The sequence below is a fragment of the Lithobates pipiens genome, unplaced genomic scaffold (genome assembly GCF_037356315.1).
Source record: "Lithobates pipiens isolate NorthernLeopardFrog02 unplaced genomic scaffold, aLitPip1_a1.2 Scaffold_22, whole genome shotgun sequence".
Taxonomy (NCBI): Eukaryota; Metazoa; Chordata; class Amphibia; order Anura; family Ranidae; genus Lithobates; species Lithobates pipiens.
This window is the reverse complement of record NW_027507784.1, coordinates 27,155,637-27,443,994: the sequence shown is the minus strand read 5'-3', so window position 1 is coordinate 27,443,994 and position 288,358 is coordinate 27,155,637. Positions and strand designations below refer to the sequence as shown.

The window sequence follows — 288,358 nt, the reverse complement described above, 5'->3', positions numbered from 1 at the left end:
TCTTTTTTTTTCATGAATTTTGGCCACAATTTATACTGCTACATATCTTTGGTAAAAAATAACCCAAATTAGTGGATATTATTTGGTCTTTGTGAAAGTTAGAGTCTACAATCTGTGGTGCGAATCATAAAAAAATTGATCACATCTGATGTACTGGTGGCCGATCTCATTTCTTGTGACCGGAACAAGCCAGGAAATTACAAATACCCCCCAAATGAGCCCTTTTTTGAAAGTAGACATTCCAAGGTATTTGGGGGGTTTAGAAGCACATGATTAGAGCCAGAGGCTCTAATAGGCTTAAAAAAAGGCTGGGCTCGGGGCGCGGAGCACTGAGCCCAAAGCTGACCCAATTGTGTGACAAAGCTGACCCATTGTCACACTGATTCTCCTCCCCGGCCACTCGGGAAATGGGTCCTGAGACCCATTTCCCGATTGGTCAAATAGAGAAGCGATTCTATTGGGCCACGATGAGGAGAAAGAAGGAGGGAGGAGCTGTGGAGGCCACTGGAGGAGATGCAGGGGACAAAGCCTGCACCCAAAAGGTAGCGCATAGTTGGGTAAGTGCGGGGGGCTCATCGATTGACCCGAACATCCCCTTTGCATGGTACACCAGACACCCCCACTAAGAGAAGAGCGAGAGCAAGCACATCAGATTCCAAGAGGGAGAGAGAGCACCCAACCCGAATGAACCACACTGGGGGGGGTGATGTGTGTGGTGGTGGGGGGGGTGGTTTGTGGGTGACCCAACCGACCTGGGGGGGAAGGGGCTGTGGGTGAATTGTGTGCCGCTCCCACCCAGAAAAAAAATCACCACCAGCCGCCACTGCGTCTGTCAGGTTCAACCTCAGACTGAAAAACAAATACCTTGCATCTTCACAAAGACTGTAGAAAATGGGGGGGGGGGGGGGAGAAACACACATGCAAATAATAGATCCCTTCTTATCTCAAATGTAAGCAATCTTCTATATTTTGTTGTTCTAGGCTAGCATCTAAAGTGTATCAAAGGCCCTCTTTTTTTTTGGGGGGGGGGGGGCTAGCAATCCCATCAGGTTTTTATTGTTGTATGCATCCATGGCAGTTGTCATTGGGAATGAAAGTGATGTAAAATCCCTTATTTTTAAGTCAATGGAACACAAATAGGTGACACTTTTTTGCAGAAACAGCCATTACATTTTGGAAAGAATTCCTTAATTTCCTGTTGTGTCCATGAGAAAGGATGTGAAAGTATCTCTTTAATTTAATTAATCTTTTCATTTTTACACCAGTGTTTCTATGCATTTAGCCCATTAAAATCAACATGCGTCTTTCATAAATCCATACCATCATTTATGTTTTTCATCTCTAGCAAGCTTCCATTTATGACATTATTTTCAACCACCTATTACAAATGGCCCTTATCAATGCAGCAAATATATTTCTAACATTGAAAGTGCATATAACAGATTTATGCTTACAGCACCTTTTTAAAAAATGATAACATGATTGCTTTACATCAGCCTAGTGATGCTGTATCAGTCATTTACATGTGTGTAGTAAGTGGAAGGAAATGCTTAGAAATTATTGAGCTTATTAATTATTTTGTGTAGTTGTTTCTGAACTATATCACTGTTAGGACAGAGGAGAACATTTGCCATTGTGCCAATGACATCATCATACTTTATACCAATAGCAACATTTTCCTTGTGTTCAGTGAGACATTTAATGAAATTGATCTTGTTTTCTAGCATTGTAATTTAAAAAAAAAATTGTTACTTTATTATCATTATTTTAAATTGGGATATGTCTTACTATCTTAAGCAATGTGCCTTCCATGTTAAGCTCTTGCCAGCCTGATTTTCTATGCATTCTTTTCTAACGTGTGTATCTGTAAAACAATTAACGTGTTTATTTAGAAGTGAATACTTTTTGCTTTATTTGTATAAGTATCCCACAATAATTAGCTTTCTAATCCCTAATACTTTTTACACATAGCAATAAATCATGCAACGTGTTCACAATAAATTGATTTGGAACCTTCTGATTTATGTTGCGTCTTTTTGTTTGCAATTTTAAGTCCTGTTCTGTGTGCTGAAGTGCGCTTCTGAAAAAGGGGTAACTTATTAATTTATGAATTATTAACTCTAGTCACTTATAAAGAATGCAGTTATGTAGTCAATAAAAGGAAAGTATTAAATTAAGCTTACTATAATTCACAAAGCTCAAACAACAGGATAAAGATACTTATTTTCAAATAAGTGACAGTTATTTTTATTTGAGTCTAATAATATTTGAAAACAAGTCATACTGCTAAAATAATAATTCTTATCCTTGTGTTAAAGCATTTTAAATTGAGTCACATATATTGTGCATACAACGAGTTTAAAGTGATTGTAAAGTCTTGTTTAAAAAAAAAACGAAAAACAAACTTTTTAATTTTGCACAAATCAGCCTCAATCCTCCTTTTCTCAGGTCCCTCTTTGGCTCTCCTGGCCCCTCCCTTCTGTTAAGTGCCCCCACAGCAAGCAGCTTTCTATGGGGGCACCCGAGTTGATTCTTAGCTCCCTGTGTCCATTCATACACGGAGCCCCGACCCGGCCCTGCCCCCTCTCTATTCTGATTGGCTAACTGGCACCGCTGCTGTGTCTCAGCAAATTGGGAAGAGAGTCTGTTAAGTGTATAATAATTGGTTTGTGTGATCACAGACATATGTACGCAAATGATCATGTACAGATGTGTGCAGATAATCATTGGGACATGTGATTTTAGTGGGACATATGTGGGGGACATGTGTTTTTATTATTTGGGGACATGTGTGTTTTGGGGACATGTGTGTATTACACTAGAGTGGTGATCAGTGAGTAAAAAGCTGTAAAAACAGCTCATACTCACTGATCACCAGCCGGCTGCAGCGATCTCTCCTCTCCTCAGCGACGACTTCCACGTGAGGAGAGGAGAGGAGAGCCGATTGCCTAGCAACCGGCTGTTTGTTTACATCACATGATGGCCGTGGTTAGACAAGGCCGTCATGTGATCAGGAGGGCCAATCACAGAGCCCTCCGGCAGATCCGAGATACGCCGTGTCCGGGTGACAGGAGCGCATCGGGTTTGCACCGCTGCGCGGGCATGCACGCGCGCGATCCCCCTCCTTCTGATGGACGTTCCTGAACGTCCAGTCAGAAGGAGGTGGCTCCCACCCAGCCGTATATGTACATTGGCCGGGTGGGAAGTGGTTAAGAACCTGACTTTGACAATACAATACTAACAATATTATTAATAATATTGTTATTATTATTCTTAATATTATTATTATCACATTTGTTTAGTCAGTTTATTGCAGGGGTTTCTTAGACGCCGAATATATTTTGTAGTGTTTGTGTTCCTTTTTACAGTAGAATAAGTAACTATTCTAGCTGCCAGGGTAGTTATGTGGATTTTTTAAAGTGTTTCACATATTTTTTCTTGTTTCTTTTTGTGGTAAAGGATTAGGGATGGCCGAACGGTTCACCCGGCGGTCGTTTCACGGCAAATTTCGGCTGTTCATGGTCTGCCCTATCGGCGGACTATTGCCGCCGTTCGCTGGCGGACTTCCGTGTTTACTGTGTAAAAGAACTTTGACCTATGACGAAACATCCATCATGGGGTACAGGACAGCCAATTGAGACATTACAGCACATGGACACTTGGACATTCCCCCTAACTTATAAATACACCCGATCCGGCAGCCATTTTACATTCTTTCTTCTGTCACTATAGGGAGAGGTTGCTGTGTGGAGCAGGGAGAGATTGCAGTGACCCAAATCGCTAGCTATTTGGTACACAAAAGTTCTTTTCAGGACTGGTATGGTATGGGTGTTAGGTGTAGTTCAGGATATAGGTTTGAGGCAGTGCTGTGCTAGTGATTGTTGCAGCAGCCTGAGTGTCTTTTGTCAGTTTAGAGAAAGGGACAGGACGGTGTGTGCTGCAGGGACAGTCAGTTTAGTCATTAGCTGTTACTATCAGGTCCACAAAAGTGCTATGCCAGTTATTGCTCCAGTAGCCTCTGTTTTGTCCGTTTATATAGGGACAGGCAGGAAGCTGTGTGTGAGGCAGTGAGGGTCAGTTTAATCAGTAGCTGTTACTATATTAGGTCCACAAAGGTTCTTTTCAGGACTGGTATCAGTGGTATGGTAATAGGCTTGTAATATTCTTTCTTCCAAATATAGAAAGAATATTATACTTGACATAGGGTTGAGTGAGGTACAGTCTGCTACTCTATAAGGACTGGTATAGGTCCACAATACATAGGGTTGAGGTGCACTACTGCTGACCGCTGCCCTATACTGCAGCAGTCCTTCATCGGTATAGGGACTGACGTACAGTCTGCTAATCAGTCACACACAATCTACTTCTTCCACAAAGGTCCTTATAAGGACTGGTAAGGTATAGGGTGCTACAGTACATAGGGTTGAGTGAGGTACAGTCTGCTACTCTATAAGGACTGGTGTAGGTCCACAATACATAGGGTTGAGGTGCACTACTGCTGACCGCTGCCCTATACTGCAGCAGTCCTTCATCGGTATAGGGACTGACGTACAGTCTGCTAATCAGTCACACACAACCTACTTCTTCCACAAAGGTCCTTATAAGGACTGGTAACCTGGTGTAGGGTTCTATAGTACATAGGGTTGAGTGAGGTACAGTCTGCTACTCTATAAGGACTGGTATAGGTCCACAATACATAGGGTTGAGGTGCACTACTGCTGACTGCTGCCCTATACTGCAGCAGTTCTTCATCGTTATAGGGACTGACGTACAGTCTGCTAATCAGTCACACACAACCTACTTGTTCCACAAAGGTCCTTATAAGGACTGGTAACCTGGCGTAGGGTTCTATAGTGCATAGGGTTGAGTGAGGTACAGTCTGCTACTCTATAAGGACTGGTATAGGTCCACAATACATAGGGTTGAGGTGCACTACTGCTGACTGCTGCCCTATACTGCAGCAGTTCTTCATCGTTATAGGGACTGAGAGTTTTGTCACAGGGTCATTTAAAAAATGACAGGCAGAGGAAGAGGCAGGCCCTTCCGCAGGGGTGGTAGGGGTAGGGCAGGAGCAACAGGCTTGAGCCAAAGTGGGAAGTTGCAGAAGGTGCGTTCAATTACTTTAAAGGAGGCACCAGACTTGGTTGAGTGGCTCACTCAGCCTTACTCTTCTGCACCCTCCTCATCCTCTCGATCTGCACCCTCTTCTTCACTCTCTGCTATGTGCACCCCCAAAGACACTACCACCAACAACACCACCACCACCACCACATACCTTCCGCTTGAGTCACAGGAATTATTTTCCGATCCATATCAAGACATTTCTGATGCGCAGCCACTCTTGGTATTGGATCAGGAAGAGGAGGTAGCAACAACCACTACTCAGCAGTCTGATGACAGTATCCAGATCAGCCCAAGGAGGAGGTTGGTCCCTGGTGTTGCTGCCTACTCCGAGATCTCTACTTATAGCGGTGGGGAAGGTGACGTCGATGATGACGTGTCTAGTGATGTCACATGGGTGCCCACAAGAGAGGAAGAGGAGGGGAGTTCAGAGGGAGATATGGACCAGCAGATAGGGAGGAGAAGCAGGAATAACTTACATTGCACAGGAGGGACAAAGCAGACTGCAAATGTATCAGGAGCAAGTCATCGACCATGTACGGTCACATCTGGCGCTCCCAGGACACTGGCACATGGCTCCGCAGTGTGGGCTTTTTTTAACGTGTCCGCTGCTGACAATAGCGTTGCCATCTGCAATCTTTGCAGTCAACGCATTAGTCACGGTAAGCCCAACACTCACCTAGGGACGACCGCCTTAAGAAGGCACATGGGCAGCCATCACCGAGCCCAGTGGGAGCAACGGAACACACAAAGCCACACTCCAGGCTCTCACCGTCCAGCCTCGTCTTCTACTTTCCCTTCTCCTCTCTCCTCACAATTGTCCTCCACTCCACCTTCCATCACGCCAAGCTCACGTTTTTCTACAAAAAGGCAGGCTTCCGTGGGCCTAATGATCGAGCGTAAAAAAAATGATGACGCCGGATAACCCTCTTGCCCAACGGTTGATGGCTGGCTTGTCAGAACTCATAGCCCCCCAACTACTGCCATATAAACTGGTGAACTCGGAGGCCTTTCGCAAATTTGTGGCCATTGGAACACCACAATGGAAGGTCCCAGGAAGGAAGTATTTCTCACAGAAGGGCATCCCAGAGCTATATGGCCATGTTCAGCGGCAAGTGAATGTATCTCTGGCACACAGTGTCGGTGCCAAGATACATCTGACCACAGACACGTGGTCTAGCAAACACGGGCAGGGAAGGTATATCCCTTTTACTGCCCACTGGGTGAACCTTCTGACGGCCGTCAAGCATGTAACCCATGGCACCCGTGTATATTTGGTTTTACCGCCACGGATTGCATGCAGGCCTGACTCTTCTTCTCCTCCTCCTCCTACTCCATCCTCCTCCCTCTCCTCCTCAGCTGACTCCTCCTTTTCCCCTGCTAGCGTCTCTTCCGCTGCGCCGCCCAAGCTCCCCAGAACCTATTCGACATGCCAGGTGAGACGTTGCCATGCCGTGCTGCGTCTGTTGTGCCTGGAAGCCAAGAGCCACACTGGCCCGGCACTCCTTTCAGCTTTGCGTTCACAGGCAGATCAGTGGCTAACACTGCTCAATTTTACAGTTGGTGGGGGCGTGGCCGGACCTCACAGGAAGATGGACACATAACAGGTTAGCTCCCGCTGTGTTAACTGCCACTTTGCTGCTGAGAGACTTTTCTTTGCTTACCCGGTCCAGCTGACATAGGGACAGCATCGCGGACATCCTCCACCTCTCGTTCCCGCTCACCAAGAAGTAATCAAAGCGGCACAAACAGCAATTTTCTTGACCCTTTCTGGACACAGGGCTCTAACATGGCAGCTTCCCACCAAATTTCCTCACAGAACTCCCAGTTACCTCAGCAGAGAATACCTGGAATGCAGCCAGATTATCACCCCGCTGACTCAGATATTTCAGTGGCCTCTGCTTCTGCCCTAGCTGCTACACACCCAAGTCTTTTAGACCTCAGAACAGTAGCAGCAGATATAAAGGATACACTGTCAGCTGCTATTGCAAACCTGCATCTAGACATCTGTGCCATTGCTGACAGGGTTCTTGTGGTAGAAAACACAGCTGCCCAGCATCATACAATTCTGCGCAGAATGTCCCATAAAATAGATGCTCACACACTACAGTTTAGAGACATACAAAGACACACAGAAGATTTGGATAACAGAGGAAGAAGACATAATCTGCGTGTCAGAGGTTTACCAGAGGCTGTGGATTCTGATCATTTACTGTCTGCCATTACTACTATATTCAATGACCTGCTAGACAGACCAGTGCACACAAACATAGCAATGGAAAGAATTCACAGGACCCTCAGACCTAAAGGCAGAGAGAATGATCCCCCCAGGGATGTGGTGTGCTGTTTGGTTGATTATAAACTTAAAGAAGACATTCTTCACAAAGCGAGAAACAGGATTCACATTATGTTTGAGGGAGCTGAGATTCATATATACCAAGACCTTTCTGGCATTACTCTGAAGAACCGAAGAGACCTAAAACCCCTATTAGACACACTGCGTGCCAAAAATATTCCGTACAAGTGGAAATTCCCCTTTGGGCTCTCAGCTACATTTCAAGGTCGCACGGCTCTGCTGAGAGTGCCCGAGGACCTACCATCCTTTTGCAACACCATGGGCATTCCTCTAGCAGAAGTCCCAAATTGGTACGCTGAATTCCGACAATCTGCGACTAAAAAAGAACAACAACATGAAGAGCCTATGGAGGCACAGGAGACCCGACACCGTCGTTGCAGATCTCCATCAGACGACAGGTCTTCAATGTCTACAAGAAGACAGCACAACGGTACAAGCTCACCTGAATCACCACGACCTAGAAGGGCCAGAAGGGACCACGGGTCACAGCGCAACCTTGTTTACCAACGCTAACAATCAAGCTTGGAGAGTATACTGGTTTAATCCATGGTTGTTTATAATCTCCTAGTTCAATGGGTTTATTGCATAGTATAAGATGTCTTTTCTAGCCTCTTTACACCGACTTTACTCATCTGCTTTGGTTAAACTGATTAGAGACTGTCAACATCATATGAATTCTGGGGTTAAGTTACTGTTATAGATTGGATATGATAAATTCTCTTACACAATTCAAATCTCATGTTCCCACTAGAAGAGTACATAGGAAAGTACTATTGCACAGTTTTTAAACATCCTCATCCTCATTTATAGTGCTTTGATATTAGTTACTGCTCAGTCTGTTTCGTTCAATTTCCAGCAGTTAATTAGTCCTATATAAGGTTTTCCAATGCAGAACTCCCCTCCCCCCTCATCACACCCGTAGGACTACGGTTATTAGGATTTGTTTTCGGTTATCCTGCTCTGAGGAGACCAATGAACTAGTATCATCCTCTGTATGATACCTAGAAACAGTCAAGCTAGGCTATGTTTAAATGAGATGTAAGGCATAAAGGTGGTCCAACAAGGCCCAAGGAAAAATCTGAAGCATTATTAATATATTTTTTTTTTTTTTTTTTTATTTATTTATTTTTGCATTTTTTAAGCCATCATAGGTAAAATTGGCCTTTAATTTTAATTTTAATTTCAGTATTAGTGTTATAGTATACCACTTTAGTGGAATCATCATAATGGTTATGTCTCGTTCTTATGGATGAAATACTAGAAAACTTTATTGAATTACATTACGGTCAAGACATTAAGTGAGACTCGCATTTTATAATTGTTAGTTTTGCATTATTACTTGTGCTGTTGTCCTAGTTAGTGGTTAGGTATGGCTATTTTACTTCCAGCACTTGATAAGTCCATCCCAGGATTCTACCTTAAACTATCCCCACCTATCCTCACGCCCACTGGAATGTGGCTGTGAGAGATTGTTATATTTCTTCCACCGTTGTAGATATACTAAGGAACGTGTATGGGTTTATACATAGGTATAGTACCAATAAAATTAAACACTACACAAGTAGTTGGGAGATACTAGTTTGGTTCAAGAAAGCCCAAAATACTCCGACTGCACTAGAATTATTTTATTACATTATTTTTATTTTATTTTTTATTTTATTTTGTAATTGTAATTTTATTTTTTTATTTATTTATCTTATTTATTTATTTTTCTTTTTTTTCCTGTTCCGTACTTGTCTTCTTAGGTTAAGATAATCTTTAATATTAAGGTTAAAGTACACCAAAGACACCTTATTAATGGTATATTGGTAAGGACATTCTGGTGTGGCAAATATTTCTAATTTTACACTGTCTATTCCATACACCCACTAATATTTCCTGTTAGTTGTTCTATAGGATTCAGAGCTGGGGTTTCTAGTTCTTTCCAAAGAAGTATAAGTTTATATAGGCGTGATACTGCTATGCTTTATAAATTTACAATTTATTTATTTATTTTTATGTGAGAACATCTCAGTATTTTTATTTGCAGATTCCACAAAACAAGTCTCTACTCGCATACACCATGTCCTGATTTGCGTCACTCTTATAGTTGCTTGGATTTATTATCATAATTAGATATTTAGTACTTCCACACCCATGCCAAATACATGACCGATATCAACACAAATTTTCCTTAGTTTCTCATATTTACACCTTTATAGGCATTTGGCATTGATAACAGCGGATTACCATGTCACTCATTCTCCTGTTCTCTGTGAGGTTTTATCCAACCCCCACACAGTAGCTTGGACCAGAGTTGGCCTGTGTTATGTAGGCTTTCTCTGGCCTTGCTCTGTACTTCTCCGATTTTACACAGGTCTTGGGTAGATCCCATAACCTGCTCGGTTATTGCTTCAGACCTTTCCCCACATTACACCATCTTAGCCTTATCACATAACCTGGTCTATTCCCCTTCCCCCTTTCCCCTATTGCCAAAGTTAATCCAAAAAGAAAGCTACTAATCAAAACATACAATGTCTCTTGCAGGAAGGCACGGCCCTCCTCCCCAGGTCAAGCTATATTCTTTAAACATAAGGGGTCTTAACACTCCAGAAAAAAGATCTCAGTTGTTTATGTTACTAAGAAAAGCTAAAGCGGACATTGTATACCTCCAAGAAACACATTTTAGATCAGATAATATCCCCAAACTTTTCAATCCAGAGTATCCAACAGTATTTCATGCCACTAATCCAGACTCCAAATCAAAGGGAGTATCTATTCTGATATCTAAAAAATGCCCATTGCAGATCCAAGATACTTTGATTGATACTAATGCAAGATATATTTTTTTAAAAGACAAATTGCATAACAAACTCGTTACTTTGGCCAATTTGTACGCCCCTAACAAACAACACGTTCCTTATTTCCGCGATGCCTTACAAAACCTTAGTACATTTCGCGCAGGCATGCTCATTGTCGGGGGTGATTTCAATTTGGCCTTGAACCCCTCACTTGATACGTCCTCAGGTGCCTCCTCTATCACACACAGGGCTCTTCGGGCAATAAAAACACAGCTATCTAACCTGGAGTTACACGATACTTGGCGCACATTGAACCCAAACTGTAAAGATTTCACTTTCTATTCCCCTCCGCATCATAGATACACAAGAATAGACTACTTCTTCTTATCACAACCAGATTTGGATCTACTTCATCAAGCTACAATTGACCCAATGGTAATTTCAGATCATCACCCTATTTCTGTCACAATCACATTTTTTACATCCAACACTAGACAATCAATCTGGCGAATGAATAGCTCTATTTTAACGGATCCAGTAAATGTAAAGCGTATAAATGATCGCTTGTTGCAGTATTTTCAGGAGAATGATTCCTCCGAAATTACCCCGCTTACCCTTTGGGCGGCACATAAGTGTGTCATACGGGGAGAACTAATTTCTATAAACGCTCAATGTCAAAAAGCTAGACAAGCTCTGATATCCAAATTATCGGATAAAATTCATTCCCTGGAAAGACAGCATAAACAATCATTGGCTGATCAAACTTTTCAAGAGTTATTAAAAACTAGGGAAGAACTTCTAGAAGAACTAGGGAAATCCATACGTCGCAAATATGCCCTATCACAAAAAACCTTCTATGAGTTTGGGAATAAATCCAGCAAATTTCTAGCTAAAGCCCTGCAATCTAAAAAAGCAAATACTACCATTCATTACATAACGGACCCCAAAGGGAATAAAATAGAATCATCCAGTGGAATTGCAAATCAATTTAAACAATTTTTTTCTAAACTTTACAACATACAATCCCATTCGCAGACAGGCTCAAACAAGGACAGGATAAGATTAATACAAGATTTCCTTACACAATATGGTCCACACCCTATCACTGAAGAGGAGGCAGATGATTTAGATAAACCTCTTACCAGGGAAGAAACGCTGGAAGCCCTCAAAATTATGAAGCCAAACAAAAGCCCTGGCCCAGATGGCCTGCCAGTTAGTTACTATAAAACATTCACTGAAGTTCTCATACCAAGGTTCTTAGAGACCTTTAATTCCCTAGATACCCTCTCAGATAAAAATAAAGATCTTTTAGAAGCCCATATAGTTATGATACCAAAACCAAATAAAGATTCATCTATAGTTTCTAACTACAGGCCCATTTCTTTAATAAATGTTGATGTGAAACTTTATGCAAAAATTTTAGCTAATCGTATACTTCCTCTACTGTCCTCTTTGATTTCTCTGGACCAAGTGGGATTTGTCCCAGGCAGAGAAGCTAGGGACAATACCTTGAAGGCACTCAATATTCATCATTGGCTGACATCTTCCAACACCCCTGCGTTTTTTCTTTCCCTCGATGCGGACAAAGCGTTCGACAGAGTGGCCTGGGACTATATGACGGAAGTCTTACGCAAAATAGGTTTCAAGGAACGCATGATGAACTATATCTTAACCTTATATTCATCCCCAACAGCAAAAATCAGAGTTAATGGACTTCTTTCGGATGCTTTCTCCGTGTCGAATGGAACTAGACAGGGTTGTCCCTTATCCCCCCTTATATTTATACTAACCATGGAACCTATTCTAAGCAAAATTAGAGCCAACAGAGATATTAAAGGAGTTGAAATAGCAAATACTCATTACAAATTAGCGGCTTACGCAGATGATATTCTTCTTTTTCTTACTGATCCCATCATAACAATTCCGAACTTATTGAAGGATTTTGACCTTTTCAAAAAAATCTCCAACCTCCAAATAAATTTATCCAAATCAAAAGCACTCAACATTTCTCTGTCAGATTCCATTGTATCGCAATGTCAGTCCAATTTCCCGTTTGGCTGGGATGCATCAGCCATAACCTACCTAGGGATACAATTACCATCAAAACTACCTGATCTTTACAATAAGAATTTCGCCCCCATTTTAAAAACCATACAGAAGAACCTTCAAGACTGGAACAAAGGCAATTTTTCCTGGTTTGGTAGGGCAGCAATTATAAAAATGAATGTACTCCCTAGACTCTTATATTTACTCCAAACAATTCCTATAAAACTACCGCCAGCTTTCTTCTCCACATACAAAAGATTATGTTTAAAATTTATCTGGGCAGAGAAACCATCACGGGTCAAATGGGGTAAGCTAGTGTCCCCAAAATTGAAGGGGGGAATAGGTCTTCCAGATATTCAAAAGTATTACTGGGCTTGTCATCTGACTAGAATATTAGATTGGCATTTACATCACAAGACAAAGGCCTGGATAGGTATGGAAGAAGCTGTCCTCCATTTACCAATGTCTTATTTACCATGGATCAATCCACAAAAATTAACACATGAGGTCAGATCACATCCTCTAATAGCTCCCACGTTACAAATCTTCCATTCAGTTCGCAAGAAGCTACACATTGCCTCAGTTCCGGGCCCACTAACCCCAATTGACCAGAATCCGGACTTCCCTCCTGGTATTTTGCCTAAATCCGATGCTGACATATCTGCAGTGGAACCCATGAGAGCTAAATCCTTCTATCACAATGGTCAGATATTATCTTTTCAAGAAATTTTAGCTCGTTTCCCTGGAATGAAGATTCCTTTCTTTAAATACCTTCAAATAAGACATTTTTTGCAAAGCTCTAACTCCCAATCTCTGTGGTATAGAGACCATACGCCGTTTGAAAACTTATGCTCCAAAACAGACCCTCAAAGACACCTCATTTCATTTACCTATTCTTTAATGTTCCCAGATGCTTCTTTCTCAAATGACACCACATGTAAGAAATGGGTTAAAGAACTGTCCTTGGATTTAACACATGAGGACTGGCAAAACATATATACACACATACATTCAGGCTCCCTAAATGTTACCGCTCAAGAAAATGGATACAAATTATACTCTAGATGGTATAGAACGCCTGACCGAATTCACAAATTCCATTCTACTATCCCTCCCACATGTTGGAGATGTAATCTAGCGCATGGTTCTCTTCTCCACATATGGTGGGATTGTCCTTTAATCCAACCATATTGGAAGGAAGTCCATAAGCTCATCACTAAAATCACAACCTATTCCCCAGACTACACGCCAGCTCAATACCTCCTGCATCATACATCTATTCCGCAATCCACTTATAAAAGATCCCTCACATTACATCTTATAAATGCAGCAAAGCTTTGCGTCCCCGTTCATTGGCGTTCTACCTCTCCCCCCACTATTTCTGAATGGCTCCGCAGAATAGAGAAAATAGCTGAAATGGAGGGCTTGATCTCTCAAGCGAAAGATACTCATACTAAATTTTATAAAACGTGGTCATTTTGGTCACATTTTAAGTGCTCGACTACATATAACACCCTAATATCTGTCCCTGTTTAGCTTGACCTGGGGACCCCAACATAATATAATAGAATAAATGACATTTCACTGCTTTTATATAGCAGCTTGTACTCAATTCTGGATACTAATTCCTTATAAGGTAGACAACCATGTTGGTTGTAGCTCAGATTAAAGCCATACAGACCACTACCTTATATATAGTCTGATGTTAAGACTCAAATTATTTTCGCGCACAGTTTGATCCCATTAGGGGTGCGTGAGATAATATGGAATTTACAGATTCATTGTTACTCTAGTTTGTTACACCTTTTTTTTGGTTTCTTATGAGATGTAGGTATGCGACTAATATGACTCCATATATACGCATGTGTTGTTTAAATCAATTTTATCCAGCTTGGAGTAATTTCATCTATATGATAGATATTTACAAGTGTGTTTTTTTTTTTTTTTTTTTTTGTTTAATTTTTTTTTTTTTTTATTGATCTATGCATGTCTATCTTATGCCAAATATCAATTCATATTGTTGCTTTATTTTCAAATTCTGTATTTCATAATTACAATGATATTCAGATTTATGTTTTACTATGTGTATGTAACATGCAATATTTGTTTTATCAATAATAATCAATAAAAACATTGAAACAAAAATTTTTTTACAGTTGGTAAAGTGGTGTGTGACAACGGTGCCAATCTGCTTAGCACATTGAAACAGGGCAAAATCACGCACGTGCCATGCATGGCACACGTCTTAAACTTGGTGCAGCGATTCGTTGTCAAATACCCTGGGGTCCAGGACATCTTGCGGCAGGCAAGGAAAATCTCGGCCCATTTCAGAAGATCTTACACGGCCATGGCTCGCCTTGCTGACATTCAGCGGCGACACAATCTGCCGGTCAGACGTCTTATTTGCGATTGCCCGATGCGATGGAACTCAACCTCCTATATGCTTGATAGGCTGCTCCAGCAGAAACGTGCAGTTAATGTCTACCTGTATGAACTCTGTGGCAGAACAGGTTCTGGGGAGCTGGGTTTTTTTTCACCGCGCCAGTGGCTGCTCATGCGCGACGCATGCAGACTTCTGCGGCCATTTGAGGAGATCACCAAACTGGTCAGTCGCAGCCATGGCGCCATCAGTGACATGGTACCTTATGCCTTCTTTATGGAGCGTGCATTGCGTCGTGTCATTGATCAAGCTGTGGAGGAGCAGGAGCGGGAAGATGAGGAAGTCGCAATGCTGGATGAATTCCCAGGGGGGGCTACTCTATCTGAGACAAGTGAACAACAGGAGTCTGAAGAGGAGTCAGAGGAGGATGGTGCTGGGGCGGATGAGGAGGAGCAAGAAGAGCATGCTTTAAACCTTTCTGGGATACCTGTTGTGCGTGGATGGGGAGAGGAGAATGGAGACGACATTATCCTGGATGATGAGCAGGAGCCAGGCCACCACACCGCTTCCAGTTTAGTGCAAATGGGGGCCTTCATGCTCCAGTGTTTTAATAGGGACCCCCGTATAAAAAGCATAAGGGTCAAGGACCAGTACTGGGTGGCAACGTACTTAGACCCCCGGTACAAACACAAAATGGCGGAAATGTTACCGCCGTCACAGAGGGCTGGCAGAATGGAGCACTTCCAGGCCTAGCTTAGAGAAATGGTGCATTCTGCTTTTGCGTGCGCTGGCAGAGGAGCTATTTCCACTCCCAGAGAAGGAGTTGCGGGTACCAATCCAACAGCGCCTGCAAGAAGAGGCCGGTTTGAAGATGGGTTGGTGACTTCGGATATGAGGTCATTCTTTCAGCCGACCCATCGTCAGGTGTCATCAGGATCCAGCATCAGGGAAAGCCTAGACCGTCAGATGTCCAACCACATCGGGTTAACGGCCGATGTGGACGCTCTGAGGAGTGATGAACCCCTGGACTACTGGGTGGGCAGGCTTGACCTCTGGCCAGAGCTTGCCCAATTTGCAATCGAACTGTTGGCTTGCCCCTCGTCCAGTGTCCTGTCCGAAAGGACGTTCAGCGCAGCAGGGGGTATCGTGACCGATAAGCGTACTCGCCTAGCTCACGACAGTGTTAACTACCTCACATTTCTAAAAATGAATGAGGCATGGATCTCGGAGGAATTCAACACATGTGACCAGTAGACCATGTATATGTCGATAAACAATTTTTTTAATCGAGCACACAGACCTTCTTTCTTCATTTGGCTCACTTCCTTGTCCAAAAAAAGCACACCATACTATATGCCCGTACCCTCCTGTTTGAAGAGGTTGAGCGGTGTCATATTTCTACTGGGGCTGCTTATTATGAGGGGCTCCCACCATCCCTGTGCTGTGCTGACTTCCTCCTGGGGCTGTACCTCTGCTGTGCATATTATGAGGGGCTCCCACCATCTCTGTGCTATGCTCATTATGAGGGGCTCCCACCATCCCTGTGCTGTGCTGACTTCCTCCTGGGGCTGCATATTATGAGGGGCTCCCACCATCCCTGTGCTATGCTCATTATGAGGGGCTCCCACCATCCCTGTGCTATGCTCATTATGAGGGGCTCCCACCATCCCTGTGCTATGCTGACTTCCTCCTGGGGCTGCTTACGGTGCAGGTGTCAGTGCTGTATATCATGGTGCTGATGTCAGTACTCTCTATCATGGTGCTTCTGTCAGTTCTGTATATCACGGTGCTGGTGTTAGTGCTTTATGTCACGCTGCTGATGTTAGTGCTCTCTATCACGGTGCTGTTGTCAGATGACTCTATCACGGTGCAGGTGTCATTGCTGTATGTCACTCTGCTGATGTCAGTGCTCTCTATCACGGTGCTGCTGTCAGTGCTGTATATCACGGTGCTGGTGTTAGTGCTTTATGTCACGCTGCTGATGTCAGTGCTCTCTATCACGGTGCTGGTGTCAGATGACTCTATCACGGTGCAGGTGTCATTGCTGTATGTCACGCTGCTGGTGATCATCTCCTGCACCCTCTTCTTTGCCTACCGTGATACCCTGACCTTCCCTCTCCTCCATTGCCTTCATGCGCTCCACAGTCCTGAATTGTCACAACAATTTCCCATATAAAAAAAGAATGCTTGTAGTTGTCGATCCCAGATTCACCTCGTACATGTGTTATGTCATTGGCCTTGTGGTGGGACTATGTTTGCACAGCTATTAATTATTTTGTGGCTGCAAATTTGACCTGTAGGTTTGCAAAGTTCGCCTCCCATTGAAGTCAATGGGGCCCGCCGCGAACGTTCCGGTTCGCGAACTATCGGCCGTGTTCGCGGTCCGCGTTCATGAAACGTCCCGTCGGAAGTTCGTCCATCACTAGTGAGGATTAATATAATGGAGTATTTTGATTTTGTCAAAAATAGGGAGGTCAATTTGAGTTATATGTTTAATGCTTAAGTAGGGGAAATTCGCAATAATTTTTTTTTTTGTTTTCAAAAAAGGTTTTTATTAAAGCTATTAACAGAAATACAAAGTCAGCAAAATGAATCATATTTCAACATTAGTATAAGTAGTTGGATGACAAGGTTACAGAAAGGTGATAAACAAATAGCAGAACACTGCAGGACAAACCACCGATAACTGATTAACTGTATGGGTCTTACATCCAACAACAGGTCATAAAAAATAGGGAGACTGACATGTTCAATGAGCTGACCATTGTAACCAAAATACAAAAGAAAGATCATGACAGAGAAAGAGGGGAAAAAGAACAGAGAGAAACAAAGGGAAAAGAGGAAAAAATGCAAACAGAAGAGAAAAGCAGCATGAACAACCTAAGGTGCGATCACTTCAGTAAGCGAAATAGGAACCATGGGTTCCACTTAAGGTCATAAATACGTTCCGTGTCATGCAAAGTGTGAAAGATCTTTTCAGACAGCATCACCTGATCAATACGTGAGAGAACCTGTGCTAATGGTATAGACGGGGATTTCCAATGAAGTGCAATAGTCCACAGTACAGCGACACACATAGAGTGCACTAACCGCACAAAGTGTTTAGGGGTGTCAGGGGGGGTCTGGAAGAGAAGACAGTGGTGATAAGAGAGGGACAGTGCTCGGCCAGCGAACCCGTCCAACAGTCTCAAAACCTCCTGCCAGACAGGGCGAATTAAGTCACAGTCCCAAAAAATGTGAACAAAAGTACCAGGGTGGTTGCACCCTCTAAAACAGTTGGGGGATGTATGGGGATAAATCTGGCGCAAACGCACCGGGGTGTAATACCACCTGGTAAGAACTTTGATGGCCGTCTCCCTAACAGTTAGGGATCTGGTGCATTTGCGCATGTTGCTCCAACCTTCCTCCCAATCCACCACTCCTGACTCCAGAGCCAATTCCTCCTCCCAACGCGTTCTATAACGCAGAGGCTGACCCTCCGAATGCCCCTCCAGGGCCCTATATATCAGAGAGATCAGTCCTCTTTGGCGTGGGAAATTAAAACATACGTCTTCAAAGATAGTGAGCTGTACCTGGGGACGGAGTTCATAACGGGAGAGAAAGAAGTGGCGGATCTGTAGGTATCTAAAACGTTCAGAATCCGGGAGTTGGTGCTGGGCCTGCAGTGTCGAAAAAGGAACAAAGCCAGAGCCCGTCACAAAGTCCTTCAACTGGGTAAGCCCACAACGGACCCACATACCAAAAGATTCAGGATGGAGGTAAGCTAGGGGGAACCTAGGGTCACCCAGGAAGGAAGCACCCATAGAGCGACCCAGGGCAAGGTCGTATTTCTGCTTAAAGCGGTGCCACAATAGCAGGCAATCCGCCACTATAGTATTACGGGTGTTTAAAGTCGAGTGAGGACGATTAGTTGACCACATAAGTCCAGGGAGATAGAATGGAGTGATCGAGTCACTCTCAAACCTCACCCAGGGGACTCTAGAATTAGGGATCGACCACTGTGCTAGTTGAGTAAATCTGCAGGAAAGGTAGTACAACCAAATCTGAGGTACCCCTAAACCACCATTTTTCATAGATCTGTAGAGTACCCCCCTCGCAAACCTGGGAGATCTATTGTTCCAAATAAATCTATTGAAATGGGACTGAAGGTCAAGGAGAAAACATTTGGAGAGCTTAACCGGTAGAGAGCGAAATAGATACAGTAACCTGGGAAGGATAACCATCTTGAGGGCTGTGATTCGTCCTATAAAAGGGATACGTAGAGCGAGCCAGCTTTTAAGGGTGTTTTTAAGTTTGCTAATCAGTGGGGGATAATTGACCCCAAAGAGGTCCCTGAAATTCCCAGGCAGTCCCACTCCCAAGTAGGGAATATGGGAGGCAGCCCAAGTAAAGGAGTAGTTTTGTTTAATAAGGGCCAGATCATCGGGGGTAAAGCCTATAGGGAGGGCTACAGATTTAGAAACATTAATGGAAAGGCCAGAGACTTTAGCAAAGTGAGACAGTGTCATAAAAAGATTGGGAAGGGAGACATGAGGGTTAGTAATAAACATCAAAACATCATCGGCATACATGCAAAATTTGTACATTTAGTTTCCCTTAGTGTAACCAGTAATATCAGGATGTCTCGGGAGGGCAATAGCAAGGGGCTCTAGGGCTAAAGCAAAGATTAAAGGGGAAAGGGGGCACCCCTGTCTAGTGCCCTTACCTATGGGGAAGAATTCTGAGCTACAGCCAGGCAATTTAATGCGAGTCATAGGATTGTTGTAGAGGGCTTGGAATCCCATCAGAAAGCTGCCCCGAAAGCCCATGAGTGGCAAAAGTGTGTCTAAATAGTTCCATGTAACACTGTCAAACGCCTTCTGTATGTCTAAACTCAACAAGAGGAGCCTACGGGAGAACAGGTTGGCATCTTGAATAACGTTGGAGGCTAGGCGGATATTGTCTGTGATAAAGCGATGTGGAATAAAACCAGATTGAAAGGGGGAAATAAGGGAAGGGATAAATTTTGCCAGTCTGTCAGCTAAGATTCTACTAAATATCTTGATATCGTTGTTTATAACCGAGATTGGCCTAAAATTTTGAGGTAAATTGTGATTTTTATTGGGTTTAGGGATCAGTGACATGTTAGCTAACAGCATTTCCTCCGGGAAGCTATCGCCTAACAGAATGGAGTTGAAGAGTTGCATCATTCTAGGGGCTAAAATCATGGAGAATTTTTTGTAATAGAGAGCTGAAAAGCCGTCCGGACCCGGGGCAGAACCCAATTTAAGTGACTTGAGAACCCCTAAGATTTCTGGGATCGTGATGGGGGCATTCAGTGCCTCCATTTGTGAGGGGGAGAGTGTCGGAAGAGGGATGTCATGTAACCAGGACAGGTCAACTGGAGAAGGAAAAGTGCGGGGAGATTCTAGGAGTTTAGAATAGAATTGTTCAAAGATCTTGAGAACCTCTTTGGGATGTGACGATACAAAACCCTCACTATTAGACAGCCGGTAGACATGAGGCGGGCGAAGAGTGTTAGACAACTTCCTAGCAAAGGAGGTCGATGCCGAGTTGTTGAATAACAAACTGCGGGCCTTGGCCCAGCGTAGCGTCTTCTCAACCTTGGATGACAACAAGGAGTCGAGTTCCAGGCGCTTCTGGTCTATAGAACGCCTGGTCAAGTCCAAGTGCAATGAGGAAGAGTCTTTGTATAAGTGATCTAATTCTCTGGTTAATTCCACTATCCTAAGTCTGTTGGATCTGTTACGGGCCGCGGAAATACTGATAAGTCTCCCTCTAATGGCGGCTTTATGCGCCATCCAGAGAGTCGAGGGCTGTAAATCTGGGCGAGCATTCAAGGAAAAATACTCCTCCAGAGACTGAGCTACCTGGGCTTCCACCCCACCATCCGAGAGAAGGGACTCGTTCAATCTCCAGGAATGGGGTGTGGGGGCGAGTTTAATGAACCCCGTAGTAAAGGAAATAGCCTGATGGTCCGACCAAACACAGGGATGAATGGAGGCTTCTAAAGAATTAGCAAGTATAATTGGAGTGGAGTATATGTAATCCAACCTCGCATAACTGTTATGCGGGTGGGAGAAAAAAGTGTACTCCCTGCAGCCTATGTTGTGGGCTCTCCAGGTGCCCGTGAGTTGCAGGTCCCGTAGGCCTCTAGAGAGCGACTTCGGGAAAGCTCTAGAAGTGGTCGATGTCGATGAACGGTCTAGAGTGGCGTTGGCTACTGAATTAAAATCGCCACCCAAGATCAAGTGAGAAGAGTGGTATTGTGCTATTTTCTCAAAGAATGACCCAAAGAAAGTGGCTGAGCCCTCATTGGGTGCGTAAATACTGGCAATAGTAAGTTCTCTGTTGTGGACAATGCCCTGAATAATAACATAACGACTTTCGGGGTCTCTAAAGATATGCTTAACCTCCATCGGGAGGGAGGAGTGGAGGAGTATGGCGGCACCCCTGGTCTTGGACGAGTGGAGCGAGTAAAAGGACTGAGGAAAGTCCTTATGGAAAAATTTAGGGTGAGAGGAACGGGAGAAATGGGTTTCTTGTAGTAGGAGGATTTTAGCACCCAGACTTTTATAAAAGGAAAAGGCTTTACGCCTTTTGGAAGGTGAATTAAATCCCTTAACATTGTGGGAGACGCATGTTATAGCCATGGAAAATGAGAAATAACAACTATAGGTAAGAGATCAAATGTGGTGGCAGGGGGAGAAAGGGAAGCTCTCAGGGAATACTCGTCCAACTGGTGCCAAAAAAACAGGGGGACCCTCATCTCGTCCACAGGGTAACAGAAAAACAAGATACAGTACAATAACAGCAAGTGTAGCATGAGAACGCTAATCCTGAGCATAGAAGGAGCCTGAGTGACTAAAGGAGCAAAAGATATGGAAAATGATCGACCTAAAAGGGAGAAAACCAAAAGACATAACAAAAGAAAGTAAACATTAGAGAAGAAAAGCCCAGGGCCTGATATAGGCCTGGGATACCACATTATTGCTAAGCGAGGTAGCGTGTGGAAAAAATAGCCACACCAAAAAAAACAGACAAAACCAGAGACAACAAGGTCTCGTGACCAGTAGGGTTGCGCAATGGTAGGTGGAACCCACCAGAGAAGCAACCAACCACTGGAAAGGGGAGCCATACAACAGCTCCTAGGGACTTGTAAATGACCAGTGGGTTGGGTAGGAAAACCTGGGAAACACATTGCCCCTCTCCCCAGCACGCTCCACCACCCCCGAAAAGATGGAGGCGCGGAGCGAGCAGGAGACAAGAGGGGAAAAACAGTATAAAACTAGAACCTGAACACACTCTACCCTCAAAAATGTAAACAAGAGCAGTTTATAAACAGCCACTGGAAATTATAGCAAACCGCAGTCTGAGCCTACAGATGAAGGAGAAAAAAAAAAACAGCATCATCGAGGACTATCCTCCACACGATCCTCAGCACCATATCTGATTCTGCGCCTGTCCCTTCTGGTCGGGGGAGTTTGCCAAATAGGTGTAGCTCTGGGAGTGGAGGGCAGTCTGCGAATCGTAGAGGCATCCAAAAGTCCAAGCTTTACCAGGATCTCCTGACCTTCCAGGACCGAGGTGGCAGAGTATGTCGAGCCGTTATGAGGAATCACAAGACGAAACGGGAACCCCCATCGGTACCTGATGCGGGCTGATTGCAAGACTGTGGTTATCTCCTTTAGGTTCCTCCTCCGCTCCAAAGTCGCCGGTGCGATATCCGGGAAAATTTGGATTACCTTGTCATCGAGAGTGATCCTCTGTTTATTACGAGCTGCTCTCAAAATTTCCTCCTTGACCAGAAAGTCCTTCATACAAAGGATGACATCCCTGGGAGGTTTATCTTCCGGGGGTTTGGGACGCAAAGCCCTATGTATCCGATCACACTTGAACATATTGGCTTCATGGTCAGGGAGCAAGGATTTAAACAATCTAATCACCACTGGAATGAGCTCAGATTCGGACTCCGGGATGCCACGGATGCGCAGGTTATTGCGTCTATTTCTGTTATCGAGGTCTTCTATCTGAGACTGTAGTAGCTGGACCGTGGAGGACAGGGCCTCATGTTCTCTGCTGAGGTCATTGTGAGCTATGGCCAACTCATCATGTTTAGTCTCTAGCCTCTCAGTCCTTGCGCCCAGAGCTGAGATCTCCTGTGAAAGTGCATGAGAAGTCTTTTGAAGTTCTGATTGAAACTTGGAAGCCAATCTATTGTACATGGATTCCAGACTGTCCTCTAGATCTGCTTTAGAGAGGGCACTGGGACTTCTTCTGTCCAACAATGGAGCAGGTGGGTTTGGGCCTAATAAGCGCGGAGGGGAGGCCGGGTCGGGGGAGAGGCGCCCCCCAGCTGCCCCCGCACGCTCCATGCTAGATTGTTCTTGAGAGCGTAGAAGGTACTGTGTGAGGGTCTTTTGGGCGGTGCTCCGTGCCTTCTTTTTTTTAGCCGGCATACACCAAGGCTCTGCGGGTTAGGAGATGAGGCGAGAAAAAAAAGGGGGGTGAAACGTGGAGAAATGCACCTCAGAGATAGGCTGAAGTCCCGAGCGGAGCTAATCTGGGGCCTCAAAAACTAGTTGCTTGTGCTGTTACAGTGAGAGGAGATGGTGTATTGAAGCAGAAGCAGCTAGAGTAGTGTCAATAGTCAATCTGTGGGCTTGCTGGGGGCTGCTGTGCCTCAGACTGATGTAGAAGCCCGGTAGCAAACAGTTCCAATGTGACACGTGAAAGGGAGCACCCCCCAGATAAAACCATCAAAGGGGGGTCAAGGCTCCAGGTAGCAGCCAATACCAGGGGGGGGGGGGAGGGCCGTGTCGTACTCACTGCGAGTCCAGCGGGAAATGTAGCAATTGCCACGGCGGGGATCCCTGCGAACCACAATCCCTGGAGGTGCAAACTGGTGGTAGAGTCCAGGAAATAGCGAAAAACGGTGGCAGGAAAGACTCAGCAGGCCCCAAGCAGCTCCAGCCGCCAGTCCGATCCGTCCGTGGGTTAATTATTGCAGGGGGGGCCCCCACTAGCTCCAGAGTAGCCCCACTTCGCCCTAGAGGGCGGAACCCGGAAGGGGTGTCCCACCAGCGGCAGAAATAGGCACCAGACGTGAGGATGGAAGGTTGCGGCCTGCTCCGGGTGTAGCAAGATGGCCGCCGGCCGGTGTTATGGACCACCAGGCCCCAATCATCCAGGCGCTCCCTCTCCACCTCGCACTGCCCTCCGGTTCAGGGCAGGGAAGCAACACTGTGTGGGCGATGGGAAAGCAGACCCCCTCCGGATCCGACGGAAGTCTGGATGCTCCGGGACCGAGATAGGCCGCAAGATGGCGGCGGAGCGCGCTCAGCGTGGATGGCAGCCCCCGGACCGGCCGGAGCTCGTGGATAGCCCGGGGATGCTCCAAACAGCCCCCGAATGATAGCGGGCAGCTCTGGCAGGTATTGTGGGTGGAGGAGAGCCCGATCGGCGGCGTTAGGAGTCCGGATTGCGGCGGATAAGGTTAGGCCACAGCGGAGCTCTCCTTGGACACGTCCGTCCGCTTCAACTTCCGGCCACGCCCCTCGAAATTCGCAATAATTTTAAAGGGTACTTTTAGGAATGTAAAAAAAAACGACAGAAAGTCAGCGCTTGTACAGAATGAAGAGAGCCGCTAGCAAAAAGAGGCAGTATACTCTCCCATAAACCTTAAAAAATAGCATATTTATTGACCTATAACATGCACTTTTCCCCCCCGAAAATAGAGGGGAAATCGTGTGGGCGTTTTATATGCTAAAATAGGCTGCCACGAGGGGAAGGAGAGGACGAGCGCCACCGAAATAGAGCTGAATCTCCTGTGTACTCATCTCTGCTCGCAGATACGCTCAGTCCCGGCCCCTGGACGGCCCCTGGATGGCGCCTAGCATTTACGTCCCGAAATTGGACTGGCGTTATGTCCATCATAGGATCTGGGCCAAGGGGTGGAACTGTGCGTGATGCCGTGCCGAGTACACTGTCTATTTCGGCAATGCTGCAGGTGGACACTAATCACTCAGGCTGCAGTGAGACGCAAGGTTGCAGATGGGCACAGATCAGGCTGCACGGAAGCTACAGATGGGCAAAGATCAGGCTGCATTGAGGCTTCAAAGTGGTTTGTTTAAAAAAAAATTCCTGAAACTTCCCTCTTAAATTGGGGTTCGTTTTATACGTGTTAGGCCGCGTACACACGGGCGGACTGTTCGCCCAACTTTGTCCGCTGAACAGTGTTTGGGCGGACAGTCCGCTCGTGTGTGGGCTTTCAGCGGACAGTTTCAGCGGACAGTTTGACGAACAAGGTTTTTCGGAAATTCCGTAAAACTGTCCGCTGAAACCTTGTTTGAGCGAACAGTCCGCCCGTGTGTAGGCTTGTTCGACAAACTAAGTTCCGTGCATGCTCAGAAAGGCTTAACACGCCGAAAGTTATAATGCAGTGTATAGGACGTCGTATTTTTCGTCCCGTCGTACGTGCCGTTCACGTCATCGCGCACGGTTTCAGCAAACTGTTCGTTCGTCGTGTGTGGGCATGTCCGTCCATGCTAATTTTGAGCGGACTGTTTGCCGAAACTGTTTGACGGACAAAGTTGGGCGAACAGTCCCCGCGTGTGTACGCGGCCTTATAGTTACATAGTTAGTCAGGTTGAAAAAAGACACAAGTCCATCCAGTTCAACCATAAAAATAAATTAAAAAATAATATCGTACAATCCAATATACCCAATTCTATACCCACAGTTGATCCAGAAGAACGCAAAAAACCCCAGCAGAGCATGATCCAATTTGCTACAGAAGGGGAAAAAATTCCTTCCTGATCCCCTAAGAAGCAATCAGATTTTCCCCGGATCAACTTTAGCTACAACTGTTACGCCGATAAATACGGTAATAAAAATTGCAATGCTCTAATTAACATAAATTATAAGTGAAATACAAATTAAATAATATTGAAAAGTTCAATAATATAAATAATCAAAAACAGTGATCGCATTATGTGTACATCCGCTGAATAACAATACTGCTAGATAATATCCACTTCAAAGCAGCTACATGAATAAAGTGCCACTCTGTGTGGAAAAGTGCTTCAAAATACCAGCCTCCGTCTGCATGCAATGCACACTCACCGCCTTCTTTGCTGCCAAATTAATGTGCAGCATAAACAGCTTAAAGTGGAATTAAACCCTAATATCATTTCCAGCCAAGGAAGTGGCCATCTTGGCCTCTGTTTGATCTACAACTGCCATAGTGCTGGACATGTGATCCGCTATGATACCAGCCCCGTCCTTTATTCTGCCCCTAAACATGCCCTCATAAATGATCTCATGACATGACACTTGCTGTAAATGTTTTATGCAGTTTCACTTAAAAAAAAATATTTTTTTTATGCAGAATTAAGTTATAAAAATAAAATATTAACAACAACTTTATCAGTGCCCATCAGTGCAGCCTCACCTGTGCCCAACAATGCAGCCTACCTGTGACCATCAATGCCACTTCACCTGTGCCCAACAATGCAGCCTACCTGTGCCTATGAATTCAGCCTACCTGTGTCCATCAGTACAGTCTGTGCCCAACTATGCAGCCAGTGCCCAACAATGCAGCCTGTGTCCATAAATGCAGCCTGTGTCCATCAATTCAGCCTGTGCCCAATAATGCAGCCTGTGCCCAACAATGCAACCTACCTGTGCAGGGTTAGAGAGAGATGAGGAAGAGGATTGCTGGCCAGAATTATCAAAGCACCAAGGAACATCACTGTAACATCTTTCAATTCAATTGCTGTGTGTTCCCACAGCTCGCCGTCACATACAGCCCTGCCTCCTGGTCTGGGGACTTTGATACACGTCACACGTCCTTGGATTTGCCAGGTGATCTGTCTATCAAAGTCCCTGGGCCAGGAGGTGGGGCTGTATGTGATGGCGAGAAGAGCTCCCATTCAACTCTGCCTGCCGGCAGTGCTCTCCTCCCCACTTCCAGGCAGCCCACGCTCGCCAGCCCTCATTTTCCACTCGCAAAATGTGAGTAGGCGAGTGGAAAATTTGAGGGCTGAATATAGGATTAAAAATAGATGCACTCACAAATGACCCAGAACTGCAAGCATGTCATTACTGCCATCATCATCACAGGTGTCAGTGTGGAATAAATCACAGGAGTCAAGGTGACCAAAGCTCAATAGCAGAGTTAACCAGGGAAATTTCTGGAAATGTGTAAAAGCACACATCGCCAAGGGAAGCTGCCAGGGATATGCCAGCAGACAGCCAGCATGGAACACACACATGGTGTAAGTAAGCGGCCAGCAGTTCTGGGTACATTGGTAGATGTCAGGCATTAGCGTGAGGTGTGGCTATAAGTCCTCCAGGTGCACAGCTGTATTCACAGCCGATGACAGCTTGTTGTGCCAGGCCGAGACTGGTACAATGTGATCTCTGTGATCGCAAGCGGATTGCTACGGGGGCACTCAGCAGAAGGAAGGGACCAGGAGCACCAACGGGGCTACCGAGAAGAGGAGGATTGGGGCTGGTCTGTGCAATCGTCTGCACAGAGCAGCCCTGATCCTCCCTTTATCGGCTGCAGGTAAGTATGACATGTTTATAAAAAAATGTAAAAAGCGACAAGCCTTTAATTTCACATTAAAACAAAAAAGGAAAGAGATAGGATCTCCGGCACTGACTTGAATATAGTATCAGAAGGCACCCCAAGCCGTGAGGGAGTTAGGAATTAGACATGTACGGTTAGTTTCCTTCCGAATAAATATTCAGACAAATTTTTCGTTATTCGGAGATTTGGATATATCCGAATACCCGAATTACTGTATGAACGACATTTATCGAATGCTCCGAATAACTAAACTAAATTTGTCTAAATTTCCGAAATTCTAATCAAATTTTACATCAAATGCCATTCAAATTCGAACTGTAAACATATTTCTAAAATCAAAGACTGTGTGTAGAGTACCATTTCGAAATAATGCTATTTTAGCTAAGCCAAAGGTGACTTAAAGAGTCATTGTAAACAATATGCACTTTTTAAATGTAAACATTTCGGCTGCCGCATTCAAATTGAAAAAAAATCTAAAATTTTTGATTCGACCGAATTGAAATGTATCCATTTGAGTGTTTTCGAATCACCAAAAAATTGGTAAATTAAACATAAAATATAATACATAAATTCATAAATAAATACATAAAACGAATTCCAAATACGAATCCCAAATACGAATTGAACGAATAAACCGAATTTAACTAAACTAAATAACTCGATTAACAAATCTAAATGAAACAAAATCAACACATTTTTCGTCATGTACATGTCTATTAGGTATAGAGATATGAAACGGAATATTGTATACTCACCTCTCTGTAATTTTCCTTTCCTGACGCATCTTCATGGCAGCACAGACACTGGGTTGTGACTCCGTCCCCACAACCTGACAGGATTGGTTAACTATAAATTTGAAGGCAAAGGCACCCCATCTCATTCTCTGTAACTATCACCTAAAGAAGGGTGGGATGCTGTGTGCTGCCATGAAGATGCGTCAGCAAAGGAAAATTACGGAAAGGTGAGTATACCATATTCAGTTTTTCATCACGGCAGCACACACAATAACTCGCCAGTTGGGTGGGTACAAGGAAAAAAGTAACATTTATTAAATCAAATAGCAGTAGAATTGGCCCGAATAACGGATCTTCCAAAATCTACTGTAGATAATTGGGCCGAGTCCACCCTATAGTGAGATATTAAAATGTGTGATAAACAAATTAGAGTCCTGCGCACAATATGCCAAAATAATACAGTCCTGAAATTGCTAAGTGCAAAAAAACGTGTAAAAAAATATCAATCAATATAAGTGTAAACAAATAGTCCATATATTTAAAACACCAATGATGAAAAATAGGATGAACAAACGGTGATAAACAATCCCAGGAGAAAGGGCTCACAGAACTCTCACCTTAAAACAAGGAAATTCAGGCTCATCACAAATTCAGCAAATATCTCACTTCTCACTTCTCCCATTCCTCATATTCAGCCACCAGAGGGATCCTTTTACTGTGCCAGATAGAAGATCATTTCTATATCCGGCCACTAGAGGGCCATATTAGCTCATGTATGATAATGATAACCCAAACGGGATGATTCGTGATGAATGGCTCAAAAAAAGAGAGGAGGGGGGGGGGGGGGAAAGAGAGACAGAGGAGGCTCCAATGGTGTAGTATATTACCAAAAAAGTAATCAATTTATTAATTAAACAGTATAATCGGACTCTCACATTTACAAAGGAAAAAAAACACAGCAAGAGAAGTTAAAATGGTGGTGTGGCGTCTTCCGCCAGTCCTACTGTACTTCCGGTGCGTCCTACGGCCACTCCCTACGCGTTACGTCATACCACGTGACTTCTTCATTAAAATGTGTGCCTGGAGGACCTACAGATTGTTTCAAGGGAAACCCTGCAATACGCTGCCCATGAAGCTGCCACTGCCCTCGTTGAGTGAGCTCTAATGACTCCAGGTATCGGTAAATTTTGAATGCCGTAGGTTTTTTTGATTGACTTGACCAGCCATGATACGATGGTGCGAGATGACGCCATATGATCTTTCCTACTCCCACGAGGAATCACCAAAAGATTGTTTGTTTTCCTAAAGGAGGCTGTAGCTGTCAGGTAGTTGCTAATGGAAGATTTTACATCCAAGGCATGAGGTTGACCCTGATCATCAGAGAAGACTGGAAGATTGATCTCCTGACTTTAAAGAAAACATTTTGCCAATTTCGGAATAAAGTGGTCTGACGGTTTCAATACTACCCTATCTGGGAAAATACCATTTAGGGTTCCGTGATCATTAGTGCTTGCATCTCTGATACTCTCTTCGCTGAAGTGATGGCGATCAGAAAAGTTAATTTCGACGTTAAGTTCCACAGAGACATAAAGTCAGCTGGATAAAAGGGAGAATTTGAAAGTGCGTTCACTGATAAGTCACACATGCCCTCATAAACTGTATCAGAAGGGATGAGATGCCCATCTGAAGCCCGTCTTAGCAGATAAGGCCGACACCTGCATATTCAGGGTACTTGAACTTAAATCTTTATTTAGAATTGTTTGAAGGAACTCTAGAATCTGGAGATAATGGATCCCAGTTATTTTGTTGAGCCATGGATGAGAATCTCTTCCATATTTTGTCATAAGTGGCATTGGTGGTACTCTTCCCATATACAAACTTATACCGCGCTGTCCAAATGTGCAAGGGTAGCAGCCAGCACAGCAGTGATTAAATTTGCAAAAATATATATGTTAAAGTAAAGTGCAGCGCTAAATATGACTAAAGTAAAAATACTAATTAAATACAATAATGAATATCCATATGTGAAATATGGGGACCAAACAGGTCCTATTTGGTGAACCAAATAATAGTCCAATGAAATGTATAACAATCCAGTGAAGTGTGTGAAAATATAAGTGTCACACAGATGATGCCTATTTTTTTTTTTTGTTTAATTCGTTTTTATTGAAAGAAAGAAAAATGACATACATTGCACAGTATGTAGGCAATAGAACAAGTTTGTAACAGAGTAAGAAGTAACAAAATAAGAAGTATCAAATCAGACAGATGTAGTATCTATAAAAGTCATAACCAGTTTTAAGCACATCATTAATCCAGCAGGTAACTTCCAGCCCATTAGTCTGTTTCTGGATGGCAAACTGACTTATCAAGGAGCTACCTGGGGTAAGACAATAAGTATCAGATGAGAAGAGTGCTTGTCTCGACTAACAGTTTAGGGAGAAAAGAGGAAGAAGAAGGAAGTAGGAGGGGATGAAGGAAGGTGAAGAAGGTAGACAGGGGAGGGAGCAAGAGGGGGAGAGAAGTGAGAATACAAAGGTGAGCCGAGGAGAGAGGAGAGCCACCAGTACATATTCGTGATGTCACAATGCAAACTCGTGGGTGTATTATATCAGACATTAAAAGGCAGGATCAACAGCATTCATATATATATTCCCCAGGGCTATGGACCAATGCCTTCCCGGAGCCAACTATTCCATAATTTCCAATGTTGTTCAAATGTACGACCATGTCCTTGTCTGCATGCTAGTATACGCTCAAATGCATAATTGTATCGTACCATATTAACCACTTCCTGGACACTGGGGGCCTGATTTGGCTTCCACTTTCTAGTGATAGATAGCTTGGCTGCTAGTAAGATATGAGTTACTATTTTACGACGGTCGGGTGGGAATTGGTCTATACCTATGTTGAGAATGGCAAGGGCAGCTGTTGGGGGGGTGAGAATACAGGTTATCTCTGAGATGACTCGAAACAGCTTATTCCAAAAACTCGTCAGGTGTTTGCAAGTCCAGAAAATGTGCATGATCTGTCCGACTCCCCCACACTCCCTCCAACATAGCGGGGACTGCGACGGGAGAAACTTGGACAATCTATAAGGGGTAAGGTACCACCTCAAAGTAATTTTATGGGATAACTCCCAATGGTTAGCACACTTGTGGCTTTTTGAAAAACAAGTTTATTCTGTAAAAAGTTATAAAACAGCGAGGTTCCCTTTGCTTTGGGATGTTCTATGCTCGTGAGGTATTGCCAACCCGGGGTGTATACCGTCAAATTTGTCGAGTCCAGAGAGGAGATACAGTGTAGGATGCGGATATATTGATAATGATCAGAGTTGGATATTCCGAACTCAGTCTGGAGTGTTTGGAATGTTTTAGGGGAGTGGTTTAGGAGTAATTGATCCAGAGTTAGAATGCCTAGCTCCCTCCATGATCGAAGAGACATGTTGGGGATCAATAACTCCAAAGCCTCTATCGGGATTGAGACAAGTTGATGTTGTGTCGGAGGTGGGCTAGTAGCTATAAAGTTTTTCCAGGCTTCTAGAGAGGCCTGGATAGAGATGAGCGGTTTAGTGAGCAGACCGGGTTTCAGTGAGTCTGCCATCAGTAGGTGTACCAGGGCTGAGGCGGAAGTAGCTGCTAGTTCAATATTGGCCCATCTATTGGAAATCTCCGGTCGAAACCAGCTTCTGAGTTGGGCCAGCTGTGAGGCCGTCCAGTAGTCTCTCAGGTCAGCCATACCCATACCACCAGCAAATTTGTGTTTTAGCAGCTGTGCATGAGAACTTTTAGGTTTCATACCCTTCCATATCTGAGCCCTCATCAACTTACTGAGCGCCAGGAAATGTGAACGTTTAGGGAGAATAGGCAGTGTTCTGAACAAGTATAGGATCTGTGGGAGCGTAAACATCTTAAAAGCCGCAAGGCGACCCATCCAAGAAAGTTCATATCTAGTGGGACCCTGTATTTCTCCAGAGAGTTTTTTGATCAGGGAGAGGTAGTTAATATCAGCCAATCGACTAACATCTGCAGTCAATTGGATTCCCAAGTAAGGGATCTCCCCTGCGCTCCAAGTGTATGCAAAGGAGTCCTGTAGAGTTTTACCTAGAGCAGGTTCAACCCCCAAATTGAGGATAAGAGATTTGTTACAGTTAACTTTATAATAAGAGATTCTACTAAAGGTGTCAAGAAGTCAGTGTGTCGTGGGTAGGGACGTTTTAGGTTCTGTCAGAAAGATGATAATGTCATCCGCGAACAAGTTAATAACATGGGAGTCGGTATCTAGGTTGAAGCCTGTAATCTCGGGTGAAGATCTTATTGCCTGTGCCAAGGGCTCTATCAATAGATTAAAGATGCTCGAGGACAACGGGCATCCCTGGCGGGTTCCATTTGTAATCGAGAAAGGGGAGGACAACGTGTTGGATGTATAGACCCGTGCTGAGGGGGCGGAGTATAGTGCCAATATGGCCGTCAAAATAGGACCTTTAAAACCAAATTTCTCCAGAGTAGCTCTCATGTAGCCCCAGTGGATATGGTCGAATGCCTTCTCCGCATCCAAAGAGAGGAGCAGAGAAGGCACCCAACCGGACCCAGCATATTGTATCAGATCAATAACCCGTCTGGTTGCATCAGAGGCTTGACGCCCTTTCATAAATCCCATCTGATCAGGATCAATGAGGGTGGGCAATATAGATGACAACCTATGAGCAATGATTTTAGCATATAACTTAACATCTGTGTTAAGCAAGGATATAGGCCTGTAATTAGCTGGACAAGCTGGATCCTTACCAGGTTTAGGAATGGTTACAACATGAGCTTGTAGCATTTCCGCAGGAAAAGAGGCTGCAGCTGCCGCAAACACCGAAGAGAGATTCGCACTAAGTGTCTCATGAAACTGCTTATAGTAGTCATTCGATAGACCATCAGGTCCTGGAGATTTCCCAGAAGGTAGCGATTTAATCGCCTTACCCATTTCTGAGGGGGAGATTGGGGCGTTCAGGTCTTGTAACTGATCTGCAGAAAGTTCAGGGAGCTGAAGAGAGGCCAGAAAGGACAATATCTCATCCGACCTAGGTTGCACAGTCTCAGGGTCATCTTTTAGATCATAGAGCTTACTATAATAAGCCGCAAAGGAATCGGCAATGCCCTTCGGGTCCAACGTTTTGGCCTTTGAGCGGGGGTCTAACAGGTATTCTATTTTAGAAGTCAATTTCTTGGCTTTCAATCTACGTGCTAAGAATTTACCTGCTTTATTGCCCGAGGAATAACTGGTTAGTTTAAGGGCTTTAACATGTTTGTCATGTTGTTCTAAGAGCATTGTTCTGAGTGTCGTACGAAGGTGAGATAATTTTGTAGCTAGGGGTACAGAGGGACTAGATTTGTTGGCGATCTCAGTCGTGCGAATCTTTTCCAGCACCTCGTCAAGCCGCTGAAGCCTCTGCCTCCTCATACGTGAACACATTTGAATAAAAATTCCCCTTATAAAGGCCTTATGGGCACACCACAACACAAAAGGGTTGGATACAGAAGTTGAGTTCAACCTGAAATATTCCTGGAGATGCTTCTCAATGACCGCCACTTGTTGTGGGGAGTTAAAGACTTGAGAGTTGACTCTCCAGAGGTACGCAGGACTAGGTGTGTGCCCCTCCAGAACGGATACAGAGACAGGTGCATGGTCCGACCACGTAATATCATGGATTCTGGAGGAGGACACCGCCTGTAGTAGAACCTTATCAACCAGGATCATGTCTAAACGTGAGTATGAGTTGTGGCGCGCCGAATGAAAGGTAAAGTCTCTTTCCTCAGCATGTTGGCAGCGCCACACATCATACACATCCTCTGAATGAAAAAGGGGTTGGAGTGCTTTAACTGAGCGCGGACGTTTCCCTGTGGCATCTATGGTGGGGTCGGCAGTCAGGTTAAAGTCTCCACAAACAATCAATGCCCCCTTCCTACAGCCAGAAACTGTCGAGAACAATTTTCTAGCGAATTTAAATTGCCGTTCATTAGGCGCATAAGCATTGACAATTGTAAAAAGTCTTCCGTTGATATCACAAATAAGAATCAGATGTTCCTTTCCAATCCACATACCACTCTCCCAATTCTGCTTTCTGAATTTCGTAAGTTCGCCTTGTTTTCCAACTTTAAAATCAACTTTGAGAAATCACATGCGCTCAACATTTCCCTTACCCCGGAGTCGGTGAATCAATGTAAGCTTAATTTCCCCTTCCACTGGAACGATAAGGAGTTCACCTACTTGGGAATCAAAATCCCAAGGATTCTAGACGATCTATATGCCACTAACTATCCCAATATTCTGAAAAAAATTAAAGCAGACCTTAAAAAATGGAATACAATCCCTTTCTCGTGGTTTGGCAGAGCAGCTGTGATAAAAATGAACGTCCTTCCTAGACTGCTTTACGTATTACAAACAATTCCAATACACCTCCCGCCAGCCTTCTTCAAAGAATACAAGTCAATTTGCACCAAATTCCTTTGGGGTATGCATAGACCTAGAATTAACTACCTACAGCTCACTCTGCCTAAGCATTTGGGAGGAATTGGATTGCCGGATTTACACAATTATTATGTAGCAACACACCTTACTAGAATCGTAGACTGGAATGTGCATGAACAGACGAAAGACTGGGTACAGTTGGAAAAGGACTTTACCAACATTCCCCTAAATTCACTCCCATGGTTAAGGTACTCAAGCTACAGGAAAAACACTGATTCACACCCGCTTATTGCTCCAACGTTACGGTGTTTTCGCAATGTATGTGCGAAAAGCTCAATCTCTTCTATACCAGGCCCTCTCACGTCGCTTAAGCTGAATCCAGACTTCCCCCCTGGGATGCATCAACACTTCCTTCGACGTCATTGGACTCATGACCAGATTTTAATACATCATTTTTACTCAAACGAACACCCATTAACATCTACCCAATTAGCTACTATCCATCAAAAACCACCTATCCCTGTTTGGACCTTTCAACAGATGTCACATTACTTAAGAACCACTGTGAAACCTCACACCTGCCATAGATCACTAACACCTTTTGAAATTCTCTGTACAGCCACGACGCCCCAATCACACCTAATATCTCACACGCACTCCTTATTATTCCAAGATATCAAGGCTAACACCCCAAAAACTTGTGCAATTTGGGAACAAGACCTAGGTGTGGTGTTGTCGCCTGAGGACTGGGAGCATATCTTTCTGAATATACATAAGGGTTCCCTTAATGTTTCCACCCAAGAGAATGGTTATAAATTACAATCAAGATGGTATAGGACACCAGCGCTCTTACACAGGTGGAACCCTTCCAACCCGGATACTTGCTGGAGATGCCTTCTATCTACAGGCACCCTCTTACACATTTGGTGGGACTGTCCTAATATTCAACCCTTCTGGAAAGCCATTCATGCCTTAATACAAAAAATCACTACTTATGATCTGCCCTTCTCACCGGCCCAATTTCTTTTACATCACACTACTGTACATTCCACATCTTACCGTAAATCACTTACTATTCATCTGATCAATGCAGCAAAGCAATGTGTACCGCGCTTCTGGAAATCCCAAGTCAGTCCGTCCCTTAAGGACTGGGTCCAGCGAGTTCAGCAGATAGCCGAGATGGAAGAACTGATACACATTGCCAAAGACATACCTCAGAAATTTAATCATAAATGGGCTTGCTGGAAACATTTTGAATCCACTCCTGAATGTAGAGAAGCCCTCTCAGGAATCAATTGACTGTCCCTTGTACTTTTATCTCTATACTGCCTACATTTTCCATCTTGCAAGTATGGCCCCCTTTTGGTATCCCTTCCCAACCTACCCTACTTCCCATTCCTTCTGTTCCCCTCTTACTTTCCTGATCGCAACATAAAAGTTTGAAAATCTTAATAGGAAACAGATTTTGCTTTGTCTTTCTTTTCAACACTAGAAATTGATCTTATGTTGACAATCGCTAGTCTTTGGTCTGTCAGAATTATCAGAGAAATAACTTATTGGCCTAACGTTCCGATAGGAGGTTTTACTATATCACCTTTGACTCACCTCCCTAGCTTTTTTATTAGATTTTGGATGCCACTATAGATTTATTGATTGTTTTTTTGCTTTATAAGCGGCAAATGTCCATTCCTCTATAATCCCGTCTCCTCTAGAGGAGAACGGTAACACACTACACTACGATAATTATCAATGTAGTTGCTGTCTTTGAAATCGAGTGATCCTCTATGAGTCACGTATAGACAATCGCACTGTACTGACCTACTACAGATATGTGCTATTGTATTGAATCTGTTTCTTTGCATAATTGGTAGATTTCTGATTGAATTTTCAAACTGTTCTGTATACATACCTGTATATTACCTTAATAATCTCAATAAAATCTTTGAAAAAAAAAAAAAAAAAAAGAATCAGAAATCTACCATCTGGATCTCGTATAACATTGTGCAGTTTAAAGGCCACAGAGTTCTTAATGGCTATAAGGACTCCTTTCCGCTTGCAGGAGGCCGAAGCCGTAAAGTTATGGGGGAATCGCTTGTGGGTAAACGTTGGGGGGGCTAAGGCATGGAAATGAGTTTCCTGTATGCATATCAGATCACTCCCCAACTTAAGGGCCTCTTTCCACAGGGAGGCACGCTTTGCCGGATGGTTGAGCCCCCGTACATTAAAAGATGTTATAGTGATAGGCATTTGAGGGCATAGAGTACCTTATTAGATGTTGCGATCCATTTTTTAGAACATGAAGACCGGTGGTCTTTGAGACTTGTAGACGTCTGGAGAGATGGCGTGCCAGCCATGACCAAATGACTGTATGAAGCAGCAGATGAAGCAGACCTTCTTCCAGATTATTGACCACTGATATAGTGTTGTCCCTGGAGATGACCAGACGAGTAGGGTAACCCCAACGATACAGAATGTCATGGTTCCGCAAGGCTTTAGTGATCGTCAGGAGCGACTTCCTCTTCTGCAATGTATATTGGGATAAGTCAGCAAACAGTTGGAGGTTGGAGAAGCGTTCAGGCAGTTGTTCTTTTTTGCGAAAGCATGCCGCAAGCTGCTCTTTGATGTGAAAGAAGTGGACTCTCATTATCACGTCCCGGGGGACATCATCATGGATGAAAGAGGGCTTAGGCAATCTATGTATCCTGTCAATGATTACTTCTGTGTCAGGTACATTAGGGATAGCCTTGCGAATCAGGTCACAAGCATATTGATTCAGTTGGCCCACTGAAACTGATTCAGGGACACCTCTGATCTTGAGGTTATTGCGCCTGGCGCGGTCCTCAAGGTCTGCGACTTTAGCTTTGAGCGATTCTATTTGGTCGTCTCGGTCATTATGTGCGTCAATAAGCATGTTGTGTGAAGAAGCAAATTCGCCCATTTTGCATTCTATATGTTCCACTCTGTTGCCCAAATCAGTCACATCAGCTTGAACTTTGGCCATACATTGTAAGATGTCAGTATTAAGAGAGGATCGCAATGAGGTTAACATGTCCTTAAGCACAGTTTCTGAGACAAGCTGGTCTGAGGCAGGGAACGTATGAAAGGAGTCATGCGGGTCCGTGAGAACTAAAGCAGGGCTTCGATCAGGGCCTACTTATGCTAGTGAGGCATCATCCGACAGCCTGGGCTTGCTCTTAGCTGGGCTCTGAGAGAGTGGGGTTGTCGGTCCTGGGGAACCCTGCCTCGGGCTAGGCGACTTCCCCGGGGATCTGGAGCCAGTATGCGCCGGGGACGAAGCGCTGGAGCCTCCCGGGGAAGATCCGCCGGCGCCATCTTGGCCGCGTGTGTGGTGGCGGGGAGGAAAGAAATGGGGAAGTTTCCCCGTACTGACCGTGTCTCGCCTCTTTCTGCCCATCTCGGAGTGCTCTCCGTAGCTGTCTGATGGAGTGTGAGGCTTCGGGTCTCCGTTTCGCTGCCTCTGCCGTCGCTAATCCCCGGCTGTGTAGCGGAGCTGTAGATTCAGGCTGCCATTCAGCCGCGCGGTAGCCACGCCCCCAGATGATGCCTATTGAGGCGTAACGCGTCTGGAATTTTAGCTGATTCCGCTGTTACTGTCTTACAAAGCACTGTTTTTACCTTGGAAATATGAGTGTAACCCTTATATTTTCTGATTAAATTTACATATTCCATACAGAATTACGCTATGTGCCCTCCTTTTTCCTTTTCTTAATTAATGGTTGGGCTGCCTGCCCTATAGATTGTCCTATCTGCTGACATCTACCATTCTGAATGCCCTCTGGAGACAGTTTTTGCTGTGAGCCTGAACCATCCCTGGCATCTCACAAAAGTCTGATTGACTCATTAGGTGTATACCTATTTAAGTCCAATCGTTTTGGTAAGCGACTGGTTACTTTGGTGGTAGATCTTCTATCAAATTTCACTATCTATGTGACACTTATATTTTCACACACTTCACTGGATTGTTATTCATTTCATTGGACTATTATTTGGTTCACCAAATAGGACCTGTTTGGTCCTCATATTTCCCTTATGGATATTCATTATTGTATTTAATTGTATTGTACTCTTCCTAGCCTGAAGCAAAGTAGAAATTACTTCCTGGGAACAGCCCTGTTCTAAGAGCCTTTTCCTCTCAACTTCCATGCCATTAGGTGTAATCTCTCCAGAGCCAGATGGAAGAACTGCCCCTGGTAAAGCAGATCCTGAGTCACCGGAAGGGATAGTGGGTCTTCTACACTGAGCTGCAGCAATGTCATGAACCACGGTCTCATCGGCCACAATGGAATCACTGCTATTACTAAAGCCGATAACTTCCTGAGTCTGGAAAGGAACCTCGCGGGTTAGCAATAAGGCGGGAGATGTGTCCTCCCCTGGGAGCTAGGATCGTCAAGGCCTGTCACTGGCAAAAATCTTGATATTCGTCAGGGAAGCGGTATTGGACCCAATAAAACCATCTGGTCTGATGTTCCTCCGTATTAACTCGCAGAACTGAAGTCAAGTCTTCCATTTGCTCTATATCCCTCACCCTTGCGAACCATTGAGCCACTGGCTGGCGCAGATTGTTGTTTCCATAGAGGCTGGATGCACGCTCGTGTTTGAGGAGGGATTTATGATAACGTTTCATTGATAAAGGAGTAAGGTTTAGCAGGACCGCGGCCGGGTTGTCCTCTAGGTAAATGTCAGTAAATTTATGTATGAGTTTGAGAACTGGTTCCCAAAAAGTTTTAAGCACTGGGCATTCCCAGAAGATGTGCAAGATAGTCCCCTGGTGAAGGCCACATCGCCAACAGCAGTCCGTTTAACTGACAAGGGGGTTCTATACCAGCGTGTACTTATTTTGTATGTGGTCTCCTGGTATTTGCTACATAAAGCAGACTTCTGTGCAAAGAAAAGTATGCTCTCTTTTTGGGGTATGAGAATGTAACTCCCAGGTCTTTCTCCCATTTTACCAGATACGGGGGGATCCTCAGCGGCATGGAGTTCCAGCAAAGATAGTTGCTCAAGAGAGTGAAGTTTTTGGGTGAATAGTGCTGGTTTAGGCAGTGAGCCCAGGAAATATGAGAAATGAATAGTCCTCCAATGATTTAACATTAGAGGGGCTCGTCCAGAGCGCACAGTCTCTGTAGGGAGCAAGCCAGAAGGCTGTAAAAACTGAGAAGCCCTCAGGATTCTGTGTGGGGCTTGTGAATAGAAAGTTGGGTTGGTGAGGCCAGGTGGGAACCCTGGGTGTCCCACAAGTGGTTTCATTGGGGAAGAGAAATTGCTCAGTGAAGATAGACGAAAAAATCTATCCATTTCCACTAGAGTAGGGCCAATCAAAGGGTGAGCTGTCAGATGGGTAGTGTAGGTTTTCTCTACCCACGGTAATCCAGCGAGTGTAGCATGAGCAGCCTCCTGTGCTAGTGTTACCCCCAATTTCGTGTCGCCATGTCAGCACTAGTTAATCACCCTGGCCATATGTGTTGCAGTGTAACACAGAGCAGGAATCCAATACCTCCTCTAAGCTTAGGTCTTAACAACGTTCTGCCAAGGCGTGGATTTTTACCTCGCCAGATGAATTTAATAAATGCTAATCGAACTGTGTAAAAATAAGACTGGGGTATTTTGATAGGCGGTGTTTGTAATAAGTACAGGAGTCTGGGCATCACATTCATCTTAAAGTGGAGGGCCACCCTGAAAAACAAAAGTACATTAAAAATTAGCAAAAAATCAGAAAAAAAAATGATTTTTTTTTTTAAAACTTACCAGAAATGCCTGTTGTTAGGCATATCGTCCTAATCTGCCTCTTCCTCCTCCGCGGTGATGTTCTGTCTTCTCTCCTCCATGCGGCGTCTCCTGGGTAATGGGTTGTGCTGTGTTCTGGGAACTGTGTGTCCCAGAACATAGCACACCCCATTCACAAAGTGCTGCACGACTCGCGCATGCGCAGTAGGAAACCCTTAGTTGAAATGGCGGCGCCGGGACCCGAGAGCCAAGGGAGGGGTCAGCCTCGGGCGGCCGACATCGTGGGCGCCCTGGACAGGTAAGCCTGCTTATTAAAAGTCAGCAGCTACAATGTTTGCAGCTGCTGACTTTTAAAAATGTTTTTTTTAAAAGCTGGCCCTCTTCTTTAAGAACATTGCAGCGACTGAACCAGGACAGGGCCAGGCAATACCATTTTTTGAGATCCGTGGTTAATGTTGTGTAGCGGGGTCTCTTTAAGGACTATAAAACTACTGTTCCCAGAACCCCACTGGTTCCCAGGATGTTTGGAGTTATGCCCCAGAGACTCATGGGGGAGGGCATATAAGGAGGGGGAGAGGCCTAGTTCTTTCTCTTTGGACACCCCCCCCTCTCCTAGCAAGAAGAGGTTTTGTGCTGAACTGCTGGAGGCACAAGGCCTGAAGCCTGGGCCTTGTGCTCTTTTCCAAAGAGCCCTTTGCCAGCCTAGCTGCACCTGAGAGACATTTTCTCATCCTTGCTGCAGTACACCAGAAGGATTGAAGACTCGGAGGTTGGTGGATTCCTGTTCCTAGACGAATCGGCGGAGAAAAACGGACTTGGACCTGTCCGGGTGGTGAGAGCTGTTTAAAGACAGATACTTTATCTTTATTATTCGTTTGGATTACAAAGTTGTTCTTTAAGTGCACCATCGAAAGATTGCTAGCGAATATTGTTTCACTGGACTTCCATCTAGATCAGTCAGGCCTGACTGCATAGGTAGATAGTGCTGGGTGTTAGTTTACCCATGCGGGGAAGTAGCTGAAAAAGGGCAGCGCTAGAGTTGCATAGCAATACTTTATTATGCTGATTACTCTGTTTATCTTTATTACTGGTTACTACAGGCACCTGCTTATGTGTTGCAAACCAAATGTTCGATTCATGTTATTCCTTTTATAAAACAACAAGTAAAGTCAGATATATACTTTCAAAGATTGTCTATGAGCTTGAGTTATCCACCCACGCACACACATATTTAGAGTATAAGTGATTTAATGTGTATTGCTAGATACTAACTGTGCCAGAGTGGGTAGAGCAGATTGCCGGGGGGGTTGGCGGAGCTGTGCTCAGGGCCCAAACCAAACTTGCGGCCCTCTTAAGTGAGGGTATCGCTATAGTTGATAAGAAAGGCTGGTAGTTGGGGGGGGGAGGGGTGTTTGGGAGGAGGGGGAGAGAAGAAGAAAGAGAGAGGTTAAGGGGAAAGGGGGGGAGAGTGGTGAAAGGGAAAGAAGAAGGGGTTAGGTTAAGAATATGAAAGGGTCTAGAGAAGGATAAGGATTCTGCAGTGGAGAGCTACTGCCTCCAGGGCAGAGTATTCCTAGAGTGGAGAGTGGTAAGACATGGTTTGGCACAGAGCCCCAAACATCGGAGCCCCCGCAGCAATTTTAATTAGGTGCTTAAAGAGGAGCGCTACCTGCAAAAAAAATATTAAAAGTCAGCAACTACAAATACTGTAGCTGCTGACTTTTAATAAATGGACACTTACCTGTTCCGGGGCCCAGCGATGTCAGCAGCAGATGACGGGCAATCGCTTGTCTCTCGGCTGCCCCCACCGCCATCCTCTGTCAGGGAATCGGGAAGTGAAGTGCTGCGGCTTCACTGCCCGGTTCCCTACTGTGCATGAGCGAGTCGCACAGCGCAATGAGACTTGCCCTGCTGTGTCCTGGGAACTGTGCGTTTCCCAGAACACAAAGGGAGGGCGGGGCATCTGCGGCTAGCTATTCCCGGAAGTGGGTGCAGATACCTGGATTATCCAGGTATCTGCACCCCCCTCCTCCCTGAAAGGTGCCAATTGTGGCACCGGAGGGGGGGAAGGTTCAGGTGAGCGGAAGTTCCACTTCAGAGTTGAGCTCCACTTTAAGGCACATGTGGTGCATGTTAGGGTTAAACTGGAGAGCCAAAGAGGAGAGGAGATAAAAATAAGTATGTGAAAATACGAATATAATAAACAAACACAGTCCCCTTTGGAAGACTAAGCGGAACCCCCCCCCCCCAGAAAAGGGTTAGTGTCAGTGTCAGTCATGTGCATTAGACTCAAAAAAATAAATAAAAATAAAAATTAAGTAGAGTCTCAGTTAGGTCGTAAAGATGTGTAGCACAGCGGGACAGGGGCGTGATTGTGCAGTTGGCAGGTCAACACTGGCACTAAGAACATAAAGATGTAAAGAGTTCAATCCATTAATGGTAACAATAACAGCAATATAAACTTGCAGACTAATCTAAAGGAACAAACAACATGTTAAGGCATACTGACATCTACATTATGTATAGGAAGCGAGAAAGAAAAAAAAAAAAACCTGCATTCTGGTTAATCAGGGTGGGCATAGGGCAGTGATGGCGAACCTTGGCACTCCAGATGTTTTGGAACTACATTTCCCATGATGCTCATGCACTCTGCAGTGTGGTTGAGCATCATGGGAAATGTAGTTCCAAAACATCTGGGATGCCAAGGTTCGCCATCACTGGCCTAGGGTCTGTGTCACTAAACCCAGGTCTGATAGATGCTTATATAGCATTCCAGGTGCACCCCCCTGGGTAAAGAGAAGGATAGTTAGTTCATGCAGGATCACTCTGGAACAAGGATGTCGAGTCGCAGATTCACTGGATGGCTTTATAGGTAAAGCCAGCCGGCCGCCTCCTCATTCAGAACTTTGCATCAGGAATTCCCTGCTGAGTGAGCCTGGGGAGGACCCCCCGGCTATGACGGTTGTTTTGAGCCCTTTGTAGTCTGCCCATGTGGGCCTGATGTTTCGGATCCCTGGCGGCTATCACTGTGAGCGAGTTGGGAATTGGGACTGGGTCCATCTCTGCGAAACCAAATAGGTCTGGAAGCTCAGATGGGTGGCGTAGGGGGAAGGGATTTGGACCTTTGCGGACTATGAGGAGGAATGGGTGCCCCCATTTGTAAGTGAGCCCCTTCACGACACGTCAGTCCAGAAGAGGTTTGAGTGACCGCCGCATCAGAAGAGTCTTTCTGGAAATGTCCGGAAGGAGGTGGATCGCAGCACCATCAAATTATAGGACCCCCACTTGCCACGCTCTTCTTAATATCTAGTCTTGGAGGATAAAAGAGTGCAAACAGCAGAGGACGTCTCTGGGTCTGTCAGAAGGACCAGATCTAGGGCCCATGGCTAGCACAGGGTGCCATGTGGTGTGGAGGCCATGGGAGATGTAGAGGGCTCACGGCTGCACATGTCATCATCTGCTGCTGCAAAGCCTGTCAGTGATCTGGGGAGGCAGGGGGAGAAATCACTGGGAGGCGTGAATGTTGGCATAGTGTGATCCTCCGCTAGCTGCAGTGATGGATGTCCTCCCTCATGGCTGTGTGATGGGCAGGCGCCATCTTAGAAATCACATGGGTGGATGCCATGGGTTGTTGTGACCGCAGATAGTGATCCATGCTGTACAGTGTTGCGGCAAGGTGAAAGGTGACGGTCTGATTTCCTGGACATTCAGGGGTCCGGTGGCAACCTGTATTGTGCGCTATTGCTGCTTGGTTAGGCTGCGGGAGAGCCGATGATCGGAAGCTCTGTGAGAGAACATCCTCATGCCGCCATGCCTAGACCACGCCCCTTTCATGGTGAGTTTTTTTAAGTTGTAATTTTTGAAAAATTACGTTTTTTTTAATTTTTTTTACAAAATTGTCAAATTATCTGGTTATTTCTCACACACAGCATATGCATACAACAAATTACACCCCAAAATACATTCTGCTACTCTTCCCGAGTATACTGCATGTGTGAGACTTTTATACAGCCTGGCCACATACAAAGGACCAACATTGAAGTAGCATCTTCAGGTGTTCTACAAGCATAAATGACACATCTCATTTCTCAACCACCTATTACAATTTTGAAGGCCCTGGAGCACCAGGACAATGGAATTGCTCACAAAATGACCCCATTTTGCAAAGCAAACACCACAACGTATAATCTATGAGGCATAATGAGTCTTTTGAACAGTTATTTTTTTTCCAGAAGTTTTTGGAAAATGTGGAAAAAAAATGAAAACACATTTTTTTACACAAAGTTGACAATTTATAAGATATTTCTAACACACAGCATGTATATAGCAAAAATTACACCCCAAAATACATTCTGCTACTCCTCTCGAGTATGGCGATACCACATGTGTGAGACTTTTAAACAGCCTGTCCACATACAAAGGCCCAACGTTGAAGTAGTACCTTCAGGCATTATAGAAGCATAAATTACACATCTCATTTCATTCCTATCTATCACACTTTTGAAGGTCCTTGAGCACCAGGACAATGGTATTACCCACAATTTTGGAAAGCAAACACCCCAACTTATATTCTATGAGGCATGGGCTACAAATAGATACTCAGGTAATCTGATGGGCTGGAGACAGGTACTCGGGTAACTTGATGAGTTGCAGACAGGTACTCGGGTACTCTGATGGGATGGTGATAGGTACTCGGGTACTCTGATGCCCTGGTGACAGGTACTTGGGTACTCTGATGGCCAGGTAACAGGTACTGTGGTACTCTGATGGCCTGGTGACAGGTACTGTGGTACTCTGATGGCCTGGTGACAGGTACTGTGGTACTCTGATGGCCTGGTACTCGGTGAAGGGAATGTAGATTGTCTAGAGGTGGTTTTTAACCCTTCGATGTCTGTTAAAGTGTGATTTCCAATCCCCACAGGCCTGTGAGATTAGCCTATTGAGACAATGACACAAAACAACAAAGTCTCTCCAAGTAAATCTAATCTTTATTCTTTGGTGTGAATATTTAAAGGGGGCTTTCAGAAAGTACCACCCTTTGAATGTGTCATACAGATTATCCACTTTACTTTACTTATACCTTACAAGTACAGCCTATGACAAAAGTGAAACCAGTGATTTCTCAAAATCATGTGCTTTCCAAGAAATTAAACATCTAAAGAAGATAACAGTAACATGAGAAATGAAACTAGATTAGCAAAACTTGAGCATATCTATTCGTGAAGTGGATGTTAGAGAGACATAAAATAGAAACCGAATTTCATAAAGAATGAAAGCGGTTAAGCTAAATATCCCTTCACTCGGGTACTCTGGTGGCCTGGTGACAGTTAGTCGGGTACTCTGGTGGCTTGGTGACAGGTGCTCAGGTACTTTGATGGCCTGGTGACAGGTACTCGGGTACTCTGATGGCCTGGTGGCTGGTATTCAGGTACTTGGTACTCATATGGACTGTGACAGGTACTCAGCTACTCATATGGATTGTGAAAGGTACTCAGGTACTGGGGTACTCAGATGGACTGTGTCAGGTACTTGGGTACTCATATGGACTGTGACAGGTACTCATATGGACTGTGACAATTACTGAGGTACCCTGGTACTCAGATGAACTGTGACAGGTACTCAGATGAACTGTGACAGGTACTCGGGTACTCAGGTGGACTGTGACCGGTACTCGGGTACTCAGATGAACTGTGACAGATACTCAGGTACTTGGGTACTCATATGGACTGTGGCAGGTACTCATATGGACTGTGAAAATTACTCAGGTACTCGGGTACTCAGATGAACTGTGACAGGTACTCGGCTACTCAGATGGACTGTGACAGGTACTCAGATGGACTGTGACAGGTACTCTGGTATTCAGATGAACTGTGACAGGTACTCGGGCGCTCTGATGGACTGTGACAGGTACTCGGGTACTCTGATGGACTGACAGGTACTCGGATGAACTGTGAGGTCCTCTTTATTGGGGGGGGGGCAATCAGTATGTGTTGGTGTACACTGTAAGCGGTAACGAGATGCTACCTCAACCTCCTTCTCACACACGATTGTTGTGTGAGGAGGAGAACCCGGTAACATCTCGTTACCTTGTTAAGGAATCTAATGTACATAATGATAATCAGAAAATGTCTATTTGTTTATGTGTATACATGTTTCTATGCTCCGTACTTATTATGTAGTATACAGATTGGCTCTCTGTTCGGAGTTTAAAATGGCGCCTGTACCCTACATCCCACGCGTTAGAAGAATGCATTTGAGATAACAGAAACAGCTTCAACCGAACTTCAAGCATCAAGTTTCTCAATTTCTCTCGTATTTTAACCAATAAGATGTACCAATTAGACTGACATAGCAATGACGTATCTTTCTGTATAAAATATCAACACCGCCCACGAATAAATCAGAAGTTAGAAGTAGCCGAGCTGAACTTGTCTCAGAGAGTGTTTACTTCTAATGTGCATGCACATTTATACTTTTTAATTGGAAATAGCAGCAGATAACCTTGAACTAAATTGTAGTTCTTATCCATTTCATCTGGCGCTCAGAACGTGGGGCTCCAGGCTTAAATCGAAGGGAGACCGCATTCCAGGACTGAACAGCTGGCCAGATCAGAGAAGGGGGTTAAGCGCGCAGCCCTAACAGTACGGTAAGCATATTTATTCTTACCATTGTACTACGACTTCTCTGGTTGGGCCGGTTGATTTTCTCTTGTTGGCTCCTTTCGATTGTTCAAAGAGGCAGGTAACTTATTTCTCGCCTGGAGCTGTTTTAACAAACCTGCTAATGGTTTTCTGCTGACTATTATCTGTTCAGTGTCTGTCATTCAGAAGGACTGCAAATTTAGCAGACTAAAAGTGCAGCTGCAGGCGTGTGTCCATCCTCATCCCTAGATTCTGCCTCTAGTGGTGGGGTGGAATTCTGCAGGCGTTTATAGACGGGTTACTCGAGGTTGGCTGTGTAGGACCTCTGAGGGTTAATCTCAGCTGCAAAATAGGGCAGTCTGAACGAAGGCTTGCAGAATTGGCAGTCTTGCAAACATCTATAAATGTTTTTCTCGGGTGAGCTTTTCCTGAGGGTTAATCTCAGCTGCGGATTGGGCAGGCTGAATGAAGGCTTGCTGGAATTTGGCAGTCTTGCAACTCAGGTGAGCTTCTCCTGAGAGCTATCTTTGCAGTTCAAAGAGTGTCAGGTGTAATGTCCTATCCTGAGTGTATTTGTGGATTAATGCTTGTAGTTGTCGATCCCAGATTCACCTCATACATGTGTTATGTCACGGTGCTGGTGTCAGATCATGCTATCACGGTGCAGGTGTCAGTGCTCTATATCACGGTGCTGGTGCTGGTGATCATCTCCTGCACCCTCTTCTTTGCCTACTCTCACCTTCCCTCGCCTCCATTATCTCAAGATTCCTGAATTTTCAGAATTTCACATATAAAAAAAGAATGCTTGTAGTTGTCGATTCCAGATTCACCTCATACATGTGTTATGTCACGGTGCTGGTGTCAGATCACTCTATCACGGTGCAGGTGTCAGTGCTCTATATCACGGTGCTGGTGCTGGTGATCATCTCTTGCACCCTCTTCTTTGCCTACCCTGACCTTCCCTCGCCTCCATTATCTCAAGATTCCTGAATTTTCAGAATTTCACATATAAAAAAAGAATGCTTGTAGTTGTCAATTCCAGATTCACCTCATACATGTGTTATGTCACGGTGCTGGTGTCAGATCACTCTATCACGGTGCAGGTGTCAGTGCTCTATATCACGGTGCTGGTGCTGGTGATCATCTCTTGCACCCTCTTCTTTGCCTACCCTGACCTTCCCTCGCCTCCATTATCTCAAGATTCCTGAATTCTCAGAATTTCACATAAAAAAAGAATGCTTGTAGTTGTCGATCCCAGATTCACCTCATACATGTGTTATGTCATTGGCCATGTGGTGGGACTATGTGTGCACAGCTAGTAATTATTTTGTGGCTGCAATTATGACCTGTAGGTTTGTAAAGTTCACCATCCCTGTGCTGTGCTAACTTCCTCCTGGGGCTGCTTATTATGAGGGGCACCCACCATCCCTGTGCTATGCTGACTTCCTCCTAGGGCTGCTTACGGTGCAGGTGTCAGTGTTGTATATCACGGTGCTGGTGTCAGTGCTGTATATCACGGTGCTGGTGTCAGTGCTTTATGTCACGCTGCTGATGTCAGTGCTCTCTATCACGGTGCAGGTGTCAGATCACTCTATCACAGTGCAGGTGTCATTGCTGTATGTCACGCTGCTAATGTCAGTGCTCTCTAGAGGTCGACCGAAAAAAAAGGGCTAACTTGCGTTTGAAAGACCTTTGCGCAAATACCGCGTCACATAAAATATTGCAACAACTGCTATTTTATTCCCTAGGGTCTCTGCTAAAAGATATATATAATTTTTGGGGCTTCTGAGTGATTTTCTAGCAGAAAATACTGGATTTTTACTTGTAAGCAACAAGTGTCAGAAAAGATTTAGTCTTTAAATGGTTAAACTGAGAACTTCTACACATGGAGTTCATTTCAGCCCATTGAAGAAGAAACATTATATCACTTTGTTATTTTCTTGGCAGCCTGCCCAGAGAGGATGAAAGTCCTTCACTGATGTCTTCAGGCAACTTACATTGACTTCTATCACAGAAGTCTTTTTCAAGTCATAATAAGCATAATGACTGAGTCGTCGTCCGAAATCCGGAATTCGTAAACAAAAGTTCGTATTCCGTACAGAATTCGGACGCACGGCAATTCGTATTTCGGATCCTCCCGAACGTACGCATTTTTTGAAATTCGTACGAATTTGAGATTCATACGAAACGAATCGCACATGTCTAGTGTGGAGCAGAGAGAGACTGTAGTGACACGAATCACTAGCTATTAGGTCCACAAAAGTCCTTTTAAGGACTGGTATAGGTGTAGTACAGTATATAGGGTTCGGTGCACTGCTGCTGTCTGCTGTGCTGGTGATTGCTGAGTGCACTGCTGACTGATTCTGCAGCTGTCTTTTGTCAGTGTAGGGACAGGATGCTGTGTGGAGCAGGGACAGTCAGTTTAATCACTAGCTACTAGGTCCACAAAGGTCCTTATAAGGACTTCTATAGGTATACAGTATATAGGGTTGTACACTTATAATATACTTTCTTTCAAATATAGAAAGCCTATTATACTTGACTGCTGAGCTGAGTGCTGACTGATTCTGAAGCTGTCTGTTATCAGTGTAGGGACTGAGGGACAGTCTGCAAATCACTAGCTACTAGGTCCACAAAGGTCCTTTTAAGGACTGGTATAGGTGTACAGTATATAGGGTTGTACACGTATAATATAATTTCTTTCAAATATACAAAGTATTATACTTGACTGCTGACCGATTCTGCAGCAGTCTTTTATCAGTGTAGGGACTGAGGGACAGTTTGGTGTTCTGAGCAGGGACAGTCTGCAAATCACTTGCTACTAGGTCCACAAAGGTCCTTTTATAGGTGTATAGTATATAGGGTTGTACACGTATAATATACTTTCTTTCAAATATAGAAAGCATATTATAGTGCACTGCATGCAGTGCTGCTGACCGATTCTGCAGCTGTCGTTTCTCCGTGTAGGGAGGGACAGTTTGGTTTTTGGAGCCGGGACAGTCTGCAATTTACTAGCTACAAGCTAGCTACTATTAGGTCAACAAAGGTCCTTTTAAGGACTGGTATAGGTGTACTATTTAGTGTGCAGTATATAGTGTTGTAATACACGTATAAAATACTTGCACATATAGAAAGCATAGTATAGTGCATTTCCACTGTGCAGCATTGTGACTGCTGAGTGGTTCAGCAGCGATACTACAAAGAGTGACAAAGGCAAATCAAAAAAGTATTATGACTGGTGTGATAGACCAGTGGCCTCCAAAAATGACAGATTGAATCGGTGTTATATACCTTCTTCCACATACATACTGCACTTCTCTAGACACTTTTGTCACAGGGTAATTTTAAAAATGACAGGCAGAGAAAGAGGCAGGCCCTTCCGCGGGCGTGGTAGGGGTAGGGCAGGAGCAACAGACTTGAGCCAAAGTGGCAAATTGCAGAAGGTGGGTGCGATTACATCAAAGGACGCACCAGACTTGGTTGAGTGGCTCACTCAGCCTTACTCTTCTGCACCCTCCTTATCCTCTCGATCTGCACCCTCTTCTTCACTCTCTGTTGTGTGCACCCCCGAAGACATTACCACCAACACCACCACCACCATATACCTTCCGCTTGAGTTACAGGAATTATTTTCTGATCCATCACAAGACATTGCCGATGCGCAGCCACTCTTGGCATTGGATCAGGAAGAGGAGGTAGCAACAACCACCACCCAGCAGTCTGATGACAGTACCCAGATCAGCCCAAGGAGGAGGTTGGTCCCCGGTGTTGCTGCCTACTCCGAGATCTCTAATTATAGCGGTGGGGAAGGTGACGTCGATGATGATGTGTCTAGTGATGTCACGTGGGTGCCCACAAGAGAGGAAGAGGAGGGGAGTTCAGAGGGAGATATGGACCAGCAGATAGGGAGGAGAAGCAGGCAGAACTCAGATTGCACAGGAGGGACAAAGCAGACTGCTAATGTATCAGGAGCGAGGCATCAACCAGAACTGATAGCCCGCCAACTACTGCCATATAAACTGGTGGGCTCGGAGGCCTTTCGAAAATTTGTGGCCATTAGAACACCACAATGGAAGGTCCCAGGAAGGAAGTATTTCTCACAGAAGGGCATCCCAGAGCTATATGGCCATGTTCAGTGGCAAGTGAATTTATCTCTGGCACACAGTGTTGGTGCCAAGATACATCTGACCACAGACACGTGGTATAGCAAACACGGGCAGGGAAGGTATATAACTTTTACTGCCCACTGGGTGAACCTTCTGACGGCCGTCAAGCATGTAACACGTGGCACCCATGTAGATTTGGTTTTACCGCCACGGATTGCATGCAGGCCTGGCTCTTCTTCTCCTCCTCCTCCTACTCCATCCTCCTCCCTCTCCTCCTCGGCTGACTCCTCCTTTTCCGCTGCTAGTGTCTCTTCCGCTGCGCCGCCCAAGATCCCCAGAACCTATTCAACATGCCAGGTGAGACGTTGCCATGCTGTGCTGCGTCTGTTGTGCCTGGAAGCCAAGAGCCACACTGGCCCTGCACTCCTTTCAGCTTTGCGTTCACAGGCAGAAAAGTGGCTAACACCGCCCAATTTGACAGTTGATAAAGTGGTGTGTGGCAACGGTGCCAATCTGCTTAGCGCATTGAAACAGGGCAAAATTACACACGTGCCATGCATGGCACACGTCTTAAACTTGGTTGTGCAGCGATTCCTTGTCCAATACCCTGGGGTCCAGGACATCTTGCGGCAGGCAAGGAAAATCTCGGCCCATTTCATTACACAGCCATGGCTTGCCTTGCTGACATTCAGCGGCGACACAATCTGCCGTTCAGACGTCTTATTTGTGATTGCCCGACGCGATGGAACTCAACCTTCTATATGCTTGATAGACTGCTCCAGCAGAAACGTGCAGTTAACGACTACTTGTACGAACTCTGCGGCAGAAAAGGTTCTGGGGAGCTTGGTTTTTTTCACCGCGCCAGTGGCTGCTCATGCGCGATGCATGTAGACTTCTGCGGCCATTTGATGAGATCACCAAACTGGTCAGTCACAGCCATGGCGCCATCAGTGACATCGTACCTTATGCCTTCTTTATGGAGCGTACATTGCGTCGTGTCATTGATAAAGCCGTGGAGGAGCAGGAGCAGGAAGATGAGAAAGTCGCAATGCTGGATGAATTCCCAGGGGGGGCTACTCTATATGAGACAAGTCAACAACAGGAGTCTGAAGAGGAGTCAGAGGAGGATGGTGCCGGGGCGGATTATCAGGAGCAAGAAGAGCATGCTTTAAACCTTTCTGGGATCCCTGTTGTTGTGCGTGGATAGGGAGAGGAGAACGAGGAGGACGACATTATCCTGGATGATGAGCAGGAGCCAGGCCACCACAAAGCTTACAGTTTAGTGCAAATGGGGGCCTTCATGCTCCAGTATAAATGATAGTGTTTTATTCCTGCGCTACCACTGGTGATCTATCAAACGTCAGGGGCTGCTGCTACTACCGGAATGGATCACACCGTATCCACTTAATGTGAAACTAAAGATATGTTGGTATTGCGCTGCCCCTATGTTAAATAACACTCTGAGGGTGATAAGTATAATGCCTAGTTACATAAATCAATAGTGTAATATAAAAATATATATATATAAATATATAAATGTCTACTGAATAATATCAAAAAGTGCAAAGTGCTACATTAAATAAAATAAAATTTATTTTATTTTTTATTTATGATCAATTCACTGTTTTTGGCTTTGCACTCAATTGAAGCAGTTGTGTTTCCGTGGAGGTTTTCAATTGACTCTGTAGTGCGTTGACTTTTTTTTTTTTTTTTTGCATTTTCTCTGCACTTTATCAAAATAGTAATTTTTTAAGAGACTGTTTTTAGTTACTTACCTTTGTTCACTTGATTTTCATTTATTTGGATTCTATCACCTCTGTGGTGTGTTTTTTTAATTTTATTTAATGTAGCACTTTGCACTTTTTTATATTATTCAGTAGACATTTATATATATATATTTTTATATTACACTATTGATTTATGTAACTAGGCATTATACTTATCACCCTCGGAGGGTTATTTAACATAGGGGCAGTGCAAAACCAACATATCTTTAGCGTCATGCTCCAGTGTTTTAACAGGAGCCACCGTATAAAAAGCATAAGGGTCAAGAACCAGTACTGGGTGGCAACGTACTTAGACCCCCGGTACAAACACAAAATGGTGGAAATGTTACCACCGTCACAGAGGGCTGTCAGAATGGAGCACTTCCAGGCCTTGCTTCGAGAAATGCAGCATTCTGCTTTTGTGTGCGCTGGCAGAGGAGCAATTCCCACTCCCAGAGAAATTGCGGATACCAATCCAACAGCGCCTGCAAGAAGAGGGCGGTTTGAAGATGTGTTGGTAACTTCTGATATGAGGTCATTCTTTCAGCCGACCCATCGACAGGTGTCATCCGAATCCAGCATGACGAAATGCCTAGACTGACAGGTGGCTGACTACATCGGGTTAAAGGCCAATGGGGACGCTCTGAGGAGTGATGAACCCCTGGACTACTGAGTGGGCAGGCTTGACCTCTGGCCAGAGCTTGCCCAATTTGCAATGGAACTGTTGGCTTGCCCCTCATCCAGTGTCCTGTCCGAAAGGACGTTCAGCGCAGCAGGGGGGATCGTGACCGATAAGTGCACTCGCCTATCTCACGACAGTGTTGACTACCTCACATTTATAAAAATAAATGAGGCATGGATCTCGGAATAATTCAACACATGTGACCAGTAAATGTATATGCATAACTCTATAAACAATTTATTTAATAGAGCACACGGACCTTTTTTCTACCTTTGGCTCACTTCCTTGTACAAAAAAAGCACACCGTACTATATGACCGTACCCTTCTCTTTGAAGAGGTGTCATATTTTTGGGTCCCGCAGTGAGTTGCTGGTATCAGTGCTGCTGTCAGTGCTCTCCATCTCAGTGCTGGTGTCAGTGCTCTCTCTCTATCTCAATACTGGTGTCAGTGCTCTCTATCACGGTGCTGGTGTGGTGTCAGTGCTCTCTATCTCGGTGCTGGTGTGGTGTCAGTGCTCTCTATCTCCGTGCTGGTGTGGTCTCAGTGCTCTCTATCTCTGTGCTGGTGTGGTCTCAGTGCTCTCTATCACAGTGCTGGTGTGGTGTCAGTGCCCTCTATCTCGGTGTTGGTGTGGTCTCAGTGCTCTCTATCACGGTGCTGGTGTCAGTGCTCTCTATCACGGTGCTGGTGTCAGTGGTCTCTATCTCAGTGCTGGTGTGGTCTCAGTGCTCTCTATCACGGTGCTGGTGTAAGTGCTCTCTATCTCGGTGCTGGTGTGGTGTCAGTGCTCTCTATCTTGGTGCTGGTGTGGTCTCAGTGCTCTCTATCATGGTGCTGTTGTGGTGTCAGAGCCTTCTATCTCGGTGTTGGTGTGGTCTCAGTGCTCTCTATCATGGTGCTGGTGTCAGTGCTCTCTATCACGGTGCTGGTGTGGTGTCAGTGCTCTCTATCATGGTGCTGGTGTCAGTGCTCTCTATCTCTGTGCTGGTGTCAGTGCTCTCTGTCTCGGTACTGGTGTGGTGTCAGTGCTCTCTATCTCGGTGCGGGTGTGATGTCAGTGTTTTCTATCATGGTGCTGGTGTCAGTGCTCTCTCTCTATCTCGGTGCTGGTGTCAGTGATCTCTATATCGGTGCTGGTGTCAGTGCTCTCTATCTCGGTGCGGGTGTGGTTTCAGTGCTCTCTATCTCGGTGCGGGTGTGGTTTCAGTGCTCTCTATCACGGTGCTGGTGTGGTGTCAGTGCTCTCTATCTCGGTGCTGGTGTGGTCTCAGTGCTCTCTATCACGGTGCTGGTATGTTGTCAGTGCTCTCTATCACGGTGCTGGTGTCAGTGCTCTCTATCTCGGTGCTGGTGTCAGTGCTCTCTATCACGGTGATGGTGTAAGTGCTCTCTATCTCGGTGCTGGTGTCAGTGCTCTCTATCTCGGTGCTGGTCTCAGTGCTCTCTATCTCGGTGCTGGTATCAATGCTCTCTATCTCGGTGCTGGTCTCAGTGCTCTCTATCTCGGTGCTGGTGCCAGTGCTCTCTATCTCGGTGCTGGTGCCAGTGCTCTCTATCATGGTGCTGGGGTCAGTGCTCAGCCTCTATCACGGTGCTGGTTTCAGACAGTGAGGGAGATAGCAGTGGAGAAGCCAATCAGCAGGCAGTGCCAGCACCATGGCTGAGGATCAGCACTGGACTGGCACCTCCGGACCACCACAGTGGAGCCCTGCATAGGTGGGGGTAAGGGCCGGGCAGAGGGAGGGGCTCAAGCACAGGTTGGCACACTGGGATCTATAACAGGACTGCGCTGCCCTGACTGTGGCACTGATCATCTCCTGCACAACCCTTCATAGCCTGCCCTGACCTTGCCTCTCCTCCATGGCCTTCATGCGCTCCTGAATTGTCAAAATTTCAGATAAAAAAAGAATGCTTGTCATTAGTGATGGCCGAACGGTTTTCCCAGCGGTCGTTTCGCGGCGAATTTCGGAATTTCGCGGTCCGCCCGTTCGGCGGACTATTGGCGCCGTTCGCCCGGCGGACTTCCGCGTTTACTGTGTAAAAGAACTTTGACCTATGATGATACATCCATCATGGGGTACAGGACAGCCAATTGAGACATTACAGCACATGGACACTTGGACATTCCCCCTAACTTATAAATACACCCGATCCGGCGGCCATTTTACATTCTTTCTTCTGTCACTATAGGGAGAGGTTGCTGTATGGAGCAGGGAGAGATTACAGTGACCCAAATCGCTAGCTATTTGGTACACAAAAGTTCTTTTCAGGACTGGTATAGGTGTTAGGTGTATATAGGTTTGCTGTGCTACTGATTGTTGCAGCAGCCTGAGTGTCTTTTGTCAGTTTAGAGAAAGGGACAGGACGCTGTGTCTGCTGTAGGGACAGTCAGTTTAGTCATCATCATTAGCTGTTACTATCAGGTCCACAAAAGTGCTATTCCAGTTATTGTTTCAGTAGCCTCTGTTTTGTCAGTTTATATAGGGACAGGCAGGAAGCAGTATGTCAGGCAGTGAAGGACAGTTTAATCAGTAGCTGTTACTATTAGTTCCAAAAAGGTTCTTTTCAGGACTGGTATCAGTGGTATGGTAATAGGCTTGTACACGTATAATATTCTTTCTTCCAAATATAGAAAGAATATTATACTTGACTGCTGCCCTTCTGCTGCAGTCTGCTAATCATTCACAACTCACTTGTTCCACAAAGCTCTTTATCAGGACTGGTAACTTGGTCTGTCTAGGGTGCTACAGTACATAGGGTTGAGTGAGGTACAGTCTGCTATTCTATAAGGACTGGTATCGGTCCACAATACATAGGGTTGAGGTGCACTACTGCTGACCGCTGCCCTATACTGCAGCAGTCCTTCATCGGTATAGGGACTGACGTACAGTCTGCTAATCACTCACACACAACCTACTTGGTCCACAAAGCTCCTTATAAGGACTGGTAACTTGGTCTGTCTAGGGAGCTACAGTACATAGGGTTGAGTGAGGTACAGTCTGCTATTCTATAAGGACTGGTATCGGTCCACAATACATAGGGTTGAGGTGCACTACTGCTGACCGCTGCCCTATACTGCAGCAGTCCTTCATCGGTATAGGGACTGACGTACAGTCTGCTAATCACTCGCACACAACCTACTTGGTCCACAAAAGTCCTTATAAGGACTAGTAACTTGGTCTGTCTAGGGTGCTACAGTACATAGGGTTGAGTGAGGTACAGTCTGCTATTGTATAAGGACTGGTATCGGTCCACAATACATAGGGTTGAGGTGCACTACTGCTGACCACTGCCCTATACTGCAGCAGTCCTTCATCAGTATAGGGACTGACGTACAGTCTGCTAATCACTCACACACAACCTACTTGGTCCACAAAAGTCCTTATAAGGACTGGTAACTTGGTCTGTCTAGGGTGCTACAGTATATAGGGTTGAGTGAGGTACAGTCTGCTATTCTATAAGGACTGGTATCGGTCCACAATACATAGGGTTGAGGTGCACTACTGCTGACCGCTGCCCTATACTGCAGCAGTCCTTCATTGGTATAGGGACTGACGTACAGTCTGCTAATCACTCACACACAACCTACTTGGTCCACAAAGCTCCTTATAAGGACTGGTAACTTGGTCTGTCTAGGGAGCTACAGTACATAGGGTTGAGTGAGGTACAGTCTGCTATTCTATAAGGACTGGTATCGGTCCACAATACATAGGGTTGAGGTGCACTACTGCTGACCGCTGCCCTATACTGCAGCAGTCCTTCATCGGTATAGGGACTGAGAGTTTTGTCACGGGGTGATTTAAAAAATGACAGGCAGAGGAAGAGGCAGGCCCTTCCGCAGGCGTGGTAGGGGTAGGGCAGGAGCAACAGGCTTGAGCCAAAGTGGGAAGTTGCAGAAGGTGCGTTCAATTACTTTAAAGGGCGCACCAGACTTGGTTGAGTGGCTCGCTCAGCCTTACTCTTCTGCACCCTCCTCATCCTCTCGATCTGCACCCTCTTCTTCACTCTCTGCTATGTGCACCCCCAAAGACACTACCACCAACAACACCACCACCACCACATACCTTCCGCTTGAGTCACAAGAATTATTTTCCGATCCATATCAAGAGGACATTTCTGATGCGCAGCCATTCTTGGTATTGGATCAGGAAGAGGAGGTAGTTACAACCGCTACTCAGCAGTCTGACGACAGTACCCAGATCAGCCCAAGGAGGAGGTTGGTCCCCGGTGTTGCTGCCTACTCTGAGATCTCTACTTATAGCGGTGGGGAAGGTGACGTTGATGATGGCGTGTCTAGTGATGTCACGTGGGTGCCCACAAGAGAGGAAGAGGAGGGGAGTTCAGAGGGAGATATGGACCAGCAGATAGGGAGGAGAAGCAGGAATAACTTACATTGCACAGGAGGGACAAAGCAGACTGCAAATGTATCAGGAGCGAGTCATCGACCATGTACGGTCACATCTGGTGCTCCCAGGACACCGGCACATGGCTCCGCAGTGTGGGCTTTTTTTAACGTGTCCGCTGCTGACAATAGCGTTGCCATCTGCAATCTTTGCAGTCAACGCATTAGTCGCGGTAAGCCCAACACTCACCTAGGGACGACCACCTTAAGAAGGCACATGGACAGCCATCACCGAGCCGGAAGACACAAAGCCACACTGCAGGCTCTCACCGTCCAGCCTCGTCTTCTACTTCTCCTTCTCCTCTCTCCTCACAATTTTCCTCCACTCCACCTTCCATCACACCAAGCTCACGTTTTTCTGCAAAAAGGCAGGCTTCCGTGGGCCTAATGTTCGAGCGTAAAAAAAATGATGACGCCGGATAACCCTCTTGCCCAACGGTTGACGGCTGGCTTGTCAGAACTCATAGCCGGCCAACTACTGCCATATAAACTGGTGGACTCGGAGGCCTTTCGAAAATTTGTGGCCATTGGAACACCACAATGGAAGGTCCCAGGAAGGAAGTATTTCTCAGAGAAGGGCATCCCAGAGCTATATGGCCATGTTCAGCGGCAAGTGAATGTATCTCTGGCACACAGTGTCGGTGCCAAGATACATCTGACCACAGATACGTGGTCTAGCAAACACGGGCAGGGAAGGTATATCACTTTTACTGCTCACTGGGTGAACCCTCTGACGGCCGTCAAGCATGTAACCCGTGGCACCCGTGTATATTTGGTTTTACCGCCACGGATTGCATGCAGGCCTGACTCTTCTTCTCCTCCTCCTCCTACTCCATCTTCCTCCCTCTCCTCCTCAGATGACTCCTCCTTTTCCGCTGCTAGCGTCTCTTCCGCTGCGCCACCCAAGCTCCCCAGAACCTATTCGACATGCCAGGTGAGACGTTGCCATGCCGTGCTGCGTCTGTTGTGCCTAGAAGCCAAGAGCCACGCTGGCCCGGCACTCCTTTCAGCTTTGCGTTCACAGGCAGATCAGTGGCTAACACCACTCAATTTCACAGTTGGTAAAGTGGTGTGTGACAACGGTGCCAATCTGCTTAGCGCATTGAAACAGGGCAAAATGACGCACGTGCCATGCATGGCACACGTCTTAAACTTGGTCGTGCAGCAATTCCTTGTCAAATACCCTGGGGTCCAGGACATCTTGCGGCAGACAAGGAAAATCTCGGCCCATTTCAGAAGATCTTACACGGCCATGACTCGCCTTACTGACATTCAGCGGCGACACAATCTGCCGGTCAGACATCTTATTTGCGATTGCCCGACGCGATGGAACTCAACCTTCTATATGCTTGATAGGCTGCTTCAGCAGAAACGTGCAGTTAACGTCTACCTGTATGAACTCTGCGGCGGAACTGGTTCTGGGGAGCTGGGGGTTTTTTTACCGCACCAGTGGCTGCTCATGCGCGACGCATGCAGACTTCTGCGCCCATTTGAGGAGATCACCAAACTGGCCAGTCGCAGCCATGGCGCCATCAGTGACATGGTACCTTATGCCTTCTTTATGGAGCGTGCATTGTGTCGTGTCATTGATCAAGCTGTGGAGGAGCAGGAGCGGGAAGATGAGGAAGTCGCAATGCTGGATGAATTCCCGGGGGGCTACTCTATCTGAGACAAGTGAACAACAGGAGTCTGAAGAGGAGTCAGAGGAGGATGGTGCCGGGGCGGATGAGGAGGAGCAAGAAGGGCATGCTTTAAACCTTTCTGGGATCCCTGTTGTGCGTGGATGGGGAGAGGAGAATGAAGAGGACGACGTTATCCTGGATGATGAGCAGGAGCCAGGCCACCACACCGCTTCCACTTTAGTGCAAATGGGGGCCTTCATGCTCCAGTGTTTTAATAGGGACCCCCGTATAAAAAGCATAAGGGTCAAGGACCAGTACTGGGTGGCATCGTACTTAGACCCCCAGTACAAACACAAAATGGCGGAAATGTTACCGCCGTCGCAGAGGGCTGTCAGAATGCAGCACTTCCAGGCCTTGCTTCGAGAAATGCTGCATTCTGCTTTTGCGTGCGCTGGCAGAGGAGCAATTCCCACTCCCAGAGAAGGAGTTGTGGGTACCAATCCAACAGCGCCTGCAAGAAGAGGCTGGTTTGAAGATGTGTTGGTGACTTCGGATATAAGGTCATTCTTTCAGCCGACCCATCGACACGTGTCATCCGGATCCAGCATCAGGGAACGCCTAGACCGTCAGGTGTCCGACTACATCGGGTTAACGGCCGATGTGGACGCTCTGAGGAGTGATGAACCCCTGGACTACTGGGTGGGCAGGCTTGACCTCTGGCCAGAGCTTGCCCAATTTGCAATGGAACTGTTGGCTTGCCCCTCATCCAGTGTCCTGTCCGAAAGGACGTTCAGCGCAGCAGGGGGGGTCGTGACCGATAAGCGTACTCGCCTAGCTCACGACAGTGTTAACTACCTCACATTTCTAAAAATGAATGAGGCATGGATCTCGGAGGAATTCAACACATGTGACCAGTAGACCATGTATATGTCTTTAAACAATTTTTTTAATCGAGCACAGAGACCCTCTTTCTTCATTTGGCTCACTTCCTTGTCCAAAAAAAGCACACCGTACTATATGCCCGTACCCTCCTCTTTGAAGAGGTTGAGCGGTGTCATATTTCTACTGGGGCTGCTTATTATGAGGGGCTCCCACCATCCCTATGCTGTGCTGACATCCTCCTGGGGCTGTACCTCTGCTGTGCATATTTTGAGGTGCTCCCACCATCCCTGTGCTATGCTCATGCTGATAGAGGCTAATATTCCCATTAGTGTGGGAATAGGATATCTGATATAGAGCGCATTTTATGAGATTGCTGGTATTTTTAGGGACTATAAAAATACTCACTCTGTATCTCCAATCTATACTTTATCTAATTTTTACTGAATCACAGGTAACGCCAGATACCCCGGTTTTTAGGTTATAATATTTCTGCTGGGGCTGCTTATTATGAGGGGCTCCCACCATCCCTGTGCTATGCTGACATCCTCCTGGGGCTGCTTATTATGAGGGGCTCCCACCATCCCTGTGCTATGCTCATTATGAGGGGCTCCCACCATCCCTGTGCTATGCTCATTATGAGGGGCTCCCACCATCCCTGTGCTATGCTCATTATGAGGGGCTCCCACCATCCCTGTGCTATGCTGACTTCCTCCTGGGGCTGCGTACGGTGCAGGTGTCAGTGCTGTATATCACGGTACTGATGTCAGTACTCTTTATCACGGTGCTGCCGTCAGTGCTGTATATCACGGTGCTGGTGTTAGTGCTTTATGTCACGCTGCTGATGTCAGTGCTCTCTATCACGGTGCTGCTGTCAGTGCTGTATATCACGGTGCTGGTGTTAGTGCTTTATGTCACGCTGCTAATGTGAGTGCTCGCTATCACGGTGCTGTTGTCAGATGACTCTATCACGGTGCAGGTGTCATTGCTGTATGTCACGCTGCTGGTGATCATCTCCTGCACCCTCTTCTTTGCCTACCCTGGTCCCTGACCTTCCCTCTACTCCATTGCCTTCATGCGCTCCACAGTCCTGAATTGTCACAACAATTTCCCATATAAAAAAAGAATGCTTGTAGTTGTCGATCCCAAATTCACCTCATACATGTGTTATGTCATTGGCCATGTGGTGGGACTATGTTTGCACAGCTATTAATTATTTTGTGGCTGCAAATTTGACCTGTAGGTTTGCGAAGTTCGCCTCCCATTGAAGTCAATAGTAAAGATGCATTAACCACTTCAATACTGGACGCTTTTACCCCTTTCCTGCCCAGGCCAATCTTCAGCTTTCAGTGCTCTCAAACTTTTAATGACAATTGCGCGGTCATGCAACGCTGTACCCATAAGACATTTTTATCTTTTTTTTTCTCACACAAATGGAGCTTTCTTTTGGTGGTGTTTATTGCCAAATAAATGAAAAAAGGCCAAAAATGTAAAAAAAAAAAAAAAAAAAAAAAAAATGTCATAGTTAGTTATGACAAACAGTTATGCCGCGTACACACGAGCGAATTGTCCGGCAAACAATCCGGCGGATAGTCCGGTGGACTTTTTACCGAACGGACTTGGCCACACACGGACACACACAAAGTCCGGCGTTTGCTAGCGCGATGACGTACAGCACGTACGACGGGACTAGAGAAAGGAAGTTCAATAGCCAGTAGCCAATAGCTTCCTTTTTCGTACTTGCTTCTGAGCATGCGTCATTCTTTGTCCGCCAGACTAGCATACTGACGAACGTATTGTCTGCTGAAACCCAAGTCCGCTGGAAAAGTCCGCTGAAGCCCACACATGATTGAATTTTCCGCTGAAATGCGTTTCGGCGGTGTGTATGCGGCATTAGTTATAACATTTTGCAAACAAGTAATTTTTCTCCTTCACCGATGTACGCTGATGAGGTAGCACTGATGGGTACTGAGAAGGCTACACTGATGGGCACTAATAAGGCTGCACTGATGGGCACTAATAAGGCTGCACTGATGGGCACTAATAGGCAGTGATCAGGAGGCACTAATAGGTGGCACTGATAGGTGACACTGATGGGCATTGATAGGTGGTTAGCAGCACCGGTAGGCAAATATTGGGACTGATGTCCCTTTTACAGAAGCCGGTTATCGGCTTTATTCTTTTCTCCTCATGCTGACAGCAGAAGTGTAATGCCGCGTACACACGACCGGACTTTTTGAGGGACTAGGTCCGACAGACTTTCTACGGAGTTCTGACGGAGTTCTGACAGAGTTCTGACGGACTTTCCGAATGAACGGACTTGGCCACACACAATCACCCCAAAGTCCGACGGATTCTAACGTGATGACGTACGACTCGACTAGAATAAGGAAGTTCATAGCCAGTAGCCAATAGCTGCCCTAGCGTCGGTTTTAGTCCGTCAGACTAGCACACACACGAGCGGATTTCTCGGTAGGAACTGGGACCGGCGGAGTTCTGGCGGAAAAATTTGAAACATGTTCCATTTCTAAAGTCTGTCAGACTTTTGCAAATCAAAAGTCCGTTGCAGCCCACACACGTTCGAATAGTCTGCTGGAATCATTCTGTCGGACTTTGGATGTTGAAAAGTCCGGTCGTGTGTACGCAGCATAAGAGGCTTCTGTTTACATCATGTGATCAGCTGTGATTGACTGGGGCCGTGATCGGCCTTTTATTTTGATCTGTGATCAGCCGAGTCCCAAGGACTTGGTGATCACAGAGCGCACCACACGCACAACATTTTAAACCCACGCTGTCGCCACCTTTCATCTATAGCACGGGCGTGAAGTGGTTATTCCCAAAACCAAAAATGTCATATATTGCAGCTTACCACTCATTGGATGTGATGACTGCATTTCTTTTATTTTGCTTTCCCCCCCTCTGTTTTCACCCGGTGATCGGGCCAGTAACACACCTCCTGTATTAGAGCGCCCCCACTCTAAAGCTCCTTTAGACAGCAGCATTTTCAGTCTAGGGGGAGGGGAGTGTTTGATATACCGACAGATTTAGATACAATAACAAATTGAAGCCAAACCCTTTTGCCTCAGTTACAGCTATTTTTCTTTCTTTTTCCATAAAGGCTTCACAAGAATAAATAAATGCTGATCATTGCAAGCACCCCCATCAGTGGTAAATGGTTTATCTCAACTCTCTTAACCACTTTGCCTCCAGAAGATTTACCCCCTTAACGACTTTCAGACCGGACCATTTTGCTGGCTTAAGACTAGACCACTTTTTGCGATTCAGCACTGCGTCGCTTTAACTGACAATTGTGCGGTCGTGTGACGTGGTTCCCAAACAAAATCGGCGTCCTCTTTTCCCCACAAATAGAGCTTACTTTTGGTGGCATTTGATAACCTCGGCGGTTTTTATTTTTTGCGCTATAAACAAAAATAGAGCGACAATTTTGAAAAAAACACATTCTTTTTTACTTATTGTTATAATAAATATCCACCAAAAATATATAAAAAAACATTTTTTTCCCTCAGTTTAGGCTGATACGTATTCTTCTACATATTTTTGGTAAAAAAATCGCAATAAGCGATTATTGATTGGTTTGCGCAAAAGCTATAGCGTTTACAAAATAGGGGATAGTTTTATGGCATTTTTATTCATATTTTTTTTACTAGTAATGGCAGCGATCAGCGATTTTTATTGTGACTGCGACATTGTGGCGGACACATCGGACATTTTTGTCACATTTTTGGGACCATTGTCATTTATACAGCAATTAGTGCTATACAAATGCACTGATTCCTGTGTAAATGACACTGGCAGTGAAGGGGTTAACCAGGGGGTGGCAGTGTAGGGGTTTAGTGTTCCTAGGGGCGTGTTACTACCTGTGGGGGGCTGGGCTTTGTGTTAGTGAACACTGATCTCTGCTCCAATCACATGGAGCAGAGATTAGCGTCACTTGTTGCTAGGCAGAACGGGGAGATGCTGTTTACAACAGCATCTCCCCGTTCAGTCTTCCCGTGAGACAATCGTGGGTATCCCCGCGGCGATCGAGTCCACGGGACCCACGACCGGACTCACGGGGGTCCCGACTGGCATGCAAGCGCACCGGCGGCGGCACGCACACGATGGCAGGGCGGCACATAGAAATGGACGTACCTGTACGCCAATATGCCTGCCCATGCCATTCTGCCGACGTACATTGGCGTGCGCCGGTCGGGAAGTGGTTAATGACCAGGCCATTTTTTGCGTTACGGCACTGCATTACTTTAACTGACAATTATTCATGCGACGCTGTACCCAAAAAACATGTATGTCCATTTTTCCCACAAATAGAGCTTTCTTTTGGTGGCATTTATATATATACACACTGTATATCTCTATATATCCAGTTAAGGGAACAGTTAACAGTTAAGGGAATTCAAAAAGAATGTCTGCGGCACTCTAGAATTCCAGCATGCCCCCACAGGACAAATGTCAGTGCGGGTGACAGATTAATGTACCTGTTTTAGACAAGTACATGAATCTGGGACATGAAATGTGTGTTGGCTCACTGAGGTTGGAGTGAAACTTGATGGGAGATTTAATAAGTAACTCCACTTTTTCTTTTTGTTTACTTATCCACTTGACTTCTGGAAGACAGGAGCTGCCTGTCCTGCTGGGAAAAGGGGGGGCGGGGGAGGTGCCAGATATAGGATCTGCCCCCGATGCCAATTTTGAAAAACATTTATCATTTTCCTTCCACTTCACAATTATGTGCCACTTTGTGTTGGTCTTATCCAGGGCTTTTTTCTCAAACAATAGGTGCTGGAACTCAACCACGACCCCCCCCCAAAACCCCTCCTCCCCACACACACCCTCCAAATCACATCAAATAGTGGTTGTGGTCATATTTTGCAAACAGTAGAAGGGTCTTAAAGTGGTTGTAAATCCTTATAGACCACTTTGACCTACTGGTAAGCCGAGATTAAGGCCCTACCTATAGGTCCAAGAAATATCTCCTTAACCTACACAGTTAAGAAGATATTTTACAAAAAAAAAAGAGGAAGTAAACCGTTTACTTCCTCTTTAAAGGGGCATTAAATATCAGGATTGCATTACATACAGAGTGCAGAGTTCATGGGGGGTACACACAGAGTGCAGAGCTGTCACTTATAAACACAGAAACCGGACTTCTGTGTTTACAAGTGATTGTAGTGAGCAGGCACCTAAGGGTCTGAGCCAGAAGTGGTGGAATTGAGTTCCACCAAGTTCCCCCTGAAAAAAAGCCCTGGTCTTATCACATAAAATACCAATAAAATACGTTTACATTTTTGTTGGAACATGACAAAATGTGGAAAATGTCAAGGGGTATGAATATTTTTTCAAGGCACTGTGTGTGTGTGTATAGATATATATACTGTATGTATATATATATATATATATATATATATATATATATATATATATATACAGTATATATATCTATAATTTTTATAGTTGGGCCCCCTCACTTTTGTCCCTGTCCTCCCATGTGCCCCACATAAATATGAAAGCTGGAGATGCCACTGCTTATAGGCCCAACACATGGTAGTAGTCTTTTCTGAAGTCATCCCTCGATTAAAATAATTAAATTCCCTTTTCCTGAGTCTGTTGGAAATGGTTAGGAAGAGGCTAAACAGAGCAGTGAAAATATTCTTAGGTTCGTTTGCAGGCTTTTCTTACAGGCACACAGAGTTGGAAGGTGGTCTCCCTGGGCTGTATAGGAGCGACAGGGTCCACCTATCTGACATTGGCTTGGATATTTCCAATGCAGGTCTCCATATTTCCCTTTAAATGGCTGTGGTTTCAGGGGTCTTGGTGACAGGTGGCTTTGCCTCCTGTCTTCTGGGTGTATTTTCCTCTTAAATGTCCCGGCTCGAGCCTTAGTGGCTAAGCTGGTTGTGCGTTTAAATGATATTTGAGTAATTTATTAAAAGTATATCTGTCATTTAAGCCAATAAAAAAATGGCCACAGCCAATCTTTATCTAGCCAAAGGTGTTGTGTGTTTTATAATTGTATTTATTCTTGTCAAAGGGGGGCTTCCAGTTTCTCATAAGCCCCTCACCCGCAGAACCCGACAACCACCTGCCAGGGTTGTCAGGAAGAGGCCCTTGTCCCCATCAACATGGAAACAATGTGCTTTGGGGTGGGGCTCAGCGCCCCTCCTACCCCAAAGCACCCACCCTCCCCCATGTTGAGGTCATGTGGCCTGGTATGGTTCAGGAGGGGGGCGCTCGCTCATTCCCCCCCCCCTTTCTTGACCTGCTGGGCTGCATGCTCGGATAAGGGTCTGGTATGGATTTTGGGGGGGACCCTACATCAATTTATTTTTTTGGCATGGGGGTTCCCCTTAAAATTCATACCCGACCGGAGGTTCTGTATGCTCTTGGGGGGAACCCCACACCAGTTTTTTTTTCCATTTTGGCAAGGATTCCCCTTTAAGATCCTCAGCGCACAATTCGCAACGCAAGTCGGATCGTCATGATCTGACTTGTGGTGCGACTTCAAATCAATGGGCTCTCATAGGATACCATTTTGAATACAGGCAGTCCTAGAGTTACAAACACAATAAGGACTGTAGGTTTGTTTGTAAGTGGAATTTGTGTGTAAGTCAGAACACTGCATTTGTAAGTGTAACCTCTGCCTGTGCAGGGATGTGGGATGTTCCGGGCGCTTCTTGGCATGCAGATATGTTATCTGGGGCTCTTCTGGCCATGCATTACATGTAGTACTACAGTGTGGGATGTGTCCGGCACTGCAAGATAGCTGCTCAGAGGTGTCCAGGACCAGCGTTGAGCACAAGCGGCCGGCATTGAGGCCGTTCGTAAGTAGGAGTCGTTCGTAACTTTGGGGACTGCCTGTAGAGGCAGAGAAACGCAGCTAAAAGCTAGTGTGGCTAAACATGCATTAACGCCAATGCAAAAAGCTACTAAAAGCACGTTTTTACAGATGCCTTTTTCATGGCATTGGTAGTGGCTAGGGATGAGCTTCGTGTTCGAGTCGAACATACGTTCGACTCGAACATCGGCTGTTCGCCCGTTCGGCGAATTCCGAACGTTATGGACCGTTCGCGCCAAATTCGTGTGGTGCTCACGGCCCACAATGCACTGTGTCATCGCAGTGCATTGCTGGCTCATGATTGGCCAAGCATGCACTGTGACCCCGCATGCTTGGCCAATCACAGCGCCAGCAGCGAGGAGAGCCATGATTGGCCACAGGCAGGATGCCTGTGGTCAATCATAGCTCAGGCTGTGTAGTACACGCCCAACACTATATAAGGCCGCCAGCGTGGCGGCCTTGTGTAGTGTGTTGGCGTCTGAAGCAGTTAGTGGGTGTTCTGTGTACCTTCAACACAGTACACACCGATCGTTATCGGCCGATTTTCGATCTTGCTCTTCTGTAGTGGTTGTTGTCTGTGTGCCCTGACCGCAGTATACACCGCTATATTCACCTCACCTATATAGCTAGTGATCTATCTTTTATAATAGAGCTTGCAGTCAGTAGTGTTAGGAGCTTGTGCGTGCTGTCTGCATGCTCTGTACCCAGTACACACCGCTATATCCACCTACATAGCTCTTCTCTATTTGAGCCCACTTGCCATCTGCAGGAGTTATTGGGAGTTGTGTGTGCCCACAGCACAGTATACATCTGTATATACCCCTTTATCTCTGGTGTTCTATAATAAAGGCATCTGCAGGAGTTAGTGGGTTTTTTGTGCCTCCAGCACAATATACATCTGTATCTACCCTTTATTGCTGTTCTCTAATAGAGGCATCTGCAGGGCTTAGTGGGTGTTGTGTGACTCAATTACAGTATGCCCCTTTATCTCTGGTGTTCTATAATAAAGGCATCTGCAGGAGTTAGTGGGTGTTGTGTGACTCCAGCACAATATACACCTGTATCTACCGTTTATTGCTGTTCTCTAATAGAGCCATCTGCAGGGCTTAGTGGGTGTTGTGTGACTCCATTACGCTGCTGTTTTACCCAACTCCCTTCAGGCCATTACCATGTCTGGAAGGCCAGCAAGGAGAGGCAGACAGGCGCGAGCCGATAAAAGAGGGCAAGCAGGCTCTGTGTCTAGAGACAACAGTGCTGGTCGTGGACGCGGTGCATTGTCATCAGAACGTGGCCATGGGACACGCTTGTCCTTCTTTTCGGCAGGTGGACATGTTGAACCGCAACATGCCAACGACTTGGTAGAGTGGATGACCAAGCCCTCTTCATCCTCCTCATCCTCTCTCATCCAGTCTCAGGGTACTAGCAAAGCAGCTGCCAACACATCGTCTTCCCTCCTCTCAATGTCATCATCAGTGACTCCTTCCCTAGACCCACCACGTCCTCCTGAGGAGTCTCCTGAACTCTTTGAGCACAGTGTTGGGTACATGCTCCAGGAGGATGCCCAGTGTTTTGTGGGCTCTGATGATGACACTCAGCTAGAGGAAGGCAGTAGCGTGAGCGCAGAGAGAGGGGATGCTCAAGAAGGACAGCAATCTGGCAGTCATGTTCCACAAGCTGCAGCATACTGCCAGGTTTGCTACAGCGATGAAGAGGGAGGGGATGATGAGGGCACTGACTCCACGTGGGTGCCTGGTAGGACAGAGGAGGAGGAGGAGGCACATGTCCAACGAGGCAGGATGCCCTCCGGGGGCCAGCTTAGGGGCAGCACAACGACTGAATCACACCGCAGAGTTCCGCCTGTGCAGGGCGCTGCCTCTCCGTGTTATTCTAAAAGTTCTTTGGTGTGGGCCTTTTTTGAGACGAGTGCATCAGATCGCACCGCTGCTATTTGAAACATATGTCTCAAGCGTATCTCGCGTGGCCAAAACATCAGCCGCTTGGGCACCACATGCTTGACCAGACATATGTTGACCTGCCATGCAGCTCGTTGGCAAGCATACCTCAAAGACCCACACCAAAGAACAAAGCGGACCTCTCCTTGCTCCTCATCAGCTGGCATCTCCAACCCCACTAGACCTTCAGTCCTCTCTGAAACCTGCTCTGAGAGGAATGAAGGTGTAGAATTAGGTGTGTCACAGCCAAGTGCTTCCGGGAACTCTGCTAGCGGTACACCCACGTCCTATTATAGCAGGCAAATGTCCCTGCCCCAGCTGCTGGACTGGCGAAAGAAGTTCACTCCAAGCCATCCACATGCCCAGCGGTTGAATGCTAGCTTAGCTAAATTGCTAGCACTTCAACTGCTGCCTTTTCAGTTGGTAGACTCGGCCCGCTTCCGTGAGTTTGTGCAATGTGCGGTTCCTCAGTGGCAGGTCCCCAAACGTCACTTTTTCTCACGGAAGGCGATTCCGGCTCTCTACCGGCATGTGGAAGGCAATGTCCTTGCCTCGCTGGACAGGGCGGTCACCGGTAAGGTGCATATTACCGCTGACTCATGGTCCAGCAGGCATGGACAGGGACGTTACCTGTCTTTCATGGCCCATTGGGTCACTCTTCTGGCAGCTGGGAAGGATGCAGGACAAGGTACAGTAGTGTTGGAGGTTGTTCCGCCACCACGCCTCCAAAATGCTACTATTGGTTGTGACACACCTCTCTCCTCCACCCCCTCCTCTTCTTCTTCCTCCATGGCCTCTTCCAGTGCTCTGTCCTCAGAACCAGCGGTGCTCCGTAGGCGTTCCAAGGGCTACGCAAGTACGCAGGCAAAACGATGCCATGCCGTGCTTGCGCTGGTTTGTTTGGGGGACAGGAGCCACACTGGGGCAGATGTTTTGTCAGCTCTGCAGGGGCAGGCCGAGAGGTGGTTGACACCACGCCAGCTTAAGCCAGGAATGGTGGTTTGTGACAATGGCACCAACCTCCTCTCCGCCCTCTGACAGGGACAACTGACCCATGTGCCCTGTGTAGCTCACGTCCTTAACCTGGTGGTTCAGCGGTTTTTGGGCAGGTACCCCCGCTTACAGGATGTACTGAAGCAGGCCAGGAAAGTCTGTGTGCATTTCCGCCGATCATTTAATGCCTGTGCTCGGCTGGCTGAGCTCCAAAAGGAGTTGAACCTGCCCAAGAACCGCCTTATATGTGACATGCCCACCAGGTGGAACTCAACGTTTGCCATGCTGCAGCGGCTGCACACGCAGCAGAGGGCCATCAATGAGTACCTGTGCAACTACGGCACCAGGACAGGGTCAGGAGAGCTCGGTTTTTTCTCACCACGCCATTGGGGCATGATCAGGGATGCATGCGCTGTCCTGTCACCGTTTGAGGAGGCCACAAGGATGGTGAGCAGTGACAGTGCATGCATCAGTGACACTGTACCTCTTGTCCACCTCTTGGAGCATACGCTGCATGGAATAATGGACAGGGCAATTGAGGCAGAACAGAGGCAGGAAGAGGGGGACTTCCTTGCCTCTCAAGGCCCCCTTTATCCAGACAGTGTTCCTGCTGTGCCACCCATCACACAGGAAGAGGATGAGGAGGAGGAAGAGGAGGAGGAGGGTGATTGTGTCAGCATGGAGGTGGAGGCTGGCACTCAGCATCAGCAGCAGCAGCAGCAGCAGCAGTCTTGTAGGGATGATTTACAGTCCCAAAAAACACGTAGACTTGTACGTGGCTGGGAGGAGGTAGCTGCGGATCATGTTGCCCCCAGTGACCCAGAGGACTCCGGACCGAATGCCTCAGCTAACCTACGCTGCATGGCCTCCCTGATCCTGCAAAGCCTGCGGAAGGATCCTCGTATTCTTCGGATCAAGGAGAGGGACCATTACTGGCTGGCCACTCTCCTTGATCCACGGTACAAGGGTAAGGTTGCCGACCTTATCTTGCCATCGCAGAGGGAGCAGAGGATGAGACATCTCCGGGAGGCCTTGCAGAAAGCTCTGTGCAACGCATTCCCAGAGACTGGGAGGTTACAAACCCCTGGTCCTGGACAACGTGTTGCTGAGGCATCAGTCAGAAGGGGCGGTGGAGAAGGTGGCCGTCTGACTGATGCTTTCAGACAATTTTTTAGTCCGCAGCCCCAAGGTATGATCGGTTCCAGCAACCATCGCCAGTGTCTGATTTATATGGTGCAGGAATAGCTAGGGGCAAGGTCAGACTTGGACACCTTTCCCACCGAAAATCCTCTGGCTTACTGGGTCTTGAGGATGGATCACTGGCCAGAGCTTGCACAGTATGCAATTGAGCTACTGGCCTGTCCTGCATCCAGCGTTCTTTCGGAACGCACCTTCAGTGCTGCTGGTGGCTTTGTTACCGATCACAGGGTGCGCCTGTCCACCGAATCAGTTGATCGACTGACCTTCATCAAAATGAATCAGTCTTGGATCACCCACAGCTACCAAGCACCTGAAGCTGATGTAACCGAATAATTTTTTTTTAAATATCACATCCCTTCAAGACTGCCTATGCTGAGTGACTGTCCTGTTATGTTGATTGCCTATCCTTTGCCTCCTCCGCTGATATGTGGGAAGAACATTTCTGGTTCTGGGTGATGCCATCAGCCCAATTTTTCTGCCCCTGTTTAACAGGGGCGCTTAAGTACAATTTTTGATGCAAATGCTTTGCAGCAGGGCTAATTCCTGCAAAAAAAATAGAGTATATGGGAGAGGTTGCAGAGGTTTCAAACATCCAACTTACAAACATCTCCTACTTGCAAACGGAAGGAGACAACAGCAAGTGAGATGAAAAAAGATGGACGACAAAACAAATTATACAGGGGTGATAACCCTTCCCTATGTTTTCCAAAAAGCTTAAAAATCGTTTTTTTGACTGGAGCTACACTTTAAAAATGTACCAGTTGAAAATTACAAACAGATTCAACTTAACACAACCAACCTACACAGTCCCTGTCTTGTTTGCACCGCCTGTATACTGCTCTTCTGAGTATATAAGGCCTGGGGGCCACACGCATTTCCTTTTTTTAATATGGGTACGGGGTTCCCCTTGATATGCGTACAAGACCCAAAGGGGCTGGTAATGGGCAGGGAGGGCTACCCATGCCATTTTTCTCAATGGTTTTCAGCCTTATTGCAGGAACCAGACATAACATTAAAACCGCAAGCAGTTTTCAATGATGTTATTTCTGTTTAATGTCATTTTGTGCAGGGACTGTTCTAAACACGGGAAACACGTGGCACTTCACAGGCATACTATAGACACCCCCCAGGCACCATATTTAAAGGAATATTTCACTTTTTTTCCACTTTAATCATCATTAAAATCAGTGCTCCCGCCAAAACGGCCATTTTTAAAAACATTTTAGGCATTGACCCATGTCCCCTGGGGCAGGAGCCAGGTCCCCAAACCCTTTTTAGGACAGTATCTTGCATATTAGCCGTTAAAATTAGCACTTTTAATTTCGAACGTTCTAGTCCCATAGACGTCAATGGGGTTCTAAAGTTAGTTCGAATTTGGGGTCCGTTCGAAAGTTCTGGTGCGAACCGAACCGGGGGTGTTCGGCTCATCCCTAGTAGTGGCTTTGCAGCTCACTTTTTCTAATGCCCTGTGTGCATGAGCCCTAATGCCGCGTACACACCACCGGACTTTCTGGTAGACTAGGTCCAATGGGATTAGTCCGTCGGACAATCCGATTGTGTGTGGGCTAGTCCGATCATTTTTGGGGAAAAAAAATCTAAGGGACCTAGAAATAGAACATGTTTCAAATCTATCCGACGGACTCAAATCGGGAAAACCGTCATCTGTATACTGGTCCGATGGAGCAAATACGACGCAAGGGAAGCTACTGGCTACTGGCTATTGAACCTCCTTTTTTAGTCCCGTTTACAGCATCACGTCCAAAATGAACAGACTTTTGAACGGACTAAGTCTGTTCATGTGTGGCCAAGTCCATTCATTCTGAAAGTCCATCAGACCTCCACCGAAAGTCCGTCTGGAAGACCGTCAGACCTAGTTTGCTGGAAAGTCCGGTCATGTGTACGCGGCTTAAGTGTTACTGCTGCCCGCTGTCCCATAACAAAGCAAATAGTTAGCAGGTAAATCCAACATTAGTTTGAGAAATCATGGGCTACTTTTTTTTTAATTTTAAAGGCTGAGTATCTATTTGGGACTTTATATGAGGTAAAGACCATTTAGGTAATATAGCTCCATCCCTATCTATTGGAAACATCATAAGGGAAAAGGGGCAAAGGGAAAATTTTGGGACTTTATATGAAGCATACAGTCTCCAGGGATAACCAACTATCAATAATATAATTGCTTTTTTTTACTTTTTTTTTTAAAATTAAAACTCCACCCAAAATTCCTTTTTGAACTCTTTGGGTTCGGTGTTGAAGGGTGTTTATTGCTGTTTTGTGCCCTGGTTAAAAAGAATGGAAGAATTAGGAGAATTGTAATTTTTTTTTTCATGTACCCGTTTGAAACAGATGTTTCAGTCCACCCTAATTTTGGCTGAGCCTCTATTAGGTCCAAAAGCACCTTTTGAATCCTCCCACTGCCATGTGCTGTCAATAAAAAGCAAGGAAAACCTGGTGTGGAACGAGTCTCTTTGTTCCTCATCAGAGTTTGCCAATCCAACAGGTGCTGAGCCAGAGGAACTGGTTCCCCATACGGTTCACCACCCCTAAGAACACATCATTTTCCAAATGTTTTGGGGAGGAGACCCTTGTCCTCATCAACACGTGGGTATGAAAAAAAATACTGCTCCTGGCCAAATAAAACATTTTACATTTTGAGTTGGCATTGGTACATTTTCGCCATCGCTGTGCCCACCCACCTACAATTTTTAAACTCCCCCCTCCAATTAGCCCAGAAAATGAGCATTTTTAATATGACAGGTTCAGCTCCTATTGATTTTAATGGGGTTCTAGTTCAGCGTCTTTGAAGTTCACCAAACCTGCTGGAACCGAACTCAGGGCAGTTCAGCTGCAATCATGAATTAAATAAAGACCACAAGACTAGCACACTTCTAGTGACTTAATATTTAATGATGGTCAATACCTAACAGAGATCCAACTACAACATACAATACATGCTGCTAAAGGGTAAAGAAAAATGTTAAGTACACAAATGACATACATCAATGTAATATATAGAGGTATAGTATACAGCAACAACATTTACCAATGGCAGAGAGGTAGAGGGAAGTGAGGTCTTAGTATACAGTTTTGGAGTGTAAGGCCGTGTACACACGGGCGGACTGTTCGCCCAACTTTGTCCGCTGAACAGTGTTTCAGCGGACAGTCCGCTCGTGTGTGGGCTTCAGCGGACTGTTTCAGCGGACAGTCTGACGAACAAAGTTTTTCGGAATTTCCGTAAGACAGTCGCTGAAACTTGGTTTCAGCGGACAGTCCGCTCGTGTGTAGGCTTGTTCGACAAACTACGTTTCGCGCATGCTCAGAAAGGATTTACACGGCGAAGGTTGCATTGCAGTGTATTGGACGTCGAATTTCTCGTCCCGTCGTACGTGCCGTTCACGTCATCGCGCAAGCTTTCAGCGGACTGTTCGTTCATCGTGTGTGGTCAAGTCCGTTCATGCAAATTTTGAGCGGACTGTTTGTCGGATTGTCTGACAAACTTAGTTGGGCGAACAGTCCGCCCGTGTGTACGCGGCCTAAATCTGTGGTGAAGGGAGACCTTTGTAAATAAAGGTAAAAAAAGCCTAAAAAAACAAAAACTAATGGCAACTAACCAACTTCTGAGGACTGCTAAGCTGCAATATATTCAATTTTTGCTTTTGGGTTTAGGTATTCTCTAAGGAAATCTACAGTACATTTGGTTTTCAGTGAGTTCACCTTTTGCAATAGTTTTTATTTGAAAGTAATTTTGGACGATTTCGCACATTTTAATGGTCTCCTTGTTCTTAAAGAGGAGTTCCGCCGCCCCCCCCCCCCCCCCCCCACTAAAGAAATAAAAGTCAGCATCTACAAATACTGTAGCTGCTGACTTTTAATGTTAGAGCACTTACCTGTACAGGGAGCCTGCAATGTCAGATGATTTTTTCCAATCGGCTCTCAGGTGCTGCCGCCTCCGTTCGTTGTGAGGGAAACTGGCAGTGAAGCCTTGTGGCTTCACAGCCAGTTCCCTACTGCGCATGCACGAAGCACGCAGTGCTTTGGGAATGGTCCAGCTGTGGGGGAATGAGGGGGGGGGATGAATTTTCGAGGGACCTCGCTGTGTCAAGATCTCTCGGATGTGGGGATGGGTACCTGTTAAAAACAGGGAGGAAGCAAACAAGCAGAGCTTTCCCTTTTTTTGGGTGGAGCTCCGCTTTAATTTCATGATTCATTTCTGGCAGAGATTTGTATGTTTTGCCTTGTTTAGGTGTGTTCCGGTGTTTTACCGTATTGTAGTACAGTTCAGTGCAGAAAAAATGCAACATGTTTTTCTTTCGGCACTGGAACTGACCGCACTGGTGTGAACTATGCGATTGAACGCCATATGACTTACAATCCATGTGTTTTTTATGCAGAAAAGAAATGCACTGGACTGCATGTAGTGTGAACTGGCCCCTAACTCTTCAAGGGGGACCGCATTATGTCTAATGAAGGCAGCACCTACTTCATTCTAGGAAAAGATTATGACACTTCTCAATGTTGCTTTTTGGTAAAAATTGCAAATTATATTAATTCCTAGAGAAGAGGGAAGAATAGAGATTTCTTTTGGTGGTATTTGATCACCTCTGCGTTTTTTTTATTTTTTGCAATATAAAAAAAAAGACTTTTTGCTGTAATAAATAGACTCTTTTTTTTTTTTTTTTTAAAAGGCAATTTTTTTCTCAGTTTATGCTGATATGTATTCTTCTACATATCTTTGGTAATAAAAATTGTAAAAAGCGAATATTGATTAGTTTGCGCAAAAGTTATAGCGTCTACAGAATAGGGAATTGATTCATGGCATTTTTATTTTATTTATTTTTTTAATATAATACACCAGTATAATGCTAGTAATGGCGGCGATCTGTGATTTTTATTGGGACTGTGATATTGCGGCGGACAAATTGGATACTTTTGACACATTTTTAGAGCCAGTGTCATTTATACAGTGATCCGTGCTATACTGTATAAATGTCACTGGTAGGGAAGGGGTAAACACTAGGGGGCGATCAAGGGGTTATCTGTGTTCTCTAGTGTGTGTTCTAACTGTAGGGGGGATGGGACTGACAAGGGGAAGAGAGAGATCAGTGTTCATACTTAGTATGAACACGATCAGTCTCCTCGCTCCTGATAGAACCAAGATTTGTGTGTTTACACACGCATCCCTGTTCTCGTTCTGTAACAAGCAATCGCGGGGTGCCCAGCAGTCATCGTGACCGCCGGGCACTCGCATTGGCTCCAGGGACATGCTTTGGGCATGCGCATGCACCGCCGGAAGCGTCTTAAAGTGGCGATGTACAGCTATGACGACTCTCGCAGGGGAGCCAGCCTGCCACAGTATAACTGCGGCGGCTGGTCCGGAAGCGGTTAATCCAAAGTACCATTGCTACAAGGGTCCTCCAGGCATACGCCTCCCAAAGAGTAGTGTTCCCTTAAAATCCAGGGCCCATAGTCAGTGGGTAAGAGGCTTGCTCCCAGTCCTCTTCAAAAGCCCATGTCCTGGTTAGGTCTGTCGCCTCCATTACATTAGTGTAACATAAGGCACCAGCAAGTCCTGAAAACGAATCCACTATGGTCCACTAATTAACTGGTGACAGTAGGGCAGTACTTCTAATATATCAATGTCAGTGGGGGAGATATTTCCCTCATTATAGTGGTGTCAGCGGTGTAGTGCTCTCATTACAGTGGTGTCAGTGGTGTAGTGCCCTCATTACAGTGGTGTAGTGCTCTCATTACAGTGGTGTCAGTGGTGTAGTGCTCTCATTACAGTGGTGTCAGTGGTGTAGTGCTCTCATTACAGTGGTGTCAGTGGTGTAGTGCCCTCATTACAGTGGTGTAGCACACCCAATATATTGGTGTCAGTGGTACGGTCCTCTAGATTATTTTTGGTGGAAGTGGGGTAATGCTCCCATTGCAGTGGTGTCAGTGGTGTAGTTGCCAAAAAAACCTACCCAAAAATTTAGTTTTTCTTGCTGTCTCTGTCCCCCATTTCCTGTCCTAGTGTCACATTATCACTAAAAATGGAAGTGAGAGGACGTCTCCTATAAAGGACCACATACTGCAGTAAATATTGACAGAAATTTTAGCTCTTCCTCAATCAATCAAAAATAACATGAAGTTTTGGCTGGAGACACATTTTCTTATGACCGTTTCTATCTTCTGGTAAAAAGCCCAAGAATTCCACCAATAGGGTTTGGGATGGAATGCGTGATAGGGACGCCAAAATCAACACTGTCTCTTTCTCTCCTTAAATCTGCGATCTGTTCTTGAAACATACGGGCTTGTCTCTCCATTCTTTGCTGCAGGAATAATTCTCGTTCCTGTGAAGATATTGTTTGTTAATATACAGTATATATCCACTTGGAGACCAAGCCTTTTCTGGCACTTCTTGTTTACAAGTAGACATGTGCAGTTCCTTTCCTTCAAACTGAAATTCTGCCAAATTTTTTGTTATTTAGAATTCTAGATTTATCCAAATTTACGATATACAATAGAAACCAATTTAAACAAATCTGAAATAACTAAAGAAAACATTTCTGACAAATTTTGAATAGTTTTTAATTTGATTCTAATAATTTTTTTGATCAAATTCAAATAGTTTTCGAATTCGAATAATTTTCAAATTAAGAATTTTCAAATTCCAATAGTTTTTCAATCCTTTTTTACACTTTTGATGAGAAGGAAATAGAATAGAAAATAAAGGAATAGAATAGAAAAAAAATGAATAGAATACAAAGGAATATAATAGAACATAAAAGAATAGAATCGAGTAAAACCGAATACAAAATAAAAGAATAGCAAAAGTTTTTATAGAAAATAAAGGAATAGCACAGAAAAGAAAAGAATAGAGTAAAACAACAAAATAGAATAGAAAATAAAAGAACATAATAAAATAGAATAGAAAATAAAGTAATAGAATAGAAAAAAAATAGCATAGATTAAAATAAAATAGAATATAACCATCTTCTGAAATTCGAATTGCAAATAAATTCAATTTCAAATTTCAATTTCAAATAAAATAAATTTGATTTTAAATAGAATAGAAGGGAATAGAATAGAACAAAAATGAAGAGAATTAAAAAGAATACATTATAAAGAATATAACCATCTTCTGAAATTTGAATTTCAAATATAATAGAAAATAAAAATGGAATTAAAAATAAGCAATAGAAAAGAATAAACTAGAATAGAATAAACAAATAGAAAAGAATAGAATAAAAAGTATTTAACAATATAACCGGTTTCCGAAATTCTAATTTCGAATAGAATAAATGCGAATATGAATATAATAAAAAAGAATAGAATATACTATAAAATAAAAGAATAGAATATAAAAACAATAGAAAAGAATGGAATAGAAAAATATAACCACCATTCAAAATTCTAATTTTGAATAAAATAAATTTGATGTCGAATGGAATGCAATTTGAATATAATCTGAATTAATTGGAATTCAGAAAATTTTAATCAATTAATTCTGAAAATGAATTAAAAAAGTTAAACTAATTTACCTGAGCTAATTTATGTAAATTATGAATCAAAATAAAACATTACAAATTGTTTCCTCCTGCACATGTCTATTTACATGTTTAAATCAGTAGTTTTCACTAGAAGATTATTTAGAACCCCCAAACATTATATAAATATTTTTAGCAGAGACTCTAGGGAACAAAATGGTAATTGTTGCATTTTTTTATGTCACACGGTATTTGTAGGAAAAGTAGGAAAAAATACACTTGAATGAAAGAAAAAAAACACAATATATCCCCCAATTTTTTTAAGACCTGAAAAATGATGTCACGCTGAGTAAATAGATACCTAACATGTCACACTTTAAAATGGCGCCAGGAGACAAATTACTGTACTTAAAAATCTCCATAGGCGAAACTTTACATTTTTTTACAGGTTACATGAGGAGATCTAGTTCTAGAATTATTGCTCATGCTCTAAAATTTGCGGCGATACCTCACATTTGGTGCAAACACCATTTACACGCGTGACTTACGTATGCGTTCGCTTTTGCACGCGATCGCAGAGAGATGGGGGCACCTAACATTTTTTTTTTTTTTTTTTTACACCGTTCCTTTCATTTTTTTTTTATCACTTTTATGCCTATTACAAAGAATGTAAACATCGTTTGTAATAGAAATAAGGATGACAGGTCCTCTTTATGTGGAGATCTGGGGACAAAAAGACATAAAACGTAAAAGGTTGCGTTGATCTTTTGCTTTGAAAAAATAAAAACAGAATTTGTTTAGCTCCGCCCCAGATGCGATGCCATGACGTTGCTCTGGTCCTCCGAGGCCATAGAGGTGATCGGAGACCATCTGGAAAGCTACAAAACAGTAAGCCTGAGAAACACCGGTGAGCTGCAAAAGGGGGCGACCCCTCCTGCTGCTCTGAAAGCGTTCCAGCGGCTAATGAGCCACTTGGACCACTTTCATAAGAAAGCCAGCTGCCAACTGAAAAAATAAAGCTTCAGCCATAACTCCGGTAAACCACTTGCAGGCTGGAATGTATATATACGTATTGCAGTTGGCAAGTGGCTATAGAAAAAAAAAATACATGAAAGAAAAGCAATGTAATCCTGGGACCACCAATAAATAATTTTATCTTTTAATCCCATTTATTTTACTGTTTCTGTCGTCTGTCTTGTAATTTTTTCTCCAGAAATATATATTTTTTCTTTTCATTAAAACAATATCTAAAAATCTAAAAATGAATCTCTCAATGCTCTAAATGAACCTCTTTCCGATCACCCTATAGCCGAATGATGGCTACAGCACATTTCTGGGAGGGTGTCTATCGACATTCTCCCATGTTCGCGCTTCCCACTTGCCCCCTACGGCACGCATTGGCAGGGATCTGTGATTGCTGTGTCCTTCGGAGGTCGGGGTAAAGAGCCCATCACACCTATAACTGGCCTTTGCAGTAAGGAGCCCATGGAAGGGCGACGCATGTCAAACAAAAACAAAGAAAATTCCCAGTTCTACTTACTGACCAGCCTGCAACCAACTGAATTAACCTGTTCACAGCACCCTGGTTAGTTTGATTGATTGCAGACTGGTTGGTAAGTAGAGCTGGGAATTTTCCTTGGTTCTTTGGTTTTTGTTTGACACGTGTCGTCCTTCCATGTGCTCCTTGCTGCAAAGGCCAGTAATTAGTGGCCTTTAACCATTTAACCACTTCAGCCATGGAATAACTTACCCCCTTCCTGACCAGGCCATTTTGTACTAGTAATGACGGTGATCTGCGACATTGCGGCCGACATATTGGACACTTTTGACATATTTTTTGGCACCATTGACATTTATACAGCGATCAGTGCTATAAATATGCACTGATTACGTATAAATGGCAGGGAAGGGGTTAACACTAGGGTGTGGTCAGGGGGTTAAATGTGTTCCTTCATGAGGGATTCTAACTATATGGGGATGTGACCGATTGGGGGAGGAGACATATCGCTGTTCCTACATAGTAGGAAAACACGATCTGTCTCCAGTGCCCTGACAGTGGCCGCAATTGCTGATGGCTGGCGGTGATCGCGCCCGCCGACCACGCGCATTGGGTCCCCCACCGTGCAGGGGTCCCTTTTATGGCTCTTAAAGGGGCCGACATACCTATATGGCGGTTTGCGCAGCAGTGCCATTCTGCCGCCGTATATGTATGTGAGGTGGTTCTGGAAGTGGTTAAGGAGGGGTGGGCTCCCTCTAGGCTCACCTGCCCTCTAGCTATCCATTATAATACCTGTGCTTCAACTATGGAGGCTCTCAAAATTTTGAGTTAGGACTTCGGATAATACTGGGGTGCCGTGAAGGGGCTCTGCAGCTTATGCATGTATTTGCAAATGTGTGAAAACTAAACACCTGTTTTTAACACATACTGTTGGACAGGATAATTTGGTTGATTGAAAACTACAAATTATTATAAACCCTTGTTGGGATTTTGTCATCAACCAAACACAGTAAAGTAGAAAATTATATAAAAATTGTTTTTATTAATAACATTTGATAAAAAGAAATGGCCAATAACAATGGCCTCATCTTAAAAAGACAGTGTTACATTATACATTTCCAAAGAAGAGCAAAAAGGATCAATAATGTCAGACTTGTACCATAGTACATCAGTGCCCATCAATGCAGTGCCTCATCAGTGCCCATCAGTGCGGCCCATCAGCGCAGTGCCTCATCAGTACCCATCAGTGCGGCCTATCAGAGCAGTGCCTCATCAGTGTCCATCAGTGCAGCCTATCAGCGCAGTGCCTCATCAGTGCCCATCAGTGCAGCCTCATTAGCGCACATCAGTGAAGGAGAAAACTTATTTACAATATTTTATAACAAAAACTTTTTTTTCCAGAATTTTCATTTATCAAAAAATAAAATAAACCCACTGGTGATGAAATACCTCTAAAAGAAAGCTCTATCTGTTTAAAAAAAATTATAAAAAGTTTGTTTGGGGACAGCATTGCATGACCGGGCAATTGTCATTTAAAGTGCAACAGCAATGAAAGCTGAAAATTGGCCTGATCAGGAAGGGGGTGGAAGTTCCAGCATGCTCCTGGTCCCTCCCTCCTGTCCAGTACCCCAGCAGCAAGCAGCTTGCTATGGGCCACCCGAGCCGAGCAGAAGCTCCGCGTGTCCATTCAGACACGGAGACCTGGTTCGGCCCTGGCCCCTCCCTCTCCTGATTGGCTAACTGACTTTGACTTACAGCAGTTGGAGCCAATGATGCTGCTGCTGTGTCCCAGACAATCGAGAGCAAGAGTCCTAGACAGCCGAGGCACTCGTGGACATCGATCGACAGAGATGGGGCTCATATAAGTATTAGGGAGGTGCTGGGGGGCCTGCTACACACAGAAGCAGGGGCCCATCCATTAAGGGAACACAATGCCGCTTCCTCTGTCACGCCACCCCCCTCTGTGTAGAATGGATAGATTCATGCATTGCCTGGCCGCTGTAGCCATCCCCTATTCAGGGTGCGGCTCCGGCCCCCTTTCGGATGCGGGGCGCCTGAATTCCAGCAGCAGGGGTGTTTTTTTGAAGCACTTGATTAGAGCCATAGGATCTAATAGGCTTCAAAAAATTGGACTTGGAGCACAATGCATTTCACTCGCAGTCCACCCCGATGTCTTAGAAAAGTAAATTAATATTCACTTTTCTAACACTGAACCGCCTCTAGACCAATCAGGAGGCGCAAGTCTAATACCCATCACCTGATTGGCTGAAGGCACAGGGCGATCTCATTGGCTGCCTAGCAGAAGGAAAGAAGAGACGCAGGGAGGACACAGGAGCCGTCGCCTGACCTATGCTAGCCGTCCCACAACTCGCCGCCATCACCCGCTGCCTGACTCACCACCACAATGGGGTAAGTGCCAGTCAGACAGCAGGTGGGCAGGTGGGGGGTGTCACAGTGGCTGCATTTGCTGGGCACAGTTGGCTGCCAATGATGGGCACAGTGGCTGCATTTGATGTTTTTGTTACAGTATTTTTCTGAATTTTTCAGTTTGTTTGCACCCCCCCCCCCCCCCCCCACCAAAAGAGAACCAGCTGCCACTGCACAGAAGGCATTTTATCTTAATACATAGAATGCAATAAGATAAAAAAAAACCTTCTGCCTTTATAACTCCTTTAACTGAAGAGGCCACTGGAATGATTGGTGATTTGGCATATTCTGATGATTTGGATTTTGTACCATTATTTCTTCCATGGCCTTGATACCTGAAGACCAGGGGCAGACTGACAACTCATGGGGCCCTCGGGCAATAGGAGAAGATTATGGGGCCTAGGGCAATAGGAGATCATGGGGCCCCCAGGCAATAGATAATGGGGCCACACAGTATATACACACACACACACAATACACATACACACACTGAAAAGGTACTGGAGAGGCGGGGCAGCTATAATCTTGGGATTTTTTTTAAAACACAGATTTTTACATTCTGTCCCTGGTTTTATTGAGGCTGGCAAGCCTGATGGGGCCCCTTGGTGGTATGGGGCCCTCGGGCACTGCCCGAGTGCCCGAATGGTCAGTCCACCCCTGCTGAAGACCTTCATAGACACATTCTAGTAGAAGGGACATAAATGAAATGCGTGATTTTCTTATGTCCCAGTTGTGTTTTTAGGCGTGTTCCTGGCCTCAATATTAAATTCCAGTTCCAATAAACAAATTAACCAAATTCATTAGACTTACCCTTTCCTTGTCCTTAATGATTTTTTCCATTTCCTCTGCCATCCGCTCTCTATCTCTCTCCATCTTCTCCGTCAGCATTTTCACGGTCTCCTCCTTGGAGCTGTTCTGAGCCTCTTCCATCAACTTTTGTTTGGCCTCTTCCAGTTCTTGCACTTTTTTTTCCATCTCCTCACATTTTTTTCTAGTTTTTGCCTCTGAAAAACAGTGCGAAGAAAAAAATCTGAACAACAAAGAGGATTTTTTTTTTTTATTATAGTTTGTCTGGGGAGGCAGAGAAAGAAAAAAAACTTTAGGGGAGATATCAAACCTGTCTCCAAAAACTCAAATAACACACACAAAATAAGAAAGCTTTGGGTACTACCACCAATTTTAAAGCATCAATAGGGATGAGAGCTTCGAGTTCGACTCGAACATTGCCTGTTTGCCTGTTCAGCGAACAGTGAACAATTTGGGCTGTTCGCGGCAAATTCAAAAAGCCGGAACACCCTATACAAGTCTATGGGAGAAATCTAAAGTGCTAATTTTAAAGGCTAATATGCAAGTTACTGTCCTAAAAAGTGTTTGGGGACCCGGGTCCTGCCCCAGGGGACATGTATCAATGCAAAAAAAAGTTTTAAAAACGGCTGTATTTTCAGGAGCAGTGATTTTAATAATGATTAAAGTGAAACAATAAAAATGTAATATTCCTTTAAATTTCGTACCTGGGGGGTGTGTATAGTATGCCTGTGAAGGGGCGCATGTTTCCCGTGCTTAGAATTGTCCCTGCACAAAGTGTCATTTCTGCAGGAAAAAAAGTCTTTTAAAATCACTTTCAATTGTTGGTTCCCGTAATACAGAGACCACTAACAAAACACTGCCATGAAGACCAAGGAACTCTCCAAACAAGAACTACCACACCGGGAATAGATCGTTTTTCTGCACGACGAACCAAAACCTGTGGCAGAGTGCGGAGGATACAGCCGACCGGTGGAACCTTCAACAGCAAGGCGCACAGTGGAGCAGAACCTACATGCTTGTAACCCCCTAGGGCAGTGATGGCGAACCTTGGCACTCCAGATGTTTTGGAACAATATTTCCCAGGATGCTCCTCTATACCGCAGAGTGCTTGAGCATCATGGGAAATGTAGTTCCAAAACATCTGGGGTGCCAAGGTTCGCCATCACTGCCCTAGGGGGTGCATGGATCTGGTGAGTGGGGACCCAAAAGGGGGAACGAGCACGGAAGTCACCAAAAATATATATGATCACGAAAGTCACCCTCTTTGTTTCTCCTGAGTTGGAATTTTGCACATTGTCGGACATTTATCAGAGGAACAATTGTGGACTATCTTGATACTTTATGTAGTTCTATTTCAAAATTTTTTCTGTTTTTTTTCTTTTTTTCCTTTTTTACATTTCTCATGCGGATAGGAAGTACTTATATAACTCTTATGCCCCGTACACACGACCAGACTTTTCAACATCAAAAGTCTGACGGAATGATTCCGGCAGACCATTCGATCGTGTGTGGGCTGCAGCGGACTTTTGATTTGCAAAAGTCTGACAGACTTTAGAAATGGAACATGTTTCAAATTTTATACGGCCAGAACTCCACCGGACCCAGTTCCTACCGAGAAATCCGCTCGTGTGTGTGCTAGTCCGACGCACAAAAACCGACGCAAGTGCAGCTATTGGCTACTGGCTATGAACTTCCTTATTCTAGTCCAGTCGTACGTCATCACGTTCGAATCCATCGGACTTTGGTGTGATTGTGTGTGGCCAAGTCCGTTCATTTGGAAAGTCCGTCAGAACTCCGCCAGAACTCCGTCAGAACTCCGTCGAAAGTCTGTCAGACTTAGTCCCTCGAAAAGTCTGGTCGTGTGTACGCGGCATAAGTATAATTTTCACTACCTGTATATGGCTTATATATAATTTGCACATATATATATTTTCTTCACATTGCTAAAAAAAGGGGGGAATAAGTCCTTCTCTCTTATATATATGCCTCTGCTGATGTCTGTATAGGAATCACGTATCTGTGGGTTGATGATTTATGCACTTATTAGTTTAATTTACACTAGTTGGTATTTGTTGTGATATGTTCACATAGGTTTTGGCACTGTATTACCATTTATTGAGAGTCATAGGGGTAATATGTATAAGCACTAACAATATGGATAATTAATGCTGTCTTCTGGAACCGTGCTATTTTTAGCATTTTTGAGGGGAATACCTTTATACTTCAACCACATTTACCTACAAAGCACTTTTACACCGGGTCCTATATATTTTTTTCTACTTTTTCTAATTTCTAATCCTTGATTTAAGGCTCTCTTTATATATATAATTTTTCATCCAGTAGTAGAGGCTATTGCATATACGGGCAGGTGCACACTATTGGTGTTACCAGCATACATATATAGGCAATAGGGAAGGTGTTGCACTAATATTATAGATTTAGTTCAGGCTCGTGAAGTGGTGAGGGTCATTAACTGTACTTTTAACAGCTCAATTATAATCATCTGAGGTAGCGCCAATAGCCCACATTAACTACTTATATAAATCCTAAGGGACGGACTTTAACTAAAGCCCGTGTATCTAAGGGCGGCAGCAACCTTTTTGCATTCTTTTTCTGTGCGACAGCACTCATTTCCTTCCTCATAAGTTTTCCTACTTATCCTGTTTCCCTCCAGAAGCGCGGCTATTTCCATATAACTGACAATTCATTATAGTCTGTACTATAGCTAGCGCTAGTACTTTTAAATTACTTTTTTTCCTTTAGAAATGTCATTTTGCAGTCTGACTGTTCTAAACACGGGAAACATGCGCCACTTTACAGGCATACTATAGACACCCCCCAGGAACAAAATTTAAAGGAATACTTCACTTTTATTGTTTCACTTTAAGAATTATTAAAATCACTGCTCCCAAACAAACGGATGTTTTTAAAACTTTTTTTGCATTGATACCCAAACACTTTTTATGATAATAAAAAATAACTTGCATATAAGCCTTTAAAATCAGCACTTTTGATTTTTCATGTTCGTGTCCCATAGACTTTCACAAACAAATTTTTGGCCTGTTCGCATGTTCTGGTGCGAACCGATCCGGGGGGGGGGAGGGTGTTCGGCCCATCCCTACTCCGTAACCTTGTGGACAGCCTTCCCAGAAGAGTTGAAGCTGTTATAGCTGAAAAAGGTGGGCCAACTCAATATTGAACCCTACAGAATAATGCCGCGTACACACGGGCGGACTGTATGGCCTACTTAGTCCGTCGAAACACATTTCAGCAGACAGTCCGCTCGTGTGTGGGCTTCAGCGGACTTTTTCAGCGTGCAGTCTGGCGTACTAAGTATTTCGGATTTTTCGAAATTCTGTCCGTCATACTTTGGTTTAAGCGGACAATCCGCTCGTCAGTATGCTAGTCGGACGGACTAAGAATGACGCATGCCCAGAAAGGATTTACAGGGCTTTGCTGTGTATTGGACTTCCTATTTCTAGTCCCGTCGTACGTGCTGTATACGTCATCGCTCAAGCTTTCAACGGACTGTTTGGTTATCCGTGTGTGGTCAAGTCCGTTCAGTGGAAAGTATGACGGACTGTCTGTCGGACTGTATGACGGACTAAGTACGCCATACAGTCCGCTCGTGTGTACGCGGCATAAGACTGAGAGGCAATTAAAGTTTGTGTGCGTGTAAAGGCAGGCGTCCCAATACTTTTAGTAATATAGTGTATAACAAAATACTTCCAATGGTGAATTTAACAGATCAAAAAGAAACCAAAGAGTTGTTTATTGTTGAGGTGTACATACCCTTTAAAAAAGTAAAAATTAATAGTGGTGTCCAATCATATAATTGTGTTACCATTACTTAACCAAATAATAAAGGGATTATGTCGGTGAATGCCGCAGTGATTAATAAAAATGTCTTACCTTCCTCGTCCTTCTCTTTCTGGCTTAGAGCATTATCTTCTTTTAAAATGTATATCTCAGCATCTTTTTTGGATTTCATGTATTCCTGTAACACCTCTTCCGCCTGTAGAATATGAATGTGGTCAAAAATATATTGCTGGAAATAACATATTGTCTGAGAGAACACTGTCCACTTCTTTATCATCCAAACCTGCTGAAATCTCACATATCAGATGGGGCCAGGGCTGCTGTTAGAAATCATGGGGCCCCGTACAACCTGCCTGAAAGGGACCCCTTACTTCATGTCAAATGTGCTCTTCAGAGGGCAAAACACATGTGAATGAGACCTTCATTTCTTTTCTTTTTTTACTTATTTTTTTTAATTTTATTTTTTTAACTGCCCTGTTTTCACTTTTGAAACAGAGAAAGAGAATGAGGACACAGATTCCTCCATCCCGCCTCAGATGCACAGATTAAGAAATACAAAGTGTTTAGAGCCTTCCTGTTCATTCACAAACTGAAGCATAGTAAACATGGTGTACTATGCTACATCGATGACTGATATTTACTGGCCCCTGTCCTCCATCCTGAAACTATCGCCCTGTGGTTGGGAGGGGGTCTGTGCCAGAGGCAGGCTGTGGTTGGAAGGGGGTCTGTGCCAGAGGCAGGCTGCGATTGGGAGGGGGTCTGTGCCAGAGTCAGGCTGTGATTGGGAGGGGGTCTGTGCCAGAGTCAGGCTGTGATTGGGAGGGGGTCTGTGCCAGAGACAGGTTGTGATTGGGAGGGGGTCTGTGCCAGAGTCAGGCTATGATTGGGAGGGGGTCTGTTCCAGAGTCAGGCTGTGATTGAGAGGGGGTCTGTGCCAGAGTCAGGCTGTGGTTGGAAGGGGGTCTGTGCCAGAGTCAGGCTGTGGTTGGGAGGGGGTCTGTGCCAGAGTCAGGCTGTGATTGGGAGGGGGTCTGTTCCAGAGTCAGGCTGTGGTTGGGAGGGGGTCTGTTCCAGAGTCAGGCTTTCGTTGGGAGGGGGTCTGTGCCAGAGTCAGGCTGTGATTGGGAGGGGGTCTGCGCCAGAGTCAGGCTGTGGTTGGGAGGGGGTCTGTACCAGAGTCAGGCTGTGGTTGGGAGGGGGTCTGTGCCAGAGTAGGGCTGTGGTTGGGAGGGGGTCTGTACCAGAGTCAGGCTGTGGTTGGGAGGGGGTCTGTGCCAGAGTAGGGCTGTGATTGGGAGGGGGTCTGTACCAGAGTCAGGCTGTGATTGGGAGGGGGTCTGCGCCAGAGTCAGGCTGTGGTTGGGTGGGGGTCTGTACCAGAGTCAGGCTGTGGTTGGGAGGGGGTCTGTGCCAGAGTAGGGCTGTGATTGGGAGGGGGTCTGTGTCAGAGTCGGGCTGTGATTGGGAGGGGGTCTGTGTCAGAGTCGGGCTGTGGTTGGGAGGGGGTCTGTGCCAGAGGCAGGCTGTGGTTGGAAGGGGGGCTGTGCCAGAGGCAAATTATTATTGGTTAGAGGGCATGGTGGCTGAACAAAACTACTCAATTCAGGCATAATCTGTCTGTACCAGAGGCAGGCTATGGTTGGGAGGGGGTCTGTGCCAGAGGCAAATTATCATTGGTTAGAGAGCATGGTGGCTGAACAAACTACTCAATCCAGGCATGCTGTGTGTCTACACAGTGTCCTGTATCTCTGAATGGCCAGCCAAAGGCTGAAAACGGACCATGCTAACACAGATCAGCTTCTATGCTTTGTGTGATCAATTTATAACAAGGAAGAAAGGATCAACCAGGAACTTCAGATGGAGTTCTGATTGAAGTTGTAGTTTATTCAACTTCTTCCTAGCTAGGCTGAGGACTCTTCAGAGATGGGCAGCTACAATTTGGCAACATAAATGTTCTTTTAAGGCAACAAAGAATTGTAACCTTTTTAAATGTGTTGTAATAATGTAACATGCTGGGATCTCCTATTCTTTATTTCATTATATATTAAAGAGGAAGTAAACCCTCCCACTCTGATGCTTCTTTTCATTTAGTCCATTATAATAAGTAATTATCAAACTATAGCCACTGTAATCCAGAGCAAATCGCATAATACTTACTGTTTAAAGAAACTATAAAACACTTGTTTCCAGGGGTTAGGCAGCGCCATCTTAAGTATTGTTTTCTGAGTCCATAGTGGAGTGTATTTCCGCCCTTACATTGAGCACTTTCTGTACTGTTAACCAAGCCTCCTTCTCAATCCAATGTTTCTATGGCAACCCTGCTTCCCTGTTCATAGCTGACTTGTTTTATTTCATAGTATTTACTTGTGCCGATTGTCTAATGTTTGCCTTTTGTCAGTCTTATCAGCTTCAGCTGATAAGACTGCAGTAATGGCCAAGTTTACACTGTATGGCATGTCACATGATCACATGGTGTGTAGGAGGAAGCTCTGAATGACTCTGCAGCCTGCTGGGAGTTCAGTGTTGTGCTGTAGGAAGTCGTGATAACAGATAGATAAGACATAGAGAGTGTGCCATAAATCAGGGGAGATCTGGGCATGCTCAGTGACTTAATTCTAAAGAATAAAAAGGATTACAACAATACTAAGCAAGTAAGGAGATATCTACATGCAGTGTTCATTAGGGTTTTTTATGCTGATTTACATAGGACAAAGTTGTGGGGGAGGGTTTGCAACCACTTTAAGTCCACCAACCTTTACACCTTTTCCACGTTCCTTATTATATTTGTCTTCTACAGCTTTCAAGGCTTTCTTGAACATGGCATATCCCCCACGCTCGATGTACTTTCTTTCAGACAAAGCTTTCTCAAAGTCCTCTGAATGCTTCTTAATGATGGCCCGACATACCTCCCGAGACTTCTCCTCATTCTTGGCAATAAATTCTTGTTTCTTCTTGTCTAAATGTTCCTAAAGGGAATGAAATATACAAGCTTTACGTTACTTCACCAATGGGGTCAGGTTGTGGTCATTACTGTAACAATCAGTATTTATGGTACAGGGCTCATCAGATATGGAATAGTCATACATTTTCAACATGTTTTTTCTTAGGCACAATGTTTAGATATGTTATCCTAAGAGGTTGTGCTCAGACCACCAGACACAATGGCCAGGACCGTCTTTAACCCGGGACAAAGGGGCAGCTGCCCTGGGCCCAGTTATTATTGTAGGACCCAAAGCAGCTGCCCCTTGAGCCCGCATTGCTGGCAAATAGTTGATAAGTTTATTTGGGAGGGCCCAAGTAAATGCTTGCCCAGGGTCCAATCAATATTAATGCTATGCACTGTTTATTCCATCCCCTGAAGATGTTTCCTGGTCTACCTTGCGGAATCAGGGACAAAATAATTCCAGTCTTGCTTATATCTTTGAATGGGCCAAGGAGAGTGTGGTTCAGAAATCTCATTAGTCTGATCGCTGATGGTTCAGACCTACTTCTTGAATTGCTGACATTAATGGCATGACTGTGGAAGCACAGGTGTTGGGAGACAGATAATAGATGACTAAACCCAGGTTATACCTCAACAGCCAAATAAAGCTGCTGCAGTAGTCACAGAATGACGTCATCCCGCACTTGTGCCACACTCGCACCAGGCGTGGGTAGAGGTGTCACGTGGTGATAGAAGGTGTTCATCACACACAAAAGTGAAGCAGAAGAAACAAACTACTTGTGGGACTATTGTGGAGTAATGGTGCAAACCTCTATATCAGGGTTGCCAACCGTCAGTATTTTTACTGACAGCCAGTAAAAAAATGGGCACTTTTCTCATGCCAGTAAATGGCAGTAAGAGGAAAAGGTTGCCAGTAAAAAATATGGCTGTGGCGCTTGGCTCGGAATTGCGCATGTGCAGCTTCGACCTGGAGCTGACCGAGATTATCCAAGTGCCTGCTACAGCATGTTCGGGCAGTGCCGGTGAGGGGGGCGGGTCGGGTGGAGGCGATGTCTGAGCGTGTCGTGTGATTTCATGGTACAAGGGAGCCAAGCGGAGTGGCCCGAGCCTCGTGTGCGGGTCTGCAGGATGGGATTAAGGGAAGCCGGGAGCGGGACTGTCAGTGCTGTTTGGACTGGAGGGGACTGAAGGGACCACCTGGCACGGAGAGAGAATGTTGCTGTGACTCAGGAGAGGACGTGTCGTGTCGGTGATCTGTGCTGCTGCACAATACTGTCAGTATCACTGTGAGAGTCAATTTCATGTGTTTGCATCACCCATTCTAATGTATTGCCCTTCTGAGTCCTGTCCCTAAGCTACTTAATATATTAACCACTTCAGGCCCGGAAGGAATTATCCCCTCTTTTTTTCCACAAATAGAGCTTTCTTTTGGTGGTATTTGATCACCTCTGCGGTTTTTATATTTTGCGCTATAAACAAAAAAAGAGCGACAATTTGGAAAAAAACATTTATTTTTTCTTTTTGCTATAATAAATATCCCCCAAAAATATATAAAACTAACTTTTTTCTCCCCTCAGTTTAGGCCGATACATATTCTTCTACGTATTTCTGGTAAAAGAAATTGCAATAAGCGTTTATTTATTGGTTTGCGCAAAAGTTATAGCATCTACAAAATAGGGGATAGTTTTATGGCATTTTTATTAATCTTTTTTTTTTACTAGTAATGGTGGCGATCAGCAATTTTTATCGTGACTGCGACATTTTGGTGGACACATCGGACAATTTTGACACATTTTTGGGACCATTGGCATTAATACAGTGATCAATGCTATAAAATTGCATTGATTACTGTAAAAATTTCACTGGCAGTGAAGGGGTTAACCACTAGGTGGCAGTGTAGGGGTTAAAGTAGTGTTGCCACCAAAAAATTGCTTCAAATTCATAAAAAAATTAAAAATTGGGAAAAAAAAAACATTTTACTCACCTCTAAATGCCTGTTGCTAGGGGGTCCCTCGTAGTCTGCCTCCTTCATTGCCTTGGCTGGTGACATCACTTCCCTTGGTGCTGAACAGTCATCTGGAACCTGTCAGGTGTCCCAGATGACTGTGCGGCGTAACAGGGCACGTGGCGCCGCTTGCGCATGCGCAGTGGGTGACCGGGTGTGAAGCCACAGCCGGGTGCCCACAGTAAGAATGCCGGAGCCGCGAGTGGGGCGGGGAACAGGGGGGGGGCTTCGTTCTCCCGCATTGCTGGACCCTGGGACAAGTAAGTGTCCGTATATTAAAAGTCAGCAGCTGCTGTATTTGTAGTTGCTGACATTAAAATTTTTTTTTTTTTAGGGGGCACCCCACTTTAAGTGTTCCTAGGGGTGTGTTCCTAACTGTATGGGGGCGTGGCTGTGTGTGACACGCTGCTCCCAATGACAGGGAGCAGACGATCGGTGTGCTGTCACTAGGCAGAACGGGCTTGAGCAGTGTGACACGACCGCGGGTAGCCCCGCGGCGATCGAGTCCGCAGGACCCGCGACCACAGTCACGAAGCTCTCGGCAGGCACACGGGTACGTTACTTTGCCCAGCCGTGCCATTCTGCCGACGTATATGTACAGGAGCCGGACGTCAATTATTGGACACTGAGCACTTTTTTGCACTTGCCATTTTTTTTTTTTTTGGGGATTTACGATTGTTATATACGAGTTTTGTGATTTAAAGGATAAGTTCACCTTTGGAAACATGTTACACATTCCCACTGCTGCAGCCCCTCACCGTCCCTGAGACAGCAGTACGAGGAGAAGTTCCCCATACTAGCTGTCACTTTTTGAAAACAGCGTGGCTTTGCGGGGCTCCGCCCACACGGCTCGGCTCTGTGTGCGAATGAACTACAAGCCCCGACATCTTTTGCTGTCGACTTCTAGTTCTCAATGAACCACCACGGCACTGTTGAGCGCTGTGGTAGTTCATTGAGTCTTCCTGTCAGTGTGGAACTGCCTGGCCCTACGATTGGCAGATGGCTTAAGCCGCGTACACACGGGCGGACTGTCTGTCCAACTTCGTTCGTCTGACAGTCTGACAGACAGTCCGTCGTACTTTAGAATGAACGGACTTGACTACACACGGATAGCCAAACAGTCCGCTGAAGGCTTGCGCGATGACGTGTACAGCACGTACGACGGGACTAGAAATAGGACATCCAATACACAGCAATGCACCCTTCCACCGTGTAAATCCTTTCTGAGCATGCGCCATACTTAGTCCGTCCAACTAGCCTACTCACGAGCGGACTGTCCGCTGAAACCAAAGTTGAACGGACTGTATTACGGAAATTCCGAAATACTTAGTCCGCCAGACTGTCCGCTGAAAAAGTCCGCTGAAGCCCACACACGAGCGGACTGTCTGCTGAAATGTGTTTCAGCGGACTAAGTTGGACAGACAGTCCGCCCGTGTGTACGCGGCTTTACACTGACCGTCTGTAGGATGACTGCATGGCATAAGCAGTATGTTGATGGCTGGTGCAATGCTTTCAAGGCTCCTAAAAAAAAAAAAAAGTGAACGTATCCTTTAAGCACATAACACTTTTACTGTCTGCATGTTTATTTACTGAATTTGCACTTGCTATATATGAATTTTGTGATTTAGCACCTTATTTAGCCTAGCAGGGATGTGGTTATAGATGAATTCTTGAACAAAAATGGCTCAAGGTATTTAGTTAGCGCTGCAATTTTAGTAACTGGTTGAGAAACTGAAGCTTTTTGGAATCAGTTTTCCCAGCTATGCCATAGGAAGGTTAGGTTGCTTCCTGTAAGGTTTGCTGCCAGATTTGGAAAACCTATTTATGGTGATTAGAGTCCAGGAAATGTATTCAATTCTAAGGTCAGAGATGGGCCAATGCCTCACACAATACTGGGACAAGGTCATCCAGCCCCCAGGGCAAAGATGCCAAACTGCGCCCCCCTTTCCCTTAGGATTAGGCTCAAGGTGCCCTCTAACCCTGCAATATACAATTGCGCCAGGGGCAGCCTGCCCTCCTGCCCACCCCTTGTCCCGGCCTTACCCTCACACCCTGAGTACCAGTTATGGTCAGGTTTCCTTCCCTGGAGGCCATTAGTGGCCGTTCCCTTGGTTTGTACTGCTTGTCTACAACTGAAGCATGGCTCATTTGGGAGGAGTTGTATCGGCCCTAATGACTGATCTTTAGTCAGTATTTGGCCTTTCCCCCTAAAGTCAACACTGTAACCCATGGCAATTTCCTCTTCCAGTGTCCTTCGTTCAATTCAGAGAAAGGGAATTTACAATAAGCACAAAAAACAGTGTGGCCTTCATTTTATGAGCCATTTATAAAATGTGGGTATTAAACCTGTGGCGTTGGCACGTCACAGAAAACTTGATGAGTGGAGAAGAGCTGGTCATGTGACTTTGACATATCATGTGATTGGAGCTCTGGCTGATTTGGAGTTCTGAAGCTGATGGAGCACTAAGCACCTTTGTAGGACATTTTTGGACTTTGAAAATATGTAGACATTTTTTTTTTAAAGCAGCAGTAATGCCATGGTATGGTCACGCCACTGGTCATGCCACTTCTTTATAAATAAATGCCATTGTTGGAAATCATCCTGTATCAGTGTGGCCTTACCACCATGTAATGCCTTTGTTTTTGAGATGTGCAAAGTTTAGACTAAATAACTTTTCACCTTTGTAGTCTTCCCCAACAGCATGTCACAAAATGTGGCTTTTATTTAGGGAGGACCTCAATTAATTTATTATTTTATGTTTTTATTTGGGGAAAAAAAAAACAACCTTACCATAAGCAGTATAAGAAACTTCTGATCTTTATCCTTGAAGGACTTTCTCAGAAACAATGCCCGAGCTTCAGCTTCACACTTTTGACTTTTCCCAAGGAAGTTGTCAAGCGTTTCAGTGGGCAGCGCAACTTCCTTCATCATGTCCTCATAGAGCCGTCCCGCCTCCTGGACGGCCACTTTGTTCTCTTTATCAGCCAAAGAAACCACGGCATCCTCCATGCAGGCGACATTAGAAGAGCTTATAGCTTCAGTGTAAATTTTGGCCAGATCACCCAGTTCTGAAGACATTAGAAAATACATGAGCAGAATTGGCTTCTTTGTCTCTGGATGATAATGAGTCTCAGTATAACGTGTATCAATTCTATGCAAAATCATGATGCAGAAACAATCTTTCATCGGGGCTGATATATAATAATCTATCACAGGTGCTGACTTTTGTTGGCAAAGTACATCATTCAAAAAGTTACTAGATAATTACTGCCACAACAAATACTGTGCCATTGTGATAGAGAATGGTTTCATCATGAAGAATTTTTGTAGGTCACTACATGAAGGGAAGATTCTGGACAGCCGCACTCAAAATCAAATGCCTTTATTAAAAAAAAAGGAGGTAATAATCCGAAATGTATAAGCCACAGCAAACAACAGATCATAGGAGCTGACACGTTTCACACTTTCAAAAGTGCTTATTCATATCTTCGAGCATTTTGAGCTATGAATAAGCACTTTTGAAAGTGTGAAACGCGTCAGCTCCAGTGATCCGTTGTTTGCTGTGGCTTGTACTTTTTGGATTATTACCTCCTTTTTTTAATAAAGGCATTAGATTTTATCCAATTACCTATATGCTTAGCCAGCACCTGCTGTTCCTACTCTGTGGAGAGCTACATTTCCAGACACCCTTCCTAGAGCGGCATCTCTCTTCCCCTCACTACATTATTTACCAAGTGATCTAGCTCAAAAGGATGACAAATAGCAGTTTACAACAAAGGCAACTGATATAGTACTGTATAGCACAGTTAATAGATACTTTTCCATTTACTAAAAAATTACTATAGGCCAGGAGTTAAAGGGGTTGTAAACCCTCAAGGTTTTTTAACTTAATGCATTCTATGCATTAAGGTGAAAAACCTCCTGTGATGCAGACTCCCCCTCCCCTTTTACTTACCTGAACCCAGTATTTTCATCACCAGGGGCGAGCACACTAGCTCCAGCTGCTGTCTCGGGTCATCATTAGATAGATTGATAGCAGCGGGAGCCATTGGCCCCCGCTGCTATCAGTCAAATCCAATGACCCAGGAGCCAGGGGCTGGGGCCGAGTCCTGCTGTCTGTGTCAATGGACGCAGCAGCAGGACACAGGGGAGAGCGCCCGCATGAGTGCCCCCCTCCGTGGGGATACTCGAGAAGAGGAGGAGCCAGGAGCGCCATGGAGTGACCCCAGAAGAGGAGGATCGGGGCCACTCCCCAGAAGAGTAATAGAAGGGAAATCTTCCAATGGGGACACTAGTTCTGGTGACCTACGTGGGGGGGGGGCCCAAGAAATTTCCTTAAAGGAGAAGTATGGCCAAAGCTATTTTGACTGTACATCTCCTATGGATCACAAGAGTGCAGTTTATTCTACACCCCTGTGACTAGGGATGAGCTTGGTGTTCGAGTCGAACGCATGTTTGACTCGAACACTGGCTGTTTGCCTGTTTGGCGAAGCCAGAACTCTGTGGGCCGTTCGCACCAAATTCATGTGGCGGTCATGGCCCACAATGCACTGCGCCATCGCAGTGCATTGCTGGCTCATGATTGGCCAAGCATGCACTGTGACCCCGCATGCTTGGCCAATCACAGCGCCGGCAGCGAGGAGAGCCATGATTGGCCACAAGCAGGATGCCTGTGGCCAATCATAGCTCAGGCTGTGTAGTACACGCCCCACACTATATAAGGCCGCCAGCGCGGCGGCCTTGTGTAGTGTGTTGGCATCTGCAGGAGTTAGTGGGTGTTCTCTGTGTACCTTCAACGCAGTATACACCGTCCGTTATCCACCTATTTAGCATTATTGCTCTTCTGTAATTGAGCTATCAGCCATCTGCAGGAGTTTCTGGGTGTTGTCTGTGTGACCTGAGTGAAGTATACACCATTATCCACCTATATAGCTATATTGCTCTTCTGTAATTGAGCTATCAGCCATCTGCAGGAGTTTCTGGGTGTTGTCTGTGTGCCCTGAGCGCAGTATACATCTTTATCCACCTATTTTGCTCTTCTCTAATTGAGCCATCTGCCATCTGCAGGAGTTGGTTGGTGCTGTGTGCCTCCAGCACAGCAAAGTATACACCGGTATCTACCCTTTAATTCCTGTTTTTTTATAATAAAGGCATCTGCAGGAGTTAGTGGGTGTTGTGTGCCTCCAGCACAATATACACTACCCAATTGCTGGTTTTCCCATCTCCCTTCAGGCCATTACCATGTCTGGAAGGCCAACAAGGAGAGGCAGACAGGCACAAGCCGATAAAAGAGGGCAAGCAGGCTCTGTGTCTAGAAACAACAGTGCTGGTCGTGGACGCGGTGCATCATCATTAGCATGTGGTCATGGGACACGCTTGTCCTTATTTTCGGCAGCTGGACGTGTTGAGCGGCATCATGCCGAAAACTTGGTAGAGTGGATGACCAAGCCCTCTTTATCCTCCTCATCCTCTCTCACCCAAGCTCAGGGTACTAGCAAAGCAGCTGCCAACGCATCATCTTCCCTCCTCTCAATGTCATCATCAGTGACTCCTTCCCTAGACCCACCACGTCCTCCTGAGTCCCCTGAACTCTTTGAGCACAGTGTTGGGTACATGCTCCAGGAGGATGCCCAGTGTTTTGTAGGCTCTGATGATGATACTCAGCTAGAGGAAGGCAGTACTGTGAGCACAGAGAGAGGGGACGCTCAAGAAGGACAGCAATCTAGCATGTTCCACAAGCTGCAGCATACTGCCAGGTTTGCTCCAGCGATAAAGAGGTAGGGGATGATGAGGGCACTGACTCCACGTGGGTGCCTGGTAGGAGAGAGGAGGAGGCACATCTCCAACGAGGCAGGATGCCCTCCGAGGGCCAGCTTAGGGGAAGCACACCAACTGAATCACACCGCAGAGCTCCGCCTGTGCAGGGTGCTGCCTCTGCGTGTTATTCTAAAAGTTCTTTGGTGTGGGCCTTTTTTGAGACAAGTGCATCAGATCGCACCACTGCTATTGGCAACATATGTCTCAAGCGTATCTCGCGTGACCAAAACATCAGCCGCTTGGGCACCACATGCTTGACCAGACATATGTTGACCTGCCATGCAGCTCGTTGGCAAGCGTACCTCAAAGATCCACACCAAAGAACAAAGCGGACCTCTCCTTGCTCCCCATCACGCGCTGAGAGGAATGAAGGTGTAGAATTAGGTGTGTCACAGCCAAGTGCTTGCGTGCACTCTGCTAACAGTACACCCATGTCCGATTGTAGCAGGCAAATTTCCCTGCCCCAGCTGCTGAACCGTAGAAAGAAGTTCACTCCCAGCCATCCACATGCCCAGCGGTTGAATGCTAGCTTGGCTAAATTGCTAGCACTTCAACTGCTACCTTTTCAGTTGGTAGACTCGGCCCCCCAGCAGGCATGGACAGGGATGTTACCTGTCTTTTACGACCCATTGGGTCACTCTTCTGGCAGCTGGGAAGGATGCAGGACAAGGTACAATAGTGTTGGAGGTTGTTCCGCCACCACGCCTCCAAAATGCTACTACTGGTTGTGAGAAACCTCTCTCCTCCATCCCCTCCTCTTCTTCCTTCTCCATGGCCTCTTCCAGTGCTCTGTCCTCGGAACCAGCGATGCTCTGTAGTCGTTCAAGGGGCTACGCAAGTACGCAGGCAAAACGATGCCATGCCATGCTTGCGCTGGTTTGTTTGGGGGACAGGAGCCACACTGGGGCAGATATTTTGTCAGCTCTGCAGGGGCAGGCCGAGAGGTGGTTGACGCCACGCCAGTTTAAGCCAGGATTGGTGGTTTGCAACAATGGCACCAACCTCCTCTCCACCCTCCGTCAGGGACAACTGACCCATGTGCCCTGTGTGGCTCACGTCCTTAACCTGGTGGTGCAGCAGTTCTTGGGCAGGTACCCGGGTTTACAGGATGTCCTGAAGCAGGCCAGGAAAGTCTGTGTGCATTTCCACCGATCATTTAATGCCTGTGCTCGGCTGGCTGAGCTCCAAAAGGAGTTGAATCTGCCCAAGAACCGCCTTATATGTGACATGCCCGCCAGGTGGAACTCAGCGTTGGCCATGCTGCAGCAACTGCACACGCAGCAGAAGGCCATCAATGAGTACCTGTGTGACTACGGCACCAGGACAAGCCATGGGAGCTCCGTTTTTTCTCACCACGCCAGTGGGGCATGATCAGGGATCCATGCACTGTCCTGTCACTGTTTGAGGAGGCCACAAGGATGGTGAGCAGTGACAGTGACACTGTACCTCTAGTTTACCTCTTGGAGCATACACTGCGTGGAATAATGGACAGGGCACTTGAGGCCGAACAGAGGCAGGAAGAGGAGGACTTCCTTGCCTCTCAAGGCCCCCTTTATCCAGACAGTGTTCCTGCTGTCCCACCCATCACACAGGAAGAGGACGAGGAGGAGGAGGAGGAGGATGATTGTGCCAGCATGGAGGTGGAGGCTGGCACTCAGCATCAGCAGCAGCAGCAGTCTTGTAGGGATGATTTACAGTTCCAAGAAACCCGTGGACTTGTACGTGGCTGGGAGGAGGTAGCTGCGCATCATGTTGTCCTTAGTGACCCAGAGGACTCCGGACCGAATGCCTCAGCTAACCTACGCTGCATGGCCTTCCTGATCCTGCAAAGCCTGCGGAAGGATCCTCGTATTCTTCGGATCAAGGAGAAGGACCATTACTGGCTGGCCACTCTCCTTGATTCATGGTAAAAGGGTAAGGTTGCTGACCGTATCTTGCCATTGCAGAGGGAGCAGAGGATGAGACATCTCCGGGAGGCCTTGTAGAAAGGTCTGTGCAACGCATTCCCAGAGACTGGGAAGTTACAAACTCCTGGTTCTGGACAACGTGTTGCTGAGGCATCGGTCAGAACGAGCAGTGGAGAAGGTGGCCATCTGGCCGATGCATTCAGACAATTTTTTAGTCCGCAGCCCCAAGGTATGATCGGTTCCCGCAACCATCGCCAGCATCTGATTTACATTGTGCAGGAATACCTATACAAGGTCAGACTTGGACACCTTTCCCACTGAAAATCCTCTGACTTACTGGGTCTTGAGGATGAATCACTGGCCAGAGCTTGTACAGTATGCAATTGAGCTACTGGCCTGTCCTGCATCCAGCGTTCTTTCGGAACACCTTCAGTGCTGCTGGTGGCTTTGTTACCGATCACAGGGTGCGCCTGTCCACTGACTCGGTTGATTGACTGACCTTCATAAAGATGAATCAGTCTTGGATCTCAAACAGCTACCAAGCACCTGAAGCTGATGTAACCGAATATTTTTTTTTGAAATATCACATCCCTTCAAGACTGCCTATGCTGATGCTGAGTGACTGTCCTGTTATGTTGTCTGTCTATCCTCTTCCTCCTCCACTGATATCTTGAAAGAACATTTTTGGTTCTGGGTGATGCTACCAGCCCAATTTTTCAACCCATGTTTAACAGGGGCGTTTAATTACAATTTTTAATGCAATGCTTTGCAGCAGGGCTCATTCCTGCACTACAACTAGAGTATATGGGAGAGGTTGCAGTGTCGTGGCACCAGCACCAGTGCTTAAGGCCCAATTTTTCAGCCCCTGTTTAACAGGGGCATGTAATTACAATTTTTGATGCAATACTTTGCAGCAGGGGTCATTCCTGCACTACAACTAGAGTATATGGGAGAGATTGCAGTGCCTAAGGCCCAATTTTTCAGCCACAGTTTAACAGGGGCATGTAATTACAATTCTTGATATAATATTTCACAGCAGGGCCCGTTCCTGTGCCCACCGAGAGTAACTGTGAGGACTTATAATGTTGTGGCTCCAGCACCACCACCACAACCACCAAAGGCCCAATTTTTCTACCACTGTTCAACAATGGCATGTAGTTACAATTTCTTGATATAATCGTTCACAGCAGGGCGCTCCAGCATCACTTTGAGGGCTTACAATGTTACAATGTTGTGGCAACACCAACAACTTGTTTCGCCATTTCTGCAGAGCATATATGGCAGGCCCCTACTTTCAAACATCCAACTTACAAACATCTCCTACTTGCAAACGGAAGGAGACAACAGGAAGTGATATGACAAAAGACTTACGGCAAAAAAAATTATACAGGGGTGATAACCCTTCCCTATGTTTTCCAAAAAGCTTAAAAATAGATTCTTTGACTGGAGCTACACTTTAAAAATGTACCAGTTCAAACAGATTCTACTTAACACAACAAATCTACACAGTCCCTGTCTTGTTTGCACCGCCTGTATACTGCTGTTCTGAGTATATAGGGCCTGGGTGCCCCACGTCTTGCCTTTTTTTAATATGGGTACAGGGTTTCCCTTAATATCCATACAAGACCCAAAGGGGCTGGTAATGGGCAGGGGGGGCTACCCAGGCCATTTTTCTCAATGATTTTCATCCATATTGGCGGAACCAGATATTACATTAAAACCGTAAGCGGTTTTAAATGACTTTTTTTCCGTTAAATGTCATTTTGTGCAGGGACTGTTCTAAAAACAGGAAACGCGTGGCACTTCACAGGCATACTATAGACACCCCCAGGCACGATATTTAAAGGAATATTTCACTTTTTTTTCACTTCAATCGTCATTAAAATCAGTGCTCCCGAAAAACTGGCCAGTTTTAAAAACATTTTAGCCATTGACCCATGTCCCCTGGGGCAGGAGCCAGGTCCCCAAACCCTTTTTAGGACAATATCTTGCATATTAGCCATTAAAATTAGCACTTTTTATTTTGAACGTTCGAGTCCCATAGACTTCAATGGGGTTCTAAAGTTCGCACGAATTTGCGGTCCGTTCGAAAGTTCTGGTGTGAACCGAACCGGGGGGTGTTTGGCTGATCCCTACTTGTGACTTGTTTTCAGTCAACAGTGGGCAAAAGCATGCTGTTGGCTGCTGTATCTAAGCTGGTCTAGGCTCTGGAAAGACCTTTGCACAGAGAAGGTAAGTATGACATGTTTGTTATTTACAAAAAAATGAAATGAACCTTTACAACCCCTTTAAAGCAAAACTTTTACTTAGTGTTGGATAGAGAGTAGAATAGTGGTGGCTGCTACATTAGTGGCACCGCCTCCCTAATCCATGTGCACGTCCCCTAATCTACATACAGGGTGCAGGACGCATGGATTTCAATGAGGCTCTAATTGGTTTCGAAAAAGCATGGGATGGGGGCGCAGAGCACTGTGCCCTGAGCCCACCCAATTGTGTGACAATAGCGAACTAATATTGTCTTACTGCTTCTCCTCCCAGGTAATCAGGAAGTGGGTCTTTAGACTCGATTGGCTGAGAGGAGAAGCGCCCGTATGGCCACCAAAGAAGAGATGCAGGGGAAAGCTGCCGAGGAGGAAGTGCAGGGGGAAGCTGCTGAAGCTTCCCCCTGACCTAGATGGGGGTAAGTGCGGGGCTGGTGGGAGGACAGGTGAGTGATGGGGGGTGGTGGGTGGTTTGCCAATCGACCCAGTGATGGGCGGAATTTTGACTGACGAACAGACTGACCAAAAAAGGGGGATGGATGGATCGACTGACAGACTGACCAAACGGGGGTGGGGGTGATTTGTTTGCTGCCCCCCTAAAAAAATGGAGCACCGACTGCCACAGCTAATTGCTGTCTGTGCCCCTATTAGAGAGATTCATTCTCTCTATTGGTCTTGTTTACCATTAGCAGTGAAAGTAAAAGAAAATCCTACATTTTGGGTTGTCCCCACAAGAGTAATAGAAGGGAAATCTTCCAATGGGGACACTAGTTTTGGTGACCGGGGCGGGGGGTCCTAAGAGATTTCCTTATCTCCTATGGATCACAATAGTGCAGTTTATTCTGCACTCCTGTGACTCGTTTTCAGTCAACAGTGGGCTAAAGCCTGCTGTTGGCTGCTATAGCTCAGCTGGTCTAGGCTCTGGAAAAATCCCGACCATATGGTTGGTATCCACCCAAAAAGTTTGGACTGGCACCTGGCTCGGCCTTTCAGCAATATGCTAAGAGCCTAAGCCAGCCCCTTCCACCCCCTTCACATTCTAAGACAGGTATTTGCACCCATTTCCAGGCATAGACTCCCACGGGAGTCTATGCCGCTTCACTTCCTGATTCCCTCACCTAGAATGGTGGCGGCTGCAGCCGAGCGATTGATCGGTCTCGGCTGCCAACATCGCTGGACCCTGGGACAGGTGAGTGTCCATTTATTAAAAGTCAGCAGCTGTAGTATTTATAGCTGCTGGCTTTTAATATTTTTTTTTTCCAGTGAAATCCCTCTTTAAGGGAAATCTCCCCAATGGGACACAGATGGCAAAAATAAACCTTACAGGGGTTATATCTCTATCCAAAATAATAAAAAAAAAGTTTTGCCTATAGTTCTACTTTAGGCTGGAAGCACTTACACAGTCTTATATCTTTCTAACACATTTTGTCCCAGAGCAGGACTTCCTCAGAGGGTGTGGCAGACACTACAATCTGAGGAAGTTTAGTATTGGGATTGGGAATTGGGCATTTAGTTTAAAGCCATAGTAAACTGCTGCAAAAAAAAAGAAAAAAACACTTTCCCCTGTAAGACAAATGCATAATGTGTTAGAACATTATGCAAGACTTACCTTTAAAATCAAGCCCTCCAGCAGCACCCTGTCACCGCTGGCAGGGCTTCCATCTTCACACGGTCTTCCTTCTGCGGGGCCGCGATAACGCCACTCCCACGGGTGCGCGCAGGAGCCCTCATATATGGCACTAGCTCTAAAAGTCCGGCACGGTATGCCGGACCTTCATAGCGCATGCCCGGTGACATCACCAGTTGCATTCAGTGTCAATATCTCCTAAACAGTGCAAGTTTAGGAGATGTTCATTGTACCTACAGGTAAGCCATCTTACAGGCTTACCTGTAGGTACAATATGAAAAAGTGGGTTTACTAATACTTTCAAAAGTTTAGTTTGACCCATTATTGAGTAGATTATCCCCATTTAGAGGGAAGTCAATGAAAGTAAAAAAAAAAAAGGTAACAAATATATTCCCCTGCTTACATGACCCTGACTCCACAGCTGGCCTAATGGACCTAACGACACACAGAGAAAAAGAAACATAAGACATATTTTGGGTGTTACAATAGTGTCTGTCTAAGTGAAGTCCTTGAGCCCGATATCCAATAACATGCCTATTTTCCACAAGTTTGGAGATGGCCTCTTTTTTTCCCATATTTCTGTGCTCATCATGCCACATTCCATTGCATCAGCAACCAATGTGTTCTATGACATTGGTTGAGATTGTTTCCTTCAGATGAGAAGATATATCTCAATTTAAACTGTACGTCTACTCAAAACATTCTATTTTTTTAGTTTTGGATGAATGCATGGAGTTGGGAAATCGAATGCCGCGTACCCACGACCAGTTTTGCAGGCGGAATTAGGTCCGAAGTTTTTTTCGACGGAATTCAGCTCAACCTGTCTTGCATATACACGGTCGCACCAAATTTCCGACAGTCAATAACGCGACGGCGTACAACATGTAAGACAGCACTATAAAAAGGAAGTTTAATTCTTCCGAGCATGCGTCGAATTGTTTCCAAGCATGCGTCAGAATTTTGCCTGTCGAAATTGCATACACGCGAAAGGAATTTCCGATAGAAACTTTGTCCGTCTGAAAAATTGAAAACAATTCCGCCAGCAAAACTCCAATGGAGCATACACACGGTCGCATTTTCCGATGAAAAGCTCTCATCAATCTTTTGCTGGGCGAAATTTTGATCGTGTGTACGCGGCATAAGAACTTCTGCCAAGTTTTTATTGCCGTCTGTATCTCCACTGGGGAGATGAATTCTCTATTTGGTGAGAGATTTCCTCTTACTTCTTTTTACTGTATGTCTATGTAACAAGAAGTGTATGGAAATTACACCCACCCCTCCAGCACACAAAGGGACACAGGCAGTAAAAAGCCCCCCAAAAAAACCTGGTTTTAAAGCGGAGGTCCACCCTATTTTACAACTTTTGCTCAATCACATTACAGAAATGTATTCAGCTATAAACTGAACTTTTTTTCTTCTAGTGTATCTGTGTTTTTCTCATGTTCATCTCTGCTTCCTGTGTGTGTCCACTGTGGATATGGGCGGGTATTTTGCGGGTATTCCGTCATTTCCTGTGTGCCGCACTGTGTCATTGTTCCCAGGAGTCATTGCAGAGGCCTGCCGCGAGTTCTCGCGGGATTTCAAAAGAGGAAGTGACGTGTTTTTATTTTGTATGCTAATTGCATATCCCTGATCTAGGTGCTCCTTAGATGCCACATTTTATATTTGCCTTAGGTCTGTAATTCTCTTGAACCAGCTATACAACATTGAATGTACTTACGTGATCCTGTTAGAGCCAGCACCTCCTTCAAACCCTTAACCTCGGCATTCTGGAAAATGTAATCACAGAACTTCTTGCTCTGAGCCACAAAGTTGTCACTGAGCTCATCATCATCTACTTCCTCCAGTTTCTGCAGATGTTCCTCATTGATAGTCGGAAAAGGAAACAAAAAGCATTTCCGCCTTTCAAAATAGATCCGGATACATTCCCTGGGCCTGTTATACGACTCATCCCTCGTTGTTCTTACAGCTTTTGTGAATGGAATAAGAGGCATAGAGAAGATGGTTATTTGGGTTTCCAGTTATATTGGTAAATTGGCATTTGAACACACTTCTAAAAGTGACCCAGTGGGGAATCCACTACTTGGACCACTTTTATGAGAAAGACCCGCATCTACTGGGGTTATGGCATCTAGCTTGAACTCATTGCCCCGGTATTAAACATCAAAGTAACAACACATTTTTCTAGGCAGTCGGCAAGTGGGTAATCATGTATTTTTACATTTATGCCGCGTACACACGATCAGAATTCTCGTCGGAAAAAGCTCTGATGGTCCCGCAAAGGAATTTCGGCTCAAACTGTCTTGCCTACACACGGTCACATCAAATTCCGATTTATTTATAATGCGGTGACATACAACACGTACAACGGGACTAGAAAAAGGAAGTTCAATAGCCAGTAGCCAATAGCTTCCGTCTCGTAGTTGAATCTGAGCATGCGTGATTTTTTGCGTGTCGGAATTGCATACACACAATCGGAATTACCGATAGAAAGTATTTCCGTCTGGAAAATTGAGAACATGCTATCAATTTTTGGCTGGCGGAAATTCGGACAGCTAAATTCTGATGGAGCGTACACACGGTCGCATTTTTCAATGAAAAGCTCTCATCTGTCTTTTTCTGTCCGGAATTACGATCGTGTGTACACAGCATTAGCCCTTGTACACACGGTCAGAGATTCCAACAACCAAATCCATCGGATTTTGTCCAAAACTGTTGCATACACACGGTCGGACAAAGTTGTCAGAAAATCCGACGTGATGGCGTTATTTCGTTACGACGGGACTACGTTCAGGCTAGTAGCCAATAGCTTTGGTGTAGGAATTTGATCTGAGCATGCGTGGCACTTTGTCCGATCGGAATTCTCTACACATGATCGGAGTATGTCCGATCGGAGCATTTTGTCGGAAAATATTTCCGGCGAGTTGGAAAAGTTGGTCCGACAGATATTCTGTACAGATATATTCAGACAGATAGACAGATATTCAGAAACAGTCCGATGCAGACCACACACAGTCGGAATATCCGACAAAACGCTCCGATCGGACACATTCCGACAGAATCTCCGACCGTGTGTACAAGGGCTTAGAGTGTAGTAGTATAGGGGCTGACCCCCCCCCCCCCAAAATCCCCATTTAAATTTTCGCCTTGCATTACCTTGCTGTGGGTGGTGCATTGTGGTGCTATTCATTTTTAATGGCACCACATCATACCCGTGCTGCTGCAACCCACAACATACATGCTGCGCTTTATGATAAAATGAATGGGCCATATACATTTTTCATTATGCATTCAATGTGTGCAGCCAGCCTATTCAAAATGAATTAATGTAGCACACCTTACCCAGTGACACAACATTTCATTATAGTGGTACGGGTTGTAAATCTCATACATGAAATATGAACAAAGCATATTCCTCTATAGTGTGTACTCGTCTCATTCCAGAGCACTTTTCTGTCTGCTGTTTCCTTAGTCTGCTATCTGCACGAGTCACTTCTGACATGTTTTTCTGACACCAAGAGAAAAATGGTGACAGGGGAGGGAGCTCCAGCTTATTGACAGCCTCAGTTCTGTTGCTGTGTTAAGGGGGTGTGTCTCTTCCCTACAATCAGCTCTCATAACTCTCCTCACTGAGCTCTAAAGAGTGTAACTTCAGTCCCCTTTTTTCAACAGTTTAAATAAGGTTAATAAATTCTACACTTTGAAGGGCTGTAGAGAAGAGAAGACTGAAGATAAACATGTACAACGTATATAGGAGGATTGGTTTCATCTCTGTTTTTCACCTGTAGTCAGTGACTTCACTGGGTATATGGAAGGGTTTACAACCACTTTAATGTAACAAACAGTGTGAATGGGTTGACGTGGTTTCCATAAATTCCTATAGTTGGCATTTTAGGTCCTGTGGTCTCTAATGGAATCTTTAAAAGAAGAAACTTCTGAGCAAACCTCGAATGAGAATCTCGGCATAGAAGCTGCACAGGTACAACTGGGTCATAGAATACCACCTATACAATAATTCAGTTATATAATGATTAAATATACAAGAACAGTTTCATGAATTACCCCCCATACTTACGATGTTTAAGCTTTAAAGCATTCTCCATGTATTGGTCTTCTGAAACCCGTTTTCCATCAATTTCTAATGCCAAATGAAAGTCCCTCACTGCCCAGATAAAGATGGGGAAATGGCTGGAAAATTCACCCTCCTCATCCTCATTGTCGTTAGTCTTCACCTTTATTAATTCAGTGATTTCTCCAACAAATCTGTTCAGTATTAAGGAAACACAACATTTTTATTTTCTTTCTTATGTAAAGCCGTGTTAGTTCAAGTACCCAGCAAGACAAGTCCACCTTCTCAGGATGCATTTCCTTTCCTTCTACTAAAATGAATATAGTATATTCTTGCAGCTTTTAGGGCTCCATAAGGGCCTGTAAATATACCTTGTGTATTGTAACACACTGCACTGTTACTGATTGCAAGATGTTTATTAACCACAAGATGGCAGTGTTCTGCAGGCCAGTTATTATAGACTTCAATATAGCTAAGCAAAGCATTGCTGAACTTGTGTGCTGACAACAGGACTTCTGTACCTAGACAAGTTGAATGCAGACTACATTTTCCAGAAGAGCTTGCAAAAAAGGGAGCCTATATAATCAAAAGCCCTGGAACTTTCAGGGAAGGAAGGAATGCAAATGTGAGAGGGTGGGGACATGTGTGAGATGACAGTGAGGGACTCGGAGGACCCAGGCCTGGTTGGGTCATATCAGAGAGCCAGAAAGAGGGACTGCAGATGGCTGGCATCTCTGAGAAGCAGTAGAGTGGCCCTTCAGAGAGTCAGATTATGGTATCAACATCGCCTCTACCACAGAGAGACTGAGAGAACAAGGGGGCCCCCCCAAATGAGAGACCTTCCTTCACTTTTCTAAGACTACAGACCGGGTGAGAGGGTTCCATAACCCAAACCATCACAAGCTACAAGTCACTCACTCATAGTATCTCATCTCAAGCCTCTTCCATATGTAAAGGGACTTACTTCATTCATCAGACTAGTTCACCACCTACAGGGGTTCAGTTCTGCTTCCGCCTCTTCCTCAATTTTGGCCATTCTGCATTCATTTTCATTGTTAAAGGGACCTTACATGGATAGGCCAGTCATGGAAGACATGGAAGCAAGGAAGTACCAATGTCCTAGTGTAGAGTGTTTGGCTATTAGGACATCTTGGGTTCTATTTTTTTTATTTTTACTTGTTTGAAAAAATATAAATACAAACATAGTTCCCTCAAATAAACCCCCCAGACTGCCATAAAGTCCTTTTGCATTCCTTGCAATAAGGTAAAAAATGTTTGGGCATCTGTTTTGGCCCCTCAACTCCTTTTACTTACCCGAGCCCTCATTTGATTCATAGCTGTGCATGTCTGCAGCTCTTCTGGACCCTCACTTCCGAGTCTCACTGGCTTTGCCATTGGCTCCCAGTGCTGTCAACCAAAGCCAGTGACAAGAGAGCAGGTCAAGTTCCACTATCTGTGTCAATGGTTGTAGCAGCAGGGCTCAGGAGCGAGCACGCACAAGTGCCCCTATGGGAACTAGACAAAGAGGAGGGGCGAGGAGAGCTGGTGGGGGACCCAAAAAGATCGGGGCTGCTCTGTTGCACTGAGCAGGTAAGTATAGAGATGTCATTATTTATTTTTTGGGGGGTTTTAGTTTACAATCACTTTAACCACTTCCTGCTCGACCTATAGCAGAATGATAGACGGGTGGCAGTTCAGTTATCCTGACTGGGCGTCATATGACATCCCTCTGGATAACAGCAGTGCCACCTATCTGGGCCCATCAGTGCCCAGCAGTGCCACCTATCAGTGCCACTAATAAGAACCCATCAGTGCAGCCTTTCAGTGCCTATCAGTGTCACCTATCAATGCCCAATTACCACCCATGAGTGCCCATCAGTGCTGCATATCAGTGCCACCCATCAGTGCCGCCTACCAGTGCCCATCAGTGCCACCTCATTTGTGCCACCTTATCAGTGCCCATCAGTGCCGCCTTATTAGTGCCCATCAGCGAAGGAGAAAACATACTTATTTACAAAATTTTATAACAGAAACAAAAGAAGTAAAACTATTTCTTTTTTTTTTTTTTTTTCTGTGTTTTTTTGTTTAGCAAAAAATAAAAACCGCAGGTGATCAAATACCACCAAAAGAAAGCTCTATTTGTGGGAAAACAATTATAAACTTTCTGTTTGGGTACAGTGTAGCATGACCGCGCAATTGTCATTTAAACAGCAACAGCTCTGAAAGCTGAAAATTGGCCTGGGCAGGAAGGGGGTGTAAGTGCCTGGTATTAAAGTGGTTAATGAATGTTCTATCACTACAAGGCTTCCTGTACATGGATGCTTAGCAGCTCCTGTGTGCTAAGGTTACAATTTCTGTGTACAGCCATTCACTTGGTGACTGTACGTGGCATGTGCAACTCCCTGGGCACCAGAAAGCTCCATGGTTTTATGTCTCAGCACAAAAGAGCTGCGAAGCGTCTGCGTGCATGAGGCCTAATGTGCACTATGGAAGGTAAGCGCAGGGACCCAGTGATTCTAATGTAACATTTACATAAGAAGCAACTGAGCCCAACTCCACCAATCTGATAAAAATAGAAAGTGTATTGGTCATCTTGTAAAAAACACAAATCTTGCTGCAATATTCACCTTCTCTTTGGCGCTGTCCTCTGCAAAGTCATGGCTCTCACATCAAGTGCTGGCCCTCTTCATGTCCCTACTGTGTCTCATCTGCAGCTGTGTTTATATAGACAGGGGAAGGGGGCGGAACTTGGTGTTTTGCGGGAAATGATGGTGGTGTGGGGGTTGTGATACTCCATAGCAAAGTTGTGAATGGCTGCAAGAGATTAGCCCCACCCACTGGATCCTGGAAGAGGAGGAATACAGCCAGAACCGAAGAAAGGAACATGTTACATCCATGGACAGAGAAAACAGAGACGAGCTCTGCAGGGGAGGGCTGTTTACCTATACTGTGAGACAGAGACTACTCTGCATTGCTTATTCCTGACCTCTGAACCTACTACTAACCATTGAACTCTTCCTAACTTACTACTGACCCCTTAAATCTGCATCACTTACTCACTTACTACTAGACATGTGCACACTGAAATATTTCATTTTGGAATTTAGTTTTCGTCCGAAAAATAAATGTATTTAGTTACTCCCAAAATTTGTCGAATGTTCCGCCCACAAGCTATAGTAGAATTATAATGTTGTATGACACTAGTAATAATTATATGTATTAATTATTATTACTAGTCAACCAACATTAGAATTCTTCTATAGCCTATGGGCGGAGCATTTGACCATAAAAGTCCACTCGCTGCGACTACTTCGTTGAATCTTCATGTCGAATCTTTTCTCTCTATGTCAAATCTTTTCTCTCTATGTCAAATCTTTTCTCTCTATGTCGAATAATCTTGGACTAATATAGTTAGGTTAGGCACATTCAACCTTTTTTGCTATTGTTTCTATAATGTCGAATCTTTTCTCTCTATGTCGAATCTTTTCTCTCTATGACGAATCTTTTCTCTCTATGTCGAATATTTTCTGTCTATGTCGAATCTTTTCTCTCTATGTTGAATCTTTTCTCTCTATGTAGAATAATCTTGGACTAATAGAGCTAATGTTAGGCACTTTCGACCACAGGTTCGATGGACACAGATCGCTATTGTCAGTGTCATTGTTGAATCTCCTATCTATATCAAACCGTTGTCGCAACGAAAACGAAAATAAAGCATTTGTTTATGTCGGATTTTTCGATTTTTGGATTCCTCACGTTCATTATCGTTTGTTAAAATGATAATGAAAATACCCGAAATTTGGACGAAAATGCATTCGGACGAAAACGAATGCACATGTCTACTTACTACTGACTCCAGCACTCAGCATCACATACTACTGCCGCCTATAATAAGTGAAGCTGAGTTTAGGGGTCAGTAGTGATGCAGAGTTCAAGGGTCAGTAGTATATGATGCAGATGTAAGGGGTCAGTAATAAGTGAGGAAGAGTTCAAGGGTCTGTAGTAAGCAATGCAGAGTTCAGAGGTCAGTAATAAGTGGCAGAGAATTTAGAGGTCAGTAGCAAGTGAGGCAGAGTACAGAGGTCAGTAGTAAATAATACAGAATCCAGGGGTCTGGTTCAGTAGTATGTGATGCAGAGTTCAGAGGTCTGTAGTAAGTGATGCTGATTTCAGAGGTTCAGAGGAAGTTCAATTCCAGATTGTATTTGGTTACCCTTTTTCCCCACCTATTTCAGTTATAGCAATATACATGTTTGCACTTTTATTTAAGCCACTGGCATCTTGCACCCCCCCACCCCTTTCTTTTGCATTATAGATATTCATCTCTTGCTTCACGTGTTCAGATCCTGATTTACTCCCTGGGAGCCCCCGGGAGACGCTCCGTGTGCTTTCCCCCTCTAGGCCTTATAGTGCATGGATTATACTTTATTTAGACAGTTTTATCCCCTAAAGTGTTTGTTAACCCAAAAAAGAAAAATACAGATCCCGGTCCTTTAAAGCAGATTAAACAACACAGTGCTTATGCTGTGTAATCTGCCCCCCTCTAAACTGTAAAAAAAAAACTGAATCTGCCACTTCCTGTATGCCCTCTCTAAACTGACCACGATAACCAGCCCTGATCACCATGGTCAAAGTGCGTCCCTCGGTCATACGCTGCCTTGCTCTGCTCTCCTATCTCCCCCCTTACCCCCTCCACCCCGCCGCTATTATTGAAAATTCTAAATCTAAAATTGTCACTGCCAGCCTCTCTATTAGAGGCTGACATACAACACTGTGTAAATCCTTTCTAAAAACGAGCAGTGTAAATGGCCAATTAGAGCTGACTTCAGGCCGGCCACGTGACTCGCGGCCACTTTACAGCTCCGAGACTTCTGCGGGGAGGGAACGTCGGCTGGGGAAATTCATGTGGCCGCTCGGCTCCTCCCGCAGAAGCAATGTCTCGGAGCTGAAAAGCGACCACGAGTCACGTGACCGGCATGAAGACAGCTCTAAATAGCTATTTACACTGCTCGTTTTCAGAAAGGATTTACAGTGTTGTATGTCAGCCTCTAATAGAGCAGCTAGCAGTTTTTTTTTTTTTAAAAAGGGGTAACAGACACTTTGTTACTAACTATTTTATGGTTATTTACTCCCACCTAGTGGCCTGTCATTTTTATGTGATTGCTGGTTTTCTTCTCTCCACGTATTGCTCCTTCTCTCCTTTCTGAACTGGAGAAGGATACTAACCCCGTTACTTGCTTGTCGTTTTCTCCCCTCTCCCTCCGCTTTTCTCCCTTTCCCTCTTGCTTTACCCCCCCCCCCACTTTTTCTTGAGCGAACCTAAGGCCGCGTACACACGGGCGGATTGTCCGGCCAACTTAGTCCACTGAAACACAGTTCAGCGGACAATCCGCTCGTGTGTGGGCTTCAGCGGACTGTTTCAGCGGACAGTCTGGCGGACTAAGTCTTTCGGAATTTCCGTAAGTTTGTCCGTCGAAACTTGGTTTCAGCGGACAGTCCGCTCGTGAGTAGGCAAGTTGGACGGACTAAGTATGGCGCATGCTCAGAAAGGATTTACACGGCCGAAGGTTGCATTGCAGTGTATTGGACGTCGAATTTCTAGTCCCGTCGTACGTGCTGTATACGTCATCGCGCAAGTTTTCGGCGGACTGTTCGTTCATCGTGTGTGGTCAAGTCCGTTCATTCAAAAGTACGACGGACAGTCTGTCAGACTGTCTGACGTACTTAGTTGGGCGGACAATACGCCCGTGTGTACGCGGCCTTATGAAGACTTTGACCCTGTGAATCTCCACAATAGTCGGACTTACACCTTTCTCCTACCTTACCATAGATATGTTGCCCTGTGAAAATATTACATTGGCATCTTTTAACTGCAGGGCGTTTAATACTCCAGAGAAGCGGAGCCAAATATTTTATCACTTCCATCAAGCTCAATCTAAAATATTGCATCTGCAAGAGACACATTTTAAAGGTGCGGATATACCTGCACTCAACAACCAATACTTCCAAAAGTGGTTCCACAGCACAAACCCGCAATCCAAATCGAAAGGGGTCTCCATGGCATTCCACAAAACTTTCACTTCGGAGGTCTTATGCCCTGTACACACGATAGGATTTTCCAACAACAAAATTCATATTTTTTTCTGATGGATGTTGGCTCAAACTGGTCTTGCATACACATGGTGACACAAATCTTGTCCGAAATTCCGACCGTCAAGAACGCGGTGACGTACAACATGTACAACGAGTAGAGAAAAATTAAGTTCAATAGCCAGTGAGGCTTTTCTGCTTGATTCCGAGCATGCGTGAAACTTTGTGCGATTGAATTGTGTACACACGATCGGAATTTACGACAACGGATTTTGTTGATCCAGATCTCTAATTTTGTGTGTTGGAAATTCCGATGGAAAATGTCCAATGGACCCTACACATGGTCGGTATTTCCGACAACAAGCTCCCATAGACCATTTTCTGTCAGAAAATTCTATTGTGTGTACGGGGCATTAGACTCAATTATTGATGCCTCTGGTAGGTTTTATTTTCTTAAGCTTAAGTCTAACTCTTCTATATAATACAGTGGCCAATGTGTATGGACCTAACCAAGACCAGGGGACCTAACCAAGACCAGGGGACCTTCTTATCCGCTGTCTTAGATAGACCGATCTCTTTTGGTGGTCCCTGTTTCATCCTTAGCGGTGACTTCATTTTTGCTCTCTCCCCATCCGTGGATGCCTCCTCAGGTAAGTCTTCTATCCCTCACTCCAGTCTCACACACATCAAGTCATCATTACACTTCGCACAATTAATAGATGTCTGGTGTGTTCAATACTCTTTTTTTAGAGAGACTCCAGTCATTACCCGGTGGCCCATACATCTATTTCTCCTAATCCCTATTAGTCTCCCAATCCCTATTAGATCTCCCAGTCGCAACATCCCTAGGTAACATCCTATGGTTGGATCGTGCTCCTGTTCACCTACACCTACCGCATATACCCAGAGATCGCAGGCAGTTCTCTTGACGTCTTATTGACAACTTATTAAAAGACACACCATGCATAGCAGCAATTAAACAGGCCATCCGTGACTTTGTTATGGACCACAGATCTGATGACACTAGCCCCCTGGTGAAGTGGGAAGCCCTGAGGTGTCTACTTAATGGGATCTTCATACAACATGGTTCACGGTTAAAGTAGATGAGGACTGCTGACATTACCCGCCTCCTTTCTACCATAGCTACCCTGGAGATGACTCACAAGCAAGCCCTGGATCCGATGGTCTTTGTGGACCTGTCCAACGTTCAGTGTGACCTACTCCAGATGATAGATTCCCATTTTTGCTATAGTGAGGGATAAGGCACGTAACTACCCCAACTCCCTGGCCAACAAATGCAGCCAACATCTAGTGAGAGCCCTTCACCATCGCCGGCTTCGCTGCCCAGTTCACTTCATACACAGTCCAGACCAGCAGCGGATCTGTAATCCCCAGGGGATTTCATCTGCTTTCCATAAATATTATTCCCAATTATATAACTTGCCACTTCCACCTAAAGCTCACACGGTGGGTTCCCCATCCTCCACTATGGAGGGATATATCCCAGAGACTGCCTTACCGTAAGTGGACGTCAAAGAGGCTTCAGAGCTAGACAAACCTCTATCTGACTCAGAGTTTCTAGGCACCAACAAAGGTTTGAACCCTGAGAAATGTCCTGGCCCAGATGGGTTTTCACCTAGATTTTATCAAAAATTTGCCCATTTTCTCGCCCCAATCCTGTCGGCGGCATTTGATTCCATAGACGATTCCCACTTACCCTCTACGCATATGCTATCTGCTAACATCTCCGCTATCGCTCAATCTATCTCCTTCATTTGGACGTCAAATTACTTGCAAAAGTGTTGGCCAACCGATTATCCCTGCTTTTACCTGCAGTTATAAATAAGGACCAAGTGGCCTTTGCCCCCGGGCGAGAGGCACGGATAACACCACTAAAATCGTTCACCTCATCTCTTGCATACAACGGCACAACTTAAAAGCATGCCTTCTCTCCTTTGATGCAGAGAAGGCCTTTAACCTTAACTGGAAGTTCCTGTGTCTCTCCTTAGAGCAGATGGTCTAGGAAATGCCTTTGTCACTAAAGCTATGTCACTATACTCACAGCCTTCAGCATCTGTTCTAGCTAATTGTGTCTCCTCAACACCGTTTGCTATATCTAATGGCACTAGACAGGGCTGTCCCTATCCCCTTTACTCTTTGTTTTAGTCACAGAACATTTAGCTAGGGCCATTTGACACAATTATTTTTTTAAGCATCCAGACACCTTCCCTGCATCATAAACTCTCACTTTATTCAGACGACCTTTTGGTATATGTCCAACATCCACACACATCCCTGCCCTCATTAATGCAGGAACTTCATAGGTTTGGAGAATACAGCAAATTGAACATGTCTAAAATGGAAGCCCTCAACGTATCCTTACCCCCAGCCACTCTTGCCCAAGTGCGATCCAATTTCTCCTTCCAATGGGGTACCAAGGGTATTTCTTTTTTGGGAATAACGATCCTTTCTAATCTAGCAGATCTCTATTCCCTAAATGATGTCCCCTTACTGGTCCGTATTAGGAAAGATCTAGATTCCTGGGTCTCGTCCTCCTTACCCTGGTTCGGTCGCATAAATACGCTCAAAATGGATACTCTCCCTAAACTACTTTTACTTATTTCAAACGGTCCCAATTACTGCCCCTAAACGTTTTATATCCATTCACTTTGTATGGCATCAGGGCTTATCCCGCATCCGCCATATGTTAATTACTTATTCAAAACATCAAGGAGGCGTTGGTTTACCCAATTGTGAGCTCTACCACAAGGCAGCAATCCTGGCTCGAACACTAGAATGGTTTCCCTGCCTCTTTACTAAGGCATCCCCTATGGTTGAACAAGACTTATCCACGTCAGATCTCAGGGCTCTTCTCTAGAGCCATAGCCAGGAGCCACTAGGTCTGTCCTCTCCCTCTCTTAGCTGCTCTGCACTTATGGCATAAGAAAGGGATGTCCTCCATACTAATCACTGACCCCTCCCCACTCACCCCATTATTTGACAACCCTGCTACCTCAAGGGATGGGTTCCTCTAGGGTGGGTCAGTTCACACCCTCTGCATGGCCAGTAGCTGGATCTTTCATACATCCCAGGTCAAGTGCTCTGATTGTCCCTGACGGCCAAGGTAACTGCCTAACTGCGCTTCGCTTGTCGTCCTTTTGTTCAGACCTATTTTCTTCTTCTCAGACACACAGACCTTTCACATGATACAAACAACTGATCTCTCTTTCAGAGACACCCAGACATCTACTCTCCACCATTTATAAACGATTACAGGCACTACTACATGACCAACTCCCACCTTACACCAGCAGGTGGTACACGGAATTCGGGAGGGAACTCACAATGGCTGGTTGGCAAAAAATCTTTCCACTTCACACATACATCCTCCATCTCGTGCTATATACTAGAGAAATACTTTAAACTCATCTCCCGATGGAACAGGGACCCCCACTCCTTACACAAAATGTTCCCATCAGTCTCCCCGACCTGCTGGTGGTGTGGATGTGAGGAGGGGAGCTACCTCCACATCTGGCGGAAGTGAGCATTCAACCTCTTTGTTCTAAGGTTTTCTCCATACAGGAGTCTATTTATGATAAAATACTGACTCCTACCCCAGAAATGGCTCTTTTGTCTACGCTCCCAGGCACTGTAGCATCCCAGAAACACAATTTACTGAGCTTCTTTTTATCAACAGCTAGACAGTTGATTCTGGAAAACAACCACTACTCCCCCCTTGTCCTTGTGGGTTTCTACTGTCAATAAGCTCTGAATAATGATACTTTTAATAAATTCAAAGTTCTATGGCTTCTCTAGATAGACTTTTCACATCGGATTTCCTAAAACAGTTGCTCCCACCCACAGACTGATGAGTCTTTTAATCATACCCATCCCTATCAGGTTCGCTCAAGCTCTCCTCTCTCTCTCTTCTCCTCCTCCCCGATCACTTTGGGACTTCTGATTGCCTGCTCTTTCTTATCTACAATACTAGTATACACCGACCTCATATCCTGGATCCCAATTTTTTGGTTTCCATGCGCACATTTCTATGTAACTCAAATTTACACCTTTATTGTTTTTGTATCCCAGTATGTAATGTACCCTACCTACATTTGATGTGCTGTGCAAATGTGGCATTGGATATGAGGATTGACATTGAATGTTCTTATATTTTTATTGTATACAATAAACATATATTTACCTCTAAATTTAGCATGCTAATCCACATGGGCTCTTGCCCATCCATATACAGTGCCTTGCGAAAGTATTCGGCCCCCTTGAACTTTTCAACCTTTTGCCACATTTCAGGCTTCAAACATAAAGGTATAAAATTTTAATTTTTTGTGAAGAATCACCAACAAGTGGGACACAATTGTGAAGTGGAACAAAATCTATTGGATATTTTAAACTTTTTTAGCAAATAAAAAACTGAAAAGTGGTGCGTGCAAAATTATTCGGCCCCTTTACTTTCAGTGCAGCAAACTCACTCCAGAAGATCAGCGAGGATCTCTGAATGATCCAATGTTGTCCTAAATGACTGATGGTGATAGATAGAATCCACCTGTGTGTAATCAAGTCTCTGTATAAATGCACCTGCTCTGTGATAGTCTCAGGGTTCTGTTGAAAGCGCAGAGAGCATCATGAAGACCAAGGAACACACCAGTCAGGTCTGTAATACTGTTGTGGAGAAGTTTAAATCCGGATTTGGATACAAAAAGATTTCCCAAGCTTTAAACATCCCAAGGAGCACTGTGCAAGCGATCATTTTGAAATGGAAGGAGTATCAGACCACTGCAAATCTACCAAGACCTGGCCGTCCCTCTAAACTTTCAGCTCAGACAAGGAGAAGACTGATCAGAGATGCAGCCAAGAGGCCCATGATCACTCTGGATGAACTGCAGAGAACTACAGCTGAGGTGGGAGAGTCTGTCCATAGGACAACAATCAGTCGTACACTGCACAAATCTGCCCTTTATGGAAGAGTGGCAAGAAGAAAGCCATTTCTCAAAGATATCCATAAAAAGTCTCGTCTAAAGTTTGCCACAAGCCACCTGGGAGACACACCAAACATGTGGAAGAAGGTGCTCTGGTCAGATGAAACCAAAATCAAACTTTTTGCCCACAATGCAAAACGATATGTTTGGCGTACACACAAACACAGCTCATCACCCTCAACACACCATCCCCACTGTCAAACATGGTGGTGGCAGCATCATGGTTTGGGCCTGCTTTTCTTCAGCAGGGACAGGGAAGATGGTTAAAATTGAGGGGAAGATGGATGCAGCCAAATACAGGACCATTCTGGATGAAAACCTGTTGGAGTCTGCAAAAGAGCTGAAACTGGGACAGAGATTTATCTTCCAACAAGACAATGATCCCAAACATACAGCAAAATCTACAAAGGAATGGTTCACAAATAAACGTATCCAGATGTTAGAATGGCCAAGTCAAAGTCCAGACCTGAATCCAATCGAGAATCTGTGGAAAGAGCTGAAAACTGCTGTTCACAAACGCTCTCCATCCAACCTCACTGAGCTTGAGCTGTTTTGTAAGGAAGAATGGGCAAGAATTTCAGTCTCTCGATGTGCAAAACTGATAGAGACATACCCCAAGCGACTTGCAGGTGTAATCACAGCAAAAGGTGGCTCTACAAAGTATTAACGCAAGGGGGCCGAATCATTTTGTACGCCCCACTTTTCATTTTTTTATTAGTTAAAAAAGTTTCAAAAATCCAATAGATTTCGTTCCACTTCACAATTGTGTCCCACTTGTTGGTGATTCATTTACAAAAAATAAAAATGTTATACCTTTATGTTTGAAGCCTGAAATGTGGCACTGTATGTCTTCTATAGAAAATTCTCACTTATGGACAATCTCTGAGAAACCAAATTACATGTTATATCTTCTTGTAATCGGTTATAAAAGGATACTTTAATTTGTCCATGGCATCCTGATCGATGGTTCCTTTGCTGTTATACACCAAGGCACTGCTTAGAAGGACAGCAAGGCTAAAAATCCAGACATCATTTCTGTTATTCCCCCTATAAGGAATAAAACATTTGAAACAAATAGGACAAATTATACTTTAAAGTGGTTGTAAACCCTTACAATACACATTTTTATACAGGTAAGCCTATAACTAAGGCTTACCTGTAGCTACCCTGGATATCTCCTAAACCTGAGTCTTGGTCACGTCACTTCTGGTCCCTTTGGTTGTTCGCGCTGGATGGTGGAACGCACGCCAGCTACGAGTGAGAGCCGCAGGGCACCATTCGACTACCTGACACGCATACAGCCTCAGTGTCGGGCTAAGGCGTTACACATGTAAGCAGCCATTTGGCACTTTGTTTTTATTGCCTATTTTAAATAAACAAGATTACACTATTGGTTCCTTTTTATATTTTCATTACATATCCTATCTATGATCTTTGTCGGAGGAAGGTTTTTTTTTTATGCTTCTACAGTCTCCACCTATTTAGCAAGTAATATCTTGCCAAAAGCTTCTTTGACCTGCTTTTTAAGTGTGTTCTCTTAGGTACTTTTTTCGTATACAGTATATTGTAGAGTAGTATTTTTACCTGGTGTTTGAGCGCCCCCTACATTAACCACTTCAGTTCCGGACCAATAAACACCTTAAGGACCAGAGGTCTTTTTGCAATTTCGCACTGCGCTGCTTTAACTGGTAATTGCGCGGTCATGCAATATTGCACCCAAACGAAATTTGCGTCCTTTTCTTCCCACAAATAGAGCTTTCTTTTGATGGTATTTGATTGCCTCTGCGATTTTTTTTTTTTGCGATATACGGTAAATGAAAAAAGAGCGAAAATTTTGAAAAAAAAAGATATTTTCTTCTTTTTGTTATAAGAAAAATCGAATAAACTAAATTTTAGTCATACATTGAGGGCAAAATTTATTCAGCCACATGTCTTTAGTAAAAAAAATGTCAATAAGCGTATATTTTTTGGTTTGCGCAAAAGTTATAGCGTCTACAAACTAGAGTACATTTTCTGGAATTTACACAGCTTTTAATTTATGACTGCCGATCTCATTTCTTGAGGTGCTAAAATGGCAGGGCAGTACAAATCCCCCCCAAATGACCCCATTTTGGAAAGTAGACACCCCAAGGAAATTGCTGATGGGTATGTTGAGCCCATTGAATATTTATTTTTTTTGTCCTAAGGGATTGAATAATGACAAAAAAAAAAAAAAAAATTTTTTTTTACAAAAAGTTGTCACTAAATGATATATTGCTCACACATGCCATGGTTATATGTGAAATGACACCCCAAAATACATTCTGCTGCTTCTCCCGAGTACGGGGATACCACATGTGTGGGACTTTTTGGGAGTCTAGTCGCGCACGGCACCCCGAAAACCAATCACCACCTTCAGGATTTCTAAGGGTGCAAATTTTTGATTTAACTCCTCACTACCTATCACAGTTTCGAAGGCCATAAAATGCCAAAATAGCACAAAACCCCCCCCAAATGACCCCATTTTGGAAAGTAGACACCCCAAGCTATTTACTGAGAGGCATGTTGAGTCCATGGAATATTTTATATTTTGCCAAAAGTTGCGGGAATATTACAAACTTTTTTTTTTTTGCACAAAGTTGTCACTAAATGATATATTGCTCACACATGCTATGGGCAGAAGTCAAATTACACCCCAAAATAAATTCTGCTGCTTCTCCCGAGTACGGGGATACCACATGTGGGGGACTTTTTGGGAGCCTAGTTAACTAGCTACCTAGCGACACTAGCGACACTGATGCAGCGTTCAGAAAAATTATCGCTTAGTGACACTGGCAAAAGGGGGTGAAAGGGTTAACTAGCGGAAATCAGGGGGTTAAAACCATTATTGGGTAGTATATCGGGGTACCTAGCGCTATAAAAACCTGGCGGTGAACCTAAAAAAATAACTAGCTACCTAGCGACTGTAGCGACACTAATGCATCGATCAGAAAAACGATCGCTTAGTGACACTGGCAAAAGGGGGTGAAAGGGTTAACTAGCGGCAATCAGGGGGTTAAAAACATTATTGGGTAGTATATCGGGGTACCTAGCGATATAAAAACCTGACGGTGAACCTAAAAAAATAACTAGCTACCTAGCGACACATGCAGCGATCAGAAAAATGATCGCTTAGTGACACTGGCAAAAGGGGGTGAAAGGGTTAACTAGCGGCAATCAGGGGGTTAAAAACATTATTGGGTAGTATATCGGGGTACCTAGCGCTATAAAAACCTGGCGGTGAACCTAAAAAAATAACTAGCTACCTAGCGACTGTAGCGACACTAATGCAGCGATCAGAAAAACGATCGCTTAGTGACACTGGCAAAAGGGGGTGAAAGGGTTAACTAGCGGCAATCAGGGGGTTAAAAACATTATTGGGTAGTATATCGGGGTACCTAGCGATATAAAAACCTGGCGGTGAACCTAAAAAAATAACTAGCTACCTAGCGACACTAGCGACACATGCAGCGATCAGAAAAATGATCGCTTAGTGACACTGGCAAAAGGGGGTGAAAGGGTTAACTCTAGGGGCAATCAGGGGGTTAAATCTTTATTGGGGGGTGATAGGGGGCTACCCTGGACCTAACACTAACTGTCCTGACAGTTTTTACTGTCACAACTGACACTGAATGCATTGATCAGTAAAGAAATGATCAATGCAATCAGTGACACTGTGACTGGGGGGGGAGGGGGGGCGGGGGGGGGGATCGGGGGGCGATCGGGGGGGGGATCGGGGGGGGTTTGTGTGCCTGTGTGTACCTACATGTCAGTGTAGTGTTCGTGCAGACTTACTTTTACTCTTCTCCTCGTAGTCCGGTCAAAAAGACCGCCCCGAGGAGAATGACATCACTTCCTCCTTCCTGTGTAAACAATACACAGGGGAGGAAGCTTCTCATTGGCCAGGAGCGATCCAGAGGGGGTGGCCGAAAACGAACGGCCATCCCCTCATCACGGAGCGCTCCTGGACCGAATCGGACCGCCGTAACCAGCGGGAGGGGGTCCGATGGGACCCCCCACCCGCTGGAAGGCAATCACGTAGATGTACGTGATTCTGCCTGCCTGTGCCATTGTGCTGACATACAATGGCAATACGGCGGTCCTGAAGTGGTTAAATTTACTAATATCTAAAGTAGCACATCTACCTTAGTTAGGGGCAGCAGCCGTTTTATATATTATTTAGTTTTTTAGTCCACATTAATTCTGTTTAATATAGACAGGAGTGAAGTACATACATCTTTCATTTTCTATCTTCTAAACCTGAACGGTTTAAAGGGTCTGGTTTGGATTTTTGGGGGAAAAAAATTGGCGTGGAGTTCCCCTTAAAATCCATACCAGACCTGAAGGGCCTGGTAATTGAATTTGGGGGGAACCCCACCCTTTTTTTTACTTTTTATCAATGACTTTCAATGACTGTTCTCTGTATTACGAGGAGCCGACAATTCATTATAGCCACCAGTGCTTTTAAATTACTTTTTTTTCCTGCAGAAATTACACTTTGTGCAGGGACAGTTCTAAGCACGGGAAACATGCGCCCCTTTACAGACATACTATACACACCCCCCAGGTATGAAAATTAAAGGAATATTACACTTTTATTGTTTCACTTTAAGCATTATTAAAATCCCTGCTCCCGAAAAAATGGCAGTTTTTAAAACTTTCTTTTGCATTGATATATGTCCTCTTGGGCAGGACCCAGGTCCTCAAACCCTTTTTATGAGAATAACGTTCATATAAGTCTTTAAAATTAGCACTTTAGATTTCTCCCATAGACTTGTACAGGGTGTTCCACGGCTTTTCGATTGAACAGGTGAACAGACAATGCTCAAGGTGAACATGAGTTCGACTTGAACTCGAAGCTCATCCCTACACCTGACTATAACTTTGCTTGACCTGACAGTACTTTATTTGAACATTAAGAAAAATCATGAAGGGCCAATTAAGGACAAATAGGCAATTTATATCTTTTTCTCACCTTCTCTACATCACCGAGACCTTCTGTGTCCAATAGAACCAGAGTGTGATTCCTTTTGGTGGGGTGAGGAACACACCACATCCAGATACCCTTGGTTTTAGATTGAACTGTAGCACCCAGGCTGAATCCTTCAATTATAAAACTTAGAAAAATTATATATTAAACTTGCAGCAGTAGCTATATAGCTTCTTTCTAACTGACACTCACCTTTCTGAGCTCCAGCCAACTTGTTCATCAAGTAGGACTTTCCTGTACGGTACAGGCCAACAATTGACACCACCACCACTGGTTGGTGGATCTTGGAGAGGATTGTGATGGCCTCAGGGTTTACCACAAGCTTTGCATTTCCATCTTCTACTGTGTTCTCAATTAGGCAAACTGGGGCTTTCATCTTGATGGAAATCAGCTCTAAATGAAGGGAAGTTACAATAAACCTATGAGAAAGAACCTGCAAGCTGTAGGTAAAGCATAGATCAATTTTCCCACCCGCTGTACAATAAGAAAGTATATGCCCTGGCACCATGGTCAGTTTATGTGCCTCCATCTTCCACAGCTCCCCCCGCCTGTCAGCTCGTGACAGTGTCCGCCTCTACATTTTCACACAATCCTCTGGGCTTAATAATATTAGGTGTCCCAGTGTGCTTTATAAAAACAAAATACCATTCTATACCTTATTTCAGAGCGCCGCTCAGCACTCATGTGACCGCCAACCCCCCCCCTCCTGACTGACATCAGCGAGGGATTCTCAGCCCCTCCCGCTGTAGTTGTCAGATCGAGAGACGGGAGAACTATATGGGTATAGATTGAATTCAGATTTTGATTTATATTTATTTCTTTGTTTTATAAATTTTTAGGCTTGTGAAACAATGATAATATTTATAATTTTTTTTGGATACAGTTGGTTATATATAAAAATGTATGATATGTGTTTGTTCTTATTTAGTGCATATCGAATGTAATGAGAAAAGCGGTAGCACCTGATGACCCATGACTCAACATATATCGACATGCTTTTTTTCTTTTTTTGTTAATTAGCTTTATTGGCGTTGAATGATTGATTAATTGATCCTAGACATGTGCACTGCCAAAAAATGTGTTTGTTTTCATTTTATTCGCTTTTGTTCTTTTTTTCATTTTTTGGGTCATTTGTTATGATCGAAATTCGTACATTCGTAAATTCATACATTCATAAATTAGTACATTCCTAAATTCATACATTCGTAAATTAGTACATTCATACATTCGTAAATTGGTACATTCGTAAATTATAAAATTCGTAAATTTCTACATTCATAAGTTCGTAAATTCATACATTCGTAAATTGGTACATTCATAAATTATAAAATTCGTAAATTTGGAAAATTCAAAATTCAAAAAACCGAAAACCCAAAAATTTGCAAATCTGAAATAATAACTAACTATTAAATTATAGGTATTGTAATTTCCTTTCAAATTTGGCTGTTAGTGAATGTAACGAATATGAATTTATCTCAAGTTACGAATTACCTGAAATAACAAATACCGCATCAAAACAAATGGAATGGAACAAATGAATAATAAATAATAATAATAAAACGTTTTTATTATTATTATTATTATTTATTATTATTAATTCATTATGATCCATTCGTTTAGATATGCCATTTGTTATTTCGGAAAATTATTTGTAACTTAGGACAAATTTGTATTTGTTATGTTCACTAACAGCCAAATTTGAAAGGAAATTCCAATACCGATAATTTAATAGTTAGTAATAGTTAAGTTATAATTAGTTAATTATTATTTCAGATTTCCTAATTTCCGAATGTACGAATTTAAGCATGTACGAATTTACGAATGTGTGAATGTACGAATTTACCAATTTCAGAATATTTAACTTTATGAATATTCGGAACAATTCGTTAAACAAGTTTTCATTAATTCGGATATTTCTGAATGAACGAATTTGTCGAGATTCGTTAAAAAAATTATTCAGAACGAAACAAATTGCACATGTCTAAGATCCCATATAAGAAAAAAGTGCATAGAATAAAATTATTGTATGTGTCTAATTGTTAAGAAGAGCAGCCCCAAACCGTCATGCATTTGACACTAATATGGAACCTGAATTGATGTCTTCTTTAAATACATTTTAAGTGCAGCAATCCCATTTGTACTTTTTCTATATATGTAGGAAGGCCAGTATGGTGGCCTGAATTTATGGGAGGAGCCCGGGGGGTATTTAACCAGCCTGCTCGCCTGTGGTCTTTGTCAGTTTCCTGTGCGTGATACTACATCACTAGGCCGACTATTCGAGATTTAACAGCGTTCGTTAGTTCCTTCTCCAGAGGTCTCGTGGTTTTTGTTTCCCGATCGTGAGTTGTACAATGTGTCTGGCTCGGCTGTCGCAGGTAGGGTTTTGACCTTCATTTCATGCATTTCTGTTAGATATCTTGTCACGAATCTCGATATCAAAACGTACGAGTCATTCGTTGAAACCCTACACATAGCCATATTGTTAGCCACTCACTCGTACCTCTGTTGTAACCGAAATTTTCTCATTTCACGTGTCTTACTTCAATTTGAACTTTAGGAATGTCTCATGTTGTATCTTCACCTCGGTGCCATGCTCCACAGACAGGTCGTTGCCAGTCGCGAAATCAAAGCACAGCGATTCGTGTCTCCGTTATGGCTAAATCATTTTAATCATTTCACTGTCATGTACCGCTCTCCGATTCGAATCTAGTCACATCCATCATGCACCAATTCATCCTGGTGTGCCCCAGTTGTTTTTGGCCTCATTTCAGTACATGCTCCAGAGTCCGGTCGTTGCCAGTCGCAGTTTGCGGCTCACCGATTCGTGCCTCTGTCATGGGAACTCATTTTACTGTCACGTATCACATTCCGATTCGAAACCGGTCGCATCCTCATGTACCCCAGATATTTGTTGGCAACATTTCTGTACACGCCCCAGAAACCGGTTCATTTTCAGTCGCAGTCGCAGCAAAACCGGTTTATGCCTCTGTCATGGCAAAGCTCTCATTTAATTTCACTGTCACATACCGTGCTCCGGTTCGAATCCAGTGGCATCCATGATGCATCGATTCGTCTCGGTGTGCCCCAGTTGGCTTGGCCTCATTTAATTTCTTCTTTTTTTTTTTTTTTTAAGTTCACAGTTTTATCTGGATTGCTAGTCGCAGTCACGGCACCAATTTTGCAATGGCACAAAACATTTCACTCATTTAATTTTTCATGCAGCTGTCGTATCAAGTCAAAGACTCAAAACCACATCAAACCAACTAAGTCGCCTAAACGCACTGCGGAGTTGTACGAGTCAGTCACTTAAGTCACCTTTTCAAGTTAGTCAAACTCCTCACCAGTTGCCATCTGTCATTTCTCTCTCCAGGTCAGTCAAGTTCAGTAGGTCTACCCTGCACCAGGTTGGATGGTATTTCCCTAGGTTAAAAAAAATATATATATATGTGTGTGTGTATATATATATATATATATATATATATATATATATATATACACGTATGTGTATACGCCCATCTTTTAAAGGACAGGAGCTGACAAGAGAAAAAAATCTTGACTTATGTCAACCCTCAATAGGTTTATGGTCGACCATCTTGTGACCTCGAAAAGACAGGAAATCCCGTCTAGGGTACAAGCCACCTAGAGCCATGTCTCAAGCTGGCAGCGAAGACCTCACCACCCCTCTGTCTCCTTCCCCAGTGTCAGTGAGTGGCAGCGTGCAGTCCCTCAGGGGATGGAGCATCCACAAGCTGACGGCAGAACTAAGGTGCAGGGGTGTGCCTTTCCCCGCCACAGCCAGGAAGGCAGAGCTTTTCAGGCTCCTTTTCCTCCCGCTAGCCACAGCTGGGCCCGGTACCTAACAGGCTTCTCTCCAATCAATTTCCGTTGCCATATCACAACTCCACACCATGGTGTCATCTTTGGCAAACACAGTCACAGACGTCCAGGCCAGAGTGGTGCTCTTAGAGGCTCACTGGGCCACGACTATCTCTGACCCAACCGCAGTTCAGATTCTGACACCACTTCCGATAGGTACCACAGAGACAAGTCCCGTTATCTGCCCAGCACATTTAGTTCCAGCCAGCATAAGGAAAGACATCCTGGATGGCAAGGACATCAACCTTGCCTCCTTATTTATTTCTGTCCACGCCCTGGCAGAAAACAAAGCCTATACCTGGGGAGATGTCTCAGTGGTCCCCAAGGCCAAAGACCATAGGCTCAACCGGAAGAAACTGGAACTAGCCTTCGGGATGCTGAGGGATGTCATATGCTCAGCCTCCCCCAGCAGAAGGGATGAGCAGGACTTGTATCTCCACACCGTGGTGGACCTGGGCTACAAATACAGAGGGTTTTCATTCTACGATTACCATCATTCTCTCTCCGCAAAGGCAGCTGCCAGGCTGGTGCAATTTCAAACAGCCACGGATTGGAGCCTCATGGACACTGAGTTATTCTGTCATCATTTTGCCGGCTTGCGCTCACTGCTGTGCGCGATCTGCCAGTCCTCCACCCACACTGCTACCTGGTGCGCCAACGCAGCAGTCAGTCACCCCTTTGAGTTCCCCACTACATCCAGTACAGTTCAAGGTCCATCAGCCCCAGTACAGAAGCCCCAGGTAGATAAGTTCGGACACTCTGTTCGGACTACAGGAGGAGCAGTCATCTGCAACAACTATAACTATGGCTGTCATTTTAGCCAATGCCGCCTGCTTCACGTCTGTGTCATATGCCGCAGGGCACATCCAAGAAATCTGTGTGAGGTTAAACAAAAGAACTCATGACTAAGCCGTATAGATGTCCTGTGGTTGGGATACTATCTCACCTCACACCCCACTCCCTCACTAGCCACCTTCCTCATCCAAGGATTTACTGCAGGCTTTCATACCGGCCTCATCTCCCTGCCCCACACAACCTATGAGTGCAGGAATCTCTGCTCAGCGGCAACCAACAAGCAGACCATAGACCAGTTGCTACAAGCTGAACTAGAGGGAGGCTTTGTCATAGGTCCCTTTGCGCAGCCCCCTTTCAACACCTGGAGAGTTATCCTTATTGGGCTTGTCAGGGGCAAGTTCTCTAATAAAGTCAGTTTGGTGTACGACCTGTCTGCACCTCATTCTTCCCACGTTCCCAGCCTGAATTCCCTGATCCCCTCCAAAGAGTTTTCCTTGAATTATGCCTCAGTTGACATGGTAATCCAGGCCATCCTTAAAGCAGGCACAGGAGACTGGCTATCCAAGGCTGATCTCAGATGCCTTTAAGCTTTTGCCTATCCACCCGTCTCTCTGGTGCTGGCATGGTATTAAATGGAGAGACGTGTACTATTTCGCTATCAAGCTGACATTTGGCTCTAAGAGCAGCCTCTGGCTCTTCGACACGTTTGCACAATCTCTCCCCTGGATTCTATTACACAAAGCTTAGTGTCAGGAAGTTATCCATTACCTGGACAAATTCTTGTTAAAGTGGTTGTAAACCCTTACAACACACTTTGACCTACAGGTAAGCCTAGATTAAGGCTTACCTGTAGGTCCAAGAAATATCTCCTAAACCTACACGGTTTAGGAGATATTTGCCGAAAGACAGGCACTGCTGCCTACGGCGCATGCGCCGTAGAGAGCGGCGCACAGGCGCACTGAGTGTGGCATCATCAACGATGAAGAAGCCGCGCGTGTCGGCTCCCGTGCGCATGCACGGGAGTGACGTCATCGCGGCTTCGCCGAATGACAGAAGCAGAGCAGCGAGACCCCACCGAGAAGATGGATGCGCCGACTACAGGGGACAGCGGTGACATCGCTGGCTCCTGTGTCAGGTAAGTGACACATAATGGACTACTATGCGATGCATAGTAGTCCATTATGCTTTGCCTTTGCAGGGAATGAAAGAGGAAGTAAACTCATCAGGGTTTACTTCTTCTTTAATAGAGCAGCCCGGGGTGCCACCAGGAGACCTCAACAAGTTGAGAGTCGTCTTTGGAAATCTCAATATCCCCATCGCTGAAAAAACGGACCAACACACTCCATCACCTTCCTCTGAGTCAACCTGGACCCTTGCTCCATGCAGGCCAGCCTTCCCCTCAACAAACTGACCCACATTAGGTCAGTTCTCCAAGAGTTCACCTATACGAGAGGGTGTATGAAAAAAGAGCTCCAGACGCTATTGGACATGCTTAATTTTGCGCCTATTGGTCTATCTCTCACAGGCACAAGACCCCAATCAGATCCTCAGCCTGGACACTGCAGCTATAGCAGACTAATCAATGTGGGAGGAGTTCCTTTCCACCTGGAATGGCATATCTATGTTCATACAGTCTATCTCGTCCTTGTCACCGCAGGTGGTGACAGATGCTGCAGCCTCCACAGGCTTCGCTGCAATTTTTGGCCACCATTGGTTTGCTGGACCCTGGCCATCACAGATACTTTTAATCCCCGTATTTAGCCGGACCTCCTCCTTCTTCAAGCTCTACCCGATCGTAGCAGCCACCCAGCTCTGGGGTCATAACTGGACAGGACAAACCATAGGCTTCACCACCAACAATCAGGGCACGGCTGATATTATTAATAAATGCAGGTCCAAGTCGCTCTCGGTGATGTCCTTCTTACGCAGGCTGGTACAGCTGTCTCTACAGCATCAGTTTAATGTTCACTGTACATTCATCCCAGGTAAATACAACCTTGCAGCAGGCGCACTCTCACACTTTAATTTCATCTCCTTCTTCCGGTAGGTTCCAGAAGCCGATCAGGTGTCAGCCCCTATCCCGGTTTGGTCCCAGCTGACCCTGGACTAGAGCAGCATCTGCATGGAGCCACCCGGCTCATCAACCAGTCTCTGTCCTATAACACACTCAAAGCCTACCGTATAGCTTGGGATGTGTTTAACAAGTTCCTAGCTACCTGCTCAGCAGGAACACCAACAGACGCCAGGCACATACTGGCCTTTGTCTCATATTGCCATAGTCAGTTGGCCCTATCCTACAATACTATCCGGGTATACTTAGCCAGCATACAGCACTTTCTGGCACTTTGAGATCCCGCAAAACCATTCGTGTTTGCGTCCGATGCAATCCGAGCTGTCCTGCGTGGCATCCAGAAGCGGCAGCCGGTAGTTAAAGCCAAACGTCTTCCTATTACAAGTACCATCTTTAGAGATATGTCTGCTATGCTTGCCAGTTCCCCATTTGGTGTTCTCCCCATCCTGGTCATACAAGCAGCCATCTACCTGGCCTACTATGGGTTCTTGCAGCCTAGCGAGTTCACCTATAACAACTCAGCCGGTGAAGATGTCACTTGGTTTGCTATCAAGACCATTTCACTCTTCACCTCACGGTATCCAAAACCCAGCAGGCAGGCTCCAGATAGACATCCATCTCTATAAGACTGACAATGCCTGGTGTCCAGTTACCGTGCTTAGTCATCTACTCTCACTTCTGCCTGAACAGCCAAACTCTAGTCCCCTTCTACCCTTTCTGGTCAAACCTTTGAGTGCCTGCCAGTTCATGAAACACGTGAGGATTCTCCTTTTCATAACTTACACCTCAAACCCAGTGAGTACTCCGGCCACTCTTTCCGTATCGGAGCAGCCTCGACCGCATCTCGGCATGGGGTCCCAGATCACGTCATTAAGAGACTAGGCAGATAGAAGTCGGCCTGCTTCGCCCGGTATATCCTTAATCCTCAGGTGGAAATGTCACGGGCGTTCATCCAACTTGCTCAATGAATAAGGCCGCGTACACACGGGCGGATTGTCCGGCCAACTTAGTCCGCTGAAACACAGTTCAGCGGACAATCCGCTCATGTGTGGGCTTCAGCGGACTGTTTGAGTGGACAGTCTAGTGAACCAAGTCTTTCGGAATTTCCGTAAGTTTGTCCGTCGAAACTTGGTTTCAGCGGACAGTCCGCTCGTGAGTAGGCATGTTGGACGGACTAAGTATGGCGCATGCTCAGAAAGGATTTACACGGCCGAAAGTTGCATTGCAGTGTATTGGACGTCGAATTTCTAGTCCCGTCGTACGTGCTGTACACGTCATTGCGCAAGTTTTCAGCGGACTGTTCGTTCATCGTATGTGGTCAAGTCCGTTCATTGAAAAGTACGACGGACAGTCTGTCAGACTGTCTGACGAACTAAGCTGGGCGGACAATCCGCCCGTGTGTACGCGGCCTAAGACTGGAAATGAATAAAGAACTTTTACCAATACCTGAGTGCTTTGCCCCCTTATTTTGGTATACCGTCCATTAGACCAGGGCACACTTCAGGTCCATTTCATATTGTAAATCTTATGGTTAGTTTCTCTTGTTCGGATACGTATCGGCCATAGGGCTTCAACCATAAGTAGGAAGGCCAGTGTGGTGGCCCAAATTTATGGGAGAAGCCTGGGGGGTATTTAACCAGCCCACTCGCCTGTGGTCTTTGTTGGGATCCGGTACGCGATACCTACCCTCCCATCCCCCTTTTTAGGGCATTTCTCAAATCATTTCTCTTCATGAATATTCATTTCTAATCTTGGGTATGCCCCCTTATTTTGGTATACCGTCCATTAGACCAGAGCACACTTTAGGTCTATTTCATATTATAAATCTTATGGTAAGTTTGTCTTGTTTGGATACGTATCGGCCATAGGGCTTCAACCATAAATATATATAATGCATATAAAACTGTGAGAACGTAATACAGATTGAGCAAAATCAACAGAACCACTCTCATTTGTGACTGATTTCAGGGAACCCAAAGTGTCCTCCTCAGCCGTGCCTCACCTTTGTATTTAGGAGAGATAAAATGACTCTAATGTGATCAGAGTGCTTGTTATACCCACCTCCATGTGCATTGCGCTTGTGTGTTTGGCGTCTGCGAGAGGCCATCTCAGCTTCCTGTTTAAGTGAAATCTGTGAGGAAATAGAAGACACAGAAGAATCAAATTCCATATCATCATCATCATTCATTCATTTATCTTTCCATCCCTCCATCTCCATCAGATCCTTTACCATTTTCTCAGCTGGTCTGTATGAGAATTCACTCTGCCCATGGTTAGTATTCCATTTGTAAGCATATACACACAACTATAACAATTTAGATGTCAACACACAACGCTAAAGATCCCTACGATTACTACACAGCACTGTCCATTCTGATTATTCTACTCACAAAGTAACCACCATCTTTCCAAATAACATTAATACTACCTGTATGTGGGGAGGTGCAGCATGGCTTGCTGTATCTTACTGTGGCCCTGTGGACTGTTTTTTCCGGTGCTGTACCTTCTTGATGCCCTGTGGACTGTTTCCTCTTTGCCATGTCAAATTACCGCCCTGAGGTACGTTCTCACCTTGCGGTGCCAGCATAGAAGGACGGGAGGGCTCGGGGACTCACGCCTAGGATGTCTGATGGCCCAGGGCCGCCAGTGGGATGGTCTGGGTGCTGGGTGGCTTGTCTTGAGGTTCCGTGTGGGAAGGGTCTTTTGAGCCTGTGCAGGATCCAGGTAGAGAGAAGGGCAGGATGTGCAGGCAGAGAGGCAGCTGGGCAATGGAATGCAGAAGATCACTCCTGGAGGCCCCACCTCAGTCTGGGGTCCTCACAGGCACAGGCAGCATACAGGGCTGGCAGCATGGACAAAAACTGGGACTGTTGCTCTCAGCTCGTGTAAATAAACCTGAGCTGGGGCATGATCTTGCGAGTCAGGCAATCTGATGGCTGAGGGGGTTGGGTAACAGGCTCTGCCCCCTCCTGTGCGGCCGCACTAGGCACAGCTGAAGGCAAGTTTTTTTTCATTCTTAAGCAAGGCAAAGAGTGGGAAGAAGAGGTCACTGTACCCACCAGGCCCCGGCACATGGGGGGTACAGCGCTCCAAACTTAGCTCTGAGGAAGTGGCGACTCCCCTCGAAAACGTGTCCGTTTTTTTGGACTTTTCATCTCAAAGTGGGCACTCGTGGGCTGACCATGCTGAATGGAGCACTTTGTGGACTGTATTTTGCTTGAACTCATTATTTGTTTGCGAGTATATTTTTATACACTTTTTAACTGCTTCCCGACCAGCCCGCGCAGTTATACTGTGGCAGGTTGGCTCGCCCGAGTCGTCGTAGCTGTACATCGACCGCTTTAAGACCACAAGGGGGCACGCGCACACGCGACGACTGAATCGATGCATATGCCCGGTGGTCGCAATGTCCACACAGAGACAGAACGGAGGTCTGTCAATGTAAATAGACAGATCTCCGTTATGTCAGAGGTGAGGAGACTGATTAGTTGTTCCTAATGCTTAGGAACAACAATCGGTCTCCTCCCACAGTTAGCAACACTCCCTAGGGCACACATTTAACCCTTTGATCACCCTCTAGTGTTAACCCTTTCCCTTCCAGTGACATTTACACAGTAATCAGTGGCTATTTTCAGCTCTGATCGCTGTATAAATGTCAATGGTCCCAAAACAGTGTCAAAAGTGCCTGATCTGTCCGCCGCAATGTCGCAGTCCTGTAAAAAAATATCGCAGATCACCGCCATTACTAGTAAATTAAAAAAAAATAATAATAATAAAAATGTCATAAATTTGTCCCCTTTTTTGTACTTTACACTTTAACTTTGCGCAAACCAATCAATATATGCTTATTGCGATTTTTTTTAACAAAAATATGTCAAAAAAAATATATATTTTCTTCTAAACTGAGGAAGAAATGTGTTTTGTTTTTTTAAAAAGTGGAGATATTTATTATAGTAAAATATATATATATATATTTTATTTTCAAAATTGTCGCTCTTTTTTTGTTTATAGCGCAAAAAAAAAAAATTGCAGGGGTGATCAAAAACCACCATAAGAAAAAAAAGGATGTAAATTTTGTTACTACTACTACCTGTTAAATGTTATTCTTAATACAGAATAGAGAGAATTTCTGAAAATGTCACATTATGGTCTCAAGAAAAACATTCAATCTGGAGAGAAATTATTCTGATAATCTTCGTCTTTGCCCCACTTCACACAGAATGAATGGACATGCAGTTTCTCAGGATGAATAGCTCTGTATATTTATTATAAGTAAATCCCTATAGTGTCTATTTACTCCACTCATCCTCATCATGTGACAAACACAGAAAAATGTAGATCAGATATTATCACCAGAATATAATAGAACTCTCATCCATACTGACAGATTCCAGTTTTGTCCATTCTCAGGATTATAAAGTCTGGAAATTCTCAGTTTTTTATTCTGCAGACTTTTCATCACTTCCATTGAGCTGATCGCATTGAGCTGATTTACTAAAGGAGGAAAACCTGTTCTCATTCACAGAAAATGTTCTCTTTTCAATGGAAATTTTCACTGATCTTAGTGAATGAGGTGACGCTGTGCACACTTCAATCATCCAATCATGTGTGAGCAAACATTCTTTCTTTTTTTATCTGCAGTGGGCGTCCATAGGGGTGCATGGGCACGACCCCCCCCCCCCCCCTCCAGGCAGTCATAAAAATATAATTTTTTTTAAACTGCCCCTTTAAAAAAAAATCGAAAAAAAAGGTCATTAAGTGCACTTTGTCCGGACACAGTGCACTATGGGAAGCGCCATGTCTATGCAATCACAAGATTGCAGACGCGGCTTTTCATTTGCAGGCTTTTAACCCGCCTTGTGGCACGATCCATCGCACCGAGCTGCATCCGCATGGATGCTTTGCTGTTTAAGTTACTTCCGGCTTCCCTGTTCCAGAGACCAGATGGAAACTGGAAGTGAGTCGGCAGCTCCATGGGACGCACTGTCTGAGCGGAGCTGCCTGTGTAAGGTAAGTTTGATGACCCATAGGTCGAAACGCGTCGGGAAGACTCTACCACTGCCTATTTTATCTGACATGTTTGCTATCAACTACTGGAATGTGAGTTTGATATTTTATTTTTATTAAAAAAAATTTAAACGTTATTACACCATCCTGGCTTTATCCTTCCATTACATGTCTGGGTTGATGTCGGAGCTGTCTCTTTAAAAGCTGTTACCACATACAGTCTAATACATTGAAAGAACCATTTGTCGTGGGATCCACACAACCATAGAACGCTGAATCAGTGCCTCAGTATTTGGAATCATAAGTGATTTTTGACCCCTTAGATATATGTCTATTCGGGTCATTTCCATCTGGTAAGCCTGCGCTTCTTAAGGTGGTGGGATTTGCACTGCGGTGGAATTTTCATGGTTACATCTGATTTGGATTCCTGTTTTCACCACATTTTGTTGGGACTCATGTTTATGTATTTACCATTACAAAATATGGACTCCACTTAATTATTATTTATGTTTATATTTCACTATTTTTGTTTATATTTTTATATCTGTGTTTATATCTCACAAAAAAATTCATGGCCACATGAATACATGGTATAGGGCTTCCTATATCCTTTTTTTATATATGTTGTTCACTTTTTCATATTTATCAATTTTTTCTGCCTTCACTCCTTATTTGATTATTGTGGCAGCAAAGGTTTAGCGCTTACACTTTACATTCGATAAGTTTCCTTCTTGCCTGAGAGATCCCATTAGAGTTGTTGTATGGAAAGGCTGCCTTACATAGAAACATAAAGCTGGGAGTTACTGACAGATCACATCACACAGACTATAGATGCAACTTGGCTGGGCTCTGGGGAGTAAGGACGAGCAAAAACACCCCCCGTTCGGTTCACACCAGAACCTGTGAACAGACCTAAACTTCGTGTGAACTTTAGAACCTTTTAAAGTCTATCGGACTTGAATGTTCAAAATCTAATTTTAAATGCTAATATGCAAGTTATTGTCCTAAAAAGTGTTTGGGGACCCGGGTCCTGCCCCAGGGGACATGGATCAATGCAAAAAAAAGTTTTAAAAAAGGCAGTTTTTTCAGGAGCAGTGATTTTAATAATGATTAAAGTGAAACAATAAAAGTGTAATATTCCTTTAAATTTCATAGCTGGGGGGTGTCTATAGTATGCCTGTGAAGGGGCGCATGTTTCTGGTGCTTAGAACTGTCCCTGAACAAAGTGTCATTTCTGAAGGAAAAACAGTCATTTAAAATCACTCTATAATGAATTGTCGGCTCCCCGTAATACAGAGAAGTCATTGAAAGTCATTGATAGAAAAAAAAAGCGTGGGGTTCCCCCAAATTCAATTACTAGGCCCTTCCGTTCTGGTATGGATATTAAGGGGAACCTCGCGTCAAAAAAAAAAAAAAAAAAATACGTGGGGTTCCTTCTAAATATCCATATCAGACCATTCAGGTCTGGTATGGATTTTAAGGGGAACTCCACGCCAAATTTAAAAAAACAAAATGGTGTGGGGGTCCCGGTAAAAATTCATACCAGACCCTTTATCTGAGCACGCAACCTGGCAGGCCACAGGAATAGAGGGGGGATGAGAGAGCGCCCCCCCCTCCTGAACCGTACCAGGCCACATGCCCTCAACATTGGGAGGATGCTTTGGGGGTCTGTGACCCCTCAAAGCACCTTGTCCCCATGTTGATGGCTAGTGGTTGTGGGGGTCTGCGGACGGGTGACTTATCAGAATCTGAAAGCCCCCTTTAACAAGGGGACCCCCAGATCCCGGTCCCCCCTGTTTGAATGGTAAGGGGGTACAAAAGTACCCCTACCATTTCACAAAGAAAGTGTAAAAGAATGTTAAAAAAGACAAACACACTTTTGAAAAAGTCCTTTATTAAATTTTTTTTTTTTTTAAAAAGATTCCAGCGGTGGTAATCCACTCTTGCTATCCAGCGATGGATGATCATCTCACCAGGATCTGATCCAGCGACGGGTGATCTCTCACTCCAGTGCAGCAAAAGTGCTAATTTTAAAGGCTAATATGCAAGTTACTGTCCTAAAAAGTGTTTGGGGACCTGACTCCTGCCCCAGGGGACATGTATCAATGCAAAAAAAAGTTTTAAAAAGGGATGTTTTTCAGCAGCACTGATTTTAATGATGCTTAAAGTGAAAAAAAAAGTGAAATATTCCTTTAAATATCGTGCCTGGGGGGTGTCTGTAGTATGCCTGTGACATGGCACGTGTTTCCCGTGTTTAGAACAGTCCCTGCACAAAATGACATTTAACTGGAAAAAAAGTCATTTAAAACTGCTTGCGGTTTTCATGTAATGTCTGGTCCCGGTGTCCTGCCATTGGATACTGGCCGCCCCGTACTGCGCATGTGCAGCGCTTGTGCAGTACGGAGCAGAAGAAGCTTCTGAAAATCTCCGAAGATGAACTGTGCCGTGAGTCGAGGTGGTAGCCCCACCATCCAAGCGGACATAGGGCTGCCGATATTAGAGGGCCCCTCGCGGATTCACTTCGCTCACCACGCTTCGGGCTTGGCCTCGCTGCGCTCGGCTCTTTTATATTCTAACTCTATGTCCACTTGGTTGGTAGGGCTAGAACCTGGACTCATGGTGCAGGTGCCGTTCATCTTCGGCTATTTTCGGAATCTGAGTGTGCTGTGTACTGCGCATGCGCAGTACACAGCGGACACTATCCGATGGGGGACACAATATGATAGGACACCGGCAATATGGATGAAAATCATTGAGAAAAATGACACTTTAACAATGTACCAGTTCAAAATTACAAACAGATTCTACGTAACAATAAACCTACACAGTCCCTGTCTTGTTTGCCCCACCTGTATACTGCTGTTCTGAGTATATAGGGCCTGGGGGCTTACAACTTACAAGGGGTTCCCCTTAATATATGTACAAGACCCAAAGGGGCTGGTAATGCCCCCCCCCATGTCCATTACCAGCCCCTTTGAATCTTGTACGGATATTAAGGGGAACCCCGTACCCAAATTTAAAAAAGGAAAGGCGTGGCCCCCAGGCCCTATATACTTAGAACAGCAGTATACAGGTGGCGCAAACAAGACAGGGACTGTGTAGGTTTGTTGTTAAGTAGAATCTGTTTGTAATTTTGAAATGGTACATTTTTAAAGTGTAGCTCCAGTCAAAAAATCTATTTTTAAGCTTTTTGGAAAACATAGGGAAGGGTTTTCACCCCTGTAACATTTTTTTTTCCATCTGTGCACCTCTTCAGAAGATTTCATCTCACTTTCTGTCCCAAAGACCTATGTTTTTTGAAAATTTGGGTTTTTTAGTAAAACAAGGATTTGGATAAAGCATCAGTGGAGAGGAGACACGTTTTTCCCATCTCAACTCTTACAGGAGAGAATTTCCCTTCCTCACTTCCTGTTGTCTGCTTCCATTTGCAAGTAAGAGATGTTTGTAAGTTGGTTGTTTGAAAGTAGGGGCCTGCCCTATATGCTCTGCAGAAATTTGGGCTTAAGGTTTTGGTGTTGCCACAACACTGTAAGCCCTCAAAGTGGGGTGCGCTGGAACGCCCTGCTGTGAACTATTATATCAAGAATTGTAATTACATGCCATTGTTGAACAGTGGTAGAAAAATTGGACCTTTCATGGTTGTGGTGGTGCTGGTGCCACAACGCTATAAGTCCTCACAGTTACTCTCGGTGGGCGCTGGAACGGGCCCTGCTGTAAAATATTATATCAAGAATTGTAATTACATGCACCTGTTGAACAGGGGCACAAAAAGTGGGCCTTAGGCACTGGTGCCACAACACTGCAACACCTCACAGAAACTCTAGTTGGAGAGCAGGAATGAGCCCTGCTGCAAAGTATTGAATCAAAAATTGTAATTACACGTCCCCGTTAAACAGGGGCTGAAAAATTGGGCCTTAGGCACTGGTGTTGGTGCCAAGACACTGCAACCCCTCACAGATACTCTAGTTGGAGCACAGGAATGAGCTCTGTTGCAAAGTATTGCATCAAAAATTGTAATTACACGCCCCTGTTAGACTGGGGTTGAAAAATTAGGCCTTAGCCACTGGTGGCAGCACCCAGAACCAAAAATGTTCTTCTAAACTATCAGCAGGATCATTGAGGAGGAAGAGGATAGCCACTCAGCATCAGCATAGGCAGTTAAGAAAGGGATCTGACATTTAAAAAAAAAAATTATTTGGTTACATCAGCTTCAGGTAGCTGGTGGTGATCCAAGACTGATTCATCTTTATGAAGGTCAGTCGATCAACCGAGTCGGTGGACAGGCACACCCTGTGATCGGTTACAAAGCTTCCAGCAGCACTGAATGTGCGTTCCGAAAGAACGCTGGATGCAGGGCAGGCTAGTAGCTCAATTTCATACTGTGCAAGCTCTGGCCAGTGATCCATCCTCAAGACCCAGTAACCCAGAGGATTTTTCGGTGGGAAAGGTGTCCAAGTCTGATCTTGCCCCTAGGTATTCCTGCACCATATAAATCAGACACTGGCGATGGTTGCTGGAACAGAGCATACCTTGGAGCTGCGGACTAAAAAAATTATCTGAACGGCCACCTTCTCCACTGCTCCTTGTGTGACTGACTAAAGCCTTACAAAGTCTGAGCAACACGTTGTCCAGGACCAGGAGTTTGTAACCTCCCAATCTCCGGGAACGCGTTGCACTGACCTTTCTGCAAGGCCTCCCGGAGATGTCTCATCCTCTGCGATGGCAAGATAAGGTCCGCAACCTTACCCTTCTACCGTGGATCAAGGAGAGTTGCCAGCCAGTAATGATCCCTCTCCTTGATCCGGAGAATAAGAGGATCCTTCCGCAGGCTTTGCAGGATCAGGGAGGCCATGCAGCGTAGGTTAGCTGAGGCATTCGGTCTGGAGTCCTCTGGGTCACTAAGGACAACATGATCTGCAGCCACCTCCTCCCAGCCATGTACAAGTCCACGGGTTTCTTAGGACTGTAAATGATCCCTAAAAAACTGCTGCTGATGCTGAGTGCCATACTCCACCTCCATGCTGACACAATTCTCCTCCTCCTCATCCTCCTCTTCCTGTGTGATCGGCGGGCCAGCAGGAACACTGTCTGGATAAAGGGGGCCTTTAGAGGCAAGGAAGTCCTCTTCTTCCTGCCTCTGTTCTGCCTCAAGTGCCCTGTCCATTATTCCATGCAGCATGTGCTCCAGCAGGTGGACAAGAGGTACAGTGTCGCTGATGCATGCACTGTCACTGTTCACCATCCTCGTGGCCTCCTCAAATGGTGACAGGACAGTGCATGCATCCCTGATCATGGCCCACTGGCGTGGGGAAAAAAAACGAGCGCCCCTGACCCTGTCCTGGTGCCGTAGTTGCACAGGTACTCATTGATGGCCCTCTGCTGCGTGTGCAGCCGCTGCAGCATGGCCAACGTTGAGTTCCACCTAGTGGGCATGTCACAGATTAGAAGGTTCTTGGGCAGGTTCAATTCCTTTTTGAGGTCAGCCAGCCGAGCACTGGCATTTTATGACTCGCGGAAATGCACTCAGACTTTCCCGGCCTGCCTCAGGACGTCCTGTAAGCCCGGGTACCTGCTCAAGAACGACTGCACCTCCAAGTTAAGGACATGATCCAGACAGGGCACATGGGTCAGTTGTCCCTGTCGGAGGGCAGAGAGGAGGTTGGTGCCATTTTCGCAAACCACCATCCCTGCCTTAAGCTGGCGTGGCATCAACTACCTCTCAGCCTGCCCCTGTAGAGATGACAGAATCTCTGCCCCAGTGTGGCTCCTGTCTACTAAGCACACCAGCGCAAGCACGGCATAGCATCTTTTTGCCTGTGTACTTACGTAGCTTCTTGAACGCCCAGAAGTACTTGGCTGTCACACACCTAATTCTACACCTTCATTCCTCTCAGTGCAAGTTTCAGAGAGGATTGAAGGTCTAGTGGGGTTGGAGATCCCAGCTGGTGAGGAGCAAGGAGAGGTCCGCTTTGTTCTTTAGTGTGTGTCTTTAAGGTACAGTTGCCAACGAACTGCATGGCAGGTTGACATATGTCTGATCAAGCATGTGGTGCCCAAGCGGCTAATTTTTTGGCCACGTGAGATCCGCTTGAGACATATGTTGCAAATAGCAGCGGTGCGATCTGATGAACTTGTCTCAAAAAAGGCCCACACCAAAGAACTTTTGGAATAACACACAGCTGGCCCCTGGAGGGCATCCTGCCTCATTGGAGATGTGCCTCCTCCTCCTCCTCTCTCCTACCAGGCACCCACGTGGAGTCAGTGAGCTCATCATCCCCTCCCTCCACATCTCTGAAGCAAACCTGGCAGTATGCTGCAGCTGGGGGAACATGACTGCCAGATTGCTGTCCTTCTTGGGCATCCTCTATCTCTGGGCTCATGCTACTGCCTTCCTCTAGCTGGGTATCATCATCAGAGCCTTCAAAACGCTGGGCATCCTTATGGAGCATGTACCCAACACTGTGCTCAAACAGTTCAGGGGACTCCTCAGGAGGACAAGGTGGGGCTAGGAAAGGAGTGACTGATGCAACTGAGATGAGGGAAGAGGACACGTTGGCAGCTGCTTTGCCAGTACACTGAGCCTGGGTGAGAGAGGATGAGGAGGAGGAGGAGGACGGCTTGGTCATCCACTCTACAAAGTCTTTGGCATGTTGCGGCTCAACACGCCCAGCTGCCGAAAACAAGGACAAGCGTGTCCCATGGCCACGTGCTGATGAGAATGCACCGCGTAAAGGACCAGCACTGATGCCTCTAGACACAGAGCCTGTTTGCCCTCTTTTATTGCCTCATGACTGTCTGCCTCTCCTTGTTGGCCTTCCAGTCATACTAATGACCTGCAGGGAGATGTAGCTGCACAAAGCTGGGACATATATACTGATTATACTGCAGCTAGCAGAATCAACTGCCTGCCTGTAGTATTATTACTATGAGAACACCAGCAATTTGGGTAGCTTTAAGTGCACACTGTGCAGATGACACAGTACACCAACTGTAATTACTGCAGCTGCCTATGGTATAGGACCAGCAGAACACCATCAATTGGTGTAGCTTTAGGTGTACACTGTGCAGGTGGCACAATACACTGACTGTAATTGCAACAGCTTCAAAGGAAATTCACAGACACTGTCTCTCCGACTATCTCTCTCTCCACTGACGCAACACACTACGCAAGGCTGCCGCTTTGGCCAATCATGGCTCTCCGTTTTTTCTGCGCTGTGATGGGCCAAAGCATGCGGGTCATAGTGCATGCTTGGCCAATCATCAGCCAGCAATGCACTGCGATGGTGCAGTGAATTATGAGCCGTGACGCGCCACTCGGATTTGGCACAAACGGCCCATAATGTTCGGAATTCGCCGAACGGGCGAACAGCAGATTTTAGAGTCGAACACGAAGCTCATCCCTACTCCTGATAGAAGGTGATCTCACTGCTGTATGAGTCAGAGGAACTTCCAGCAGTGATATTCTCTCTGCAGTGTCTTCAGCCAGCAGTGTGCAGACGCTGGTCACATACTGACTTCACTCACTCATTGGAGTCACTGCCAGTGAAATATACAGGACAGGAGTGTCCATTGCTGAATACATAGATGCAGAATTGATTGTCCACAAGTCATTACTATTTCATGTTTTAACCTGTACAGCCCACCTCCACTACACCACACAGCACACCTCCACTACACCACACAGCACACCCCCACTACACCGCACAGCACACCTCCACTACACCACACAGCACACTCCCACTACACCGCACAGCACACCCCCACTACACCGCACAGCACACCTCCACTACACCACACAGCACACCTCCACTACACCGCACAGCACACCCCCACTACACCGCACAGCACACCTCCACTACACCACACAACACACCCCTCACTACACCAAACAGCACACCTCCACTACACCGCACAGCATACCTCCACTACACCACACAGCATACCTCCACTACACCACACTTCCACTACACCACACAGCATACCTCCACTACACCACACTTCCACTACACCACACAACACACCCCTCACTACACCAAACAGCACACCTCCACTACACCGCACAGCATACTTCCACTACACCACACAGCATACCTCCACTACACCACACTTCCACTAGACCACACAACACACCCCTCACTACACCACACAGCACACCTCCACTACACCACACAACACACCCCTCACTACACCAAACAGCACACCTCCACTACACCGCACAGCATACCTCCACTACACCACACAGCATACCTCCACTACACCACACAGCACACCCCCACTACACCGCACAGCACACCCCCACTACACCGCACAGCAAACCTCCACTACACCACACAGCATACCTCCACTACACCACAAAGCACACTTCCACTACACCACACAACACACCCCTCACTACACCACACAGCACACCTCCACTACACCACACAGCACACCTCCACTACACCACACAACACATCCCTCACTACACCAAACAGCACACCTCCACTACACCGCACAGCATACCTCCACTACACCACACAGCATACCTCCACTACACCACACAGCCCACCCCCACTACACCGCACAGCACACCCCCACTACACCACACAGCACACCTCCACTACACCACACAGCACACTTCCACTACACCACACAACACACCCCTCACTACACCACACAGCACACCTCCACTACACCACACAGCATACCCCCACTACACCACACAACACACCTCCACTACACCGCACAGCATTCCCTTATTACACAGCATACCTCCACTACACAGCACACCCCACTACACCGCACTGCACACCTCCACTACACCGCACTGCACACCTCCACTACACTGCACAGCATATCCCCACTACACCGCACAGAACACCCCCACTACACCGCACAGCACACCTCCACTACACCACACAGCACACCTTCACTACACCGCACAGCACACCCCCATTACACCGCACAGCACACCTCCACTACACCACACAACACACCCCTCAATACACCAAACAGCACACCTCCACTACACCGCACAGCATACCTCCACTACACCACACAGCATACCTCCACTACACCACACAGCACACTTCCACTACACCACACAACACACCCCTCACTACACCACACAGCACACCTCCACTACACCACACAGCACACCTCCACTACACCACACAACACACCCCTCACTACACCACACAGCACACCTCCACTACACCACACAGCATACCCCCACTACACCACACAACACACCTCCACTACAACGCACAGCATTGCCTTATTACACAGCATACCTCCACTACACAGCACACCCCCACTACACCGCACTGCACACCTCCACTACACCGCACTGCACACCTCCACTACACTGCACAGCATACCCCCACTACACCGCACAGCACACCCCCACTACACCGCACAGCACACCTCCACTACACCGCACAGCACACCCCCATTACACCGCACAGCACACCTCCACTACACCACACAACACACCCCTCACTACACCAAACAGCACACCTCCACTACACCACACAGCATACCTCCACTACACCACACAGCATACCTCCACTACACCACACAGCACACTTCCACTACACCACACAACACACCCCTCACTACACCACACAGCACACCTCCACTACACCACACAGCACACCTCCACTACACCACACAACACACCCCTCACTACACCAAACAGCACACCTCCACTACACCGCACAGCATACCTCCACTACACCACACAGCATACCTCCACTACACCACACAGCACCCCCCCACTACACCGCACAGCACACCCCCACTACACCACACAGCACACCTCCACTACACCACACAGCACACTTCCACTACACCACACAACACACCCCTCACTACACCACACAGCACACCTCCACTACACTACACAGCACACCCCCACTACACCGCACTGCACACCTCCACTACACCGCACTGCACACCTCCACTACACTGCACAGCATACCCCCACTACACCGCACAGCACACCCCCACTACACCGCACAGCACACCTCCACTACACCGCACAGCACACCCCCATTACACCGCACAGCACACCTCTACTACACCACACAACACACCCCTCACTACACCAAACAGCACACCTCCACTACACCGCACAGCATACCTCCACTACACCACACAGCATACCTCCACTACACCACACAGCACACTTCCACTACACCACACAACACACCCCTCACTACACCACACAGCACACCTCCACTACACCACACAGCACACCTCCACTACACCACACAACACACCGCTCACTACACCAAACAGCACACCTCCACTACACCGCACAGCATACCTCCACTACACCACACAGCATACCTCCACTACACCACACAGCACACCCCCACTACACCGCACAGCACACCCCCACTACACCACACAGCACACCTCCACTACACCACACAGCACACTTCCACTACACCACACAACACACCCCTCACTACACCACACAGCACACCTCCACTACACCACACAGCATACCCCCACTACACCACACAACACACCTCCACTACACCGCACAGCATTCCCTTATTACACAGCATACCTCCACTACACAGCACACCCCCACTACACCGCACTGCACACCTCCACTGCACACCTCCACTACACTGCACAACATACCCCCACTACACCGCACAGCACACCTCCACTACACCACACAGCACACCTCCACTACACCGCACAGCACACCCCCATTACACCGCACAGCACACCTCCACTACACCACACAACACACCCCTCACTACACCAAACAGCACACCTCCACTACACCGCACAGCATACCTCCACTACACCACACAGCATACCTCCACTACACCACACAGCACACTTCCACTACACCACACAACACACCCCTCACTACGCCACACAGCACACCTCCACTACGCCACACAGCACACCTCCACTACACCACACAACACACCCCTCACTACACCAAACAGCACACCTCCACTACACCGCACAGCATACCTCCACTACACCACACAGCATACCTCCACTACACCACACAGCACACCCCCACTACACCGCACAGCACACCCCCACTACACCACACAGCACACTTCCACTACACCACACAACACACCCCTCACTACACCACACAGCACACCTCCACTACACCACACAGCACACCCCTCACTACACCACACAGCACACCCCCACTACACCAAACAGCACACCTCCACTACACCGCACAGCACACCTCTACTACACCACACCTCCATTAACCACACAACACACCCCATCTACACCGCACAGCACATCTCCACTACACCGCACAGCACACCTCCACTACACCACACAGCACACCCCCACTACACTGCACAGGACACCTCCACTACACCGACAAGCACACTTCCTCTAAACTACACAGGACACCCCCACTACACCGCACAGCACACCTCCATTACACAGCACACCTCCACTACACCACACAGCACACCCCCATTACACAACACAGCACACCTCCACTACAACACACCTCCACTAAACCACACCTCTACTAAACCACATAGCACACACCCACTACACAGCACAGCACACCTCCACTACACCACACAGCACACCCCAGTTACACAGCACAGCACACCTCCACTACACCACACAGCACACCCCAGTTACACAGCACAACACACCCCCATTTCACCACACAGCACACCCCAACTACACCGCACTGCACAGCACACCTCCACTACACTGCACAGCACACCTCCACTACACCGCACAGCATACCCCCACTACACCACATAACACACCCCCACAAACACACCCCCACTACACCGCACAGCATACCTCCACTACACCGCACAGCACACCTCCACTACACCACACAGCATACCCCCACTACACCACACAGCACACCTCTACTACACCGCACACCTCTACTACACCGCACAGCACACCTCTACTACACCGCACAGCACACCTCCACTACACAGCACACCCCCACTACACCGCACTGCACACCTCCACTACACTGCACAGCACACCTCTACTACACCGCACAGCACACCTCTACTACACTGCACAGCACACCTCCATTACCCAGCACACCCCCACTACACCACACAGCACACCCCCACTACACTGCACAGCAAACCTCCACTACACCACAGACGCACCTCCACTACACCACACAGCACACACCTCCACTACACCGCACAACACACCTCCACTACACCGCACAGCACACCTCCGCTACACCACACAGCACACCCCCACTACACCACACAGCACACCTCCACTACACAGCACACCCCCACTACACCACACTGCACACCCCCACTACACCGCACTGCACACCTCCACTACACTGCACAGCACACTTCCACTACACCGCACAGCACACCTCCTCTAAACCACACAGCACACCCCCACTACCCTGCACAGCAAACCTCCACTACACCGCAGACACACCTCCACTACACCACACAGCACACCCCTCACTACACCACACAGCACACCCCCACTACACCAAACAGCACACCTCCACTACACCGCACAGCACACCTCTACTACACCACACCTCCATTAACCACACAACACACCCCATCTACACCGCACAGCACATCTCCACTACACCGCACAGCACACCTCCACTACACCACACAGCACACCCCCACTACACTGCACAGGACACCTCCACTACACCGACAAGCACACCTCCTCTAAACTACACAGGACACCCCCACTACACCGCACAGCACACCTCCATTACACAGCACACCTCCACTACACCACACAGCACACCCCCATTACACAACACAGCACACCTCCACTACAACACACCTCCACTAAACCACACCTCTACTAAACCACATAGCACACACCCACTACACAGCACAGCACACCTCCACTACACCACACAGCACACCCCAGTTACACAGCACAACACACCTCCACTACACCACACAGCACACCCCAGTTACACAGCACAACACACCCCCATTTCACCACACAGCACACCCCAACTACACCGCACTGCACAGCACACCTCCACTACACTGCACAGCACACCTCCACTACACCGCACAGCATACCCCCACTACACCACACAACACACCCCCACAAACACACCCCCACTACACCGCACAGCATACCTCCACTACACCGCACAGCACACCTCCACTACACCACACAGCATACCCCCACTACACCACACAGCACACCTCTACTACACCGCACAGCACACCTCTACTACACCGCACAGCACACCTCCACTACACAGCACACCCCCACTACACCGCACTGCACACCTCCACTACACTGCACAGCACACCTCTACTACACCGCACAGCACACCTCTACTACACTGCACAGCACACCTCCATTACCCAGCACACCCCCACTACACCACACTGCACACCTCCACTACACTACACAGCACACCTCCACTACACTGCACAGCACACCTCCTCTAAACCACACAGCACACCCCCACTACACTGCACAGCAAACCTCCACTACACCGCAGACACACCTCCACTACACCACACAGCACACCCCTCACTACACCACACAGCACACCCCCACTACACCAAACAGCACACCTCCACTACACCGCACAGCACACCTCCACTACACCACACCTTTACTAAACCACACAACACACCCCGTCTACACCGCACAGCACACCTCCACTACACCACACAGCACACCCCCACTACACTGCACAGGACACCTCCACTACACCGACAAGCACACCTCCTCTAAACCACACAGCACACCCCCACTACACCGCACAGCACACCTCCACACCACACCACCTTAATTGGCATCTGTCCAAAATTGGCCCTAGTATATGAATGGGGACCTTGGATTGTGGGTAGGGATCAATGTGAGTGTGTAAAGTACAGGGATAGGGACAATTGTAGACACTCAGGTTGAACTAGATGGACTGGTGTCTTTATTCAACCTTACTAACTATGAAACTATGAAACTATGAATTACACAGCACAACACACCTCCACTACACCACACCCCAACTACACTGCACAGCACAGCACACCTCCACTACACTGCACAGCACACTCCCACTACACCACACAGCACACCTCCACTACACCGCACAGCATACCTCCACTACACCACACAGCACACCCCCATTACACCACACAGCACACCCCAACTACACCGCACTGCACAGCACACCTCCACTACACCGCACAGCGCACCTTCACAGCACATTGTTGCATTTGATAGGCACAGTGGCTGCATATGATTTTTTTTTAAGTATTTTTCTGAATTTTTCAGTTTGTTTGTGCCCTCCCAAAATTTTGAGCACCAGCCGCCACTGCTCTGCACATGATTGGATTTTCTCTGCAAAGAGCAATTTTGTTTCATTCCATTCAGTAAGATTTCCTAAACATCACATTATGATCTGATACAATAATAATAATAATAATAATAATAACAGCAACAATAATACCAATAAACAGAAGTAATGATTTATATTATATTCTACTACAGAAATATTCCCATAGATGAGACATGATCAGAATAGGAAGGACGGTTATAATTACCTGGACTGTGATCAGAGGACGGAGATCTTCTGAATGCTATCACTACAACTGCAGTCAGCTTTTTATAGGATTCAGAATTGGATGGGGAAGAGGAGGAGGAGGGGGGGGGGAGAGTGGAGAGGAGGGGGGGGTGAGTGGAGAGGAGGGGGGGAGGGGGGAGTGGAGAGGATGGGGGGGAGGGGGGGGTGAGTGGAGAGGGGGGGGGGGGTTTCTTATAACTGAAAGATTTCCTAGAAGCATGTTACTTCCACTTTCACTTTAATCCCCTTGTATTTTATTGTATTGTAACTGTATTGTCTCCCTTTTATATTGTAAAGTGCTGCATAAACTGTTAATTATAATAATAATATAATAATAATAATCTCTATCATCTGTTCTTATTCTGTATGTATGGACTCTGCACAGTACCACTTCTCTTGTCCTGTATGTCGGGTGTAATTCTCGGTATCTGTTCTTATTCTGTATGTATGTGTAGCACTAACCCCCGAAGGAGCTGCTGGTATTTGATTGGTCTGACCGTTACCTCGCCGTTCCACCAAGTTCGTCATTGAGGTCCCATTAAATAGTTGCTCACAGATTGCGGCTCCAACACTATGGGGGGTTATTTACTAAAGGAAAATCCACTTTTCACTACAAGTGCACTTGGAAATGCAGTTGCTGTAGATCCGAGGGGGACATGCAAGGAAGATAAAAAACTGCATTTTAGCTTGCACATGATTGGATGATAAAATCAGCAGAGCTTCCCCTCATTTCAGACCTTCCCCTCAGATCTACAGAGACTGCACTTGTAGTGCAAAGTGGATTTGCCTTTAGTAAATCACCCTCATAAATTTTGAGCACCAGCCCCCACTACACCACACAGCATACTGTTGCATTTTATGGGCACAGTGGTTTCATATGATGTATTTTTTTAAGTATCTTTCTGAATTTTTCAGTTTGTTTGTGCCCTCCCAAAATTTTGAGCACCAGCCGCCACTGCTCTGCACATGATTGGATGTTCTCTGCAAAGAGCAATTTTGTTTCATTCCATTCAGTAAGATTTCCTAAACATCACATTATGATCTGATACAATAATAATAATAATAATAATAATAATAATGATAACAGCAACAATAATACCAATAAACAGAAGTAATGATTTATATTATATTCCACTACAGAAATATTCCCATAGATAAGACATGATCAGAATAGGAAGGACGGTTATAATTACCTGGACTGTGATCAGAGGACGGAGTTCTTCTGTTTTCTATCACTACAACTGCAGTCAGCTCAGCTTTATATAGGATTCAGAATTGGATGGGGAAGAGGGGGGGGGGGGGGAGGGGGGGAGTGGAGAGGAGGAGGAGGGGGGGGAGTGGAGAGGAGGGGGGGGGGGCTTTTCCTATACATATGAATGATTTCCAAGAAGCACTTAGAAATGTTACTTCCACTTTCACTTTCATTTTAATCCTCTTATATTTTATTGTATTGTCTCCCTTTTATATTGTAAAGCGCTGTGTAAACTGGTGATGCTAATCCTGTATAATAATAATAATCTCTATCATCTGCTCTTATTCTGTATGTATGGACTCTGCACAGTACCACTTCTCTTGTCCTGTATGTCGGGTGTAATTCTCGGTATCTGTTCTTATTCTGTATGTATGTGTAGCACTAACCCCCGAAGGAGCTGCTGGTATTTGATTGGTCTGACCGTTACCTCGCCGTTCCACCGAGTCCGTCATTGAGGTCCCATTAAATAGTTGCTCACAGATTGCGGCTCCAACACTATGGGGGGTTATTTACTAAAGGAAAATCCTCTTTTCACTACAAGTGCACTTGGAAATGCAGTTGCTGTAGATCCGAGGGGGGACATGCAAGGAAAATAAAAAACTGCATTTTAGCTTGCACATGATTGGATGATAAAATCAGCAGAGCTTCCCCTCATTTCAGACCTTCCCCTCAGATCTACAGAGACTGCACTTGTAGTGCAAAGTGGATTTGCCTTTAGTAAATCACCCTCTTCGTCTCTTTTTGCAATGCTTTATTGACAGAAAGGAATGAAATAGAGGGGTGGAGGGGGAGGGGAGATTCATGTATGGTGTGTTGCGGGTCTCGGGTGCTTCACTAATCCAGAGGACAAAACAACTTCCACAAACTGGATTCAGCATCCCCCGGATTGGCCTCTCTCACTGACCTAGCAGCCGGTGTAATAGTAGAACCGTTGCACAATCCTCTGCCACAGAATTGTGTCACCAATAACTTTTGCAACGCCAAAGTACAGTCACTCAGTACCAGTTTCTTTTGGCCCAGCCGGCGGTACTGTGAGGTAGGTGACCCGGGATGTGTCCTCCAGTTGGGTCTCCAGCCTTGTCGCTCGGTCCTCTCTCAGAAAAGTCCTCCCCTGGATCCTCCAGTTGCTCGGCTTCTGCCCGCAGGCAGGACCACCCCTGGATCGGTAGGCCCCCATGACTTCTGGGCCTACCTCCAGTAAGGAAGCCTCGGGCCAGCCGGCCCCGAGACAGTTGAATGGCTACGGTACACCTTAGGCAAGGAGGGCCATCAGGTCGGAGCACCCCACCCCCACACCACCATGGGGTCTGTCCCTTAACCACTTCCCGACCTGCGCACACCAATGTACGTCGGCAGAATGGCACGGGCAGGCAAGTTGACGTACAGGTATGTCCATTTGTATTTGCCACCCTGCCATCATGTGCACGCGCAGGTGCCGGTCAGAACCCCCGTGAGTCCGGGCACGGGTCCCGCGGACTCGATCGTCGCGGGGATACCCGCGATCGTGTCACGGGGGAGGCTGAACGGGGAGCTGCCGATGTAAACAGCATCTCCCTGTTCTGCCTAGCAACAAGTGACACTGATCTCTGCTCCATGGGATTGAAGCAGAGATCAGAGGTTCACTAACACACAGCCACGCCCCCCCCACAGTTAGTAACACGCCCCTAGGATACACTTAACCCCTACACTGCCACCCCCTGGATAACCCCTTCACTGCCAGCGTCATTTACACAGGAATCACTGCATTTATATAGCACTGATTGCTGTATAAATGACAATGGTCCCAAAAATGTGTAAAAAAAAGTCCGATGTGTCCGCCATAATGTCGCAGTCACAATAAAAATCACTGATCACCGCTATTACTAGTAAAAAAAATATATATATATATATTAATAAAAATGCCATAAAACTATCCCCTATTTTGTAAACGCTATAACTTTTGCGCAAACCAATCATCAATCGCTTATTGCAATTTTTTTTACCAAAACTATGTAGAAGAATACGTATCGGCCTAAACTGAGGGAAAAAAATGTTTTTTTTATATATTTTTGGGGATATTTATTATAACAAAAAGTAAAAAAATAATGCGTTTTTTTCAAAATTGTCGCTCTATTTTTGTTTATAGTGCAAAAAATAAAAACCGCAGAGGTGATCAAATACCACCAAAAGAAAGCTCTATTTGTGGGGAAAAAAAAAGGATGCCAATTTTGTTTGGGAGCCACGCCGCACGACCACACAATTCTCAGTTAAAGTGACGCTTTGCCGAATCGCAAAAAGGGGTCTGGTCTAAAGCCAGCAAAATGGTGCGGTCTGAAAGCGGTTAAGTACCCTCTCCCAGAATGCGCAGCGGGTAAACCTCTCCCACTGGCTGTTTCCGGGCAAAGAGGCACTCAATACACCCAGCCTGTTGCAATTTCCAACACTGGCCGATGATGAGAGCGCCACCCGCGGCCAAGTGGAAAACTACACAACCCAGCTGAGCTGGAAGAGAAACCAGAAATTTAACACAATCAGTCTGAGCTTGTGACAGACCTAGCTGGGACCGAGGCTCTTGGAGGGGACTGAATACGAGCCTCTTGCCTTGTGATTATGGGCCCTCGCATTTGGGGGAACGGTGCTCTTTGTGAGCTGTACGCCTGGGGACCTCTGAGGTGGTGTTACTTGGATTCAGGTCCATGCCCCCCCCCAAGACACAGAGACTCCGGATATGTAAATGCCATGTTAGCAATAGACTGAATCACACTATTGGGACACAAATTCTTAGATGCTAATATCATCATCTCCAGCCACCTGTCTGTCTTGTATAATGTAAATGAGTCTAGTCTGGCTTCACACAGATTCTAAAGAGTATTTCACGTACTGTTGCGTTGTTGTTTGTGCTAATTAACCTGCAATTGAATTGTTAGTGAGCTAGGAGCCGAAAAGTCTTATCCCTCAGTCAACCAGTCTGAGTGTTGATTTAGATAATTAGCTCATGCTAATTAGGTTAGGTTTTAGTCACCCCGCTGTTTATATTTTGAGTGAGATCTCAAATAAAGGTCATTCCTGATGTCCTCCAAGACTGGTGTCGTCTAGTTCTTGGGGGTTCCTATAGCCAGATCCATTGGACTTGTGTTCCAGGACTTAGGAAGTGGTATACTGACGGAAGCACTCAATCCGAGTGTGGGATCGGTTCCGTCACAGAGCTAAACTACAGCTCAGACAAATCTAAATTTTCACTTATAGCGTCTGCCCATCAGGAGCAGAGCGCTACGTATGCATAGTTCCCAACTGTCCCTGATTTGGTGCAATGTCCCTCTATCCCTCTTTCCTCCTCATTTGTCCCTCATTTTGGTCTGATCCATATAGTTGTAAATAAAATGCACTTTTTATCTTTCAAAAATTGTTTCCCAGAGCTAAACCTTCCATCTGATTTCTAAATTGCTGCATTTGTACATTTTAAAAGCCAATATAAAGGAATAGTAGTGGTAAAAAAAAAAAAAAAACCCTTGTCCCTTGTGGATTTAATTAACCTTTTTTTTGGGGTTAATTCTCCTTTAAGGGGTGTGTTAGGGGGCGTGTCCCATGCTTACATACATTTGTTAGTAGATTTGTACAGAAAGGGAGGGACAAGCTGACATGGGATTAACATGGAAGGCACAGTCTGCACAACCGGGGACCAGGGGGCGGACTGACAACTCATGGGGCCCCCGGGCAATAGGAGATTATGGGGCCCCCAGGCAATAGATTATGGGGCCACACAGTATACACACACACACACACACATACAGTATACACACACACAGTATACACACACAATACACACACAGAATACACACACTGAAAAGGTACTGGAGAGGCGGGGCAGCTATAATCTTGGGATTTTTTTAAAAAAAACACAGATTTTTACATACTGTCTCTGGTTTCATTGAGGCTGGCAACCCTGATGGGGCAACCTTAGTGGCATGGGGCCCTCGGGCAGTGCCCAAGTGCTCGAATGGTCAGTCCGCCCCTGCCGGGGACAGTGTACACGCTCGGAGTGCATGGCTCCCGGTGCCTGCCCATTGTCCCCCACTGTGTCCGGGGACAGCTCTGCTTGTGCTCCTTCCTCTCACATTGTCAGCCCAGTCTGGGCTCCGCTCCCCCCTCCCCCCGTCTTTTTCTTTCTCTGCCTGATTTCGGACTATGTGACAGGGCAAAGCCTGAGCTGGGGGACAAGCCTGGGGCCACATAGTGCTGCTCACAACCGACAACAGCTCACCGACTGGGTGCTGCATTCTACAGTAATTGCCCTGCCGCTGTCAGTATCCAAGCCTCACCCCCCTTTCTCAACCCCTCTCTCATACTTGCCAACAGTCCCGATTTTCTCAGGACAATCCCGGAAATTGTACCCTCTTCCCAATCTGAGCGCATCCAGATCAAAATCACGATTTTTTATTTTTTTTGTCCCGGGCATCGGGACTTTCTTTGGCACCGGCCGCAGCTGTTCTATGAAAACATGGCCGCCAGATCTCCTTTACGGCTAGCAGGTCTCTTTCCCCGTATATCCCCGTATAGCCGGTTAGCTGCACCTCTCCACTGAACACACGGGGAAAGAGACCTGCTAGCCGAGAAGGGGCCTTCTTCCTACTGACACTAATGCTGGGATATTTGCCTCTCTCTGACACCTTTCTAAGGGATGGTCTTCTATTGACTGCAATGTAAGAGTCATGCTTCTTACCACTGACATCAATGTAAGGGGAAGACTTTGACCCACTGACGCCAATGTAAGGGGCAATCTTCCTCCTAATGACAACTATATAAGTGAAATATTCTTTCTACCACTGAGATCAAGGTAAGGGGCAGACTTCAAACCACTAACACCAATGCTGGGGTACTTTTCCTCCCATACAGCATTGTAAGAGATGGTCTACCTTCCATTGACTCCATTGTAAAGGTCATGATTCCACTCACTGACACCAATGTAAAAGGCAGCCTTATGCCCCGTACACACAATCGCACTTTCCGACAACAAAACCGTGGAATTTTGTTTGAAGGTCGTTGGCTCCAACTTGTCTTGCATACACACGGTCACTCAAATGTTGGCCAACAATTATGAGCGCAGTGATGTACAAGACGTAAGGTGAGCCGATAAAAAAGGAGTTCAATAGTCAGCATTGATTCCGAGCATGCGTGCTTGTACTTTGGACTTTTGTCCGACGGACTTGTGTACACACGCTCGGAAAGTCCAACAACACACATTTGTTGGCGGAAAATTTGAGAACATGCTAGCCAACATTTGTTGGCAGAAAGTGCGACAACAAATGATCCATGGAGCATACACATGGTCGGACTTTCCTCCAACAAGCTCACATCCAACGTTTGTTGTCGGAGAATCCGACCGTGTGTACGGAGCATTAGACTCGCTGACACCTATATAATGGAAAGTCATCCTGCCTCTGACACCAACGTAAGGGGCAGTTTTCCCCCTGTTGACATGTATATCAGGGGTAATCTTCCTCCCACTGAAGCCAAAGTAAGTTGTAGTCTTAATCCACTGACACCACTGCTGGGATATGTTTTTCCTCTCTATGACATCATTGCAAGGAATGGTCTGCCTGCTGCAATGTAAGGGTCATGCTTTCTCCTGCTGACACCAATGTAAGGGCAGTCTTTAATGCACTGACACCAATGTAAGGGGTAGTCTTCCTCTCCTGGAACATTTATAAGGGGCATTCTTTCTCCCACTGACACCAAGGTAAGGGGCAGACCTAAACCCACCGACATCAATGTAAGGGGCAGCCTTACTCCCACTGACACCAGTGCTGGGGTATTTTTCCTTTCTCTGTCACCATTCTAAGGGATGGTCTGCCTTTCCAATGACTTCATACATGCCAACACTATCCCATTTTTATGTTGTCCCAGGAAAAATCACAGGAAATTGGCCTTTGTCCTGACTCCCGAGAATCGCCAGAGCCACCTCTAGAGATCCGCTGCCATTTTACAGAAGACCAGCTTTCCTGGAGGCCGACCCTCAGAGGGGAAGAAATAAGAGGTGGAGCCCAGCTGGCTGCCAGTAGAAATGGAGCTGCCGCCAACCCCCCGCCAAGCCGCCTGCCGCCGGTCTGTGACCTGTTGTGGGAAAGGCAGCGGGGTGGGAAGTTGGCAGCAGCTCCATTTCTATTGGCAGCCACCCGGGCTCCACCACTTGTTCTGCAACTTTACCCTTGTAACGTGGATCAAGAAGGGTTGCCAGCCTGTAATGATCCCTCTCCTTGATACCACAAATCCTAGGGTCCTTCTGCAGGCTTTACAGAATAAGGGAGACCATGCAGCGTAAGTTTGCAGAGGCATTCGATTCTGAGTCCTCTGGGTTACTAAGGACTTGGTGATCACAGAGCGCGCCACATGCACAACATTTTAAACCCACGCTGTTGCCACCTTTCATCTATAGCACGGGCGTGAAGTGGTTATTCCCAAAACCAAAAATGTCATATATTGCAGCTTGTAGCACACACCGTCCTTTCCCTTTCTCTAAACTGACAAAAGACACTCAGGCTGCTGCAAGAATCAGTAGCACAGCAAACCTATATACACCTAACACCCATACCAGTCCTGAAAAGAACTTTTGTGTACCAAATAGCTAGTGGTTTATCTCTCCCTACTCCACACAGGAACCTTTCCCTTTAGTGACAGAAGAAAGAATGTAAAATGGCCGCCGGATCGGGTGTATTTATAAGTTAGGGGGAATGTCCAAGTGTCCATGTGCTGTAATGTCTCAATTGGCTGTCCTGTACCCCATGATGGATGTGTCATCATAGGTCAAAGTTCTTTTACACAGAAAACACGTAAGTCCGCCGGGGCGAATGACGGCAATAGGCGAGCGAACGAGCGGACCGCGAACGACCGAAATTCACCGCGAAACGACCGCCGGGCGAACCGTTCGGCCATCACTACAGCCTAGTATATGAAGTATAGAGCCCTGTGTATAATGTAGAGCCTGGTATATAATGTACTACAGGGGACGGAGTTGGTGGATTCTATAAGGGGTGTGGCTTATGAGAAGTGGGAGAGGTCAAAAGGGTGGGTGGGGTCTAGCACCCCCCCCATCTTAAAACTTCACCAGCCGCCACTGCATCCCGGGTCACCTACCTCACAGTACCGCCGGTTGGGCTGAAAGAAACTGGTACTGAGTGACTGTACTTTGGGGTTGCAAAAGTTATTGGTGACACAGTCCTGTGGCAGAGGATTGTGCAACGGTTCTACTATTACACCGGCTGCTAGGTCAGTGAGAGAGGCCAATCCGGGGGATGCTGAATCCAGTTTGTGGAAGTTGTTTTGTCCTCTGGATCAGTGAAGCACCCGAGACCCGCAACACACCATACCTGAATCTCCCCTCCCCCTCCACCCCTCTATTTCATTCCTTTCTGTCAATAAAGCATTGCAAAAAGAGACTAAGAGGGTGATTTACTAAAGGCAAATCCACTTTGCACTACAAGTGCAGTCTCTGTAGATCTGAGGGGAAGGTCTGAAATGAGGGGAAGCTCTGCTGATTTTATCATCCAATCATGTGCAAGCTAAAATGCAGTTTTTTATCTTCCTTGCATGTCCCCCTCGGATCTACAGCGACTGCAATTCCAAGTGCACTTGTAGTGAAAAGTGGATTTTCCTTTAGTAAATAACCCCCCATAGTGTTGGAGCCGCAATCTGTGAGCAACTATTTAATGGGACCTCAATGACGAACTTGGTGGAACGGCGAGGTAACGGTCAGACCAATCAAATACCAGCAGCTCCTTCGGGGGTTAGTGCTACACATACATACAGAATAAGAACAGATACCGAGAATTATACCCGACATACAGGACAAGAGAAGTGGTACTGTGCAGAGTCCATACATACAGAATAAGAACAGATGATAGAGATTATTATTATTATACAGGATTAGCATCAACAGTTTACACAGCGCTTTACAATATAAAAGGGAGACAATACAATAAAATATAAGAGGATTAAAATGAAAGTGAAAGTGGAAGTAACATTTCTATGTGCTTCTTGGAAATCATTCATATGTATAGGAGAAGCCCCCCCCCCCTCCATCCCCCCCCCCTCCTCCACTCCCCCCCCCCTCCTCCTCCTCTTCCCCATCCAATTCAGAATCCTATAAAAAGCTGACTGCAGTTGTAGTGATAGAAAACAGAAGAACTCCGTCCTCTGATCACAGTCCAGGTAATTATAACCGTCCTTCCTATTCTGATCATGTCTCATCTATGGGAATATTTCTGTAGTGGAATATAATATAAATCATTACTTCTGTTTATTGGTATTATTGTTGCTGTTATTATTATTATTATTATTATTATTATTATTGTATCAGATCATAATGTGATGTTTAGGAAATCTTACTGAATGGAATGAAACAAAATTGTTCTTTGCAGAGAACATCCAATCATGTGCAGAGCAGTGGTTGCTGGTGCTCAAAATTTTGGGAGGGCACAAACAAACTGAAAAATTCAGAAAGATACTTAAAAAAATACATCATATGCAGCCACTGTGCCCATAAAATGCAACAGTATGCTGTGTGGTGTAGTGGGGGTATGCTGTGCGGTGTAGTGGGGGTATGCTGTGCGGTGTAGTGGGGGTGTGCTGTGCGGTGTAGTGGGGGTGTGCTGTGTGGTGTAGTGGGGGTGTGCTGTGCGGTGTAGTGGGGGTGTGTTGTGTGGTATAGTGAGGGTGTGCTGTGTGGAGTAGTGGAGGTGTGCTGTGTGGTCTAGTAGGGGTGTGGTGTAGTAGGGGTGTGGTGTGTAGTGTAGTGGAGGTGTGTTTGTGGTGTAGTTGAGGTGTGCTGTGTGGTGTAGTGGAGGTGTGCTGTGCGGTGTAGTGGGGGTATGCTGTGTGGTGTAGCGGAGGTGTGCTGTGTGGTGTAGTGGGGGTGTGCTGTGGAGGTGTGCAGTGTGGTGTAGTAGAGGTATGCTATGCGGTGTAGTGGAGGTATGCTGTGCGGTGTAGTGGAGGTATGCTGTGTGGTGTATTGGGGGTGTGCTGTGTGGTGTAGTGGAGGTGTGCTGTGTGGTGTAGTGGAGGTGTGCTGTGTGGTGTAGTGGAGGCGTGCTGTGTGGTGTAGTGGAGGCGTGCTGTGCGGTGTAGTGGAGGTGTGCTGTGTGGTGTAGTGGAGGTGTGCTGTGTGGTGTAGTGGAGGTGTGCTGTGTGGTGTAGTGGAGGCGTGCTGTGTGGTGTAGTGGGGGTGTGCTGTGTGGTGTAGTGGGGGTGTGCTGTGTGGTGTAGTGGAGGTGTGCTGTGTGGTGTAGTGGAGGTATGCTGTGCGGTGTAGTGGGGGTGTGCTGTGTGGTGTAGTGGGGGTGTGCTGTGTCGTGTAGTGGAGGTGTGCTGTGTGGTGTAGTGGAGGTGTGCTGTGTGGTGTAGTGGGGGTGTGCTGTGTGGTGTAGCGGAGGTGTGCTGTGTGGTGTAGTGGGGGTGTGCTATGCGGTGTAGTGGAGGTGTGCTGTGTGGTGTAGTGGAGGTATGCTATGCGGTGTAGTGGAGGTATGCTGTGCGGTGTAGTGGAGGTATGCTGTGTGGTGTATTGGGGGTGTGCTGTGTGGTGTAGTGGAGGTGTGCTGTGTGGTGTAGCGGAGGTGTGCTGTGTGGTGTAGTGGGGGTGTGCTGTGTGGTGTAGTGGAGGTGTGTTGTGTGGTGTAGCGGAGGTGTGCTGTGCGGTGTAGTGGAGGTGTGCTGTGCGGTGTAGTGGGGGTGTGCTGTGTGGTGTAGTGGAGGTGTGCTGTGTGGTGTAGTGGAGGTGTGCTGTGTGGTGTAGTGGAGGTGTGCTGTGTGGTGTAGTGGGGGTGTGCTGTGTGGTGTAGTGGGGGTGTGCTGTGTGGTGTAGTGGAGGTGTGCTGTGTGGTGTAGTGGAGGTGTGCTGTGTGGTGTAGTGGAGGTGTGATGTGTGGTGTAGTGGGGGTGTGCTGTGTGGTGTAGTGGAGGTGTGATGTGTGGTGTAGTCAGGGCCGGATTAACATAGGGGCTATTGGAGCTGCAGCTCCAGGCCCCTTTCTCAAGATAGGCCCATTTGCCCAAAAAAAAAAAAAAAAAAAAATTTTTTTTTTTTTTTTTTTTTTTAAAGATAGACTTGTACGAGGATTGTAGCTCGGCAATCAGTCACAGAGACCCCACATTTGGGGAGTAGGTAGCTAAAGACCCACTCCAGCACTGGTTAAAGTATGAGGCTGCTATCATCTATGGATACGGGGCTCCTTGCGCAGACTGTCATAAGCTACATACAGAGCGGCAGTATAAATACAAGCTGGAACACTCTGCAGCAGACTGAGAGGATGAACTCACATAGCTTATAATAATTATTTGTATATTACTTATGATAATTAACCCCTTGCCACCCAGGCCCATTCTGAGACTTCTCTCCTACATGTAAAAATCATCATTTTTTTATGCTACAAAATGACTCAGAACCCTCAAGCATTATATATGGTTTTAGAAGACACCCTATGGAATAAAATGGTGGTCTTTGCAATGTTACACGATATTTGCGCAGCAATTTTTCAAACGTTTCATTCATTAAAAAAAACGCTAAAGTTAGCACGATTTTTTGTTGTGTACTAAGTGATGCTTTACATTTTTTTACAGGTTACATGTTTAGAGTTACAGAGGAGGTCTAGTGCTAGAATTCTTACTCTCACAGTAACGATGGTGGCGTATGTAACCTGTGTGTATCTGGCTCTGATACTAACCAGTGCCTACCCAGGGACTGACTAGTATCTCTCCCCAGCCTGTCCCCACACACCCTCTCACCTGCTGACCTGTGAATGGGGCAATCACTCCCGCAGTGTTATTGTGTTCTGCCAGTGAATACAATGATTAGTGTTGCTAACTATAGCTGGCAGCACTGATTGTTTTGGGGAAAACTTGACAGGCTGGTTGTACTCAAGTCGGTTAATAGGTTTACTTGTGTAAAACCAGCTAGCCCATACATAGATCAACATACATACATAGTCTCTGCTTAATTGGTGTAATTTCAATCCATGTATGGCCCGCTTAAGCACTACGCAGTCCCTAAACATCCTTCCAAAAACCTTTACATTTTTCATTCCCAGATTACTTCATCCTCCTCTCCTATACATAGTGCCCACTGTCATATCCTCCATACTCCTCTCCTATACATAGTGCCCGCTGTCATATCCTCCACACTACTCTCCTATACATAGTGCCCACTGTCATACCCTCCACACTCCTCTCCTGTACATACTACTCACTGTCATACCCTCCATACGCCTCTCCTATACATAGTGCCCACTGTCATACCCTCCCTCCACACTCCTCTCCTGTAATTACTGCTTACTGTCCTACTCTCCACACTTCTCTCCTGTACATAGGGCCCACTGTCATACATTCCACACTCCTGTAGATATTGCTCACTGTCATACCCTCCACACTCTTCTTTTCTACATAGTGCTCAATATCATACCCCCTACACTCCTCTGCTGTGCATACTGCCCACTGTCATACCCTACACACTCCTCTCCTGTACATAGTGCCTTCTGCCATACCCTCTGCACTCCTCTCATGTACATAGTGCCCACTGTTAGACCCTCAACATTCCTCTCCCTCACCTGCACATACTTCCCACTTTTATACCATCCATACTCCTCCCCTATGCCTCTTACCCACAAAAACTGTTCTTTAAAATTATACTGAATATCCTCAATGTTACCAGCTCTAGAATGGGCACTTTTGTCAGTTCAACTAAAGGAAATCTCACAGTCCTCATATTTGTTCTGCCCCATTATTAGTACTTATTTAATTTTGTAATTACTATTGTGATGTATAGAGGAACACGGGGGATGTCAGCTACTCCAGATATAGCACTGGTAAAAAAAGCGTCCCTGAAAATATTTTTGAAATGTTGACAACTATGTACTTAGGCACTGCCCAAGGGCCACAGGTAGGGGGCCCCATGACAGGCGCCTGTGATATTAAAGCGGTAGTAAACTTTTCTAACATTACTACTTTTTAGAGGTCCTGGGGTAGGTTATGCCACAATGTACAATTATGCCCAGCATATTAGCACATTAGGGCACACTTACCTGTCAGACTGAGCCCTCCAGTGCTGTGCTGTGATCAGTCTGGCGGGGCCCGGGCACTTCCATCTTCACCCAGTCTTCCTTCTGGGTTCTGTGCCTTCGGACACTTGCCTTGGCCAGGCTGCTTTGATGTCATTCCCACACATGCTCATGTGCATCCTCTCTCTCTCATCCTCCCTCCCTTACCCCTCACACCTCTTTCATCCCCTTTCTCCCTCTCTCTCTCTAATTTAATTTGTTATAACTAAAATAGTTGTGCTGTACAGGTTAAAACATGAATGTATAGTAATGACTTGTGGACAATCAATTCTGCATCTATGTATTCAGCAATGGACACTCCTGCAGTCAGAGCCGTCATCTTTATTTGATTCTGTACTGTACTGACAGTGACTCCAATGAGTGAGAGCCGGGTCACACAGGGGCGACTCAGATCCGACTTCAGGTCGCCCCTAGTCGCCTCAGGTCGGACAACATGTAAAAATCAATGTAAGTGAATGAGAGCCGTCTTAATGTACGCTACTGAAGTCGCTCCGACTTCAGAAAAGGTTCCTGTACTACTTGTATCTGATTTGTAGGCGACTGGTACCCATTAATTTCAATGGAGGTCGCCTCCAAGTCGGATCTCCGTCTATACAGAGGCGACTCTCACAGAATTATCAGCTCTCGAGAGGGAACTCCACGCCAAATTTATTAAAAAAATTTGGCGAGTGTTCCCCCTCCGAGAGCATACCAGGCCCTTAGGTCTGGTATGGATTTTAAGGGGAACCCCCTATGCCGAAAAAACGGCGTGGGGGTCCCCCCCAGATCCATACCAGACCCTTATCCGAGCACGCTACCCAGCTGGCCAGGAAAGGGGGTGGGGACGAGCGAGTGCTCCTCCTCCTGAGCCGTACCGGGCCACGTGCCCTCAACATGGGGGGTGCCTTGGGGAAGGAGGGGCCGCGCGCCCCCCCCCCCTCACCCCAAAGCACCTTGTCCCCATGTTGATGAGGACAAGGGCCTCTTCCCGACAACCCTGGCCGTTGGTTGACGGGGTCTGTGAGCGGGGGGCTTATCGGAATCCGTGAGCCCCCTTTAATAAGGGGGCCCCCGGATCCCAGACCCCCACCCTATATGAATGAGTATGGGGTACAATGTACCCCTACCCATTCACCTGTGAAAAAAATTTAAAAAAAACAACACAACAAACAAGGGTTAAAATAGTTTATTGCACGGCTCCGTGGGTCTTCCGTCTTCAGGGGTCTTCTCGCCGGACTCCTCCGATATCTTCTGCTAGCTCTTTTACTAACGGAGGAGCCCTCTTCTTCCGACTTTGGGGGTCTTGTCCTCCTCTTCGGGGGTCTTGTCCCCCTCTTCGTTTCCTCTTGCCGGGCCACCGTGCCTTCTTCTAGGTCTTTTACAAGCGGTGGCCTGGTCTTCTGTCACCGCTGTCTTCTTGCCTTCTGTTCTTCTCTTCTTGAGCTGTTGCCTCGTCGCTGTCTCTGCTCACAAGGACAGGGACGCGGCGTGCGGCGACTTATATAGGTCACTGTGACATCATAATGGGTGGGGACATCATCCGGCGATGTCCCTATATAAGTCGCCGCACGCCGCGTCCCTGTCCTTGTCAGCAGAGACAGCGACGAGGCAACAGCTCGAGAAGAGAAGAAGAGAACAGAAGAACAGAAGAACAGAACAGGAGGCCAGAAAACAGCGGCGACAGAAGGCCGGGCCACCGCTTGTAAAAGAGCTAGAAGAAGGCGCAGTGGCCCAGCAAGAAGAAAAGAAGAGGGGGACAAGACCCCCGAAGTCGGAAGAAGAGGGCGGCGGTGAAGAAGAAAGCAGGGCTCCTCCGCCAGTAAAAGAGCTAGCAGAAGATAGCGGAGGAATCTGACGAGAAGACCCCCGAAGACGAAAGAAGACCCCCGGAGCTGTGCAATAAACTATTTTAACCCTTGTGTGTTGTGTTTTTTTTTACATTTTTTTTCACAGGTGAATGGGTAGGGGTACATTGTACCCCATATTCTTTCACATAGGGTGGGGGGCCGGGATCCAGGGGCCACCTTATTAAAGGGGGCTCACGGATTCTGATAAACCCCCCCGCCCGCAGATCCCGACAACCAATGGCCAGGGTTGTCGGGCAGAGGCCCTTGTCCTCATCAACATGGGGACAAGGTGCTTTGGGGTGGGGGGGGGGCGCGTGACCTCCCCTTCCCCGAGGCACCCCCCCATGTTGAGGGCACGCGGCCTGGTATGGCTCAGGAGGAGGAGCACTCGCTCGTCCCCACCCCCCTTTCCTGGCCGGCCGGGCAGCGTGTTTGGATAAGGGTCTGGTATGGATTTGGGGGGGACCCCCACGCCATTTTTTCGGCGTAGGGGGTTCCCCTTAAAATTCATACCAGGCCCTCTCGGACGGGGGAACCCACGCCGTTTTTTTTTTTTTTAAATTTGGCATGGAGTTCCCCCTTGAGAGCTCATTCTCTGATTGGCCACGGCAAAAGTCGCCTGTCCTAGGGCAACTTAAAGTCGTGTTGTAAGTCTCCCCAAGTCGTGTTGATAAGTCGTGTCCAAGTTGCCTCCAAAAGTCGTGTTGAAAGTTGTGTTGCCCCTCGTCTGAACCGGCTCTGAGTGAAGTCAGTATGTGACCAGCGTCTGCACACTGCTGGCTGAAGACACTGCAGAGTAAATATCACTCCTGGAAGTTCCTTTGACTCATACAGCAGTGAGATCACCTTCTATCAGGAGTAGGGATGAGCTTTGTGTTCGATTCGAAAATCTGCTGTTCGCCCGTTCGGCGAGTTCCGAACATTATGGGCCGTTTGTGCCAAATCCGAGTGGCGTGTCACGGCTCATAATTCACTGCACCATCGCAGTGCATTGCTGGCTGATGATTGGCCAAGCATGCACTATGACCCGCATGCTTTGGCCCATCACAGCGCAGAAAAAACGGAGAGCCATGATTGGCCAAAGCTATGGCTCTGGGGATTTAGTGCATGCCCGACACTCTATAAGGCCATCTGCGCGGCGGCCTTGCATAGTGTGTTGCGTCGGCGGACAGAGAAATAGTCGGAGAGACAGTGTCTATGAATTTCCTTTGAAGCTGTTGCAATTACAGTCAGTGTATTGTGCCACCTGCACAGTGTACACCTAAAGCTACACCAATTGATGGTGTTCTGCTGGTCCTATACCATAGGCAGCTGCAGTAATTACAGTTGGTGTACTGTGTCATCTGCACAGTGTGCACTTAAAGCTACCCAATTGCTGATCTTCTCATAGTAATAATACTACAGGCAGGCAGTTGATTCTGCTAGCTGCAGTATAATCAGTATATATGTCCCAGCTTTGTGCAGCTACATCTCCCTGCAGGTCATTAGTATGTCTGGAAGGCCAACAAGGAGAGGCATCCTGATCAGCACGTGGCCATGGGACACGCTTGTCCTTGTTTTCGGCAGCTGGACCTGTTGAGCCGCAACATGGCGAAGACTTGTTAGAGTAGATGACCAAGCCGTCCTCCTCCTCCTCATCCTCTCTCGCCCAGGCTCAGTGTACTGGCAAAGCAGCTGCCAACGCGTCCTCTTCCCTCGTCTCAATTGCATCAGTCACCCCTTCTCTAGCCCCACTTTGTCCTCCTGAGGAGAACTGTTTGAGCACAGTGTTGGGTACATGCTCCATAAGGATGCCCAGCGTTTTGAAGGCTCTGATGATGATACCCAGCTAGAGGAAGGCAGTAGCATGAGCCCAGAGATAGAGGATGCCCAAGAAGGACAGCAATCTGGCAGTCATGTTCCCCCAGCTGCAGCATACTGCCAGGTTTGCTTCAGAGATGTGGAGGGAGGGGATGATGAACTCACTGACTCCACGTGGGTGCCGGGTAGGAGACAGAAGGAGGCACATCTCCAACAAGGCTGGATGCCCTCCAGGGGCCAGTTTCACGTTATTCCAAAAGTTCTTTGGTGTGGGCCTTTTTTGAGACGAGTGCATCAGATCGCACCGCTGCTATTTGCAACATATGTCTCTAGCGTATCTCACATGGCCAAAACATCAGCCACTTGGGCACCACATGCTTGATCAGACATATTTCGACCTGCCATGCAGTTAGTTGGCAAGTGTACCTTAAAGACCCACACCAAAGAACAAAGCGGACCTCTCCTTGCTTGTTATCAGCTTGGATCTCCAACCCCACTAGACCTTCAGTCCTCTCTGAAACCTGCACTGAGAGGAATGAAGGTGTAGAATTAGGTGTGTGACAGCCAAGTACTTCTGGGCGTTCAAGGAGCTACGCAAGTACGCAGGCAAAAAGATGGCATGCCGTGCTTGTGCTGGTGTGATTAGGGGACAGGAGCCACACTGGGGAAAAGATTCTGTCATCTCTGCAGGGGCAGCCTGAGAGGTGGTTGATGCCACGCCAGCTTAAGCCAGGGATGGTGGTTTGCGAAAATGGCACCAACCTCCCTCTGTCCTCTGACAGGGACAACTGACCCATGTGCCCTGTCTAGCTCATGTCCTTAAAGTGGTTGTAAACCCTTACAACCAACTTTGACCTACAGGTAAACCTAGATTAAGGCTTACCTGTAGGTCCAAGAAATATCTCCTAAACCTATACGGTTTAGGAGATATTTACCCGAAGTCAGCCACTGCTGATACCAAATTTTCAGCAATTCTCTATATTCTGTATTAAGAATAACATTTAACAGGTAGTATAACAAAATTTACATCCTTTTTTTTCTTATGGTGGTATTTGATCACCTCTGCAAATTTTTTTTTTTTTGCGCTATAAACAAAAATAGAGCGACAATTTTGAAAATAAAATATATATATATATATTTTTTTACTATAATAAATACCTCCAGTTTCTTCCTCAGTTTAGACCAATATGTATTTTTCTACATATTTTTGTTAAAAAAAATAAGCATATATTGATTGGTTTGCACAAAAGTTAAAATGTCTACAAAAAAGGGACAGATTTATGACATTTTTATTATTTATTTATTTTTTTATTTACTAGTAATGACGGTAATTGTGATTTTTTTTTTTTTTTTTTTTACGGGACTGCGACATTGCAGCAGACAGATCAAGCACTTTTTACACTGTTTTGGGACATTTATACATCGATCAGAGCTGAAAATAGCCACCGATTACTGTGTAAATGTCACTGGCAGGGAAAGGGTTAACACTAGGGGGCGATCAAGGGGTTAAATGTGTGCCCTATGGAGTGTTTCTAACTGTGGGGGGGGGGGTGGGACTGCCTGTGGGAGGAGACCGATTGTTGTTCCTAAGCATTAGGAACAACTGATCATGCTGAGCTAAATCTTACCTTGATCAGGATGCAGCGCGGCACACCGTAGATAGAGGGGAGGGGCCAGGCGATGCCAACCAAGCGTGGGTCTGAGGGAGCTGAGACAAGCGGAGACGAGCGGCTTTAGGGAGAGGAGGCTGAACGGGGTGAGAGCCCGGGAAAGCCATCTATGTGTACCCGCTGGTCCGGAGGCTCGCAGCGAAAGGAGAAGCGGCAGCTCAGAGAGGGACCGGGAGCTGTGTGCCACTGCATGTAGTATGCAGGGGTGAAGAGGACGCCTGGAACGTCTGGAAAGCCTGAGGAGAGAGGCAGCCTTTCTGGTGCAGTCTATCCACCCTGCTGCGACAACTGCCCCCTCCATTCATCCATCCTGGTTGGGTAAGAGACCCTGGGGTTCAGGGTGGCAGAGTATTGACTGTTTGCTTTGCTGTGCCTTGCTGGTCCTCCCCTCCTGTGACTTGAGGGGTGAGTACAAGAGATATTCTGCGGTTACTCAGAGACTGTTTGAATTTAAATCAGTCAGTGATGTTCCCCTTTTCTCCTTATTCCATCCCACTCCACTCCATCCACTCCATCTAGCCCGTCTAAGGATCAATTAAAGTGGTTGTAAACCCTTACAACACACTTTGACCTACAGGTAAGCCTAGATTAAGGCTGAGCGTGCTGCAGTCAACGGCGATATGCCGCGAGTGGCGGCTCCCGTGCGCATGCGTGGGAGTGACGTCATTGCGGCTTCGCCGAATGACAGCGGCAGAGCAGCGAGACCCCACCGAGAAGATGGATGCGCCAGACTACAAGGGACAGAGGTGACTTCGCTGGCTTCTGTGTCAGGTAAGTGACACATAATGGGCTACTATGCGATGCGATGCAATGCGATGCATAGTACTCCGTTATGCTTTACCTTTGCAGGGAATGAAAGAGGAAGTAAACCCATCAGGGTTTACTTCCTCTTTAAATATGATGATATGCTGTTGCTTCCTTGAGGCAATGTGAACGAAGTGAATAAGTGATAAGTGATATCCTGCTGTTTTGAGAGACTATCAGAATCTAATTCAGTGAAGAGATAGAAATATCAGTTGGACTGTATTCAGAGCACCTGCAGAAGAATACTAGCTAATACACCAGCGAGAAACTCGAGTGGTTTTGAGTCTGTATTGTTTATCTGCACATTATTCTAACTAAGGCCGCGTACACACGGGCGGACTGTCTGCCCAACTTAGTCCGCCGAAACACATTTGAGCGGACAGTCCGCTCGTGTGTGGGCTTCAGCGGACAGTTTCAGCGGACTGTCTGACGAACAAAGTCTTACGGAATTTTCGTAAGATTGTCCGTTTAAACTTGGTTTGAGCGGACAGTCCGCCCGCGTGTGTGCCAGTCCGCTGTACTTTCGAAATGAGCAGACTTTTCCCGCCCGGAGAAAAGTCTGCTCATTTCGAGCGGGTATCCAGGTAGGCGGGGCCCGCGACGGAGACGTTGCGGGCCCCGCTGCCTGGTATGGACTTAAAGGGGAACCCCAACGCCGAAAAAAATCGGCGTGGGGGTCCCCCCAAAGTCCACAACAGACCCTTGTCCGAGCACGCTACCCGGCCGGCCAGGAAAGGGGGGCGAGCGAGCGCCCCCCCTCCTGAGCCGTACCAGGCCACGTGACCTCAACATGGGGGGGTGCCTTGGGGAAGGGGGGGCCGCGCGGCCTCCCCACCCCAAAGCACCTTGTCCCCATGTTGATGAGGACAAGGGCCTCTTCCCGACAACCCTGGCCGTTGGTTGTCGGGGTCTGCGGGCGGGGGGCTTATCGGAATTCGGGAGCCCCCTTTAATAAGGGGCCCCCCGGATACCGCCCCCCCACCCTATGTGAATGAGTATGGGGTACAATGTACCCCTACCCATTCACCTGTAAAATAAAAGTACCAAAAAAAACACAACTTAGTCCGCTGAAACACATTTGAGCGGACAGTCCGCTCGTGTGTGGGCTTCAGCGGACTTTTTCAGCGGACAGTCTGGCGGACTAAGTCTTTCGGAGAGAGCGTCGTGTCAACATCTCCTGGAGAAGAAGAAGAAGAACGGGCGGCGGCGGCGGCGACAGAAGACCGACAAGAGGCCCTTGGTGCTTTGGGGTGGGGGGGCCGCCCGGCCCCCCCTTCCCCAAGGCACCCCCCCATGTTGAGGGCACGCGGCCTGGTACGGCTCAGGAGGGGGGGCGCTCGCTCGCCCCCCTTTCCTGGCCGGCCGGGTAGCGTGCTCGGACAAGGGTCTGTTGTGGACCTTGGGGGGACCCCCACGCCGATTTTTTTTGGCGTTGGGGTTCCCCTTTAAGTCCATACCAGGCGGCGAGGCCCGCGACGTCTCGCGGGCCCCGCCTACCTAGATACCCGCTTAAAATGAGCGGACTTTCCTCCGCGTGTGTGGGCGAGTCCGTTCATTTCAAAAGTTGGGCAGATAGTATGGCGGACTTAGTACACCGTATTAGTCCGCTCAAAGAGTGCCGTGTGTGGGCAAGTCCGTTCATTCAAAAGTTGGACGGACTGTCTGTCGGATTGTCTGACGAACTTAGTTGGGCAGACAATCCGCCCCGTGTGTACGCGGCCTTAGTCCGTCAGACAGTCTGACAGACAGTCCGTCCTACTTTCGAATGAACGGACTTGACCACACACGGATAGCCAAACAGTCCGCTGAAAGCTTGCGTGATGACGTGTACAGCACGTACGATGGGACTAGAAATAGGAAGTCCAATACACAGCAATGCTCTGTAAATCCTTTCTGGGCATGCGTCATACTTAGTCCGTCCAACTAGCCTACTGACGAGCGGACTGTCCGCTGAAACCAAAGTTGGATGGACAATATTACGGAAATTCCGAAATACTTAGTCCGCCAGACTGCACGCTGAAAAAGTCAGCTGAAGCCCACACACGAGCGGACTGTCCCCTGAAATGTGTTTCGGCGGACTAAGTTGGACAGACAGTCCGCCCGTGTGTACGCGGCCTGAGGGATGGTCTTCTATTGACTGCAATGTAAGAGTCATGCTTCTTACCACTGACATCAATGTAAGGGGAAGACTTTGACCCACTGACGCCAATGTAAGGGGCAATCTTCCTCCTAATGACAACTATATAAGTGAAATATTCTTTCTACCACTGAGATCAAGGTAAGGGGCAGACTTCAAACCACTAACACCAATGCTGGGGTATTTTTCCTCCCATACAGCATTGTAAGAGATGGTCTACCTTCCATTGACTCCATTGTAAAGGTCATGATTCCACTAACTGACACCAATGTAAAAGGCAGCCTTATGCCCCGTACACACGATCGGACTTTCCGTCAACAAAACCGTGGAATTTTGTTTGAAGGTCGTTGGCTCCAACTTGTCTTGCATACACACGGTCACACAAATGTTGGCCAACAATTATGAACATAGTGATGTACAAGACGTATGGCGAGCCGATAAAAAGGGAGTTCAATAGTCAGCATTGATTCCGAGCATGCGTGCTTTTACTTTGGACTTTTGTCCGACGGACTTGTGTACACACGCTCGGAAAGTCCAACAACACACATTTGTTGGCGGAAAATTTGAGAACATGCTAGCCAACAATTGTTGGCAGAAAGTGCGACAACAAATGATCCATGGAGCGTACACATGGTCGGACTTTCCTCCAACAAGCTCACATCCAACATTTGTTGTCGGAAAATCCGACCGTGTGTACGGGGCATTAGACTCGCTGACACCTATATAATGGAAAGTCATCCTGCCTCTGACACCAACGTAAGGGGCAGTTTTCCCCCTGTTGACATGTATATCAGGGGTAATCTTCCTCCCACTGAAGCCAAAGTAAGTTGTAGTCTTAATCCACTGACACCACTGCTGGGATATGTTTTTCCTCTCTATGACATCTTTGCAAGGAATGGTCTGCCTGCTGCAATGTAAGGGTCATGCTTTCTCCTGCTGACACCAATGTAAGGGCAGTCTATAACGCACTGACACCAATGTAAGGGGTAGTCTTCCTCTCCTGGAACATTTATAAGGGGCATTCTTTCTCCCACTGACACCAAGGTAAGGGGCAGACCTAAACCCACCGACATCAATGTAAGTGGCAGCCTTACTCCCACTGACACCAGCGCTGGGGTATTTTTCCTTTCTCTGTCACCATTCTAAGGGATGGTCGGCCTTTCCAATGACTTCATACATGCCAACACTATCCCATTTTTATGTTGTCCCAGGAAAAATCACAGGAAATTGGCCTTTGTCCTGACTCCCGAGAATCGCCAGAGCCACCTCTAGAGATCCGCTGCCATTTTACAGAAGACCAGCTTTCCTGGAGGCCGACCCTCAGAGGGGAAGAAATAAGAGGTGGAGCCCAGCTGGCTGCCAGTAGAAATGGAGCTGCCGCCAACCCCCCGCCAAGCCGCCTGCCGCCGGTCTGTGACCTGTTGTGGGAAAGGCAGCGGGGTGGGAAGTTGGCAGCAGCTCCATTTCTATTGGCAGCCACCCGGGCTCCACCACTTGTTCTGCAACTTTACCCTTGTAACGTGGATCAAGAAGGGTTGCCAGCCTGTAATGATCCCTCTCCTTGATACCACAAATCCTAGGGTCCTTCTGCAGGCTTTACAGAATAAGGGAGACCATGCAGCGTAAGTTTGCAGAGGCATTCGATTCCGAGTCCTCTGGGTTACTAAGGACTTGGTGATCACAGAGCACGCCACATGCACAACATTTTAAACCCACGCTGTCGCCAACTTTCATCTATAGCACGGGCGTGAAGTGGTTATTCCCAAAACCAAAAATGTCATATATTGCAGCTTACCACTCGTTGGATGTGATGACTGCATTTCTTTTATTTTGCTTCCCCCCCCCTCTGTTTTCACCTGGTGATCTGGCCAGTAACACACCTCCTGTATTAGAGCGCCCCACTCTGGAGCTCCTTTAGACAGCAGCATTTTCAGTCTAGGGGGAGGGGAGTGTTTGATATACCGACAGATTTAGATACAATAACAAATTGAAGCCATACCCCTAGCTCACGCCTCAGTTACAGCTATTTTTTCTTCACAACAATAAATAAAAGTTGATCATTGTAAGCACCCCCGTTAGGGGTAAATGGTTTATCTCAACTCTCTTAACCACTTCACTTCCAGAAGATTTACCCCCTTAACCACTTTCAGACCGGACCATTTTGCTGGCTTAAGACCAGACCACTTTTTGCGATTCGGCACTGCGTCGCTTTAACTGACAATTGCGCGGTCGTGCGACGTGGCTCCCAAACAAAATTGACGTCCTTTTTTCCCCACAAATAGAGCTTTCTTTTGGTGGTATTTGATCACCTCTGCGGGTTTCATTTTTTGTGCTATAAACAAAAATACAGCGACAATTTTGAAAAAAACGCATTATTTTTTACTTTTGGTATAATAAATATCCCCCAAAAATATATAGAAAAACATTTTTTCCCCTTAGTTTAGGCCGATACGTATTCTTCTACATAGTTTTGGTACAAAAAAAATCGCAAAAAGCGATTATTGATTGGTTTGCGCAAAAGTTATAGCATTTACAACCCTCTGTCCCTGATCCTATCCCACCCACCATCCATCTGTCCCTCATCCATCCCACCATTCCTCTGTCCCTGATCCATCCCACCATCCCTCTGTCCCTGATCCATCCCACCCACCATCCATCTGTCCCTGATCCATCCCACAATCCCTCTGTCCCTGATCCATCCCACCATCCCTCTGTCTCTGATCCATCCCACCATCCCTCATCCACCCCACCCACCATCCCTCTGTCCCTGATCCATCCCACCATCCCTCTGTCCCTGATCCATCCCTCTGTCCCTGATCCATCCCACCCACCATCCCTCTGTCCCTGATCCATCCCTCTGTCCCTAATACATCCCACCCACCATCCCTCTGTCCCTGATCCCATCCCACCCTCCATCCCTCTGTCCCTGATCCTATCCCACCCACCATCCCTCTGTCCCTAATCCCATTCCACCCAGCATCCCTCTTTCCCTGATCCCATCCCACCCAACATCCCAACCACTGGTATATGATGTACAGAACCCGGTGTATAATGTGCAGCCTGGTATATGATGTACAGAGCCCGGTGTATAATCTAGAGCCTGGTATATGATGTAGAGAGCCCTGTGTATAATGTACAGCCTAGTATATGAAGTATAGAGCCCTGTGTATAATATAGAGCCTGGTATATGATGTACAGAGCCCTGTGTATAATGTACAGCCTAGTATATGAAGTATAGAGCCCTGTGTATAATGTACAGCCTGGTATATGATGTATAGAGCCCTGTGTATAATGTAGAGCCTGGTATATGAAGTATAGAGCCCTGTGTATAATGTAGAGCCTGGTATATAATGTACTACAGGGGACGGAGTTGGTGGATTCTATAAGGGGTGTGGCTTATGAGAAGTGGGAGAGGTCAAAAGGGTGGGCGGGGTCTAGCGCCCCCCCATCTTAAAACTTCACCAGCCGCCACTGCATCCCAGGTCACCTACCTCACAGTACCGCCGGTTGGGCTGAAAGAAACTGGTACTGAGTGACTGTACTTTGGGGTTGCAAAAGTTATTGGTGACACAGTCCTGTGGCAGAGGATTGTGCAACGGTTCTACTATTACACCGGCTGCTAGGTCAGTGAGAGAGGCCAATCCGGGGGATGCTGAATCCAGTTTGTGGAAGTTGTTTTGTCCTCTGGATCAGTGAAGCACCCGAGACCCGCAACACACCATACCTGAATCTCCCCTCCCCCTCCACCCCTCTATTTCATTCCTTTCTGTCAATAAAGCATTGCAAAAAGAGACTAAGAGGGTGATTTACTAAAGGCAAATCCACTTTGCACTACAAGTGCAGTCTCTGTAGATCTGAGGGGAAGGTCTGAAATGAGGGGAAGCTCTGCTGATTTTATCATCCAATCATGTGCAAGCTAAAATGCAGTTTTTTATTTTCCTTGCATGTCCCCCTCGGATCTACAGCGACTGCACTTCCAAGTGCACTTGTAGTGCAAAGTGGATTTTCCTTTAGTAAATAACCCCCCATAGTGTTGGAGCCGCAATCTGTGAGCAACTATTTAATGGGACCTCAATGACGAACTTGGTGGAACGGCGAGGTAACGGTCAGACCAATCAAATAGCTCCTTCGGGGGTTAGTGCTACACATACATACAGAATAAGAACAGATACCGAGAATTACACCCGACATACAGGACAAGAGAAGTGGTACTGTGCAGAGTCCATACATACAGAATAAGAACAGATACTGAGAATTACACCCGACATACAGGACAAGAGAAGTAGTACTGTGCAGAGTCCATACATACAGAATAAGAACAGATGATAGAGATTATTATTATTATTATACAGGATTAGCATCAACAGTTTACACAGCGCTTTACAATATAAAAGGGAGACAATACAATAAAATATAAGAGGATAAAAATGAAAGTGAAAGTGGAAGTAACATTTCTATGTGTTTCTCGGAAATCCTTCATATGTATAGGAACCCCCCCCCCCCCCTCCTCTCCACTCCCCCCCCCCCCTCCTCCTCTCCACTCCCCCCCCCCCTCCTCCTCCTCCTCCTCCTCTTCCCCATCCATTTCTGAATCCTATATAAAGCTGAGCTGTCTGCACTTGTAGTGATAGAAGACATTGAGCTCCGTCCTCTGATCACAGTCCAGGTAATTATAACCGTCCTTCCTATTCTGATCATGTCTTATCTATGGGAATATTTCTGTAGTGGAATATAATATAAATCATTACTTCTGTTTATTGGTATTATTGTTGCTGTTATTATTATTATTATTATTATTATTATTATTATTATTAATATTATTATTATTATTATTATTATTATTATTAATATTATTGTATCAGATCATAATGTGATGTTTAGGAAATCTTACTGAATGGAATGAAACAAAATTGTTCTTTGCAGAGAACATCCAATCATGTGCAGAGCAGTGGCGGCTGGTGCTCAAAATTTTGGGGGGGCGCAAACAAACTGAAAAATTCAGAAAGATACTTAAAAAAATACATCATATGCAGCCACTGTGCCCATAAAATGCAACAGTGTGCTGTGTGGTGTAGTGGGGGTGTGCTGTGCTGTGTAGTGGGGGTGTGTTGTGTGGTATAGTGAGGGTGTGCTGTGTGGAGTAGTGGAGGTGTGCTGTGCGGTGTAGTGGAGGTGTGCTGTGCGGTGTAGTGGAGGGGTGTTGTGTGGTATAGTGAGGGTGTGCTGTGTGGTGTAGTGGAGGTATGCTGTGTGTTGAAGGTGTGCTGTGTGGTGTAGTAGTGGTGTGCTGTGTGGTGTAGTGGAGGTGTGCTGTGTGGTGTAGTGGGGGTGTGTTGTGCGGTGTAGTGGAGGTGTGCTGTGTGGTGTAGTGGAGGTGTGCTGTGCGGTGTAGTGGGGGTATGCTGTGCGGTGTAGTGGGGGTATGCTGTGTGGTGTAGCGGAGGTGTGCTGTGTGGTGTAGTGGAGGTGTGCTGTGCGGTGTAGTGGGGGTGTGTTGTGTGGTATAGTGAGGGTGTGCTGTGTGGAGTAGTGGAGGTGTGCTGTGTGGTCTAGTAGGGGTGTGGTGTAGTAGGGGTGTGGTGTGTAGTGTAGTGGAGGTGTGTTTGTGGTGTAGTGGAGGTGTGCTGTGTGGTGTAGTGGAGGTGTGCTGTGTGGTGTAGTGGAGGTATGCTGTGTGGTGTAGTGGAAGTATGCTGTGCGGTGTAGTAGGGGTATGCTGTGTGGTGTAGCGGAGGTGTGCTGTGTGGTGTAGTGGGGGTGTGCTGTGTGGTGTAGTGGAGGTGTGCTGTGTGGTGTAGTGGAGGCGTGCTGTGTGGTGTAGTGGGGGTGTGCTGTGTGGTAGTGGAAGTGTGCTGTGCGGTGTAGTGGAGGTGTGCTGTGCGGTGTAGTGGAGGTGTGCTGTGTGGTGTAGTGGAGGTGTGCTTTGCGGTGTAGTGGGGGTTTGTTGTGTTGTATAGTGAGGGTGTGCTGTGTGGAGTAGTGGAGGTGTGCTGTGTCGTCTAGTAGGGGTGTGGTGTAGTAGGGGTGTGGTGTAGTGGAGGTGTGTTTGTGGTGTAGTGGAGGTGTGCTGTGTGGTGTAGTGGAGGTGTGCTGTGTGGTGTAGTGGAGGTATGCTATGCGGTGTAGTGGAGGTGTGCTGTGTGGTGTATTGGGGGTGTGCTGTGTGGTGTAGTGGAGGTGTGCTGTGTGGTGTAGTGGAGGTGTGCTGTGTGGTGTAGTGGAGGTATGCTATGCGGTGTAGTGGAGGTATGCTGTGTGGTGTATTGGGGGTGTGCTGTGTGGTGTAGTGGAGGTGTGCTGTGTGGTGTAGTGGAGGCATGCTGTGTGGTGTAGTGGAGGCGTGCTGTGTGGTGTAGTGGAGGCGTGCTGTGTGGTGTAGTGGAGGCCTGCTGTGTGGTGTAGTGGAGGCCTGCTGTGTGGTGTAGTGGAGGTGTGCTGTGTGGTGTAGTGGAGGTGTACTGTGTGGTGTAGTGGAGGTGTGCTGTGTGGTGTAGTGGAGGTGTGCTGTGTGGTGTAGTGGAGGTATGCTGTGCGGTGTAGTGGAGGTGTGCTGTGTGGTGTAGTGGAGGTGTGCTGTGTGGTGTAGTGGAGGTATGCTGTGTGGTGTATTGGGGGTGTGCTGTGTGGTGTAGTGGAGGTGTGCTGTGCGGTGTAGTGGAGGTGTGCTGTGCGATGTAGTGGAGGTATGCTGTGTGGTGTATTGGGGGTGTGCTGTGTGGTGTAGTGGAGGTGTGCTGTGCGGTGTAGTGGAGGTGTGCTGTGCGATGTAGTGGAGGTGTGCTGTGTGGTTTAGTGGAGGTGTGCTGTACAGGTTAAAACATGAATGTATAGTAATGACTTGTGGACAATCAATTCTGCATCTATGTATTCAGCAATGGACACTCCTGCAGTCAGAGCCGTCATCTTTATTTGATTCTGTACTGTACTGACAGTGACTCCAATGAGTGAGAGTCGGGTCACACAGGGGCGACTCAGATCCGACTTCAGGTCGCCCCTAGTCACCTCAGGTCGGACAACATGTAAAAATCAATGTAAGTGAATGAGAGCCGTCTTAATGCACACTACTGAAGTCGCTCCGACTTCAGAAAAAGTTCCTGTACTACTTGTATCCGACTTGTTGGCGACCGGTACCCATTAATTTCAATGGAGGTCGCCTACAAGTCGGATCTCCATCTATACAGAGGCGACTCTCACAGAATTATCAGCTCTCGAGAGGGAACTCCACGCCAAATTTATTAAAAAAAATTGGCGAGTGTTCCCCCTCCGAGAGCATACCAGGCCCTTAGGTCTGGTATGGATTTTAAGGGGAACCCCCTATGGCGAAAAAACTGCGTGGGGGGTCCCCCCCCAGATCCATACCAGACCCTTATCCGAGCACGCTACCCAGCTGGCCAGGAAAGGGGGTGGGGACGAGCGAGCGCCCCCCCTCCTGAGCCGTACCGGGCCACGTGCCCTCAACATGGGGGGTGCCTTGGGGAAGGGGGGGCCGCGCGCCCCCCCCCCCCCACCCCAAAGCACCTTGTCCCCATGTTGATGAGGACAAAGGCCTCTTCCCGACAACCCTGGCCGTTGGTTGACGGGGTCTGTGGGCGGGGGGCTTATCGGAATCCGTGAGCCCCCTTTAATAAGGGGGCCCCCGGATCACAGACCCCCACCCTATATGAATGAGCATGGGGTACAATGTACCCCTACCCATTCACCTGTGAAAAAAAAAAAAAAAAACACAACAAACAAGGGTTAAAATAGTTTATTGCACAGCTCCGGGGGTCTTCCGTCTTCAGGGGTCTTCTCGCCGGACTCCTCCGATATCTTCTGCTAGCTCTTTTACTAACGGAGGAGCCCTCTTCTTCCGACTTTGGGGGTCTTGTCCTCCTCTTCGGGGGTCTTGTCCCCCTCTTCGTTTCCTCTTGCCGGGCCACCGTGCCTTCTTCTAGGTCTTTTACAAGCGGTGGCCTGGTCTTCTGTCACCGCTGTCTTCTTGCCTTCTGTTCTTCTCTTCTTGAGCTGTTGCCTCGTCGCTGTCTCTGCTCACAAGGACAGGGACGCGGCGTGCGGCGACTTATATAGGTCACTGTGACATCATAATGGGTGGGGACATCATCCGGCGATGTCCCTATATAAGTCGCCGCACGCCGCGTCCCTGTCCTTGTCAGCAGAGACAGCGACGAGGCAACAGCTCGAGAAGAGAAGAAGAGAACAGAAGAACAGAAGAACAGAACAGGAGGCCAGAAAACAACGGCGACAGAAGGCCGGGCCACCGCTTGTAAAAGAGCTAGAAGAAGGCGCAGTGGCCCAGCAAGAAGAAAAGAAGAGGGGGACAAGACCCCCGAAGTCGGAAGAAGAGGGCGGCGGTGAAGAAGAAAGCAGGGCTCCTCCGCCAGTAAAAGAGCTAGCAGAAGATAGCGGAGGAATCTGACGAGAAGACCCCCGAAGACGAAAGAAGACCCCCGGAGCTGTGCAATAAACTATTTTAACCCTTATGTGTTGTGTTTTTTTTTACATTTTTTTCACAGGTGAATGGGTAGGGGTACATTGTACCCCATATTCTTTCACATAGGGTGGGGGGCCGGGATCCAGGGGCCACCTTATTAAAGGGGGCTCACAGATTTCGATAAGCCCTCCCGCCCGCAGATCCCGACAACCAACGGCCAGGGTTGTCGGGCAGAGGCCCTTGTCCTCATCAACATGGGGACAAAGTGCTTTGGGGTGGGGGGGCGCGTGGCCTCCCCTTCCACGAGGCACCCCCCCATGTTGAGGGCACGCGGCCTGGTACGGCTCAGGAGCAGGAGCACTCGCTCATCCCCATCCCCCTTTCCTGGCCAGCCGGGCAGCGTGTTCGGATAAGGGTCTGGTATGGATTTGGGGGGGACCCCCACTCCATTTTTTCGGCGTAGGGGGTTCCCCTTAAAATCCATACCAGGCCCTCTCGGACGGGGGAACCCACGCCGTTTTTTTTTTTTAAATTTGGCATGGAGTTCCCCCTTGAGAGCTCATTCTCTGATTGGCCACGGCAAAAGTCGCCTGGCCTAGGGCGACTTAAAGTCGTGTTGTAAGTCTCCCCAAGTCGTGTTGATAAGTCGTGTCCAAGTTGCCTCCAAAAGTCGTGTTGAAAGTCGTGTTGCCCCTCGTCTGAACCGGCTCTGAGTGAAGTCAGTATGTGACCAGCGTCTGCACACTGCTGGCTGAAGATACTGCAGAGAGAATATCCCTCCTGGAAGTTCCTTTGACTCATACAGCAGTGAGCTCACCTTCTATCAGGAGGAGTAGGGATGAGCTTTGTGTTCGACTCGAAAATCTGCAGTTGGCCCGTTCGGCGAGTTCCGAACATTATGGGCCGTTTGTGCCAAATCCGAGTGGCGTGTCACGGCTCATAATTCACTGCACCATCGCAGTGCATTGCTGGCTGATGATTGGCCAAGTATGCACTATGACCCGCATGCTTTGGCCCATCACAGCGCAGAAAAAACGGAGAGCCATGATTGGCCAAAGCTATGGCTCTGGGGATTTAGTGCATGCCCGACACTCTATAAGGCCATCTGCGCGGCGGCCTTGCATAGTGTGTTGCGTCGGCGGACAGAGAAATAGTCGGAGAGACAGTGTCTATGAATTTCCTTTGAAGCTGTTGCAATTACAGTCAGTGTATTGTGCCACCTGCACAGTGTACACCTAAAGCTACACCAATTGATGGTGTTCTGCTGGTCCTATACCATAGGCAGCTGCAGTAATTACAGTTGGTGTACTGTGTCATCTGCACAGTGTGCACTTAAAGCTACCCAATTGCTGGTGTTCTCATAGTAATAATACTACAGGCAGGCAGTTGATTCTGCTAGCTGCAGTATAATCAGTATATATGTCCCAGCTTTGTGCAGCTACATCTCCCTGCAGGTCATTAGTATGTCTGGAAGGCCAACAAGGAGAGGCATCCTCATCAGCACGTGGCCATGGGACACGCTTGTCCTTGTTTTCGGCAGCTGGACCTGTTGAGCCGCAACATGGCGAAGACTTGTTAGAGTAGATGACCAAGCCGTCCTCCTCCTCCTCATCCTCTCTCGCCCAGGCTCAGTGTACTGGCAAAGCAGCTGCCAACGCGTCCTCTTCCCTCGTCTCAATTGCATCAGTCACCCCTTCTCTAGCCCCACTTTGTCCTCCTGAGGAGAACTGTTTGAGCACAGTGTTGGGTACATGCTCCATAAGGATGCCCAGCGTTTTGAAGGCTCTGATGATGATACCCAGCTAGAGGAAGGCAGTAGCATGAGCCCAGAGATAGAGGATGCCCAAGAAGGACAGCAATCTGGCAGTCATGTTCCCCCAGCTGCAGCATACTGCCAGGTTTGCTTCAGAGATGTGGAGGGAGGGGATGATGAACTCACTGACTCCACGTAGGTGCCGGGTAGGAGACAGAAGGAGGCACATCTCCAACAAGGCTGGATGCCCTCCAGGGGCCAGTTTCACGTTATTCCAAAAGTTCTTTGGTGTGGGCCTTTTTTGAGACGAGTGCATCAGATCGCACCGCTGCTATTTGCAACATATGTCTCTAGCGTATCTCACATGGCCAAAACATCAGCCACTTGGGCACCACATGCTTGATCAGACATATTTCGACCTGCCATGCAGTTAGTTGGCAAGTGTACCTTAAAGACCCACACCAAAGAACAAAGCGGACCTCTCCTTGCTTGTTATCAGCTTGGATCTCCAACCCCACTAGACCTTAAGTCCTCTCTGAAACCTGCACTGAGAGGAATGAAGATGTAGAATTAGGTGTGTGACAGCCAAGTACTTCTGGGCGTTCAAGGAGCTACGCAAGTACGCAGGCAAAAAGATGGCATGCCGTGCTTGTGCCGGTGTGCTTAGGGGACAGGAGCCACACTGGGGAAAAGATTCTGTCATCTCTGCAGGGGCAGCCTGAGAGGTGGTTGATGCCACGCCAGCTTAAGCCAGGGGTGGTGGTTTGCGAAAATGGCACCAACCTCCCTCTGTCCTCTGACAGGGACAACTGACCCATGTGCCCTGTCTAGCTCATGTCCTTAAAGTGGTTGTAAACCCTTACAACCAACTTTGACCTACAGGTAAACCTAGATTAAGGCTTACCTGTAGGTCCAAGAAATATCTCCTAAACCTATACGGTTTAGGAGATATTTACCCGAAGTCAGCCACTGCTGATACCAAATTTTCAGCAATTCTCTATATTCTGTATTAAGAATAACATTTAACAGGTAGTATAACAAAATTTACATCCTTTTTTTTCTTATGGTGGTATTTGATCACCTCTGCAAATTTTTTTTTTTTTGCGCTATAAACAAAAATAGAGCGACAATTTTGAAAATAAAATATATATATATATATATATATATATATATATATTTTTTTTTTTACTATAATAAATACCTCCAATTTCTTCCTCAGTTTAGACCAATATGTATTTTTCTACATATTTTTGTTAAAAAAAATAAGCATATATTGATTGGTTTGCACAAAAGTTAAAATGTCTACAAAAAAGGGACAGATTTATGACATTTTTATTATTTTTTTATTTTTTTATTTACTAGTAATGACGGTAATCTGTGATTTTTTTTTTTTTACGGGACTGCGACATTGCAGCAGACAGATCAAGCACTTTTTACACTGTTTTGGGACATTTATACATCGATCAGAGCTGAAAATAGCCACCGATTACTGTGTAAATGTCACTGGCAGGGAAAGGGTTAACACTAGGGGGCGATCAAGGGGTTAAATGTGTGCCCTATGGAGTGTTTCTAACTGTGGGGGGGGGGGTGGGACTGCCTGTGAGAGGAGACCGACTGTTGTTCCTAAGTATTAGGAACAACTGATCATGCTGAGCTAAATCTTACCTTGATCAGGATGCAGCACGGCACACCGGAGATAGAGGGGAGGGGCCAGGTGATGCCAACCAAGCGTGGGTCTGAGGGAGCTGAGACAAGCAGAGACGAGCGGCTTTAGGCAGAGGAGGCTGAACGGGGTGAGAGCCCGGGAAAGCCATCTATGTGTACCCGCTGGTCCAGAGGCTCGCAGCGAAAGGAGAAGCGGCAGCTCAGAGAGGGACCGGGAGCTGTGTGCCACTGCATGTAGTATGCAGGAGCGAAGAGGACGCCTGGAACGTCTGGAAAGCCTGAGGAGAGAGGCAGCCTTTCTGGTGCAGTCTATCCACCCTGCTGCGACAACTGTCCTCTCCATTCATCCATCCTGGTTGGGTAAGAGACCCTGGGGTTCAGGGTGGCAGAGTATTGACTGTTTGCTTTGCTGTGCCTTGCTGGTCCTCCCCTCCTGTGACTTGAGGGGTGAGTACAAGAGATATTCTGCAGTTACTCAGAGACTGTTTGAATTTAAATCAGTCAGTGATGTTCCCCTTTTCTCCTTATTCCATCCCACTCCACTCCATCCACTCCATCTAGCCCGTCTAAGGATCTATTAAAGCGGTTGTAAACCCTTACAACACACTTTGACCTACAGGTAAGCCTAGATTAAGGCTGAGCGAGCCGCGGTCAACGGCGATATGCCGCGAGTGGCGGCTCCCGTGCGCATGCGCGGGAGTGACGTCATCGCGGCTTCGCCGGATGACAGCGGCGGAGCAGCGAGTCCCCACCGAGAAGATGGATGCGCCGGACTACAGGGGACAGCGGTGACTTTGCTGACTCCTGTGTCAGGTAAGTGACACATAATGGACTACTATGCGATGCGATGCGATGCATAGTAGTCCGTTATGCTTTACCTTTGCAGGGAATGAAAGAGGAAGTAAACCCATCAGGATTTACTTCCTCTTTAAATATGATGATATACTGTTGCTTCCTTGAGGCGATGTGAACGAAGTGAATAAGTGATAAGTGATATCCTGCTGTTTTGAGAGACTATCAGAATCTAATTCAGTGAAGAGATAGAAATATCAGTTGGACTGTATTCAGAGCACCTGCAGAAGAATACTAGCTAATACACCAGCGAGAAACTCGAGTGGTTTTGAGTCCGTATTGTTTATCTGCACATTATTCTAACTAAGAAAGTTATTTGGCCGGAGGATACAGGAGTCGCAAATATGTGGTACATACGGTGAGGATGATGAAATATGAAGATCAGTGATCTCTGATCTTAAGCACCAATTGGCGTTTGGACTATGAGCATATCATATCATATCATATAGTGTACTATATATTGTACGACCTCTATATGATTATTAAAGGGGGCTCAGTAAGAGTTAAAAGGTGTCCCACCCCTAGAAGGGGGTGGAGGGGGGAAAGTATTGGTATTGACATAAACAGTATAAACAGTATAAGGAACTGGAAAACAACATGAAAGGCCGCACGCAGAGGGGGACGGAATCTACGAGAAAGCTTAAATACTAGTTCAATCCAGAAATACCTCAAGGAGCGTAATTTAAGGAGTCCGGGGATGGAAAAAAAAAAAAACTTGCCACAAAAAAAAAAGAAGGAGCTTGAGAAACAAAGGATAGAACAGGAAAACCGATCCCGGGAAGAAACAGACATGGAAGGGGCAGGAGTATGGACGGAGTCAGAGGAAGCAGGGGAGAAGGGAGAGATGGCACAGTTACCGACAAAATCAGAAATGCTGAAAATGTTTAGTAATTTAGAATCCTCTATTAAGTCGGAAATTAACAACGTTAGGATGGACATGTCCCACCTACTAAGGAGGGTGGAAGAAATAGAGGAAAAATCAGAAACACAAGCACAGGAATTAAGGGGCCTGAAAAACAAAGTGGATTGCAAAGAAAGCAAAAGGATATCTTATATAAATTGGAGGGGCAGGAAAATCAAAGCAGGCGCCAAAACTTACGTATAAGATCATTGCCAGAACAGCAAGGATAAGACCTGACGGGAAAAATGAAAAGGATTTTCCGGCCACTCATGGGGAGGGGGGATGGAGAGGACTTAAGAATAGATAGAGCCCACAGAATTAGAAAACCACCTGGATTGAGAGAGGATATCCCCCGGGATGTTATAGTGAAGTTCCACACGTTTGAAGACAAACATAAAATTTGGACTAAACTTAGAGGGGTTCCATCTCTACAATACGAAGGAACTGAAATACAGGTATTTTCGGACCTGTCGGCAGAGACTCTGGCATGGAGAAGGAGATTAAATCTCCTTTTGGGGCTGTTGAGGACTGCCGACTTGAAATATAGTTGGGTGTTCCCGTCAGCTCTAGTGGTCTATAAAGAAGGGAGGTCGCTTAGGTTGAAATTTATGGATTAGCTGGCCGAGTTCTGTAAAAATTTGGAAATCACGGTCCCTAGTATACCCCGATGGGGGGGGGGGGGGGGGAAATAAAAATTAATCTACTGTAATCCCAGGAGATGAGTGAAAGAGCAGGGCGGATGAGACTCGAGGGGGAGACACAGGTTGTAAACATTGAGATTGTTGAATGATAAGAGGGTGGTGGAAGAGGAGCTCCGAAAAGACAGTGGAGCTCCCACGTATCTCTCCTGGTATATAGGGGGAAGTTCTGGGGAGCCTGAAATTTTAGGTCGGCAGGGTCTGAGATCCACCCTCAGGGGTAGGTGTCTCCGCTGGCATAAGATAAGATGCCTAACGTGAGATTTAGGGCCGAAATGGCCGCGGATGGGAGGGGAGAGGTGGGGTGGGTGGGGGGCGTGGGGTGGGGGGGCATGCATGTATCCCAGATAAATATGTGGACAGAGGGGGAGGACAAGAGTGGACAGGGACCCCATGCAGTAAGCAGCTGAACCCATCATAGAACCTGGTAGATGATGGAGTTAAAATACATGACATATAATGTGAGGGGTTTGAGTTCGTATGGGAAGAGACTCAAAATCCTCAAAGAAATTAAACAGCGATCTATAGATGTAATATTTATCCAAGAGACACTTATTTAACTCACCAGACAAATATCAAAATGTATTCAAAAGATTATCCTACCTGGTTCTATGGTGACTCCCCAATAAGGGGAGCAAAGGGGGTGGCAATTGGGTTCTCGGAAAGGGTTAAATTTAAGATATTAGATAGAAGGATTGATCCGGAGGGGAGCTATATGTTTATTAAAGGTAAAATGGGAGAAGGGATATACACCTTGGTTAATGTACAGTATATTGCCCAAATAAGAACCCTATACCTTTTTTCAATAGAATGTTGACCATATTGGAGGAATTCTGGACAGGAATGGTCGTCCTGGCGGGAGACCTAAACTTTGGTTTGGACCCCTTGTTGGATAGTACATCACGTGCACAGGGGATGAGTAAGGTACAAATAAAAATGATAAAATCAAAATGGCATCATGTCCAAGTAATGGACGTATGGAGGATAAAACATGATGGAGTTAGGGATTATACTTTTTTTTCCCCTGTGCACGGGACCTATTCAAGACTGGACTTTTTCGTTGATCACAATTTATTGGAGGAGGTAGGGGAGGTCAAAATTGAAATAACATCAATATCTGACCATGCATCGGTCGCTATGGAGATGAGGACCCCGGGGATCCATAGGATACCGTACACATGGCGGCTTAATGAAAGCCTATTATTGGATGAAGAGGTAGTAGCAGAAATACGGAAAGAGATTGAGTTTTATTTTTTGAATAAGGATAATGGTGAAACAACGGCCAATATCCTCTGGGAAGCGCACAAGGCGTACATAAGAGGGGTCCTTATCTTCATAGGGGCTAGAAAAAAAGGGTAAGCGAAATGAATATTAAAAATCTTACGGAAGAAATCTGGGGGGGCTTTCACAGGTAGTCTTCCATGCACTGGTCAGTAAAAGAGAAGAATTAAAGGACATTATGGAAGAAGTGGCCAGGAAAGAGATAAATGGGATATCACGGAATCGGCATCTATGGGGAAATAAGCTCAGTAAGCAACTAGCCAGGATGGTGAAGAAAAGAGAGGTTAATTTTATTGAAACGATTCAGAATAAGGCCAGGGATTCCATTTATACCACAAAAGAGATAGCACAAGAGTTTAGGAACTATTATGAGGCCCTGTATACTATAAAGATGGAAAATCAGGAGGGACAGAAAGTGGAAGGATGGAAAGTGGAAGCAAAGATACAGTATTATTGTGAGTGTAGTGCGTTAAATACATTATCAGAGTATGAAAGGGAGTATATGGATAGTCCAATAACGGAGCAAGAAATATATCAAGTTTTGAAAAAATCTCCCCCGGGCAAAAGCCTGGGCCTGGACAGTTTTACAACCCTATACTTAAAAAAGTTTAATGACATCCTGGTCCTTAAGCTATGTAAATTTTGGAATCAAGTGGGTAAAGAATGCGATATGTGGACAGACGCACTGCTTGCCTCAATAACGTTAATATTAAAGGAAGGGAAAGAGGACAAATTGTGTTCCAGTTATAGGCCTATCGCGATATTAAATGCGGATACTAAACTCTATGCTAGGGGGGTTTGTCCATGGCGCTGGGAGCAGACGTTTGTTAACAGAGCTCCCATCTCCGGCTTCTAATCCTTTCACTATCCTTGTGTAAGAGACTCCCTACCTAGTCATCCTCCAGCGGAGTGTCTGTGGGGGACCTGGGCGATGCCTGGAGGCAGAAGATTCAGCCAGAAGTCCGCTATGACCCCTGTCGCCGCCCACTCAGTTCCGAGGCCTACCACGCATGTGGTACACCACATGGAGGCACAGACAGACCCCTCTCCGGACAGAGAGGTATACATGCTGGCTCGGCGGCCTTTGATGCTCTCATGCTGGCTATTTCCACCTGTCAGGCTGCTCTAACCACAAAAATTGATCATGTGCAAACCGAAACAGCCCTTATCAGATGGGACATGGACAAATTCCGAGACTGCCTATCGGAGGGTATCCGAGACGGAGGACGTCCAAAGGACTCATAATGTGGACATACAAGCCCTGAAGCTCAAGGTCAAGCACCTGGAAACGAGAGCTGAGGACGCCGAGAACCGCAACAGGCTTAACAACCTGCGGGTTCTCGACCTCCCTGAGGGGGCAGAGGGCCCCGACCCGGTTGCGTTCATGGAGGAGCTCCTTTCATCCTTTCTTCCCAGGGCTAAATTCTCTCCGCACTCCTCCATCGAAAGAGCCCACCGGATGCCGGAGATCAGAGGCCCCCAGGGTTCCCCACCACGCACCTTCATTTTTAAGTTGCTCCACTACCGTGACTGAGATACGGTGTTGCGGAGGGCACCACTGCAAGGGGAACTCAAGTTTGAGAACGCGAAGATCCTCATATTCCCAGACTATTCGGTTGAGACTCAACGCCAGCGGAAATCTTTTGGCCACGTCTGAAGCCTGCTGCGACAGAGGGGGGTGAAATATAGCATGCTCTTCCCGGCCAGATTGAGGGTACAAGATGGAGAGAGGACATACTTCTTCACTTCACCCCGGGAAGCTGCGCTTTGGGCTGAATCACTCCCATAATAAGCCTACTAAGGTAAGTGGTCCCCCCCTCATAACGACCTGTTGACTGTGTCCGTTGGATTGTCACCCCTATACTGAACTCCTGCCCATATTGTTACTGGAGACTTCCATGTTGCCCTGGGGTCTGCAGCTTTGTGCACTGTGAACTGTGCAGTCCCTGTGCTATAGCGGCCCTACCGAGACTATCTTACCTTCACTTTGGTGTGGGACCGGGGGCACATAGCTGGAGTGGGTTTTGGGCGGGTTACAGCCACCGGGTTTTCTGGAGGGTTAATGCTAATCCCTGACCCTAAGTTTGATGACTGCTGAAGGGCAAGCTTATGTGGAGCATATGGGCCCCCCCTCCCGGCTTGGCAGAACGTCATACCCAGCACCGCTTTCCTTAAAAAAACTGATTCATTGGCTGGGAGTGTGGTGGTGAACATCACTGGCAGGCACAGACTCCCCCCCCCCCCCGCCTGTGTTCACAGTATGAGGAGATGAGCTTCTCCAGCAGGAATTTATGCATGGCTCTCTTTTATTTATTTTTCCTTCTCGGACCCTGTGGGACCCCCTCCACGCGGTGCACGGACTGTAACCACCTATTGCTGCACTGGTCCCGCGAAACGTAAGGGAGTTCTGGGGCCTGCGGACACAGTCGCCTACTGCCTTTTAGAATCGGGGATTTGTTCCTATTGGGGGGTTTGTACCTCGGAGTCTAGTGTGTTTTTTTCTTGTTTTGTTTTGTTTTGTTCTTACATTTAAGCATGTGCCCCCGGTGCCCCGGGAGATCTACACACACTATCCTTGCCGGACTGCAGTTTGACTGTTTGTTTTTCAGCTAAATCATAAGCGGGAGGCACAGATCCTCTTGCACACAGCCCTCATGTTAGGCTGTCAAGCCAACTTAGTTTTGGGGAGGGAAGCCCTCCTGCCGGATTGGGGGATGGGCGGGGTGGGGGGTGTTTGGTTGTTCTGGGCTGCCGTTGCAGACTCCCAGTTATTAAGTTCTATGTTTTGGTTATATTTGACAGTACTGCTGCTTGTATTCCTCAACTTGGTCGCGTGTATCTTGCAGCCTTTTGAATGCTCCTCCGGGTCTGAATGGGGGAATGGGGATCTCCCCTCCTAATCCTACATTGTATCTCACCCCAGCTGATGTCTTCTCTTAGGGTTGTCTCCTGGAACACAAGGGGCTTAAACTCCCCTATCAAGCGCTCCCTGGTTTTCCAGTTTGTCAAATCCTATCATCCACATATATATGCGTGTTCCAGGAGACTCACCTAGTGGGAAAAAAAACCTTAAGTCTCCAAAAACCATGGGTGGGGTATAATTATCACTCAACCCACTCTATGTTCTCAAGAGGGGTAAGCGTTTTGGTTTTAAAGACGCTCCCATTTAGACTCCTCGGTCTGGCTCTAGACCCGGGGGGTAGATATGTTGTGCTGCATGCTTTTATCCATAACATGCCATGGGTGATTGTGGGCCTATACCTCCCACCTCCGGCTTCCCTACAGATACTGAACCAAGTTACTGCAAAAATAGCGGAATTCTCTACTGACCACGTGTTAATACTGGGGGACTTTAATCTTGTCCCTGGCGCGGGCCCGGATAGGCTCCTTCCTACGAGTGCGAGCCGCCAGGGGCTTGCAGAATGGGCCGAGACCTATGGCCTCTCTGATGTCTGGAGATGGAGGCATCCTCAGGTTCGAGCTTACACATGTCACTCTGCCTCCCATAGAACATTCTTCCATTTTGATTTGATCTATGCGGGCGCCCCTGTTCTCCCTATAGTCCGAGACATCTCGATTCTTCCCCGAGGTATCTCGGACCACGCCCCGCTTCTAATTGACCTAGACCTTTCATTAGCCCCCTTGGATAGACTGTGGCGTCTATCTAGGTATTGGGTCTCGGATGAGGGGGTGGATCTGAGGTACAGGGATAAACTGGAAATGCATTGGGGAGCAAATGCTGACTCGGCCTCGGCCTCCTCAGTCTGGGACGCTTTCAAGGCGTACTCCAGGGGACAATACCAATCCATTATAGCAGGGATCAGGTGGGAGCATAGAAAAGAGCTCCCAGAACTGGAGGCTGCGGCTGAGAGGCAGGAGGCGCTGTACGTTTGGTCCCCGGACCCGCAACACTATGACAGATTGCAGACCCTGTTGAGAGAGGTGCTTCTGCTGCGGATGGCTTTGAAACTGCTCCACCAAACCCAGAGACTGTTCGAGCAGGGGGAGAGAACTGGGCACCTTTTGGCCTGGCTCTCCAGAGAACAGTCTGTGGGAATGACTATAGGTTAGATCTGCACGGCCAACGGTTCACACTTGACCATTCCAGTGGACATTAATCGAGAATTTGCCTCCTATTATCAAACATTGTACAGCTCCCGAGTTGATTATAACCTGGAGGAGCTGGCTACATACCTTGAGGAGATTGACATCCCGTCCCTCACCCCCACCTACCCTAGTGCACTAGATGCCCCCATATCGTCCGAGGAAATCCTAAAGGCACTCAAATCGATGCAAACTGGTAAGACACCGGGACCGGATGGTCTCCCGGTGGAATTTTATAAAATGTATGCGGAACAACTGGCCCCACGGTTCCAGACCCTACTAGCTGGGGCCATGGTCGATGGACATCTCCCAGACTCTATGCACGAGGCGGTAATCGTAGTTATCCATAAATCGGGAAAAGACCCTAACCTCTGCTCCTCCTACCATCCCATTTCCCTCCTGAATGTTGACACAAAGATCCTCTCCAAAGTTCTTGCCCTTAGAATTGATACTGTCATCACAGCCTTGGTGCACCCAGACCAGACAGGGTTTATGCCGGGAAGGGGTACGGATATAAATATCCGTCGTTTGCACACACACATTGCGATTACCGCGTCTGGGGGCTCGGGGGTGGTCGCCTCACTCGACGCCGAGAAGGCTTTCGACTCGGTCGAGTGGGGCTTCCTCTGGGAGGTCCTGGCCAGATTCGGATTCGGGCTTAGGATCCTCGCTTGGCTCAAGATGCTTTATGCTCAACCCAGGCCCCGTGTCAGAACCAATGGGGTCCTGTTGGAGGCGTTCAGGCTGGGGAGGGGCACGAGGCAAGGTTGCCCGCTCTCCCCGGCTCTGTTCACCCTGGCTCTGGAACCCCTTGGCATCCTTCTTAGGGCGGACACCTCGGTTAGGCGTATATGGGTGGGAATGATAGAAGAAAAGATCTACATGTACGCCGATGATTCCCTCCTGTACCTAGCAGACGCCAAGGACTCCCTGCGTGCAGCTCTAGCTGTGTTTGACAAGTTTGGCAAATTTTCGCGTATCCAAATAAATTGGAATAAATCAGTCCTATTGCCTTTAGGCCAATCTGTCCCCCGGGTAGATACAGGCTGGAATGGGTGTTCACTTATTTGGGAGTGCGGGTTGGGAATGACCTGACAGGCTATTTAGCTAAAAACATCTACCCACTACTTACTCAGCTCCAGCAGGAATGCTCAACCTGGAAGGCTCTCCCCTTGTCACCAGTAGGTAGGGGCAACCTACTGAAAATGATATAAATACCAAAATTCTTGTATTACTTTAGACAGACTCCAACTCCCATCCCTAGATCCTTCTTTCGTAAACTCGAGAGCGTGGTGATCTCCTTTATATGGGCGGGGAAGCCCCCACGGGTAGCGAAGGCCATACTCTATCTCCCTTTGTCAAAGGGTGGTCTGGTACTCCCCAACTTCATGGTTTATTACTGGGCAGCTATCTTGGTCACGGTGAGGTGGTGGTTCTCGCAACCACGTCAAAATCCAGCGATTACCCTTGGGGCTGCCCTTCTTGGATCCTATGCAGTGTTGTCCAACCTCCCATACAGGGGGGAAAAGGCCAGCCCTGCTGTGACGGAGCCTATGAAAACCACAATCCAGGTGTGGAGATCCTCCGGGTGGCCATTTTGAAACAGGGGTGTGTCTCACCCCATACCCCTCTCTGGACTAATCCCTTGCTGACCCATCTGCTCATGGTTCCGGACCCGGCGTCCTGGGCCAGGAAGGGTGTCACCAAGCTAAAACAGGTAATGCCACGGCATGGTATAGCTACGTTCAGGGAATTGCAACAGGCCCATAACCTACCAAGGAAATTCTTATTTAGATATTGGCAGCTCCAGCATGCCCTCCGAGCCCAATTCCCCTCCCGCCCCACACTAGAAACTGACCCAATAGAACGCCTCTTAACCTCGGGAGGACTAGAAAAACCTCTTTCCTCCCTTTATCTCCACTTGACTGTAGCCCATGATGTTAAGAATTGTAGGTCTAGGCTTAGATGGCAGGGGGATATTCCCTTCCTAAGAGAGGAAGAGAGGGAGGAGTGCCTGACTACCTTTATCCCCTCCATGATTGCGGCTAGGGATAGATTTATACAATTAAAATTTGTACACAGGGCCTATTACACGCCACAAAGATTAGCAAATATATACCCAGGCCTTAGCCCCAACTATACTAGATGTGACTTGGAAGTAGGAACCTTTTTCCATATGGTCTGGTCATGTCTGCAGCTGCACCAGTTCTGGAGTGCGGTTGCGGATACCTTGGGAGAGGTATGTGGGATGCAAATACCATTAGACCTCTTGAAATTCTTACTTAGCCACTTGGACGATATAGAGGGGGACCACTATGTTAAATTGTGCCTAACCTATACCCTATTCTATGCGAGACAAGAAATACTACTCAAATGGAAACGATCAGACCCACCATCTAGAGGATCCTAGCAAACAACAATAAACAGTGTATTGCCGCTATACCGCATTACATACGAAAGCAGAAATTGTCCACAGAAATATGATAAGATCTGGTTGAACTGGGTCAATGCATGGGGCTGACCCTTGACAGAGGGGACGGGCCTTATGCAGAGACCTACATTGGTAACCCCCCTGGCCCTTTAGTGAGTCCGCAGTTGACCTCCTCTACATGACATCTGGTCTCACAACCTGGTCAGCCTGGTCCGGAGGTGGGGAGGGCCGGGACATTGGAGTTTGGGCCTTGATGCTGATACAGGCAGCTAAGAATGAAGGAAGCCCCAGTCTATTCCTGTCAATAGATGCTGAAAAAGCTTTCGACAGGGTAGACTGGGGTTTTATGTGGAAAGTTTTGGAGATGATAGGGATAGGACCCGGGATGATTAGCTGGATTAAAGCACTGCACAGGGGCCCTCAAACAACGGTGGAGGTAAACGGATACACATCCTCCCCTTTTATGATGAGAAATGGAACAAGACAGGGTTGCCCCCTGTCCCCCTTATTATTCATACTGACATTGGAACCTTTATTGGCCTATATAAGGAACAGTGTGGACATAAGGGGGATAAGAGTGGTTAGAGAAGAACATAAATTGGCAGCCTTTGCCGATGATGTACTTCTCTTTATTTCACATCCCAGGACAATGCTTCCCAATTTATTGTGAGTTTTGGAAAAGTATGGAGAACTTTCTAATCTTAAAATAAATCCCACAAAGTCGGAAGTATTGAATATTAATATAAATAAGATAGAAGAAGAGAGGTTAGGAAAATAATTCCACTTTATCTGGAAACAGGTTATAAATTACTTGAGGATTAGACTAAGGCCGCGTACACACGGGCGGATTGTCTGTCCAACTTAGTCCGCTGAACCGTGTTTCAGCGGACAATCCGCTCGTGTGTGGGCATCAGCGGACTTTTTCAGCGGACAGTCTGACGGACTAAGTCTTTCGGAATTTCCGTAATTTTGTCCGTCCAAACTTGGTTTTGTCCGTCTAAACTTGGTTTCAGCGGACAGTCCGCTCGTGTGTAGGCAAGTTGGACGGACTAAGTATGGCGCATGCTCAGAAAGGATTTACACGGCCGAAGGTTGCATTGCAGTGTATTGGACGTCGTTTTTCTAGTCCCGTCGTACGTGCTGTACACGTCATCGCGCAAGCTTTCAGCGGACTGTCTGTTCATCGTGTGTGGTCAAGTCCGTTCATTCAAATGTTGGACGGACTGTCTGTCGGATTGTCTGACGAACTTAGTTGGGCAGACAATCCGCCCGTGTGTACGCGGCCTTAGGGATACCTTAAGGAAAATATATTTAATAAATGACATCCCATTGTTAGATGAGATTAGGAGAGAAATAAAAAGAATGTCGTCCGCCCCCCTCTCGTGGTTTGGCCTTATAAATGCGATAAAAATGATGATAACTCCTAAAATCCTCTATAAATTTCAAATGCTCCCATTAAAGATCCCGCAATCGTTTTTCACAATATTAAAAGGTATCATCTCTAGATATATATGGCATAATAAAAGACCACGTATCTCAGGTGCCGTTTTGTGTCAAAGTAAGAAAAAAGGAGGTTTGGCTGTCCCTGACTATTATTATGCGGTGGTAATATCACAAGGGAGAATAGCGAAAAAAGATGGAGGGATATAGAATTTATTATGAGTAGTACACATTTGGGTCATATGGTATGGAATCCACCACATTTTAGGGAATTAGGACTGGATACACATGAAATCACTTATATTACATTGAAAATATGGGATAGAATACATGCGCAAAATGGAAATACAACTCCCCACTAATTCATTTGAAAGATAATGTCTTTTTTTGCACCATGGATGAGGGAGGTTGGGCGAAACTGGATGAAAAAAGCTGTCCAAGTGAAAGACATATTAGATAAAGGAAAAATATGTACTTTTCAGATTTTGCAAGGCGATACAGAACGGTAGAAACTTGATACCTGGAGGTACAACCAGTTGAAAAAAATTGTGGAAAAATTACCTGATCCAATTCGATCGAAAAAGGAATACACAGAAATGGAAACGATGATAGCAAAGGGGAATACAAAAAACAGTATTGCTCAAATTTATAAAATTGTGTTGGAGGAGGAGAATGGGGAGGTCCCTCCATGTATCAAGAAATGGGAAAGGGAAATAGGCACGAGGTGTAATAGTGATAGATCAGGTAAAATATGGAGAATGACACACGAAACGGCACCAGATACTAGGATGGTAGAAATAAATTACAAATGCCTAGCGAGATGGTACCTTACTCCAGATAGATTGAGTAGTTATCAATCTGAAACTTCATCAGAATGCTGGAGAGGGTGTAAAATGGTAGGTACAATGTTTCACATATGGTGGGAATGTTCCACCATAAAAGATTATTGGATAAAGATTATAGCATTGATAAAAGAGATAACGGGGGAGTCTATCCCTCTTGACCCATGGGTCTGTCTGTTCCACGGGATGGACAGACCGATGGGGTCATATAAAGCTTCATTGGTGCCAATTATCTATTTATTAAATACAGCTAAGGGATTGATCCCAAAAAACTGATAGAAACCAGAAAGCCCAAAGATAAGTAAGTGGATAAATGGAGTAAACTATATCCAAAAAATAGAGAGGGAGCAAGATAAAGAGAGGGAGGAGGAAAAGGAAGTGGATAGGGAAGATAAATAGAAGGTTTAGGATCATTTTAAAAATTCATGGAGGTATGTATGGGAGATAACTCGAGAAAATTAGAGCTGGAAAGAGCATGTAGGGTAAGAGGAAGGGTCAATCAGGCAGACTTGTAGTAAAGAGGAGATGGCAATGGAAGTGGGGGGGGGGGGACAGGGGAGGGGTTTCGAGGGGACTGTTGATATATAAGTGATGTAATTTTGGTGTAATATGTCAGACCTCTTGTTTTTATGAGTGGAAAATGGAAAATTTAAATAAAGAATAAAAAATAAATAAAAAAAGGAACAACTGATCAGTCTCTTCACCTCTGACATAACGGAGATCTGTCTATTTACATTGACAGACCTCCGTTCTGTCTCTGTGTGGGCATTGCGACCACCGGGCATACGCATCGGTTCAGTCATCTCGTATGCGCGCGCCCCCTAGTGGTCTTAAAGCGGCCGACGTACAGCTACGATCACTCGCTCGGGCGAGCCAACCTGCCGCAGTATAACTGCGTGGGCTGGTCAGGAAGCAGTTAAAAAGTGTATAAAAATATACTCGAAAACAAATAATGAGTTCAAGCAAAATACAGTCCACAAAGTGCTCCATTCAGCATGGTCAGCCCATGAGTGCCCACTTTGAGATGAAAGGTCCAAAAAAACTGACACATTTTGAGGGGAGTCGCCTCTTCCTCAGAGCTAAGTTTGGAGTGCTGTACCCCCCAAGTGCCAGGGCCTGGTGGGTAAAATGACCTCTTCTTCCCACTCTGTGCCTTGCTTAAGAATGAAAAAAAACTTGCCTTCAGCTGCGCCTAGTGCGGCCGCACAGGAGGGGGCAGAGCCTGTTACCCAACCCCCTCAGCATCAGATTGCCTGACTCGCAAGATCATGCCCCAGCTCAGGTTTATTTACACGAGCTGAGAGCAACAATCCCAGTTTTTGTCCATGGTGCCAGCCCTGTATGCTACCTGTGCCTGTGAGGACCCCAGACTGAGGCTGGGGCCTCCAGGAGTGATCTTCTGCTTTCCATTGCCCAGCTGCCTCTCTGCCTGCACATCCTGCCCTTCTCTCTACCTGGATCCTGCACAGGCTCAAAAGACCCTTCCCACACGGAACCTCAAGACAAGCCACCCAGCACCCAGACCATCCCACTGGCGGCCCTGGGCCATCAGACATCCTAGGCGTGAGTCCCTGAGCCCTCCTGTCCTTCTATGCTGGCACGGCAAGGTGAGAAAGTACCTCAGGGCGGTAATTTGGCATGGCAAAGAGGAAACAGTTCACAGGACATCAAGAAAAAACAGTTCATAGGGCCACTGTAGGATACGGCAAGCCATGCTGCACCTCCCCACATACAGGTAGTATTAATGTTATTTGGAAAGATGGTGGATACTTTGTTAGTAGAAGAATCAGAATGGACAGTGCTGTGTAAAGCATAGGATAGGTGATTGCTAAAACTATAATTGTTCTCTACATGTGAATGGGAGAGTAAGCATTGGGAGAGCAGTGCAGTAATTGTAGGGATCCTTAGCATTGTGTGTTGACATCTAAATTGTTATAGTTGTATGTATATGCTTACAAATGGAATACTAACCATGGGCAGAGTGAATTCTCATACAGACCAGCTGAGAAAATGGTGAAGGATCTGATGGAGATGGAGGGATGGAAGGATAAATGAATGAATGATGATGATGATATGGAATTTGATTCTTCTGTGCCTTCTATTTCCTCACAGATTTCACTTAAACAGGAAGCTGAGATGGCCTCTTGCAGTCGCCAAACACACAAGCGCAATGCACGTGGAGGTGGGTATAACAAGCACTCTGATCACATTAGAGTCATTTTATCTCTCCTAAATACAAAGGTGAGGCACGGCTGAGGAGGACACTTTGGGTTCCCTGAAATCAGTCACAAATGAGAGTGGGTCTGTTGATTTTGCTCAATCTGTATTACGTTCTCACAGTTTTATATACATTATATATATTTATGGTTGAAGCCCTATGGCCGATACGTATCCAAACAAGACAAACTTACCATAAGATTTACAATATGAAATAGACCTCAAGTGTGCTCTGGTCTAATGGACGGTATACCAAAATAAGTGGGCATACTCAAGATTAGAAATGAATATTCATGAAGAGAAATGATTTGAGAAATGCCCTAAAAAGGGGGATGGGAGGGTGGGTATTGTGCACAGGAACCCGACAAAGACCACAGGCGAGCGGGCTGGTTAAATACCCCCCCGGGCTTCTCCCATAAATTCAGGCCACCATACTGGCCTTCCTACTTATGGTTGAAGCCCTATGGCCGATACGTATCCGAACAAGACAAACTAATTATAAGATTTACAATATGAAATGGACCTGAAGCGTGCCCTGGTCTAATGGACGGTATATCAAAATAAGGGGGCAAAACATTTAGGTAGGGGTGAAAGTTCTTTATTCATTTCCAGTCTTATTCATTGAGCAAGTTGGGTGAATGCCCGAGACATCTCCACCTGAGGATTAAGGATATAACGGACGAAGCAGGCCGACTTCAAGGCTGCTCCGATACGGAAAGAGTGGCCGGAGTACTCACTGGGTTTGAGGTGTAAGTTACGAAAAGGAGAATCCTCACGTGTTTCATGAACTGGCAGGTGTAGTGTCACAGTTTGCTGCCTATCACAGGATGGTGCGGAAGTGACGTTGTTGCGTACTGCGCATGCGCGATGCGTTCCAAACGCTCGCGCCGTGCGTTCCAACATAGTTTCGGCAATACAGTTCAGCGTAACCATCACATAATGTTACGGAAGTGTTCGTTACAACACTAATACTTCCCTTGTTACCTAGTAGGTTTTGCATTGCTGGGACTTGTAGTGCCTATCCTGAGCTACATGCTTCAATGTTCAGTGTCCTCATCCCTATCCTCATGCTTCAATGTTCAGTGTCCATCCTTATCCCCGTGCTTCAATGTTCAGTGTCCTTATCCCCGAGCTTCAATGTTCAGTGTCCATCCTTATCCCCGTGCTTCAATGTTCAGTGTCCTCATCCTTATCCCCGAGCTTCAATGTTCAGTGTCCATCCTTATCCCCGTGCTTCAATGTTCAGTGTCCTCATCCCTATCCGCGAGCTTCAATGTTCAGTGTCCTCATCCTTATCCCTGTGCTTCAATGTTCAGTGTCCTCATCCCTATCCCCATGCTTCAATGTTCAGTGTCCTCATCCCTATCCGCGAGCTTCAATGTTCAGTGTCCTCATCCTTATCCCTGTGCTTCAATGTTCAGTGTCCTCATCCCTATCCCCATGCTTCAATGTTCAGTGTCCTCATCCCTATCCGCAAGCTTCAATGTTCAGTGTCCTCATCCTTATCCCTGTGCTTCAATGTTCAGTGTCCTCATCCCTATCCGCAAGCTTTAAATGTTCAGTGTCCTCATCCTTATCCCTGTGCTTCAATGTTCAGTGTCCTCATCCTTATCCCCGAGCTTCAATGTTCAGTGTCCATCCTTATCCCTGTGCTTCAATGTTCAGTGTCCTCATCCCTATCCGCAAGCTTCAATGTTCAGTGTCCTCATCCTTATCCCCATGCTTCGATGTTCAGTGTCCTCATCGAAGCAGGGGGATAAGGATGAGGACACTGAACATTGAAGCTCGCGGATAGGGATGAGGACACTGAACATTGAAGCACAGGGATAAGGATGAGGACACTGAACATTGAAGCTCGCGGATAGGGATGAGGACACTGAACATTGAAGCACGGGGATAAGGATGGACACTGAACATTGAAGCTCGGGGATAAGGATGAGGACACTGAACATTGAAGCACGGGGATAAGGATGGACACTGAACATTGAAGCTCGGGGATAAGGATGAGGACACTGAACATTGAAGCACGGGGATAAGGATGGACACTGAACATTGAAGCATGGGGATAGGGATGAGGACACTGAACATTGAAGCATGTAGCTCAGGATAGGCACTACAAGTCCCAGCAATGCAAAACCTACTAGGTAACAAGGGAAGTATTAGTGTTGTAACGAACACTTCCGTAACATTATGTGATGGTTACGCTGAACTGTATTGCCGATGTAGTGTCACAGTTTGCTGCCTATCACAGGATGGTGCGGAAGTGACGTTGTTGCGTACTGCGCATGCGCGATGCGTTCCAAACGCTCGCGCCGTGCGTTCCAACATAGTTTCGGCAATACAGTTCAGCGAAACCATCACATAATGTTACGGAAGTGATGTTACACACAACACAAACACGGGCCACGTTGTTGCGTACTGCGCATGCGCGATGCGTTCCGAACACTTGCGCTGTGCGTTCCAACATAGTTTCGGCAATACAGTTCAGCGTAACCATCACATAATGTTACGGAAGTGTTCGTTACAACACTAATACTTCCCTTGTTACCTAGTAGGTTTTGCATTGCTGGGACTTGTAGTGCCTATCCTGAGCTACATGCTTCAATGTTCAGTGTCCTCATCCCTATCCCCATGCTTCAATGTTCAGTGTCCATCCTTATCCCCGTGCTTCAATGTTCAGTGTCCTCATCCTTATCCCCGAGCTTCAATGTTCAGTGTCCATCCTTATCCCCGTGCTTCAATGTTCAGTGTCCTCATCCCTATCCGCGAGCTTCAATGTTCAGTGTCCTCATCCTTATCCCCCTGCTTCAATGTTCAGGGTCCTCATCCTTATCCCCGAGCTTCAATGTTCAGTGTCCTCATCCCTATCCCCCTGCTTCAATGTTCAGTGTCCTCATCCCTATCCGTGAGCTTCAATGTTCAGTGTCCTCATCCTTATCCCCCTGCTTCGATGAGGACACTGAACATCGAAGCATGGGGATAAGGATGAGGACACTGAACATTGAAGCTTGCGGATAGGGATGAGGACACTGAACATTGAAGCACAGGGATAAGGATGGACACTGAACATTGAAGCTCGGGGATAAGGATGAGGACACTGAACATTGAAGCACGGGGATAAGGATGGACACTGAACATTGAAGCATGGGGATAGGGATGAGGACACTGAACATTGAAGCATGTAGCTCAGGATAGGCACTACAAGTCCCAGCAATGCAAAACCTACTAGGTAACAAGGGAAGTATTAGTGTTGTAACGAACACTTCCGTAACATTATGTGATGGTTACGCTGAACTGTATTGCCGAAACTATGTTGGAACGCACGGCGCAAGTGTTTGGAACGCATCGCGCATGCGCAGTACGCAACAACGTGGCCCGTGTTTGTGTTGTGTGTAACATCACTTCCGTAACATTATGTGATGGTTTCGCTGAACTGTATTGCCGAAACTATGTTGGAACGCACGGCGCGAGCGTTTGGAACGCATCGCGCATGCGCAGTACGCAACAACGTCACTTCCGCACCATCCTGTGATAGGCAGCAAACTGTGACACTACACAGGCACTCAAAGGTTTGACCAGAAAGGGTAAAAGGGGACTAGAGTCTGGCTGTTCAGGCAGGAGTGAGAGTAGATGACTAAGCACGGTAACTGGACACCAGGCATTGTCAGTCTTATAGAGATGGATCTAAACGAAATCAATCAGCGCTGAACAAAATAAAATAAAATACATACAATATATACTAAAATACTGCGGCTAGAATACTATAGGTCAAAATACCAAATCCCACAATAAGATTTAAAAGTAACAGTACAGCGCAGATAAAAACGAACAAAATTATACTAACAAAGTAATAAATATAACACATATAGATAAATCTATAAATAAACGAAATATAGGATAGGTAAGATGAGTTTTCAAGAAAGTCCACATGTGCAGTGTGTCTTCATTCAGCATAAACAGGTGATGATGTGATCCCTTCCACCAAAGAGCAAGATGGACTCTCACCACAAACTGACCTGTCTGATTTATCAGGGGTCCAGTGTTTGAGGTGAGAGTCCATCTTGCTCTTTGGTGGAAGGGATCACATCATCACCTGTTTATGCTGAAAGAAGACACACTGCACATGTGGACTTTCTAGAAAACTCATCTTACCTATCCTATATTTCGTTTATTTATAGATTTATCTATATGTGTTATATTTATTACTTTGTTAGTATAATTTTGTTAGTTTTTATCTGCGTTATAGAGATGGATGTCTATCTGGAGCCTGCCTGCTGGGTTTTGGATACCGTGAGGTGAAGAGCGAAATGGTCTTGATAGCGAACCAAGTGACGTCTTGACCGGCTGAGTTGTTATAGGTGAACTCGCTAGGCCGCAAGAACCCATAGTAGGCCAGGTAGATGGCTGCTTGTATGACCAGGATGGGGAGAACACCAAATGAGGAACTGGCAAGCATAGCAGATATATCTCTAAAGATGGTACTTGTAATAGGAAGACATTTGGCTTTAACTACCGGCTGCCGCTTCTGGATGCTACGCAGGACAGCTCGGATCGTATGGGACGCGAACATGAATGGTTTTATGGGATCTCGAAGCGCCAGAATGTGCTGTATGCTGGCTAAGTATACCCAGATAGTGTTGTAGGATAGGGCCAACTGACTATGGCAATATGAGACAAAGGCCAGTATGTGCCTGGCGTCTGTTGGTGTTCCCGCTGAGAAGGTAGCTAGGAACTTGTTAAATACATCCCAAGCTATTAGACATGTGCATGCGTTTTCGTCCGAATGCATTTTCGTCCGAATTTCAGCTATTTTCGTTTTGACAAATGATAACGAAAGCACAGAATCCGAAAAACGAAAGATCTGACATAAATAAATGCTTTATTTTCGTTTTAGTTGTTACAACAGTTCGGTATAGAATAGGAGATTTCGACGTGACTCTGAGAATAACAAGCTGTCTATAGAACCTGTGGTCGAATGTGCCTAACCTTACCTCTATTAGTCCAAGATTATATAGAGAAAATATTCGACAGAGAAAAAAGATTTCACAGAGAGAAAAGATTCTGCAAGTTACTGTCCTAAAAAGTGTTTGGGGACCCGGGTCCTGCCTCAGGGGACATGGATCAATGCAAAAAAAAGTTTTAAAAACGAACGTTTTTTCGGGAGCAGTGATTTTAATAATGATTAAAGTGAAACAATAAAAGTGTAATATTCCTTTAAATTTTGTAGGGGGGGGGGGTGTCTATAGTATGCCCGTGAAGGGGCTCATGTTTCTGGTGCTTAGAACTGTCCCTGCACAAAGTGTCATTTATGCAGGAAAAAAAGTCCTTTAATATCACTCGCAGCTATTATGAATTGTCGGCTCCGTAATACAGAGAACACTCATTGAAAGTAATTGATAAAAAAAAAATACAATTACCAGGCCCTTCAGGTCTGGTATGGATATTAAGGGGAACCCTGCCTCAAATTTAAGAAAAAAATTGACATGGGGTTCCCCCTAAATATCCATAACCAGACCCTTCAGGTCTGGTATGGATATTAAGGGGAACCCCGCGTCAAATGTAAAAAAAAATTGACGTGGGGGCCCCCCTAAAAATCCATACCAGACCCTTTATCTGAGCACGCAACCTGGCAGGCTGCAGGAAAAGAGTGGGGGACGAGAGAGCGCCCCCCCCCACCTGAACCGTACCAGGCCACATGCCCTCAACATTGGGAGGATGCTTTGGGGGTCTGTGACCCCTCAAAGCACCTTGTCCCCATGTTGATGAGGACAAGGGCCTCATCCCCACAACCCTGGCCGGTGGTTGTGGGGGTCTGTGGGCGGGGGGCTTATCAGAATCTGGAAGCCCCCTTTAACAAGGGGACCCCCAGATCCTAAAAATAGTTAAATAAGACAAACACACTTTTGAAAAATTCCTTTATTAAAAATAAAAAAAAGATCCCAGCGGTGGTAATCCACACACACTGCAGGGATTCCGGCAGCCTGACGTTTCTTATATACGGAGGGCGGGGCCACCCCTTACCTGACCCCGCCCCTCTGACGCAAGGGGAAACCCGGGGTTCCCTGTGACGTATGGGTGACCCCGCACCCCTCTGATGTAACACAGGCAGGTTTCCGTTACATCAGAGGGGGTGGGGTCACCCATACGTCACGGGGGAACCCCGGGTTTCCCCTTGCCTCAGAGGGGGGCGAGGCCAGGGGACGGGAGGCCCCGCCCTCCGTATATAAGAAACGTCAGGCCGCCGGAATCCCTGCAGTGTCTCCTCCGTGGAGACAGAAGAAGGATGCTGCGCTGATTCAGATGAGCCATCACTGGACCCCGGAGAGATGATCGTCCGTCGCTGGATAGCAAGAGTGGATTAGCACCGCTGGAATCTTTTTTTTATTTTTTTATTTTTTTAATAAAGGAATTTTTCAAAAGTGTGTTTGTCTTATTTAACTATTTTTTAAACTTTCTTTGTGAAATGGTAGGGGTACTTTTGTACCCCCTTGCCATTTCAAACAGGGGGGGGTCGGGATCTGGGGGTCCCCTTGTTAAAGGGGGCTTCCAGATTCTGATAAGCCCCCCGCCCGCAGACCCCACAACTACCGGCCAGGGTTGTGGGGATGAGGCCCTTGTCCTCATCAACATGGGGATAAGGTGATTTGAGGGGTCACAGACCCCCAAAGCATCCTCCCAATGTTGAGGGCATGTGGCCTGGTACAGTTCAGGAGGGAGGGGGGCGCTCTCTCGCCCCCCCTCTTTTCCTGCGGCCTGCCAGGTTGCGTGCTCGGATAAAGGGTCTTGTATGGATTTTTAGGGGGACCCCCACGTCAATTTTTTTTTTAATTTGACGCGGGGTTCCCCTTAATATCCATACCAGACTTGAAGGGTCTGGTTATGGATATTTAGGGGGAACCCCACGTCAAATTTTTTCTTAAATTTGAGGCAGGGTTCCCCTTAATATCCATACCAGACCTGAAGGGCCTGGTAATTGAATTTGGGGGACCCCCACGCTTTTTTATTTATTTATTTATTTATTTATTTTTTATCAATGACTTTCAATGAGTGTTCTCTGTATTACGGAGCCGACAATTCATAATAGCTGCGAGTGATTTTAAAGGACTTTTTTCCTGCATAAATGACACTTTGTGCAGGGACAGTTCTAAGCACCAGAAACATGAGCCCCTTCACAGGCATACTATAGACACCCCCCCCCCCCCTACGAAAATTTAAAGGAATATTACACTTTTATTGTTTCACTTTAATCATTATTAAAATCACTGCTTCCGAAAAACGGCCGTTTTTAAAACTTTTTTTTGCATTGATCCATGTCCCCTGGGGCAGGACCCGGGTCCCCAAACACTTTTTAGGACAGTAACTTGCAAATTAGTCTTTAAAATTAGCACTTTAGATTTTGAACGCTGGAGTCCCATAGACTTTAATAGGGTTCTAAAGTATGCTATATACTAGCTCCGTCGAATCTTCTTTATACATTCGACAGACACCATAAGCCTTCAAAGACAGATTCGACCGTAATTCATGTGGATTTTCAGACGAATGCAATTTTTGAACGAAAAACTAAATAAATAAAAACGAATTTCGGGAGTAACTAAATAAATTAAGTTTTCGGACGAAAACGAAATTCCGAAACAAAATAATTTTACTCTGCACATGTCTACAAGCTATACGGTAGGCTTTGAGTGTGTTATGGGACAGAGACTGGTTGATGAGCTGAGTGGCTCCATGCAGATGCTGCTCCAGTTCAGGGTCAGCTGAGACCAAACCGGGATAGGGGCTGACACCTGATCGGCTTCTGGAAGCTGCCAGAAGAAGGAGATGAAATTAAGGCGTGAAAGTGCGTTTGCTGCAAGGTTGTATTTACCAGAGATGAATGTACAGTGAACATTAAACTGATGCTGCAGAGACAGATGTACCAGCCTGCATAAGAAGGACATCACCGAGAGCGACTTGGACTATATTAATAATATCAGCCTTGGCCTGATTGTCGGTGGTGAAGCCTACGGTTTGTCTGTCCAGTTATGACCCCAGAGCTGGCTGGCTGCTACGATCGGTTAGAGCTCGAAGAGGTAGGAGGTCCGGCTAAACACAGGGATTAAAAGTATCTGTGATGGCCAGGGTCCAGCAAACCAATGGTGGCCGAAAATTGCAGCGAAGCCTGTGGAGGCTGCAGCATCTTTCACCACCTGCTGTGACAGGGGTGAGATAGACTGTATGAACATAGATATCCCATTCCAGGTGGAAAGGAACTCCTCCCACATTGATAAGTCTGCTATAGCTGCAGTGTCCAGGCTGAGGATCTGATTGGGGTCTTGTGCCTGTGAGAGATAGACCAATAGGCGCAAAATTAAGCATGTCCAATAGCGTCTAGAGCTGTTTTTTTGTACACCCTCTCGTATGGGTGAACTCCTGGAGAACTGGCCTAATGTGGGTCAATTTGTTGAGGGGAAGGCTGGCCTGCATGGAGCAAGGGTCCAGGTTGACTCAGAGGAAGGTGATGGAGTGTGTTGGTCCGTTGTTTTCAGCGATGGGGATATTGAGATTTCCAAAGACGACTCTCAACATGTTGAGGTCTCTTGGTGGCACACCGGGCTGCTCTATGAACAAGAATTTGTCCAGGTAATGGATAACTTCCTAACACTGAGCTTTGTGTAATAGAATCCAGGTGAGAGATTGTGCAAACGTGTCAAAGAGCCAGGGGCTGCTCTTAGAGCCAAATGTCAGCTTGGTAGCGAAATAGTACACGTCTCTCCATTTAACACCATGCCAGCACCAGAGAGATGGGTGGATAGGCAAAAGCTTAAAGATATCTGAGATCAGCCTTGGATAGCCAGTCGCCTGTGCCTGCTTTAAGGATGGCCTGGATTGCCATGTCAACTGAGGCGTACTTCAAGGAGAACTCTTTGGAGGGGAATCAGGGAATTCAGGCTGGGAACGTGGGACGAATGAGGCGCAGACAGGTCGTACACCAAACTGACTTTATTAGAGAACTTGCCCCTGACAAGCCCAATAAGGCTAACTCTCCAGCTGTTGAAAGGGGGCTGCGCGAAGGGACCTATGACAAAGCCTCCCTCTAGTTCAGCTTGTAGCAACTGGTCCATGGCCTGCTCGTCGGTTGCCGCTGAGCAGAGATTCCTGCACTCATAGGTTGGGCAGGGAGATGAGGCCGGTATGAAAGCCTGCAGTAAATTCTTGGATGAGGAAGGTGGCTAGTGAGGGAGTGGGGTGTGTGGTGAGATATAATCCCAACCACAGGACATCTATACAGCTTAGTCATGAGTTCTTTTGTTTGACCTCACACAGATTTCTCGGATGCGCCCTGTGGCATATGACACAGACATGAAGCAGGCGGCCTTGGCTAAAATGACAGCCATAGTTATAGTTGTTGCAGATGACTGCTCCTCCTGAAGTCCGAACAGAGCGTCCGAACTTATCTACCTGGGGCTTCTGCACTGGGGCTGATGGGCCTTGAACTCTACTGGATGTAGAGGGGAACTCAAAGGGGTGACTGACTGCCACGTCGGCGCACCAGGTGGCGGTGTGGGTGGAGGACTGGCAGATCGCGCACAGCGGTGAGTGCAAGCCAGCAAAATTATGACAGAACAACTCAGTGTCCATGAGGCTCCAATCCATGGCTGCCTGAAATTGTACCAGCCTGGCAGCTGCCTTTGCGGAGAGGGAATGATGGTAATCGTAGGATGAAAACCCTCTGTATTTGTAGCCCAGGTACACCACGGTGTGGAGATACAAGTCCAGCTCTTTCCTTCTGCTGGGGGAGGCTGAGCATATGACATCCCTCAATATCCCGAAGGCTAGCGCAAACTCTGGGAAAGACAACTTCGGGTTGAGCCTAGGGTCTTTGGCCTTGAGGACCACTGAGACATCTCCCCAGGTATAGGCTTTGTTTTCTGCCAGGTCGTGGACAGAAATTAGTAGGGAGGCAAGGTTGATGTCCTTGCCATCCAGGATGTCCTTCCTTATGCTGGCTGGAACTAAATGTGCTGGGCAGATAACGGGACTTGTCCCTGTGGTACCTGTCGGAAGTGGTGTCAGAGCCTGAACTGCGGTTGGGTCAGGGATAGTCGTGGCCCAGTGAGCCTCTAAGAGCGCCACTCTGGCCTGGATGTCCGTGACTGTCTTTGCCAAAGATGACACCATGGTGTGGAGTTGTGATATGGCAGCGGAAATTTATTGAAGAGAAGCCTGTTAGGTACTGGGCCCAGCTGTGGCTAGCGGGGGGAAGAGGAGCCTGAAAAGCTTTGCCTTCCTGGCTGTGGTGGGGAAAGGCACACCCCTGCACCTTAGTTCTGCCGTCAGCTTGGGGATGCTCCATCGCCTGAGGGATTACACACTGCCACTCACTGACACTGGGGAAGGTGTAAGAGGGGTGGTGAGGTGTTTGCTGCCAGCTTGAGACATGGCTCTAGGTGGCTTGTACCCTAGACAGGATTTCCTGTCTCTTCGAGGTCACAAGATGGTCAACCGTAAACCTATTGAGGGTTGACATAAGTCAAGATTTTTTCCCCCTTCCTATATCAACATACGTACCCAGCTCCTGTCCTTTAAAAGATGGGTGTATACACATACGTGTATATATATATATTTTTTTTTAACCTGGGGAAATACCATCCAACCTGGTGCAGGAGGGACCTACTGAACTTGACCGACCCGGAGAGAGAAATGACAGATGACAACTGGTGAGTTTGACTAACTTGAAAAGGTGACTTAAGTGACTGACTCGTATAACTCCACAGTGCGTTTAGGCAACTTAGTTGGTTTGAAGTGGTTTTGAGTCTTTGACTTGATATGACAGCTGCATGAAAAATGAAATGAGTGAAATGTTTTGTGCCATTGCACAAATTGGTGCCGCGACTGCGACTAGCAATCCAGATAAAACTGTGAAAAAAAACAAAAAAAACAAGAAGAAATTAAATGAGGCCAAGGCAACTGGGGCACACCGAGACGAATCGATGCATCATCGATGCCACTGGATTCGAATTGGAGCGCGGTACGTGACAGTGAAATTAAATGAGAACTTTGCCATGACAGAGGCATGAAACGGTTGTGCAGCGACTACGACTGACAATGAACCGGGAATGTACAGAAATGTTGCCAACAAATATCTGGGGTACATGAGGATGTGACCGGTTTTGAATCGGAATGTGACAGTAAAATGATTTCCCATGACAGAGGCACGAATCGGTGAGCCGCAAACTGTGATTGACAATGACCGGAATCTGGAGCATGTACTGAAATGAGGCCGAAAAATAACTGGGGCACGCCAAACTAATCGGTGCATCACGGATGCGACTGGATTATAATCGTAATGTTATACGTAACAGTGAAATGATTTCTCATGACAGAGGCACGAATCAGTGAGCCGCAAACTGCGACTGGCAATGACCGGACTCTGGAGTATGTACTGTAGTGAGGCCAAAAACAACTGGGGCACACCGGGATGAATCGGTGCATGATGGATGCGACTAGATTCGAATCGGAGAGCGGTACCTGACAGTGAAATGATTGAAATGATTTAGCCATAACGGAGACAGGAATCGTTGTGCCGCCATTTTGCGACTGGCAACGACCTGTCTGTGGAGCATGGCACCGAGGTGAAGATACAACATGAGACATGCCCAAACGAAGCTGTGCGATATACTAATGCAGCTAAAGTTCGAATTGAAGTGAGACACGGGAAATGAGAAAATTTTGGTTACAACAGAGGTGCGAGTGAGTGGCTAACAATATGGCTATGTGTAGGGTTTCAACGAATGACTCGTACGTTTTGATATCGAGATTCGTGACAAGGTATCTAACAGAAATGCATGAAATGAAGGTCAAACGAAAAACCCTACCTGCGACAGCCGAGCCAGACACGTTGTACAACTCACGATCGGGAAACAAAAACCACGAGACCTCTGGAGACGGAACTCACGAATGCTGACAAATCTCGAATAGTCAGCCTAGTGACTTAGTATCACGCACAGGAAACCGACAAAGACCACAGGCGAGCAGGCTGGTTAAACACCCCCCCGGGCTCCTCCCATAAATTCAGGCCACCATACTGGCCTTCCTACATATATAGAAAAAGTACAAATGGGATTGCTGCACTTAAAATGTATTTAAAGAAGACATCAATTCAGGTTCCATATTAGTGTCAAATGCATGACAGTTTCAGGCTGTACAGATAGTGTTCTTCTTAACAACTAGACACATACAATCATTTTATTCTATGCATTTTCTCTCATATGGGATCTTAGACATGTGCAATTTGTTTCGTTCTGAATAATTTTTTTAACGAATCTCGACAAATTCGTTCATTCAGAAATATCCGAATCTGTGAAAACCTGTTTAATGAATTGTTCCGAATATTCATAAAGTCGAATATTCTGAAATTGGTAAATTCGTAAATTCACACATTCACACATTCGTAAATTCGTACATGCTTAAATTCGTACATTCGTAAATTCAGAAATTAGGAAATCTGAAATAATAATTAACTAATAATTATGTAACTATTACTAACTATTAAATTATCGGTATTGGAATTTCCTTTCAAATTTGGCTGTTAGTGAACATAACGAATACAAATTTATCCGAAGTTACAAATAATTTTCCGAAATAACAAATGCTGTATCTAAACAAATGGGTCATAATGAATTAATAATAATAAATAATAATAATAAATACTTTTTATTATTATTATTTATTATTCATTTGTTCCGTTCCATTTGCTTAGATGCGGCATTTGTTATTTTAGGTAATTCGTAACTTTGGATAAATTCGTATTCGTTACATTCACTAACAGCCAAATTTGAAAGGAAATTACAATACCTATAATTTAATAGTTAGTTATTATTTCAGATTTGCAAATTTTCGGGTTTTCAGTTTTTCGAATTTTGAATTTCCAAATTTACGGATTTAATAATTTACGAATTTACGAATGTACGAATGTACTAATTTATGAATGTATGACTTTACGAATGTGCAAATGTACTAATTTACGAATGTATGAATTTACAAATGTACTAATTTATGAATGTATGAATTTACGAATGTACTAATTTATGAATGTACGAATGTACTAATTTACGAATGTATAAATTTGCGAATGTGCGAATGTACTAATTTATGAATGTATGAATTTATGAATTGCGATCATAACGAATGACCCAAAAAATGAAAAAAAAGAAAAGCAAATAAAATGAAAACAAACACATTTTTTGGCAGTGCTACCGCTTTTCTCATTACATTCGATATGCACTAAAGAAGAACAAACACATATCATAAATTTTTATATATAACCAACTGTATCCAAAAAAAATTACAAATATTATCATTGTTTCACAAGCTTAAAAATTTATAAAACAAAGAAATAAATATAAATCAAAATCTGAATTCAATCCATACCCATATAGCTCTCCTGTCTCTCGATCTGACAACTACATTGGGAGGGGCTGAGAATCCCTTGCTGATGTCAGTGGGGGGCGGGGGGGTAGGCGGTCACATGAGTGCTGAGCGGCGCTCTGAAATAAGGTATAGAATGGTATTTTTTTTATAAAGCACACTGGGGCATCTAACATTATTAAACACAGAGGATTGTGTGAAAATGTAGGGGCGGACACTGTCACGAGCTGACAGGCGGGGGGGGGGGGGGGGACAGAGGAGAGCTGTGGAAGATGGAGGCACGTAAACTGACCATGGTGCCAGGGCATATCATTTTTTATTGTACAGGTGGAAAAATTGATCTATGCTTTACCTACAGCTTGCAGGTTCTTTCTCATAGGTTTATTGTAACTTCCCTTCATTTAGAGCTGATTTCCATCAAGATGAAAGCCCCAGTTTGCCTAATTGAGAACACAGTAGAAGATGGAAATGCAAAGCTTGTGGTAAACCCTGAGGCCATCACAATCCTCTCCAAGATACACCAACCAGTGGTGGTGGTGTCAATTGTTGGCCTGTACCGTACAGGAAAGTCCTACTTGATGAACAAGTTGGCTGGAGCTCAGAAAGGTGAGTGTCAGTTAGAAAGAAGCTATATAGCTACTGCTGCAAGTTTAAATGATAATTTTTCTAAGTTTTATAATTAAAGGATTCAGCCTGGGTGCTACAGTTCAATCTAAAACCAAGGGTATCTGGATGTGGTGTGTTCCTCACCCTACCAAAAGTAATCACACTCTGGTTCTATTGGACACAGAAGGTCTCGGTGATGTAGAGAAGGTGAGAACATGATATAAATTGCCTATTTGTCCTTAATTGGCCCTTCATGATTTTTTGTTAATGTTCAAATAAAGTACTGTCAGGTCAAACAAAGTTATAGTCAGGTGTAGGGATGAGCTTCGAGTTCAAGTCGAACTCATGTTGAACTCGAGCATTGTCTGTTCGCCTGTTCACCGAACAGCAAACAATTTGGGGTGTTCGCGGCAAATTCGAAAAGCCGTGGAACACCCTGTACAAGTCTATGGGAGAAATCTAAAGTGCTCATTTTAAAGACTTATATGAAAGTTATTCTCATAAAAAGTGATTGAGAATCCGAGTCCTGCCCCAGGGGACATGTATCAATGCAAAAGAAAGTTTTAAAAACTGCCATTTTTTCGGGAGCAGTGATTTTAATAATGATTAAAGTGAAACAATAAAAGTGTAATATTCCTTTAAATTTCATACCTAGGGGGTGTGTATAGCATGTCTGTGAAGGTGCGCATGTTTCCAGTGCTTAGAACTGTCCCTGCACAAAGTGTCATTTCTGCAGGAAAAAAAGTAATTTAAAAGCACTGGTGGCTATAATGAATTGTCGGCTCCCCGTTATACAGAGAACAGTCATTGAAAGTCATTGATAAAAAAAAAAAGCGTGGGGTTCTCCCCAAATTCAATTACCAGGCCCTTCAGGTCTGGTATGGATATTAAGGGGAACCCCACATCAAATTTAAAAAAAAATGATGCGGAGTTCCCCCCAAATATCCATACCAGACCCTTTAGGTCTGGTATGGATTTTAAGGGGAACTCCACGTCAATTTTTTTTTTTAAATAGCGTGGAGTTCCCCCCAAAAATCCATACCAGACCCTTTATCCTAGCATGCAACCTGGCAAGCCGCAGGAAAATAGGGGAGATGAGAGAGCGCCCCTCCTCCTGAACTGTAGCAGGCCACATGCCCTCAACATTGGGAGGATGCTTTGGGGGTCTGCGACCCCTCAAACCCCTCAAAGCACCATGTCCCCATGTTGATGGGGACAAGGGCCTCATCCTCACAACCCTGGCTGGTGGTTGTGGGGGCCTGCGGGTGGGGGGCTTATCAGAATCTGGAAGTCCCCTTTAACAAGGGGCCCCTCAGATCCCACCCCCCCTGTTTGAAATGGTAAGGGGGTACAAAAGTACTCCTACCATTTCACAAAGAAAATGTAAAAAATTGTTAAAAAACACACTGACAACATTGGGAAAAGTCCTTTATTAAAAATAAAAAAAATGTAAAAAATTAAAAAAAAGTTTCCACTCTTGCTATTCAGCGATGGCTGGTCTCTTCTCCGGGGTCCAGCGATGGGTGATCTCTCCCCATGGTCCAGCGCATCCTTTCTCCACCAGAGACACTGCGGGAATCCCGGCAGCCAGATAAGGTCTTAGCTGAGAAGGACGGGCCACCCGTCACCTGACCCCCCCCCCTGACACAAGGGGGAACCCGGGCTTCCCCAGTGATGTGCGGGTGACCCCGCCCCCTCTAATGTAATGGAAACCTGAAGGGTCTGGAATGGATATTTGGGGGGAACCCCACGTCTTTTTTTTTTTAATTTGACCCGGTTTCACCTTAATATCAATACCAGACCTGAAGGGCCTGGTAATTGAATTTGGGGGGAACCCCACGCTTTTTTGTTTTTTATCAATAACTTTCAATGACTGTTCTCTGCATTATGGGGAGCCGACAATTCATTATATCCGCGAGTGCTTTTAAATTACTTTTTTTCCTGCAGAAATGACACTTTGTGCAGGGACAGTTCTAAGCATGGGAAACATGCGCCCCTTTACAGGCATACTATACACACCCCCCGGTACGAAATTTAAAGGAATATTACACTTTTATTGTTTCACTTTAAGCATTATTAAAATCACTGCTCCTGAAAAAAGTTTTTTTTGCATTGATCCATGTCCCCTGGGGCAGGACCGGGTCCCAAAACACTTTTTAGGACAATAACTTGCATATTAACCTTTAAAATTAGCACTTTTGATTTTGAACGTTTGAGTCCCATAGACTTTAATAGGGTTCTAAAGTTCAAGCGAAGTTTAGGTCTGTTCGCAGGTTCTGGGGCAAACCGAACCTGCATAGCATACTAGCTCATTGTGTAATACTCACCTGGGATCGAAGCCCCCGCTGCGGTGCCCTACACAGCACCGGCCGGCGACATGTCGTCCCGGAGTTACTTCGGGTATCGCGGCTCCGGTGCTGTGATTGGTTGGAGCCACGATGATGTCACTCTCAGCCAAACTGGTGCCAAAACCTTTACAATTAACCCTCAGAACCCCATTGCGGTTCTGAGGGAAAAAAACCCCTAAATTTCCACTTATAGCGCACACTTGTTAAAGTGTGACCGCTACACAGGGGATATCTCTTAAACCATTCAGGATTAGAAGATAGAAAATGAAAGATGTATATACTTCGCTCCTGTCTAAATTAAACAGAATTAATGTGAACTACAAAATGAAATAATATATAAAACGGCTGCTGCCCCTAACTAAGGTAGATGTGCTACTTTAGATATTAGTGAATTAAATGTAGGGGGCACTCAAACACCAGGTAAAAATACTACTGCGCAATATACGAAAAAAGTACCTAAGAGAACACACTTAAAAAGCAGGTCAAAGAAGATTTTGGCAAGTTATTACTTGCTAAATAGGTGGAGACTGTAGAAGCATAAAAAAAAGAAACCTTCCTCCAACAAAGATCATAGATGGGATATGTAACGAAAATATAAAAAGGAACCAATAGTGTAATCTTGTTTATTTAAAATAGGCAATAAAAACAAAGTGCCAAATGGCTGCATACATGTGTAGCGCCTTAGCCCGACACTGAGGCTGTATGAGTGTCAGGTAGTCGAATGGTGCCCTGCGGCTCTCACTCGTAGCTGGCGTGCGTTCCACCATCCAGCGCGAACAACCAAAGGGACCAGAAGTGACGTGACCAAGACTCAGGTTTAGGAGATATCCAGGGTAGCTACAGGTAAGCCTTAGTTATAGGCTTATCTGTAGAAAAACGTGTATTGTTAGGCCGCGTACACACGCGGGGACTGTTCGCCCAACCTTGTCCGCTGAACAGTGTTTCAGCGGACAGTCCGCTCGTGTGTGGGCTTTCAGCGGACAGTTTCAGCGAACAGTCTGCTGAACAAAGTTTTTCGGAATTTCCGAAAAACTGTCCGCTGAAACTTTGTTTCAGCGGACAGTCCCCGCGTGTGTAGGCTTGTTCGTCAAACTAAGTTGCGCGCATGCTCAGAAAGGATTTATACGGCGAAGGTTGCAATGCAGTGTATAGGACGTCGATTTTCTCGTCCCGTCGTACGTGCTGTATACGTCATCGCGCTATGTTTCAGCGGACTGTTCGTTCGTCGTGTGTAGGCAAGTCCGCTCATGCTAATTTTGAGCGGACTGTCCGCTGAAACTGTTTGACGGACAAAGTTGGGCGAACAGTCCCCGCGTGTGTACGCGGCCTAAGGGTTTACAACCACTTTAAAGTATAATTTGTCCTATTGTTTTCAAATGTTTTATTCCTTATAGGGGGATAACAGAAATGATGTCTGGATTTTTAGCCTTGCTGTCCTTCTAAGCAGTGCCTTGGTGTATAACAGCAAAGGAACCATCGATCAGGATGCCATGGACAAATTAAAGTATCCTTTTATAAACGATTACAAGAAGATATAACATGTAATTGTATTCTCAGAGATTGTCCATAAGTGAATTTTTTTTATAGAAGACATATATTGATGGGTGAGAGCCCATGTGGATTAGCATGCTAAATTTAGAGGTAAATATATGTTTATTGTATACAATAAAAATATAAGAACATTCAATGTCAATCCTCATATCTAATGTCACATTTGCACAGCACATAGCGTATCAAAAGTAGGTAGGGTACATTACATACTGGGATACAAAAACAATAAAAGTGTACATTTGAGTTACATAGAAATGTGTGCATGGAGACCAAAAAATTGGGATCCAGGATCTGAGGTCGGTGTATACTAGTATTGTAGTTAAGAAAAAGGGGAGAAGAAAAGAGAAAAAAAGAGAGGGATAAGAAAGAGCAGGAAATCAGAAGTCCCAAAGTGATCGGGGAGGAGGAGAAGAGCGAGAGAGAGAAGAGCTTGAGCGAACCTGATAGGGATGGGTATGATTAAAAGACCCATCAGTCTGTAGATGGGAGCAACTGTTTTAGGAAATCCGATGTGGAAAAGTCTATTCAGAGAAGCCATAGAAGAGGGATATGCAATTAGCGGACCTCCAGCTGTTGCAGAATTACAAGTCCCATGAGGCATAGCAAGACTCTGACAGCCACAAGCATGACACCCAGAGGCAGAGGCATGATGGGACTTGTAGTTTTGCAACAGCTGGAGGTCCCCTAATTGCATATCCATGCCATAGAACTTTGAATTTATTTAAAGTATCATTATTCAGAGCTTACATCTCTTCCATGCGCATGATCTCATTGACAGTAGAAACCCACAAGGACAAGGGGGGAGTATGGGTTGTTTTCCAGAATAACGGGATCAACTGTCTAGCTGCTGATAAAAAGAAGCTCAGTAACTTGTGTTTCTGGGATGCTACAGTGCCTGAGAGCATAGACAAAAGAACAATGTCTGGGGTAGGAGTCAGCGTTTTATCATAAATAGACTCCTGTATGGAGAAAACCTTAGAACAAAGAGGTTGAATTTTAGTACACTTCCACCAGATGTGGTGGTAGCTCCCCTCCTCAGATCCACACCGCCAGCAGGTCAGGGAGACTGATGGGAAAATTTTAGGTAAGAAGTGGGGGTCCCTGTACCATCGGGAGATGAGTTTAAAGTATTTCTCTAGTGTATAACACAAGATGGAGGATGTATGTGTGAAGTGGAAAGATTTTTTGCCAATCAGCCACTGTGAGTTCCCTCCCGAATTCTGTGTATTACCTGCTGGTGTAAGGTGGGAGTTGGTCATGTAGTAGTGCGTGTAATCGTTTAGAAATGGTGGAGAGTAGATGTCTGGGTGTCTCTGAGAGAGAGAACAGTTGTTTGTATCATGTGAAAGGTCTGTGTGTCTGAGAAGAAGAAAATAGGTCTGAACAAAAGGAGGACAAGCGAAGCGCAGTGAGCCAGTTACCTTGGCCCTCAGGGACAATCAGAGCACTTGACCTGGGATGTATGAAAGATCCAGCTACTGGCCATGCAGAGGGTGTGAACGGACCCACCCTAGAGGAACCCATCCCTTGAGGTAGCAGGGTTGTCAAATAATGGGGTGAGTGATTAGGATGGAGGACATCCCCTTCTTATACCATAAGTGCAGAGCAGCTAAGAGAGGGAGAGGACAGACCTAGAGGCTCCTGGCTATGGCTCTAGAGAAGAGCCCAGAGATCTGACGTGGATAAGTCTTGTTCAACCATAATGGATGCCTTAGTAAAGAGGCAGGGAAACCATTCTAGTGTCCGAGCCAGGATTGCTGCCTTGTGGTAGAGCTCAAAATCGGGTAAACAAACGCCTCCTTGACGTTTTGGATAAGTAATTACCATATGGCGGATGCGGGATAAGCCCTGACGCCATACAAAGTGAATGGATATAAAACGTTTAGGGGCAGTAATTGGGACCGTTTGAAATAAGTAAAAGTAGTTTAGGGGGAGTATCCATTTTGAGCGTATTTATGCGACCGAACCATGATAAGGAGGACGAGACCCAGGAATCTAGATCTTTCCTAATACGGACCAGTAAGGGGACATCATTTAGGGAATAGAGATCTGCTAGATTAGAAGGGATAGTTATTCCCAAAAAAGACATACCCTCGGTACCCCATTGGAAGGAGAAATTGGATTACACTTGGGCAAGAGTGGCTGGGGGTAAGTTTACGTTGAGGGCTTCCATTTTAGACATGTTCAATTTGCTGTATTTTCCAAAACTATTAAATTCCTGCATTAATGAGGGCAGGGATGTGTGTGGATGTTGGACATATACCAAAAGGTCATCTGCATAAAGTGAAAGTTTATTATACAGGGAAGGTGTCTGGGTGCCTATAATAAAATAATATTGTCAAATGGCCCTAGCTAAATGTTCTGTGACTAAAACAAAGAGTAAAGGGGATAGGGACAGCCCTGTCTAGTGCCATTAGACATAGCAAACGGTGTTGAGGAGACACAATTAGCTAGAACAGATGCTGAAGGCTGTGAGTATAGTGACATAGCTTTAGTGACAAAGTCGCATTTCCTAGACCATCTGCTCTAAGGAGTTCCAGTTAAGGTTAAAGGCCTTCTCTGCATCAAAGGAGAGAAGGCATGATTTTAAGTTGTGCCATTGTATGCAGGAGATGAGGTGAACGATTTTAGTGGTGTTATCCGTGCCTCTCGCCCGGGTGCAAAGCCCACTTGGTCCTTATTTATAACTGCAGGTAAAAGCAGGGATAATCAGTTGGCCAACACTTTTGCAAATAATTTGACGTCCAAATGAAGGAGGGAGATTGAGCGATAGCTACTACATTGAGAGGGATCTTTGCTTGGCTTAGGAATTATGGAGATGTTAGCAGATAGCATATCCGCAGAGGGTAAGTGGGAATCGTGTATGGAATCAAATGCCGCCGACAGGATTGGAGTGAGAAAATGGGCAAATGTTTCATAAAATCTAGGTGAAAACCCATTTGGGCCAGGATATTTCTCAGGGTTCAAACCTTTGTTGGTGCCTAGAAACTCTGAGTCAGATAGAGGCTTGTCTAGCTCTGAAGCCGCTATTATTGAAAATTATAAACCTAAAATTTTCACTGCCAGCCTCTCTATTAGAGGCTGACATACAACACTGTAAATCCTTTATGAAAACGAGCAGTGTAAATAGCCAATTAGAGCTGTCTTCAGGCCGGCCACGTGACTCGCGGCCGCTTTACAGCTCCGAGACATTGCTTCTGCAGGAGGAGCCAAGCGCCCACATGAATTTCCCCCGGCTGACGCTCCCTCTTGCAGTAGCCGTAGGGGCCGTCAGCCGGGAAAATCACGTGGCCGCTCGGCTTCTCCCTGCAGAAGTAATGTCTCGGAGCTGTAAAGCGGCCGCGAGTCACGTGGGCGGCCTGAAGACAGCTCTAATTGGCTATTTACACTGCTCGTTTTTAGAAAGGATTTACACATTGTTGTATGCCAGCCTCTAATACAGAGGCTGGCAGTGACAATTTTAGGTTTATAATTTTCAATAATAGCGGCGGGGTGGAGGGGGTGAGGGGAGAGAGAGGAGAGCAGAACAAGGCAGCGTATGACCGAGGGACGCACTTTGACCATGGTGATCAGGGCCGGTTATCGTGGTCAGTTTAGAGAGGGCATACAGGAAGTGGCAGATTCCGTTTTTGTTTTTTTTACAGTTTAGAGGGGGGCAGATTACACAGCATAAGCACTGTGTTGTTTAATCTGCTTTAAAGGACCGGGATCTGTATTTTTCTTTTTTGGGTTAACAAACACTTTAAAGGATAAAACTGTCTAAATAAAGTATAATCCATGCACTATAAGGCCTAGAGGGGGAAAGCACACGGAGCATCTCCCGGGGGCTCCAAGGGAGTAAATCAGGATCTGAACACGTGAAGCAAGAGATCAATATCTATAATGCAAAAGAAAGGGGGGGGGGGTGCAAGATGCCAGTGGCTTAAATAGAAGTGCAAACATGTATATTGCTATAACTGAAATAGGTGGGGAAAAGGGTAACCAAATACAATCTGGAATTGAACTTCCTCTGAACCTCTGAAATCAGCATCACTTACTGCAGACCTCTGAACTCTGTGTCACATACTACTGAACCAGACCCCTGGATTCTGTATTATTTACTACTGACCTCTGTACTCTGCCTCACTTGCTACTGACCTCTAAATTCTCTGCCACTTATTACTGACCTCTGAACTCTGCATTGCTTACTACAGACCCTTGAACTCTTCCTCACTTATTATTGACCCCTTACATCTGCATCATATACTACTGACCCTTGAACTCTGCATCACTACTGACCCCTAAACTCAGCTTCACTTATTATAGGCGGCAGTAGTAAGTGATGCTGAGTGCAGGAGTCAGTAGTAAGTAGACATGTGCATTCGTTTTCATCCGAATGCATCTTTGTCCAAATTTCTGGTATTTTCAGTATCGTTTTAACAAACGATAACAAACGTGCAGAATCCGAAAACCGAAAGATCCGACATAAACAAATGCTTTATTTTAGTTTTCGTTGTGACAACAGTTATGATATAGATAGGAGATTCGACAATGACTCTGACAATAGCGATCTGTGTCCATAGAACCTGTGGTCGAATGTGCTTAACCTTACCTCTATTAGTCCAAGATTATTCTACATAGAGAGAAAAGATTCGACATAGAGAGAAAAGATTTGACGTAGAGAGAAAAGATTTGACATTATAGAGACAATAGCAAAAAAGGTTGAATGTGCCTAACCTAACTCTATTAGTCCAAGATTATTCGATAAAGAGAGAAAAGATTCGACATAGAGAGAAAAGATTCGACATAGAGAGAAAAGATTTGACGTAGAGAGAAAAGATTTGACATTATAGAGACAATAGCAAAAAAGGTTGAATGTGCCTATCCTAACTCTATTAGTCCAAGATTATTCGACATAGAGAGAAAAGATTCGACATAGAGAGAAAAGATTGACTGTTAGACACGAGTGAGGAAAAGCCGATCAGTGGCTCTTCCTGTTTACATCGTGATCAGCCGTGATTGGACACGGCTGATCATGTGGTAAAAAGCCTCAGTCGGAGGCTCTTTAATTAGATCGGTGGTGCGGTGTGTCAGACTGACACACCGCACCACTGATCGCCGTGATGCACATCCCCACGGGCGCCTGATGGCTGTTATCCTGCTGGACATCATATGATGCCCAGTCAGGATAACTGAGCTGTTGCCTGTCTGTCATTCTGCTATAGGCCAAGCAGGAAGTGGTTAAAGTGATTGTAAGCTAAACCCCCCAAAAAATAAATAATGACATCTCTATACTTACCTGCTCTGTGCAACAGACCAGCCCCGATCTTCTTTTTGGGTCCTCCATCAGCTCTCCTGGCCCCTCCTCTTTGTTTAGTTCCCATAGGGGCACTTATGCATGTTCGCTCCTGAGCCCCGCTGCTACAACCATTGACACAGATAGTGGAACTTGACCTGCTCCCTTGTCACTGGCTTTGGTTGACAGCACTGGGAGCCAATGGCAAAGCCAGTGAGTCTTGGAAGTGAGGGTCCAGAAGAGACTGGCATGAGAGACAGACATGCACAGCTATGAATCAAATGAGGGCTTGGGTAAGTAAAAGTGGTTGAGGGGCCAAAACAGATGCCCAAACATTTTTTACCTTATTGCAAGGAATGCAAATGGACATTATGGCAGTCTGGGGGGGGGGGTTATTTGAGGGAACTATATTTGTATTTATATTTTTTCAAACAAGGAAAAATAAAAAAAAATAGAACCCAAGATGTCCTAATAGCCAAACACTCTACACTAGGACATTGGTACTTTCTTGCTTCCATGTCTTCCATGATTGGCCTATCCATGTAAGGTCCCTTTAACAATGAAAATGAATACAGAATGGCCAAAATTGAGGAAGAGGCGGAAGCAGACTTCAGCAGAACTGAACCACTGTAGGTGGTGAACTAGTCTAATGAAGTAAGTCCCTTTACATATGGAAGAGGCTTGAGATGAGATACTATGAGTGAGTGACTTGTAGCTTGTGATGGTTTGGGTTATGGAACCCTCTCACCCGGTCTGTAGTCTTAGAAAAGTGAAGTAAAGTCTCTCAGTTGGGGGGCCCCCTTGTTCTCTCAGTCTCTCTGTGGTAGAGGCGATGTTGATACCATGATCTGACTCTCTGAAGGGCCACTCTACTGCTTCTCAGAGATGCCAGCCATATGCAGTCCCTCTTTCTGCCTCTCTGATGTGACCCAACCAGGCCTGGGTCCTCCGAGTCCCTCACTGTCATCTCACACATGTCCCCACCCTCTCGCATTTGCCTTCCTTCCCTGAAAGTTCCAGGGCTTTTGATTATATAGGCTCCCTTTTTTGCAAGCTCTTCTGGAAAATGTAGTCTGCATTCAACTTGTCTAGGTACAGAAGTCCTGTTGTCAGCACACAAGTTCAGCAATGCTTTGCTTAGCTATATTGAAGTCTATAATAACTGGCCTGCAGAACACTGCCATCTTGTGGTTAATAAACATCTTGCAATCAGTAACAGTGCAGTGTGTTACAATACACAAGGTATATTTACAGGCCCTTATGGAGCCCTAAAAGCTGCAAGAATATACTATATTCATTTTAGTAGAAGGAAAGGAAATGCATCCTGAGAAGGTGGACTTGTCCTGCTGGGTACTTGAACTAACACGGCTTTACATAAGAAAGAAAATAAAAATGTTGTGTTTCCTTAATACTGAACAGATTTGTCGGGGAAATCACTGAATTAATAAAGGTGAAGACTAAAGACAATGAGGATGAGGAGGCTGAATTTTCCAGCCATTTCCCCATCTTTATCTGGGCAGTGAGGGACTTTCATTTGCAATTGGAAATTGATGGAAAACGGGTTTCCGGAGACCAATACCTGGAGAATGCTTTAAAGCTTAAACATCGTAAGTATGGGGGGTAATTCATGAAACTGTTCTTGTATATTTAATCAATATAGAACTGAATTATTGTATAGGTGGTATTCTATGACCCAGTTGTACCTCTGCAGCTTCTATACCGAGACTCTCATTTGATGTTTGCTCAGAAGTTTCTTCTTTTAAAGATTCCAGACCACAGGACCTACAATGGGAACTATAGGAATTTATGGAAACCACGTCAATCCATTCACACTGTTTGTTACATTAAAGTGGTTGTAAACCCTTCCATATACCCAGTGAAGTCACTGGCTTCAGGTGACACACAGAGATGAAACAAATCCTCCTATATACGTTGTACTTGTTTATCTTCAGTCTTCTCTTCTCTACAGCCCTTCAAAAGTCTAGAATTTATAAAGCTTATTTAAACTGTTGAAAAAAGGGGACTGAAGTTACACTCTTTAGAGCTCAGTGAGGAGAGTTCTGAGAGCTGATTGTAGGGAAGAGGCACACCCCCTTAACACAGGAATAGAACCGAGGCTGTCAATAAGCTGGAGCTCCCTCCCATGTCACCATTTTTCTCTTGGTGTCAGAAAAACATGTCAGAAGTGACTTATGCAGATAGCAGAGGAAGGAAACAGCAGATAGAAATGACACTTAGTGCTCTGGAATGAGACGAGTACACACTATAGAGAGATATGCTTTGTTCATATTTCATGTCTGAGATTTACAACTCGTACCACTCTAATGAAATGTTGTGTCCCTGGGTAAGGTGTGCTACATTAATTCATTTTGAATAGGCTGGCTGCACACATTGAATGCATAAAGAAAAATGTATATGGCCCATTCATTTATACCATAGCACAGCATGTATGTTGTGGTTTGCAGCAGCATGGGTATGATAGCACCACAATGCACCACAGCAAGGTAATGCATGGCGATTTTTTTTTTTGGGGGGGGGGTGGCAGCCCCTATACTACTACACTCTAAATGTAAAAATACATGATTACCCACTTTCCGACTGCCTAGAAAAATGTGTTGTTACTTTGATGTTTAATAACGGGGTAATGAGTTCAAGCTAGATGCCATAACCCCAGTAGACGCGGGTCTTTCTCATAAAAGTGGTCCAAGTAGTGGATTCCCCACTGGGTCACTTTTAGAAGTGTGTTCAAATGCCAATTTACCAATATAACTGGAAACCCAAATAACCATCTTCTCTGTGCCTCTTATTCCATTCACAAAAGCTGTAAAAACAACGAGGGATGAGTCGTATAACAGGCCCAGGGAATGTATCCGGATCTATTTTGGAAGGCGGAAATGCTTTTTGTTTCCTTTTCCGACTATCAGAGAGGAACATCTGCAGAAACTGGAGGAAGTAGATGATGATGAGCTCAGTGACAACTTTGTGGCTCAGAGCAAGAAGTTCTGTGATTACATTTTCCAGAATGCCGAGGTTAAGGGTTTGAAGGAGGTGCTGGCTCTAACAGGATCACGTAAGTACATTCAATGTTGTATAGCTGGTTCAAGAGAATTACAGACCTAAGGCAAATATAAAATGTGGCATCTAAGGAGCCCCTAGATCAGGGATATGCAATTAGCGGACCTCGAGATATTGCAAAACTACAAGTCCCATCATGCCTCTGCCTCTGGGTGTCATGCTTGTGGCTGTCAGAGTCTTGCTTTGCCTCATGGGACTTGTAGTTCTGCAACAACTGGAGGTCCGCTAATTGCATATCCCTGACCTAAATCATTTTAAGACATGAATACGGTGTATCTCTAGATAACATTTTGGTCAACTAAGAAAAACGAAAAACTAATAATAATAAATACAATTTTGTCACTTACGATAGAGCACGAATGGTTAAAGCGGAGGTCCCGCGACCATTCAATTTTTTCTTTTTTGTAGTCATTCAGACACTTTCCCAATCATAAAGTAATACTCGGGCCGCGTACACACGCGGGGACTGTTTGCTGAAACTGTCCGCCGAAACAAGGTTTCAGCCGATAGTCCGCTCGTGTGTGGGCTTTCAGCGGACAGTTTCAGCAAACAGTCCGCTGAACAAGGTTTTTCGGAATTTTCGAAAAACTGTCCGCTGAAACTTTGTTTCAGCGAACAGTTGCCGCGTGTGTAGGCTTGTTCGCTCAACTTTTGAAATGAGCACTTTTCCCGCACGGAGAAAAGTACGCCCATTTCAAGCGCGTGTACAGGTAGGCAGGGCCCGCGAAGGAGACGTCGCGGGCACCGCCGCCTGGAATGGAGTTAAAGGGACACCCAACGCCGAAAAAAATCGGCGTGGGGGTTCCCCCAAAGTCCACAACAGACCCTTGTCCGAGCACGCTACCCGGCCGGGCACGAAAGGGGGGCGAGCGAGCGCCCCCCCTTCTGAGCCGTACCAGGCCGCGTGCCCTCAACATGGGGGGTGCCTTGGGGAAGGGGGGGCCGCGCGCCCCCCCCACCCCAAAGCACCTTGTCCCCATGTTGATGAGGACAAGGGCCTCTTCCCGACAACCCTGGCCGTTGGTTGTCGGGGTCTGCGGGCGGGGGGCTTATCGGAATCCGGGAGCCCCCTTTAAGAAGGGGGCCCCCGGATACCGGCCCCCCACCCTATGTGAATGAGTATGGGGTACAATGTACCCCTACCCATTCACCTGTAAAATAAAAGTACCCAAAAAAAAAACACAACACACGAGATAAAATATTTTATTGCACAGCTCCGGGGGTCTTCCGTCTTCGGGGGTCTTCTCCGGACTCCTCCGCTATCTTCTTGTAGCTCTTTTGCTAGCGGAGGAGTCCGGCTTTCTTCCTCCCCGCCGCCGGCCTCTTCTTCCGACTTCGGGGGTCTTGTCCCCCTCTTCGGTTCTTCTGCCGGGCCACCGTGCCTTCTTATAGCTCTTTTGCAGGCGGTGGCCCGGTCTTCTGTCGCCTCTGTCGCCGCCTTCCGTTCTTCTTCTTCTTCTTCTTCTTCTTCTCCAGGAGATGTTGACACGACGATCTCTCCGGCCGGAATGCCAGAGCCGCGCTGTGCGGCCACTTATATAGTGCCAATGGGGCGGTGTCACATGGTATATGTCACATGGGTTGGTCACATGGGTTGATGTCACATGGGGACTATGACATCGTAAGGGGGCGGCGTCACCATGTGACATCAACCCATGTGACCAACCCATGTGACATATACCATGTGACACCGCCCCATTGGCACTATATAAGTGGCAGCGCAGAGCGGCTCTGGCATTCCGGCCGGAGAGAGCGTCGTGTCAACATCTCCTGGAGAAGAAGAAGAAGAAGAAGAGGAAGTCCTGCTCTGGGACAAAATGTGTTAGAAAGATATAAGACTGTGTCAGCCTAAAGTAGAACTATAGGCAAACCTTTTTTTTTTTATTTTGGATAGAGATATAACCCCTGTAAGGTTTATTTTTGCCATCTGTATCCCATTGGGGAGATTTCCCTTAAAGAAGGATTTCACTGGAAAAAAAAATTATTAAAAGCCAGCAGCTATAAATACTACAGCTGCTGACTTTTAATAAATGGACACTCACCTGTCCCAGGGTCCATCGAGGTCGGCAGCCGAGGCTGATCGATCACTCGGCTCTCGGCTGTTGCCGCCGCCATTCTTGGTGAGGGAATCAGGAAGTGAAGCATTGAGGCTTCACTTCCCGGTTCCCTACTGCGCATGCGCGAGGCGCACAGCGCAATAGGAATGGTCCGCGCTGTCTCTGGGACCCGTGTGAGTCCCAGCAGACAGCGCTCCGGGACAGGAAGAGGCACAGACTCAGATGGGGGTCTATGCCCGGAAGTGGGTGCAAATACCTGTCTTAGACAGGTATTTGCACCCCCCTCCCCCCTGAAAGGTGTGAACTTTGACACCGGCGGGGTTCCGATGAGCGGAAGTTCCACTTTAGGGTGGAACCCCGCTTTAGCTTTCTGTCCCATACCTATTACAGGAAGTGAGAGGAAATCTCTGCAATTTAAAAGAGAATTTTGTGATTTAAAAAACAATCATACTCACCTAAGTGGATGCAGCATAGAGCTGTTGCTGGGTCTGGAGTGAAAACTGAGCGATAAAACACCACTAATCTCTCAATTATCCCCTTCTGTATTAAGCAGAGAGCTGTGACTGTCAGTCAGCAGCTCTCTGCTCTCCCCTCCAGCACTCACTGGAGCGTTGGGCTGTGGAGGGGGTGGGAGGGGCTGGCTCAGACTCTTAGCATATTGCTGAGAGGCCGAGCCAGGTGCCAGTCCAGACTTTTTGGGCGGATACCAACCATATGGTCGGGATGTTTCCAGAGCCTAGACCACCTGACCTACAGCAGCCAACAGCAGGCTTTAGCCCACTGTTGACTGAAAACAAGTCACAAGGGTGTAGAATAAACTGCACTCTTGTGATCCATAGGAGATAAATAGCTTTGGCCATACTTTTTCTTTAAGGAAATCTCTTGGGACCCCCCCCCCCCACCCAGGTCACCAAAACTAGTGTCCCCATTGGAAGATTTCCCTTCTATTACTCTTCTGGGGACAACCCAAACTGTAGGATTTTCTTTTACTTTCACTTTCACTGATAATGGTATGGTAACAAGACCAATAGAGCGGATGAATCTCTCTAATGGGGGCACAGACAGCAATTAGCTGTGGCAGGTGGTGCTCCATTTTTTGGGGGGGACAGCAAACAAATCACTCCCACCCCCGTTTGGTCAGTCTGTCAGTCGATCCATCCATCCCCCCTTATTTGGTCGGTCTGTTCGTCAGTCAAAATCCCCCCATCGCTCGGTCGATTGGTAAACCACCCACCACCCCCCCATCACTCACCCATCCTCCCACCAGCCCCGCACTTACCACCATCTAGGTCAGGGGGAAGCTTCGGCAGCTTCCCCCTGCGTTTCCTCCACGGAAGCTTCCCCCTGCATCTCTTCCTCGGTGGCCAATACGGGCGCTTCTCCTCTCAGCCAATCGAGTCTAAAGACCCACTTCCTGATTGGCCAGGAGGAGAAGTGGGAAGACAATAGCAAATATTAGTTCACTATTGTCACACAATTGGGTGGGCTCAGGGCGCAGGACTCTGCGCCCCCAGCACTCTGCGCCCCCAGCCCACGCTTTTTCGAAAAACAATTAGAGCCTCATTGAAATCCATGCATCCTGCATCCTACATGTAGATTAGGGGACTGGCGCATGGATTAGGGGGGCCGTGCCACTAATGTAGCAGCCGAAACTATTCTACTCCCTATTCAACGCTAAGTAAACCTTTTGATTTAAAGGGGTTGTGAAGGCTTGTTTTATTTCTTTTAAATAACAAACATGTCATACTTACCTCCTCTGTGCAAAGGTCTTTCCAGAGCCTAGACCAGCTCAACTACAGCAGCCAACAGCAGGCTTTAGCCCACTGTTGACTGAAAACAAGTCGCAAGGGTGTAGAATAAAGTGCACTCTTGTGATCCATAGGAGATGTACAGTCAAAATAGCTTTGGTCATACTTCTGCTTTAAGGTCACCAGAACTAGTGTCCCCATTGGAAGATTTCCCCTCTATTACTCTTCTGGGGAGTGGCTCCGATCCTCCTCTACTGGGGTCCCTCCATGGCGCTCCTGGCTCCTCCTCTTCTCGAGTGCCCCCAAGGAGAAGAGCTTTCCATGGGGGCACTCGTGCGGGCACTCTCCCATGTCCTGCTGCTGCGTCCATTGACACAGACAGCAGGACTTGGCCCCGCCCCCTGGCTCCTGGGTCATTGGATCTGGCCCCACCCAATGGCTCCTGCTGCTATCAATCTATCTAATGAGGACCCGAGACAGCAGCTGGGCTACTGTGCTCGCCCCTGGTGATGAAAATACTGGGTTCAGGTAAGTAAAAGGGGGGGGGGTCTGCATCACAGGAGGTTTTTCACCTTAATGAATTGAGAGTTTACAACCCATTTAACTCCTGGGCTATGGTAATTTTGTAGTAAATGGAAAAGTATCTATTAACTGTGCTATACAGTACCATATCAGTTGCCTTTGTTGTAAACTGCTATTTGTCATCCTTTTGAGCTAGATCACTTGGTAAATGATGTAGTGAGGGGAAGAGAGATGCCGCTCTAGGAAGGGTGTCTGGAAATGTAGCTCTCCATAGAGTAGGAACAGCAGGTGCTGGCTAAGCATAGGTAATTGGATGAAGGGAAGATTCTGAACAGCCGCACTCAAAATCAAATGCCTTTATTAAAAAAAAGAGGTAATAATCCAAAGCGTACAAGCCACGGTAAACAATGGATCACAGGATATATCAAATAAAGAGCAAAACGGGACTTGGGGACTTTAAAGGCACCAGTATAAATCAGGGTACAATACTTTAAATTTTTTTATATATAGATTTATTCAAGAAAGTACACAAATGGAATGATTAGAAACCATAAACAGAGATTCTATTCATTCAAAGGGACCTATATCAGCAATGACATCACAATACAGTGATAATATTACAATCCAGCACGATATGATGGTGTGTCTATGATAGCTACAAAATAACCCATTCAGGAAAAACATTCACATATGTATTCGCTTAAATGATGTGCCGATTTAGCGTCCCAAGATTATGCCCGACATGTTTCGCGTTTCAATGACGCTTCTTCTGGGGCGCAATAAAAATTCTTAAAAGTGAAAAGAGAAAAAGGAATATTACAATCTGCAATACAGTAATTACAGTTAACAATGAACAATATACAGAATGATTTTGGTAAAGAAATTATGGTAAGTTAAATCATAATGCCCGTCAGAGGAGATCACGCAGACTTGGGGCGCAAAATGATAGTCCTATAAGGGCACTGTGGGGGTGTGCACAAAATTGTTGTTATACGTTACCCCAGTTCCTTATAAGGATGACGCAGGTGTCTGGATGGCGTATACAAATGTAGATATAGGATACAAGGATATAAGACTGCAAATAGATAAATGAAGGGGTATTATAATGTGTTCTTTTATTATGTAAAATAAATGCTGCAAAATATAGCGGCACATTTTATACTCTGATTATATATATTAAAATATATTAAAGTTAATTAACTGGATAACTGACAGATATAACAATCATATTTAGAAAGAGAAAGAGCTCACCAGCGTTCAGTGATTATTTCATTGATTTAAATAGTAGTCCAATGCTAATGATAGTAATATTGCATTAATGAAAGCTCCACAATGAACAGCTGACTTAGAAAACACAGCCAGGTAGATAAAAAGGAGATTGGTATCTGTAGAGTATAAAGTTGTAATCTACTATCAGTATAACAATAAGGATTGCAGTGTATGCTAAGAAATGTAAACCGCAGTAATGTTATTACCTGTTGTAACAAACCAAGCCAGAAGACACCAGGATACAGACTCCCATAAGGGAGTGAATAGTAAGAGTCTCTGAGGAGACGCTTACACGGCGTCTCTCTATAATGTGCACACCCCGCCCACCGTCATCTGATCGGCATTCAGCCAATCAGTGACATCATGTGGGGCGGCCGAAAGATCTCCAGCACGTGTCACATCCACGCCACCCATACCCCCAGGCACCTGCGCAAGCATAGCTGAACATGGGGGACGAGCGGCAGCAGAGGGCACCGCCGGAGGAGGAGCCCAAATAGCCGGTCCACTAGATGGACTGTCGACCAGCGAAAGGGTTCCATTAAGCGCCTACAGACAATACAGCTGTGGCGCTTACCGGCCACACAGCGCCCAAAGACCAGCACAGTGCCACCTGTCCGTCATTACCCCTCACAACAGGCATAATGTTACATAACAGTAATTAAAATTAAAATGAAACAAGAATAACAATATCTCTCTATGCAGATAATCGAGTGGACTGGAAAGGAAAGCCGCACAGTACAAAATATATTACTTTGGAACGCGTGCAAGAAATATCCATTAGGATGTATTATACCCATTCTATGTCACAATGGGTTTTTTATGTATATACATTGTACAGTTTTAATATACTAGCTGATATGATTAGTTTTCGTTTGTGAAAACCAAAAGGAAATAAACAGAGAAAGGAGAAAGGCGTTTATAGGAAGGGTCTGTAGGAGTGGGATTCATTAATTCCGGGGGGAAATGTAGCATTTCATTTTTCAATCCACAGGGTTTCCTTTTTCAGGATGGATTTGTCCCAATCGCCCGCACGTGGATTTGGAGGGATTACATCTAGTGCGATAAAAGAAATAATAACTGATGTGTTAAATTTATGATATAAATCAAGATGTCTGCTTATCGAGGTCACCATTTTTCCTCCTGACGAGAAATAGACGTGGTCCTTTATACGTGCCCTAAATGGTCTGATGGTTTTTCCTATATAGAAAGCGGAGCATTTGCACATCATAAGATAGATAACTCCATGTGTGTCGCAGTCTGCAAAGAATTTGGGGGTAAAAACTTCCCCATTGGGCAGAATAAATGATTGGCCAGTTCTAATCAGGGGGCAGAATGGACATTTTCCGCATTTGAAAATGCCACATGGAGGGCGATTTTGAGCTGTGCAAGTAAAGTGGCTGGATGTTAGATGGTCCCGTAGAGACCTAGCTCTACGGAACGTAATACTGGGTTTTATGTGAATATATTTTGCCACAATAGGATCCTCTCTGAGGAGAGGCCAGTAAGTATCCAAGGTGTCACGCAAATTTAAGTGATGATTGGAATACCTTGTTATAAATCTCACGATAGGCTTATGTACGGAATTTTTTTGCTTATATAAGAGGGAACTGTGGGACTGACGCAGTGCCCTGTTATATGCTTTGCGTAGGATGGATTTTCCATATCCCCTAGATTTCAAATGATGTTGTAACATTTTGGCTTGGAGTTTAAAGTCTAAAGTGTATGTACAATTGCGTCGCAGCCTGATATACTGAGCATATGGGATGCTGCGTAGCAGGGGATCTGGATGTGCGCTCGTGACATGCAGTAGAGTATTGCCTGCAGTCTCTTTGTGATAGAGAGTGGAGGCAATACATCCCTGCCTATCTTTTACAATTGTAAGGTCAAGAAAGGTAATTTGCGAGGTATGACTGGCAACCGTGAATTTTAAATGAAAATGGTTAGTATTGAGTTTGGTAACAAATGATTCCAATTCATCATGTTTACCCGCTCAGATGAGGAACACGTCGTCGATGTACCTGAGCCAGCAGATGGCCTGGCTCGTGTACATCGACAAGGCGTTGTCTGAAAAAATGTATCATTCCCACCCCCCCAGGTACAAGTTGGCATAAGCCGGGGCACATACAGTGCCCATAGCTACGCCCTGTACCTGGAGGAAGTGGGAATCTCCAAATAAAAAGTAATTGTGGGTAAGGATGAAATAAAGTAAGTCTACAATAAATTCACAGAAGTCCCAGCGGCGATAGGATTGCTCGCAGAGGAAGGTACGAACTGTCGCGACACCCTGCTCGTGAGGGATGCTGGAGTATAGAGCCTCCACATCCAAAGTCACGAGCAGGGCGCCGGGAGGTACGACCATCCCCTCAATATGTTTAAGGAAATCCACGGTATCTTTTACATAAGACGGTAGAGAGGACACATGTGGACTCAAAACCGAATCCACCAATCTGCTCGCATTTTCGGTAAGTGATCCTATACCTGATATGATGGGCCTCCCCGGAGGGTTGGTAGGGTGTTTGTGTATCTTGGGAAGCACGTAAAATGTGGCAATTTTAGGAAATTTTATATTTAAGAAATCGTATAAGTCCTTATCAATCAGGGCTTTCTGATATGCCACTCCGAACAATTGTAGATATTCATTTTTGGAAGTTTGAATATATGAGGATGAAACGGATTTATACCATTCATTGTTACGCAGAATGTTTAATGCCATAGCGGCATATGAGTTTTTAGTCAAGAGTACGATATTACCGCCCTTATCGGCGGATTTCATTTCTAAATCAGGATGATTCTTTAAACGAGGTAGATTTTTGTTGGGAAATGGTTAGATTACTAGGTTGAAATGTACATTGTAACTGCTTGATCGCTTTTACAGAACTTTTTAGAAAGGCCCAAATATTGGGGTTAGACATTAAATCCGGAAATCGTTGAGATTTAGGTTTAAAGTGGGAGATGCTAGCAGATATGTGATTGGCAGAGAGAGAATTTTCCCAATCGGGTACCTCATCAGTGGAATTTTCCTCGAGAAGGAGTATCAGGTCATGAAGTGCCCTGAAATCCTCCATGGTGTAGTGTTTAACGCATTCTTAAATTTACTTATCCTGCACAGAACAGAGACGATCTTTATCAAAAAGATATTTGTACGTCAGATTACGTGCAAAGAGATATACGTCCTTTATTGCTTCGTATTTGTCTATATTGGATGATTGGCAGAAATTTAGGCCCAGGCGTAAAACCTCCAGATCCTGCGTGGAAAAATTATAGGAGGTGAGGTTGATGACCTCCAGGTTGGAAGTTATGTGAGTGTTGGGGGGTGTGGGATTGTTTGAAAATTTTTCAGAAGAAGAAACATGTGCATCTAAAGTACTCTGTCGAGTAAACATTTGTAGTTGGGAGGTGGGTGGTAGGGAAGGTAGTGAAGTAGTAACTGACATCATATTCATATCAAGTGTATTGTTTACACGAGGCGTGGTCATATTTGAGGACCCACCAGGAGTCATACTAGATGGGGTGTTTTTTAACTGGGTTTGTGAGTTAAGAAGATGAATAGCTTGCAAGGCAGTGTTGCCTACATATTTTCCTTGAGAGAGAGTGCTCATGTCAATAGATGAACTATCATCTTGTAGTGATCTATGTAGAGTGAGGGTAGTATCCAGTGTAGGAGGACGTTTTTTGGTATATGGTGTGTGAGACCCACCACCAAGATCCCGCTTACGTGTTCCCGAGTGCGAAAGATGAGAAGGGCCACCACCTCTATGGAAGGAACGCTGTGAAGGTCCCTTTGAATGAACAGAATCTCTGTTTATGGTTTTTAATCATTCCATTTTTGTACTTTCTTGAATAAATCTATATATAAAAAAATTTAAAGTATTGTACCCTGATTTATACTGGTGCCTTTAAAGTCCCCAAGTCCCGTTTTGGTCTTTATTTGATATATTAAGTATGGATGGTGGCACCCTCCTTTTTCTTTAAATGATCACTCTGAGATATCCACTTCCTACCACGAAGTGCGGTGAAGATATCTCCCATTCTTCTATTTTTGTTTTAATGGATCACAGGACTGACGCGTTTCACACTTTCAAAAGTGCTTATTCATAGCTCGAAATGCTTGAATTTTTAATAAAGGCATTTGATTTTGAGTGTGGCTGTCCAGAATCTTCCCTTCATTAAATTACCTACAAAAGATCTGCATGATGAAACCATTCTCTATCACAGGGGTGCCCAACCTTTTGAAGAGCGAGGGCCACTTAAGCTACTTGGTAACTGGTCGCGGGCCACAATGAGCAGAGCAGGCGGATGACAGGTCCATGCAGAGCGGACACGAATACAGCTCACTCTACTCTATGGGTCCTCTGATCCAAATCAGATTGGAGGTAGGCCGATGTAAATGGACACAAATCTGTTTACATCTGCCGTTTCATAGAGGTCAATGGAGGGTTCGATTGGGTCAGACCGATTGTGTGAAAGGGGGCTCTCACACTAATGCAGCGCAGTGCACCTTTGTCTTTCCTGCGGGTTAGTTACACTTTGCCATAGACTTCTATTATATTCTGCAGGTATAATACACTTTCTGAAAGCACACCAAACCCGCAGGTAATAACAGAAGTATATGACTCAATGCAGGTAACCTTAAGGTGCGCTGCACCTGCGGATAATTTAGAAAGCAGCCAAGAAACCACTGCGCAGTTATGCCCATACATACACTGCAATTTTAGTAAAAACTGACCTTTAATAGCAATCTTCCATTCAGATATCGCCTGCTGTTGCTGTCCCACGCAGAGTACATTTGGTATCACTTTGCCTGTGGCAGGAAACAGCGCTATATAGGAAGCATCAGCTTATATAGCTCTGCTCCACAGCTGCTTGCTTTGACGGCCTCATTAAAAACACAGATGGTCTGCGATGGCGGGTCTGCAACCCATGATCTGGGCTTGCCAATCCGCCATCCCACAGAAGGAGGTCAAGGGCCACATCAGAGGGCTCCACGGGCCACATGTGGCCCCTGGGCCACTGGTTGGGCACCCCTGCTCTATCACAACGACACAGTATTTGTTGTGGCAGCAATTATCTAGTAACTTTTTGAATGATGTACTTTGCCAACAAAAGTCAGCACCTGTGATACATTATTATATATCAGCCCCGATAATAGATTGTTTCTGCATCATGATTTTGCATAGAATTGATACACGTTATACTGAGACTCATTATCATCCAGAGACAAAGAAGCCAATTCTGCTCATGTATTTTCTAATGTCTTCAGAACTGGGTGATCTGGCCAAAATTTACACTGAAGCTATAAGCTCTTCTAATATCGCCTGCATGGAGGATGCCGTGGTTTCTTTGGCTGATAAGGAGAACAAAGTGGCCGCCCAGGAGGCGGGACGGCTCTATGAGGACATGATGAAGGAAGTTGCGCTGCCCACTGAAACGCTTGACAACTTCCTTGGGAAAAGTCAAAAGTGTGAAGCTGAAGCTCGGGCATTGTTTCTGAAAAAGTCCTTCAAGGATAAAGATCAGAAGTTTCTTAAACTGCTTATGGTAAGGTTTTTTTTTTTCCCAAATAAAAACATAAAATAATAAATTAATTGAGGTCCTCCCTAAATAAAAGCCACATTTTGTGACATGCTGTTGGGGAAGACTACAAAGGTGAAAAGTTATTTAGTCTAAACTTTGCACATCTCAAAAACAAAGGCATTACATGGTGGTAAGGCCACACTGATACAGGATGATTTCCAACATTCATTCAGCATTCATTTATAAAGAAGTGGCGTGACCATACCATGGCATTACTGCTGCTTTAAAAAAAAAAAATGACTACATATTTTCAAAGTCCAAAAATGTGCTACAAAAGTGCTTAGTGCTCCATCAGCTTCAGAACTCCAAATCAGCCAGAGCTCCAATCACATGATATATCAAAGTCACATGACCAGCTCTTCTCCACTCATCGAGTTTTCTGTGATGTGCCAACGCCACAGTTTTAATACCCACATTTTATGAATGGCTCATGAAACGAAGGCCACACTGTTTTTTTGTGCTTATTGTAAATTCCCTTTCTCTGAGTTGACCGAGGGACACTGGAAGAGGAAATTGCCATGGGTTACACAGTGTTGACTTTAGGGGGAAAGGCCAAATACTGACTAAAGATCAGCCATTAGGGCCGATACAACTCCTCCCAAATGAGCCATGCTTCAGTTGTAGACAAGCAGTACAAACCAAGGGAACGGCCACTAATGGCCTCCAGGGAAGGAAACCTGACCATAACTGGTACTCAGGGTGTGAGGCATTGGCCCATCTCTGACCTTAGAAAAAAGAAAGGGATCTGTCCTATTGAATACATTTCTTGGACTCTAATCACCATAAATAGGCTTTCCAAATCTGGCAGCAAACCCCTACAGGAAGCAACCTAACCTTCCAATGGCATAGCTGGGAAAACTGATTCCAAAAAGCTCCAGTTTCTCAACCAGTTACTAAAATTGCAGCGCTAACTAAATACCTTGAGCCTTTTTTTTTTCAAGAATTCATCTATAACCACATCCCTGCTAGGCTAAATAAGGTGCTAAATCACAAAATTCATATATAACAAGTGCAAATCCAGTAAAAAATATACAGACAGTAGAAATGTTATAGGATAAGTTCATTTTTTTGACTTGAAAGCATTGCACCAGTCATCAACATACTGCTTATGCCATGCAGTCACCCTACAGACTGTCAGTGTAAGCCGTCTGCCAATCATACGGCCAGGCAGTTTCACACTGACAGGAAGACTCAATGAACTACCACAGCGCTCAACAGTGCCGTGGTGGTTCATTGAGAACTAGAAGTCGACAGCAAAAGATGTCGGGGCTTGTAGTTAATTCTCACACAGAGCCGAGCCGTGTGGGCGGAGCCCCGAAAGGCCACGCTGTTTTCAAAAAGTGACAGCTAGTATGGGGAACTTCTCCTCGTACTGCTGTCTCAGGGACGGTGAGGGGCTGCAGCAGTGGGAATGTGTAACATGTTTCCAAAGGTGAACTTATCCTTTAAATCACAAAACTTGTATATAACAAGCGTAAATCAAAAAAAAAAAAAAAATGGCAAATGCAAAAAAGTGCTCAGTGTCCAATAATTACCAAGCAGTGTTCACATATAGAGGTTTCCACCATTACTCCACAATAGTCCCACAAGTACTTTGTTTCTTCTGCTTCACTTTTGTGTGTGATGAACACCTTCTATCACCACGTGACACCTCTACCCACGCCTGGTGCGAGTGTGGCACAAGTGCGGGATGACGTCATTCTGTGACTACTGCAGCAGCTTTATTTGGCTGTTGAGGTATAACCTGGGTTTAGTCATCTATTATCTGTCTCCCAACACCTGTGCTTCCACAGTCATGCCATTAATGTCAGCAATTCAAGAAGTAGGTCTGAACCATCAGCGATCAGACTAATGAGATTTCTGAACCACACTCTCCTTGGCCCATTCAAAGATATAAGCAAGACTGGAATTAATTTGTCCCTGATTCCGCAAGGTAGACCAGGAAACATCTTCAGGGGACGGAATAAACAGTGCATAACATCCTACGGAACAATCAAGGCATCACCTACCTTTGCCATTGTCATGGCCGTCTTTAATATTGATTGGACCCTGGGCAAGCTTTTTCTTGGGCCCTCCCAAATCCACTTATCAACTATTTGCCAGCAATGCGGGCTCAAGGGGCAGCTGCTTTGGGCCCCACAATTATTACTGGGCCCAGGGCAGCTGCCCCTTTGTCCCGGGTTAAAGATGGTCCTAGCCATTGTGTCTGGTGGTCTGAGCACAACCTGTTAGGATAACATATCTAAACATTGTGCCTAAGAAAAAACATGTTGAAAATGTATGACTATTCCATATCTGATGAGCCCTGTACCATAAATACTGATTGTTACAGTAATGACCACAACCTGACCCCATTTGTGAAGTAACGTAAAGCTTGTATATTTCATTCCCTTTAGGAACATTTAGTCAACAAGAAACAAGAATTTATTGCAAAGAATGAGGAGAAGTCTCGGGAGGTATGTCGGGCCATCATTAAGAAGCATTCCGAGGACTTTGAGAAAGCTTTGTCTGAAAGAAAGTACATCGAGCGTGGGGGATATGCCAAGTTCAAGAAAGCCTTGAAAACTGTAGAAGACAAATATAATAAGGAACGTGGAAAAGGTGTAAAGGTTGGTGGACTTAAAGCGGGGTTCCACTGTCTCCAACTTTTTTTTTTTCTTTTTGGGCAAAATGACAATGATTAAGATAGTTAAATATATCACTCACTTGTTCCATTTTAAAAGACTTCGGCTGTCAGTTTTCTCCGCATAAAAAAAACGTATACATTTTGATGCTGCCGGTTGTCATATTGCCTGTGGGCATGTGAAGCCCACAGGCATCCTCTTCCAGGACACTGTGCTGCTGATGGACCAGCATGCACGGCCCGCTCTATTGCCGATCTCACGCATGCACAGTAACTGCAAATTGGAGCGCCGTTAATAGCTCAGGTTGCCATCACAATGGGCGGCGTCGTAGGAAGTCCCGCCCCATTGTGATGGCAACGGAGATAATCAAAGACTAAAAGAAGATAGAAGAATCATAGAGGAGAGAGCAGCGCTGGAGTTAGATAAGTATTAAAAGATCATTTACCTTGCTACCAAAACTTTAATATATTATAAGGATTCTCTTGGGAAAAATATTTATAAAATACACAGTCAAGCCCACAGACTCATGGGAAATTCTGACACTCATTTCCCATGAGACAATGCAAGTAAGGAAGGGAGAAACAACACCGCGGAATAGGAACGAGGCAGATTAGCAGGGCCGCTGATAGAAATCATGGGGCCCCGTACAGCCTACCTGACAGGGCCCCCTTCAGCTCCGCCCCTGGTCCCTCCTTTAGCCCCACCTCTGGCCCTACCCATTGCCCCTCCCCAGACCCCGCCTTGAAACAAAGTGTAGGTTTGTCTACAAGTGATATTTGTTTTTCTCCAGTCAGTTATAGGTTTGATTATCCAAAAGAAATACTGTTTTCAGATGAGAACAGACCTCTTTAATATCTATATGTAATACAAACCATTAATGAATAAATAAAATGGTATTTTGGAGAGTATTGGCGGGGTATTTAATGCAGAGTATTGGCAGGGTAAGTATTGCAGAGTATTGGCAGGGTAAGTATTGCAGAGTATTGCCAGGGTTTTGGCGGGGTATTGGTATTGGCGGTGTATGTATTGCAGAGTATTGGTGGGGTATGTATTGCAGAGTATTGGCAGGGTAAGTATTGCAGAGTATTGTCAGGGTATTGCCAGGGTATTGGCGGGGTAAGTATTGCAGAGTATTGGCGGGGTATGTATTGCAGAGTATTGGCGGGGTAAGTATTGCAGAGTATTGGCAGGGTAAGTATTGCAGAGTATTGGCAGGGTAAGTATTGCAGAGTATTGGCAGGGTAAGTATTGCAGAGTATTGGCAGGGTATTGGCAGAGTAAGTATTGCAGAGCATTGGCAGAGTATTGGCAGGGTAAGCATTGCAGAGTATTGGCAGGGTAAGTATAAAGTATTGCAGAGTATGTATTGCAGAGTATGTATTGCAGAGTATTTGCAGAGTAGTAGTAGATGTTGAACTTCAAGCATACACCTCACCTGTGTAATTGTTAGCTCCAGCAGGGCAGCAGAGATCACTTCCTCCCTCTTCTTGAGTGTCCACAATAGCTCGATCGCCCGGCCCCTGCACTCTCTGCTCCTCTCACTCTGCTACTTCTTCTCACGCGGAGAGAGAGAGAGAGGAATATCACTCCGCAACACCATAGGGTATGCTGGCCGGGACTTGTGCGGTGTGCGGAGCAGGAGGAGCGGGCGCAGAAGGCGTATTCTTCCGCGCCCGAAATACAACAAATAGTCCCTCCACTGCAGCCTCATATAGAACAGACTAATCGCATCTAATAAAAAAAAAAAAACCTTACCGAACGGGGGTGGGGTTGTGCGAACGATGATCGGTGGAGGAGAATCTTTTTTTTTTTTTTTTTTTTTTATTTACTTTGCAGTTCAGGTTGCCCGGGCCTCCTATGCTGGTCAGGCCCGGTACAGCAGGGCCAGTTGTGCTGCCCTATCAGCGGCCCTGCAGATTAGCACTTCTACATAGCAACAGGGTGTTCCAGGAAAGTGAAAAGATTTTTAGGACATTAAAAGGAAGATAATAATGTGAAATGTGTTTTTAGGGTGGCCCTCCACTTTAATTTATAATGAAATAAAGAATAGGAGATCCCAGCATGTTACATTATTACAACACATTTATTTGTTACCGTATAAGAACATTTATGTGCCAAATTGTAGCTGCCTATCACTGAAGAGTCTTCAGCCAAGCTAGGCAGAAGTTGAATAAACTAAAACTTCAATTTCATTCAGAACTCCATCTGAAGTTCCTGGTTGATCCTTTCTTCCTCGTTATAAATTGATCACACAAAGCATAGAAGCTGATCTGTGTTAGCATGGTCCGTTTTCCTCCTTTGGCTGGCCATTCAGAGATACAGGACACTGTGTATATACAGTGCCTTGCGAAAGTATTCGGCCCCCTTGAACTTTTCAACCTTTTGCCACAATTCAGGCTTCAAACATAAAGATATCAAATTTTTATTTTTTGTGAAGAATCACCAAAAAGTGGGACACAATTGTGAAGTGGAACGAAATCTATTGGATTTTTGAAACTTTTTTAACTAATAAAAAAATGAAAAGTGGGGCGTGCAAAATTATTCGGCCCCCTTGCGTTAATACTTTGTAGAGCCACCTTTTGCTGCGATTACAGCTGCAAGTCGCTTGGGGTGTCTCTATCAGTTTTGCACATCGAGAGGCTGAAATTCTTGCCCATTCTTCCTTGCAAAACAGCTCGAGCTCAGTGAGGTTGGATGGAGAGCGTTTGTGAACAGCAGTTTTCAGCTCTTTCCACAGATTCTCGATTGGATTCAGGTCTGGACTTTGACTTGGCCATTCTAACACCTGGATACGTTTATTTGTGAACCATTCCTTTGTAGATTTTGCTGTATGTTTGGGATCATTGTCTTGTTGGAAGATAAATCTCCGTCCCAGTTTCAGGTCTTTTGCAGACTCCAACAGGTTTTCATCCAGAATGGTCCTGTATTTGGCTGCATCCATCTTCCCCTCAATTTTAACCATCTTCCCTGTCCCTGCTGAAGAAAAGCAGGCCCAAACCATGATGCTGCCACCACCATGTGTGACAGTGGGGATGGTGTGTTGAGGGTGATGAGCTGTGTTGCTTTTACGCCAAACATATCGTTTTGCATTGTGGGCAAAAAGATTTCGGTTTCATCTGACCAGAGCACCTTCTTCCACATGTTTGGTGTGTCTCCCAGGTGGCTTGTGGCAAACTTTAGACGAGACTTTTTATGGATATCTTTGAGAAATGGCTTTCTTCTTGCCACTCTTCCATAAAGGGCAGATTTGTGCAGTGTACGACTGATTGTTGTCCTATGGACAGACTCTCCCACCTCAGCTGTAGTTCTCTGCAGTTCATCCAGAGTGATCATGGGCCTCTTGGCTGCATCTCTAATCAGTCTTCTCCTTGTCTGAGCTGAAAGTTTAGAGGGACGGCCAGGTCTTGGTAGATTTGCAGTGGTCTGATACTCCTTCCATTTCAAAATGATCGCTTGCACAGTGCTCCTTGGGATGTTTAAAGCTTGGGAAATCTTTTTGTATCCAAATCCAGCTTTAAAAACTTCTCCACAACAGTATTACGGACATGCCTGGTGTGTTCCTTGGTCTTCATGATGCTCTCTGCGCTTTCAACAGAACCCTGAGACTATCACAGAGCAGGTGCATTTATACAGAGACTTGATTACACACAGGTGGATTCTATTTATCACCATCAGTCATTTAGGACAACATTGGATCATTCAGAGATCCTCGCTGAACTTCTGGAGTGAGTTTGCTGCACTGAAAGTAAAGGGGCCGAATAATTTTTCACGCACCACTTTTCAGTTTTTTATTTGCTAAAAAAGTTTAAAATATCCAATAGATTTCGTTCCACTTCACAATTGTGACCCACTTGTTGGTGATTCTTCACAAAAAATAATTTTTTTTATATCTTTATGTTTGAAGCCTGAAATGTGGCAAAAGGTTGAAAAGTTCAAGGGGGTCGAATACTTTCGCAAGGCACTGTACACACAGCATGCCTGGATTGAGTAGTTTGTTCAGCCACCATGCCCTCTAACCAATAATAATTTGCCTCTGGCACAGCCCCCTTCCCAATCGCAGCCTGACTCTGGCACAGCCCCCCTCCCAATCGCAGCCTGACTCAGGCACAGACCCCCTCCCAACCACAGCCTGACTCTGGCACAGACCCCCTCACAATCACAGCCTGACTCTGGCACAGACCCCCTCCAAATTGCAGCCTGACTCAGGCACAGACCCCCCCCAAATCGCAGCCTGCCTATGGCACAGACCCCCTCCCAACCACTGCCTGACTCGAGGGCACACAGGGCGATCATTTCAGGATGGAGGACAGGGGCCAGTAAATATTTTATATTTGTCAGTGTTCAGTTATCAAAGAAGCATAGTAAACCATGTTTACTATACCTCAGTTTGTGAATGAACAGGAAGGCTCTAAACACTTTGTATTTCTTAATCTGTGCATCTGAGGCGGGATGGAGGAATCTGTGTCCTCATTCTCTTTCTCTGTTTCACAAGTGAAAACAGGGCAGTTAAAAAAATAAAATTCTAAAAAATAAGTAAAAAAAAAAAAAGAAATGAAGGTCTCATTCACATGTGTTTTGCCCTCTGAAGAGCACATTTTACAGGAAGTAAGGGGTCCCTTTCAGGCAGGTTGTACGGGGCTGATATGTGAGATTTCAGCAGGTTTGGATGATGAAGAGGTGGACAGTGTTCTCTCAGACAATATGTTATTTCCAGCAATATATTTCTGACCATGTTCATATTCTACAGGCGGAAGAGGTGCTACAGGAATACATGAAGTCCAAAAAAGATGCTGAGATATACATTTTAAAAGAAGATACTGCTCTAAGCCAGAAAGAGAAGGACAAGGAAGGTAAGACATTTTTATTAATCACTGCGGCATCCACCGACATAATCCCTTTATTATTTGGTTAAGTGATGGTAACAAAATTATATGATTGGACGCCACTATTAATTTTTACTTTTTTTAAAGGGTATGTACACCTCAACAATAAACAACGTTCGAACCGAGCATGAAAAATCAAAAGTGCTAATTTTAAAGGCTTATATTCAAGTTATTGTCATAAAACGTTTTTGGGTATCAATGTAAAAAAAAAGTTTTAAAAACATCCGTTTGTTCGGGAGCAGTGATTTTAATAATGCTTAAAGTGAACAATGAAAGTGAAATATTCCTTTAAATTTTATACCTGGGGGGTGTCCATAGCATGCCTGTAAAGTGGCGCATGTTTCCCGTGTTTAGAACTGTCTGAATGCAAAATGACATTTCTAAAGGAAGAAAAAAGTAATTTAAAAGTACTAGCGCTAGCTATAGTACAGGCTATAATGAATTGTCGGTCTGGCAATACACATAAAAGTTAATTGATAAAAACAGCATGGGATTCCCCCACAGGATAATCCCGAACCCAAAAAAATAAAATGTGTGGGGGTCCCTTCAGGTCTGGATATTAAGGGGAATCCTGCACCAAATTTAAAAAAACAATGGCGTGGGGTCCCCCCAAAAATCCATACCAGACCCTTATCCGAGCACGCAACCTGGCTAGCCGCAGGAAAAGAGAGAGCGCCCCCCCCCTCCTGAACCGTACCAGGCCACATGCCCATAACATTGGGAGGGTGCTTTGGGGTAACCCCCCCAAAGCACCTTGTCCCCATGTTGATGGGGAGAAGGGCCTCATCCCCACAACCCTTGCCCGGTGGTTGTGGGGGTCTGCGGGCAGAGGGCTTATCGGAATCTGGAAGCCCCCTTTATCCCCCCTTTAACCCTCAGATCCCGCCCCCAGTGTGAATTTGTAATGGGGTACAAATATACCCCTATCATTTTACAAAAAAATTGTCAAAAATATTAAAAAAAGACAATAGACGTTTTTTGACAATTCCTTTATTAATGTCTTCTTCTTTCCCTGCTTCTTCTTCCATCTTCTTTCTTCTGGTTTTCCTTCGGTGTTCTTCTTCTTCCTCCATCTTGTTCTTCCCCCACTTCTTCCTCTATATCCTCCGGTCTTCTCGTTCGGCATCTTCCTCCGACATCTTTTCTCTGCTTTGTCCGCCGCACGATCTGCCTCAATGGGAGTCTTCTGCTGTGTGATGCTTCTGTTCAGGTGACAGTTCTTATATAATGGAGGGAGGGTGACCCCGCCCCCTCTGACAACACAGGAAAGCCATAGGGAAGTCACCGGGTGGCCCCACCCTCTGTTATATAAGAACTGTCACCTGAACAGAAGCGTCGCACAGCGGAAGACTCCCATTGAGGCAGATTGTATGGAGGACGAAGCGGAGAAGAAGAAGCCGGAGGAAGATGGCAAACGAGAAGACCGGAGGATATAGAGGAAGAATCGGGGGAAGAACAAGATCGAGGAAGAAGAAGAACACCGAAGGAAAACCAGAAGAAAGAAGATGGAAGAAGAAGACATTAATAAAGCAATTGTCAAAAACAGTCTATTGCCTTTTTTTAACATTTTTGACACTTTTTTGTGAAATGGTAGGGGTACATAAGCCCTCTGCCCGCAGACCCCCACAGCCACCGGGCAAGGGTTGTGGGAATGAGGCCCTTCTCCCCATCAACATGGGGATAAGGTGCTTTGGGGGTTACCCCAAAGCACCCTCCCAATGTTATGGGCATGTGACCTGGTACGGTTCAGGAGGGGGGGCGCTCTCTCTTTTCCTGCGGCTAGCCAGGTTGCGTGCTCGGATAAGGGTCTGGTATGGATTTTTGGGAGGACCCCACGCCATTGTTTTTTTAATTTTGGTGCAGGGTTCCCCTTAATATCCAGACCTGAAGGGACCCCCACACATTTTATTTTTTTGGGTTCGGGATTCCCCTGTGGGGGAATTCCATGCTGTTTTTATCAATTAACTTTTATGTTCATGTGGCCTGGTATGGTTCAGGAGGGGGGGGGCGTTCTCTCACCCCCCTCTGTTGCTGCGGCCTGCCAGGTTGCATGCTCAGATAAGGGTCTGGTATGGATGGAAATTTGGGGGACCCCACACAATTTTTTAAAATTTTGGCACGGGGTCACCCTTAAAATCCATACCAGACCTGAAGGGCCTAGTATGGAATTTGGGGGGAACCCCCAAGCATTTTTTTATCTTTGTTTGGTATAGCCGCGCTGCCCCATTGATTTCAATGGGCAGGAGCGGTGAAGGAGCGGTGTATACACCGCTCCTTCACCGCTCCAAAGATGCTGCTAGCAGGACTTTTTTGGCATCCTGCCAGCGCACCGCTCCAGTGTGAAAGCCATCTGGGCTTTCACATTGGAGAGACAGCAGTGGCTCTTTCAGGACTTTTGTTATTTTTAGCGCTGTAGCACCTGCAAAGTGCCCCTGTGTGAAAGGGGTCTAAGTCCTGGCTGATTGGAAGGTTTAGCACACTAAATGAGCTTTTTTCTTAAAGTGGAGCCTTAACCACTTCCATACAGTCCATTTCTGGCATTGATCTCCTACCCGTAAAAGTACTCAGAACCCCCAAACATTATATGTATATGTGTGTATGTGTGTGTGTGTGTGTGTATATATATATATATATATTTATATTTATTTTCAAAAGCAACTTGGTTTTGTTGTAAAAAAATTTAAATAAAATAATCACTTTAAACACACAGTATTTACCCCAATTAATTTTTCTTGTATAATGTGAAAGATGATGTTACGCTGAGTAAATAGATACCTAACATGTCATGCTTTAAAATTCTGCGCTATATCAAGATTCAACTCAACTCAGTGTTTTCTGACGATGCCGGAAGTGACGTCACGACATTGCTTCCTGCCTCTGAGGGTCATAGAGGTGGCTGGAGGCCATCTGGTCAATGGCCAGCTCTATGGTAAACCGCCGCTGCCGATTTCATTCTCTGGCTCCCCGTGGCGAGTCGGGAGAAGCATCGGAGGGCGGCAGGAGGACTGTTAAAGCAATCAAGTTGCTATGATGACTTTTAGGGAATGGCCGGTTGAAATAAAGATATCTGGATGATGCCTGTATTATTCAGATATCACCTCTCAAAGTCCAGGACCTGATATGATGTCTTTGGCGGGAATGGATTAATCTTTATCTGTGTTACAAAGCTTAGTTCTGCTCATCATTTGGCTCCTTTATCATTTTTTTTGTACGGTATATTGATGCTTTAAAATTGGTGGTAGTACCCAAAGCTTTCTTATTTTGTGTGTGTTATTTGAGTTTTTGGAGACAGGTTTGATATCTCCCCTAAAGTTTTTTTTTTTCTTCTTCCTCTGCCTCCCCAGACAAACTATAATAAAAAAAAAAAACATCCTCTTTGTTGTTCAGATTTTTTCTTTGCACTGTTTTTCAGAGGCAAAAACTAAAAAAAAATGTGAGGAGATGGAAAAAAAAGTGCAAGAACTGGAAGAGGCCAAACAAAAGTTGATGGAAGAGGCTCAGAACAACTGCAATGAGGAGACCGTGAAAATGCTGACGGAGAAGATGGAGAGAGATAGGGAGCTGATGGCAGAGAAAATGGAAAAAATCATTAATGACAAGGAAAGGGTAAGTCTAATGAATTTGGTTAATTTGTTTATTGGAACTGGAATTTAATATTGAGGCCAGGAACACGCCTAAAAACACAACTGGGACATAAGAAAATCACGCATTTCATGTATGTCCCTTCTACTTGAATGTGTCTATGAAGGTCTTCAGGTATCAAGGCCACGGAAGAAATAATGGTACCAAATCCAAATCATCAGAATATGCCAAATCACCAATCATTCCAGTGGCGTCTTCAGTTAAAGACGTTATAGAGGCAGAAGGTTTTTGATCTTATTGCATTCTATGTATTAAGATAAAATGCCTTCTGTGCAGTGGCAGCTGGTGCTCTTTTGGTGGGGGGAGGGGGGGGGCAAACAAACTGAAAAATTCTGAAAAATACTGTAACAAAAACATCAAATGCAGCCACTGTGCCCATCATTGGCAGCCAACTGTGCCCAGCAAATGCAGCCACTGTGACACCCCCCACCCGCCCACCTGCTGTCTGACCGGCACTTATCCCATTGTGGTGGCGGGTCAGGCAGCGGGTGATGGCGGCGAGTTGTGGGACGGCTAGCATAGGTCAGGCGACGGCTCCTGTGTCCTTCCTGCGTCTCTTCGTTCCTTCTGCTAGGCGGCCAATGAGATCGCCCTGTGCCTTCAGCCAATCAGGTGACGGGTATTAGACTTGCGCCTCCTGATTGGCCTAGAGGCGGTTCAGTGTTAGAAAAGTGAATATTAATTTACTTTTCTAACACATCGGGGTGGACTGCGAGTGAAATGCATTGTGCTCAAAGTCTACCTTTTTTGAAGCCTATTAGATCCTATGGCTCTAATCAAGTGCTTCAAAAAAACACCCCTGCTGCTGGAATTCAGGCGCCCGGCATCCGAAAAGGGGACGGAGCTGGACGCCTGAATAGGGGATGGCTACAGCGGCCATGCAATGCATGAATCTATCCATTCTCCACAAAGGGGGGTGGCGTGACAGAGGAAGCGGCATTGTGTTCCCTTAATGGATGGGCCCCTGCTTCTGTGTGTAGCAGGCCCCCCAGCACCCCCCTAATACTTATTTGAGCGCCATCTTTGTCGATCGATGTCCACGAGTGCCTCGGCTGTCTAGGACTCTCGCTCCCGATTGGCTAAGACACAGCAGCAGCATCATTGGCTCCCACTGCTGTCAGTCAAAGTCAGTTAGCCAATCAGGAGAGGGAGGGGGCCAAACCAGGGCTTCGTGTCTGAATGGACACGCGGAGCTTCTGCTCGGCTCGGGTGGCCCATAGCAAGCTGCTTGCTGCGGGGGCACTGGACAGGAGGGAGGGACCAGGAGCATGCCGGAACTACACTATTCAAGTCCTGTGGTCTTGACAAAGTTCACACTAAAGTAGCTCATTACACAGGCAAAGTACCGTTGGCCTATTGGGCACTTCCACCCCCTTCCTGATCAGGCCAATTTTCAGCTTTCATTGCTGTTGCACGTTAAATGACAATTGCCCGGTCATGCAATGCTGTACCCAAACAAACTTTTTATAATTTTTTTAAACAGATAGAGCTTTCTTTTAGAGGTATTTCATCACCACTGTTTATTTCTTATTTTTTGATAAATGAAAACTCTGAAAAAAAAAAGTTTTGAGGCACTGCACTGATAGGCTGCATTGATGGGCACTGATGAGGCACTGCACTGATAGGCTGCATTGATGGGCACTGATGAGGCACTGCACTGATAGGCTGCATTGATGGGCACCGATAAAGCACTGCATTGATGGGCACTGATGTACTATAGTACAAGTCTGACATTATTGATCCTTTTGGCTCTTCTTTGGAAATGTATAATGTAACACTGTCTTTTTAAGATGAGGCCATTGTTGTTGGCCATTTTTTTTTATCAAATGTTATTAATAAAAACAATTTTTATATAATTTTCTACTTTACTGCAGCTCCAGCTATGAGTAAGCGCTAATTTCAGCGTGAAACGCGTTAGAAATTTTGTTCAATATTTTTCCCTTTGCTGCTGTGATTTGTGTGATGTGAGGTTTTTCATCTGAGAAAATAAAGGCACGGTTTACTTTATTCGATCTGGAGTGTGGCTATCCAGAGTTTTTCCATTTTTCATCTATTTAGTACAAAGTGCAGCAAGGAGCACATGGAAGGGCGACACGTGTGTAACAAAAACCAAGGAACCAAAGAAAATTCTCAGCTCTACTTACCAACCAGTCTGCAATCAACCAAACTAACCAGGGTGCCATGAACAGGTTAATTAGGTTGGTTGCAGGCTGGTCAGTATGTACTGGGAATTTTCTTTGGTTTTGTTTGCCACACGTCGCCCTTCCATGTGCTCATTGCTACAAAGGCCAGTTATAGGTGCGATGGGCTCTTTACCCCGGCCCCTGAAGAACACAACGTGTCCATCAGCTTTCATGTCTTAAAAAAAAAAATGAGGGATATATATTGTTGGTTTTTTTTCATTCATTAAAGTGCATTTTTTTCCCAACAAAAATGTGTTTGAAAAAAACTTGCGCAAATACCGTGTGACATAAAAAAATGCAACAATCCGGGGAAAGCACCAGGCCCGGATGGCCTTACTATTCAATACTATTTATGACCAAACTGTTTAACGCGGTAGGCTCGACCCCTCTGTTTGCGGTAGACACCCTACTGGCCCATATCTCGGTGATCCCTAAAGAGGGGAAAGACCCAACCTCCTGTGACAGCTATCGGGCGATTTTGCTTCTAAACCTAGACCTTAAATTCTTCACGAAAATCTTAGCAAATTGGATTCAACATATCCTTCCGAATCAAGTTCATTTGGATCAGGTAGGCTTTATTCTGACCCGCAAAGCTATAGATAATACCACCAAGGTCCTCAATTTATTACACGTAGCAAACAAATCTCACACCCAATGTGTGTTCCTCAATACAGAGAAAGCCTTTGACGGGGTGAATTGGAGCTTCATGCTTTCGGTGTTGAAGTACGCTGGCTTCAGCACTAACATGCTCCAGTGGATCTCCACAATTTATTCTCACCCTTCAGCTTGAGTTCAAGCCAATGGAGTTCTGTCAGAACCCTTTAAAATCACAAATGGAACACGACAGCGTTGTCCCTTGTCGCCCCTCCTCTTCGCCCTGTCATTGGAACCCATTCTACGTTCCACATGTCTAAACCAAGAAGTTACTGGCATAACGGTTGGCGATACCCAACACAAAATCTCGGCCTACGCTGACGACATGTTATTCTCCCTCACATACCCTCGGATCTCACTCCCAAATGTGATGAAGGAAGTTGAAAGATATGGAGGCCTCTCTAATCTTCAAATTAACTTTCATCTGGTGTCCACGTTGGAGAAGCGCTCCCCTTGGTGGACACCCATTGGAGCCGCGCTCCTGAGTCCTGCTTTTGCCTGTGATTACACACAAAGCAGAACTCGGCCCCGCCCCCATCGCCCGCGTCATTGGATTTGATTGACAGCAGCAGCAGCCAATGGCTGTGCTGCTATCAATCTATCCAATCGGGACATGAGACACCAGCTGGTGTGCTCGTTCATGGCCAGGAGGAAGATAGTATTCAGGTAAGTAAAACCGGAGAGCTGGGGGGCTGCAGCACTACAGAAGATTTTTCACCTTAATGCATAGAATGCATTTAAATTTAAGTAAAACATTTTTTTTTTAATTGTAAGAAATTAAAGTTACACCCAAGCATATAAAATCAACTCCCCACAGCATGCCCTCACACAACTCCGAAGCAATTTTAAGTTAAAATGGAATAGTACGACACTGGCATATCTGGGCACACAGATCCCTTCCAACGTATCCAAGATATTCAAACTGAACTTTCCCCCACTACTGAAGAATGTCAGAGCTCTTTTGGATAAATGGAACACCGGTCTCCACTCGTGGTTTGGTCACTGCAACATTCTTAAAATGAGTATTCTTCCTAAATGTCTTTATCTTCTACAAGCCCTACCACTCCATATTCCAACCACTTCAAAAAGATTCAGTTTTTTGCATTCATATTGGCCCATAAACGCCCACGATTGAAACGTAGCCAGCTCACACTACCTAAACAATACAGGGGTCTGGCAGTACGAGACATTCGCAAATACTTCCAGGCTATTCACCTAAGCAGACTCCTGGATTGGAACAGACACAGAGACCTCAAATTATGGGTTAGGAATGAACAAGCCCAAAGTGTCATACCCCTTGGTAAAGCACTTTGGTGTTATATCTTCCTACTAGCAGAAGTGAAAAACCACCCTCTGATAGGCCAAACAGCAAAGCACTGTTCAACCCTATTTACACAAACCCTTCTCTCCCCCCCTCGCCACTATTCCCAATCCTTGGGAACCCACTTTTTACTCCGGGATTTCGAGATTCAAACTTTTCGGGAACTTGATGAGGAACTTGATGAGGAATGGACGCTCACAGGCCTCTCACTTCTTGGTGGAGGGAGATGGCCATAGATTTTGATTCTTACCGGTCCCATTGGGGACTTTGGCTTGGGATTTTGGGGGGCTCTCCAGCTCACATATTTTCTTCATACCCTCCCGAGCAGCTATAGTAGATCACTCAATTTTGAGGAATACTGCTCAGACTCGGGAGCGATGCCACACTTGCTCTCAGCCAACTATAACCTTCTCATCACGTCTTCTTTCCCTGAGTTGTATTTGTGAATGGGAACAAGATCTGGGTACATCGTTCAATACTCAAAAAAGACAACATATTCTCCGATTTACGTACAAATCGTCCATCTGCACGAAAGTGCAAGAGACTAACTTTAAAATTTTAACTAGGTGGTACAGAACGCCGGTAAGGTTACAAAAAAAAATTCCTGCAACCTCTGATTGTTGTTGGAGATGCCAGAAAGAACACGGAACCATTCTCCATATTTTTTGGTCCTGCCCCAAACTAGAACACTTTTGGAAGGAAGTCCAATGCAATGCCCAAAAATATACCGAACGCCCAATACCAGAAGACCCAGCCTTTTTCCTCCTCCATGCCTCTAATGCCCCTGGGAAACACTACAAGAAATCAATCATTCGCAATCTCCTTGGCGCCGCTAAGGCATTCATTCCTCTTAAATAGAAATCCCCACAACCTCTGACCATAGGGATGTGGCTTAGAAAAGTAGGGGAAATAAGCTGGAAGACCTCATTCTCTCGGCATGCCACCAACAGGAACATTACTCCAAGACCTGGTCACTCTGGAATGTGTTCATCTTCTCTGAAGAAGGTAGAGCCCTCCTTGACTGTGACCCTGCTCACTAAACCACTAAACCTATTGTACGTGGACACTAACCCTATTGAGTATCTTGGTATTTTTGTAGTGCCAATCAGGCTTCCCCGTCGCCCAGTTCTGCAATCTGGGAGGTCATGCCGAGCATTGCTCCATTCCTTCCCTGACCCCCACCGCCTCCCTCCCCTCACCGCGTCCTTTGCTCCCTTCCCTCTCTAACTTAGTACTCTCTTTTCTACTCTTACGCTATTTTTCATTCTCTCTTTTCTTCTTCCGTTTCCCTTAAGCTACGCTGATTCCACTCTCTGGACCAGTGTTTTTCTTTTAGCTCCATGCCACTCCTTCTCTATGTAACATTATAAATTGATTTGGGCTGGTTCTGAGGCCTCATCCTAGCGGAATATACTGGGGTTTTGGCTACGACTTACCTGAATAGCCTAACATATGAGAGACTTCTTGGATAGCCAATAGACATATTGTCATCTTGGGTCTACAGCGTTCCACTCTATGTAAGGCATGTTTGTAATAATGTATGGTATGCCAAGACTGCTCATATGCCACTGTATGTCCTTGTACCAAGCCCTTTGACTAAATAGAAATTTGTAAGAAAAAAAGAAAAAAAAATTGCAACAACCACCATTTTGTTCCCTCGAGTCTCTGCTAAAAATATTTGTATAATGTTTGGGGGTTCTAAATAATTTTATAGAGAAAAATACTGATTTAAACTTGTAAATAGACATGTGCAGAACGAAACAATTTGTAATGTTTTGTTTTGATTCGTTATTTACATAAATTAGTTCAGGTAAATTAGTTTAACTTGTTTCATTTGTTTTCGGAATTCATTTTGAATTTAAATTGATTCCAATTTTCTGAATTACAATTAATTCAGATTACATTCAAATTGCATTTGAATTCAAATCGAATTCCATTTGAATCAAATTCTATTCGACATCATATTTATTCTATTCAAAAATTAGAATTTTGGATGACAGTTATATTCTTCTATTCCATTCTATCCTATTGTTTTTTTATTCTATTCTTTTATTTTATATTATATTCTTTTTTATTATATTCAAATTCACATTTATTCTATTTGAAATTTTATATTATATTGTTAAATATATTATATTATATTGTTAAATACATTTTTTTTTCTATTCTTTTCTATTTGTTTATTCTATTTTAGTCTATTCTTTTCTATTCTATTTTTTATTTTTAGTACTATTTTTATTTTCTATTCTATTCTATTTGAATTCAAATTTATTCTATTTGAAATTCGGATTTCAGAAGATGGTTATATTCTTTCTAATTTATTCTAGTCTTTTCTTTTTAATTCTATTCTATTTTTTTATATTCTATTCAAATTTATTTTTTTTGAAATTGAAATTTGAAATGTAATTAATTTGAAATTCGATTTTGTTTTCTATTTTATTCTTTTCTATGCTATTTTTTATTCTATTCTATTCTTTTATTTTTTATTCTATTTTACTATGTTTTTTTATTTTCTATTCTATTGTGTTCTGTTTTACTCTATTCTTTTCTTTTCTATGCTATCCCTTTATTTTCGATAAACATTTTTGCTATTCTTTTATTTTTCTTTTCTATTACATTTTTTCTATTCTAGTCCTTTATTTTCTATTCTATTACATTTCTCATCAGAAATGTCAAAACGGATTGAAAAACTATTTAAATTTGAAAACTATTCGAAAACTATTTGAATTTGATCAACAAAAATGATCAGAATCAAATTAAAAATGATTCAAAATTTGTCTGAAATTTTCTTTCGTTATTTCAGATTAGTTTAAATTGGTTTCTATTGTATATCGTAAATTCGGATAAATCTAGATTTCCAAATAACAAAAAAATTGGCAGAATTTCAGTTTGAAGGAAATGAACTGCACATGTCTACTTGTAAACAAGAAGTGCCAGAAAAGGCTTTGTCTCCAAGTGGATATATACTGTATATTAACAAACAATATCTTCACAGGAACGAGAATTATTCCTGCAGCAAGGATTGGAGAAACAAGCCCGTATGTTTCAAGAACAGATCGCAGATTTAAAGAGACAGAGAGACATTACTGATTTTGGCGTCCTTAACCCTCTCGTGAATGCCATCGCAAACCCTATACGTGGATTTATAAAGCTTTGCACACCACAGGTAGGAAAAGCTAAATTTTCTGTCAATACTTTCTGCAGTATGTGGCCCTTTATAGGAGACGTCCTCTCACTTCCATTTTTAGTGATAATGTGACACTAGGACAGGAAATGTGGGACAGAGACAGCAAGAAAAACAACATTTTTGGGTAGGTTTTTTTTGGCAACCACACCACTGTAATGGGAGCACCTAACCACTGAATGGGAGCATTACCCCACTTCCACCAATATAATCTAGAGGACCGTACCACTGACACCAATGTAATGAGAGCACTACACCGCTGGCACCAATGTAATGAGAGCACTACACCGCTGGCACCAATGTAATGAGAGCACTACACCGCTGACACCAATGTAATGGGTGTGCTACACCACTGACACCACTGTAATGAGAGCACTACACCGCTGGCACCAATGTAATGAGGTAATTATTTCCCCCACAGACATTGATATATTAGAAGTACTGCCCTACTGTCGCCAGTTAATTAGTGCACCATAGTAGATTAATTTTCAGGACTTGCTGGTGCCTTATGTTACACTAATGTAATGGGGGTGACAGGCCTAACCAGGACAGGGGCTTTTGAAGAGGACTGGGAGCAAGCCTCTTACCCACTGACTATGGGCCCTGGAGTTTAAGTCAGCACTACTCTGAGAGGCGTATGCCTGGAGGACCCTTGGATTAATGATACTTGGGATTAACCGCTTCCGGACCAGCTGCCCCAGTTATACTGTGGCAGGCTGGCTCCCCTGCAAGAGCCGTCGTAGCTGTACTCCGGCTCTTTATGGCGTGCGTGCCTGAAGCGTTTCAATGGAGCCGATGCGGCACCGGCGATTGCTAATTACAGAACGAGAACGGGGATTTGTGTGTGTGTGTACACACAAATCCCGGTTCTCTCAGGGGCGAGGAGACTGATTGTGTGTTCATACTAAGTATGAACACTGATCTCTCTCTTCCCCTAGTCAGTCCCATCCCCCTACAGTTAGAACACACATTAGGGAACACAGTTAAAGTGGATGTCATAATGTAAAGTATAAGATTTCCTATAATTGGAGCCCAGACTTGCTACAAAGAGTTAATCCAGCTCTGAGCAATCCTCTTTTATTGTTCAGTGAGACAAATCTCAACAAACAGAGAAAAACTTTGTAAATCTTCCCCCTTGCTGTGAGTGACAGGTGATTTACATATCTCATGCACCAGCCTAAGACATGCATTATTTTTTAATTCCCTCCCCCACTCCTTTTTTCTGCTGCTCTGCCAGGATTGGATGTTACACACCTCAGCATAATTGGGCATGCTGGAGTCATGTGGTTACTTTCCTGTCTTTTGCCTGGCTGATAGAGATTATAGCAGAAGTTCAGTGTAAGAAATACACAGGAGAAAATGCATATTGACAAGGGAAGTGTAGAGGTGGGCGGGGAGTCTACTGACATCATGACTCCACCCACTGAGCTCCAGACAACAGACCCACCCAGAGAATCTGCAGTTTTTCGGGTCTCATAACAGACAGAAGGGAGACATTTGACAGGTAAAGATACATGCTGGAGGCATGTATATTCTTATAGATAATCCCTATGGCAGTAGTTTAGAAAAGATGACATTGGGTTTACATCCACTTTAACCCCTAGTGATAATCCCTTCCCTGCCAGTGTAATTCCCTACACAGTAATCGGTGCATTTTTATAGCACTGATCGCTGTATAAATGACACTGGTCCCATAAATGTGTCCAATTTGTCTCAAAAATGTGTCCAATTTGTCCACAGTCCCGAAAAAAACCCCACATCGCTGGCATTACTAGTAAAAAAAAATAATAATAATAAAAATGCCATGAAACTGTTCCCTATTCAATAGAAGATATAACTTATGCGCAAACCAATCAATATACGCTTTTTGCAATTTTTATTACCAAAGATATGTAGAAAAATACATATTGGCCTAAACTGAGAAAAAATAGCTTTTTTTTCTCAGAAAGAAAGAAAAGAAAAAGAAAGCCCTATTTGTGGGAAAAAAAGGAAGTCAATTTTGTTTGGTTATAACGTCGCACAACTGCGCAATAGTCAGTTAAAGTGACGCAGTGCCGATCTGCAAAAAATGCTCTGGTAATTAAGCAGCCAATTCTTCCAGGGCTGAAGTGGTTAAAGTCCATGTCTCCCCAAAACACACAGGCTCTGGGAATCTAGGCCCGGGATCCATGTTTTAGGGCCTAAATGCCCCATTATCAACAATGACTGCTTTCACACTGTGAGGCTCATAGATGTTAATGTCATCAGCTCAAAAGCAACTCAATTCTTGAGATCATCTGATATAATCTGTTTAAGATGTTCTGTGTCTTTGTCACATTGTATCATCTCCCATAGTATGGCTCCACCTATTGTAAGTTGTGCTACTTATCTCACCTATTGTTTCTGTCTGTCTGCTAGCAATCTATTGTGGGATGATATGGTAATGTGTAATCTACTATGTTGTGACCTTGGGGGTGGGCAGTCTTGTTTAATCACAAGATTGTCATCTGGGTGGATAGTTGTTTAATTATTCTTAATGTTTATAGTATACGGTATGTTGGCTGTTGTTTTGTTATGTTAATTATATTTCTGCATACAATTTCTTTTGCATACGATAATGTGATCAGACTCATGTGACCTGGTGTATTATAAATTCTGTGTGAGTTTTCAATAAAGCGTTCCAGTTCTCATACAAGCTATTGCCGGCTAGTTTTGTATGTTATGCAATATTCAGCTATAATATCTGGTTCCTATGTCAGACTGGAGAAAGCGGTATTCTGACGGAAGCGATTATATTTGTATAATTTTTTTAACACAAATAGAGCTTTCTTTTGGTGGTATTTAACCACTAGACATGTGCATTCGTTTTCGTCCGAATGCATTTTCGTCCGAATTTCAGCTATTTTCGTTTTCGTTTTGACAAACGATAACGAAAGCACAAAATCCGAAAAACGAAAGATCCGACATAAATAAATGCTTTATTTTCGTTTTCATTGTTACAACAGTTCGATATAGAATAGGAGATTCGACGTGACTCTGACAATAACAATCTGTGTCTATAGAACCTGTGGTCGAATGTGCCTAACCTTACCTCTATTAGTCCAAGATTATATAGAGAAAATATTCGACAGAGAAAAAAGATTTGACAGAGAGAAAAGATTCTGCAAGTTACTGTCCTAAAAAGTGTTTGGGGACCCGGGTCCTGCCCCAGGGGACATGTATCAATGCAAAAAAAAGTTTTAAAAACGGACGTTTTTTCGGGAGCAGTGATTTTAATAATGATTAAAGTGAAACAATAAAAGTGTAATATTCCTTTAAATTTTGTAGGGGGGGGTGTCTATAGTATGCCTGTGAAGGGGCGCATGTTTCTGGTGCTTAGAACTGTCCCTGCACAAAGTGTCATTTATGCAGGAAAAAAAGTCCTTTAAAATCACTCGCAGCTATTATGAATTGTCGGCGGTCTGACGTTTCTTATATAAGGAGGGCGGGGCCACCCGTCACCTGACCCCGCCCCCCTCTGACGCAAGGGGAAACCCGGTGTTCCCTGTGACGTATGGGTGACCCTGCACCCCTCAGATGTAACACAGGCAGGTTTCCGTTACATCAGAGGGGTGCGGGGTCACCCATACGTCACAGGGAACCCCCGGGTTTCCCCTTGCGTCAGAGGGGGGCGGGGTCAGGTGACGGGTGGCCCCGCCCTCCGTATATAAGAAACGTCAGGCTGCCAGAATCCTTGCAGTGTCTCCTCTGCGGAGACAGAAGAAGGATGGATTCGCTGCGCTGGATGAGATGAGCCATCGCTGGAGGGATGATCCGTCGCTGGATAGCAAGAGTGGATTACCGCCGCTGGAATCTTTTTTTTATTTTTTTTATTTTTAATAAAGGAATTTTTCAAACGTGTGTTTGTCTTATTTAACTATTTTTTACACTTTCTTTGTGAAAAGGTAGGGGTACTTTTGTACCCCCTTACCATTTCACACAGGGGGGGGGGCCGGGATCTGGGGGTCCCCTTGTTAAAGGGGGCTTCCAGATTCTGATAAGCCCCCCGCCCGCAGACCTCCACAACCACCGGCCACGGTTGTGGGGATGAGGCCCTTGTCCTCATCAACATGGGGACAAGGTGCTTTGAGGGGTCACAGACCCCCAAAGCATCCTCCCAATGTTGAGGGCATGTGGCCTGGTACGGTTCAGGAGGGAGGGGGGGCCGCTCTCTCGCCCCCCCCTCTTTTCCTGCGGCCTGCCAGGTTGCGTGCTCGGATAAAGGGTCTGGTATGGATTTTTAGGGGGAATCCCACGTCAATTTTTTTTAAAATTTGACGCGGGGTTCCCCTTAATATCCATACCAGACCTGAAGGGCCTGGTAATTGAATTTAGGGGACCCCCACGCTTTTTTTTTTTTTATTTTTTTTTTTTTTTTATCAATGACTTTCTATGAGTGTTCTCTGTATTACGGAGCCGACAATTCATAATAGCTGCGAGTGATTTTAAAGGACTTTTTTTCCTGCATAAATGACACTTTGTGCAGGGACAGTTCTAAGCACCAGAAACATGAGCCCCTTCACAGGCATACTATAGACAACCCCCCCCCCCCCCCCCCCCGCTACGAAATTTAAAGGAATATTACACTTTTATTGTTTCACTTTAATCATTATTAAAATCACTGCTCCCGAAAAAACTGCCGTTTTTAAAACTTTTTTTTGCATTGATACATGTCCCCTGGGGCAGGACCCGGGTCCCCAAACACTTTTTAGGACAGTAACTTGCAAATTAGTCTTTAAAATTAGCACTTTAGATTTTGAATGTTGGAGTCCCATAGACTTCAATAGAGTTCTAAAGTATGCTATATACTAGCTCCGTCGAATCTTCTTTATACATTCGACAGACACCATAAGCCTTCAAAGACAGATTCGATTGTAATTCATGTGGATTTTCGGACGAATGCAATTTTTGAACGAAAAACGAAATAAATAAAAACAAATTTCGGGAGTAACTAAATAAATTAAGTTTTCGGACGAAAACGAAATTCCAAAACGAAATATTTTACTCTGCACATGTCTATTAACCACCACTGGGTTTTTTATTTTTTTTGCTAAATAAATGAAAAACATTAATTTTTTTTTATAGTTTGTTATAAAATTTTCCAAACATGTAATTTTTCTCCTTCAGTGATGGCCACTGATAGGCTGCATTGATGGACACTGATGAGGCGGCATTGGTGGGCACTGATAGGCTGCACTGATGAGGCGGCACTGATGGGAATTGGTGGGCACCAATAGGCTGCACTGATGAGGCGGCACTGGTGAGCAATGATGAAAACACCTACTGGTGCTTGCTGGAACTACACTATTCAAGTCCTATGGTCTTGACAAAGTAGCTCATTACACAGGCAAAATACCGCTTGCCTATTGGGTACTTTCACCCTCTTCCTGCTCAGGCCAATTTTCAGCTTTCATTGCTGTTGCACTTTAAATAACAATTGCACGGTCATGCAATGCTGTCCCCAAACAACATTTTTATCATTTTTTTTAAAACTGATAGAGCTTTTGGTGGTATTTACTCACCACTGGGTTTTTTATTTTTTGATAAACAAATGAAAATTGTGAAAAAAAAAAAAGTTTTTGTTATAAAATGTTGTAAATAAGTAATTTTTCTCCTTCGCTGATGTGCGCTAAAGAGGCGGCACTGACAGGAGCTGATGAGGCACTAAAAAATAAATAAAAATTCTGCACTGCAGAATGAACTGCTGCCTCCCTTTAAAAAGATTTCTTCAAGGTGAAATCCAACGAAATTCAAACGCTGTTCTATAGAGTAAATATGTGTATCAAGGTGGGGGGGGGGGGGGGGGAACCCTGCTTGAATGTGATAATTTGATAATGTGCTATGTGTAAACACCAAAAATTTTACGTTGAATATAAGGTGATGTGTGCTGACAAAAAATGTGCATAAAAGACTTCAGCTGTAAAAATATAATTAATATAAAGTGACTTATGCTGGCAAAAAAACCCACATCAATTGCAACTAGTAAAAAGCATCAGCTGAAAACTTATAGTTAATATAAAGTGACGTGTGCAAACAAAATGAATTGATCAATAAATAATATCAACTATACGTATATAAGTTAATAAATGTCCATATTAAAAAAAATCTCCAAAAAGTGACGTGTGCTTCATCCAAATAGTGACAGTCTATGAAAATAATTTGTGCTGGCAGTGACTTTTCTGTGCTCCCCTCTTGTGCTCGCACTCACCAGAGCGCTTCACCCCCCTGCAGGGGAAAAAGCACTTAATAGAAGTACACTCCGGATCCTGGTGTCCCTTCTCCTCGTCCACAACGTGATTCTCTCAGCAAAACTGACCCATCCACGAGTGTAGGGATGTAGTTGAACTCCTACTGCCTCCCCCTCTGTAGTGTAATCTCCAGCCGGGTATCCACATTTGGTTTAATATAAGAAAAAAAAAAAAAAAATCCTCATAGCGTGACTCCGCAAAGCTATGTTTATTGGTATTTAAAATTCTTATAATTTAAAAAGGGAGCTGCAATGCTCCAACCGGTATAAGGACAAGGAATCGACGATCTCCGTGAACCGAGCGTGCGTTCCACAGATCGTATCGCAAACACTGGAAGTACCGGACGTGACGTATTGCGTATCAAGTAAGTCCCTCCTAATGCGTTTTGCCATACGGACGTTATCTGAGGCTCTGCCATCTTGGTACGCCATACAACTTTTTTTTAAAAGCCAGCAGCTACAAATACTGCAGCTGCTGACTTTTAAAATAATGACACTTACCCGCCCAGCGCGCCCGCGATGTCGTCACCCAAAGCCGTTCTCTCGATCGTCTCTCGGGTGCTGCCGCCGCCGTTTTGGGTATGGGAATCAGGAAGTGGAGCCTTTCGGCTTCATTTCCCGGTTCCCTACTGTGCATGCGCGAGTCGCGCTGCGCAATAAGGATGGTCCCCGCTGTCTCTGGGATCCGTGTGTTTCCCAGCAGACAGCGGGGGACCTTCGGAAAGGGGCGTAGATTCTGCGGAAAGGGGCGTACCTTCTGCAGAATCTACGCCGGAAGTGGGTGCAGATACCTGTACTATACAGGTACCTGCACCCCCCTCCCCCCTGAAAGGTGCCAATTGTGGTGCCGGAGGGGGGGAGGATTCCAATGAGGGGAAGGTCCACTTTAGGGTGGACCTCCGCTTTAAGTACCGGATGGAGGTGTCATTGCAGCCAATCGTTACACTCACTGTCAGCGGTAAATGAATGTCTGCCAGGGATACAACCATTTGTATGAGGCCTAATTGCAGTACCTGAAAGCCAACCACTAAGCGGATGTTAAAAAGGCAGCAAAGACAAATCCAGTCAGGTGCAATCCAAATATTACATAGTAAAAGTATTTGATAGGCATAAAAATACACAATTACAAAGTTATACATAGTATATGAGCAAACTATACACATCAGTGCATAAATTGGGTCCTGTTGTAGGAAAATCTGATTGTTCTGAACATGGTGGCATAATGTGGGACTATAAAGAGACCAGTAGCTAATAGCTTGCATCTCGTAAGTTATTCTGAGCATGCGTGACACTTTGTCCGTTTGGAATTGCCTACACACAATCAGAATTTACGCGATCGGATTTTGTTGTCGGAAAATTTTAGATCCAGCTCTCAAACTTTGTGTGCTGGAAATTTCCGACGGAATAAGTCTGATCGGATTTTCCGACAACATGATCCAATCGCACATTTTCCGTGGGAAAGTCCGACCGTGTGTACAGGGCATTAGTGTTATAGGGGATCTAGGCTAAACCCAGGGGCGGACGGACCATTCGGGCATTCGGACGCCGTCCGAGGGCCCGCGGCCAGTAGGGGGCCCGTGAGAAGCTCCTATGCTGCTGGCAGTGCTGCGGTGGAGCCGTTCTGCCGCTGCGGGGGGGGGGGGGAGAGGCAAAGACACAGCATCTCCCCTGCACCTCTAGCTTTCAGTTCAGTAGGGGCCCGGGAGATGGGAGGCGGCGATCGAATATGTCGTTACAGCGGCATCTCCCTCGGGCTTGTATTTCTCCATTACAGTGTATAGAGTGGAGAGGGGAGGGGCCTCTGACCCGGGCAGCTATAAGTTTCACTCTTCAGTGAGTTGCTCGGCTTGTATACTGTTGCCGACTGCTGCCCGGGTCAGAGGCTCCTCCCCTCTCCACTCTATACACTGTGAAGGAGAAATGCAAACCCCAGGGAGATCCCGTGGTCCACAGGCACCATAGAGCTGCCGATCGCCCCTACCACCTCCCCGTGCTGGGGGTTGGATGTGCACAGCCAGGTACAGGGGAACCTGGGGGGGGGGTTTAAGTCTGGGGACCCTGACATAAGGAGGGGGCTCTCTGGGGACCCTGAAATATGGAGGGGGCTCTCTGAGGACCCTGATGGAGGGGGCTCTCTGGGGACCCTGATGGAGGTGGGCTCTCTGGGGACCCTGACATATGGAGGGTGCTCTCTGGGGACCCTGAAATATGGAGGGGGCTCTCTGAGGACCCTGATGTATGGGGGGCTCTCTGGGGACCCTGATGGAGGGGGGCTCTTTGGGGACCCTGCAGTATGGAGGGGGCTCTCTGGGGACCCTGATGGAGGGGGGCTCCCTCGGGACCCTGAAGTATGGAGGGGGCTCTCTGGGGACCCTGAAGTATGGAGGGGGCTCTCTGGGGACCCTGAAGTATGGAGGGGGCTCTCTGAGGACCCTGATGTATGGGGGGCTCTCTGGGGACCCTGATGTATGGGGGGTTCTCTGGGGACATTGATGTATGGAGGGGGTTCTCTGGGAACCCTGATGTATGGGGGGGCTCTCTGGGAACCCCAATGTATGGGGGGGCTCTCTAGGAACCCTGATGTATGGGGGGGGGCTCTCTGGGAACCCTGATGTATGAGGGGACTCTCTGGGAACCCATATCTATGGGGGGGCTCTCTGGGACCCTGATGTATGGGGGGCTGTCTAGGGACCCACATCTATGGGGGGCTCTCTGTGGACCCTGATGTAAGGGGGATCTCTCTGTGGACCCTGATGTAAGGGGGGATCTTTCTGGGGACCCTGATGTAAGGGGGGCAATCTCCGTGGACCCTGATGTATGGAGGGGGCGATCTCCGGGGACCCTGATGTATGGAGGGGGCAATCTCCAGGGACCCTGATGTATGGAGGGGGCGATCTCCGGGGACCCTGATGTATGGGGGGCTCTCTGGGGACCCTGATGTAAAGGGGGGCTCTCTGAGGACCCTGATGTAAGTGAGGGAGGCTCTCTGGAGACTTGTTTACATCGGAAAACCCCCGTTCTGCCTTTGTTGGAAACAATCGTCGGGGCCCGCCGGACCCACTGATTAGCTCTCAGTGTGTCCAATCAAACAGCGCGCAGACCCGCAAGTGCAGAATCAAGTACCTGTATGTGATTCTGCTCACAGAAGACGCAGCCCCGCAGTAAATGTACGTGGTTAATGTGAGTTTATTTTTCTTTATTTTCTTAACTCTTTAAACCTTTATTTTGAACATACAATAGAGAAATTCTGTCACCAATGCATATGATGCACCAGTGCAATATATACTTGGTGCTTTGTGAGGGTGTGGCTTGTGTTTGGGTGGGGACAAGGGGGGCCCCATGGTCCCCTACTGCCCGGGGGCCCCATGAGTTGTCAGTCCGCCCCTGGCTAAACCTATATAGCAAGTATAGCATCCTCAATACAAGGGAGGAGTGGAGGAGACAGTTTGTGTAACTATGTGGGAGGTGATGAGGATGACAACTGTCATGGAGATAAAAACAAATCTTTAAAAACTGATGAGGAGTGATAAAAAATTCTAATATAGTTCATGATAATAGCGGATCCTCAACCGAGAGAGAGATGGGAGTATGGGCTTCATATTAAGAATAAAATCTATACATATACTAAGTATGATTATTAAAAATTTGATAAAAAGCTGTTCAGATCAATGTCATTATTTAACCCTCTAGGCACCCCAACCGGTATATTAATTTAGTCTCATTTTGAGACACCCTTATCTTCTTATTGCCTCTCCAATGATCATTAATGAGGTCTATATCGTAGAAAATGAGTCCTGCGAGGTCTTTACCATTAGGGAATTACAATTCATATTCTTTATCTCCATCTTTTGTTTCATCATGGATTCCTTCTGGTACCCTTTGTCTAAGAACTTTTTAATCAGGCAAATGTGACCCACACCAAATTGCTAGCACTGTCAGGGGACTGGAGACAGATTGTGTTTTCCTACTATGTAGGAACAGCGATATGTCTCCTCCCCCAGTGAGTCACATCCCCATACAGTTAGAATCCCTTGCAAGGGAACACATTTAACCCCTTAACCACCCCCTAGTGTTAACCCCTTCCCTGCCATTTATATGTAATCAGTGCATATTTATAGCACTGATTGCTGTATAAATGTCAATGGTCCCAAAAAATGTGTCAAAAGTGTCCGACCTGTCCGCCACAATGTCGCAGATCACCATCATTACTAGTACCAAATGGCCTGGTCAGGAAGGGGGTAAGTTCTTCTATGGCTGAAGTGGTTAAAGGCACAGGGGTGCACTGAACACCCAGCACATAGCACCATGGCAGTGAAGATGTCCGGTGTGCCCCTCACCAATATTCCATCAGTACAAACAAATGGCCCCTGCCCCCACTAATTACTGGCCTTTGCAGCAAGGAGCACATGGAAGGGCGACACGTGGCAAACAAAAACCAAAGAACCAAGGAAATTTCCCAGCTCTACTTACCAACCAGTCTGCAATCAATCAAATTAACCAGGGTGCCGTGAACAGGTTAATTCGGTTGGTTGTAGGCTGGCCAGTAAGTAGAACTGGGAATTTTCTTTGTTTTTGTTTGACACGCGTCGCACTTCCATGGGCTCCTTACTGCAAAGGCCAGTCATAGGTGTGATGGACTCTTTACCCCGACCTCCGAAGGACACAGCGATCACAGATCCCGGCCAATGCCTGCCGTAGGGGGCAAGTGGGAAGCGCAAACACAGCTGTAGCCATCATTCGGCTATAGGGTGATCGGAAAGAGGTTAATTTAGAGCATTTAGAGATTCATCTTTAGATTTTTAGATATTGTTTTAATGAAAAGAAAAAAATATATATTTTTAAAGAATAAATTACAAGACAGACGACAGAAACAATAAAATAAATAGGATTAAAAGATAAAATTATTTATTGGTGGTCCCAGGATTACATTGCTTTTCTTTCATGTATTTTTTTTTCTATATCTACTTGCCAACTGCAATACGTATATATACGTTGCGGCCTGCAAGTGGTTTACCGGAGTTATGGCTGAAGCTTTATTTTTTCAGTTGGCAGCTGGCTTTCTCATGAAAGTGGTCCAAGTGGCTCATTAGCCGCTGGAACGCTTTCAGAGCAGCAGGAGGGGTCGCCCCCTCTTGCAGCTCACCGGTGTTTCTCAGGCTTACTGTTTTGTAGCTTTCCAGATGGTCTCTGATCACCTCTATGGCCTCGGAGGACCAGAGTGACGTCATGGCTAAACAAATTCTGTTTTTTATTTTTTTTAAAGCAAAAGTCAACCTTTTTATGTTTTTATGTCTTTTTGACCCCAGATCTCCACATAAAGAGGACCTGTCATCCTTATTTCTATTACAAAGGATGTTTACATTCTTTGTAATAGGCATAAAAGTGATAAAAAAAAATGAAAGGAACGGTGTAAAAAAAAAAAAAAAAAAGAAAAAAAAATGTTAGGTGCCCCCATCTCTCCGCGATCGCATGCAAAAGCGAACGCATATGTAAGTCACGCATGTAAATGGTGTTTGCACCAAATGTGAGGTATCGCCGCAAATTTTACAGCGTGAGCAATAATTCTAGAACTAAATCTCCTCGTGTAACCTGTAAAAAAATGTAAAGTTTCGCCTATGGAGATTTTTAAGTACAGTAATTTGTCTCCATTCCAGGAATGTGCGCCATTTTAAAGTGTGACATGTTAGGTATCTATTTACTCAGCATAACATCATCTTTCATGTATTAAAAAAACTGGGGGATATATTGTGCTTTCTTTTTTCTTTCATTAATTAAACTGTATTTTTTCTACTTTTCCTACAAATACCGTGTGACATAAAAAAATGCAACAATCACCATTTTGTTCCCTAGAGTCTCTGCTAAAAATATTTATATAATGTTTGGGGGTTCTAAGAAATCTTCTAGTGACAACTACTGATTTAAACATGTAAATAGACATGTGCAGGAGGAAACAATTTGTAATGTTTCGTTTGGATTCGTAATTTACATAAATTAGCTCAGGTAAATTAGTTTAACTTTTTTAATTCATTTTCAGAATTAATTGATTACAATTTTCTGAATTCCAATTAATTCAGATTATATTCAAATTGCATTCCATTTGAATAAAATTCCATTCCACATCAAATTTATTCTATTCAAAATTAGAATATTGGATGATGGTTATATTATTCTATTCCATTCTTTTCTTATCGTAAATTCGGATAAATCTAGAATTCCAAATAACAAAAAATTTGGCCGAATTTCAGTTTGAATGAAACAAACTGCACATGTCTACTTGTAAACAAGAAGTGCCAGAAAAGGCTTGGTCTCCAAGTGGATATATACTGTATATTAACAAACAATATCTTATTGTTTTTTTTTTGTATTCCTGCAGCAAGAATCGGTGCAACGAGACTTTAACATTTTCACGCATCCCACCGCAAACCCTTTTCGTGGATTTACTGAGCTTTTTGGAAAAAAAAAATAGCAACGGACATAAGAAAATGTGTCTCCAGCCAAAACTTCATGTTATTTTTGATTGATTGAGGAAGAGCTAAAATTTCTGTCAATATTTACTGCAGTATGTGGCCCTTTATAGGAGACGTCCTCTCACTTCCATTTTTAGTGATAATGTGACACTAGGACAGGAAATGTGGGACAGAGACAGCAAGAAAAACTACATTTTTGGGTAGGTTTTTTTTGGCAACCACACCACTGACACCACTGTAATGGGAGCAACTAAACACTGAATGGGAGCATTACCCCACTTCCACCAATATAATCTAGAGGACTGTACCACTGACACCAATATATTGGGTGTGCTACACCACTGACACCACTGTAATGAGAGCACCTAAACACTGACACCACTGTAATGAGAGCACTACACCACTGACACCACTGTAATGAGAGCACTACACCGCTGACACCACTGTAATGAGAGCACTGCACCACTGGCACCAATGTAATGAGGAAATTATCTCCCCCACTGACATTGATATATTAGAAGTACTGCCCCACTGTCGCCAGTTAATTAGTGGACCATAGTGGATTCGTTTTCAGGACTTGCTGGTGCCTTATGTTACACTAATGTAATGGGGACGACAGACCTAACCAGGACAGGGGCTTTTGGAGAGGACTGGGAGCAAGCCTCTTACACACTGACTATGGGCCCTGGATTTTAAGGGAACACTACTCTTTGGGAGGTGTATGCCTGGAGGACCCTTGGAGTAATGGTACTTTGGATTAACCGCTTCCGGACCAGCTGCCGCAGTTATACTGTGACAGGCTGGCTCCCCTGCGAGAGCCATCATAGCTGTACATCGCCACTTTAAGATACCTCCAGTGGAGCATGCACGTGCCCAAAGCATGTCCATGGAGTCGTTGCGAGTGCCCGGTGGTCACGAAGACTGCCGGGCACCCGTAATTGCTTGTTACAGAACGGAGAAGTGTGTGTGTGTGTGTGTGTGTGTGTGTAAACACGCAAATCCCGCTTCTCTCAGGGGCGAGGAGACTGATCATGTGTTCATACTTTCATTTGGTGGTATTTATTCACGACTCTGTTTTTTATTTTTTGGAAATTTGGAAAAAAAACAGTATTTTCTTTATTCTATTTTAAAGGAAATCCAATAAAATCTAAATTTGTCATAAATTTAAGCCAAAATGTATTCTGCTACATGTTTTTGATAAAAAAATTCTGTTAAGTGTATAATAATTGGTTCACGTGATCAAGGACATATGTACGCATATGATCATGTACAGATGGGACATGTGATTTTACTGTTATATATGTGGGGGACATGTGTTTTGGGGATCATTACTATGTGGGGACATGTGTTTTGGGGACACGTGTATTTTACTGTGGTGTGTTGTGTGTTTTACTAGACTGGTGATCAGTGGGTAAAAAGATGTAAAAAAAACAGCTCATACTCACTGATCACCAGCTAGTTGCAGAGATCCGCTCTCCTCTCCTCAGCGACAACTTCCATGTGAGGAGAGGAGAGCCGATCACCTAGCAACCGGCTGTTTGTTTACATCACATGATGGCCGTGATTGGACACGGCCTTCATGTGATCAGGAGGGCCAATAACAGAGCCCCCCTGTCGACTTAAGATGCGCCGTGTCCAGGTGACACGAGCGCATCAGGATCGCACCGCTGCGCGGGAACGCGCGCACGTGATCCCGCTCCTTCTGAGGGATGTTCCTGAATGTCCACTCAGAAGGAGAGAGCGCCCATCCAGCCGTACATGTGCAGTGGCCGGGTGGAAAGTGGTTAATCACAACATTGTCATCTGGATGGCTAGTTGTATAATTATTCTTCATGTCTATAGTATATGGCAGGGATATGCAATTAGCGGACCTCCAGCTGTTGCAAAACTACAAGTCCCATCATGCCTCTGCCTCTGGGTGTCATGGTTGTAGCTGTCAGAGTCTTGCTATGCCTTATGGGACTTGTAGTTCTGCAACAGCTGGAGGTCCGCTAATTGCATATCCCTGGTATATGGTATGTTGACTGTTTTGTTAATTATATTTCTGTATACAATTTCCTTTGCATACGATAATGTGATCAGACTCATGTGACCTGGTGTATTATAAATTCTGTGTGAGTTTTCAATAAAGAGTTCCAATTCCCATACATGCTATTGCCGGCTAGTTTTGTAAAAATTTGATAAAAATCTGTTCAGATCAATGTCAACATTTAACCCTCTAGGCACCCCAACGGGTATATCCATTTAGTCTCATTTTGAGACACCCTTACCTTCTTATTATCGCCTCTCCAATGAATATTAATGAGGTCTATACCGTAGAAAATTAGTCCTGCGGGGTCCTTATTGTGAAACTCGACGAAGGGTCTAGAAAGGTTATTTTAGAAGAATAATAGGGCCCCAGGCGCTGCCTCATATATATATATATATATATATATATATATATATATATATATATTATATAGGCTAAAACAATATTATGGGGGGCCTCTAAAGTCCTCTTTGCTAATCAAGGTTGGAGGCCCTTCTACACAATGGGAGGACCAGAATATCTTCTCTAGTAGTGAGATCACACTACCTATATTTTTTCAGACTGAAACATCCGGTGAGACTATCGACAAAATATATGCAATGTTCCCCTATATTAAGTGTGTGTGCAATTAACGCTTAAAAAAACTGGTTAAAACACCCCGTTCTCTACGTACAGCCTATTTGTATAAAGCAATACAGAGTATAGGGATGAATTAGATCAATGAACTGTGATACACAAATATAAAGGAATATCAATATCAAACAGGAAAAAATATATATATAAATTACTTTTATATATTTATATATGTAATTTATATATATTTTTCCTGTTTTCATATTTTTCCTGTTTTTTCATATTTTTCATATTTTTCCTGTTTGATATTGATATTCCTTTATATTTGTGTATCCCAATATCCATTTGGGAACTGGTGTTGTTCTTCTTCTTTACCAGTAGGGAATCCCGATTCATACATACAAAAACCTCTATATATTTAATCGATGTATGTAATTTGTGTAACTAACATTTTTATTTACACTTTAGCAGCATGTATTGTATGTTGTAGTCGGATCCCTGTTAGGTATTGACCATCTATTAAATGTTAAGGACCCTAGAAGTGTGCTAGTCTTGTGGTCTTTATTTAATTCATGATTGCAGCTGAACTGCACTGAGTTCGGTCCCAGCAGGTTTGGTGAACTTCAAAGATGCTGAACTAGAACCCCATTAAAATCAATAGGAGCTGAACCTGTCATATTAAAAATGCTCATTTTCTGGACTATTTGGAAGGGGGTGGGGGTCTAAAAATAGTAGGTGGGTGGACACTGACCTGGGGAAAATGTACCAATGCCAATTCGAACATTTTTTATTTGGCCAGGAGCAGTTTTTTTTTCATGCCCACGTGTTGATGAGGACAAGGGTCTCCTCCCCAAAACCTTTGAAAAATTATGTGTTCTTAGGGGTGGTGGACCGTATGGGGAACCAGTTCCCCTGGCTCAGCACCTGTTGGATTGGCAAAGTCTGATGGGGAACAAAGAGACTCGTTCCCCACCAGGTTTTCCTTGCTTTTTATTGACAGCACATGGCAGTGGGAGGATTCAAAAGGTGCTATTGGAACTAATAGGGGCTCAGCCAAAATTGGAGTGGACCTGATGGAGAACTTCCAGTGTGGCGATGCATCTGTTTCAAACGGGTACATGAAAAAAAATTACAATTCTCCTAATTCTTCCATTCTTTTTAACCAGGACACAAAACAGCAATAAACACCCTTCAACACCGAACCCAAAGAGTTCAAAAAGGAATTTTGAGTGGAGTTTTAATTTAAAACATAAAGTAGCTCATGATTTCTCAAACTAATGTTGTATTTGTTAACTATTTGCTTTGTTATGGGACAGCAGGGACAGCAAGCAGCAGTAACACTTAGGGCTCATGCAGACAGGGCATTCGAAAAAACGAGCTGCAAAGCCACTACCAATGCCATGAAAAAGCGGCTGTAAAAATGTGCTTTTAGTAGCTTTTTGCATTGGTGTTAATGCATGTTTAGCTGTGCTAGCTTTTAGCAGCGTTTCTCTGCCTCTACAGGAAGTTCCCGTGTTATGATCATCCGAGTTACGAATGACTGCTACTTACGAACAGCCTCAATGCCGGCCGCTTGTACTCGACACTGGTCCTGGATACCTCCAAGCAGCTATCTTGCAGCACCGGACACATCCTACACTGTAGTACTACATGTAATGCATGGCCAGAAGAGCCTCAGATAACATATCTGCATGCACAGAAGCGCCGGGAACATCCCACATCCCTGCACAGGCTGAAGTTACACTTACAAATGCAGTGTTCCAACTTACACACAAATTCCACTTACGAACAAATATACAGTACTTATTGTGTTTGTAACTCCGGTACTGCCTGTATTCAAAATCAATGGTTTCCTATGAGAGCTCATTGATTTGAATAGAAGTCGCACCACAAATCAGATCAGGAGGGAGGGAACCCTCACCAAAATGGAAAAAAAAACTGGCATGGGGTTCCCCCCAAGAGAATACCAGACCCTTCGGTCTAGTATGGATTTTAAGGGGAACCCCCACACCAAAAAAATTGGCATGGGATCCCCCCAAACTCCATACCAGACCCTTATCCGAGCATGTAGCCCAGCAGGAAAGGGGGGAGGGGTGAGCGAGTGCCCCCCGGACCATACCAGGTCACATGACTTCAACATGGGGGAGGGTGGGTACTTTGGGACAGGAGGGGCCCTGCGCCTCACCCCAAAGCACATTGTCCCCATATTGATGGGGACAGGGGCCTCTTCCAGACAACCCTGGCCGGTGGTTGTCAGTGTCTGTGGGCAGGGGGGGAAGGGATGAACCAAACACCCCCCCTGTTCGGTTCGCATCAGAGCATGTGAACAGGCAAAAAATTTGTTTGAACATGCGAACACCGTTAAAGTCTATGGGACACGAACATGAATAATCAAAATTGCTCATTTTAAAGGCTTATATGCATGGCATTGTCATAAAAAGTGTTTGGGGACCTGGGTTCTGCCCCAGGGGACATGTATCAATGCAAAAAAAAGTTTTAAAAATGTCAGTTTTTTCGGGAGCAGTGATTTTAATAATGTTTAAAGTGAAACAATAAAAGTGTAATATGCCTTGAAATTTTGTATCGGGGGTGTCTATAGTATGCCTGTAAAGGGGCGCATGTTTCCCATGTTTAGAACAGGCTGACAGCAAAATGACATTTCTAAAGGAAAAAAAGTAATTTAAAACTACTCGCAGCTATAATGTATATAAATAAATTTATCTATAAATCTATAAATTGGGCCTGGTATGGAATTTAAGGGGACCCCCACGCATTTTTTTTTTTTACATTTTGGTTTGGGGTTCCCCTGTGGGGAAATTCCATGCCGTTTTTATCAATGAACTTTCATGTATATTGTTGGACCGACAATTCATTATAACCGCGAGTAGTTTTATATAAATTTATTTAAATGACTTTTTTCCTTTAGAAATGTAATTTTGCTGTTAGACTGTTCTAAACATGGGAAACGTACACCCCTTTACAGGCATACTATAGACACCGCCCATGTATGAAATTTAAAAGAGTATTACACTTTTATTGTTTCACTTTAAGCATTATTAAAATCACTGCTCCCGAAAAAACTGCTGTTTTTAAAACTTTTTTTTGCATTGACACATGTCCCCTGGGGCAGGACCCAGATCCCCAAACACTTTTTATGACAATACCATGCATAAAAGCCTTTAAAATTAGCACTTTTGATTTCTCCCATAGACTTTTAAAGGGTGTTCCGTGGCTTTCAAATTTGCCACGAACACCCCAAATTGTTCGCTGTTCGGCAAACTGGTGAACAACCAATGTTCAAGTCTAACTCATGTTTGACTCGAACATAAAGCCCATCCCTAGCGGGGGTCTTATGAGAAACTGGATAAATTAAAGAATAGACAACACAACACCTTTGGCTGGATAAAGATTGTCCGTGGCCATTTTATTAATACATTTTTTATAAAAATACTTAAATATCATTTAAACACACAACCAGCTTAGCCACTACGGCTCAAGCTGGGACATTTAGGAGGGAAATACACCCAGAAGACCCCTAAAACCACAGCCATTTAAATGGAGGCATGGAGACCTGTATTGGAAATATCCAAGGCAATGTCAGATAGGTGGACCCCGTCGCCCCTATACAGCCCAGGGAGACCTCCTTCCAACTTTGTGTGCCTGTAAGAAAAGCCTGCAAAAGAACCGAAGAATAATTTTACTGCTCTGTTCAGCCTCTTCTTTCCAGCAGACACAGGAAAAAGGAATTTTGGGGATGAGGCCCTTGTCCCCATCAAGATGAGGACACGGTGCTTTGGGGGAGCCCATGTTGGCTCGTCCCCCCTTCTTTCCTGGCCTGCCAGGCTGCTTGTTTGGATAAGAGTCTGGTATGGATTTTGGGGATTAAAAATATCTTAACACGCAGTCATTAATGTCTAAACCGCTGGCAAAAAAGTGAGTACACCCCTAAGCGAAAATGTCCAAATTAGGTCCAATTAGCCATTTTTCCTCCCTGGTGTCATGTGACTCGTTAGTGTTAAAAGTGAATGGGGAGCAGGTGCGTTAAATTTGGTGTTATTGCTCTCACTCTCTCATACTGGTCACTGGAAGTTCAACGTGGCACCTCATGGCAAATAACACTCTGAGAATCTGAAAAAAAGAATCGTTGCTCTACATAAAGATGGCCTAGGCTATAAGAAGATTGCCAAGGCCCTGAAACTGAGCTGCAGACTATACAGCGGTTTAACAGGAAAGGGTCCATTCAGAACAGGTTTCGCCATGGTCACCCAAAGAAGTTCAGTGCACATGCTCAGCGTCAGAGGTTGTCTTTGGCATATAGACGTATGAGTGCTGCCAGCATTGCTGCAGAGGTTGAAGAGCTGGGGTGTCAGCCTATCAGTGCTCAGACCATATGCCGCACACTGCATCAAATTGGTCAGCATGGCTGTTGTCCCAGAAGGAAGTCTCTTCTAAGATGATGCACATGAAAGCCTGCAAACAGTTTGCTGAAGACAAGAAAACTAAAGACATGGATTATTGATAAACGTATTCGATTCAGATGGTGTCAAGCATGTGTGCCAGCAACCGGGTGAGAAGTACAAAGACAAGTGTGGTGGTGGGAGTGTCATTGTCTGGGCCTACTTGAGTGCTGTCATCACTGGGGAGCTACAGGTCATTGAGGGAACCATGAATGTCAACATGTACTGTGACATACTGAATCAGAGAATGATCCCCTTCCTTCGGAGATTGGGCTGCAGGGCAGTATTCCAACATGATAACCACCCCAAACACACCTCCGAGATGACCACTGCCTTGCTAAAGAAGCTGAGGGTAAAGGTGATGGACTGGACAAGCATGTCTCCAGACCTAAACCCTATTGAGCATCTGTGGGGCATCCTGAAAAGGAAGATGGGGGAGCACAAGGTCTCTAACATCGACCAGCTTCGTGATGTCATCATGGAGGAGGGGAAGAGGACTCCAGTGGCAAACTGTGAAGCTCGGATGACCTCCATGCCCAAGAGGAAAGTGCTGGAAAATAATGATAGCCACACAAAATATTGACACTTTGGGCCCAATTTGGAAATTTTCACTTAAGGGTGTACTCACTTTTGTTACCAGCGGTTTAGACATTAATGGCTGTGTGTTAAGTTAATTTGAGGGGACAGCAAATTTACACTGTTATCTAAGCTGTTCACTAATTGACATTGTAACAAAGTGTAATTTCTTTAGTGTTGCCACAAGAAAAGATATAATAAAACATTTACAAAAATGTGCGAGGTGTATTCACATTTGTGAGATACTGTATATATCAATACATTGCTTACACAGTATATATATATATATATATATATATATATATATATATAAATATATATTCTACACTGACTACACTGTATATATGTATATACTAAACTGCCTGCATGCCACTAACTAACCAGTCTAATCTAGCTCAAGTTCCAATCTCTCTCCATTAATGCACACTATACACGGCTACCTTATATAGTGTGGGGTGTGGACAACGATTTCACCAAATGCAGATTGCGCTGTGATTGGCCAAAGCATGCAGGGCAGGTGCATGCTTTGGCCAATCAGCAGCCGTCAATGCACTGCGATCTCGCAGTGCATTATGGGGAGCTCCGCAGCTCTCAAATTTGCAGTGAACGCCCCATATGTTTGTTTGTTCTGCGAAAAAAATGAACACTTGATGTTCGAGTCAAACCTACGTTCGAATCGAACATCGAGACCATTCCTACTATTAATATATATTATTTTTGCATCCTTTTTGTGGTGTGATGTCCATGGACAATATCCTAAAGATACACAAGTATATATATGGGGGCAGTGACAAGCCCTACAGCCAACACTACAGTGGGGATCGAAAGTTTGGGCACCCCAGGTAAAAATCTGTATTAATGTGCATAACGAAGCCAAGGAAAGATGGAAAAATCTCCAAATGGCATCAAATTACAGATTAGACATTCTTATAATATGTCAAAAAAAGTTAGATTTTATTTCCATCATTTACACTTTCAAAATGACAGAAAACAAAAAAATGGCGCCTGCAAAAGTTTGGGCACCCTGCAGAATTTATAGCATGCACTGCCCCCTTTGCAAAGCTGAGACCTGCCAGTGTCATGGATTGTTCTCAATCATCGTCTGGGAAGACAAGGTGATGTCAATCTCAAAGGTTTTAATTGGCCAGGCTCATCTGACCTTGCCCCAACAATCAGCACCATGGGTTCTTCTAAGCAGTTGTCTAGAAAACTGAAACTGAAAATAGTTGACACTCACAAAGCTGGAGAAGGCTATAAGAAGATAGCAAAGTGTTTTCAGATGTCAATATCCTCTGTCCGGAATGTAATTAAGAAATGGCAGTCATCAGGAACAGTGGAAGTTAAAGCAAGATCTGGAAGACCAAGAAAAATATCAGACAGAAAAGCTCGCAGGATTGTGAGAAAAGCAATTCAAAACCCACGTTTGACTGCACGATCCCTCTAGAAAGGTCTGGCAGACACTGGAGTTTTGGTACACTATTCCACTATAAAGAGATACTTGTACAAATATGGTCTTCATGGAAGAGTCATCAGTAGAAAACCTCTTCTACGTCCTCACCACAAAAATAAGCGTTTGAACTTTGCAAATGAACATATAGACAAGCCTGAGGCATTTTTAAAATAAGTTCTGTGGACCGATGAGGTTAAAATATAACTTTTTGGCCGGAATGAGCAAAGGTACGTTTGGAGAAAAAAATGTCTCAGAATTTAATGAAAAGAACCTCTGTCCAACTGTTAAGCATGGGGGTGGATCAATCATGCTTTGGGGTTGTATTGCAGCCAGTGGCACAGGGAACATTTCACGAGTAGAAGGAAAAATGGATTCAATAAAATTTCAGCAAATTTTGGATGGTAACTTGATGCCATCTGTGAAAAAGCTGAAGTTAAAGAGAGGATGGCTTCTACAAATGGATAATGATGCTAAACGCACCCCAAAATCCACGGGGGATTACATCAAGAGGTGTAAACTGAAGGTTTTGCCATGACCTGCACAATCTCCTGACCTCAACATTATTGAAAATCTATGGCTAGACCTTAAAAGAGCAGTGCGTGACAGACAGCCCAGAAATCTCAAAGAACTGGAACACTTTTGTAAGGAACAATGGGCAAAGATACCGCAAACAAGAATTGAAAGACTTTTGGCTGGCTACAAAAAGCATTTACAAGCTGTGATACTTGCCAAAGGGGGCAGTACAAGATATTAACTCTGCAGGGTGCCCAAACTTTTGCAGACGCCATTTTTTTGCTTTGTGTAATTTTGAAAGTGTAAATGGTGGAAATAAAATCTAACTTTTTTGACATATTATGAGAATGTCTAATCTGTAATTTGATGCCATTTGGAGATTTTTCCATCTTTCCTTGACTTCGTTATGCACATTAATACACATTTTTACCTGGGGTGCCCAAACTTTCGATCCCCACTGTAAGTCCGCCTATGTTACTGGACATTCTAGAAAGGATAGCTTCTCCCAATATGAGTACACTGCTACTGTGGTTAGGTACCAATGCACAAATGAGAAACAGTCAGTGAAGGTCAATTACTGATAAGGAAGTGACAAATTGAATAAAATAAATATTGTAACTAAATAATAACTAATAAAATTAACAGATAATTATTACTAAGTGATCAAAAGTCCATAAGTGATGATGATAACCAAAAAAGGTTAATTATTATCTGGTAATAAATCAAAATAATATAAAATAAAGTTCATGCAAAAATTTGTTGAAAACTGTAGACTCTAAGGTGATATAAACAGGACACCCCAAGGAAATGTGACAAGATGAAAGTGCCTCCACCACAGCAAACACTGCCACTTATTACAGGGGACCACAGTATGTAGATGGCTATTACCCCAGCACGGGATCTTTATGGTGTACACTGAACTCAGCCTCAGCAGTGAGGGTCCTCACTCATGTCAGATCGGGCCACGGTAATAGAATCCCCATAGAACAACAAAGGCTCACAGTAGTGTAAAACCCTTAATATTTATTTTGTTTAACATAAGACAAATACACACTTACATTTGGGTAGATAAAATACAGCAAAAAAAAAAGAATCGGTCTCAAATAACCCGGTTGCTTCCGGGACTAGGCATGTAGCAGTGACGTCAGTGCATCGCTCCTCCTCCCTATGCATTTTGTCATACAACAGGACATCGTCACGGGGCATGAGCGGCGTCCTGACACACCGCTTATATACAGAATGGATAACAAAGCCTCAGTCTGAGTCCTGGAAAGGAGCCGATGGGCGCCATCTTGGTCAAGGGAAAACATAAAAACATACATATCGGAGTATCCACGTAGTGAGGGCAGATAATAAGTAGTCAAATACTGCTTAAAAAACTTAAAGAAAGCATAAAAAAGATTGTAATGAAGGTATCCACTTGCTACTGGCTTACATGAATAGCTTAAGGGGTACTTATCACACAAAATAAAAAGGCATTCATGAAATCAAATTCAAAAACGACAATGCATCACCAAACACGAAAAGTGTCAGTGCTGCAAAACAAAGCAGTCAAAAATCCCTTCACTGCCAAGGACTGCCAAATCGGCGCTTAGACTGTAAATGCTGCCAGGATCACACCATCGATTACCGTCTGCACATAAATCAACATAGATCCTTCAGCAGCCCAATTGAACATACAAAAATGATAAATATTTATAAGGACGATACTATTTAAATGGTATTGGATGGGTCCCTGTTGTGTACAGTGAGATAGTGTTTTGACACTGAATGTTTGGTGAAACCCTTGCATATGTTGTTTACATGTTCGTTTAAGCCAGGGGTGCCCAACCAGTGGCCCGGCGGCCACATGTGACCCGCGGAGCCCTCTGATGTGGCCCGCGACCTCCTGCTCTGGGATGGAGGGTTGGCAAGCCCAGATTGTGGGTTGCCAACCCGCCATCCCAGAGCATCAGTTCTGTGAATAAATCCACTGGTAGAGCTTCTGTTAAAAAAAAAAAAAAAGCCACTGGTAAAGGAAGCCGATGTTTCCTGTATAGCACGAACTCCTATCACAGGTGGAGTGACACCAAATGCGATCTGTCTGAGACAACAGCCAGCGATACCTGAATGGAAAACTGTTATTAAAGGTAAGTTTATTACTTAAATCACAGTGTATATATGGGTATATCTGTTCTGCGGTAGTTACTGGGCTGCTTTCAAACTGATCCGCGGGTGTAGCGCAGAGCATCTGCGGATTATCTACACTGAGCCATAGACTTCTGTTATTACCTGCAAGATTAGTGCACTTTCAGAAAGTGCACCACACCCATAGGATATAATAGAAGTCTATGGCAAAGTACAGCTAACCTGCAGGAAAGCCACAGGTGAACTTGTCTGCACCCTCTGTGTGGGTAAACCACAGCGCATCAGTGTGAAAACAGCCTTAGACCCCATTTACACTATTGGTCTGACCCTCTGTTCACCTCTATCGAACCGCAGATGTAAATGGACTTGTGGCCATTTACACCCCACTTGCCTCCAATCGGATTCATCTTCTTCTATCTGGGAAGATGGGATCCAAGGGCCCATAGAGTAGAATGGGTTGTATCCGTGTCGGCTCTGCATATGCACAATGGACATGGAACAGTCCTCTTTCTGCTCCACTCATTGTGGCCTGTGACCAGGTACCAAGTCACTTAAGTGGCCCTCGCTCTTCAAAAGGTTGGGCACCCCTGGTTTAAGCGAACCTGCAATGGTACATATTACAGGCCACACGGATATTGAAGCATATAAGCAACTCCAACAGTGGAGCAAGTGATAAAAGGCTCAATGGAAAAACTTTTGGAAGTAAAAGTTGAAATAAAATTTGTAGTCCTTGTCCAGCATCCATTTAGTGAGCAGACCTGACACTTCCTGCATTGATAGTAGCCGGTAAGTTCAGAAAAGAAGGTAGGTCTACTAATAGGAGGGTTCAAAACATTAGGAGCCAATTTATCCTTCAGAGATGGCTCACCCCTGAAGACCACCTGGGGTTTATCAGGCAAAATTGATTTTAATACCCTATAATTTTTAGGGACATGCCAGTGTTTATTCTTGATGTCTTTAACACTGGAGTGTTGACAGGAGAAAATAGTGATAAATGGACTACGATAAGTGTCGCTGTCATGACTGCCAACCTTCTCTTTCAAAAAATCGTTACAATTGAAATTTTTAACCTGATCCAAGATGTTAATGAGAGACTCGAGGGCATAGCCTTTAGCCACAAATCTTTGGGTCAGAACATGTGCCTGAGTCAAAAAAGCACTCTCCTCAGTGCAATTGCGCTTTAATCTTAAAGATTGGCTCTTAGGCACAGATCTAAGCCAAGAGACATGGTGGCAACTATCATTTGGGATAAACAAATTTATGTCAGTGGGTTTGAAATATGTAGATGTGACAAAACTATCCACACCGACAGAAATCATAAGATCCAAAAAAAGAATTTTTTACAGGCCCGCCTCATAATTGAGATGAATACCCCTATCATTAATGTTGAGGGAGCACATAAAGTCCGAAAGGTCAGACTCACTACCGTCCCATAGGAGGAGGATGCCATCTATATAACAAACCCACAAGGTTAACTCAGGCCTTTGCAGGGCATAGGCAACATCCTCCTCCCATTTAGCAATGAATAGGTTTGCCAAACTAGGGACGTATTTAGCCCCCATAGCGACCCCCCTATCCTGATGATAGAAATGACCATCAAACCAGAAGAAGTTGTGGGTAGCTGTGTACTCCAATAACAACTTAATAAAATCAATCTGTTCATGAGGTAGGTTGGAAGCCTAATTCAAAAAGGACAACACAGCATCCAAATCCAGCTAGTGAGGAACCACCATATAGAGTAAAGTGACATCGGCCGTCACCAACCTGGTCCCCACACATGGCTTGTAATTAGAGAGAAGGTTGATGACATTCCAAGTGTCCTTCACATATGAGGGCATCATGCGCACCAAAGGTTGCAAAAATAAGTCGATATACTTGCCCACCCGGGATGTGATGGAATCAATTCCACTAACTATGGGACATCCCGGGGGACAATTAAGACTCTTATGCACCTTTGGCAGATCATATATTATCAGGATCCTGGGTGCCTTAGGCACTAAGTAAGCCCTTTCTTTCTTATTTAAAATATTCAAATTAAAACTCCTAGTGACAATTAGCTCCAATGCACTCCTATACCTTTCATTGGGATTGGACGGCAAAGAGGTATAGGTGGCATCATCTCCCAAAATGCGATACATTTCTCACATACAGTCATCTTTATTCAAGATGACTATGTCTCCCCCTTTATCTGCAGGGCGGATAACCAAATACTTATTGGCACAGAGAATCGATACCTAGATCAATATCTTTTTTGTACCTGCCAACTTTAACCTGCATGTCATCAAGACTTTTAGTGAGGGAGATAGGTGTCTCCGAGTACTCTTTAGGTATTTTGTATGTTTTCAGAACATATATTTTTGCTGGTTTATTCATACTAATTTTGATATGTGTATATTTTTTAAAATCCGATCTGAGTCCCCGGGTAGCCGCACGGCACGATTCAGTTAAGGGAGGACAGTGATTCAACCCACCTTTCTCTGACTATTAATTTTTATTTTATTTTTATATGTATTCTTTTTTAAATAGAGAGGTCCTTTAAATAGTATTGCCCTTATAAATTTTTATCATTTTTGTATGTTCAGTTGGGGTGCCGACGGATCTATGTTGATTCATGTGCAGACGGTAATCGATGGTGTGATCCTGGCAGCTTTTACAGTCTAAGCGCTGATTTGGCAGTCCTTGGCATTGAAGGGATTTTTGACTGGTTTTGTTTTGTAGCACTGACACTTTTCGTGTTTGGTGATGCATTGTCGTTTTTTAATTCGATTTCATCAATGCCTTTTTATTTTGTGTTATAGGTACCCCTTAAGCTATTCATGTCAGCAGGTAGCACGTGGATACCTTCATTAAAATCTTTTTTATGCTTTCTTTAAATTTGTTAAGAGGTATATGACTACCTATTATCTGCCCCCACTACGTGGATACTCCGATATGTATGTTTTTATGTTTTCCCTTGACCAAGATGGTGCCCATCAGCTCCTTCCTGGGACTCAGAGAGAGAATTGGTTATCCATTCTGTATATAAGCGGTGTGTCAGGACGCTACCCATGCCCCGTGATGACATCCTGTTGTATGATGAAATGCGTAGGGAGGATGAGCGACGCACTGACATCACCGCTACACACCTAGTCCCGGAAGCAACGGTCTTATTCAAGGCCGATTCTTTTTTTGCTGTATTTTATCTACCCAAATGTAAGTGTTTATTTGTCTTATGCTAATCGAAATAAATGTTAAAGAGGAAGTAAACCCTGATGAGTTTACTTCCTCTTTCATTCCCTGCGAAGGTAAAGCATAATGGACTACTATGCATCGCATAGTAGCCAATTATGTGTCACTTACCTGACACAGGAGCCAGCGAAGTCACCGCTGTCCCCTGTAGTCTGGCATATCCATTTTCTCGGTGGGGCCTCACAGCTCCGCCGCTGTCATTCGGCGAAGCCGCGATGACATCACTCCCGCGCATGCGCACGGGAGCCGAGACGTGCGGCATTGCTTGGCATCTTCGTCATCAACGATGCCACGCTCAGTGCGCCTGCGCGCCGCTGTCTACGGCGCATGCACTGTAGACAGCGGTGCCCGTCTTCGTATAGGTATAAAAAACCGTATAGGTTTGGGAGATATTTCTTGGACCTACAGGTAAGCCTTAATCTAGGCTTAAAAGTGAAAAAATTTGTTGCGCTAAAAAGCAAAATCAATCTATATAAAACAAAAATAGCTGCTAACACAAATATTGCTGGAAACAATATATAAAGATATATGGACAATGATATAGCGCTCTATTCAAAACAAACATAATATATAAAAAAGTTCATAAACAAAAATATAGTGAATGGCTTCAAAATACGATATCCTCAGATATGGTGATCACATCCAAAGGCAGAAGAAGGAATAGTCATAATCCATTTCATACGCAGAGGAGGAGGGGAACCGTCACCAACACCCAAAAACACTGACTCTTACCATAAATGTGCAGATAAAAACGCATGTAGTAAATCACCAAGGGGGAGGCAGTTTTCTATGCTGATTTCCCTTCGTCTACAGAAGCGCAATCATCTCAATGGGAGTCGTCCAAATGGGAAAAGAGGATTCCTATTTCTGTTTAGTAGGCACTTCACTTCCCAGGAACTGCTTAAATCTCCAGACCAACAATCCTCCCAAAAACCATAGAAAACATAAAACAAAGTGGCCTCATTGCGCAGGTTTACTGATAAACCAATAATCTTTTTATTCTCTAAAACCGTAGTTGAACTCACATTTAAGATGAGATATACAGGCATCAAATAACAATCGGCTACAGATGGAAAGAACGAATGAAGAGCACTCCTGTGCTCCTTCTGATGTCACCAGGTCCCAAAATATGAAGGGCGTATTTTGGGACCTGGTGACATCAGAAGGAGCACAGGAGTGGTCTTCATTCGTTCTTTCCATCTGTAGCCGATTGTTATTTGATGCCTGTATATCTCATCTTAAATGTGAGTTCAACTACGGTTTTAGAGAATAAAACTACGGTTTTATATCACCTTACTCTCGCACTGGCTGCTCTTTAGTTGTGCATTCCCCGCATGACCTGTGTCTTCGGCGGGCTCCTCAGAGTACCCCTCTCCTGCTCCATGCATTGCCGCTCAGTCCGATGTCTTTTCTCCCCAGCTAGAGTCCCGCCCCCCCCCCCCCGAGTCCGGCCCACACTGCACTGCATACTTCTCCCGGGTAAAAAAACTTTAAGCACACAGATGCAGTGCAGCCCTATGAGAGCCGGCTCCCCGGAGGACACTGCAGGCTTGTCTGCCAGCCCCCCTCCTCCCCCGTCATACACAGATGATAAAAGGTCTTTCTGGGAGATATGCTGATCACCCGTTCAGCACACAGGATGGAGCCCAGGCCAACATGGATGAGTGCGCGGCCTACAGCTTGGTCATGGTGAGTGAGAGGACCCCATCCCCCACACACCATTACTTGCCCCCTCCATCTCCCCCTGGGGACAGGGGCCCCTTCTCACGTGGGGACAGGGACCCCCATCTACCCTGGGGACAGGGACCCCTTCTCACCTGGGGGCAGTAACTTCATCTGCCCTGGAGAAAAAGACCTCATCTCTTCTGGGGATGGGGACCCCATCCTGCCTAGGGACAGTCCCCCAATGGGGCACCTAAAAATAAAAAATAAATAATAAAAAAAAACTACTGATGCCAGTGGTGGAACTACAGGGCTCACATAGGTCATACCTGTGACCACGCCCTGGAGTTCCACCGCCGGACTCTGAGGGAAGGGCCCTGGCTGGGGTTTAGGGGGGCCCTTCATGGTTTCTTGCATCGGGGCCCTGAAGGTTCTAGTTACGCCACTGGGGTGTCCCATAGCAATGCCAACTGAAGGGAGGGAGATACAACAAATGTAGGGCACCAAGAGACTAGAAGACTTATACTGCAGCCTGCAGTACACTGCGCCCAAAGGCGATATCCTCGTGACCTTTTACATCTACTTCATAGAATCTGGTAAATGTATGGATTGAAGACCAAGTTGCAGCCTTGCAGATCTGGGCCATAGAGACTTGGTGATGCACTGCCCAAGAAGCACTAACAGCCCTGGTGGAGTTCGTTTCAATATGAAAAGGAGACATGAGGAGCTTGAACAATCACTTGACAAATCTATTTAGAAATGGTGGATTTCTACGCCACCTGTCATCTTTTAGGACTGTCTGGCAACACAAACAAAACATCTGTTTTACGAATATGAGCAGTCGCTTTTAAATAGACCTTGACCGCTCTCACCACATCAAGAGTGACTTTTCTTCCACAGAACAGGTGTACTGCCCGAATCTCTAAAATATTGATGAGCAAGGTCAACTCTGATTTGGAGCACTTCCCTTGGACAGACGCTTCTTCCAGGACTGCTACACAGCCCAAAAGGCTGGCATCTGTTGTTACTACTTTCCAGGTAACTGGTAGAAAGGATTTTTCTTTTTGAAGATTTTTGGATATTAACCACTTAAGGACCGCCGCATGCCAATGTACGTCATTACAATGGCATGTACAGGCACAAGCATGTACATGCATGTGCTTGCCTTCCAGCGGGTGGGGGGTCCGATCGGATGCGGCGGTCCGGTTCGCTTCAGGAGCGATCCGGGATGAGGGGATGGCCGTTGGTTTCTGGCCATCCCCTCTCGATCGCTCCTGGCGAATGAGAAGCTTCCTCCCACTGTGTATTGTATACACAGGCAGGGAGGAAGGGATGTCATTCTCCTCGGGGCGGTCTTATTGACCGGACTACGAGGAGAAGACACAGTAAGTCTGCACCAAACACTACACTGACACTAAATAACACACAGGCACACAAACCCCCCCCGATCACCCCCCCGATCGCCCCCCGATGTCCCCCCGCCCCCCCTCCTCCCCCAGTCACAGTGTCACTGATTGCAGTGATCATTTATTTACTGATCACTGCATTCAGTGTCAGTTGTAAAAGTAAAAACTGTCAGGGCAATTAGTGTTAGGTCCAGGGTAGCCCCCTATCACCCCCCAATAAAGGTTTAACCCCCTGATTGCCCTTAGAGTTAACCCTTTCACCCCCTTTTGCCAGTGTCACTAAGCGATCATTTTTCTGATCGCTGCATTAGTGTCGCTAGTGTCGCTAGGTAGCTAGTTATTTTTTTAGGTTCACCGCCAGGTTTTTATAGCGCTAGGTACCCCGATATACTACCCAATAATGGTTTTAACCCCCTGATTGCCCCTAGTTAACCCTTTCACCCCCTTTTGCCAATGTCACTAAGCGATCGTTTTTCTGATCGCTGCATTAGTGTCGCTAGGTAGCTAGTTATTTTTTTAGGTTCACCGCCAGGTTTTTATAGCGCTAGGTACCCCGATATACTACCCAATAACGGTTTTAACCCCCTGATTGCCCCTAGTTAACCCTTTCACCCCTCTTTGCCTGCGTCACTAAGCAATCATTTTTCTGATCGCTGCATTAGTGTCACTAGTGTCGCTAGGTAGCTATTTATTTTTTTAGGTCCACCGCCAGGTTTTTATAGCGCTAGGTATCCCCATATACTACCCAATAATGGTTTTAGCCCCCTGATTGCCCCTAGTTAACCCTTTCCCCAGCGATCACAGTATAAGTGTCACTGGTGACGCGGGTTAGCCAGTTAGTTATTTAGGTTCCCCGTCAGGTTTTTATATAGCGCCAGGGACCCCCATATACTACCTAATAAAAATTTTAACCCCCTGATTGCCCCTAGAGTTAACCCTTTCACCAGTGATCACCGTATAAGTGTTACGGGTGACTCTGGTTAGTTAGTTTGCTTTTTATAGCATCAGGGCACCCACCATTTATTACCCAATAAAGGTTTAACCCCCTGATCACCCGGCGGGTGATATCAATTAGGTTTTAGGGTCAGGGTCTGCGTCGCCCCAGGCAGCACTAGGTTAGTGCCAGTACCGCTAACACCCACGCACAAAGCATACACCTCCCGTAGTGGTATAGAATCTGAACAGATCAATATCTGATCTGATCAGATCCATACTAGCGTCCCCAGCAGTTCAGGGTTCCAAAAAAACGCATTGTTAGCAGGATCAGCCAAGATACCTGCTAGCACCAGCATTTTGCCCCTCCGCCCAGCCCACCCAAGTGCAGTATCGATCGATCATTGTCACTTACAAAACACTAAACACATAACTGCAGCGTTCGCAGAGTCAGGCCTGATCCCTGCGATCGCTAACAGTTTTTTTTGGTAGCGTTTTATATTTAAATCCGGAAGGCAGTGCTTGGTTTTTGGGGTCCAGTATGTGTCTAGGCTCCCAAAAAGTCCCCCACATGTGGTATCCCCGTACTCGGGAGAAGCAACAGAATTTTTTTTTGGGGTGTAATTTGACTTATGCCCATAGCATGTGTGAGCAATATATCATTTAGTGACAACTTTGTGCAAAAAAAAAAAAAATTGTAATATTCCTGCAACTTATTATATAAAATATTTCATGGACTCAACATGCCTCTCAGTAAATAGCTTGGGGTGTCTACTTTCCAAAATGGGGTCATTTGGGGGGGGTTTGTGTTATTTTGGCATTTTATGGCCTTCGAAACTGTGATAGGTAGTGAGGAGTGAAATCAAAAATTTGCACCCTTAGAAACCCTAAAGGCAGTGATTGGTTTTCTGGGTGCCGTACGCAGCTAGACTCCCAAAAAGTCCCACATATGTGGTATCCCCGTACTCAGGAGAAGCAGCAGAATATATTTTGGGGTGCAATTCCACATATAACTATGGCATGTGTGAGCAATTTATCATTTAGTGACAACTTTTTGTAAACTTTTTTTTTTTTTTTGCGTCATTATTCAATCACTTGGGACAAAAAAAAAATATTCAATGGGCTCAATATGCCTCTCAGCAATTTCCTTGGGGTGTCTACTTTCCAAAATGGGGTCATTTGGGGGGGGGTTTGTACTGCCCTGCCATTTTAGCACCTCAAGAAATGAGATAGGCAGTCATAAATTAAAAGCTGTGTAAATTCCAGAAAATGTACTATAGTTTGTAGACGCTATAACTTTTGCGCAAACCAAAAAATATACGCTTATTGACATTTTTTTTACTAAAGACATGTGGCTGAATAAATTTTGCCCTAAATGTATGACTAAAATTTAGTTTATTCGATTTTTCTTATAACAAAAAGTAGAAAATATATTTTTTTTCTCAAAATTTTCGGTCTTTTTCCATTTATATCGCAAAAAATACAAATCGCAGAGGCAATCAAATACCATCAAAAGAAAGCTCTATTTGTGGGAAGAAAAGGACGCAAATTTTGTTTGGGTACAACATTGTATGACCGCGCAATTACCAGTTAAAGCAGTGCAATGCGAAATTGTAAAAAGAACTCTGGTCCTTAGGCTGTTAATTGGTCCGGGGCTGAAGTGGTTAACCACTTCAATACCTGGCAATTTCACCCCCTTCCTGCCCAGGCCAATTTTAAGCTTTCAGCGCTGTCACACTTTGCCCTTGTACACACGGTCGGACATTTCGACAACCAAATCCATCGGATTTCGTCTGTTGAGATTTTGTCCGTCGGATCTTGTCCGAAACTGTTGCATACACACGGTCGGACAAAGTTGTCGAAAAATCCGATCTTTCAGAACGTGATGACGTAATTTTGTTACGATGGGACTACATTCAGGCTAGTAGCCAATAGCTTTGATGTAGGAATTTGATCTCAGCATGCGTGGCACTTTGTCCGATCGGAATTCTCTACACATGATCGGAGTATGTCCGATCGAACCAGTTTGTCGGAAAATACTTCCAGCAAGTTTAAAAATTTGGTCCGACGGAAACAGTCCGATGCAGACCACACACAGTCATATTATCCGACAAACCGGTCCGATAGGACACATTCCGACGGATTCTCCGACCGTGTGTACAAGAGCTTAGAATGACAATTGCGTAGCCGTGCGACATTG

The 288,358-nt window shown here is 45.4% G+C and overlaps 2 protein-coding genes across 3 annotated transcripts; one reads left to right on the top strand and one right to left on the bottom strand.

Moving 5' to 3' along the window:
* Positions 1-77,234: 77,234 nt before the first annotated feature.
* LOC143925637 (guanylate-binding protein 1-like) lies at positions 77,235-150,403 on the bottom strand. The gene is made up of 13 exons (XM_077450103.1): positions 150,340-150,403; positions 132,860-132,929; positions 124,249-124,449; positions 124,042-124,169; positions 123,937-123,959; positions 119,985-120,095; positions 107,971-108,158; positions 105,616-105,864; positions 95,074-95,351; positions 90,087-90,299; positions 87,427-87,529; positions 83,518-83,711; positions 77,235-77,645 (listed from the first exon to the last, which is right to left on the bottom strand). Exons 2-13 carry the CDS (start codon positions 132,903-132,905, stop codon positions 77,478-77,480), a joined length of 1,902 nt encoding a protein of 633 aa, XP_077306229.1. The 5' UTR covers positions 132,906-132,929; positions 150,340-150,403; the 3' UTR covers positions 77,235-77,477.
* Positions 150,404-159,770: 9,367 nt separating this feature from the next.
* Positions 159,771-269,351, top strand: LOC143923475 (guanylate-binding protein 6-like). 2 transcript variants are annotated; one of them, XM_077447162.1, is made up of 13 exons: positions 159,771-159,795; positions 198,445-198,514; positions 212,362-212,562; positions 212,642-212,769; positions 216,305-216,414; positions 223,156-223,343; positions 224,558-224,806; positions 235,668-235,945; positions 238,378-238,590; positions 243,353-243,455; positions 246,901-247,094; positions 254,284-254,454; positions 267,111-269,351. In XM_077447162.1, the coding sequence occupies exons 2-13, from the start codon at positions 198,469-198,471 to the stop codon at positions 267,201-267,203; spliced, it is 1,974 nt and encodes a 657-aa protein (XP_077303288.1). In that variant the 5' UTR covers positions 159,771-159,795; positions 198,445-198,468; the 3' UTR covers positions 267,204-269,351. The 2 variants fall into 2 exon arrangements, with proteins under 2 accessions (XP_077303288.1, XP_077303287.1); XM_077447161.1 differs by lacking the exon at positions 159,771-159,795 and adding an exon at positions 176,510-176,600.
* The last annotated feature ends 19,007 nt before the right edge of the window (positions 269,352-288,358 follow it).

Excerpts from the sequence above, each read along its gene's own strand:
- LOC143925637 (XM_077450103.1), bottom strand. The coding sequence starts at position 132,905 with ATGGCCTCTCGCAGACGCCAAACACACAAGCGCAATGCACATGGAG. Across the intron at positions 124,170-124,248 it reads GTTGGCTGGAGCTCAGAAAG|GATTCAGCCTGGGTGCTACA; the intron begins GTGAGTGTCAGT and ends TTATAATTGAAG. Across the intron at positions 120,096-123,936 it reads AAGCAAAGTTATAGTCAGGT|GGGGAATAACAGAAATGATG; the intron begins GTAGGGATGAGC and ends TATTCCTTATAG.
- LOC143923475 (XM_077447162.1), top strand. The coding sequence starts at position 198,469 with ATGGCCTCTTGCAGTCGCCAAACACACAAGCGCAATGCACGTGGAG. Across the intron at positions 198,515-212,361 it reads CAAGCGCAATGCACGTGGAG|AGCTGATTTCCATCAAGATG; the intron begins GTGGGTATAACA and ends CCCTTCATTTAG. Across the intron at positions 212,770-216,304 it reads GTCTCGGTGATGTAGAGAAG|GGGGATAACAGAAATGATGT; the intron begins GTGAGAACATGA and ends TATTCCTTATAG.